Source organism: Pogoniulus pusillus, chromosome 4 (assembly GCF_015220805.1).
Source record: "Pogoniulus pusillus isolate bPogPus1 chromosome 4, bPogPus1.pri, whole genome shotgun sequence".
Lineage (NCBI taxonomy): Eukaryota > Metazoa > Chordata > Aves > Piciformes > Lybiidae > Pogoniulus > Pogoniulus pusillus.
Genome location: NC_087267.1, coordinates 2,905,915 through 3,193,592, shown reverse-complemented (window position 1 = coordinate 3,193,592; position 287,678 = coordinate 2,905,915). Strand labels below are relative to the sequence as shown.

Genomic DNA, 287,678 nt, shown 5'->3' with positions numbered 1-287,678 from the left:
ATTTGCTTAAATCTGCTGCGTTTAAGGCAACAAAAGGTTACGATTGCTTTTGAACATTTCTGTTGCTGTTACAAGAACCTCAGCTGCCCAGCTCAGTGAGTTCCCTCCATACAGCCTTTTTTGTGCGTTTTTGTACCTTTATTTTATGTTTATATAGGGGAAATATAGGAACTCTACATGCCACCACTATGCCTTACTTGTAGCGGTATAAACATATGCAGGATCAAATGTAACGTCTCCTCCTCCCGGTACGTGTGCTCCCCCAACCCCGAACAGACCTTTTCTCTTAAACGTCTGTCTTAAACAAAACCTGAACCTACATGGCTAGAGCCTGCAGGTTCAAACCTGCGACGGAGGGTGAATTTGAAAGGCGGTTTCTAAAGGAGGCTCTTCAGTTTCCAGTGAAAGGCCCTGCTATTTGCACGGTGTCTGGTTTGTCTCCACCGAACGCCGGGCTGAACGCCCGCTCAGCTCAGAGCCAGCAGAGCCAACCCACCCCGTTTCTGCTCTGCAGGCCCCGAGGGGGGTGACCGCACAAGTTTCAAACATCGAACTCATCCCGCAAGTGCCCCCGTGCATGCCCCGCGGCGAGCGTCCCGCACGCTGGGCTACTGCCCCGCACGCTGGGCTACTGCCCCGCACGCTGGGCTACTGCCCCGCACGCTGGGCTACTGCCCCGCACGCTGGGCTACTGCCGTTTCGCGGGACGGCCGCCGCGGACCGCTAGAGGGGGAACGGGTCCAGTCCTCGGCGCGCAGGCGGCGCGGCGGGGCCGGGGCGGGCAGGCGGCGGGGAGAGCTCCAGCCAAACCCTGCCCAGGGTTAGGTTCCGTGCCAGGCAGAGCCCTCCCCAGCGTCCCGGCTCCCCCGGCTGCTTGTTCCGGTGTCTGTGAGCAGCTGCCCGCCCGCACGCCGGGGCTAGCCTCGGGCACTCCGCCTGCCAGCGCGACGCCGCGCTCACACCTCGTACCCGAAGTGACCCCCGGCTGCCGCTTCGTGAACTCGGCATCCAACCCCCGGGGGGCTGCCGTGGGAGGTCCTGGCTAATGGTCGGGAGGCTGCTGGAGACATAAACAAGAGCCTGGGAAGGTGAGCGCTGACCGCAGGCTCCCCCCAGCCCGCTCCCCGGAATAGCTCCAGCCTCCCGCGGGAGCCCTCCGCTTCACCCGGCGGTCGACCCGAGCCGCTCTGCCCACCCCCACCCCATGCCTACCCCGGCGGCGAGTTTCAGTCACCAGTAAGTCAGACTGAAAACACGTTAATGCTCCTCCGAGCTAAAATAAAATACTAACTCCCCCCCTTTTCCAAAAAGTATTTTTATTGAATCCTATTTTAGGTTAGTGTGAAGACACTAACAGCACTGTAAAAAGAACTCCCTATATATCACCCAGTCAAGTAGTCTAAACAACTGTACTGGAAGTTTTCCAGCCTCACCCGGTCAATAACCACAGTCTTACTTGGCAAGCGATCGTCAGCAGTGGCAGCGCTGTGATCCCGGCGTTCTGCTCCTTCCCTCCTCGGAAGGCACGCACACGCTAGTGGCTTTGCGACATAAACTGTGCGGAGGTTAAGTACGTATTTAACATGATTATCGCACCCAGGCAGACCGTGACACAAGACAGAGGATGAAGTTTTATGGCTTCAAGAGGTCACAGCTATGTCACGCTTCTAGACAATTTCTACAGCTCTTAAGAAACCACACTCGGTCAGTCAATAAGCATAAAGTTTATATGCAGTCGATTATTAATAAGATTCCTCCTTAGATGTCTTTTTCATGAGAACCTTAGGAGACACTTCAGACACCCTCCAGAGCCAGTACATTCCTAGATGAGACTGCAAGGTTTAGGATACTGGACACAAGAAAGGAATCTAATGCCCTATCCTTCCAAAAACAACCAACCAAACAGAACAGTGACTATTGGTCATAATAACAGATCAGTCAATTCATTAAATGTGATGTTTAAAACAGGGCAGCATTAATGGATGGCATTTATGGTTCTACACACAGAAGCTGGTAGACTACAAAAGAAGAATTACAACATGAGGAGAAACTTCTTTACTGCAAGGGTCACGGAGCACTGGACCAGGCTCCCCAGCGAGGCTGTGGAGTCTCCTTCTCTGGAGACTTTCAAGAGAGGTCTGGATGCATTCCTGTGTGACCTGCAGTAGATTGTGGTCCTGCTCTGGCAGGGTGGTTGGACTCGATTTCTGAAGGTCCCTTCCAACCCCTATCAGCCTATGATCCTCTGACAATGGTAAAGATCAAAGCCTGTGTCTGTTTCCTTATTGACAAATGAGATAAATCTGCACCTTCCTAGCACATTTATTGTGAGACAAAGTGCACGTTTGTATTTTTAGCAAGGGATAAAAAACTATGATGTCATGTGTTCCAAAAAAGATCTGTAAAACAGTATACCTGATGCACCTAATTTGAGCTGACAAGTTTTGCAGAGGTTGTCATATTCAATCAGTGTACATCAACTGTTCTGAAATGCAAAGTGGCATAAACAGCAACTTATTCCTAACTGGCATCACACAGAAATGAAAAGTAATAATTTCATATTAGAAGTAATAGATTCTGTTGGCTTTACAAGGCACTTAGTGGTAACAAGAACAAAGAGATTACAGAGTTGCAGGGAGAAGCTACAACAAAGTGTCTGATGGATCTGTTCATAGCAAACCTTTCATTTTTGGAAACTATCCTGTATATCCGTTATGGCCTTAATGATTATTTTGTGTCCAGGTATTTAGACATGAAAATTACAATACTGGTGTCTTCTGTTCTTTTTTTTTCCCCTCCAGGATAATTGGGAGTGTGTTTGAATGTGTGCGTGCAGGTATGCACAGATGCACATACATGTTAGCCAGTAACATCAAGAATAGTGTCTAAAGCTTGTAGTGAGGAGAACAAGTTCAACAATCTACACATGTTGCTGTGATTGTTACATGGCCTCTGATATTTCTTAATCAAAAGGAATTAATTGGCCCAGGCCATGTCTAGCTCCCATGACAATGAGTCCTTTCTTGTACATCTTCCAGCTTCTGCTCATACATTTTGGAATGCATTCTGCCCCACAGAAATGCTGAGAATCACATGGATGTATCAAAAATCTGCAAGCACCTCTCCTTTGGAACAATACAGAATCATAGAAGAGTTCAGGTTGGAAGGAACCTCTAAAATTTATCTAGTCCACTTCCCCTGCAGTCAGCAGGGATGTCTTCTTCCCAGAGAGAGTGATTTCCCATTGGAATGGGCTGCCCAGGGAGGTGGTGGAGGCACCGTCCCTGGGGGTCTTCAAGAAAAGACTGGATAAGGCACTTAGTGCCATGGTCTAGTTGATTGGATAGGGCTGGGTGCTAGGTTGGACTGGATGATCTTGGAGGTCTCTTCCAACCTGGTTGATTCTATGATTCTATGATTCTATAGATCAGGCTGCACAGAGCCTCATCCATCTTGTCCTTGAATGTTATCAGGAATGGGGCATCTACCACCTGTCTGCACAACCTGTTCCAGCATTTCACTAGCCTCACTGTAAAAAATGTCCTCCTTATATCTAGACTAAATCTGCACTCTTTTAGTTTAAAATTGTTACCCCTTGTCCTCTCACAACAGACTCCCCTAAAGAGTTTGTCCCAGTCTTTTTTTCAAGCTTCCCTTAAGCATGGAAAGGTTGCTATGAGGTTTCATCGTAGCCTTCTCTTCTCCAGGATGAAAAACCCCAACTCTCTCAGCCTCTCTTCGTCGTAAAGGTGTTCCTCTCTGACCATATATGCAGCTGTCAGTCTTGATTTCAGCACTCTTTTTTACCCCTAATCTTTTATTTTTAGTGTTACATAGCCCTATGTCAGAACAATATCTACTGCAATTCAACAACCTTAACTTGCAACAGACTCACTTCATCCCACATGAAGTAAAGATAACAGAGACCTCCCTGTTCCCTACTGCGTGCTGCCAATATTGTATCCAGTATTCCTCTACCCTCTCTAGACCCTATGTCTAGACATTCACAGCAGAAAATCCCTTTTTGAGTGCATTGGACACCACTTGGTGTGGCTGTTGCAAAATGAAATTTGCCCAAAATTGCTCCGTGTAATCAATATCCTGACACTTCCCTGCGTGTGTTATGGGCTTGTCACAAAGCCTCCGATTTCATCACCCCCACAATGAATGTGGTTGCAGCAAGTAATCTTAATACTCAATAAAATTATTTTACAGACATGGGAAAAAAAAAAAAAAAGCTCTTTTCCCCCTGGCATTGAGGAATGTGTGGGTAGGGCTTTGCAGACTTGCAATATTTAAATGAAGCTTATAGACAAAACAACAAGATATGTTAAACACTTCAAGTAACATGGTCAAAAACCACATGGTTCCTCTTAAAGGCAATAATGGAATTCAAACAGCAAAATAAGGTGCTTGATTAAATATGGAGTCACACAGGATACCTTATTATGTGTAATTACTTGCAACACACCTGAATATTTTTAGCACAGGACTTTAAATAGTTCCCTTTCTCCGAACAACAGTGTAGTTTAGCAAACAGATTAGAGCGTTTACTCGGTTTTAAAACAAAGTGTTCCCCGAAGTCAGTGGAGTGATGACTGTTGCTTTTTATGCCACCCTGTTTCTCATGAAATTGCATAGCTGTGATCCAGAGCAGCTCAATTTTACCTGAAAGAAAACATCAATATTTGGACCATTTTTTCCCCTGAAAGTATTAATTGTGGTTTTCATGTTCGCCCTTTTGTTTTTCTTTCTTCCTCAGCACCTTTTCTTACATCCTTGGAAAAGCAATCACTAGAACATTAAATAATCCTAATAAAAAAAAAAAAAAATCCAGGTTCAGAGCTTTCCTAACAGACTAAATTCCAGACTGTGACTTCATGGTAATTTGTAAGGAGCTGTATCGCACGACTGATAGGAACCTCCCCTCATGCACGTACACACACACACACACACACATCTGTCTGCCCATGAACATAGCCACAGAGCTCCCCCCCTGCCTACTTCTTGGTGAGCCCAAAGCTGTGTCCTTTCAGTGACTCACTCAGTGAACTGCATTTTACAGTTGTTTCCTTGGCCTTACAGGAAGTGGAGTAGAGTAGCCTGGAGAAGAGGAGGCTCAGGGGTGATCTTATTACTGTCTACAACTACCTGAAGGGGCATTGTAGCCAGGTGGGGGGTGGCCTCTTCTCCCAAGCAACCAGCAATAGAACAAGGGGACACAGTCTCAAGTTGTGCCAGGGTAGGTATAGGCTGGATATTAGGAAGAAGTTATTCACAGAGAGAGTGATTGGCATTGGAATGGGCTGCCCAGGGAGGTGGTGGAGTCACCGTCCCTGGGGGTCTTCAAGAAAAGACTGGATGAGGCACTTAGTGCCATGGTCTAGTTGACTGGTTAGGGCTGGGTGCTAGGTTGGACTGGATGATCTTGGAGGTCTCTTCCAACCTAGTTGATTCTATGTGGATTCTATGTGGAGTACCTGCCACAAGTATCCTGGCAAAAGATGTGAGAAGATGTATGTTAGAAGCAAAAGAAATGTTCTTCAAGAAAATGTTATGTGTTGTCCTCAGGAAGACTTCTGCAAACCAGAAAAAAAGATTCTCCAGATGGGTCTCTGCTGGAGCTTTGCTGCTGTGGCTCTCCTGGGAAGTGTCTGTAGCCCACTCTAGCCCTAGTGTAACATTCTGCTTATTTAAAGGACATCTCAACTGTTCATCCCCCCAACACTCCTGAGACACAGAGAGTTCAGCAGCATACTTGTGTAATGCCACACAAGACACAGAAGTAAAGGAGGCTGACACATCCAACAGTCACTGGCAGTGCGTGGCAGAGCCCAAAGCAGATCTGCTCCCAGTTTCTGCTCTCTCCTCTCAACTGTTCATCCTTCCAACACTCCTGAGACACAAGAGAATTCAGCAGCATACTTGTGTAATGCCACACAAGAGACAGAAGTAAAGGAGGCTGACACATCCAACAGTCACTGGCAGCGTGTGGCAGAGCCCAAAGCAGATCTGCTCCCAGTTTCTGCTCTCTCTTCTCAACTGTTCATCCTTCCAACACTGCTGAGACACAGAGAGTTCAGCAGCATACTTGTGTAATGCCACACAAGACACAGAAGTAAAGGAGGCTGACACATCCAACACTCACTGGCAGCGCGTGGCAGAGCCCAAAGCAGATCTGCTCCCAGTTTCTGCTCTCTCTTCTCAACTGTTCATCCTTCCAACACTGCTGAGACACAGAGAGTTCAGCAGCATACTTGTGTAATGCCACACAAGACACAGAAGTAAAGGAGGCTGACACATCCAACACTCACTGGCAGCACGTGGCAGAGCCCAAAGCAGCTCTGCTCCCAGCTTCTGCTCTCTCTTCTCAACTGTTCATCCTTCCAACACTCCTGAGACACAGAGAGTTCAGCAGCATACTTGTGTAATGCCACACAAGAGACAGAAGTAAAGGAGGCTGACACATCCAACAGCCACTGGCAGCGCGTGGCAGAGCCCAAAGCAGATCTGCTCCCAGTTTCTGCTCTCTCTTCCAGATCTTTCTTTTTTTTTTGGCATGCCCCCAAACTCATCCTGTGGTTTGCGAACCTTAACAAGCCTTTCAATGAAGCTTGTCTGGGTTTTGGATTGGTAAGGAAATTTAAAACCAAGGGAAGGCTTTGTGTTAGAGTGTGCTGCCCTGTGAAAATTTCACATGCCTGTTTTTCACCCCACTTGTTCAGCCATAACAGCACCGCACAGCGGGCCAGAATACTCTGAGCTTTACTGAACGGCCTAGATTATGAGAAGAAGGTGGTGAGAGCAGTGGGTATGGAAAATGGGTTCTCAAGAGTTTATGAAAGTTACCACTTCCTTTGGGAATCCACATTCCTTGCACGATCTATTCCTATTCCCACCCCTGCAATCCCTTTGTTTTTACTACAGCGCTCCTGTGTATCTAAGGCTTTGGCATTATGTATTTATTAGCAGACTCGTCATGTGTGCTTTTAATTGCTCATAAAACCCTGTTTTCCACAACCTGCATGGAGAAATGCAGAGCAACTAAGTTAATTGGAATCAAAGGAAAGCGATTTTGAGTCTTTCATAAAATTTTAAACCAGAAAGGATAAAGTGCTCCACCAATAGTGATTTTGATATGTGCACTAGCATGCTCTTGAAAGCATTTAGCAAGTCAGCCATAAAAATGAGAAGCCTGAAACATTTTCTGTTTGCATTAAGGCAACCATTCTGCTAATCTTCATCACAAATGGAGACATATCCTGTAAAAAAACACACAGCCTGTGCAAACTTATTCTCATCATGGTAGTAGCACAGTAGTCTTTCTTTATATTCCCCTGGGACTTTTTACTGCTACCACTATAGAGTCTATGGACTATTAGATTAGAGGCAGCAGTTAGACTCATACAGGAGCCCAGGCCTTGTGCTGACTTTCTGGGGAGCAAAAGGGTACAAGAAGCTCTTTTACTTTCCCTTTGTAGCCTGAATGTGTTGTGTTTTAAGGAACAAAGCTCACTGTCAAACTGCCATTGCGCCTACACAAACTATATTAAAATGAAAGGTAATTAATGTGGCTCAGTCCCAGCACTGCTGTACTCTTTCATTTTCTCAGTGCAGTGAAGGTGGAAGGCAGACATCTGCTTTTAGATCCAACTGTGCTGACCAAAGAACCCACCCCACCATCTAGAGCTGCTTCACACTTTCCACCATCTGTTTAGCACTCCCCAGTTCTTCCAACGGAAGGACATGCAGGAGAGTTTAGGCAAACTGCTGCAAACAGCAGCTGATGAGAGGGCTCGATCCACTTCCAACAGCCATCTGACTTGAAGGAGTCTCTTTGTATCCCACTACTTATCTCTTTTTTCTTCCCCCCCCCCCCCCCCCCCCCCCCCCCCCCCCCCCCCCCCGCCCCAGCCATATTGGTTGGCCTTGAAACAAAAGAAAACAAAGCAAAACCCTAGCACCTCACCCTGCAGAACTTGCAAGAAGATCACTTAGGTTCTTATCCACTGCTACAACAATATTATACACAGGTATGCAGGTAAACAGGCAGGTAGGGAGAAAAATTAGATATAAAGGGACAGTCTTAAAATAAAGCTACCAACCACACAATGACACTTCCTCACGCTGTGGACTTTTCTTTTAATCTGTATCTAAACATCCCAGAATAGGTTGGGGCGCACAAGCCTGTTGGTCTAGGTGATGATTCTGGTGTCGTAGGAAGCTTGTTCATCTTTTCCACCCCAGCCTTTCAGTTTGCTGAAGAATTTATTTTCCATGACTTCTCCAGAATACAGCAATACCACTGAAGGAGATCAAAGTCATCACTGAAGATGCACACAGTTTAGGTGTGCTGTGATGATTCTGACACGAAATCCATTATCTGATGACTCCTTTTGTCCTGTTTTCATTCTTTGCGACATATGCCATGCATGGTTAGCACATTTTGTTTCAAGCTTCCTGCTCATTTATCTCCTTCCCTGTATGAACGCAGCAGTTCCGAGAAGATATGTACCATCCATATCTTACCCCACCACACAAAGCACACCAGAAGCAGCTTTCAAAGGCACACAGGATGAAACAGTGTATTATAAAGTTTGCTTTACTCAAAATTGTTTTACTCCTTGGAGATTTTCTCTTTGACGCTCTTTCCAGACAGCTCTGCAGCATCTAAACCGAACTGAACATTCTGCTGCATAGAATGAAAAGCACAACCAGCAGCATCAGGACACCTAAGCAGCCCAGCAGATACACTTATTATTATTATTATTATTATTATTATTATTATTATTTTGTTTTAACCTTAGCAACTTTCTGACTTCACATCTGTATTTTTACGGTCTAACTTTAGTTCCAAGCACTAAGTCTGGGCATAAACCCCACTTTGGTAAAGGGTTGGATTTGATGATCTGTGAGGTCTCTTCCAACCCTGATGATACTGTGATACTGTGATACTGTGAAAAGACATCGGAAACAACATATTCAGCAAAAGGATCATTAACACAAAGCCATTCCAAAGGCTTGTTCAGAAATGGTAGCATTAACCACAAGAAAACGTAAGTGCATTCTTTTTTCTTACAGAAGACAAGGAACCCCCATTCGTTGACTCATGATGATTCCCCGTTCTGTATTTTTGTTTTAGTTATGATTTTAATGCTGTTTCAATGAATCATGGCATCGGAGCTGACTGCAAAGGACAGGGACATAGAAGGCTGTGTAAACTGTTCAAAGCACGATGGAAGTTTCTTTTGTCTAAACGCAGCAGATAACTTCTCGGTTAGATAAAAAGCTAAGCAAACTCCTCTTGTGGAGAAGATGGCAATCAAATGGGGCAATCTTGATTGTATAGAGCACCCTGGGGTTTGTTAAATATCTGCAGATCTGCTCGTTGTAAGTGACAATGTTTATTCTGGCAAGGGAATTCCAAGATAGCCTGGCTTCCTTGGGGTTTAATCTCAGCCCTTTTTTTGTTGTTTCTCTGATTAGCTGGAAACTGTAGCAGGTCACCTCGGCTCTTTGAAGAATGAAGGGTCTCATTCCAGGGTGAGGCCCAATGAATTTGTGAATGAATGAAAAGTTAATTGAGGAAAAGGGCAGAGCATACTTCAGTCATAGTTAATTTAAGCCAAGCTGATAAGTTAGTAAATAGAAACACCAGTGTATTCCTTCAAGTAGAATTTTTGCTCTGACTGGTATCTTGGGTGCTGTTTCTCTGACCCTTTTAAAGATTGGTGCTTGTCATAGACACTTCATTATCTAATCTGCTGCCCAAGGAGAGATTCTGTAGTGTTGAGTAATTACAGATCGATGGAGCTGTTAGAAAGCAGTCACAAAAAAAAGCAAAGCAAAACTTAATGCTCTATAAACTTTGTGAGTTTTCTTTTTAAACTTTATAGTCATAGAATCACAGATCATAGGATCATAGAATCATAGAATCATAGAATCAACCAGGTTGGAAAAGACCTCGAAGATCAGAGGTCTGAGAAGAATTTTTAATTGTTTATTTTTAGACTAACAAACATCGTGGAAACTAACACCAGTGTCATATGTCATGCCTTTTTAGGAAGGTGAAGGAAACTGCTGAATCCTTCTGGATTTATATTGCTCTTGAAACATCTTTCTAGGAAGGTGAAGGAAACTGCTGAATCCTTCTGGATTTATATTGCTCTTGAAAGACCTTTCTAGGAAGGTGAAGGAAACTGCTGAATCCTTCTGGATTTAATTGCTCTTGAAACATCTTTCTAGGAAGGTGAAGGAAACTGCTGAATCCTTCTGGATTTATATTGCTCTTGAAAGACCTTTCTAGGAAGGTGAAGGAAACTGCTGAATCCTTCTGGATTTATATTGCTCTTGAAACATCTTTCTAGGAAGGTGAAGGAAACTGCTGAATCCTTCTGGATTTATATTGCTCTTGAATCATCTTTCTAGGAATGTGAAGGAAACAGTTAAATCCTTCTGGACTTGTATTGTTCTTGAATAGAACAAGGGGACACAGTCTCAAGTTGTGCCAGAGTAGGTATAGGCTGGATATTAGGAAGAAGTTCTTCACAGAGAGAGTGATTGGCATTGGAATGGGCTGCCCAGGGAGGTGGTGGAGGCACCGTCCCTGGGGGTCTTCAAGAAAAGCCTGGATGAGGCACTTAGTGCCATGGTCTGGTTGATTGGATAGGGCTGGGTGCTAGGTTGGACTGGATGATCTTGGAGGTCTCTTCCAACCTGGTTGATTCTATGATTCTATGTCTTTTGTAGCTGTTCAGGATAACAGAAGAATGTTTAACAAGAGCTTAATAAAAGGTATTTATTAATTTTCAAACGATTATATAAAAGCTAAGAAACAAAATGCAGAGATTCATAAGCCAGCAAATGGAAGGCACTCTTTATGGCTAGAGAATTGGAAGATAAAGCTATACTTTGCTGGAAGAAATGGTATAAGTGATCTAGGTAATGAAGGAAGGAGAACATTGAAAAAAGGATGGGCCACAGGCAGCAGCTTTTAAAGCCTCTGTGACAACATTTTTTTATGAGTCAGTGAAGCCACAGCAAAGAGCTGGAAATGGAATCAAGTATTTCTTCAATTTTAAATATGCTTTGGGCTTAGAACTTCTCACCCACACAGAGCATCCTGCATTACTAATGAATTTAGGCTTCCTACAGTCCTTTGAGGTGAGTGTTATCCTCACTTAGTAGATAAAGAGAATGGAGCAGGAAAAGGTGAAACAATTTGCCATAGGTCCTGCCAGATCACTGTAAAAGAATCAAGAGATACTTTCACTATGACAGAATGACTTGTTTGGTTGCACTGGCAAACCTGAGAGGGAAATACACTTCAGTGCAGCCATGGGTACCAGCAGCTGGAGTCTGGGTGATGTTTCACTAGCTATGTTCACGTTCTCCAGACCAGGCTGTGGGAGGATAGAGATTCTGCTCTCAGGTGCTGCCACTGCTTTGCAGAGTGACTTCAGGTTTGACACAGCCTCTCCCTGTACATCAGCTGATTGCCTGTCTGAGGTGGGACTGTGATGCAGATCCACATAATGCGTTTGAAAATAAGCAACAGCAAGAGGGCTTTACTCCTTAGACACGGTACTCAAACTTTGTGGATTCATTTAATTTCAGATTAAACTCACTGAATTTGATTTAAACATCATGAAAGAAAGAAGTATGGGAGTCCAGTTCACAGATGTTCAAGTATAATCTTTCCAGGTTTATAATGGAGTCCCACAAGAGCCAACATCTTCCCCTCTGTCTCTAGCAGAGGGAAGGACTGAAATTCAAATGTGGTCTTTCAGTTTCCCCTATGAAGGGGAGGAAGATCCTGATGATGTGAGTGACTAGACACTGCCCTCCACTGCTTTAGATTTGTATATGTGTATATGCACAAGCTAATTTGCTACAAATTTTTGTTGGGGGGGGAGTCCCCTCAAGCTACAAACATTACAGCTGTCACTGCTTTAACTGAAAGAGGACCCATATGGGCCATTACAAATCCAAATCCTAACATGTGAAAATGTTAAAGGTGACAGGCACAACTCCACTTCTTACCTGTACACAACAGCTCTGTGACAGGGAGTGAAAGCCTAATTGTAAAATCACAGGGTAACATTTGCAGTGTCCCCACTGGCAGACAATAAAGCAGGCCTATGGTCCCAAGCCTCCTTAGGCAGCCCAGATCAAGCACTGGTTGGGCAGCCCACAGCAGCAGCCCTTCCCCCTACCTCCTCTTTGGCCCCAAATAGCTCAAAATGAGAAACTCAGGAAACCCATATCCTGGGAGTGGAATACAAAGCACATGGTGGAAAAAGGCTGTGCTGTTGTCTGCCACTGCATGTTGCTCTCCTTTTGAAAAGAGGACACTTTTGGAGGCTTTGTTATACTCTCTTCTTCCTTTCTTCTCTCCTTTTAAAACACTACTCCTTGCCTCTATAGCTTCTCTGCTATCTACTGCGTTGGTGTGGTTTTGATATGTAACTAGAGAGAAAATGATACCATAGCTTAAGGCACTTGACTTCTAATTTTCAAGAACTCATTTCCCTCTGATTTTGCTTCCCTTGTAAACTGCTTTCACTCGCCCCTTCCCTCAGCACCACGTTTTCTCCATTGACAAACTCCCCTGTGCAGCAAAGGCTGCTGCTTATCCTGGGCGCGGAGCGACCTCTCTGCCTCTCCCCGGGCTGATGCGAACAGGAGCGGGAAGCAGGGCAGCGGGAGCAAGGGGCATGCAAAGAAAGGACGGATCAAGCCCTGCGTGCACAACTCAAACAGAGAGCTCGCAAAGCAGCCAGCTCAATTTAAACTCTGACCTTTTTCCTCTCTCTGCTGTGATACACAACAGGCACTTACCAAACCCACGCTGGTGAAATAACAGCCTTTTTGTTTTGTTTTGTTTTGTTTTTACTCACGCTGTAGCTGTGCCAGAGGAAAAGTCACCCTTTTTTGATCTTTTGTAAAGCCAGCAAATACCTCCATGCTACCAGTTCAGCTATAGGTGTGAAAAATATTTACGGGGTTCTATTTAAAACTAAACAAAAATAAAATGAAAATCACTAACCAAGTCTCCTTCCACCCTCAAAAATAATAAACTGAGCTTTCCATTAACTCTTATTTAAAAGGTTTCTTCTTTTAGGTATGGAAAACTGTGACTCTCCCTGGTGAATACACTTTTAATTACAGCTACCACGTTGGGTTTGTTTTTAACTACAGATTTCAGTGCTTAACAAAATCGTATTTTAAATTGTTTTAAGTTTTTGGTTTTTTTTTTTTTTTTTTTTTTTTAGGTCTTTTAAAGTCGATGAGATTTAAGTCTTTTACATCTCTCAGTCACTTAAGGAAAACAAAATGCCATTCCTACTTGATGTTCTTTCAGCTTCAGTGATTTTTGTTATCCTAACATTTCTCATACGTAAAGGACTTCTCAAGATGTCAATTCCCTCACCAATAAACTTAATTAAAATGTACATTTAAATGAAAGAGATAATTAATTCACACCATTCCATTTGCTTATTACTCAACAGGGTGCATTAAAAGCTCAGAGCTATGAAAAGAAAACATGGCAAAGGAGGCACAAATACAACAATCGGCATCCAAATATCATTTTCTGTCACCGTTTCCTACCTTCCTATAATAAAACTGTCAGCTGTAAGAAGTTATTTTCTGCTTTTTATGAGCATGGATTATCCTCACTTTCCAGTGAATGGATTTCACTGACACTGAAAGATTTTTTGTGAGCATTTTTTTCTTTTTAGTTTTAGAATCTAAGTCATGATAGTTATGGCTATTACTATATTTAAACGTTTGCCACACACACACATGCCTCTGAACAGCTGTCCTGGACTATCAGTCATTCTTTCCAGTTAATTCTGTATAACAAGTCTGTGTTTCCTTTGTTTGAAAGGTGACTTCTAGTACCATACACTTCCAAATAGGAAAAAAAAAACCAAATTTGGGTATTATTATTATTGTTGTTGTTGCTGTTATTTTCTTTAGTTAAAAAAAAAAACAAAGCACCAACCCCTTCCCTCCCCCCCCAAAAAAAACCCCACAACAACCCTCAAACAACAGAACCAACAAAAAAACCCAACCCCCCCAACCCACCAAACCTATGTCATTTGGGATTGGGAATGGAATGTGCTTTGTTTCAAGGCAAATAAAGAATGTTTGTGGAGCTGCTCTTTTCTTGTGCAGGGGGCTGTACTGAGTGGGGCACAAACTCCCTTCAGTAAATCACAGAGAGGTGATTCTGCCACTTTTTTTCTGGTGAGACCTCACCTGGAGTGCTGCATCCAGCTCTGGAACCCTCAATATAGGAAGGACATGGACCTGACAGATAGGGTCCAGAGGAGAGCCATGAAAATGATCAGGGGGTTAGAGCAGCTCTGCTATGAAGACAGGTTGAGGGAGCTGGGGTTGTTCAGCCTGGAGAAGAGGAGGCTCCAGGGAGACCTAATAGCAGCCTTCCAGTACCTGAAGGGGGCCTACAAGAAGGATGGAGAGAGACTGTTTACAAAGGCCTGTGGTGACAGGACAAGGGGCAATGGCTTCAATCTAGAGCAGAGCAGATTTAGATTGGATGTGAGGAACAGGTTCTTTACTATGAGGTGCTGGAACAGGTTATCCAGGGAGGTGGTTGAGGCCACTTCCCTACAGATACTCAGGATGAGGCTCAATAGGGCTCTTGGCAACATGATCTAACTGAAGATGTCCCTGATTACAGCAAAGGGACTTGGTCTAGATGACCTTTGGAGGTCCCTTCCAGCCATGGCCTGTCTCTCTGCTGAAGCCTCACTTAAGTGCCTCCCCAGCCTCCCAAGTGGGGGAAGCAAGCCCTAGCAGCTGAACACAAAAAAAAATCCAAACCAAAACAAAACCATAAGGTAAAGTATTACTTTTGGCCAGAGCATCATAGAGAAACAAGAGTTATTGCTTTGGGATTTGATAGTTTGCTCATTTTGGATGGAGAGCAAGGTTTGCAAAAGTAGTGATAGATGAGAAATCTTAGCTTCTGAAGGTCTCCCCCTTCACCCTCAAGGGTAATCAGATAACCTTCACTGGTCAGCTTTACAGGTAAGGACAAATCAGATTACTGTGTGGGCTTGGTAATGGCCAAAATATTCTTCTAAAGCCTACTTTATGAAGCTGTTCTTAGTAAGTTGTTGAGAAGGAGGTACGCTGAAGAGCCTTTGTGGTTCAAGCTGTCTTTGGCAGCATGAACACAGCTGATCTGTTCTCGACTGCATGACTGGCAAGGAAATCTTGCCTGCAAAGACTCAGTGTGACTGTCAGGGGAAAAAAAAAAAGGAAAGAGTAAAGGCTATTTTGGGCATAATAAGTAGTCATTCTGGACACTAAGAAAATACCCATACAGGCACACATCACAAAATATTACATACATGGAGATGCTGTGAGAGTGCATAGTTTCCATTAAAAACTGCAGTTTTCAAGGATTTCCTCACTCACCTTTAAGCATTTACTCTGGGGCAAAACCAAACACATCAGATCCCTTCAAAAATGGGAAGAGAGTTGTAAAAACCTACTACCCAAACCGAATGATTCTGGTTCACAAGTGGAACAACACAGTTGTTTTCTGCATCTACAGTTTCAGAGATCATCAGTGTATCATATTAACCTAATAGTCAAACTCCCACATCCTATTTTGAAAGCATTTACAAATGTTAATTACCTCAGAGCTGCTATCAGGTAATACATAAATTATTCCCATTCGACATGAGGAAACTAAAGGCCAAAGAGGTTCAGCTTGACAAGGATCTAATGGCATAAGGTGACAGGAGAGCCAGTGTCACTAATTTGCTAACTTCACAGAATCACAGAATGTTAGTAATTGGAAGGGACCTTGAAAGATCATCCAGTTCAAGCCCCCTGCCACAGCAGGATCAGCTAGAGCAGATCACACTGGAACCCATCCAGGCAAGTCTTACATATTTCCAGAGAGGGAGACACCACAACCCACCCTGGGTGGCCTGTTCCAGTGTTCTGTCACCCTCACAGTGAAAATAGGTTTTCCTCGTGTTCACGTGGAATTTCTTATGCCTCAGCTTCCACCCATTGCTTTTTGTCCTGGCATTGGGCATCAGCAAGCAGAGCCTGACTCCATGCTCTTGGCACTCACCCTTTCCATATGTACAAACATTGATGAGGTCACCCCTCATTCTCCTCCTCTCCAAACTACAGAGACTCAGCTCCCTCAGACCTTCTCTCTTCCACACATCACTTTTTCTTCAGGTACAGATGTGTGTTGCCTTGACTTTGCAGCATAAAAACAAAAGAAAGACAAGTTAATTTCATTTTCATTGTGATTTAGGAATGTACGGCAATGAATCTGTGCCACATCACCTTTGAAACTGCTGTACTCAAGGTTTTTGTCTCTGCAGTGAATGATTTACCATAGCAGAAATCTATGTATTGTCACTCTACAACATGTGAGCTCTAATCTCCAAAGCGGACACAGTAATGTATTAGAGGTGCCAAAGCTGTGCAAGTTGAAATGTGTAAGGTCATATCTATCCTGGGAGGAACTTTCCCACATCCATCGAAATGGAAACACTCATCCACTTAGCATTCATTGGTTGTCAGCACTAAAAGTCTTAAGAAACATCAATTCATAACAAATCAAACAAAAGCAAAACCAACACAACCTTTCCACCCTGGCTGATTTCTTTCAAACCACCGAGACACATTTCTCTCACCTTTTCATGCTTTTTTCCACCCACAATGCAGAAAGAGATCTTGTGCTCCCAGGTCTCTCCTTATAATGAGCAGATCACTGGGCTCTGGAGCTTCAGAAAAGACACACAAGAACTAAACATGGCAGTTTCACTTTTGATGGGCTCACAACCCCAGATGCTGCTGTAAACAATTTATTTCTGTCACGCTTGTGACTCCCCCATTTGTTACTTCAGTGCCTCCACTTCTGGTCATAACTTTTAGTTTGGGAACTTGCTGCTGGAAATACTGAATTGTTTATGTCAAACGCAAAATATGTCCAGAGTTGCTGACTCCCACCCCTCCAACAAATGCAAACATCAGGAGTCTGGACTCCAGTAAAGTTGTGAGACAGAAAAAACTTAAATGTCATCATTTAGAGCTGTTTTTTAGGACCCACCTTTCTTTTATTAACACCTTCTCTCCTTCTGTAGGAGTCAAAGAGGATAACTGCAGCCCTACCACCCTCCACAGATTTATACTGAGCAAATTAATGGTGACTTCCTCTGGAAAAGCTCTCTCTCACACACACACTCACAAAACTATCACAGCATTTGTGTACTGTTTAATACTTTGGAGAACTCACAGCGTTTCCTTCATGTAGAAAATCCTCAAGATTGATGCCCAGCCCAGCCCACACCTTTCTCTTCCTCCAGCTGAACCTGCAGTGAATCCCTTTGCCAGAAGGCTGTGTCTGGCCCCCTGCTCCCAGAAGCTGTACAGGGTTGGAAAAGTGGGTGCCCTGACTTCCACCTCCTAAATTTGGGAAGGTTTAGTTCACATATCTTTCCAAGCAGCCATGGCAACAAACATGTTCTATACCTAATGAAATCCTTTGTTCCCAGTTTTCTTAGTCATTACTGGGATAAAAACTGGACTGGTATAATTTTGTGGAACAAAGAAAAAAGGAGTCAGAGAGATAACTGTTCTTCACAGAAGAAGAAAGATTTGCCTTTGAAAGTGCAAGAGTTGGGCAGTTGCTGGGTTTCTCTCTTTCTCTGAGCACTAGCAGTGGTAGTGGGGCAGGAGCAAGCAAGCAACTTGGAAAGACTCCTCATGGGCAGGCTGCTGCTAATTACAGGCAGGATTGCCTTGACTCACCAGCTGCCAACACCGCAGCTTGTCTGAGTGGTGTGTGGCCTTTGGTGCTTCTTTATGATGCATAAAGAAACCCCTAAATGACATTTTTCTTTTAGCATTAGAAAATCAGGTGCTGTCTGGCTTGGAATTCTCCCTGGCAACCAGGGGGCCAGAGACATTACATGAGCCAAGAGTGAAAGTTGAGCAACTGAGAACCATTAGCAAAGTTGCCAGATCTCATGGTTTTCCTAGCAGACTGAGAGATTTAAAACCCTCCTAAGGTTTTGAAGAGATAAACTGGGTCTGTGGAAGGATGTTCCCTGACTGGTCATTCTTTTTGTCCTCACACACCTCCTTAGGAAAGGATCACCTAGAGATGCTCTAGCTGCAACCCTTTTAAAGAACAGCTGCACAGGTCTTTGCTTTTTACCTGACTTACTCTCTTGCTCATCACTTCAGAAGTATAGGGATGCAATAATAGGAGGTACATAATGAAGCTAAAGGAATAGTGATAGCTAAGATAGTTGTTCAGTTAAAGAATGTGATGAGGATATTGTCTGAGAGAGGGGTGGGGTTTTAATTTTGGAGGCTGCAGGGATGAAGGAGTTTTGTGCAAGAAAATACATGAGAGGAGTGTGTAATTATGTTCTTGTGTAGGGGCTGGAGGCATTCCTGGGAATGTAGTGTGAATACTTGTAGTTGACCATAATACTGCTTGAGCTACTGGGAAGGTCTGGAGTTGGAACTGTGACTGTAGAATAAAGAAACTGAGGTAGAAATGGGTTATTCTTCCCCATGTTTGCAGCACAGTGCACACAATCACAGAATCATAGAGTCATAGAATCATAGAATGGTCTGGGTTGGAAGGGACCTCCAAAGGTCATCGAGTCCAACCCCTTTTGCAGTCAGCAGATACATCCTCAACTACTAGATCAGGATGCCCAGAGCCCTGCTGAGCCCATAGCAGCCCTGCTCTGGGATTTGGGGTGAATAGGAGTAGGAGAAAAGCAGCAGGTGGTTTCTCTGTGGTAAAGCACAAGTTGCTAATTATTTCTTGTAACAGTGCTGTGAATGGCTCCATTTCAGCAAGTAAATACAGTTATGATGTTTTAATCCAGCAACTTGAGTTGTAGATACCAGGCCTGATCACTACCTGGTCCTTGTACTACAGTAAGTTCTTCTGCCATGCTTCTTCTGTCACGTTATAGATGTTTCTTTGTTTTGCTGATTAAAGAAATAACTGTGGAATAGCAACAAATTAGATATGGAGGAAAAGTCTGTGAACAGTGGTAACCCTGTGGTACAGACCATGTAAATGGAGTTGTCAGTGCTGAAAATCTCCACTTGCTTTTCCCTAGATATTTCACTGTATGTTAGCATGTTCCACACAGGGGTCAGCAGTAGTTAACCATAATGAGGTAATTACAAGGTACATTGAGTACAGATGTATGTTAAGGGACATACATTAAGGATGTAGACTAATGGTACTGCAGCGATAGCAAGTTCAAGACTTGCAGTAATGTTCTGCACATTGAATACCTTTAATATAACTTTTTTTCTTCAAAGTAGGCTTCCTCAGCTCTATTTTTCTTGACTATTGCACATATTACTATGTGTACATTTATCTTGATTATGTGGAAACTAAAAACAAAGGTCAGGGATGTCAATCTAATGATGTAAACCAGGTATTTTTTAGTCCAAGCCTTCTTCATAGATTTGAAATGACCCCATCACTGTTGCAATGATAAAATATGGTTTTGTCATCTTTTATTTTTTTTTGTGTGTGTGCCATTTAGAAAAAATAGCTGCAGAATAGAAGAAGAGGAAGCACTAGGAAAGTTGGTCAAGTGAAACAGCTGCATTGGCTGCAGAGGAGAGGAATCATGTGTGAAAGAAATTGAGAATGAAGGCAAAACACAGGCTTGCATCACAAGCACAACTCTTGCAGATGTCTGAGTGAGGTAGTGCGAGTTCTCCTGGCAGGAGGCACAGTGCACCAAGCAGTTTAGCATGGGCTGTAAAACTTGCTTCAGGCTGGCTAAGGCTCTACCTTGGATGGTTAATGTGTGCTGAGCAATGTGCTGCTGTGACAACACTTACTAGCAATGTCTGAGCTGGTAATTTCATAGCAGTCTCCAAGCTACAATGATGTACATCTTGCATTTGACTGAGGGCAAATTCTGAATCTTCTGGGGTAAAGCATACCAGTGTTTCAGCACGGAGGTGAAGTGGTTGCACTTTGGGTCTTGGGACGGTTCGGTATTGATCAAAAATCTCACTCCACAGTTGGGTCTTGGGATGGTTTGGTATTGATCAAAAATCTCACTCCACATTTAGGTCTTGGGATGGCTTGGTATTGATCAAAAATCTCTCCACATTTGGGTCTTGGGATGGTTTGGTATTGATCAAAAATCTCACTCAACATTTGGGTCTTGGGATGGTTCGGTATTGATCAAAAATCTCACTCAACATTTGGGTCTTGGGATGGTTTGGTGTTGATCAAAAATCTCACTCCACAAGGATGTTGCATGATGTTATTAACACGCACCTATCAAATAGATTTATAATGAAACAATAAAATCTCATAAGGATATTCTGTATTCAGCGAGTGGTTGGTTGCATAGTACCCAGTTAGCAATACAGAAAGTCCCAGGCCTAAGAACAGGAAAACTAGTGACAAAAAACCCCTGCTGTGCATCAAAAGAAGGTGCAGTAGAATAACCAGCACGCTAATATTTAAAGAAAAGACTGTCACCAAGATGGAAGATGCATTTTGATGAATACCTTAGGTATTTTCCAAACTGTATGCTTGACTTTGCAACTTAATTACTCTGAATTTTGTCTTTTCTGTCTTCAGTAATATGTGTATGTAACACACGTTGTATTATTATGCCGTACTGACAGTTACATCGCTGCACGGAGAATGAATCTTCATCTAAACCAGCACAACAGAATGAGTTCTGCGTGCAGCTCGGTTACCCGTTGTGACATACACGTAGATGTAGGAGCGTACATAGGTACCATGGAGGTATAATTATGCTTATATAAACGCACACCTTTAGAGCAGGACTTCTGTTTCCCTTGTTAACGTTAATTACCTGCACGAAACTACTGGTTTTATTAACACTTAGAGAGGTTATCAAATTAAACCTGCCTCGATTATTTCAAATGTTGAGTCAACAAAAACCAGACCCTACAAACGAACAGCGAATTCCCCACCGCGTAAGGAGTGGATTTTTACAACCAGAAGGGACAGAAATCTGGTTTCTTTCTAAACGGCAGCTTTTGCCTCAATCCCGGTGCTCCAAGCGCTCGGTAAGCAGTGCTAGGAGCAGCAGGGCAGCAGTTAACCGGAGGGCTGGCACACGGCAGTCGTGCCCGGTAAAAAGAAAAGAGGAGGGGAGGGACAGGGACCCAAAAAGCTGGAACTAGCAACTCGGGTGTTTCGCAGGACGGGAGCATCCCTAGAAATCGCTGCCCACCCGCGCCGCTGGCGCAGCACCACACGGCCGGTGGTGTATTTATTCATCCCCCCCCGTCGCCTTCATCCCGACTCCTTTCTCGGAACGCCCCAGGAGCTGCCGCATTTCTGCTGCCGGCCCTTTAGTCCGACGCGCTGAGCGCCGGCTGGCTAGGAGCTGGGCGGCCCGAGGTTCAGGGCTGCAGCGCCGCAGCTGCCCGCCGCTTCTCCGCCCGCCGAGGCAGCCCGCCGCTTCCCTCCTCCGCCTGGCCGCCCTGTACAAGGAGCGCCGGGCAGCCTCTGCCAGCGGGGCGCTGACTCAGTGCTTCCTGTGTCACTCAGCGGCAGCATCGCGGCTGTTGGCTCGGCTGCGCAGCGGCTCGCCCCGGCGGAACGAGCCGCGGGGCGGATGGGGCCTTAGTCACTGACCACGAAGCTGGGAGCGCGGGTGGCTTCCGACCCAGCACTGCGGCCCGGCCACGGGCCCGGCGGGCGGAGTGGTGGCCTCCCTCTCACCACCTGGGCGCGGACCCAGTCCACCCCCGGGCGGGTTTGTGTGTGACACCACCGCCGCCCGGCCCCGCCGCCCCCATCCCGTATGCTCGGCGGGCCGGAATCCCCAGGTCCGGCTCGGCCCGTCCCGGCGGGGCAAGGAGGGAAGTGGGGGGAGCCCTCTCCAGCTCCGCGGCGGTGGAAAGCAATCGATCTTGTTTAGGAGCTGGTGCGCAGCTAACACTTCCTGCAGTAATTTGTGACCATGGCTATTGATTGTCCCCATCCCCTTCTCTCGCCGCCCCGACGCCGCGCAGTCTGGGGAGGAGGAGCCCGTCCAGGCCGGGAGGGGGAGGAAATCCCCCTCCACCGCCGCCTTCTTTGGGGGTCCCTGGCCTGGCCGCCGCTTCCCTCTCACCCACCCCCCCCCTTCCTCTTTTATTTTTTTATGAATGAACTGATGTCTGGTGACACATTAACCGCTTTACCGCTTTTTCTTGTTATTGGAAAAGGCCAGTCGCCGTGCGATGGGTTCAAACCGAGTTTCAAACAGCTCTCGCGGGCCAGTGAAGGAGGAGGTATCCCCCTCCTCCCCGGTCACCTTTCACCCCCACAACGCAGCACCGGCGGCCGTCTGTGCCCGCCGCCTCCCTCCCCGCGGCGAGCCGGTCCGGCAGGTCCTGAGGCTGGGGTGGGGGGCGGTGATCGCTCCCCTGAGGCTGGCCGAGGTGGGCAACGCAACGAGTCTCGGTGGTCAGGAGGCTCCTGCCTCGGCGGGTGGCGGCAGAGTGGAAGCCAACACTGGGTCTGGGAGGCCAGCTGGAGGAGCCCTGCAGACGGAGCTCCATCACGGTACCGGGGGAGGGGAATCCCCAAAGGCTAAGGCAAGGTCTAAGGACCTCCGGCTCTGGGGTAGAAGGTGCCGCCTCCGCTCGCCTCGGTAAGGCATTTACCGTTTTTGTTGTACCCTGTGCAGTCTCCGGGCGCGTTCGCCCTTCTTCCCCTGGTTTATAGACAATCCCGGCAGTAGTGACACGCACACACACGGAGGATGTTTACCAGACACAAAGGTACAGCATTCGCCCCACGCCCGAGGGTGGCTCTGGCAGCTGCCCCGTGCCCAGCTGTGCCGGGCTTGCGGGATCTGTGCTCGCCTGCGTGTGCCGAGTCCCCAGCGGAGCTGCAAGGAGCCGCTTGCTTTGGATCTGTACTAAACTTTGCCGACTCCCCGTCTTCTTTGCTTTATCTGCATTTTAAATGCACTCCCCCCCAACCTCCAATAATGTGCACCGACTTTTTCTCCCCAGGTTTTCTATTAAAGATCGAAACCGCGCTAGTCACCCCTTAGTCTCTTCGTTCTCAAACAACATGATTCATTTCTGTAACCTTCCCCCCTCCCCGGCTTTCCTCCGCCGAAGCGGAGGGCTCGGGGCGGGGGCTGCGTGTTTTCTGAATGGTAGCAAGGAGGAGCATAGAGAAAGTGGTGATCTCTTGCTGCTGTCGAGTTGGATGCCCCGATCGTGGGAAAGTGGCTGCACGTAAAGCAGCAGATTCTTTGTTCCTGTTGTTCTTCTGTAATCGATCTCACTTCAAGTCGAGGGGTGGAAAACTTCAAAGGCAGATCAGGCTGTTGGAGGTCGGAGCAAGAGCACAATCAGCTCGTAATGCACCCACTTTGCCTCCTCCCCCTCTTACTCCTCCTTCAAGAGCAGGGGGTTGGATGGGATGGGGGTGAGGGGAAGAGCCCTCCGATCTCTAAAGTATATCCAATCGATAAATAAAATGCAGACTTTGTGGGAAGAGTGAGAGGGAAAAGACTTGGGCGCGTTAACGCTGCCAAGACAAACACAGGCTCCTGGCTGCGCTTTTCTCTGACTCTCCTGTCTTGTCTATATAGCTGCAGGAGAGTTACATACGGAATAGTTTGCCTTTTTATCGTCTGTCCGTCTGTTCTCCTCCCCGCCCCGAGATCGATTTTAAGACTGTACAGTTTACAGTCTACGTTATTAAAGGAGGGGGGGGGGGGGGGGGGGGGGGGGGGGGAAGCTGCTTGGCACCAGCTGAGGGTTGCCCTTCGTAGCGTGTAGCACACAGCAATCCACTCTGGCATGCAGTTTCATCAGTGGTGGGAGGGGGGAGCACGGCTGATGCCAAAACAATGCGTAACCGTGCTGTGGACATCTGCCATTCAGAGCCAGCTGCGGTTTGGACTTCAGTCCTATCTGCCAACGTATGAAACTACCTCTAGAAAGGGATATCGTAAGCTGTGGAAATGTGCTTTTGTAGTGAAGTATGTTCCAGCAGAACATTTTGGTGCAGAAAAAACTCTGTAACTATTTTGTGTCAACAGTGGTGCATGACGTTTTCTCCATAAAATGTCAGAAAACTGCACACAGTCAACTCTAGATCCGACTCCAACTTGCCCAACTTGAACTTTTTAGTTGTGTGAGAAAGTTGAATTTCAACTTATCCGAGCAATTATTTTCTGAGTTCATACTACTCACTGGTATTCCTTGATCAAATTTTAAATTAAATACACTTTGATTCTATCATACTATTTCCCCCTCCCCACCCCTCCCTTATCTAAATGCACAAAACTGGGAATTACTGGATTTGGTGAGTAACTGTTAGAAGAGTTAAAATTCTTCCCTCTGCCCAGTTTGTGCCTGTCTATCAGTAGAAAAATGCACAAAGAAGCTGCTCCCCAGGCCTACTTCTGAGCCTGTTCTGGGATTCCCTTGCCATAAAGTGACTCTGCTTCCATATAGTGGGCATGCAGCTTGAGCAAGCTATTCCAAATGCTGATTTGTGCCAGTAACTCTACTTTAGAGTGGTCCTGTGGCTGCTGTAATGTATGACAGGAACCTGTGCAGTCTCAGAGGAGAGGTGAAAAGATACCTGTAAGTCAGTTTGGTGTCTCTAGTACCATAGAACTGCAGAATTGTCAGGGTTGGAAGGGGCCCCAAGAATCATCTAGTTCCAACCCCACTGCCATGGGCAGGGACACCCTCCACTAGATCAGGTTGTCCAGAGCCAGCTTGGTCTTAAAAAACTTTCAGGGATGGAGCTTCCACCATCTCTGCGCAACCTGTTCCAGTGTCTCACTGCCCTTACGGTGAAGAACTTCTTCCTAACGTCCAATCTAAATCTTCCCTCCACTAGCTTGGATCCATTCCCCCTAGTCTTATCATCACCAGACACCCTAAAACATCCCTCACCAGATTTTTTGTAGCCCACTTCAGATATTGGAATGTCACAATAAGGTCTCCTCGGAGCCTTCTCTCCAGACTGAACAACCCCAACTCTCTCAGCCTGTACTCACAGGAGAGGTGCTCCAGCCCTCTGAGCATCCTCGTGGCCCTTCTCTGGACATGTTCCAGCATGTTCAGATCTTTCTTACAATAGGGGCTCCGAAATTGGACACAATACTTCATGTGGGGTCTCACAAGAGCTCTGTAGAGGGGGAGAATCACCACTGTCAACCTGCTGGCCACACTTCTCTTGATGCAACCCAGGATACGGTTTCCTTTCCTTTTTCTTAGATGTCAGCTGTGTTACACCAAGGACAGAGGTTTAATCCTTCTCAGAGTTTTGGTGGTTTTTCTAATATTTTGGCATTCTCCACATTCAAATATCTTTCCACTGGTACAGTCACTAATGGTCAGCTTCAAGTGTTGCAGCAGTAGAATGGGTACTTAGTATGTGTCATGAAGCTTATGACAACACCCTGTGCTTATGTTGGGACGTTATAAATTGATTTGATTGTGGCCTTCCAGTTATTCACACTTTACATTGTAATTTTCTGTCTGGTTTATTTCCCAGGGTGAATTTTTCAGAAGCTGTGTCAGGGAAAAAAAAAAAACCAAACAACCCAAGATTCATCTATTGTTTAAATACAAAATAAAAATACTAGAAGCACTTGCCTACTCTTAAAGCACTTGCCTACTGTTTGACCTTGTAAGTATGTTTTCAACAGAGTTGGTTTTTCAGTGTTGTGGTGTAGAGAGTTAAAAGCAGGCAGGAACTTCAGTCAACTAGAAACAAGCCTTTGAGTGAAATACTTGGTGTGATCACTGGAGCTGCATTTTTATCAAATGAATGGGTTATTTAAGCAAAAACATTAAAAAAATCATTGCATCCAATTAACCCAGCCTGTGCTGGCTAAGAGAACTATCACTGCATTGTACATTTGCACATGGAATAGGAACCATATAGGGCTGGTGAGAGGCCTTGAGCACAGCCCTACGAGGAGAGGCTGAGGGAGCTGGGATTGGTTAGCCTGGAGAAGAGGAGGCTCAGGGGTGACCTTATTGCTGTCTACAACTACCTGAGGGGTGGTTGTGGCCAGGACGGGTTTGCTCTCTTCTCTCAGGTGGCCAGCACCAGAACGAGAGGACACAGCCTCAAGCTACGCCAGGGGAAATTTAGGCTGGAGGTGAGGAGAAAGTTCTTCACTGAGAGAGTCATTGGCTACTGGAATGGGCTGCCCGGGGAGGTGGTGGAGTCGCCGTCCCTGGAGCTGTTCAAGGCAGGATTGGACGTGGCACTTGGTGCCATGGTCTAGCCTTGAGCTCTCTGGTAAAGGGTTGGACTTGATGATCCATAGTTGATCCTCTCAGGACAGTAGTGTCTTTCTTTCCAGTCATGTCCCTATTAGAGATAATTAGAGCTAAAAGGCACTTCTGACCTCAGACTCTGTGTCGGTGCTTGCGGGCAAAGCGGGTTAATTCTCAGGAAACAGGCTAAACATATTTCCTGTAGATGGCCAAAGTGGTCACCTTGAAAATAGCCCTCACATACTGGTGGTGTCCCGGCTTATCTGGGAAGTGAATCCAGACCCCAGTACTCCTTCATTTTGCTAAACTTTAGCTCTGCTTCACACTTACCAACACCACCCATTCTGTTTCTCCCTTTTTTCCATCTCTCCCTTTAGCACTTAGCTGCTCTTTTTATTCTTCATATTCCATTTCTTTCACTTTTCAACTTCGACTTAAAATATTCTGTTTAAAAACGTAGGAGCCAGATCCTCGGAGTCAGCCAAACCACACAGGGTGTAGGCCTGGGGTATAAGGAGGAGGAAGGTAGCTCTAAGCCATTTTTCATCTCCCTGGATTCTAGGTTGACTTGATGCCAAAGTGGCCCCTGGCATAACTGAGAGCAGGAATGCTCTAAATTACTCTAGTTAGAACAGTTCCCTAGGGCCTATCCTATGCCACTTGCTCCTTTCAGCCTTGGCCACCTATGAAGGCCTCCTACACTGCCTTATTTTGTGCAGGGATTTCCTACATCAGGGAATGCCCAGCTGCCCTATTATGGTACAAAGGTGACAGAGAACCATTCCCTAAGCATTTCCAGTATAAATAAAAGAATTCTGTTAAAGAAAATTACAGAACTAACAGAACATTAGAATTTGTCATCTTAACGACTATGCTCGAACATCCCATTTTTCCTTCCTACTTCCATGCGTTTTTGACAGGGAAAGGGCTTGTTTTTAATTAGGCTGTAAAGTCTTCGAGGTGGGGGTTGAGTAGATGTAGCAAAGAATGGTCTGGAGAACGCTACAGAAAATGTTTTACACCATTAGAAAAATCAACAACGTTTTTTCTTCGATGAGAGTATGCTTCTGGTCATGCTGTTTCCACAAGCAGACTGCCGTTATGTGATGTAAGGGCTGGAGCATGGGAAGGTTTGAATCACTGAACCAGAACTGATTCACTCCACTCAGAAGACAAGTTATGATAAATAGCAATTAAATGTAGTCTTAGATTTGATTGGGAAACATGGTTTTTAGAAGGATCATTTGTAGCAAAAGATGGCAAACTTAAAACCAGCCCAAGACAATGTTTTCTTGTGTAAGGAGATATTGACTGCGGCACTTGAGTCTCCACCACGATCTTGCGTAGCAAAAGATCCAAGTAAGGTAAACACAATTACAAGGACATGCCTTGTTATAGTTAGCAGCTTAAAAGATTAATGATTTAGGTAGGGAATACAACCTTATACTTCATTATGGTTCCCAGCTTAAGACAGATTTTTAGGGTGTTAAAATGCACTTTCGTGAGGGCAGAGTATCCTACAGCTACCAAGGCAGCTAACTCTGAGGTGTCACTGGTTCCAGTGGTTGACACAATGTCCTGGACTAAGCAGGATATGATTCTCAGATATCACAGTATCACAGTATTACAGTATTATTATTAGGATTGGAAGAGACCTCACAGATCATCAAGTCCAACCCTTTACCACAGAGCTCAAGGCTAGACCATGGCACCAAGTGCCACGTCCAATCCTGCCTTGAACAGCCCCAGGGACGGCAACTCCACCACCTCCCCGGGCAGCCCATTCCAGTGTCCAATGACTATAATTCTGTGTTGCTGTATGTAAGCAGAGAAAGGGAGAAGTAGACTCATTTTTTATCTGGGGAGACCTAAATATTTGTACACAACTCTGATTTTGTTCACAACAAATAGAGTCAGAAGCCAACACTGGAATATAGTGGTATGCCAGTTGACAAAAATACCACAGACTTAGATCTGAACAAGTTACCTTCAGAATGTGTGAGAGGGTTGGGGTTTTGAAGTGCCTGAAGGCCTGAAGTGATCTTTGAATATTAGTTCCCATCCAGCAGCCTGTTACCTTCCTCTTGAAACCACTTTAATTCATACCCACATCTTCTACTTTTATGATGGTTAAGTTTCCAAAAGGATTGTGGTTTGATTTAAAATTGGCAGGTTTAACATAAGGCTTTGTTATGTGCTACTGTTCAAAGCAATTTCAAGCTGAGATGAATCAACAAACCAGAGTTGGAATTGGCTTTGGAAAGATAGGTATTCCTCAATTGCCTCAACAGCAGCCAGTAGATCCATGTGTGTTGTTACATGGATCTGCCACCTGTATTTTGAGCATTAGGTACCAAAGCTGGAGCTCTGGTTTATATCCTGTGAATGTTTCACTCCCTGGTGTATTGGGGGTGGGGTCATGCAGTCTCCTTACATGGAAAACTCACTGAAAGAGTTAAGAAGAAAGGTTAGTGAAATTCTAGTCCTTGTTTTTCCTGCAACTGTTTTGAAGAGAAGGATTTGTGGGTGGAAATATGAATTTTTAATTCCCTTTGCTTTCTGACTCAGTCTACGAATAGTGAAGATTAACAGAGTAGAAAACTTCTCTTGTATGTGAGAACTGATTGTAGGAATGGCTGTTGTTCTACCTTCCTCTGCATTTCTGCTGTGTCTGCAAGTGTTTGCTGCAAGTCCTAGGTACACATAGGGTAACAGCACATGGGAACAGATGTCTCTGCAGTGAAACTGCCATGGCAGGCATCTGCTTTTGAGCAAAGAAGGGAAGACTTGACTGCTGAAGGCATTCTCTCCTTTATTTCTTTGCTCAGAACAAATCACACAGAATGTTAAGGGCTGGAAGGGACCTCGAAAGCTCATCCAGTCCAACCCCCTGCCAGAGCAGGATCACCTAGACCAGATCATACAGGAATGCATCCAGACAGGTCTTGAATATCTCCAAAGAAGGAGACACCACAACCCGCCCTGGGCAGCCTGTTCCAGTGTTCTGTCACCCTCACAGTGAAAACATTTTTCCAAGGAATTTCCTCTGCCTCAGCTTCCACCCATTGCCCCTTGTCTTGGCATTGGGCATCACTGAGCAGAGCCTGGCTCCATCCTCTTGACACTCACCCTTTATGTATTTATAAACATTAATGATGACTCAAATTAATTGAAAATTCAGTGGACAAATACAAGAAATCCTGTTCCTTGAGTTTCTTGAGCTTCCAGAGTGTTATTTTCATTGGAGAGTGAGCGACGGCAACAGCACGATCAGGCTCTAAAGGGATGCTACTATTGCCAGATGTCAGATGCCTTTTGTAGAAATCAGAGGTGGATCACATACATAGGACAAATTTTGCCTTGTTTTCAGTTTCCAGGGGTGGCTTTGTTATCTGGGGCTATGTTGCACTGCATTTTGCTTCACGTTGTCAGCTTTGAGAAACCAGAAGAACTTTCCTGCGTGGTAGATGGTTTAACTATTAAGCTACAGGCTGCATCACGCAGCTAGTGTGCAGGCTTCTTGGAGGTCAGTTGGTGTTCAGTTTTAATTCAATTCAGTGAGATTTTATTGGCCTGACAAGCTACCCTAGCACATGCACATGCTGAAAGTTTAGCAAAATCACACCTACTAAAATTGCCCTCTTTTATAGGGCAATTTGTGAAGCACTGGAAGCACTCAGGTGGCATGTTACAGTGTCAACAGAGGCTTTCTGAACTTATGCCTGCCACTGACCAATAAAAGCACTGAGACTTGAATAGCTTCTCTTTTTCACAGATAGCTTAAATAATTATGTGATGGCACTTTCATGTACTGAAGTAATTCTGCCATGTTTTGGGAAATCTTAAGAAAGTTAGTAATGTTTTATGACATCTGTGCCGAGCTGTGTGGGTAGAGTGTGTCAAATGTGCTGTAGGACTTTGTCTTACTGGAAATCTTAGCCCACTACAGGCAGTTTGGTCTTACCATGTATATGACAAACAGGTAACGTTCTAAGTGTGCAGGGGCAGAATCTGAGTTTATACAATTTCACAGAATCACAGAACCATCGAGGTTGCAAGAGACCTTGGAGATCATCAAGTCCAACCACTCACCTGGAGGTTTCAACCCCACCACTGCTGCTAAGCCACCACCACTAAACCACATCCCTTAGCACCACATCCATGCAGCTTTTAAGCATCTCCAGGGATGGAGATTCCACCACCTCCCTGGGCAGCCTGTTCCAGAGCCTGAGAAAACTTTTGGGAAGACAGTTTTACTAAACTCCAATCTGAACCTCCTTTGGCACAACCTGAGGCTGTTTCTTGTCCTGTCACTTGGTGCATGTGAGAAGAGACCAACATCCACCCAGCTGCAGCCTCCTTTCAGGGAGTTGCAGAGAGCAATGAGGTCTCCCCTCAGCCCCTTCAGAAGACTACATTGGAGCAAAGTTTCATGCAGCAGGACCCAAAAAGAACAAAAACACATTTTAAAGTACAGGTTCTGAAAAAGGGTATAAAATGAGGTCTAACTTTCTTAAGAAAGAGTGATTTAGATGGAAACATCAAGGGATCAGAACTAGACTTCACTAGAGCTGTCTGAGCTGGGTGCCTCTCTGTATGTTTATTTCATTGGTTGATAAGGAGACAATAAGGACTATAAGCAAAAGCAGGACTTAGAACCATCACCAAGGTTTGTTGGATGTATCAGAGAGAGATGAAATAGTGCTGAGTAGTGCTGACTGAATAGTCTTAACAATTCAGATTTGCCAAACGGAATACAATAGGTTCCATTCTGAAATGGCAATAGGGTATGTCAATTGGAGAAGGAAAAATGAATTCAGCAGGAAACTGCAATATTTTCATGGGTGTTTTCATCCAGAGCAGAGATGAGATGTGAAGCCTTTGCCAAATGGGGTTTTTCCTGAAAACTCCTCGTGTCAGACTACTTTGTTGATACATTTTCCTTGAACTTCAGACACAACTGCATGATTTTTAAGTGCAAAAAAATGAGGGACCTAGCTTAGGTTTTCAGTCAATATAGAAGCCAGCATAAGCTACAGTCTTGGAGCTCATGTGATTGGAAAGCTGAGACTTTTTAGGGGAACTTGGTGGGTATTGTTTGACCCCTGACTAAACATGAGAAACTGCCCTTGTGATTGCTCTACATATATTTCTTGCTTTATGCTGATCTTTCTGATCTGTAACTCACTTTGTTTCCCTTGCACCATCCTCAGAAAATCACTGTCCCCCATTTTCTCAATGCATTCTCAGCCTTGATACTCTTCACTAGTCTGTGGGAACTGCAGCTCCTCCCATAGCAGTGTGGCTCCAGACATGCAAGCAGTCTGTTTTCCATCCCTGTTCAAATTCTGTCCAAATGCATCCACCCTAATCTTTTGCTTACCTAATGCAGGTCCTTTGTGCAAAGTCTGAAACAAGGGTAAGAACTCTGTGACTGGAAAGGTGCCAGCAGACCTTCCATGCTATAGTCATTTATTACAAAGTTTAGAAAGAGAATTTCCAGCATATAATTATCGAGAGGGGGCAATGTTCATCTAGAAATCCCATGCTCTGGTCTGTCAGTTACAGGTGTTGCTGGGTAACACTACTAGAACATGCACCTGTTATTCCCATTTTTCATGCTATGCCTTTTCACTAGTAATTCTAGTCCCCTTCCCAGGCCCTTGTGAAATTATCCTCAAATGAAAGGCACAAATGGTGCGGTTTAACATCACTCCACAGCCTGTGTGCAGCTGAATGCTCACATAGGTTTGCTTTTCCTTTGCTCTACAGCAATTGTCCTTTTAGAAAGTTGCCTGCTCTTCTCACTGCTGATCAAATGGAGGGCAAGCTTTCAAAACACATGAGCAGAAAATAAGAGCTGTGTTGCAGAGGGCAAATTAATTGAGGCAAGATGATATTTCTTCCAAAATTAATATTGTTTATTAATTTTGCTATTCAGAACTCTGCCACCCCCAACCACTGATTTTAATAATATTTCAGTTCTCACACGGTCATGGAGACATTCTATGGATAATCTCTAGATCTAGTCATAACCAGCAAAATATATCAACATGAATTGAACTGGAAGAGAAGATTCCTGCAGTCAAATCCCACTTGCAGTCAATATGCCGCTTGCCCAGTAGCTGGGCTCAAGGAGCTCTTTATGCTCTATGGCAGAAGGCAAGGAAGAAATTACAAAGAGGCACTGATGCATTTACTCACAGATTATTATTATCCACTCGTGGGGCTTAGCCACAGTGCCCAGATGCTTTCAGGGGATTCTGTCTTGTTGGACGTTGAGACTTGAATCTTCCCAGCTTCTGGGGAAAGGATGCAGATGATCTCTGACCTTGTTCTCCTGGCTTCTTCTGGGCCATCTGTTACATCCAGGACTGCTAAGCAGAGGCAGATGTCACGCAATGTAGTTTCAGCACGACACGGTGCTGACGACGCCAGCTGATCGCATGCAGGCATCCAGGGTCTGCTCCTGGTAACTCGCAGCAGTGGAGTTCACCAGGCAAACAACGAGGCAGTGTGCAATAGCAACAGGCAACAGCAGCAGGGCTGAGCACAGCAGAGAGAGCACACAAAGAGCAGAGAAGCAAAGCAGGTTGTTCACCTGCGTATCTCCTTTTATCAATGTGGGCTGAGATTAATTGCCCTTTGGACCCAAGAACAGCCAATCAGGATGGCAATTAGCCAAACCATACCATATTAGGCAAAGCCTTAGGCTTGCTTTTCCCTGATTTGGGAAGAGCACAGGCCTTGCACTGGGCAGGCACAAGCTAAGTGTGTGTACCTTACACCACAGGACCCTGGGCAGGCCAGACTCAGTGACTCCAGGTTCTCTTGAGTCCATTTCCCACACTTGCCTCTCTGGTGGAGCAGAAAAACATGCCTAGGCATGGCAGGACATGTATAAGCCTATTTTGTGCCTATCGGGCCCACCACAACAAGTTGGCATACACAGGTGGCCCCTAGTTGCTCTAACAGCTTTGAGAGAATGTCCATGAGAAACTGGAAGGGCAGAGTTGGAAGCAGGAAGATGAATGAAGGGTGAAGAAGAAATGACACTGGGAAAAGTTGTTGGTTGCAGCCTTTCACAGAGTCACAGAATTACTGAGGCTGGAATAGACCTCTGAGATCATCAAGTCCAGCCTAGAACCTAACACCACCACATTGACCAGACCCTGTCACTAAGTGCCACATCCAGTCTTGCCTTAAACACCCCCAGGGCTGGTGACTCCACCACCTCCCCGGGCAGTCCATTCCAGTGTCTAATTCCCCTCTCCATCAGGAAATGCTTCCTAACATCCAACCTAAACCCCCCCTGGCACAGCTTCAGGCCATGCCCTCTCGTCACAAGTTGTCTGGAAGAAGAGCCTGACCCCCACCTTACTACACCTTACTTTCAGGTGGTTGTAGAGTGTGATATGGTCTGCCCTCAGTCTCCTCTTCTCCACATCAGTCTTTTCCTCCATCTCTTCCCCAGTCTTGTCGCTCTCCTCTGGACCTGCTCCAGCAGCTCAGTATCTCCCTTGCAGTGAGTGGCCCAGAGCTGCACACAGTGCTTGAGGTGAGGCCTCACCAGTACCAGTACAGGGTCAGGACTACATCCCTAGTGCTGCTGGCCACACTGTTCCTGATACAGGCCAAGATGCCATTGACCTTCTGTGCCACCTGGGCACTTTGCTGGCTCATGTCTAGCCAGTTGCCAACCAGCACTCCCAGGTCCCTCTCTGCCAGGCTGCTCTCCAGCCACTCATCCCCCAGTCTGTAGCACTGCATGGGGTTGCTGGGGCCTTTCCTCTGAATACAGGTGTGTAGACACTGAAGAAAATGTCATTCCTGCCAATACTCTGTGGTGGTTATTCTCCCAAAACTTTGCAAGCTGATCAACATCTGTTGTTGATATCATAAACAACTAAAAGAGCTATTGCTGAGCATTGAATAACCTGGGATCTCAGAACCTGTTTCCACTTAGTGGGACTGTCATCCCACCCTCTCCTTCCCAAAAAGTGAGATAGAGTCCTGAACTCAGTAACTCAGATTTTACTGACTCAATCATTTTAACACTGTTTCCTAAAGGGTAGTTAGAGGTCTCCATTAGAACAGGTTTTCAAAGCAGAGTCACAGTGAAAAGCAGATGGTATTTGGTAGCTACTGGCCTAATAATGGACTGCATTCGTTATCATAACTCATTTTGCACATAAATTCATGTGCTGGTTTGAGGCTAATTGGAATATTTTAATGAGAGAAACTGGATCATTGGTTGTGAAAAGAAAATAGTGATGATGTCTGTGTCATTCATTGGTTTGCTGAGAGGGACAAAAAGGCAGAACATAAGCAATGCTCTCTCGGGATGTTGCCCTGTCTGGTCTGTGTTACTAGATCTAACCACTTATCTTTTTAACCCAATTTGCTTTGATATCTCACCTTGACACATAAGCTTTGCCGGCTGCTGCTGGCTTCCACTTTGTTTCTGTTTGTCCATCTGAGATAGGGAGGAGAGGGGAAAAAGAGAGGGAGGTCGCTTTGAGCTGCTTTTGGGCAGTTTTCTTTGTCTGGGAGGGAGTTTGGATTTCTGTATTCTTGCTAACTTGTATATAATTGTAAATACTTGTATATGTTGTGTATATATGCTTGTAAATTTTGCCATGCTGTAAATATAACTTCATCTTATTTCCAAACCATCTCAGTTAGTCTGACAAGTTTCAAATAGTTCCTAATCCACCATAGTACACCTTAGCAGTTTTTAAGTAAGCATGAAGAAATCTGAGTAGATTAACACAGTACTTTCTGTAAGGAGAGAGGACAAGATAGATAAACTGTTTTCTTTCTAATTTTTGGCTGTGAGCTGCAGGCTGTTACTGTGCCCCAGTACATCTGTACATATTTAGACTCTTTGAGCACACCAAGAGGAATCATAGAATCATAGAATCAGCCAGGTTGGAAGAGACCTCAAAGATCATCCAGGCCAACCTAGCACCCAGCCCTAGCCAGTCAACCAGACCATGGCACTAAGTGCCTCATCCAGCCTTTTCTTGAACACCTCCAGGGAAAGTGCCTCCACCACCTCCCTGGGCAGCCCATTCCAATGCCAATCACTCTCTCTGCCAACAACTTCCTCCTAACATCCAGCCTGTACTTCCCCCGGCACAACTTGAGACTGTGTCCCCTTGTTCTGTTGCTGCTTGCCTGGGAGAAGAGGCCAACCCCACCTGGCTACAATGTCCCTTCAGGTAGTTGTAGACAGCAATGAGGTCACCCCTGAGCCTCCTCTTCTCTAGGCTAAACAACGAGAAAAGTCTTGGAAATGTTCTCATTGCTTGAAGTTCTACCTTAGCACTAAGATATGTTAACTGGTTAAAACTCAAAACAGTAATTGAGATTGTTTATAAAGGAGTTTATCATTGGTGCCTTTTGTGGAACACATTAAGGGTATAGATTTCAGAGGCATGATTATTGGTTTATTTATTTTAACTATAGGAAGCTATCAACATGTGAGCCATCAACATATGAAGCTATCAACGTTCTGTGATTCTGTCATCAAGTGGAAGAGAGCTTCTTAAATTGATATGATCTGGTTTATAACCTTTAAAAAGTGAATCTGGTCTAACTGCTCTCTTGTCACCGTGGCAAAGTAGGATACATTCCAGTTGTGTTAATTCCTGGAATATGAAGAAGACTATAAAAGGAGATTAAGATTTAATAAATCTACAACAGATAGAAATGTGCTACTGTCTGACTATTGTTGATTTTACAAAACAGGTAGAAACTGCAAAGATTATGGGGCTGTAATTGTAGCCAATCCACTGCTTTTACAAGTCTGCAAGTTGGGGCATCCACTTCCAACAGCTAAAACCTGAGTGGAGCAAAGAAGCAGAAAAATTGGTGACTACATGTGTGCTGTAACTACGAATGGGTGACTCTTTCACCACGACAAGAAACATTTGCAGTGCTCCTGTAAATCTTCCCAAGTGCTTCATGTTTTGCTAAATATTTATAAGATCTTTGTAGGTCCTCGTGAAGGATTTTTAGGAACTATTCCTGAGTTAATTTTTGTCTCAAGGACCTGTCCTTCCTGGTGTTTATCCTGCTCAAATTCTGTGAGACCAGGAACTGATCACAGAAGCACAGAACGTTAGGGGTTGGAAGGGACCTTGAAAGTTCATCCTGTCCAACCCCACTGCCACAGCAGGGTCACATATACCAGGAATGCATCCAGGCAGGTTTTTAGTATCTCCAGAGAGGGACACTCCAAACCCCCCCTCAGGTTTATGCAAGACTGGGCTATATATTTTTTTTTCTATTTTTAAACTGGTTCTCTACAAGTTGCTGAATTGCTTCCCATTTGGCTTGCTTTCCACAGGCAATTCTTTACAGATTGGTGGAAGGTATAGTCAGGATCCTGACAGAAATGGTCTGATTGCTATGAACTGTGTATTTAGTTACTTTTTAAAATGTTTGTTTCTTGCTTTCTTTCTTTTTTTTTTTTTGCAAGTCAAAGGGAAGCAGGAGGTAGTGATATTTTCACATGTTGCTTTGCTCAGATTATAGGAGAGAGATGCTAACTGGGGGATTGGTGGCAAGGATACACACATAAGCTTGCTGTCTGAGCAGGGTTCTTTGCTTAGTATGTACACCAGATAGCTACCACCTGGTAATACAGAACACTAGAAAGGCCCAGGCCTATCTATCTCTTCTGTGTTCTTTCATGTTTTTATCTTTAGCTCCCTAGTGCTGCTACACTATTCCTATACAAGCCAAGATGCCACCAGTGCTGCTAGCTACACTATTCCTATACAAGCCAAGATGCCACCAGCGCTGCTGGCTACACTATTCCTATACAAGCCAAGATGCCACCAGTGCTGCTGGCTACACTATTCCTATACAAGCCAAGATGCCACCAGTGCTGCTGGCTACACTATTCCTATACAAGCCAAGATGCCACCAGTGTTGCTGGCTACACTATTCCTATACAAGCCAAGATGCCACCAGTGCTGCTGGCTACACTATTCTTATACAAGCCAAGATGCCACGTGGGCATACTGCTGGCTCATGCCCAGCTGGTTGTCACCCAGCATTCCCAGGTCACCCAGAATTCCCAGGTCCCTCTCTGCCAGGATGCTCTCCAGCCACTCATCTTCCAGTCTGTATTGCTGCATGGTGTTGTTGTGGCCAAAGTGTAGGACCCTGCACTTGGCTTTATTAAACCTCATCCCATTTATCCATCAGAATGAAATAGAAAATGAACCATTTATCTTAAGCTTTTAAGCAGCACACCTAAGAAGACATAAACCCATGTCTTTTGAGTATGTAGCTATAGTATATAGAAGAGAATATTGAATGTCGTGCAAAGACTTAAATCTTGCAATTACCTTGTGCTCCAGTGCCTCTAATAAACCAAACAAAAAGTGCTTACATCCACAAATAAAGCTTTTTAATATCTTCATACACATGCTGCCAAAACAAAGACAAATTACAGTTTCTGTTAAAAAAAAACCAAAACAACAAAAACTTCCCATGAATCACACTTACTCTAATCATTGTGTGTTTGCTATAAAAACACATTGATAACTTCCAGGAATAGCCTTCACAGCTCAAACCAAAGATCTATCTGGCTTGGTATTCTGCCCCTAAGAGCAGCCAAAGCAGATGCACAGGGAAGGATATGAGGGGGAAGACACGTCTCCTGGCCTCCAGTAAATTGCAGTTCATAGATTTCCTGTGTCAGGGGTCCTGTATTTGTGTTCAAAAGTCCTCATTGGATTCCTTTCCCTATTAATTCATCTAATAAACTTTTACCATCCACAGTATCCTAGGGCGTGCACTTCCACAGAGTTTAGTACAGCATGTGGAGAACCACCTCTCTTTGTTTTCAATCTGTAGACAAAAGGACTGTCCTGATTTTCCCTGCCTTTGCTCCTTTTTGCTTCTCCTGTTCATTTTGTTGTACTGTACTGTACCTAAGGCAGAGGTCAATGATGCCAACACTCTCCTGCACCAAATTTTTCAGAACTCGTATCACTGCCTTCTCAATTAGCCACTCTCATTACAGAAATTCCTCTGGCTTTATTTTTCTTACCCTTGAGGCAAGTTTTCCAAAATGTGGCTTGTTTGGAAGCTTTTATCTTGCAGCATTTTGAGAGTGCTGGAAAATTATCCTTGCTGATAAAAAGTGGTTGTGCTCACTCCAAGATCTCAATATTGTTCATTCCTTCTGTTCTGTTTGTCCTCATGCGGGCAGTGCCCTGCTGAACTTTACTGAGATGGACTTGTTCTTCCACATCTCTCATCCACACAGGAGTGTGCTTAGTACCTGCCAGCAAAGGTTTGACATTTAAATGACACAATCACACAGAACCATCCGGACTGGAAGTGACCTCAAAGATCAGCCAGTTGTGCTCCCCCTGTCATGGGCAGGGACACCTCACACTAGGTAAGGTTGCTCAGAGCCACATCCAGCCTGCTCTTAAACACCTCCAGGGATGAGGCTTCCACCACCTCCCTGGGCAACCTGTTCCAGTATCTTGCCACCCTTGTGGTGAAGAACTTCTTCCTAAAGTCTAATCTAAATCTCCCCTCCACTAGCTTGGATCCATTCCCCCTAGTCCTGGCACTACCTGACACTCTAAAAGGTCTCTTGCCAGCTTTCTTTTAGCCCACTTCAGATACTGGAAGGACACAATAAGATTTCCTTGGAGCCTTCTCTTCTCACTGAGCAACCCTAACTCTCTCAGCCTGTCCTCATAGGAGAGGTGCTCCACCCCTTTGGTCATCCTTGTCATCAACCCTGGATGCGTTTAGAAGCTGTTTGGATGTGGTGCTTGGGGATATGGTTTAGGGTGAACCTTGTAGATTAGGGTCATGGCTTGGACTTGGTGATCCCAAAGGTCTCTTGCAAGCTGAACATTTCTGTGTTTCTGTGATACTGGTGGAAGCAATTGTTAAGTTTATGTTCATAAGGATACTGCTATCAAGACTCAGGAGCACAAAATGTTGGTCTGTTGTACTAGATATTATGCAAGACTGTGTCTGAATTTGCTTTTCCCTCCTCTGTGCCTTCTGGTAGAGGACAGCATCTGGACCAGTGTTTTTAAAGGGAAGTACTCTTTCATGTTTCTGTATCTGTTAGCACACTCCTCAGGCGTTGGACTCTTTCAAACCTTCTAATCATGTAGTAAAACGTTTTAAAAGAACACAGCTAGCCAAACAGGCAACCTATGCTCAGAAGCAGTTGTTCTTGCCCAGCAATGGCTCCTAGTTCAAAAATCTCAGCCATCTGCTTTCTATCCTATGGATATTGATGTTGCTTTTTTATTTAGTCAGCATTTTATAGGGCCATTATAGTAAGGGGAAGCCTGGAGAATTAAAACTGTATCATGGCTTCATGTTCTTTAGTGGTAAAACACATCTGTTGACACAAATTTATCTGTTTGGGGTTTACTTTTTAGTTCTTCACTACTTCAGCTGCTTCAGAGATTCTGATGCTTTTCTTCTGTGACATCAGTTTAGTAGTCTACTGTATTCTCTAGCTTGGTGTTAAAGTTATCAAGGGCTGGCTGCAAGTATCTCAAGTATCAGGAAGAATTGACAGGGCCATCTGAAACCACAAACTGCTGCCCTCCCTGTTTCTGCTGCTTGGCCCTTTCTCTGGAAGACAGACATTTTCAGCCACTTCACCTTCCAAAATACTCCAGTGGTAGCACAGGAGCAACTATAATCTGCTGTGCTGTAATTGGAAGTTATTATTTCAATATTAATAGAAGATAATCACAGAATCACAGAACCACAGAAAACACCCAGTTGGAAGAGAACTCAAAGATCATCCAGTCCAACCTTTGACCCAGTTTAGGGTCCATCCTAAATCATGTCCCTAAGTGCCAGATCCACACACTGCTTAAACACCTCCAGGGACGATGACTCCCACACCTCCAGGGACGATGACTCCCTGGGCAGTCCATTCCAGTGTTTGAGAACCACTCTGTGAAGAAATATTTCCTAGCATCCAGCCTGAACCTCCCCTGGTGCAGCCTGGGGGTCTTCAAGAAAAGACTGGATGAGGCACTTAGTGCCATGGTCTAGTTGACTGGATAGGGCTGGGTGCTAGGTTAGACTGGATGATCTTGGAGGTCTCTTCCAAACTGGTTGATTCTATGATTCTGTGATTCTATGAAACCATTTCATTTGGTCCTATCACTTGACACCAAGGATAAGAGATTGCCTTCTCCTCACTCCAACCTCCCTTCAGGTAGTTGTAGAGAGCAATGAGGTCTCCTCTCAGCCTCCTCTTCTCCAGACTGAACACCTCCAGGTCCCTCAGCCCCTTCTCATAGTCCAGGTGCTCCAGGCCCTTCATCAGCCTCCTTGCCCTTCTCTGAACGTGCTCCAGTCCCTCAATGTCCTTCTTGTAGTGAGGGACCCTTGCATGCTAATGCTTGAGCTGGTCATTAAGTAGCATGGAAGAGCCCCACAGGCTTCAGAGAAAGGGGGATGAGAAAAACCATGCAGCAGGATGAAACACTATTACTTACCTAGGTTTTGTCTGTGTCTGCTTTCCACTGTGTGTAACACCTGGGGTGTAGTGGTTAGCACATTCCCACTTCCTGTCCAGCCCCCCTATAAAAACAGAGGAACTTGCTGTTTCTCTTGCTCTTTCACCTGCCTGCCAGCACTACCCTTGCTCCTGCTGCTCCTCCTTTTGCCACTTGGCCACCCTACTGCATGGTGGGACAACCACCTCCTAAATCTACCTCCATCCATTGCCACCGATCTGCTTCTGTATAGATTTTGTATCTTGTTTCCCTTCCCTATATCTTTTAGTAACTTCCCTTACCTTAAATGCCTTTTATTTATTGTTAAAGTTTTACTTTGAAATTCTGAATAGAAGCAAGACTACTCTCTGGGTGTTTTACCCCTTTTCACTCTCTACATCTACTTATTTTCTCTACAAAGTGGGGAAAGGGGAAGGCATCCTATTAATGTATAGTTCTGTTAGGCTTTTGGGGATCCAGGAAGCTTAAACTAGAATACAGGCATTTCACAGGATCACAGGATGTTAGTGGTTGGAAGGGAGCCAAGGAGATCATCAAGCCCAACCTCCCTGCCAGAGCAGGACAATCCTATCTAACACAGATCACACAGGAACACATCCAGATAGGCCTTGAAAGGCTCCAGAGAAGGAGACTCCACAGCCTCCCTGGGGAGCCTGTGCCAGTGCTCTGTGACCCTTACAGTAAAGAAGTTCCCCCTTGTCTTGAGGTGAAACCTCTTTTGCTGCAACTTACACCCACTGCTCCTTGTCTTATCCCAGGGAGCAGTGATCAGAGCCTGTCCCCCCCCGGCAGCCCTCAGCTACTTATAAACATTTACCAAATCCCCTCTAGGTCTTCTCTTTTCCAGACTAGAGCCCCAAGTCTCTCAACCTCTCCTCATAAGCCATGCCCTCCAGTCCCCTAATCATCCTTGTAGCTCTCCACTGGACTCTCTCCAGTGAATCTCTCTCTGTCTCCAGCAGGTCCCTGTCCCTCTTCAACTGCAGAGCCCAAAACTGAACACAGTATTCAGGATGAGGTCTCACCAGGGCAGAGTAGAGGTGAAGGAGAACCTCCCTGCATCTGCTGGACACACTCTTCCTAATACACCCCAGGATCCCATTGGCCTTCTTGGCCACAAGGGCACATTGCTGTGCCATGGGTAACTTGGTATCCACCAGGACTCCCAGGTCCCTCTCCACAGGACTGCCTTCCAGCAGATCACCTCTCTGGTTTGCCAGGTATCTTCCTCTAGGTTCTTGAAAGCACACACATTTTCTCTCTTCTCATCCCTCAGCAGAGGGTGCTTTCTATGTGTGTAGTGGATTTAATTAAGCATTGTTCATATTCTGGTACTTTCTAGGTAAGTGTACCTTAAATCTCTGACTAACTTAATGGGCATCGGGATTCTCAACAGAAGAAACAAGCAGATAATATGGTCACTACTGTAACACTCCTTTAAGCTGCAACTGCAATTTGTGAAATCATTGCAAAATAATAGTAATAATAATAATAATAATAATAGTGAAAAAAAAAAACAGTTGAAAGATAAATACCATAGATATGGTCCCTAGAAACCACCTCTCACTTTAATTGAGAGCAGCTGCAATGTTGCAGAAGCCCAGGGAATGTTGCAGTTCATATCCTCATTCCTTCTCTCTTTCTAGGAGAGCACAGTACTTTTTTGACTCACATATATCCTGGCACATTTGCATGCAAATGCTTTTCTTATATATCAACTAAAACAGATTTAAAAGTTGCTGGCACTCAGGAATGCTGATCCAGAGATGCACTACAGATTCAAACGGTGAGCTGTTTCCCCCTTTCCTTTGTTGTGGCAAAATTGCCCACACGTTGGGGTGTGCCTTTATTTCCAATTGAATGGGGCACTTGGGGAACTCAAGGAAGCACTTGCCTGCCAAAAATTAGCAAGAGGAAATGGAAATTAATTGGGAAATATATCTCTCTGCTATCTGGTTAATCTTCCAGTTCAAAAGATTTTGTTTGGGCTGGTCTTTCATGTTACTTCTTTATCATGCATGAAGTCATACAGTGCTCCCAGAACTCCTATCTCTATCCAAACAGGCATTTAGAGCAACGAAACAGTGAGAACCAGGTATTTTTCAGTCCCACTTGGACAACTGATGAGAGACTACAGCATATCATTAGTCTTGGGGCTGTTTAGTTTGGAGAACAGAAGACTATAAATATCTGATGGGCAAGGGTCCCATCTCTTTTCAGTGGTGCACAGTAATAAGATAAGGAACAATGGATAAAAACTGGAACACAGAAGATTTCACCTCAGCATGAGGAGAAACTTCTTTAGAGTGAAGAAGATTTCACCTCAGCATGAGGAGAAACTTCTTTAGAGTGAGGGTGGTGGAGCCCTGGAACAGGCTGCCCAGAATGGTTGTGGAGTCTCCTTCTCTGGAGACTTCAGACCCACTTGGATGCATTCCTGTGTGGGTGATCCTGTTTTGGCACGGGGAGTTGGACTCAGTGATTTCTGGAGGTTCCTTCCAACCTCTAATGTTCTGTGATTCTGTGAAGTGAAGTTAAAACCAGTTGATGGCTGGCTCAGTGTTTGGGCCACTCCTGTTTAATATCTTTATCAGTGATCTTGAGAAGGAGCTTGAGAGCACCCTCAGTAAGTTTGCACACACCAAATGAGGTGGGAGTGTTGATCTGCTAGAGGGTGGGAAGGCTTTTCAGAGGCACCCAGACAGACTAGGCCAATGGACTGAAGCCAGTCATGTGGCTTCAACAAAGCCAAATGGTGAGTCCTGTACTTGGGCTGCAACAGCCCCATGCAAGACTACAGGCTTGGGGCTGAGTGGCTGTAAAGCTGCTCTGCATGAAAACCCGGGGGGTTGTTGATGAACAAGGGGCTGAACATGAGTCTGCAGTGCAGGCTGGCCTCTATCAGGAGCAGTGTGACCAGCAGAACTGGAGAGGTGATTGTCCCTCTGTACTCAGCACTGCTGAAGCACACCGTGAGTACTGTGCTCAGTTTTGGGTACCATAAGAGGAACGCTGAGGTGCTGGAGTGTGTTCAGGTAAGGGCAATGAAGCTGGTCCAGGTGTGAAGGATTATGCAAAATAAATAGAAGGACCTTATTGTGGCCTTCCAGTATCTGAAGGGGGCCTACAAGAATGCTGGGGAGGGACTTTTTAGGGTGTCAGGTAGTGATAGGACTGGGGGGAATGGGGCAAAACTAGAAGTGGGTAGACTGAGATTGGATGGTAGGAAGAAGTTCTTCACCATGAGGCTGGTAAGACATTGGAACAGGTTGCCCAGGGAAGGGGCAGAAGAAGTTTTTAAGGGCAGGCTGGATGTGAGTCTGAGCAACCTGCTGTAGTGTGAGGTGTCCCAGCTCATGTTGGGGGGGTGGGGTGGGGTGTGGGGTGTGGTTGGAATTAGATGACCCTTGAGATCCCTTCCAGCCCTGACAATTCAATTCTGTGATTCTGTGACACTGCACATCATGCAAAATACATCTGTTAGAATTAAATTTGCAGGTTAGTCCTTGTCATGTGTACTGCTTTAGCCACGTGAAGTGTTTGTCACACAAGTTATAAGGTTTAAAAGTACATTGCTCCTCCTCATAAGATTTTTATAAGCTCCAATAAGTAGTCTTTCCAGATGGCTCTGGGAGGGACATTGGTAGCATTAATCAGTTTATTTTCTGAGGAGAAGGTGATGCACAACAGTTGTAGCTCTCAACCCAAGACCTTCTAGAAAGCCTGAACGAGAGAAAGCAAATGAACCCAGATCCCTTTTACCTCTCCATTAATATTCTGTCTTCCTGTTTAGTATCTCAGATTAGCCATACAGTATGTAGGGAAAGGTTTCCAAACAAGATTTTCTTCTGTGGAATTTTTTCCAGGGTTCCACCTAGACATGGCATTTTCATCTTTATTTTCACAGAAGGACTCTCCCTTCCCCACGCCTCACAAAAGTTTCTCTGATGGAGAGATGGGACAACTTGGGAGGTCTGTGTGAAGACCTACATTTTGCTGGATACACTCCTGCTGTTAGCAAATTGCTGCAATGGGAGGACCAGCCAACTCACTCTGTCAACCTACTGAAATGGATTCCCTATTTTATAGAGACAGATCCTCTCAGCTAACTCATCTGTTAGACTGTAAAAAATAAGAGAAGACAGAGCACACTCTACATAGGGAGAGTGAAAACAAAGGCTAATGGGTAAGGTTTTGTTGGTATTGACAAAGGTTGGCACTTTCCTGTTTGCTCTTTGCTCTACATCAGTTTTCATGCTTTCCCTGTCTCTTGTCACTGATTCTGATTTGGATTCTGTAAACACAAACCAGTCAAAAATCTCCACAGGGAGCAAACAAAGAACCGTGCAGATTATTGCCAGGGTTGTCAAAGGAAATAAAAGTATATGTAAACCCCACAGAGAATCTCAGGAGACCCTCATCAGTGTTTGGGTTTAACTTGAGCTCTGTGAAATACGAACCCACTGCTCTCCACTGCTACCTGTACAAGTTGGAAACTGCCCAAGCAATTGGACAACTGGTCCTAAGTTACAGGCTTTGACTAGATGCTTCCTTCACTCAGCTTTGGCAGCTTATGAAAGAACACTGCCTTTTGGAACTGATAGTTCATCACATGAAAAACATACTAGGGAGCTGTATTACTGCTGCTGCCTGTCTTCAGAGACAGGTCTCTGTCTCTCTTGTGCTTCATGAATGCTCTCAGTTGGCTGATTTTGCTCTTGGTAGCTTTTTTGGCAGCAGTGCTGCTACAGCAGTGAGTTTCTTTCAGTGCTGGATAGCTCTTGAAAGATGGTCACATTCTGTAAAGAAAGCAATGGGCAGTTGTAGTTCTGTGGCTTTAGGGTTTTTTTCCTCATTGTAGCTAGTCAAAGCAACAGATACATCAATCAAAGCTGAACTCTGGGCTGTGGAAGCAAGAGAGCAGGGCACAGATGAGAAATGCATTAAAATGTCACTCAGATGGGAGATCCAGCCAAGGCAAATGGCAACTCAGGAACTGTTTGTCGTGTGTCTTCTTCAAGACTCTGTGCAATAATGAACAATGCAGAGAATCACAGAATTAATGAGGCTGGAATAGTTTGGAGCTGAGGGAGCTGGGGTTGTTCAGCTGGGAGAAGAGGAGGCTCTGGAGAGACCTAATAGCAGCCTTCCAGTACCTGAAGGGGGCTACAAGAAGGATGCAGAGAGACTGTTTACAAAGGCCTGTGGTGATAAGACAAGGGGCAATGGCTTCAAATGAGAGCAGAGCAGATTTAGATTGGATGTTAGGAACAGGTTCTTTGAGGGTTTTGGAACACTGGAACAGGTGGTTGGGGCCCCATTTCTGGAGATCACAGTATCACCAAGGTTGGAAGAGACCTCACAGATCATCAAGTCCAACCCTTTACCACAGAGCTCAAGGCCAGACCATGGCACCAAGTGCCACGTCCAGTCCTGCCTTGAACAGCTCCAGGGACGGCGACTCCACCACCTCCCCGGGCAGCCCATTCCAGTGTCCAATGACTCTCTCAGGGAAGAACTTTCTCCTCACCTCCAGCCTAAATTTCACCTGGCGCAGCCTGAGGCTGTGTCCTCTTGTTCTGGTGCTGGCCACCTGAGAGAAGAGAGCAACCTCCTCCTGGCCACAACCTCCCCTCAGGTAGTTGTAGACAGCAATAAGGTCACCCCTGAGCCTCCTCTTCTCCAGGCTAAACAATCCCAGCTCCCTCAGCCTCTCCTCGTAGGGCTGTGCTCAAGGCCTCTCCCCAGCCTCGTTGCCCTTCTCTGGACACACTCAAGCATCTCAATGTCCCTCCTAAACTGGGGGGCCAAGAACTGAACACAGCACTCAAGGTGTGGTCTAACCAGTGCAGAGTACAGGGGCAGAATGACCTCCCTGCTCCTGCTGGCCACACCATTCCTGATGCAGGCCAGGATGCCACTGGCTCTCTTGGCCTCTTAGTTGTGTTTTTGGGTAGGACAAATTTAGTGTATCTTGTATACCTGAGGTATGCATCTGTATAATGAGGCCTCGATGTTGTGGTGTTGTAGGTAGTATTCATATCACTGCCCAAGGAAGTTAACTTTTAGTATCAACCCTATTAAAATTTTCTGTAGAATTTCATCACCTGGTTTCTAAAAAGCTAAAGAAGCAAATATGAATGCTCCAAACCAAGCCAGGCTCATCCCTTGAGACTACATCCAGGGAATTCTGAAGTCCAGTGGCACCTTCATCACCTAGTTCTTAACGAGTCTATCAAAGTTTAGTCTTTGCCTGATCAGTCAATCTTCAAGACCCATCAGGAGAGAAAGACCTGAAAAACTAGCAATTCCCAAAGTTTGTCTGACTCTATAGTCCTCATCAAACAGCAGGGTCTCCCAAATTCTTCAGTATCACACTGTGATCCATACCTGAACATAAAATAACCAGCAAAAACTGAATTCAAGTTCAGGTGTTAGAAAGAGGGATGCACTTTCTGTAACAGCATCACAGAATCAATTGTCAGGACTGGAAGGGATCATCTAGTGCTAGGTCTCATATTAGATGAGAGTGCCCAGAGCTACATCCAGCCTGGCCTTAAAAACATCCAGGGCTGGGGCTTCCACCACCTCCCTGGGCAACCTGTCTCACCATGCTCATGGTGAAGAATTTCTTCCTAATATCTAACCTAAACCTCCCCTTCTGTAGCTTGGATCCATTTTCCTTAGTCTTATCACTAGCAGAACCCTAAAAAGACCATCACCAGCTTTCTTGTAGTCAGCAGAGAAAAGCAGTTGTAGCTGCCTTATGTTGCTATTGGAAAGATATTTGTAGAGCATATTAATATTTTGAGTATGCTGCTCAAGTGTTTTGGGGCCTTGGAAATCTTAATACAGAGACGTTGCAGAGAAGACTGCAGAGCACTGGAATATTTTGGAGGCAGCATGTTTTTGGTGTCATGATTTGATCAATTACTTCATTCTGTGGGAAGGGCAAGCCACCAGAACTGCAGGAGGGCAGGAGGGCTCTGCAGAGGGACCTTGACAGGCTGGATAGACAGGCAGAGTCCAACGGCATGAGATTTAACAAGGCCAAGTGCAGGGTTCTACACTGTGGCCAGAACAACCCCATGCAGCACTACAGGCTGGAGATGGAGTGGCTGGAGAGCAGCCAGGCAGAGAAGGACCTGGGGGTACTGGTTGACAGTGGCTGCACATGAGCCAGCAGTGTGCCCAGGTGGCCAAGAAGGGCAATGGCATCCTGGCCTGGATCAGGAACAGTGTGGCCAGCAGGACCAGGCAGGTAACTCTGCCCCTGTACTCAGCACTGGTCAGACCACACCTTCAGTACTGTATCCAGTTCTGGGCTCCTCATTTCACGAGAGATGTTGTGATGCTCGAACATGGCCAGAGAAGGGTGACAAAGCTGGTGAGGGGCCTGGAGCACAGCCCTGCGAGGAGAGACTGAGGGAGCTGGGGGTGTGCAGCCTGGAGGAGGCTCAGGGCAGAGCTCATTCCTATCTACAGCTACCTGAAGGGAGGTTGTTGGGGGTTGGTCAGGTGGCCAGTGACAAAACAAGGGGACACAGTCTCAAGTTGTGCCAGGGGAAGTTTAGGCTTGATGTTAGGAAGAAATTCTTCGCAGTAAGAGTGATTGGCACTGGAATGGGCTGCCCTCAGAGGCAATGGAGCCCTCCTCCCTGAATGTGTTTGAAAAGAGACTGGGTGTGGTCCTTAGTGCCATGGTTTAGTTGATTAGATCATGTTGAAGATAGGTTGGACTTGACCATCTCAAAGGTCTTTTCCAACCTGATTGATTCTGTGATTCTGTATACTTTTAAAAAGAAACCTCCAGCACCTTCTGCCAAAATAGATGGCACACCACCAGCAATAGCAAGCATGCTAGTAAGCCTCTTCTTCTGAAGATGCAATCCATCAATTTCAACCAGTCTTGAAAGCACAGTAAAAACCTCAAAAATAATTAGGCTCCTGCAGGTAAATGAGAGAAGCTGACATGACTGCTTAAATAGAGGGAAAGCTGGGCAGAATTCAGGTGTAATATGTTAAATTTGACAGTAGCCCTTTATCCAGTAAGTACAAACCATTGACTAGCCATTTAGAAGATGTAGTGCTCCAGGCTTGCTGCAAAACTCCACTTTTTGTCTGGTAGGAAAAGGCAAATGTGAGATTGTTCTCAGCAAGAAGGAAGAAAGGAATTAAAGGATAACCAGCACCCAGAGAGAGTGTGTTCAGTCTTCACCAGCTACTCATGTTGGCTGAACATGAGCCAGCAGTGTGCCCAGGTGGCCAAGAGAGCCAGTGGCATCCTGGCCTGCATCAGGAATGGTGTGGCCAGCAGGAGCAGGGAGGTCATTCTGCCCCTGTACTCTGCACTGCTCAGACCACACCTTGAGTGCTGTGTTCAGTTCTGGGTCCCCAGTTTAGGAGGGACATTGAGATGCTTGAGTGTGTCCAGAGAAGGGCGACGAGGCTGGGGAGAGGCCTTGAGCACAGCCCTACGAGGAGAGGCTGAGGGAGCTGGGATTGGTTAGCCTGGAGAAGAGGAGGCTCAGGGGAGACCTCATTGCTGTCTACAACTACCTGAGGGGAGGTTGTGGCCAGGAGGAGGTTGCTCTCTTCTCTCAGGTGGCCAGCACCAGAACAAGAGGACACAGCCTCAGGCTGTGCCAGGGGAGATTTAGGCTGGAGGTGAGGAGAAAGTTCTTCCCTGAGAGAGTCATTGGACACTGGAATGGGCTGCCCGGGGAGGTGGTGGAGTCGCCGTCCCTGGAGCTGTTCAAGGCAGGATTGGACGTGGCACTTGGTGCCATGGTCTGGCCTTGAGCTCTGTGGTAAAGGGTTGGACTTGATGATCTGTGAGGTCTCTTCCAACCTTGGTGGTACTGTGATACTGTGTGTGATAGAACAATGCACATGGTTGCTCATGGCTTAGGTGTCACTTAAGACTTTTGAGATTACAAGCACACAGCTGTAGAATCTGGTAGCAGCAAAAGCAGAAGAGCATGTGAAAGAAACATGAATGAAGCAGAAAGGGATTCAAGTGATCAGCATTTATGGGTAGAAATTCCAGTTACAGAAAAGACTTTTTGTTTTCTCACACTGAAAACAATAGAACAATGCACAGAGAAGAGATATTTGTTGGGTGGAAGAAATATGATGTTGCAGAAAGTAATAAAAAGGGAGATACAGAGGGTTATTAAAATGGAATATCAGAGAGGCCAAACCACATTTATGTGCTCATTTCCCCTAAGAAATTGTACAGGGTTTGAAATCTAACATTTGTGTATCACCAAAATAAAAGTTCTCATGGATTTCTACTTTGGGACACAATAGACAAGCAGAACATAACAAATGAGGAGCCAGACACAGGTACAGGTTACTTGCAGCTCTGCTAAGCCTCCAGTAACTTCCTCATGGGTGAAGTTCTGCATGGGACAGCAATGTGCTCTTGTGCTCAAGAGAGCCAATGGCATCCTGGGGTGCAGCAAGAAAAGTGTGTCTGGGAGGGCTAGGGAGGTTCTTCTCCCCCTCTGCTCTGCCATGGTGAGGCCACACCTGGAATACTGTGTCCAGTTTTGGGCTCCCCAGTTCAGGAGAGACAGGGAACTGCTGGAGAGAGTCCAATGAAGAGCCACAAGGATGACTGGGGCACTTGAGCATCTCCCTTATAGGGAGAGACTGAGAGCCCTGGGGCTGTTTAGTCTGGAGAAGACTGAGAGGGGATCTGATCAGTGCCTATAAATATCTGAGGGGTGAGTGTCAAGTGGTGGGGGCCAACCTCTTTTTTGGTGGTGTGCAGTAATAAGACAAGGACAGTGGATACAAACTGGAACACAGAAGGCTTCACCTCAGCATAAGGAGAAATTCTTTACAGTGACAGAGCACTGGAAGCAGTTGCCCAGAGAGGTTGTGGAGTCTCCTTCTCTGGAGACTTTGAAAACCCACCTGGATGTGAACTACCCTAGGGCATCCTGCCTTGGCCAGGGGATTGGACTTGATGATCTCTAGAGGTCCCCTCCAACCTCTAATGTTCTGCAATTCTGTGATTTTGTGATTGATAACAGCTCTCACCATGGGATTATTACTAACAGGTATTTCCTCCTCCCAATCATTTTTGCATTCCTATTTATTTCTGGCTTGTTTCTTCCTTTCTTGAAGTGCTCTTTTGAAAGAAGATGCCTCAAACATAAGCAGGGGAATGGTTGCCCAAAGACATATTCATTTGGATGTTCCATTTCTCTGGGGCTTATACTTTGCAGGGAGAGGCATCTGGAAGAAGGGAGTCTCTTGCCAATGGTTTCAGTGAAACAGTGAAACGAATCCCTTAGATAAAGCAACACTGAGTCTCTCCTGACAACTTAGAATAGGTTCATGTCTTGAGGCCAAAACGTTTTCACTTGGGTCTTTCGTTCCTTGGGCCAAACTCCATTTGTTTCAACAGCTTTGCCTGAGCATTAACCTCAGGATTCAGATTGTAAATGATACCAAGTATCACCTTAAAGATTAGCCTAAGTGCACCTAAAATCCTTTGGGCCCAAACGTATTCATATGCTTCCCAAATTAAGAATTCCAGGGTCTAGAGGAGATCTTTAAGCAATAAACTGAACATCATTATTTAAGGCTGAGAACAGTGGTTAAGGACAACACTCTTCTGCTTTGATATCCTAGAAAAAAGGTAAGCAAAAGCTCTAATTGGTGAGGCTGAGGATTAATCAGGTTTTCAGAGTGCAGAATAGCCCTACAGGATTCCGGTGGAAGGACCTGAAATTACTGCAGGGAAGGAATTTGATCTTATTTTAAACCTAATTAAAGCCTTCTCCATCTCCACAAAAACCTCCAAAACCCTGGAGATCTCTGATGGTTTACCCTCTGGGGAGAAGACACAGATATGAATTTTAATAGGTAATGTGGTGGATAAAGATTACAGCAGTCTGGGGGGAAAAAATAGCAGGTGATGCATTACCAGGGCCACTGGATAATGTTTTCCCAGACATGGTGAAGGCCACCCAGATAGTGAAAGAAAACTGATATCTTAAATAACTTGAGTTCTACAATTAGGAGGTTGATATGGCTTCCTTTTTTTCTGGATACATTGAAAAAGAAAGAAAGAAAGAGAGGGGAGAGAGAGAAGGGAGAGAAAGAGAGAGGGGAGAGGGAGGGAGAGAGAGAGCGGGAGGGAGAGGAAGAGAGAGGAAGAGAGAAGGAAGGAGAGAAAGAGAGAAATATGGTTAGGAGGTTGATATGGCTTCCTTTTTTTCTGGATGCACTGAAAAAGAAAGAAAGAGAGGGGAGAGAAAGAGAGAAGGGAGAGAAAGAGAGAGGGGAGAGGGAGAGAGGGAGAGGAAGAGAGAGGAAGAGAGAAAGAAGGAAGGAGAGAAAGAGAAAGATGTAAGTATGGTCCAGATTTGTTCTCATGCACACAAAACTAAATCTATGCTACAACTTCAGACATTGATGGATTTGCTTCAGATGTATACTCAACAGCAGAGCAGTACTGCCCTTCTGATTATGATGATGCCTATCATTGTTTAGTTTCTGAAGAGCAGTGTGAAACCAAAACAGAGTAAAATCTGTACACTGAGGTGTTTCTACATATTTGCATCAAATATCCATCAGAAAAGCTCTTACAGAAGTCCCTTAAGAATATACTTGTGCCTGGTCTCAAAGGACATAGAATGGTTTGGGTTGGAAGGGACCTCCAAAGCTCATCCAGTCCACCCCCCTCTGCAGTCAGCAGGGACAGCCTCAACTAGATCAGGCTGCCCAGAACCCTGTCTAGCCTCACCTTGAGTATCAAGCCCTATGGGAAGACTTGTGTCAGGAAAGCACACTCAAAGAAGAAAGAATTAGGAAGCAACTACTTGAAGGGAAAGTTGTAGTAAGGTGAATGTCTGGAGTGATGAGAGGGCATGGCCTGAAGCTGCACCAGGGGTGGTTTAGGTTGGATGTTAGGAAGCACTTCCTGATGGAAAGGGGAATTAGACATTGGAATGGACTGCCCAGGGAGGTGGTGGAGTCACCATCCCTGGAGGTGTTTAAGGCAAGCTTGGACGTGGCACTTAGTGACACGGTCTGGTCGATGTGGTGTTGGTTTCTAGGCTGGACCTGATGATCTCAGAGGTCTATTCCAGCCTCACTGATTCCATGATTCTGTGATATAAACGATGCATCATCTCTTATCCCTTGTGCCCATACATTCAGTACTGAATCACCCCTGGTGTGTAAAAAAAATATCATCATAAGGAAAGAAAATAAATCCTTTTTTCTTTGGAGACTTTAATGCTGTTGGCTGTTGAAAGCAAAGGAGTGATGCTTTAAGGAGCAAGTTTGGTGTAATGAATGTGAGTGGATATAGAGGGCTTGGTTGTTCTTTTCACACCAGGGAAGCTCCATGGTCTAAAATCAGGTGCACTAATTAAACAACATGCTCCTGTGGATGATTTGTACCTCTGGAGTGGCCGATTGCAAGAGCACCTAAGGCACAATGTGAATGTGCCCTCCTGGTCCCTGAGGCGCGTGTTAATGGTAACACAACTTGTCATTGTGTGGTTTTACATTTTTAAACCTAAACAAACTATAACATGGCATGTTATACGTACTTTAAATGGCAGATGTCTAATAAACATCTCTATTTATGACAGACTTAAGCAGCAAAACATAATGAGGTGTGGTTCTGGTACAAATTTTGCTTCAGGTTGGCTTTGTACTTTTTAACCGCCACAGTTAATTACGCAGCTAAAAGCATGCCCTGGGGAGTTTTAATTTTCTTGTGATTATATAATGAGCTTTTATTAATATAATGAGTCAAAAAGATAAATAAAAGCCTAGGAATATTTTCAGATAGCTTTTTAAGGATGAAGAACTGTTTAAACTACTCTTTTTACTAATTCTGGTTCACAGCTAAAGACATTGAAGTGCATTTCTTTGCCTTAGGTAATGATGCAGTTTTTCCTCAGTGTCTGCACTACTCTCGTAGATACAACTTTTGAGTCATAGAATCATAGAATCAACCAGGTTGGAAGAGACCTCCAAGATCATCCAGGCCAATCTAGCACCCAGCCCTAACCAGTCAACCAGACCATGGCACTGAGTGCCTCATCCAGTCTTTTCTTGAAGACCCCCAGGGACAGTGACTCCACCACCTCCCTGGGCAGCCCACTCCAATGCCAATCACTCTCTCTGTGAAGAACTTCTTCCTAACATCCAGCCTATACCTACCCTGGCACAACTTGAGACTGTGTCCCCTTGTTCTATTGATGGTTGCCTGGGAGAAGAGGCCACCCCCCACCTGGCTACAATGCCCCTTCAGGTAGTTGTAGACAGTAATAAGATCACCCCTGAGCCTCCTCTTCTCCAGGCTAAACAGGCCCAGCTCCCTCAACCTCTCCTCACAGGGCTGTGCTCCAGGCCCCTCACCAGCTTTGTTGCCCTTCTCTGGACACCTTCCAGCACCTCAGCATCTCTCTTGAATTGAGGGGCCCAGAACTGGACACAGCACTCAAGGTGTGGCCTGACCAGTGCTGAGCACAGGGGCAGAATAACCTCCCTTGTCCTGCTGGCCACACTGTTCCTGATACAGGCCAGGATGCCATTGGCTCTCTTGGCCTCCTGGGAAGCTGAGGCACAGAAGTTCCACGGAAACATGAGGAAAAATGTTTTCCCTGTGAGGGAGGAACCCTGGCACAGGCTGCCCAGGGCTGTTGTGGAGTCTCCCTCTTGGAGATATTCAAGACCCTCCTGGATGTGTTCCTGTGTGATCTGCTCTAGGTGATCTTGCTCTGGCAGGGAGGTTGGCCTGGATGAGCTTTTGAGGTCACTTCCAGCCCCTCACACTCTGATTCCCAAAGGAATGAAACGGTCTGGAACGGCGGTGACTGTATGCTGTAGGAAACAGGTGTTCATCCCATGGCAGGCAGGGTTTTGTGGCAGGCAGCACAATTCATCAGGCCCGCAGCAGCCTGTTCCCAGCAGCCTTCTTCCCTGGGCACAGCCCTGGAGCACATAAGGAGCGGGCTGTGTGTCAGAGGAATTGTTCTGGCAGCAGCCGCAGCTCCCACCCGGCCCCAGCCTTTCCTGAGGGCTGCTTGGCTGCTCTCCCACCACAGGAGGGTTGCATGTCTGGGATGTGACAGGCAAATGACCCCTGGGCAAAATGGCGGCTGGAAGCAGCTGCCATGGCTGGGGGAGAGTTCGTTCAGCTTGCGGCCAGCTCTCCTTCCCGTTCCCAGGCCAGCCGGGCTGAAGGATTGTGCTGCTGCGGTGGCAGCCTGTTCCCAGCGCCCCTGTTCGCTGGGGCAGCTCAGGAGCAGGGCACAGCCTCCCTGCACAGGTGCGCAGCGAAGCCAGAGCTGCCTGAGCGCTTGGGCAGAGCTCCTGCATGGTTCTGCTCATGCTGCTGGGGCGAGTCCCTGCCAGGGCTGCAGCATGCCCAGCTGGAAACCACAGCCATCTCTTCATCTGCCCCAAACTTCACAGTACCATCAGGGTTGGAAGAGACCTCACAGATCATCAAGTCCAACCCTTAACTAACTTGGGTTAGAAAAGCTCCATGCAGTAACTGGCATGAACGCTGTGCCACTGGGAGGATGTGGGCATAACACAGGCATTAGACCCAGATCTCCACTACTTGCCAGTCTGTATCTTTCTACACCACACAAGTTTCTTTTCCACCCCTCGATGGTCATTCTGTTGATGAATTTGTTTTGTCCTAGCTGTGTTGCTGTGGGTTTAAGGCTTGCACAGGCAACAAAAGACCCTAAAGGATCTTAGTTTTAATGCCTGTTCACAAAGCATGCATTAATTTGAGCAAGAATTCTGATTTTTAACACCTTTTGGAATATGCACTAAGAATTTATTGTCGTGAATAATTTACTACATGAAAAAAAAAGGTAGAGTAAGTACAGTGGGAAATTATATTTAGCTACTAATTTCTAAACTGAAGCAGCAATATACTTCTCTGGTGTAATATATTTTTTCCAGTCATGTGCTGAAGAGAAGCATTTTTTTCAGCTGAGCTCACTTAAAGTTCAAAAGATAAATATATCACAATGACAAATTGCAAAATGCTATTCATACATTTAGGTAAAAATTGTTCCCTCATTTGTTTGTATTCCACATAAACTGCATTACTTTTATTTCCAAAGAAAATACAGTGCAAAATAACTCTGATTAAAAGTATAAGTATTATTAATGGACCAAAGCAGGCATTTTTCTTAGCCTGGGGGGGAGGAAATTATAGGAATTGAGTATATTCTCTTTGGGTGAAATTCATTCCAGCACAAAATGATATCCACTCAGCCTTCTGAACTGCCTAATCCCTAACTCCTGACCCTACAGGGTGGGACATGAGTGAAACAGCTAGATCAGGGTGGGGGTTTGCATCTGTTCTCTTCTGAGTGGTTAAGACTTCGCATGGGAAAGTGGTCTGAGTTCACATCATTTGCAGACTGTCTTAGGACTTCTCTACGAGGAGAAGTTAAAAGAAATTTGGGAGCAGATTTGTCATGTGCTCATGAAACTGTATCCAGAACTGTGAGGGCACTCAGGCTGCTGTGAGTGTGAACTGATGTTATCTGTTGTGATATGATGTATGTTATCTGATGTGATAGGAGCTAAGTGACACTTCCTGTGAACAAAATCAGTCCACGGAGGGAATGAACTGTAGTAGATTGATGCTGTCTGTTTGCCACTTAAAATGTATCTTGTGTGTGTGGAGTAACAGGCAAGAGTCAAAGGTGTCGACTGGGACAGGACTGCTCATTTCATTTTGTCCTGGGAGTAGAGATAATTGTCAGTTTCTCATAAGCTCCTTGAATAAATAGAAGGATCGTCACAGTTGGAAGGGACCCCGAGGATCACATTGCTCCAGCCCCCCTGCTATGGACAGGGACACCTCACACTAAATCAGGCTGTCCAGAGCCACATCCAGCCTGGCTTCAAAGACATCCAGGGATGGGGCTTCCATCACCTCCCTGGGCGACCTGTTCCAGTGTCTCACCACCCTCATGGTGAAGAACTTCTTCCTAATGTCTAATGATGATCAGAGGGCTGAGAGAGTTGAGATTATTCAGTCTGGAGAAGAGAAGGCTCTGAGGATACCTTATTGTGGCCTTCCAGTATCTGAAGGGGGCCTACAAGAAAGCTGGGGAGGGACATTTTAGGGTGTCAGGTAGTGATAGGATTAGGGGAAATGGATCCAAACTAAAGGAGAGGAGATTTAGACTAGATATTAGGAAAACGTTCTTCAGCATGAGGGTGGTGAGACACTGGAACAGGTTGCCCAGGGAAGTGGTTTGCAGGGAGGTGCCCATCCCTGGATGTTTTTAAAGCCAGGCTGGATGTGGTTCTGAGCAACCTGATGTAGTGTGAGGTGTCCCTGCCCATGGCAGGGGGGTTGGAGCTGCATGATCCTTAGGGTCCCTTCCAACTCTGACAATTCTGTCAGAGGCTGAGGGAGCTGGGGGTGTGCAGCCTGCAGAAGATGAGGCTCAGGGCAGAGCTCATTGCTGTCTACAACTATCTGAAGGGAGGCTGTAGCCAGGTGGGGTTGGGCTCTTCTCCCAAGCAACCAGCAACAGAACAAGGGGACACAGTCTCAAGTTGTGGTGGGGGAGGTCTAGGCTGTTAGGAGGAAGTTCTTGCCAGAGAGAGTGATTGGCATTGGAATGGGCTGCCCAGGGAGGTGGTGGAGGCACCGTCCCTGGAGGTGTTCAAGAAAAGCCTGGATGAGGCACTTAGTGCCATGGTCTGGTTGATTGGACAGGGCTGGGTGATGGATTGGCCTGGATGATGTTGGAGGTCTCTTCCAACCTGGTTGATTCTATGACTCAATGATATATATAGCAGACTAACATGTTGGCATCAGAAATACTATTTGCTACACAGAGCAGATAAGGTACTGGAGGTGTCCACTTTCCGTGCTCACTCTTTTTTATCTCTTTTGCATTATCAACTCAGAATTTGCTTATGGAATTCATGTATTTTGATTTCTCTTTCCAAATAAGTCTATGCACCCTGCCTCAAGTCCATCACATATACATGCTCTCTCTTTCTCTCACACACACAAAGGATTCTGTAACAACAGGACCATTATAGAGAATGATCTAAAACATGTGGACTGCAGCCAATATTTAGATATGGTATAGTAAATTCTGGAAGGTATAAAAAGGAAATAACTGAACTCATTGCAGAGAAAAATGAGCTATTCTTAAGTACTTTTAATCAAAGAGCTTCACATAAAATCATATGCAAGATACTGAGCCTAATACTGAAGGGGAAAGGGGCTACGAGAGAGGAGAAATCCAGTTCTGCTGGGATGTGGGAAGGGAGTTTTTTAGCATTGTTATAAGAACCTTTCAGAAGATTAATGTAACCCATTTATGCAAATAGATAAATGTATTTACCAAGAGGCAGGTTTCTGGTCTGACAGTTGTGACTTGAGAACTTTGTAACACATCCCCCCCACAGCTCAGTCTGAGCTAAAGGGGCAGTTAGCACATTGCTTCTCCTTCCCTCCACAGATTGATGTCACATTTGCTTTGCAGGCAGCTCAGTCACTCTGCCCACTCCCTCACCTTGTCTAAAGGGATCCCTGAGAAAGAGAAGCAGCCACTGCAGCAGTATCAGGGATGAAGGAAGAGTGAGCCACTTCCTTTCCCTTTTCTCACAAAACTCATCTGTGTCCAAGTTTCTGCCAAATCAGTTTTTGCTCAACATCCCAGCACTCTTGAGATGAGCTCTACAGCTTACCTCCACAGCTGGGAAGCTGTAGACTGCATTTCCTCTGTGTCTGCCCCTTTGATATTTCCCTGGGCAGGCGTTAGGCTTCTGTAGGTAGTTCTAGGCATATATAATTGCCCACTATTCTACATATAGCTCTGTTCTGTATTTGAGTAAAATGCCATGCATGAATTGAAACCTGCTTGTCATTAATCAAGGGCTTTAGTGAGCTGTAGTTTGTCAATGAGATTTCTGCTGAGCATTGGCTTCAACATTCTCATACTTGAAAACTCCATTAAAAAAACTCAACAACTGGCACCTGCCTGATAAATAGTTGTTCAAAAGTATGACAAATGCAAAACAACACTTCCTTCTTTTAGTGAATGTTGGATGTGGATGTAGGAGAAGGATAGAGAGGGGCATTTTAGAAGCTGGGGGTGAAACACCCCATTTCACTAGCCTGTTTCCTTCTTTAAGCACACAGGAACGAGTGAGACCAATTCTACCAACTCTGCTCATTTGAAGAACTTTACTCCATCAGAAATTAGCTTGAGTCTTCATGGTGCTGCTCTGCATAAATACTCTACTTGAGAGCATTAAAAAAAGCAAAAGTGCTAGTGAACAAGAATCACCGGCCAAAAAGTAGAGAACTAGACCTGCATTGAGAAATCAAACCAAATCACAGAGTTTCCATGAGTCAGAGGGGAAAAAAAATGTGTTGAATTAATGAATGTGTGAATCAATGAAAAGACACTGCTAGACAACTGGCTCTTCCTCTACACATCTTCAAGTCCAGAGATAGAGAGGACTAATGAGCAGAGGCAGACTTAGAGAGGTGACAGGAACAGCAGTTTGCTAAGAAGAAGACTGCTAAGTGTTTAACACAGAAATATGAAGAGTACCTTCTGGACTGAAAGGACTGTAATCAAAATCCCATTATGAAGGGTGACAGCCTAGGTGCATAGCTGTTGAGGTGCAACAAAAGAGTATTTTGGCCACCATAAGGTGGCTATGCTGCATTTTCAGAGTGTTTTTAGATTGGAGAATTGTTACCAAAATAATCCCCCATGGGCTGATTCCACTGCAGCTGCATCAGGGCTGGTAACAATGGGAGTATAGACAGCTCTCGGCTCCAGCAGCCGTTTCCAGCACTGTATCAGTTAACCCTGCTCTGAGGAGGGTTAATTGACACAGTGCTGCAAATGGCTGACGAGATGAAAACTCATATATTATGACTCCAAACATCCCTAACAATTGTGCAGCTGCATTCATATTAGCAATGGTGGGAATTTGGAGGAGGGAGGAAAATTCCCCAGTGCAGAGAAGGCCTGAGAGTGAGCTTTAATGTTCTTTTCTGGGTCTTGTTTGTCAGTTGCCGTCATGCTTCCCTAAAGCATTCTCCCAACCATCTGCAGATTGCTGATTATGAAGCAGCAGCCGCTGTTGGTTCCACCAGGAGGATGAAAAGAAATCAGTGGAAGAGTGGTGATTCACCCTGGCCCATCTGATAGGTACACTCAAGGTTCCTGTGTCTGTTTTTCTCCTCTCTTGTGTATCCCCAGAGACCAGAGGGAATCCATTCAAAAAGAACCAAGAAAAAAAAGTTCACTTTTCCCACAGACATAGACAATATTTGCAAAATGTGCTTCTCCTGGGAGGACTACTTCTCTCAAATCAGAGCACTGGGGTTGCCAGCTCCTTGAGTGTCCACTGCAGGTTCTGACTACATGTGTACCTTTGGCTGCTCTGACACAGCAATGGAATACCAAGCTGATGCATGACATTTCTAGACAGGGTGGTCTCTAGTGGTGGCAGGCAAAGACTGTGCATCTAAGCAGCCCTCTGAAGCAGTGCAGAGCTGTGAGCTTCTTGGAGGTCTGGGGAAATGGACAGAAAAAGTCTTCAAAATTTTACCATCTGCTCTCCCACTGCTGTCCAGAGATCTCTTTCAAAGTCAAACCATTGCTGCTCCCCAAGAGCCTTAAACTTATCACTATCCCTTTTGAATAGCTCACAGGCCATGAGAACTAGGGTGAAGAAAACAGGACCCTTCTTGAACAGAATGAAGGAGTGCCCTGACTGCACTCCTACACACATGGTGAGCAGGCACTATAAGGTCAGGCACACACTTCTGATCACACAAACTGCATTGCAGACCTTCAGGGAAATGGAGCAGCTTGGAAAAAAAAATGTCCTCTCCTCATGTAATGCACTACTAGATGAGACCACAGGAGCAACCAGACTCCCACAGGTGGAAATTATGTTGTAGTTATGTATGAATTATGTCAGGTTGCTGTCTAAAGTGACATCTCCCGGTGACGGTGGACAGCGTGAGCCTGTTGATTTACAAGGTATGTTATTCTGCATCCACAGGCTTTTGAGAAAGGTGTAAGAAGTGAGCAAGGGAAAGGGGTTCCTTGTTGCTTTCTGTAATCTCCAAGGCCTATTAAACCTGTAGGTTTCTGTCTTTCTAAGTGATACTTTGCTACAACCTGGAGTTCTGTGTTCTGATGCAAAATATTGCTGCTGTGAGACTGCTCAATTAAAACAGATCCCCTCTGGGAACAGAGGCCAATTAACCCTCTTCAAGCTGTCACACAGGCTGCAGAATTACATACAGCCTTTTTATAAGCATTCCAGGTTAGGTAGCAAAACCTCTAGCTTATTTTTCATTCTTTTTTTTTTCCTTAATCTTGTAGGAAGTTCCTCTAATTTCTCTGGAAATTTCCTGAGTTTGTAGACTCATGGAGAGTGGAAGCCAGGACTTAACTTTGTGTTTTAAATCTTCCTACCCTATTATGAATACTTTCAGGGAAAAAGAAAAAAAAAACCAAAAAACCCACAAACAACTGACAATTAATACTTCTGCAAGTAGACCAAAGCTTAAATCTCAGATAAAAGCTGATGGAAAGCAGGTCATCTCTACTCTAGTGACTTTGCAGTATGATTTTCAATTAATTACAGTTATATTTACTGTTTGGGTTTTTTTTTTCTCCCCACACTGGATGGAGCAATAATCCATACTGTCAGAAGAAGGAACAGTTATCATATCTCTTCTGGGAAGGAATCTGCAACAAACCCAAGAGCTGGGTTTGGCTTCTCAGCTTCCATCAGCCACTTGCAGAAAACTGGCTTTCCGGGCTCTGGATGTTGTGTTGCATAGCTACACTAAAGTACCCTGGATATAAATGTTGTAAGAATAGGGGTTTGGATTGGTATAGACAGGTTTGTATCTCTTCCCAGAGCTGCCATCAGGGACATGATACTCGTTTATAATGTCCCTATGAGCTTTTGGTTAAAGAGGGAATCAAGACACTTTCAAATACATGACAGAACCATAGACATTTAGCTCTCTGATACAGACTCTTGTTAGGGTAGTGAATCTGTAAGGCAGACAGAAAGACCCAAACTCTGTTGTAGTGGACACAATGCAAGTACCAAAGACATTTCATATCCAGAACAGCCTCCAAACAGTGAGTTTAGGAACATTTCCCCCATGCAAAGTTAATTTGCTTATGGCTGCATGTAAAAAATATTTTGATTGTAAGGGTTTTATTAGAACTAATCAAGGGAAGACTAATGAAGCTGTTAATAGCCCACACAGGATGAATCTGTGGAGACTGAAGTTTTGGAGCTACAGGCTTTTATCAACTTTGTTCCAGAGAAATGGAAATGGGAATAATGCTTCAAAGAAATTAATGGATATTATAAAAGTGTTCCTAGACTTTAGACTTCACAGTCTCTTATTGGAATCCTGATCTCAAACAGCAGCTTAATCTTTAATGTACACAGTGGACATAGAGTCTAGCAGATTTCTCATGGTAGGATGGGAACTGAGCATTGCACAAAGTACAGTTGGGACTACAAGGCTTTTCTGGTACCTGTGGGATTTAACAGGTGGACTGTGTCCGTCTTCTAGAGGCTTGCTTTTGGGGATGAGACAGAAGCAGGATGGTGATTGAATTAAGAACACTTTAGGAATATTTTCATCTTTAAGAAGTGTTCTAGGATTACTCTTTCTCTAGTTCATCTGTCTCCAGTGTACTTTCCCTTCCACGGAAAGTAACTCAGCTGTCCGCTCAGCACAGTCTCTGCTCATCACTATATACTTTTTGCCCGATTGCTTATCTATAGACAGCTAAGAATTTGTAAGGCATCAGGACAACTGGATGTTCCTAGATAACCAGCACAAGGAGCCTTTCAGCGGTATCTCTGCCCTCTTCAGCATTACATACGATAATGCAACTTTTTATTTCCTTCGAAGAGCTCTCTTGTATTTGTCCACACCCGGGTAGGGGAAGAAGGATGTGAAGAGACAGTTCCAGGGGTGGCTCGCTCTCAGCCCACACCTCGAGGGAGGTGTGGAACTGGGGGAAGTGCCAAGCCGCACATGGAGCCTAGGTGCATCAGTTGCACAGACTCGGCGGTCCTCCCTAACCTCTGTGGTGGCCTCCTTGTGCACAGAGAAGAGGCGTCTAACCGTGATGTGCCCGGGAGAGGAGCAAGCCCGCAGGCAGAGGCCGTATGGGATACCCTGCTTAAGAAGCTTGGGAAGAGCTGCAGACGACAGCCCTGCCGCGCTCGTGGGAAAAATGCCGGGGCAGGGCTCCTCCGAAAAGGTCATTCCCCTGCCCGTTGCCGGCCCGGCAAGAAAGCTCCGACCCGCTACCGGGTTACACAGCCCACATCCTACCCTGGCGGCTGCCGTTTCCGGAGGCACGGGCTCACCGCAGCCCGCGGAGCCGCCACTGCCATGCGGGCACAATGGCAGCGCCTCCTCGCCGGCCGCACCGTCAGCGGAGGGGCCGCGCTGCTGGCGCCCGGCGAGCCTGGCCCAGGGGCGGCCCCGGCCCGGCCGCCTTTGTTCCGCACGGCGGCGGGGCGCCCACGTGCAGCGGCGGCGGCGGCAGTGGCGGGGCTGCCCCGCGCCCGCGCAGCGCCATGCTCGCCCGCCCGCGGAGGCGAGGGAGCGGCGGGAGGCGGCCGGTGCCTCCCTCTCCGCCGCGGGAGCTGCGCGGAGCAGAGGCCGGAGCGCCGGCAGTGTTTTCCTCTTTGAGAAGTGTTGTAGGGTCACCCTTTCTCTCGTCCATCTGTCCGCACTGTCCCGTTCCTGTGCCGCAGCAAGGGACTCCGGCCTGGCCCTTTAAACCTGCCGCGGCGGCGGGGCCGGGCCGGTGCGGGACACGTGAGGCGGCCGCGGCGTGCTCGGCCGCCGCTGCCCCGGCTGCCGTGCTGCTCGTGTTTTATCTGGCTGCCCGCCAGCTCCCGGTCGCTGGGTTTTTCGAGTTTTCGCTCTGCCTCCTCCTTTTTTCCTTTTTTTTTTCTTCCTCTCCCCCCCCCCCCCCCCCTCCTCTTCATAGCCCCCTCCTGTTTTTTCCACCCGCGGGTAAAGGTGGTTTATATCCCCCCCCCTTCCCCCAATCTTTTTATTTTAAACCCCCCTCATACTAGTTTAGTCCGTGGGCAGGATTCGCATAATAATATTTCCAGTCCCAGCAGCTCGCATCACAGACACGAACCCAGGACCGCCCCCCCTCCTTTTTCTCTCTCCCCCCCCCCCCCCTTTCCAAATCCTTTCTAAATAGTTTTATTATTATTATTATTATTTAAATGATCGCTCTGCTCGCTGCTCCCGTTGCTGCCGAAATCCCCGTCTTCCCAGGGTGCATGCTTCTGGCAAGATTGTGCACTATTCTCAGCCCGTTTTCAGTGTGTCTTATCTTAATTTGTCCTGATCCGATCTAAGCGCGATAGCCACCACTTGCTTTCAATTTGTAGGATTTCTTCCCCTTCTTGGTTTGCTCCGACTACCCTCGGCACATTTCCCTCCCTCCGTGTGTTTCGGGGGTCTCAATTTACTTTGCCTTTTCTTCTTCGTCTACTTTTTTTTCCCACCTCCCTGCCTTTGAATTGCTTCATGTTACTAACCATTCCTAAATTCTAAGAGAAATTCATTCCCCCTCCTCTTCCACCAGCACCACTACCACTACCACCATCACCTCCTCCTCCTCCTCCTCCTCCCCTTCTCTTCTCCTTTTTGGCAGCACCAGGACGTCCGGTGTGGTGGTGGCAGCGAGCAGCAAAAGCAGCAAGAGCTCGTTTTGATTCCCCCCCCCTTCCAAGGTGCTTTGGAGAGACTGGTTTAAGGCTGAGCAGCAGAAGTCACCATGAGTGCACAAGGTGAGGGACCCGGTCAGCCTTCCACTGCTGCCCAGGAGCAACCTGCAACCGCAGAGCCTCAGAAGAGAGGACGAGGCAGACCCAGGAAGCAACCACAAGTCAGTATCGTATAGATACGTATAGCCGCAGATCTATAGTATTATAGGCATGTACATGTACGTATTACGCTGCAAGTGAACGAGTCCTGGAGCCGGGACGGGGGGCTTTGTTGTGCGCTGCTTTCCGGCGAGGCAGTGCCGCGGCGTAGCGAGGGGCTCCATCGGGCGCCCCGGCGGGGGTACTCCGGGGCCCGGGACCGGAGGGGTGCTGCCTGCCGGTGCCCCAGCGCCGAGCCTCCTCGGAACTTTCACTATTGTGCAGGGAGGGAGCTGGGGCTTTTCAATGTAAATGGGGAACATGGAGCAGCGCGGCTCCGACCAACCAGCGCTCGCTGGGTCATTTCGAGCTGATTTTGAAATTGCGAAAGCGAGGAGCGGGGCTCGGGGCTCTCCTGTCTCCCTCCTCTCAGCCCTTGCAATGTCTCAATCTGTGTGTGTGTGTGCGTGTGTCGAGTCCCACCGGGGGCTGCTGCCGCCTCCGATCTCGACCAGCCCAGCCCCTGACTGCCCCTAGATCCTGGGGTAGGGGGGAGAGGAGGGTGGCTAGAAAGTCGCGTAGGGTTTTTTTTTTCTGGATTTTTTCCCCCCATGGCGTCCACCCCCCCCGCCCCCCCCCCGCTTCTCCACCTCCCCCACTCCCCCCCGTCCTCGTATGCAGAGAGGTGCCCCTGTTGCCGATGGAGGTGGGGGAGGGTGCCGGAGGGGGCTTGTCCTGTGTTTGCAACACCTTTTGCCTGTGCTCCGGCGCTTTCCCAAGCAGGTCGAAGCGAGGGGAACTGTTCCCGAGTCTCGGTGCGGGGAGCGGAGCCCGCCTCCCTCCAGCTCGCACCCACAGCCCCCTCCTGGGCTCCGAAAAAGGACGCACCGGGCTCCTAAATTCGACTTGCAAGACCTGAATCCTCGCTGAGGTTGCTAGATCGGTGCATTATGCCCCCCACCCCCCGTCTTTCTCTCCCGAAGTGCCATTGTCGCATCGCCTGAAAGCGCCGACCTGCCCCCAAGCCCCCGCTGCCGGGCGAGGCGGCCCCTCTGCCGGCGCCTCCGAGGGGGATAATCGCCCAGGGATGCGACCAGTGAAGACGGCAGCTTCGCGGGGGCAGCGCCGAGTTGTTCGCAGCATTTTTCGTGCCTCGGAAGTCACAACTGGGAAGTGGGGCTGCCCATAGAGCTCATTTTAAAGAGAGCTTCTGCGGGCTTTAGGACTGTTTATTCTCATTCGTGTAAGCATCACCCACAAGAGCCCGTGAAGGGCTCCGAAAGCACGGAGAGACCTGAACAGCGCAGCCAGGGGGTTGAGGGGGGACGGGACACGACCCGGCTGCTTTTCTCGCCGCCGCTCCCATCGATGTGTTCCTGCGGATTGCACAGAAAGTACTCTTTGGAAAGCCGTAAAAGCGGAGCCCCTGATTTTCCCCTTCAGCTCTCTGTGACACATATTTAACCGCAGTGGCTTTAGGCTCTGCCCTCTGTCCCTCTTCCCCTCCGGGCTGGCCTTGCACAGCCCAAGCAGCCGGCATCAGCTCTGTGCTGGGGCTCCCTTCCCCCCGCCCCCCCTCCTTATTTGTTTTTTCCCTTTTATCCTGTAGTCTTTGAATGTATGGAAGAGAAAGAATGAAAAGTGCATCTTAAACGTGTTCAGTTCAGCTGTGCAGTGTCTGCAAAGCTCCTCACCACTAAGGGCTGGAGCAGTTAGGGAGTCCCTCTGCCAGCCTCCCTTTAACCTACCCGGGAATGAAAAAACTGGAGTGATTTTAAGCTGGTTTAAGTTAGTAAACTGCATTTAATCAGTTTTGCCGTATCCTGTAACCTGAATTAAATGTATAATATTCAAGAGTTTTATGGTATTTGTGATTCACGGAATAAATATTTGGAATCTGAGCTCTTAGTAATTCATACCCTTTTTAAAGGACTAGTATTTACTACCAGGCAGAGAAGCTAGTTAAGAACGTAGCTAAAAGAATTAGTGTTCCTCTAGAGTCGTTTTAAAGCTGGGGTTTTGTTTCAGATATTTTCTTTCATGGAGATTTTTGGCTTGCTAGTGCTCTACTTGGGGGAAAAAAAACCAAAACAACAACCCAGCTTTTACATTTGCTTTTCAATACAAATCAATTATGTTTAGAATAGATGTGAATATAATGGTGACTGCAGGGAAAAAAAATTCCCTCCAAAATACTTGTGCCCTTGAGCGAGAAAAGAGCCTAAGCTTTTACTTCACAGTTTTTCAGTCGTGTGCTTTTTTGCCCCCCCAAAATTGTGCTAGGAGCTGCGTGTGATAGTTCTGTCTTGCTATAGTGAAATGCAACTGCAATGTAATGGGTAATGTGTTGATTTTCAAATCATCACTCTTACACGAAGGAGATCATTGCCATCTTACTGTAGAAAAAGCATCCTTAAAATAAGTTGAATGATAGAATGTGAAAACTTAAAGTTTTGTGTTTAAATATAAGGGAAGTTAACTCTTATTGTGGAAACCTCTTTTTCTTTACCTCAAGTTGTTTAATGTTTCGTGTTGCATTTTAAATACTCTGGGTTTTATTTTTAGTGTTAATTTATTTGTTTTGAGTAACTTCTCAGTTACAGTTTATCCTTCAGATCTGCTGAGTTATTTGTAGCCTTTTGCCACAATAGAATGTTTTCCTGTATTTAGGAACCAACTGGTGAACCATCTCCTAAAAGACCAAGAGGAAGACCCAAAGGAAGCAAAAACAAGAGTCCCTCTAAAGCAGCTCAGAAGGTGAGATCGCTAAAGAGAGAGAGTTCCTAATGTTATTTTTTTAATCAACTGGTAGCAAAAAATCCAATCATTTAGGCTGTGAACCGTGGGACTGAAACCCTTTTAATAATGAAGGCTACATAATGCATGTATTTTAATTTTTTAAGGTGAGAATTAATGTGTATGAACACCCTAGGTACAGATCCTGTAAGGCCAGTTTGCTTTCTGAATGGCGTACAGATTGCTGAAATAATGTAATATATTTGGTGTATTTATTGAGGTCTTCTGTATCTAGCAAGGAAATCAATATTAAGGATATTATTTTATCAATTAAGATTTTCCAACGGGATGAATTTCTTCCCTGCTTATGGTCATTACTGCTATAGACCAAATCTGTATATTAAAGCTAAGTATTTTGTCAAATATAGGTGAATTAGAAGTAAATCCAATTATGTGTTGGTGGAAATCAGTGCATATAATGAGATGTACAGCTTTAAAATGTGGTGATAAAGTATAGGGTGGCTTCTGTTAAAAGCCTGCTATGTCTTCTTTAGCAGTCGGTTTCAAAGAGACTTACTTGAAGTGCTGCTAGCCTTCCGAACCACTGCTGCTGCTTGGTGATGGGAGCAAACTTTTATCCTGGTGGTTCTGAACGCTCTTAGCTGTGGGAGAAGCTCCCTGAACTGACTGCCTGTAGTGCATGGACTTTACATCACAAGTAAAACGTGAAAATGTCACTTAATTGTATTTGATTTGGGGAAAGCTAAGCAAACAATACCTTTCTGTGGGAATTAGTTGAATGAAGGTAAACGTGTTGTGTATGGGCTTGAAAATGAACTGGCAAGTTTTGCTTATGATGATGGTTACACAGCAGTTAGCACTGATTTACAGGTACCAAATTGGAAGCAAAACCTGAACAAAATCTGGTAGTGAACTGCAGTGCCTAAGTGTGCCAGTGTCTTTCAAGTAACCTGACAAAATGTGGCAGGTAACTGTGGCCTCATCTAATTAAGGTTCATTTTTCAATATGCCTGTGGTACTGGCCACGTGAAGTTTGGTAGTCTTCAGTGTTACAGATTACTGTAGCAACTACTGATAAATACTAACAGGGAGTGACTCTGTTTTCCTGTCTGTTTTGTTAGAAGTGTTTTTCATCATTTATTTGAGGGATGTTTTCCAAGTCTCTTTAAATATCAATTAAAAAAAAATATTAAACTTTCTGAGCTGGAAAGAGGTCAAGAAATAAATGGATTAGTGAAAAATGCTTTACAGGTTAAGTATTTTCAGTGTATCAAACCCACTCTGCAATTTAGTGATCTTAACATGTAAAAAGATTCACTTGTGAATAGTTTAAATTTTAGTCTTCAACAAAAGGTTTATATCAGTTTAGAAAGTCTAAATGTGAGCTTTTGTGTTTTAAATACTACTCTGAGGAGTGATGTCTTTTGGAGGAGAAATATTCATAAGGTGATGAAACTTTTCAGTTAAAAAAATGTGTTTGCAAAAGGTGATTCTGAAAGAAATATTAACATTATTTCATGTAGATGAGTGACTTAGAAATTGGTATAAAAGGAAAATAACTCAAAAAACCTCCATGTATGTGTGTAGCTGTATCAAATCAAGAGGTTTCCAGATGATTCTGGAGTTTTTTAATCTAATTTATGAACTGAGTGATTTCATTGTAACATTTTGATTTTCGGAAGGCATCAGGTTACTGCTCCAATTAAAGCAAACCCTTCTGGGTGTTGATAATGTTAAAAAAAAAAAGATGCCCAAATACCACATGTCCTTTTTTTTTTTTATCATTAAAAAAAAAAACAACCCTTTGAGTGGTGTATGTAATTCCAAGTCTTATTTGTTTCTAGGCTTATAGATGAAAGTATATAAATGTTTGATAAATCCTCTAAAACACTTAAAAAGCCTTCCTGGAAGAATGTCCTCCAGATCACATTTCAAATAAATATTTTAACTCTCTTTCCAAATTGATAATTAACCCTGTCTAAAACGGTTCACCTTCTCACCAGGCATCTCAAAGTATCTTTTTTTTATGTAATATTAACTCCAGTAGTTTTACCAACAGCAACATGAATGGGAAAGTTTTGGTGCTGTAGGAAAGCTTCATTTGGTGGGGAGGTTGTCACCTCTTAGAGGAGGGAGCTGTAAGTTTAATGTTGTGGTAAACCTATTTACACATGCATATGCATACATGTATTTATTTAAGGCATTCTACATCCTGGCTGAGCTCTCAGAAAGAGAGCTGGCTAGCTTACATGTGAACCTGTGCACTCCACATGCAACTGGAAATGGCAGGAGTGTCTAAAAGAATAGTGTGTGGCCTGGGTGTTTCAAAGGGAGCTCACTGAAATCTATTAGAGCGCTCACAACATGCAAGATAAACGTCGGCTAGGAGAACCCACTGAGCAGCCATGAGAAGGCACTCATGATTAATTGATTGGGTGTTCTCTTGCAAACCATTACACATCACAATTAAAAATGTATTGCACAAATGGGCAGGGAGTTAAAAATACTCCAGAACTGGGGCTTTGTTTTGTTATACTTCAGAAAGGAAGTACCCTGAAATCAGTTGAGGGGCAGTTTAGCTTGGAATTGTGGTTGTGTTGTGCATTTAAAGTTTCTTGGCTTGTGGTATTTTTATGTGTATAAATATATATTCTGTTTGGGTGGGGTTTTTTTTGTCTTTTTAGCTTCCAGAGCTTATATTTGGTCTTAGTAAACTGGCCTTGGGGCATCTGAAAGCAAACTGTGCTTGTTGGGAAATTAGGAATGTGAAACTTGACAATGCATACAGAATGTTGCAAGACCAATTGGACAGCTAATAATGTGGCAATTACTCTAATTTTAGGTAGCAGATGCATTTCTGTACAAACCTCACATATCACACGTGCCCAATTTGGCACAAAAGGGAAACTGCACTGTATAAAAACCAAACTATTTCTCAGCTGTTTGTTTTTTTATTTTTCTCAAACAGAAGGAACAAAACATGTTACCAGATGAGAAGAAATAGCCACAAAAAGACTGTTAATCACCTTATACTCGAGTCCTCACAATTAGGCTGTTACTGAAGCCTGTGTCTTTAAGCAAGTCATTCTGTTAGTCATGTAAAATATTGGTAAGAAATCAGCAAAAAAGTGAATGTTTTCTATTTTTTTCCCTAAAGAGTGGCTACTTTTGTGGGAAGAGCTTAGTAGGGATGCTCCTTTCTAGTTTCTTGGGTGTTCTTTGCTTGAGTTTCGTTTGTTAGGCTAAGCTATATTCTCATCCCATTTCCCTTAAGCATTCAAGAGCTTTATTTAGCTGGTGTAGCTTGACAAAAATATTGCATAGACATAAATACTCTCCAGTTTGGAAGGAGGAAACACAACTGTAAGGTTAAAAAAAAGGAGTAGTAGCTGCGATGTGTTTGTCTCTGAACAAAATGTCAGGAAAGTCCAAAAGCAAACCCTTGAGCAAAATTCACTTCCAGTTAAAGTTTTGTTGTAGTTATTCAGGTAGATAAATTCACTGAAAACACCTCCAGATCTTGAAACATCTCCTGAAAGCCAGAAGTCATGGTACTTTGTGTGGCTACACTTCTGACTGTCTCTACGTGACGTGGCCAGAGTTTAGTATGTGGAAAGGCATGTCCTGAGTTAAACAGTCCAAAGGTAAAAAAAGAAAGAAGCTCATGTGACCAGGACTCTGCCCTAAAGTGGTTCATGAAAATCTATTTGGCTTCTCCATGCTTCATTCATCCTCACCGACATTAGCCCGCAGAGGCTTAAAGGGAAAACAAGGTTGGATTGATCAAGCGATCGTGGCATGGTTATTGAATGTAAAAAGCAGACACCTCAAAATCAGGTGTTCTGAGCAAGGTGGGAGAAGCAAGAGGAGACTGACTGGGTTAAAGTGAGTACACCAGACATAGGAAGTGTGCGTATCTAACTGTGGTGCGTTGAAATTACCCCCAAAATAAAAACCACCAGGCTGACTCAGAAGGTTCGGGAGCAAAACGAAGCTATATTTACACGCAAGCTAAAACCTTAAAGCGTGAAATGCAATGTATATGTACAAAATGCATTGACAGTTTGCAAATAACATGAAGGCCCCCTCTGGACCAACCCAAAAAGGGGCTACCAGCAAACTCTCTTCCTTCCTCTCCGGTACCTCACAGACAGGACACACCAGGGGATTAAACTACCACACTCGCCAGTACCTAACTTTCTTTTAAGAGGTTTTATTAACAAAATAACCTTTTTTTCAGGAGAGGGGTACATTTCTTGGCAAGGTCTTTTGACAGTGATTTTCCTTGCAAGAACTCTTGGGTGTGTCACTCAACTTAGTAGCTCTGACACATTTTTTTTCTCTGAGATCTCCAGTAGGTCATTCTGCAAAGTGGATGGAGATCTCCAAATTTATCTTCTGTTCCACTCGAGATTTTCCTTGACAATAGATAGATGCTCAAAGAGCACTTTATGGTGGTTCAGTTGTTTCTACTTGTCTTGTCTTGTTGGTTGCATTCAGTAGTACAGCCTCAGTTTCAGTCTGGGCACGGCACATTTATGCAATGGGGAGTCAGAGAGGATGGGCAGGCAGGTCTTATGGTTTGGAAGCAGAGCTTCATGGCCCTGTGCTACACAGGGCTTAGGTTAGTTGTGAATCTGTCTAGGGACTGTTAGTTTGATTCTGGGTGGCAGTGACTGAATGGCCAGATTTCTCACCTGAGACTCAGTCTCATTCTGTACCTGAAGTGTGACATAACAAAAGGGATGTATTTCTTTTACCAGTTGTACTAATTACCATCATTTTTCATGTGATGTGATAAGCTCCTGTTCGATAACATACCTCGTCCTCCTTTATGCTTGGTGATTGGTCATTTGGATGTGTAGGGCAAGGTCATGCCTCATAGGGTAGCACCAAAAGTTAAGAAAACTGTGACTGAACTCATCTCAAAGAGTGCTTTAGAGGATGAAGGAAGCATCTTCCTTTTGGACTAAGCAGATACTGACAGCTGCATGTAGGGGGGCTGGGAGCACATGCATCTTGCTGCCCAGGTGGGAGCCTCTGTTACCTCTGGGGATCTCTGGGCTCTGGCTGGATTTGTTCCTAGCTTCAGAGACAACGCTTCAGTTAAAGCAAAGAGCCAACAGACTGACATGTTTCTGGAGTCCCTGTTACAAGAAAGATAATGATGGAATGTGGGAGGTGGTGGAGTCGCCGTCTCTGGGGCACTTCAAGGCAAGGTTGGACGTGGCACTTGGTGCCATGGTCTAGCCTTGAGCTCTGTGGTAAAGGGTTGGACTTGATGATCTGTGAGGTCTCTTCCAACCCTGATGATACTGTGATACTGTGATACAGAGAAGGGCCATGAGGATGATCAGAGGGCTGGAGCTGCTCTCCTATGAAGACAGATTGAGAAAGTTGGGGCTGTTCAGTCTGGAGAAGAGAATGCTCTGAGACCTTATTGTGGCCTTCCAGTATCAGAAGGGGGCCTACATGTGAGGAACATTTTAGGGTGTTGGGTAGTGATAGGGTAGTTGTAGACAGCAATGAGATCACCCCTGAGCCTCCTCCAGGCTGAACAACCCCAGCTCCCTCAGCCTCTCCTCGTAGGGTTTGTGTTCCAGGTGTGGGTAGATGGAGCAAAACTAGAAGTAAGTAGGTTCAGATTGGATGTTAGGAACTTTTTCACCTTGAGGGCAGTGAGACACTCTAGCGGGTTGCCCATGGAGGTGGTGGAAGCCTCATCCTGGAGGTCTTTAAGGCCAGGCTGGATGTGGCTCTGAGCAACCTGATTTAGTGTGAGGTGTCCCTGCCCATGACAGGGGAATTTGAACTGGATGATCCTTGAAGTCCCTTCCAGCTTTGACAATTCCACGATTCTATAGTTATACAAATGCCTGTTTCAGAGGAAAGGTAATGCTTTGGCACTTACATGTTCCTTTGCTTATTAATTACTTGAAAATGATACAGAGACATTGAATTATTTGTCTGATATGCAATAAAACCTTTCTTCAACTGCTTAAATGAAAGGATAGTCCTCTGCTCTCGGAAGGCTGTACTTACAAAATGCAAACCACAAAACTACAGAAGAATCCAGAGGGTTTCACGTCTGTCATCACCACTGGACTGCCACTACTCTTTTTTGATGTTCCAGAAGTGTTTTGTCTTGCTCTCCTCTTGAAATGGAGATAGAAACATCCACTTTGGAGGTTCTTACACATTCTCTGCAGTTTAGTCTGTGGAAACTTCTTGTGGCCAGGAAGGCCAATGCCATTTTGAGTGCGGTTAGAAGGTGTGTGGTGAGGTCAAGAGAGGTTCTTCTGCCCCCACTGTACTCTGCCCTGGTGAGGCTGTGTCTCAAATATTGTGTCCAATTCTGGGCCACTCAGTTCAAGCAGGACCTCAGGGAACTGCTTGAAAGAGTCCAGAGCAGAGCCACAAAAATGCTGAAGGGAGTGGAACATCTTCCTTAGGAGGAGCGCCTGAGGGAGCTGGGGCTCTGTAGCTCGGAGAGCAGGAGACTGAGAGGTGACCTTATCAATGTTTATAAGTATGTATTGCTGATGCCCAGTGCCAGGACAAGGGGCACTGGGTGGAAGTTGAGGCATAGGAAGTTCCATGGAAACATGAGGAAACATGTTTTCCCTGTGAGGGTGAAGGAACACTGGAACAGGCTGCCCAGGGGGGCTGTGGAGTCTCCCTCTCTGAAGATATTTAAAGAGCCTCCCGGATGCCTTCCTGTGTGATCTGCTCTGGCATGGACCTTCACCTGGATGAGCTTTTGAGGTCCCTTCCAACCCCAAACATTCTGTGATTCTATGAAACCTTCTTATTTACTTAGAGTGTTGCCCTCTGTTTACTCAGCTCACCTGTGGGCAAGATATGGTTATGATAAGAACTGTGGAACTGTTTTTTTTCTTCTAACGTAAGGTGGAAATCATTTACAGCAGGAATATAGTACCTTTCAGTTTGAAAGGTCCCCAAGCACTTGACAAACTGATATCCAAGCCAGTCAGCAGGAACAGTGGACACTTCTGGCATGCACCTTCCTGGGGGAGTAAAGTGGTGCACTGTTCATGGCAGTCCTCTGTGCTGCAGGAGGGTTTGTGGCAGAAAGCAAAGACCTTGAGTGCTGTGTCCAGTTCTGGGCCCCTCAATTCAAGAGAGATGTTGAGGTGCTGGAACATGTCCAGAGAGGGGCAACAAAGCTGGTGAGGGGCCTGGAACACAAACCCTATGAGGAGAGGCTGAGGGAGCTGGGGGTGTTTAGCCTGGAGAAGAGGAGGCTCAGGGGTGATCTTATTACTGTCTACAACTACCTGAAGGGGCATTGCAGGTGGGGGTGGCCTCTTCTCCCAGGCAACCAGCAATAGAACAAGGGGACACAGTCTCAAGTTGTGCCAGGGTAGGTATAGGCTGGATATTAGGAGGAAGTTCTTGCCAGAGAGAGTGATTGGCATTGGAATGAGCTGCCCAGGGAGGTGGTGGAGGCACCATCCCTGGGAGTGTTCAAGAAAAGGCTGGCTGAGGCACTTAGTGCCATGGTCTGGTTGACTGGCTAGGGCTGGGTGCTAGGTTGGCCTGGATGATCTTGGAGGTCTCTTCCAACCTGGTTGATTCTATGATTCTATGAGTTATTTGAAGAAATCTCTCTTGTGTTGTTTTCCCATCAAACTCGATTATATGCTATATGCGTAGGAGTTTTTATTGTGAGCCCAAAGCAGCTCTCATTTCCAGAAAGTTACATTTTTTTTTCATAGAGTTTGGGAAAAGAGTCTTTTTCCTTCAGATGAGGTAAAATAACAGGTGAAGGGAAATGGCATTTGTGCTTTGATAACATCCCAAGCGTTGGTTTGATAAGAAAAACAGTAACTCGTATATTCTGTTAAGATTTATGACCAACATTTCATGAAATAAACATAAATGCAAGGGGTTGTAGCTTGTCAAAACCATACCACATCTCTTTTTTTTCACATCCTTCGCTTTGAAAGGAAGCAAAGCTCTGAAAATAGACAGCTACAGCATATAGAAAATGCTCTGTAACAAGTATTCTCATAAGAGGGTTTCGCCTTACATGTAACACTGGTATGAGCGATTAAGCAGCTGGTTTACTCTTTTAACAAGTCTGAGTGATAATTTTGCCCTTTAGGAGTGTGAATTTTATTTTGCACAGCTTTATTCTTGGTGAGATTATTTATTTCAGAGTAATTGAATTTAACTTGCAGGGCAGTTCTTTGGTAGAGATTTCTCCGCCACATCCTCAGCTCAAGTTTTCTTTCAGAGGGATCCGATTTACGCAGCATTAGGTTACAGTATAGGTTACAGAGATTGACCAGCAAGTGATTTATGTAATGACACAGTTGATATCTAAGGACAAATCAAATACACATACAGTTAACTGGGGGGGGAAAAAGGCAATTTGTGGAAGCATGGAAGGATGCTTACAGAATGTGTACTAGAAGTATTCATTCTCATGGACTCTGTGTGTGGCAAGTCCTGCTCTCACTAAGCTGCTGGCAAAATCCTCATCAACCTCAGTGGGACAGATGAGATATGTGGATGGACAGAGCCCTATCTGAAGAAAATAACCTAGAATTTTAATGCCAGCAGTATTCACAGTGCCACACAGTGAATTGATGGAAGAGTCTTACTGTAAGAGAACCCACATTTCCTTTGTGCTGAGCTCCAGGACCGACTGCTGGGCTTATATAAATAACAGTGCTCACTTCTAGGGCACCTTCCATACCATTACCTTAAACCTGAAAAGGAAAGGTGTGTTTTGGACTGATGACTGGTTTACTTAGAGTGCAGGATACACTTTACATGGAATATATCATGTGAAGTAGAGAAGTTATTTTCCCCTGTGAGCACATACACATGTGTGCCATTGTTATGGTCTGTCCAAATCCATTCCAGGCATGAGCATTGTGAATAAAAGAAGGAAGTTGTGGCTGCTGGAGACTGCTTTGTTCAGGATTTTGTTAATTTAGTATCTTGAGGTAATTTCTGACAGCCTGAGAAAGGCTAGATTTGATGTTAGCAGAGGCTCTTGGGTTCCGAGACTGCCCTGTGTCCCCATCCGCAGCCTGCCCAACAGCTGACAGGTCTAGGCCACCCCATGCTGTGCTTTAGGCATTGAGCAGCTGATGGTATGCTCCTCCATGCCCATGGACGCAGTATGGGTCAGGTCTGGGGGCACTTTGGGATACAGAAAAGGCATCTCCTGGCCACACTGGCTGGGAAATGTCAGAAAAAAACATCATAGTCACATTCCAGCAGAAACCCTACAGAGCAGCAGTGGGGCTTGGTGCCACCCAAGAGGTAGAGTTATGGATAGTGTTACAGGAAAGGAGTTGCTAGTTACTGAGGCTGTTAAATAATGCTGAGGTATAAAATATGTTGTGTTTCTTTTCCCTTTACAGAAAGCAGAAGCCACTGGTGAAAAGCGACCCAGAGGCCGGCCTAGAAAATGGGTATGTGTTTCACTTGCAATCCTTTGATTTATTTGCTGTGGTAGAAAGCACCTTCATAAAGTCCATTCTTCTAAGAAAGCAATTATTGCTGCTCTGTTTTTATGAAAGAGCATCCATCTTCTGTCTGTTGGGGTGAACTGACTAAAGGGTTAAGAGAGCAGAGAAATTAACTACAGCTTCCTACCTTTAGACTCTGGTAGTTTGCTCAAGACACTTGTTTGCTGGGAGTGAATATTTATGTTCTTCTTATCAGCATGCAAAGGGGCACAACTCTTCCTTCAAAAGAGAGTAACAATGAGATAACTTGTTCAGTAATTGAGTGAGCAATGTTGAAGGGGCACTGTCAGACACCAGAAGGTGATTGAGAGAGGTGATAATGTTCAGATGTAGTGTGAACAGGCTAGAGTTTAAAAATCTGAATGTCTTTGTCCTCCATTGCCTGGAAACACAGTATATTTTCCTTAAAATCCAGGGTGAAAGAGCAAAAATGGACAGCAGGGTACTTGCACTGAGGATTCAGGTGGTGTGTTCTGGGAGGTCTTCATGCCTAGTACAGTTATAGTGAGTGGGGATCTGTTTGATTCAAAGTTTACTCTTCCCCTGGCCTTTCAGTCTGTAGATGTGGCTGTCAGACACGCGTGTTTTGATTCTCTGGCCAAGGAAAGATTTCAGTCTCAGGTACTTGAAGTTCTCAGTTGTTGATGATGTTCGCTGCTGCCTTCTGCACATCTCTGCATGTCTTCACCTTACACGTAGGCTTTCAGAAGAAAGCAAAATGGCATGGGATGTTGGGAGACACAAAGGCATAGTTGTGTGCTCCATTGCAAGTCACTCCTTGTTTCCTTTTTCCAATTCCCTTTCCCTTCAACTGGTCACCATTTTCCTTTAGACTCCTGTTTCAAATCCTGATTTCCTTTTTCCAATTCCCTTTCCCTTCAACTGTCACCATTTTCCTTTAGACTCCTGTTTCAAATCCTGATTTCCTTTTTCCAATTCCCTTTCCCTTCAACTGGTCACCATTTTCCTTTAGACTCCTGTTTCAAATCCTGATTTCCCTTTTCCAATTCCCTTTCCCTTCAACTGGTCACCATTTTCCTTTAGACTCCTGTTTCAAATCCTGATTTCCTTTTTCCAATTCCCTTTCCCTTCAACTGTCACCATTTTCCTTTAGACTCCTGTTTCAAATCCTGATTTCCTTTTTCCAATTCCCTTTCCCTTCAACTGGTCACCATTTTCCTTTAGACTCCTGTTTCAAATCCTGATTTCCTTTTTCCAATTTCCTTTCCCTTCAACTGGTTGTCATTTTCCTTTAGGCTTCTGTTTCAAATCCTGATTTCCCTTTTCCAATTCCCTTTCCCTTCAGCCGGTCAGCATTTTTCTTTACAGACTCCTATTTCAAATCCAGCCTTCTCCATCTCAGTTTTGCTCCCTTATTTTACTCTGCTTTCTCTTCCATTTCTGAAATCCCATAGTTTTTCCCCTCCTTTTGTTCAGTTCTTTTGCACAGATGTTAACATAGCTGTAAAAGTATCTGCAAGAACTCAACCCCAACCAGAAAGTGCATAAACCTACAGCAGTATTAGCAGCTAAACACAGGAGAGATGGCTTTAATAGTCACTTCAAGGAGTAATTCTGTGGTGTTGTCCAATGATAAAGGATCCCAGGATGCTTCTTTGGAGAAAGCACACCACTCCACACTGGTTGTATTGCTGATGCTTGTTGTTTGTAAGCAAGTAGATTTCAGGTACATGAAGAGGTTAATTTGCATGAGGAAAAAGGTGTCATAGTGCAGACATACCTCTGGTGGTCTTCTCACTGGCAGTTTGTGGAAGGCATGGGCCAATTGCAGTAAAGCATGGATCGGTTTCTGTCTCCTGCCTGCTGTCCAGGTCGGACCTAGCATGTGTGGATGCTCAGTGTTTCTTGCTTGGCTCTCACCTTGGGTGCAGTTCCAAAGGAGGCAGCAGAGAGAGATGGTTTATGAGAGTCATTTATACAGGCAGGCCACCAGTGCTGAATTGGGAGTATGTGTCAGATGAGTAGGAATGGTTGAGGAGCTCTGCAAAAAGGGAGAGTGCAGCAGTCTGAAATGTTACAGAGATTATCTTTCCCCAACTCGTGCAGTCACAAACTGGAATCATAGAATCAACCAGGTTGGAAGAGACCTCCAAGATCACCCATTCCAACCTATGCAACCAAGATCATCCAGTCCAGCTCTATCTAATCAACCAGACCATGGCACTAAGTGCCTCATCCAGTGTTTTCTTGAACACCTCCAGGGACAGCAACTGCACCACCTCCCTGGGCAGCCCATTCCAATGCCAATCACTCTCTCTGGCAAGAACTTCCTCCTAACATCCAGCCTGAACTTCCCCTGGCACAACTTGAGACTGTGTCCCCTCGTTCTGTTGCTGGGTGCCTGGCAGAAGAGACCAACTGCACCTGGCTACATCCTCCCTTCAGGTAGCTGTAGACAGCAATGAGCTCTGCCCTTAGCCTCCTCTTCTCTGGGCTAAACAGTCCCAGTTGGGGGGCTAAGTATAATGTGGCATGTCTTAGGCTAGAACTTTTCTCTCTTATTTTTGTGTCCCTGAGGAGAAGAAAAGGCAGTATCAGAGAAGCCATAAGTTTTGCCTGGACTGTTCTGTTGGGTGAAATATTGGATTTGCAGAAATGGGTATTATTGGTTATCTAGTAGGTACTTTGTTGTGAGTTTCACTCTTTGTTTTTCAGCTGAGGTGTGTTTTCAAACTTGATAATTCCTTTGCTTTTGTGCCTGTTGAAAGTACCATCTTTTTGTTTGCCTCTTCTGATGGTAAAGTTGCTTCTTGTGATTCCTGTGATATTTGGATAATATTATAGACTCTGAGAAATGTGCCTTTTATCCTCTCTCTTTCTTCTCTCTTCCTACTTTGAATTAGGTTCATGAGATCCTTCTCTGCATGACAAGACAGGGAGTGATGTTCTGTTTTGCTCCAGAAAGAAATGTGGATAAATTACTATGAACCATACTGGTGCCAATTGTAAGAATTATAGAATCAAAGCTAGAATCCATAAGCAAAGCTTACGATTGAGACCAGGGGGGGACTCTGCCTAAAAGCAGATGACTCAGTGTCATTCTTTTTGCTTTGACTTCCAACATACTCAGAAAATGTCCCTTTTTTTTTTTTTTCTTATCACCTGGATTTCACACAAGGCCTTAGTGATCATTTTCTCCTTGAATTCATTTCGTTTACATCTCAGGGCTTGCTGCTGGCAGTTCTGCGTTAGCGAAACGAGGAGTACACAGGGTTTTGGTTTGGTGGCTTTTTGGTTTTAATTGCAGTGAACAGAATTCTGGATGGCAGGTATTTCCCTGAGTTTGTAACCATTTCTTGGTGAGTCTAGATGCTCTCTGTCATGGGCAACGAAGCTGGTGAGGGGCCTGGAGCACAAATCCTATGAGGAGAGGTTGAGGGAGCTGGGCCTGTTTAGCCTGGAGAAGAGGAGGCTCAGGGGTGATCTTATTACTGTCTACAACTACCTGAAGGGGCATTGTAGCCAGGTGAGGGGTAGCCTCTTCTCCCAGGTAGCCAGCAATAGAACAAGGGGACACAGTCTCAAGTTGTGCCAGGGTAGGTCTAGGCTGGATGTTAGGAAGAAGTTCTTCCCAGAGAGAGTGATTGGCATTGGAATGGGCTGCCCAGGGAGGTGGTGGAGGCACCGTCCCTGGGGGTCTTCAAGAAAAGCCTGGATGAGGCACTTAGTGCCATGGTCTGGTTGACTGGCTAGGGCTGGGTGCTAGGTTGGACTGGATGATCTTGGAGGTCTCTTCCAACCTGGTTGATTCTATGATTCTATGATTCTATGTGTTGGTCATCAAATGGTGAAGTATTCTTTCTGCTGTTTCCTTCAGTATGCACATGCAGAGACGTATGAGCTAGCAGACCTCTGCAGAATTCCAGTAGCTGGTCTTTCTGCTGCTTCAAATTAAGTATTCAGTGTTTGGGACTCACAATGTATTTGTTTATACATTCTGTGTGTATATATATATATTCTGTAGAAGAGATGTAAATCTTTATGGCCAGTACAGAATTGGAAAGGATGAGGGAGAGCCCAAGGGAAGAGGACAAGGACCTCAGTTTGTCACAAACGTATGAGATCACAGAATCAGAAGGTTAGGGACTGGAAGGGACCTTAAAAGCTCATCCAGTCCAACTCCACTGCCAGAGCAGGATCACCTAGAGCAGATCACACAGAAACATGTCCAGGAGGGTCTTGAATATCTCCAGAGAGGGTGACTCCACAACAGCCATGAGCATCCTGTTCTCTTATCCTCTTGGCTCTCCACTTTACATACATGTAAACATTGATGAGATCCTCCCTCAGTCTCCTCCTCTCCAGGCTACAGAGCCTCAGCTCCCTCAGGCTCTCCTCATAAGGAAGATATTCAACTCCCTTCAAATTTTTTGTGGCTCTGCTTTTCTTTCAAGCAGTTCTCTGAGGTCCTTCTTGAACCTTGGAGGTCTCTTCTAACCTGGTTGATTCTATGATTCTAAGAGGTGGCTGATGCCATGCTGTGAAACCATTTTAATGGACAGAAAGATGCAGTTGTGGAACCCACAGGATTATAGCAACAGAAAAGAATCTGTGACGTTCCAAATGCTGGGTGCATGTGAGGCACCCACTTGCTCATCTTGTCACTGATGTCTGAAGTAACAGCCGTGACTTGTTTAGAAAACCTCTGCGTCCTTCAAGAGTCTGGATAGCACATTTTAGGTTATTAGAAGATAAAAGATAACCAGAAATGAACTAAATTTCCTTAAGAGTGTTATCTGATCCAATCATAGAAGCATAGGCTCAGAGAATTGTTTTGTTTGAAAAACACCTTGAAGATCTTCAAGTCCAATCATGACTAGCTAGGCATCATAGGACTGATTTTAAGCTCAGGTTTGTCCCTTTTTAGTGAGGGCACTTTATACTCAGTCACTTTCACTTTATACTGTCAGTTTATACTCAGAGTTTCACGTTATACTCAGTTTATACCTTATACTCAGTCAGTTTATACTTTATACTCAACCAGTTTCACTTTATACTCAGTTTATACTCAGAGTTTCACTTTATACTCAGTCAGTTTATACTTTATACTCAGTTTATACTCAGTTTCAGTTTATACTTTATACTAATTTTCATTTTATACTTACTTTATACTCAGAGTTTCACTTTATCCTCAGTCAGTTTATACTTTATCTTCAGTCAGTTTATACTTAGTTTCACTTTATACTCAGTTTATACTTTATACTCAGTCAGTTTCACTTTATACTCAGTTTATACTCAGAGCTTCACTTTATATTCAGTCAGTTTATACTTTATACTCAGTTTATACTCAGTTTCAGTTTATGCTTTATACTAATTTTCGCTTCATACTCAGTTTATACTCAGTTATTTTCACTTTATACTCAGTTTATACTTTCTACTCAGTCATTTTCACTTTATGCTCAGTTTATACTCAGAGTTTCACTTTATACTCAGTTTATACTTTATACTCAGTCATTTTCACTTTATACTCAGTTTGTACTCAAAGTTTCACTTCATACTCAGTTTATACTTTCTACTCAGTCATTTTCACTTTATACTCAGTTTATATTCAGTTATTTTCACTTTATACTCAGTTTATACTCAGAGTTTCACTTTATACTCAGTTTATACTTTACACTCAATCATTTTCACTTTATACTCAGTTTATATTCAGTTATTTTCACTTTATACTCAGTTTATACTTTATACTCAGTCATTTTCACTTTATACTCAGTTTGTACTCAGAGTTTCACCTTATACTCAGTTTATATTCAGTGATTTTCACTTTATACTCAGTTTATACTCAGAGTTTAACTATATACTCAGTTTATACTTTATACTCAGTCAGTTTCACTTTATACCCAGTTTATACTTTATACTCAGTCAGTTTCACTTTATACTCAGTTTATACTCAGAATTTCACTTTATACTCAGTTTATACTTTATACTCAGTCAGTTTCACTTTATACTCAGTTTATACTCAGAATTTCACTTTATACTCAGTTCATACTTTATACTCAGTCAGTTTCACTTTATACTCAGTTTATACTCAGTCAGTTCCTACTTTCTACTCAGTTTCTACTTTCTACCCAGTCAATTCCTACTTTCTACTCAGTCAGTTTCACTTTCTACCCAGTCAGTTTTTACTTTCTACCCAGTCAGTTTCTACTTTCTACGCAGTCAGTTTAAGTGGTGCCAAACATTTAAAAAAATAATTGCTTGAGTGCTTTTTTTCTCAGAACTTTTTCTTCAGGTTGTTTTCCACTACAGTTTTGACATACCTGAGATAGCAGACTTTAAACGTGGGATTTGTGACATGATTCTCTGATAGAAACATGCTTTTACTCTGCAGAGGAGAAGGCTGAGAGGGCATCTAATAAATGTCTGTAAATAGACAAGGTCTGGGTGTCAGGAAGGAAGGGACAGGCTCTGCTCACTTGTGCCCTGGCATAGGACAAGGGGCAATGGATGCAAACTACAGCACAGCAAGTTCCACCTCAACATGAGGAAGAACTTCTTTACTGTAAAGGTGGCAGAGCACTGGAACAGGCTCCTCAGGGAAGTTGTGGGGTCTCCTTCTCTGGAGACTTTCTAGACCCATCTGGATGCATTCCTGCGTGACCTGTGCTAGATTCTATGGTCCTGCTCTGGCAGGGGGGTTGGACTTTAAGATCTCCAGAGGTCTCTTCCAATGCCTATCTCCTGTCATCCTGTGACAGCAATTCCAGAAGGCTTGTTTCAGGAGAAGGACTCCTAATGCTCATTCACTTATAAGATTTCAAGAATCATAGAATCAACCAGGTTGGAAGAGACCTCCAAGCTCATCCAGTCCAACCTAGCACCCAGCCCTATCCAGTCAACCAGACCATGGCACTAAGTGCCTCAGCCAGGCTTTGCTTCAACACCTCCAGGGACAGCAACTCCACCACCTCCCTGGGCAGTCCATTCCAATGCTAATCACTCTCTCTGCCAGCACCTTCCTTCTGGCATCCAGCCTAGACCTCCCCTTGCACAACATCAGACTGTGTCCCCTTGTTCTATTGCTGGTTGCCTGGGAGAAGAGACCAACCCCACCTTGCTACAACCTCCCTTCATGTAGTTGTAGACAGCAATGAGCTCTGCCCTGAGCCTCCTCTTCTGCAGGCTGCACACCCCCAGCTCTCTCAGCCTCTCCTCTGCCCTATGCAGTTGTAGTCTAGCAGGGGCTTAAAGCAGTGCACACATTTTCACTAGGTGGTAGAGAGGGAAGATTTGAATCACAATCTGTCCTATGGACTATGCCCTAAAAAAGCTTTTATTACAAGTGTGGTGAATTCTCATTTGGAGATAACATTTCCTAGTATCAAAACATTGCTAAAATAGATGCCTGATAGGAAAGTCCGGGTGTTAGAGATGCCCTCTGTTGATGTTGTAGAGCTTACAATGCCTCTGTAAACCAGACTAGAAATTCCATTATGAGAACTTTTGCTTGTTTGAAACAAATACTTCACGGTCCATTTGCAGCAAAACCATGATTGAGGTAAAACTTTAATCTACATGTGTTGGATGATAAACAACAAAGGAAATTGCTATTTTGGTAATTATGGAAGACAGCATAGATTAAAATTCAGTTTCTTTCATTTGGAAGCATAATCAGTTCAGTTTTACCTCTTTGTGGGTGAGACTCTCACCTGGGAGGGGTCATCATCTCATGGAATCAAGCAGGTTGGAAGAGACCTCAGAGATCATCCAGTCCAACCTATCCCCCAGCGCTGTCCAGCCAACTAGACCATGGCACTGTCAGTTGTCTAAAGAGCTTGAAGGGGTTTTTATAACTATAAAAAACAGACTATTGACCTCTCTTCCAAATTCCTAAACTTAAGAAGTGAAGGACACGAATTGAAAACCTTAAAACCTTTATACCTGTACATTTCCTCTCCAGTTCAAATGATCTGTGAAAGAAATCATCTCTTAAAATCTGAACATTTTGACAAAGCAGTGATAGTTGAGTTTTTCTCCTCTAATTTCTCTCTAATTTAACAGATATTTAATGATATGTTTTTAATTTTCTTTCTTAGCCAGTTGTTGTCCTTTTTTTCCCCATTCAACGTTCAGGGAAGCAAAAAATCTCATCTTGCATGCTTTTACCAAATGCATAAAGTTTAACTAAAATAAGTTCTGTCTCACCTGTCCTCAGAGATCACAGTATCACACAGTATCACAGTACCATCAGGGTTGGAAGAGACCTCATAGATCATCAAGTCCAACCCTTTACCACAGAGCTCAAGGCCAGACCATGGCACCAAGTGCCACGTCCAATCCTGCCTTGAACAGCTCCAGGGACAGCGACTCCACCACCTCCCTGGGCAGCCCATTCCAGTGTCCAATGACTCTCTCAGTGAAGAACTTTCTCCTCACCTCCAGCCTAAATTTCCCCTGGCGCAGCCTGAGGCTGTGTCCTCTTGTTCTGGTGCTGGCCACCTGAGAGAAGAGAGCAACCTCCTCCTGGCCACAACCACCCTTCAGGTAGTTGTAGACAGCAATAAGGTCTCCCCTGAGCCTCCTCTTCTCCAGGCTAACCAATCCCAGCTCCCTCAGCCTCTCCTCATAGGGCTGTGCTCAAGGCCTCTCACCAGCCTCGTCGCCCTTCTCTGGACACGCTCAAGCATCTCAATGTCCCTCCTAAACTGGGGGGCCCAGAACTGAACACAGTACTCAAGGTGTGGTCTAAGCAGTGCAGAGTACAGGGGCAGAATGACCTCCCTGCTCCTGCTGGCCACACCATTCCTGATGCAGGCCAGGATGCCACTGGCTCTCTTGGCCACCTGGGCACACTGCTGGCTCATGTTCAGGCGGGTATCAATCAGCAGAGATGTCTTCAGTTATCTAGAATTTTGCCTAAGCTAATAATATCCTTCCTTGAGATGTCAGAGTTCTGTTCCTTGCTGGTAGAACGAGATGTGGCAGCATTTATTTGAAGTGCAGGTCTTTCTGTAGACCACAAGAGAAAAATTAGCTGTGGTTATTTCTTGACTAAAATACATTTACATTAGCAAAAGTCTATTTTGCTCATTCTGTGATTCCTATCTGTGAAGGGATATGAAAAGATAGCCAGTTTAGATGAAACCAATATTTTTACTTCAGCTGCCATGTCAGAATCCTCGAAGGAAAAATCTTATTCTGTTTGAGGTCCAAAGAGGAAATTGCAGAAAGTAAAAATTCAGCATCTGCAGTGAAAGGTAAACTGAAAGTATGAATGTTTTCCTTTTTGTGATCTCAGATAACTGGTGTTCAGGAACTTGAAAAATCACTTTTCTGTTCAGCTCTGTATTTCACAGAAGCACAGAGTCACAGAACATTAGAGGTTGGAAGGGATCGAGTCTAACCCCCTTGCCAAAGCAGAATCACCTCTGGTAGTCCACACAGGAATGCATCCAGGCACTTTTGGAAAGCCTGCAGAGGAGACTCCACAACCTCTCTGGGCAGCCTGTTCTAGGGCTCTGTCACCCTCACCCTAAAGAAGATTCTGTTCATGTTAAGGTGAAACCTTCTATGGTCCAATTTGTATCCATTGTTCCTTGGCTTATTACGGTGCACCACTGGAGAGAGATTGTCCCCCTCCACTTGGCATATATATTTATAGACACTGATCAGATCTCCTCTCAGTCTTCTCCAGACTAAACAGCCCCAGGTCTCTCAGTCTCTTTTCATAGGGGAGATGCTCAAGTCCCCCAGTCATCCTTTTGGCTCTTTATTGAACTCTCTCCAACAGGTCCTTGCCCCTCCCGAACTGGAGAGCTCAAAACTGGGCACAGCACTCCAGGTGTGGTCCCACCAGGGCAGAGCAGAGGAGAAGAACCTCCCCAGACCTGCTGGACACAGCCCTCCCAGTGCACATCAGGATACCATTGGCTCTCTTGGCCACAAGGGCACATTGCTGTGCCATGGAGAACCATCTGTCCACCAGCACTCCAAGGTCCTTTATATAAAGTCTGACTTAGTGAGCCTCGTTTCCCATAGGAGGGCATTGAGCACTGAGGCTGGTCATGGCAGTATCAGGAGACGTTTTTGCACCTGTAATGTTTGAATTCCTCATTTTTTTTTTTGCTGGCACAATCATCAGCAGTTGTGCACCCAGCTGCCTGACAGAGAGAACCTATCATGTAGTGCAAGGTAGAAGCACTCGCTTTTGTTCCTACAATTCCATTTTCACCGTTGGAGATACAGTGAATGAAGGAAGAGGAGCTGGGGCCTCACCTCCATTGAAAATGTACTCCACAAGGTTAATTGCCTTGCCCAAGGAAATCTGTAGAAGAGCCAGGAATAGAACTCCTGATTTCCTGGCAGCCTGCCCTGTGCTTTCAGCTCAAGGCCATCCTCCTCCAGTAAAGACTGCATGCAAACAGATGGGATGAGGGAGGGAAACTCACTTCTCAGTTCTGTGTCTGAAACAGATACATGGATTTTCTGACCAGCTTCTGTAGACTCAGGGTTGAGTGTCTCAGTATCTTTGGTGTATGTGTATTCTTCATGGGGGTATTTGAAAGCTGTGTAGATGTGGCACTTGGGGACGTGGTTTTGTGGCGGACTTGGCAGTGTTAAGTTAATGGTTGGATTTGATGATCTCAAAGTTATTTTCCCACCTAAACAATTCTATATCCAGGAGAGTGGGAGAGATTTGGGACTAGAAGGGTTTTGAACCAAGCAGAAATATAATCCTGAAAGTTATCTGTTAAATATTGGTGGTATTTGCTCAGCTGTCTACCTTAATTACATATAAAAGGCCAATACTGACCCAATAAACAACAAACATAATTGTTTGCACTGCAGTCCCTAATTCCTGGATACTTGGAAAGTGGCTACTCCATTTTTCAGGACGTGCTGATCTGAGCCATAGCTGCAGGACAAGGCTGTTCCAGGTCATTTCATCCAGAGATATTTCCATTCCCTGTCCTTTTGAAAAGGCAGTGGTGGAGAGGATGTAAAAATCCATGTGATGCAGGATGGAAGACTTTAGAGTCAAGACTTACAGATGTTCTGATAATTTGTGACTAATTGTGCATGGTATTTATTGTAATTTGATTTAAATCTGCTTTATACTGCAACTAATGCAGGAGCCTTATAAGAAAACACCACATTTTTTTCTCTGCCAGTGGTAGAAAAGAACCAGCTTGTAAATGACAGTCACTGCCTGTTGGGGGTGAATTTACTCTTCCCAATTAAGAGTTAAGGTAATAAGTAAAGAAGGGCAATACTTCTGACTTTGTTATATGTTATTTAAAGACCCATCAGGTTATGTGGATGCAGGAGGAATGCAGGGTTGATCCTCTTCTGGAAGGATTGTGGGGAGGCTAGTACTGTGATAATATCCAGAGAGTGCTTTCAGGGCTTTGAATGAAAATCATTGCGTACTTTCAGTGCCAGTGTTGTGATTTCCTCTTCCTTAAACCTGGGACTAAGCTTTACTTTGGATTACAGTTCAGTTACATCTCAAGTAAGAAGCTAGTTCTTTGACAAGCCAGGGGGCTTCTTTCAGTAAATAGAGTCATAGAATCTCAGAATGGTGTGGGTTGTGGAAGGACCTCCAAGGTTCATCTAGTCCAAACCCCGCTGCAGTCAGCAGGGGCACCCTCAACTAGAGCAGCCTGGCCAGAATGCTGTCAAGCCCCACCTTGAATATCTGCAGGGACAGGGCCCCATCCACCTCCCTGGGCACCTTGTTCCAGTGTTCCAGCACCCTCATAGTAAAGAGCCTGTTCTTAACATCCAATCTAAATCTGCTTTGCTGTAGTTTGAAACCATTGCCCCTTGTCCTGTCACCATAGGCTCTCTCCCCATCCTTCTTGTAGCCCCCTTCAGACACTGGAAGGCTGGATGTGGCTCTGGGTGACCTGATCTAGTGGAAAGTGTCCCTGCCTATGGCACAGGGATTGGAACTAGATGATCCTTGAGGTCCCTTGCAACCCTGACTCCAGAGCCTCCTCTTCTCCAGGCTGAACAACCCCAGCTCCCTCAGTCTGTCTTTGCAGTGGAGGTGCTCCAACCCTCTGATCATTTTTGTGGCCCTCCTCTGGACCCTCTCCATCAGATCCATGTCCTACATGTATTGAGGGCAGCAGAGCTGGATTCAGTACTCCAGGTGAGGTCTTACCAGAGCTAAGCAGCAGAATCCCCTCTCTGGATCTGCTGGCCACACATCTTTTGATGCGGCCCAGGATGTGTTTTGTTTTCTGTGCTGCAGGCTCACACTGTCTGCTCATGTCCAGCTTCTTGTGCATCTGCACTCCCCAGGGCTGCTTTGTATCACCTCATCCCCCAATCTGTACTGATAGTGAGGATTGTTCCGACCCAGGTGCAGAACTCTGCGCTTGCTCTTGTTGAACTTCATGAGGTTCACCTGTGCCCACCTCTCCAGCTTGTCCTGTCTCTCTGCTATATCAACAGCACCATTCAGCTTGGTATCATCTGAAAACATGCTGGTGGTGCACTGGATCCTACTGTCTGTATCACTGATAAAAATACTGAACAGCACAGGTCCCAGTCCAGAATAGTTGCAAAAGATCCTCACTAGGAAATGGTTTCTGAATCTGTAACACATGGCTCCCAGTGGTGGGAAAATATTGTTTGGCATCAACAGTGACATACTTCATATATCATTTAGTTAGCACAGTGCATTCTTGCTCTGCTGTCTTGGATTTATTTCATGCTAAGTACCACTTTAATCTTGCAGCATGGTTTACAAGTGCATCTGTTCTTCTATCCCAAGACCTTTCTGAGATACTCATAAGACTGAAAACCAGAAGCATAATAGGAAAAGAAGGACAGGAACCTGAAGTTTGAAAATTGTGCCTTCACTGACTGTACTGATTAAATAATCAGGCTGGGACACACACTTCCCTTGTTTAAAGATGCAGTAGTGACACTGCTGCTAAAGGAGTGTAGTGGTTTTGGGTGTTCCCCCCCCCCCCCCCCCCCAACTTTGGAAATCACCCAGACTAGACTCAGCCAGCTCTGGAAATTTGAATGAAGCTTATATTTACAGCTAGCACAATAGACAAGCAGATAGTTACAGTATATACAGTTATAGACAGAAACAGACAAGGGAAAAGGTAACACAGAAACACAACAGCCCTCCCAGAAACCTGAGTCCCCAGGAGGGGCTCCCAACCACCCTTCCACCTTCTCCCACCCCTCTCAACCTTACCCCAGTCCCAAGAAAGAATGGAGGTTTGGGCAGGGGGTTAGGAAGCAAAGTGGATTAATCAGAGAGACGGCAGAGAGGCTAGAGAGGAATGCAGCTCAGAGCTCCCAGGCAGAAGAAATGCCTTATCTATGTTTGGATTCTTGTTCTTGTACCTCTCAGCAAGCCTATGAGTGAAGCAGGCGTCAGCACTGTTTGTCTTTCACAGCCTGTGATCTAATCCTTCTCGCCAAAACATTCTAGCTAGCTTCAAACTAGCACAGGAGGAGTGTTTGAGGGACCCCTGCAATGCGAAAGGCTAGGGCCTGGGAAGATGACAGAGTGAGAAAGCTGTGTGCTGAGGAACATGTAACCACGGTATTGAGACTGGTAGTGCTCACAATGAATGGAGCAAAGCTGCAGGTGGGGAGGTTCAGAGTGGCTGTGAGGAGGAAGTTGTTCAGCATGAGAGTGATGAGAGCCTGGAATGGGTTGCCCAGGGAAGTGGTTGAGGCTTCATCCCTGGAGGTGTTTAAGTCCAGGCTGGATGAGGCTGTGGCCATCCTGATCTGGGGTAGGGTGTCCCTGCCCATGGCAGGGGGTTGGAACTAGATGCTCCTTGTGCTCCCATCCAACCCTGATTCTATGATTCTATATTGTACATTTGATGGTGTGGCTGCAAGAATTTTGCAGGCAACAGCTTGCTGTAATCTATTTTCACTTCATTTTAATTCTTTTACCTTTTCAGATGGTGTTGCCTGCTAATAGTACAAGTATTGTAGAGTTTGAGAGGTTTTTTGTCAGTTGAGTTATATACCTGCATGTGTGCTATTCCCATAGCAGTTTTAGGAGGCTGGTGAGGCACAATGTAAGCCTTTTATTCTGCTTTTTACTTATTAATATAACATAGTGGGTTTGGTTTGTTTCATTCTAGTCTGTTCATGCTAAAAACTGAACTTACAGGGTCAGACTTTGATGCTACTTATGATGATTTCAATAATATTATTGCTAAATGACATTTGAATCATAGAATCATAGAATCATAGAATCAACCAGGTTGGAAGAGACCTCCAAGATCATCCAGGCCAACCTAGCACCCAGCCCTAACCAATCAACTAGACCATGGCACTAAGTGCCTCATCCAGGCTTTTCTTGAAGACCCCCAGGGACGGTGCCTCCACCACCTCCCTGGGCAGCCCATTCCACTCTCTCTGGGAAGAATTTCTTCCTAACATCCAGCCTAGACCTCCCCTGGCACAACTTGAGACTGTGTCCCCTTGTTCTATTGCTGGTTGCCTGGGAGAAGAGGCCACCCCCCACCTGGCTACAATGCCCCTTCAGGTAGTTGTAGACAGCAATAAGATCACCCCTGAGCCTCCTCTTCTCCAGGCTAAACAGGCCCAGCTCCCTCAACCTCTCCTCATAGGATTTGTGCTCCAGGCCCCTCACCAGCTTTGTTGCCCTTCTCTGGACATGTTCCAGCACCTCAACATCTTTCTTGAATTGAGGGGACAAAAGGAAGTAACGTATTAGTTGTATGCCTCTCTCGGTGTCTGTGAGAATGGAGTCTGATCCAGAGGGTGATGTGCATTGACTGCAAGTGGTTTAGCAGTAGTGGCCTTTTGGAGGCTTTATGATGATGAGTGAATTGACAAGATTTAGGGTTTTTACCTCCTGTCTGGAGTTCAGAGAGCATGAGCTTCCAGAAGAGTCAGACTGACAGTTCCTGCATACAGCAGAAATAATGGCTTTACCCAGCATATTACCCTAATCCATTTTGACTGTTCTATCAATTACCCTAATAGTCAGCAACTGGGGCCTTTCACAGGAATACAAACACATATGTGAGCTTAACTGTTATGATCTTATCAAAGTTGCATTGTGTTAACATGTTCTTTTGTACCTTGCAAAACTCAGTACAGCCTTCCTTACACCCCCAGAAGCCACTAAGTCAGTAAGAGCTGATTTGTTTAGCTTCCTCATTTTTTGTTACCTTGTTAGTTTGCATCAAAGTTTTTGGTGGCCTTATAATAAAAATCGAGGGGAGAATTTCTGCCCTTCCCTTGCACTTCTGGAGTGTGAGCATTGCAGACAGTTTGCACAGGTATGGAAGCAAGCCTGAGCCCTAGCTGCATCCATTTTCAGTTTGTTTGTCTTCTCCACGATGAGGTTTGAATGCTTAGCTTGCCCACTTGCCTTGTTCAGGGCTATGTGAATGTCATGGGTAGAAGCTTTGAGGAAGTTCTCATTTTCAGTAATTTGAGCCTGGCAAAGTAGCTGAAAATTGAAAAGGGCACTTATTTAGTTAAAAATTTCCCTGACTCTGGCTAACTGGAATCTATCCAACAAACAGTCCCAGATAAGAGAAATTGCAGGTAACCTTTGAGATGAGCAAGGAGTAAAAGATGAGTGAAAAGAATAAACACAGGGCTCAGGGCTCTATAAGACTTGGAGAAACAGGGAACTGTCACTGCTGGGTTCTTCCATTGAGCCTTGCCTACTGTCATTTCAGTTGTGTCCCATGCAGGGGTGCACAATGTAGGGTGAGCAAGTGGCAGAGTTACTGATCTCTTACTTTACATGGCCTTATGGGGCAGTCCTAGGCCTCCTGTCTCTTGCAGTCTAGGAAATTCAGAGAACAAACAATTTTGGGTTGCTCAGAAACAAAAGTGGTGCCAAGAGCTCTTTGGTTTACAGCAGTTCTGCTTTGGATCTCAAGGCTTGTGGGAGGCAAGGTAGTCGCCTCGTAGTAAGCAAGGCAGGTGCCTTAAGTCTGGAGTAGCTGTGGAAAGATGCAGTTCAGCAGGTTGCATCTGGGTTTCCCTTCTTGCAGTTTGCTTCATCCAGTCATTCTTTTGGATCCTATTGCCCAGCCAGATACCTGGGGATTTTCTAGTAACTAGGTCATTGTGGTTATCTTGCTCACTGGGGAGGGAATACTCAGACCTCAGAGTCAAAAGCCCTGGCTGCTTGAGGACAAGAGCAGAATCATGGGAAGCTTGAAGGCAGTTCAGGATCACTTCTTCCTCTTCATATTCTAAGTGGTGCATTTGATTTTGCACTTGGAGAAAACACAGAAAAGAGTTTGACCTGCAGTCTGTGATTTAAACAGCTGCTGACATGGAGCTTGGCCCACACAGCTCTAGCACCAAGGCTGAGTTTGGCTGGCAACACAGCAGCAATATTGAGAGACAACTTTTTAAGGGCAGTTTTCATACTTGGCTCAAAGGAAGAGTAGAGTTTATTTTTTATGCAGGTGGAAGTGTCAGTATGCAGTGAGGTGCAGCATTGTCTTTATTAACCTCAGATATATTTGTATTTGAGCATGAAATTTCTTCTTTGCACAGAGGTTCTCCTTCTAGTCAGACTAACACTGAAGCCATAACGTCATGATTGCCCAGAAGGCAAATTGCATCCTGGACTGCATGAAAAGATGTGTTGACAGCAAATCCAGAGAGGTGATTCTGCCACTTTACTTTGGTGAGAACTCACCTGAAGTACAGCATCCTTGTCTGGAGCCCTCAATATAGGAAGGATGTGGACATGATAGAGCAGGTCCAGAGCAGGGCCACAAAAATGATCAGGGGGTTGGAGCACCTCTGCTACAAAGACAGGCTGAGGGAGCTGGGGTTGTTCAGTCTGGAGAAGAGGAGACTCCAGGGAGACCTAAGAGCAGCCTTCCAGTACCTGAAGTGAGCCTCCAAGAAGGATGGAGAGAGACTGTTTACAAAGGCCTGTGATGACAGGACAAGGGGCAATGGCTTCAAATGAGATTTAGATCGGATGTTAGGAACAGGTTCTGCACCATGAGGGTGCTGGAACAGGTTGCCCAGGGAGGTGGTTGGGGCCCCATCCCTGGAGATATTCAAGGTGACTAAATGACTTTTGGATGTCCTTTCCAACCCAGACCATTCTATGATTGACATTTCAACTGTCACCACAGAAACCATTGTGATCTCACAAATTCACCTTTATAGCAGTCTCTGAAAAGTGGCAGAATAAGCTTTAAGAGAGGAAGCTGCTATTTAAACTCGAACACCTTTGATGATTATCAGAAACAGAGAAAGTCTGAAGATGAATTTCTGTAGGGTCAGGTTGATTCTTGGTGTAGTACTGCTGATGACACTTGAGTTACCCCAGGGAGGAACTTACCCCCTGTGTCTGGAATGACTTGATGGCAAACATGTAAAGAGGAAGGGAATTTCTGCTCCAGTTTAATACATTGGAAAGTTTTCCCTCATCTGAAAATCTTTCTTTATCTCTGAATTTCCTGGCTTTTGTGGATTTGTATTTGAGCATTAATGTTATTTCAGTGTGTTTTTTTCTAGTGTTTGATTTTTGGGGGTTGTTTTTACTGGGGAGATGATATATATGTATGTATGTATCTATATGATATGTATGTATATATGGCATCATGGCCTGGATCAGGAACAGTGTGGCCAGTAGTACAAGGGAGGTTCTTCTGCCCGTGTACTCAGCACTGCTCAGGCCACACCTTGAGTGCTGTGTCCAGTTCTGGGCTCCTCAATTCAAGAGAGATGTTGAGGTGCTGGAAGGTGTCCAGAGAAAGGCAGCAAGGCTGGGGAGGAGCCTGGAACACAAACCCTATGAGGAGAGGCTGAGGGAGCTGGGGTTGTGCAGCCTGGAGAAGAGGTGGCACAGGGCCACCTCAGTTGCTGTCTACAACTCCCTGCAGGGAGGCTGTAGCCAGGTGGGGTTTCTGTGTTTCTTTTGTGTCTCTTAGAAGTGCAAAGCTGGGGGACCAAAATCTATGCAAGTGCTCTGTGCTAGCTGTTGTGGCTTGAGAAAAGGAGAGAAAAGAGAAAGCAAGGATCTGTGCCTGTAACAGGACCAACCTAAGGGTATTAGATACCTTCTGCTATTCTTCCTCTCCTGCACTTAGCGTTGAGGTATCCTGTGTCCATGCAGAGACAGGCTATACAGCTGTTGTGCAAGGGAGAGGGAGCCAGTCATTGCTTTGGTGGGGTGGGGATAGGTGTGCTTAATCACCAAGCCTGGGGAGTCAGGAACCGTCTGGGATGCAGTCAAGGCACAGCTGGCTCTGAGATCCTGCTTGGCCACAGCTCTTGGGGTGTCTAGCGTGGCTGCGCAGAGCCACAGCCTCCCTTCCAGCAGGCGAGGGCAGGGTGGAGATGGCAGATTAGCCACCTGGCTGCATCAGATGCCTGCTGCCAGTCAGAGAGGAAAAAGCTGTTGTGATCCGTCAGCTACTAGGAAAGATCCTCAGTCAGATACAGACTGTGCCAGGCAAACACTCCAGCTGCAGGCTAATAATCACAGAATTAATCAGATTGGAAAAGACCTTTGAGGTCATCCAGTCCAGTCCAACCTATTACCCACATCCGATTAACTAAGCCATGGCGCCAAGTGCCACATCCAGTCTCTTTTTAAACACTTCCAGGGACAGGGACACTGCCACCTCCCTGGGGCAGCCTGTTCCAATGCCAGTCACTCTTTCTGGGAAGAACTTTTTCCTAACATCCAGTCTAAACCTCCCCTGGTGCAGCTTGAGACTGTGTCCTCTTGTTCTGTGGCTGGTTGTCTGGGAGGGACCAAATCCCACCTGCCTACAACCTCCTTTCAGATAGTTGTAGACAGCAATGAGCTCTGCCCTGAGCCTCCTCTTCTGCAGGCTGCACACCCCCAGCTCCCTCAGCCTCTCCTCACAGGGCTGTGCTCCAGGCCCCTCACCAGCTTTGTCGCCCTTCTCTGGACACCTTCCAGTACTGCAACATCTCTCTTGAATTGAGGAGCCCAGAAGTGGACACAGCACTCAAGGTGTGGCCTGAGCAGTGCTGAGTACAGGGGCAGAATAACCTCCCTTGTCCTACTGGCCACACTGTTCCTGATGCAGACCAGGATGCCATTGGCTCTCTTGGCCACCTGGGCACACTGCTGGCTCATCTTCAGCTACTCTCTACCAGTACCCCCAGGTCCCTCTCTGCCTGACTGCTCTCAGCCACTCTGTCCCCAGCCTATAGTGCTGCTTGGGGTTATTGTGGCCAAAATGCAGAACCCTGCACTTGGCCTTGTTAAATCTCATGCTGTTGGACTCTGCCTGTCTATCCAGCCTGGCAAGGTCCCTCTGCAGAGCCCTCCTGCCCTCCAGTAGTCCACTCTTGCTCCCAACTTGGTGTCACCTGCAAACTTACTAATGGTGCCTGTACCGCGACCCTGACCTCACAGCTGGCCACCCCCTTCCCTGTTCTGTGAGTTCTGTGTCACCTGTGTCACCTGTTAGAGTGTACAATGATGCCTGAACAGTAGTTACTCTGATGGAGCAGCAGGTAGGAGACATTAGTTTTAGTTAGTTTGGTCTGAACTCCATTGAGAACCTTCGTTCTATTGCTATGAACAAATATCTTTTTATCTAGAGGGAAAAAAAGGTCCATGTCTTAGCCCCAGAATGTTTATTACTTGCTGCCCAAGATTAACAGCAGTTTGAAAGGAAGATCCTGTGTCCTAAAAGTATCTTAGTAAAGCGTGATAAATGTATTCACTACCTACAGACTTGCCTGAACTTTGCTCCTGGACCAAAAATCAGAAAGGAACTTTGTCTGTGCCTGGTGTGTGACAGCATTGTGTGAACATGTGTTACAGATCAGGTTTGGGGGAAAGTTTTAGCTTCCTTTATGTTTGTTTTTTATTTTGCTGTGTTTTGGTTTTGTTTCTGTGAATAGTTACAAGAGAACACCTCCTTTGTGTTTTAGGAGTTAATCTGCTCAGCTCTTTATTCTTTCCTTGCAGTTTTACTAATTTGGGGGTTTATTTGGTGACATCATAGTCATTTCTACAGCAACCCACAGTGAGGTTGCAAACAAAGGTGCAGAATGACCAGACAGACTTGTAAGAGCAGGTTGTCAGGCCAATGGCACTGTTAATAATGAATGAGAAGGAAGGGGTGGAAAACCAAAGCCAAACTTGTGCTGTACAGCAGTGATGAGGCATTTAGTGCCATGGTCTAGTTGACTGGCTAGGGCTGGGTGCTAGGTTGGACTGGATGAGCTTGGAGGTCTCTTCCAACCTGCTTGATTCTATGATTCTAGGATGAGAGGTCATCAGCCATGCCTTTGTGGTCCAGATGTAAAGCCATGCCATGGAGAAGTGGGAGACTAGTTGTAAGATTCTTGTCTGCTTCTTCTCTGTGTTAGCCTGTTGCAGGTTTTTTTATAGCCTAAGCCAGGTCTTCACAGTATCACAGTATTATTAGGATTGGAAGAGACCTCATAGATCATCAAGTCCAACCCTTTACCACAGAGCTCAAGGCCAGACCTTGGCACCAAGTGCCACGTCCAATCCTGCCTTGAACAGCTCCAGGGACGGCGACTCCACCACCTCCCCGGGCAGCCCATTCCAGTGTCCAATGACTCTCTCAGTGAAGAACTTTCTCCTCACCTCCAGCCTAAATCTCCCCTGGCATAGCTTGAGGCTGTGTCCTCTTGTTCTGGTGCTGGCCACCTGAGAGAAGAGAGCAACCTCCTCCTGGCCACAACCACCCCTCAGGTAGTTGTAGACAGCAATAAGGTCTCCCCTGAGCCTCCTCTTCTCCAGGCTAACCAATCCCAGCTCCCTCAGCCTCTCCTCGTAGGGCTGTGCTCAAGGCCTCTCCCCAGCCTCGTCGCCCTTCTCTGGACACGCTCAAGCATCTCAATGTCCCTCCTAAACTGGGGGGCCCAGAACTGAACACAGTACTCAAGGTGTGGTCTAACCAGTGCAGAGTACAGGGGCAGTCTTGCAGGCTGTTGCACATTGCTGTGGGCACCTCTTTCCAATTGCTCTTTCACCTAAGTATGTCTGATAGATGGAAATGATGCTCTTAAAAATATCTGCCCTAGCAGACACTATTTTCCTTGGGCCTTGTAGATAAAAGGGCAAATCTTTCAGCTCAGGAAATGTGCAGATTTCAGCAAGTAATGTCTGCTGAGGTTTGTGTGTGCCAGAAAGGATAAGGAGGATAAAAAAGAAAACCTGTTGCTTTTATCAAGCACCTAGAAAATCTGTGGTTGTCAATGGGTAAAAATTATGTGATACAAATCCTTAAATAATGGAATAATAGATATGGAATAAATAATAGGGACTGTGATGTGCAGAACACATGGAGTGCATGGAGTGTGCTGAGAACAATGTTTAATGAGTCGGCAAACAACTTCGCTCTCCACACCTGCAGCTGGGGCTGCACTTAATGTCCTGCATGTGGCATTCGACTCCCTGTGGCTTTTCCATGGAGTTCACTGGCATGTGTGCCTTTTTTTCCCTTGAAGTTTTGCAGTGAATAATCTCTTTCAGGAAGGTAATGATAGTAGCATTTTACAAACTAAATACGAGAAGTAAATGTTTGGTGGGGTCAGCTGGAGGAGGAAAGGTTGGCTGAATAATCAGAGTGGAACAGTCCTCTCTTTTACTTGTGTCCATGCTTATAGAGCTAATTGCTACCTCAGGTTTTATTTTGAGAGTTTCAAGCTGATACACTGCTTTAAAAGCCATCAAGTTATCTTGTTGAGCAAATGAGTAAAAATTTGGGTCTGCCCTGCTGGAAAGCAGTTCCCTAGAGAAAGACCTTGGAGTCTCGGTGGGCAGCAAGTTCTGCATGGCACAGCAATGTGCCCTTGTGGCCAAGAGAGCCAGTGGCATCCTGGGGTGCAGCAAGAAAAGTGTGTCCAGCAGGGTTAGGGAAGTGCTTCTCCCCCTCTACGCTGCCCTGGTGAGACCACACCTGGAATGCTGTGTTTGGTTTTGGGCTCCCCAGTTCAAGAGAGACAGGGACCTGCTGGGAAGAGTCCAACAAAGAGCCACAAGGATGACTGGAGGACTTGAGCATCTCCCCTATGAAAAGAGACTGAGAGAGCTGAGGCTGCTTAGTCTGGAGAAGGGGATCTGGTCAGTGTATATAAATATCCAAGAGGTGGTTGTGAGTGGATGAGGCCAATCTCTTTTCAGTGGTGCACAGTAATAAGACAAGGAACAATAGAGACATACTTGACCATAGAAGGTTTCACCTCAGCATGAGGAGAAACTTCTTTAAGTGAGGGTGACAGAGCTCTGGAACAGGCTGCCTGGAGAGGTTGTGGAGTCTCCTTCTCTGGAGACTTTCAAAACCCACCTGGGTGCATTCCTGTGTGGATTACCCTGGGGGACCCTGCTTTGGCAGAGGGGTCCCTTCCAACCTCTAGTATTGATTCTGTGACTAATTGTTAAAGTGTCATTTCCTACTACTGCACACTGAGGAAGTAATCTTTAAATGAGTAACTGGTTGATTTAATAAGTCAGCTAATGTAAGTCTGTAGAGGAATGGAAATAATTTAACATCAAACTAAAATATTTGATAACCTCTTGTGCCTTCATCTCTCGGGCTTGACTGGAGTGTTTAGGTTCTGTGCCAGTGTTTCCTGTGGCTTTAGTGTGGGTTAATCAGACTTTGAAAAACACATTAAACAATTAGACAAAGTGGTGCTTTGCAGCATGGTTCTTCCAGGAGATGATGCAGATAGATGGTAATTCTGACCTTTCTTACCATTGCCTTCTGTGGTGGTCAGTGGAGATTTGTGCATAGTCATGAGGTGCTTGCTGGTAGAAAATTGTCAGTTTGCTGTTACTACTAAAACGGCTCCTGCAGTACTACAATGCAGTTAGCAGAGCTCAGCAATAAAAGATTTTTCACAGAATCAGAAACATTCAGGCTGGAAAAGACCTTCAGGATCATCAAATCCAATGGATAACCCTGCTCTACAAGGTTCACCCTAAACCTGGCTTGTCTCAGATGCTCACCTAGATGCATGCTAGAATGGTGTGCTGAGATCCCAGTAAAGGCAGTCCCATGCTTTCTCAGCCTAGGAAGGTATCTACAGCACTAGTTCTCAGGGTCTGCATGAATCTCTTTTGACACTGGAAGAGACTGTGGAAGAGTCATGTGAGAAGCCTGAGATGTCCTTTCTGATGCTTTCTAATCCATTGAGTCACTTCCTTCTTGGCAGTGATTTTTTTTCTGCCTCAGGCATTTTAGTCCTAGGAAAGCATGCTTCTTTTTGCTGTTAAATCTTCCTGTTCATGAATCCCATCCCTATCTGCCTTGCCTTCTTACTTTTAAAAGTTGTTTAGCCTGGAGAAGAGGAGGCTCAGGGCAGAGCTCATTGCTGTTTACAACTACCTGAAGGGACATTGTAGCCAGCTGGGGGGTGGCCTCTTCTCCCAGGCAACCAGCAATAGAACAAGGGGACACAGTCTCAAGTTGTGCTGGGGAAAGTCTAGGCTGGATGTTAGGAGGAAGTTCTTCACAGAGAGAGTGATTGGCATTGGAATGGGCTGCCCAAGGAGGTGGAGGAGTTGCTGTCCCTGGAGGTGTTCAAGAAAAGACTGGATGGGACACTTAGTGCCATGGTCTGGTTGACTGGCTAGGGCTGGGTGCTAGGTTGGACTGGGTGATCTTGGAGGTCTCTTCCAACCTGGTTGATTTTATGATTCCCAACACCTACTTTCCTTGTCCTGCTTTTTCTTCTGACCCTGAGTTTCTTCTCAGAAACTGGGAGAAGTGCAATTGAGAAGAGACACAGTAAAGACAAGATTCTGACAACAGTGACTGTGTGCAGGTCAGAAAAACCCCACAGACAGTGGGACTGAGCATGCACGAAGAGTGGCAAACAAGAACATTCTTTCAGAGCAAGAGAGGCTGGAAAGACAGATCAAGATTCATACTCTTTAGATAGTTAAAAAAAAACCCAGGATAATACTTAGAAGTTAAATAATCAGTGTCACACTAGGAGTTGCAGAGACACAAATGACTCCTCCGTGTCTGATTAGGAGATGTAGCTATAGGGGGTGAAGATGGGATGATAAAAGAGGATGGGGTGACAGAGATTTAATGTGAGGAAGAGGAAAATGAAATGCAAGAATAATATAGAAGAAGCATTGCAGGGGAAAAAAAAAGAGAGGAAAAAGGCAAGGTGGATGAAAAGGAAAGAGGAAACAGATACTAAGGACAGATGGAAAGAAGGATAGGCTGTAATCTGCTGTGCAGTATAAAAGAAAGGAAAAGTGGAGCACAGCCAGAAAGGGTAAGAAAAAGCAAGAGATTACATTGTCCTATTTAAAACCACAAAGTATAAGAAAGACAGTGGGCTTTCCTGCTGTCGATGGATTAGATGAGGTGAAGGGTCTCTCACAATCCAGACTCTTGTGATTCTGTGACACTAAGGAAGAAGAACGAGGGAGAAGAGCACAAAGAAAGGACAAAAAAGAGTTGGAGTGGGTACAAATGACAAAACTCCAGAGGAAACCTCAGAATTTATAAGCATAAATTCACAGAATTTTGGGTTTCTACTTGCATATTTAAATGGAGAGTCAGTGAAGTTACCCACTCTTTAGGATGTTACTCATCTGGGAAGTTGCATGAAGCAGTTCTGAAGATAATGCTCACAGGCTAATCTGGAGCTCGGTGTGCTCAGCAGAGTTGTCCCACTCTACATTGTCTTGCTTCCAGAGTCTGCAGACCACTCAGTCCAAAAGGCAAATGCAAAACTTTAGTCATTACAATCGACAAGTGTTTCTGAAGCAGAGGAAATAGTCATGAGTGTGATTCTCTGACTGACCTGCCCTATGACTAAAACGTTGGTGTAGGAGGAGAGCTCTTACATAAGAGCAATGAGACAGAATATTTCTGCTGTTAGTGTCCGTGGTTAAGGGGAAAAGGAAATAGCACAGGACTGTCTCAGGCATTGTCATCCAGCAAACTGCTCACTAGTATCACTCACAGTGTATTTGGATAGCATTCCTGTCATAGGTACTCAACACTGCAACATGCTTCTGACCCTGAATAATGCCAGATAGAAAGGCAGTTACCACTGGTTTTCCATTTTCTCTTAGTTTCCCTCTCTTTCAGTAGAGATGAGTTGATTCTTTATAAGAAGCTTAACCCTAGTGGGTACCAGACAGCCAACAGTTGTAAGCAGTATCACAGGTTTAGGTTTAGGTTTCTGTAGCTGATCAGCAGTTGCAAAAACTCTTGACATTTCATGACCACATCTGGTGTGCTGTGAGTCTCCAACTTCATTTGATCACTAAGTTGCTCTCCATATCCTTTCTGGAAAGAGAACTGTAATCTGTGTTTTCACATCCATGCTCTTTACCCACTTGTGCCATATGTTCCATTTAAAGTTGCAGGACAGGAAGTATAGAGAGATACTAAGTGCCTCATCCAGGCTTTGCTTGAACACCTCCAGGGACAGCAACTCCACCACCTCCCTGGGCAGCTCAGTCCAATGCCAATCACTCTCTCTGCCAACAACTTCCTCCTGACATCCAGCCTAGACCTCCTCTGGCACGACTTGAGACTGTGTCCCCTTGTTCTGTTGCTGGTTGCCTGGCAGAAGAGACCAATCCCACCTGGAAGCAAACCTCCCTTCAGGTAGTTGTTGACAGCAATGAGCTCTGCCCTGAGCCTCCTCTTCTGCAGGCTGCACACCCCCAGCTCCCTCAGCCTCTCCTCATAGGGTTGTGCTCCAGGCCCTTCACCACCTTTGTCACCCTTCTCTGGACACCTTCCAGTACCTCAACATCTCTCTTGAATGGAGGAGCCCAGAACTGGACACAGTACCAGACTCGTGGCCTTCATACCTTGTGTAGTTAGAAGAAGGGCAGGCTTTAATTTTATTATGCAGGAGGCACCTTTGAGTGCAGACCAAATCAGCAAAAACATCTTGCATACATGTGCCTGACTTTCTGGGAGTTAATAATTAAGAAAGGGTTTGAAGAGGCCAAGCATAAAGTAGTGCCCATCCCCACATACTGCACTATACACTAAACAAAGCTAGTACCTTGCAGTTATGAACCTGGCCTTTGCCACTCTGGGCATGACACTGCTAGCTGTATTTTAGTGCTGCTGAAGATGCTTTCATCTACAATTAAAACCACATTTCTACTCTCATGTTGAAAAATGCCTTGTTTGGTTGTTGTTTTTGTTCTCCCTGCAAATTTATTGTGTTTGCTTAGAACATGACCTGATCACATCTACAAATCAGGCAATTAGATATCTAAGAGCTAGAAAATGAACCTGTGGAATAATCCTCCCAGGTATGTCTGAAAGCAAAATTCCAGCCAAAGAATTAATGAGGTCAAGCTCTCTCAATAACAGCAAAAAAGCCAAGTGCTTCTAAATGAATTTGCTTGCAAAATGAGTATTGCCACAGGTTTTGTTAGCTAAATGATGGTACAAGTATTTGATTAATTTAGAAAGGCAGTGACCTAGGGCAGTAATTATCAGTATTGACAGAATCTGTACATGTGCAGCATATAAATAGCTCAATGAAACTGGAGGTGTTAATTAAAGGTACTGGTTAAATGGTCTCTGAAATGGTATTCTGCAAGCAAATGAAAATGGGATCACAGCCAGAAGAATTGCAGGTTGGCCCACACTGCTCTCTTAGTTTGCCTAAAGCTGTCGAAGGGTAGATTTAAATATGGACTCTGGAGTCTTTCCTTTGGAAGACTCTGAGAGAGTCTGTCTGAGAGATAATACTTGTGAGTAGCTGAAACTGGTGCCACAGACGTGTGTGATGTCAGTCACAGTTCACAGAATCAACCAGGTTGGAAGAGACCTCCAAGATCATCCAGTCCAACCTAGCACCCAGCCCTAGCCAGTCAACCAGACCATGGCACTAAGTGCCCCAGCCAGGCTTTGCTTCAACACCTCCAGGGACGGTGACTCCACCACCTCCCTGGGCAGCCCATTCCAATGCCAATCACTCTCTCTGCCAACAACTTCCTCCTAACATCCAGCCTAGACCTCCTGTGGGACAACTTGAGACTGTGTCCCCTTGTTCTGTTGGTGGCCACCTGGGAGAAAAGGCCAACCCCTACCTGGCTACAGCCTCCCTTTGGGTAGTTGTAGACAGCAATGAGCTCTGCCCTGAGCCTTCTCTGCTGCAGGCTGCACACCCCCAGCTCCCTCAGCCTCTCCTCACAGGGCTGTGCTCCAGGCCCCTCACAGCTTTGTCGCCCTCCTGTGGACACCTTCCAGCACTGCAACATCTCTCTTGAATTGAGGAGCCCAGAACTGGACACAGCACTCAAGGTGTGTCCTGACCAGTGCTGGGTACAGGGGCAGAATAACCTCCCTTGTCCTACTGGCCACACTGTTCCTGATGCAGGCCAGGATGCCATTGGCTCTCTTGGCCACCTGGGCACACTGCTGGCTCATCTTTAGCCTACTATCTATCAGTACCCCCAGGTCCCTTTCTTCCTGGCTACTTTCCAGGAAAGAAAGCAGGACAGGACAAGGCAGTGGCTGGAAGTTGAGGCATAGGAAGTTCCATGAACATAGGAGGAAATTTTTTTTCATTGTAAGAGTAATGGAACACTTGGAACAGACTGCCCAGGGCAGGTTGTGGAGTCTCAAAACCCACCTGAATGCATTCCTGTGTGATCTGGTATAGGCCATTCTGCTCTGGCAGGGGTATTGGACTGGATGACCTTTTATAGTCCCTTCCAGCCCCTAATATTTGTAGAATCATAGAATTGTCAGGACTGGAAGGGACCTCAAACATTGTCCAGTTCCAACCACCTTGCCATGGGTAGGGACACTTTACGCTAGATCAGATTGCTCAGAGCCACATCCAGGCTGACCTTAAAGACCTCCAGGGATGAAGATTCCACTACCTCCCTGGGCAACCTGTTCCAGTGTCTTACAACCCTCATGGTGAAGAACTTCTTCCTAATGTCTAATCTAAATCTCCCCTCCTGTAGCTTGTAATCATTCCCCCCCAGTCCTATCACTAACTGACACCCTAATAAGTCTCTCCCCAGCTTTCTTGTGGGCTCCCTTCAGATACTGGAAGGCCACAATAAGGTCCCCATGGTGCCTTCTCTCCAGAGTGAATATCTCCAACTCTCTCAGCCTGTCCTCATAGGAGAAAGCTCCAGCCCTCTGACCATCCTGGTGGCTCTTCTCTAGACACATTCTATCACATCCAGATCTTTCTTGTAACAGGGGCTCCAGAACTGGGCACAGTACTGCAGGTGGGGTCTCAGCAGAGTTGTGTAGAGAGGGAGAATCACTTCCCTCAACCTGCTACCTATGCTTCTCTTGATGCAGCCCAGGGTACAGTTGGCTTTCTGGGCTGCCAGTGTACACTGGTGGCTCATATTGAGCTTCTTGTCCACCTCCAAGTGAGAGCACCCCCAAGTCTTTTTCGTCAGGGCCATTCTCAAGCCAGTCACCTCCCAGCCTGTATTGTTCAGGGTACATTATACATAGTGAAGAGTATTTAGTAGTCAGATGGAAAGATTTGTGAATGTGCTGAGCTTCAGGTAGTATTGGGGTAGAAGTCACACTTGGATTCACTGAATCTCCTCCCAGTATCATTAGGTGAGATGCAATGAATACAGTTGGAGCAAGAGAATAGTGCTTACCACGCTGTTCTTTATTGTTGGACTTGATGATCTTTTCCAATCTAAATAATGCTATGATTCTATTCTTCCTCTTTTCCAGTCTGAATGCTATGATTCTGCTCTTCCTCCTCAAAAAGCCCCCAAACTCTAAACCAAAAAAGCAAAACCAAACCCCAGTCAACCCAAAATAACCTAACAATCCCCACACCAAAGTACCCTTTCAAAGTGACAGGTCAGACATACCAGCAGTGTAAGTCTCCAGCTGACTAATTCCACAGATGTTTTTTTCACAAACACAATCCACAACATTAAAATTAAATGATTCAGACCCTAATACCCTCGGTGGGTGCTGGACAGTGAACTGCACTGCTCAGCTGGGCGGCCAGAAAAGAGAGCAAGTCTCCAAGTAGGTGAGGTATTAGCAGTACCTCTGCAGTGGCTGTCCTCCAGAGCCTGCAGGGAGGGCAGCACCAGCTTTCCTTTGCACAGGCTAAGTCCTGTTGGCATCAGGGGTGGTAGGGAAGTGCTGGGATAGAGGATGTTGTGTAGAACTGCACAATTGCTGGTTTGCATCAGTGGAAGAGTGCATGAATTAGAGATGTGTTCTAAAATAATCAGCACAGACCCCTTATCCCTTCTAGCACTGGAGAACTGTAGTCTTTGCCTACTGCAGTGAAGTCTGAGCACTTCCATAAAGATTTGTGACCTAAACTGGCATAGATATAAGGCAGTAATGTCCCTTTTATAGTCAGCAAAAAGTAGATTAATTGCTTTTGCTCAGAGAAGTATAGAAACTCTTTATCACAGCATGGAACAACATCTAAATCTATCAGTCCTGCTCCCTACAGGGTTCTTCCTCCTTCTGCATCAATTTCTGCTTCTTGGCTGTGCAGCTTTTAAATGATGATTTGTGAAACTGAAGATGCTAAAGCAGGTTTATATAAGATTTTACAGAGGTTGCAGTCAAAGATGAAGGGACCAGGTACACGTTCTGAAAAGTGTGGGGTTAATTCCAACCATGAAAACACTGCCAAATAATGCAGTGCCTGCTTCTGTCATGTCAGTGTAGCTCAATGGTGATGCAATTTCCCCACTTTTTTAAGTCTCTAGAGAAGAACAGGTGTTGTAGTGGAGGTGAGAATCTCCTGAGTGTGCAAATCTAGCCAGAGCTCTGTGCAGATACAGTGTGATGATGTTTCTGTTTTCATCATGAAATTCCATTCCAGTTCCAATTTAGGTCTACTCACTGAAGCTGTCAGAAGAGAAACCAGATCCTTGCCTGCAAGGAATGGTTTGACAGCAGGAAGACCATGTTACCATTTGACAGAACCTGGGTTTCCCAGAACAACTGTAATGTCATCAGGAACAATTTAGAGCAGCTCAGGGCAAAGGCGAGTTGCTGCAGAACTGATTTATCTGAGCCTGCATATGCAGTGCATGATTCCTTAATGGGGATTTAAGAAGCTTAGTTTAAAAAGCTCTGTAAAGAGAAGAAGGTAGAACCTGTGTGACTCTCCTCAGTCTTACCTTCTCTCCTTGGCTTTCTGCAGTAGGAACTTTTTGGGAAGCCAGAGGTCCTGGGAGAAGTCTGCAGATGAGTTTTGCAGGGAGGCACAGAGGCTGGGTGCATGCAAGTGTTTCCAGAAGGGCCTGTGTTTTGTACACTCACAGGAGAGGCTTGCAGTCAGCATGCTAGAGGAGGAAAGAAAGAAAAAGATGAGCTGGCACCAGATTTGAAGCCACTGCCATACAGTTTGTGCCTGGTCTTTGGGGCAGAGTTCTGTGACTGATGCTGGGAAGTAGAGTTTAGCAATGGACTTCTTCCTAGAGCTGTGTGCTGAGAGGACATGCAGGGTATTTAGAGTGTCTGGGTTTGTGCTATCATTGGAAATCATCATGACCTGACTTTCATGGGCTGCTTGACCCTAAGTGCAGCAGGAACTGTTACTTTTCCAAGCAGCCAGGCCTGTCATTAGCAGCTTCATGGGAATGAAAGGGTTACAGACAAATTAGTGGACTTGAGAGTGTTTATAACTCTAGATGTGCACCCCAGCCATGTTCCAAATGTGTGTTCAGGCAAGGCCCAGAAGCAGACCATCATCAGACTCCTTTCTTCCCTCAAACACATCTTTCTCTGTGCCAAGGAAACCAGAATGCATGGGCCAGAATGGAGCCATGGTGTGTTCAAGCTACATCTCTGCTCTGGACAGTTGACACACCACAGTGTTCAGCCACCACTCAGTCTAGACACAGCCAAGGGAAACTTCAGGTCTCCTCCAGACTGCACTGAGCAGTCCAGGCTGGACTCTCCTCTACTGACCAAAAATGAGAGCTCAGAGGGTGTGAGGAATTAAGATGAGAGTAGGGGTGCAGAAGAGTAAAATAGCTAAGTAAAGGTGTGGAATGAATTTGAGGTGAAGACTCAAACAGAGCAGAGTTCTTTGGCCAGGAAGGAAGATGGCTGTAGAAAGGATGTGTTTAGGGGAAGGGAAAATGCTCACAGTCATTCTACCAATAATAGCACTGAGATTCATTTAATGAAAGTAGTAGCTGGTAGGTGTGAAAGGAACAAAAGAACAGGCTCAGTTACACAAGGCTGATTGAAATCCCTTATTAGAGGATGTTGCAGGAACTGGAAGTTTTCGTGGGAATTACTGGGCTCCATGCCACGTCTCACCTTATTGTTGTCACACCTCATCCATCAGGAATGCTGTATTTCTGGAATGATAGTTTTGACTGACATAATCTGGGGGCATTCATATCCATGAGTATTTCCAGGCTTACATCTGTGCCTGCATGCACTCCTCCAGGCAGTACAAGGTTGCAAGGTGAACCTTTCCCACTCTGCTAGGACAACTTTTAGGTAGCAATCTGTGAGGAGGACTTTTTCCTGACCAGGAGCATTTTAGCATCACACATACAGCTTTTATTTGGGATAGTTCACAGGTGAATTTTTGAAGAGGAGAACTAGAAATAGAGGTTCTGAGCTGTTTGAATTCCCTCTTGCCAGCACTGGTTTGTGAAGTGATTTATTTAAGCTGCAGCATATAGACCATACATCACCTTCCTGGTTGGCTTTGTTGGCACCTTGTCACATTCTTCTGGGCTTGAGGAATTCATTGTTCTTGTTTGAACTGATAAGAACAAAAAAGGATTTTCTGCCTGAGACCTTGGGAAAGGCATAGGGGGAGGAATGTTGACATGAAACAGCAGGGCTGCACTTTCCCAAGCCTTTCAGCTGGAGCAGCAGCCTGCATTCTTCCCTAGCTGGGGAGCTTGGGCTTGAGGTGTGCTGGGCACCACTTTACTTTACTGCCTGCCACCATGGCCCAGGGTAATGGCAGAGTAAGGAGGGAGTGGGATGATACTTGGTTTTGGGTCCTAGGATAGGGTCTCTTTGAAGGGGACGAGGGAATGATCACCGAGGGGAATGTGAAATGCGGAGTGTTGCTTTAATTGAGCCAGCCCTCCAAAATCCACCTTGCTGCGTGTGTGCCTTCTGGTAAAGCTGCCACCTTGATCCATCTTCCTCTGGTGGATCCTTGAATGCTCAACGTAGGAAGGTGCCCTAAAGCTTTTGGTTCCAGCTGTCTCATGTACCACTCCTTGAAGGCAGAGCATGTATGCCTATTGAGAGCATCACTTTGCTTCTTACAGACTGGGTAGCAAGCACTGTTTCAGGTGTATCTTACTACTGTTCTGGGGGTCAGTGTCCTGGAGGGAAACTCTAGCTGGTTTTTTTGTTTGCTTTTTTCCACATTCCCACAGCATTAAGAAAAAAAATGCATGTTCTTGCTTCTCCTGAAAGCTCAAAAGGTCACCACAGAGGCCTCAGGCTTACAAAGATGTGCCAGTATGAACCATATTGGTACCGATGAGCAGTGAACTCATCATTGGGAAACACCAGTCCAAACCAGAACTTTTACTGGAGATGACAAACTCATCTACTCCAAAGTATGTGCAAAGAGGAGTGGTTTGCACCTTTTATGCCTTCTAGGTACCTGCAGGAAAGGAGATCGTGGCCTCCACAATCTCTCTTATTGAGAGGATATCAGAAAGTCCTAACAGAGGCTGTTCTTGAGATAATATCAGTTGTCTTTGTAATAGCAATCATAGGGAAAAATAGCTCTTTACCTTTCCAGGAGGTGCCAGGATTAAATGTCAGAATGCCAATGACAAATAGAGTCATAGAATTTTTCAATCCAAACAGAAACAAGGATGCAGGTGGAGGTATAAGGTCAGTATCTGGCAAAGGACGTGACCGAAAGAAGCCTTAGTTCCCTCTATCCATTTAGGCTACTGATCTGCTGATTACAGGCTGCACAGTGTCTGCAGAACCATCTAGCATCATTCTTGCATATAACATAGAATCATAGAATCAACCAGGTTGGAAGAGACCTCCAAGATCATCCAGGCCAACCAAGATCATCCAGTCCAGCCCTATCCAGTCAATTAGATCATGGCACTAAGTGCCTCAGCCAGTCTTTTCTTGAACACCTCCAGGCACAGCAACTCCACCACCTCCCTGGGCAGCCCATTCCAATGCCAATCACTCTCTCTGCCAACAACTTCCTCCTAACATCCAGCCTAGACCTCCCCTGGCACAACTTGAGACCGTGTCCCCTCATTCTGTTGCTGGTTGCCTGGCAGAAGTTCTAGGCCCCTCAGTTCAAGAAGGACCTCAGGGAAATCTCACCACCACCCAGCTGCTCTCCTCCACCCTGCTGTCCCTTGCAGCAGGATGTGTAGAAGGACTCACAAGCTTTCCTTATCTTGCACGTGAGTGGGAAGAGAGACTGGCTAGCCAGGCTGTGCAACTATATATAACTGAGGGCCAGCTCTGGCTGAACCATTGTTGCTTAAAAAGCAGCCCCTGCCTGGATTTCATTAGGACAGGATGGACTCCTTTGCTTCCCTAGGCAAGGTGAAATGGCCACAGTGAGGGGCAGAGGGTGTGTGTATGCATGCATGCTTTTGATTCACAAAGCTGCCTCCTGACCTCTGTCCAGTTCTAGGCCCCTCAGTTCAAGAAGGACCTCAGGGAATTGCTTGAAAGAGTCCAGCACAGAGCCACAAAAATGATGGATTGGGACATCTTCCTTACGAGGGGAGCCTGAGGGAGCTGGGGCTCTGTAGCTTGGAGTGGAGGAGGCTGAGGGGGGACCTCATCAATGTTTATACATATGCAAATGGTGAGTGCCAGGAGGATGCAGCCAGGCTGTGCTGGGTGATGCCCAGTGCCAGGACAAGGGTCAGTGGGTGGAAGCTGAGGCGTAGGAAGTTCCATGGAAACATGAAGAAAAAAAGTTTTCAGTGTGAGGGAACCCTGGCACAGGCTGCCCAGGGCTGTTGTGGAGTCTCCCTCTCTGGCTATATTCAAGACCCACCTGGATGCATTCCTCTGTGATCTGCTCTGGGTGATCCTGCTCTGGCAGGAGGGCTGGACTGAATGATCTTTCGAGGTCCATTCCAGCCCCTAACATTCTGTCACCTAACAGCCTTCTTCTGGTGGTAGCTGGTGTGAAATCACCTGATAGCTGAAATATTAAAGCTGGCCTAACAGTGCTTTTCAGAGAACACAAATTGTGTGATATAGTGAGTGCTATGTGGCTCTTCTTGTTCACTGCAACAGCAGACTTCTGTCTACATGTGGGACTCCAACCAAGAAGAATCAAGTTGTGATTTAAATCAGCTCCTACACTGGGTCACCTGCTGAGCCAGGGCGCTGTGGGAAGCACCAGCTTGAAAGCTCTGCGGGGAGTATGAGCATCCACACCAGTGCTCCTGTCACAGCAGGGTGAGGGAGAGATAAAGCAGCAGCCAGGGAGGAGAGAGCAGGCTAATGTCGACAGAACAGAGGACAGAGTGAAGTGGCAAGGGATGTTGTGGCGGCAGCAGCAGAGAGCCAAGGCAATGTGGCAGGCACAAAAGCAGTGGCAAGGTCCTGGCTCCAAGCAGGTTGGGAAGCAGCAGCATGTGACAGAGTAGTTGTCTGCCAGGCTTCATAGCCTCAGTTCAAACTGCACTTTGTGTGCTTCAGTTTTCATCATGTGTAAAATCAAAATTCTAATTCCAGTCCTTTGTGTTGTGAAATGTTTTTGGGATCTTCAGATGAAAGCCAGCACATGGGACAGAGGAAAACCTGGGAGGGCTCACTTGTAGGGGTCCAGAGCAGTTTCTTTGGGCTTAGGACAGGTAGGGCCATCAGACCTGGGTCTGCTTAGTCTTGAGAAGACTTGAGAGGGGATCTGATCAATGTCTATAAATATCTAAGGAGTGGGTGTCAAGTGGAGGGGGCCAAGCTCTCTCCCAGTGGTGCACAGTAATAAGACAAGGAGCAATAGAGACAAACTTGCACATAAAAGGTTTCACCTCAGCATGAGGAGAAACATCTTTATAGTGAAGGTGGCAGAGCACTGAAACAGGCTGCCCAGAGAGGTTGTGGAATCTCCTTCTCTGGAGACTTTCAAAACCTTCCTGGATGCATTCCTCTGTGGACTACCCTGAGGGATCCTGCTTTGGCATGGAGGTTAGACTCAATGATCTCTGGAGGTCTCTTCCAACCTGTAATGTTCTGTGATTTTGTGAGAGACTTAATTTAACATTCACTACCTTTAGCTGCTTAAGAGGAGTTCACACTTTGAGTTTGTTGCTGCCAGCAGCAGCTACTGAGAATATGTATCAGGGTAAAATACAGATGAGGTGTGAAGTGCCAGTGTCTGTGGATGTGTGTCTACATGGGTAAGGCTATGTGAAGCAGCATGTCTACAAGACAAAAGCTGAAACAAGCTTGTAGGGTTTTTAAGTTGATGTTGATGAGTCTTATGGAAAAGTCTTATTTCTACCTGTAACTTTTGCCTTGTTCACACCTTGAGGTGGTCAAATTTATGATGACAGTGGCATTCCAAACACAGTTTGGAAGAGATACTGTTCTCTTGGTAGCGTGGCATCTTCTTGGCATCACTCGAGCAGGTACAAACATCTTTAGCAATGGCTGCCAGAGAGTATTAAATACTAATTTGGAGGCAAGTGGGGTTTATGAGGCAAGTGTCCCCTGCACTTCTTGGCCAGCAGTGCAAGCTACTGTGAGACCCACATTCCAAATCTGAGAGCCTTCCTCCTGAAGTGAAGGCTGCCAGCTCAGGCACTGCCTTTGCAGGTGTTTTTGATGGTTTTCTTTTCAGATGACTCTATGTTGTCATCTGTTTCTCCAAGTCCAGCTCCTCAGACAATCACATTGGCGAGCTTGCCAGCTTTCAGCTTTGCCTTTTCCCAAGCTTGGAAGCTGCCCTGCTTTCCAAGGCTGAGCTCACTGACAGTGTATCACTGCTCTCTGCTGGAGAAGCACTGAGATGGGCCAGACCTCTCTGGATCTCTAGCTCTGTGTCAGGAATGCAGGTGTGATGGCCCAACTGATAACCTCCGATCCTTCAAGAGCAAACTTGACACACAGCTTTTCCTTGTTCTCCATATGGCACAATTTAGGGTCTTTGTTGTGCAGTCTGGAGACAAAGAGTTTTCAGAGAGGAGATGAGAGAGAGAACTCTGGTGATGCTGGCTGAATGTAAACATCTGTGGTCACATGAATTCAGTCCCTGATAGTTCAGGATAACAGACACTGGTTTCTGCTCTAGCCTAGAGTATGATTTCCCTATTACCTTTGCAGTCTCATAGTGGTATAGCTGCAGAATGTTTCTTTACTCAGATGCTGCTATGTCTAGTTATGAGCATGTTGTTTTTCTAGTCACAGGGTGTAGTGAACATGAGGTCTTAAGAGTTCATGTTGAAAGAGACTCTTCTGGTCATCTTGATTAGATTTTGGTAGTTGCAAAAGTTAATCTGGCTGCTCCCTGGAGTCATTTTGCAAAGACAAAGGCAACTGATCACATCTTCCTCGCAAAATGAAAACTGCTTAAAGGTATCTTGGCCTGTATAAGGAATAGTGTGGCCAGCAGCACTAGGGATGTAATCTTGCCTCTGTACCAGCACTGATGAGGCTTCACCTTGAGCACTGTGTGCAGCTCTGGGCCACTCACTGCAGGAGAGATACTGAGCTGCTGGAGCGGGTCCAGAAGAGAGTGATGAGACTGGGGAAGAGATGGAGGGAAAGTCTGATGAGGAGAGGCTGAGGGAGCTGGGGTTGCTTAGCCTGGAGGAAACTCAGGGGGGACCTTATCACTCTCTATAACTACCTGAAGGGAAGGTGTAGTAAGGTGGGGGTAAGGCTCTTCCCCCAGGCAACTTGTGACAAGAGGGCATGGCCTGAAGCTGCACCAGAGGAGATTTAGGTACCTGAAGGAAAGGGGAATTAGCCCTTGGAATGGACTGCCCAGGGAGGTGGTGGATTTGCTGCCTCTGGAGGTGTTTAAGGCAAGATTGGATGTGACACTTAATGACATGGTCTGGTCGATGTGGTGGTGCTAGGTCATAGGCTGCACCTGATGATCTCAGAGGTCTATTCCAGCCTCAATAGTTCTGTAGTTCTGAGTCTCTCCCAGTTGAGCCCACACACATATGCATCCGTAGGATGTACATGCACACATGATGCATCTGATTTCATACGTTCGTGTAGCTGTTGCTTTGTTTTTTGCTTGAAAGCAACACAAACAGAAAGGGTAAAAAGGCAGCCTTACAACAGCTTTAAAGTGCTGTTCCATTCTGCAGCATTCCAAGTGAGTTATTGCTGTGCTGTCAAAGAAAACAAAAACATTTGGGAAGGACTGTTTGTTTTACAGTGGTTGACCAAAAGCATGCAGGCAGTTATAATAACTCTAGGCAGCTAAGCATGGGAGGTGCCACTGCTCATTCTGCAGCCCATTCACAAACCTTTGACACTGATTTTACATCACTAGAGATAGCCATCGAGGCACTTCCCACAGCAAAACACTGCACGCTTCCAAGTGACTCAAGTTATAAACAAAACACTCTGTACTCCTCTCCATTACTCCACCCTGATCCTTCTGCCCCACCCACCCACACTGCCAAGTGGAAGGCAGAGGATTTCTGGATGTGTAGTAAGACTTATTCAATCCCAGTTGACTTCTTTGAACTATGTTTCCCTATGACAAGGTGTAACTTGCACAGCTCTGTATTTACAGCATCACAGAATTACCAGGTTGGAAAACAACCTTGGAGATCAACTGATCACTCAGCACCATCTAATCAACTAAACCATAGCACCGAGTGCCACATCCAGTCTCTTTTTAAACGCCTTCAAGGACGGTGACTCCACCACCTCCCTGGGCAGCCCATTCCAATGCAAATCACTCTCTCTGGGCAGAACTTCCTCCTAACATCCAGCCTAAACCTCCTCTGGCACATCTTGAGACTGTGTCCTCTTGTGCTGTCACTGATTGCCTGGCAGCAGAGACCAGCCTCACTTGGCGACAGCCTCCTTTCAGGTAGCTGTAGACAGCAATGAGCTCTGCCCTGAGCCTCCTCTGCTGCAGGCTGCACACCCCCAGCTCCCTCAGCCTCTCCTCACAGGGCTGTGCTCCAGGCCCCTCACCAGCCTTGCTGCCCTTCCCTGGACGCGTTCAAGCACCTCAACATCTTTCTTAGACTGAGGAGCCCAGACCTGGACACAGCACTCAAGGTGTGGCCTGATGAGTGCTGAGTACAGGGGCAGAAGGACTTTCCTTCTCCTGCTGGCCACACTATTCCTGATCCAGGCCAAGATGCCATTGGCCTCCTTGGCCACTGCTGACTGATGTTCAGCCAGGTGACTTGTCTTTCAGAGGAACCTTTACATTAACAATGATTCCATATTTGGTGGTATAGGGTTCCATTTCCTATCATTAGACTCCCTTTATATTGACCTCTCCACCAAAATTGTTGCATGCAAGTTGAAGATAAATTTGAGCCTGTATGCTAGTGTGGTTTTCAACTTCTTGGATATATGGCAAGTGGTTCTGGTCTGCTCACCCTAGGCAAAAAGCAGTAGAACAGAAGGCAGCTCTAAGGAGATCCTTTGAAGGTTACTAAACACACAGACCACATCTGTCTGAGGAGTCTCCATAACTTAAAATCTAACTTGTAGAGTTAAAATTTGTCTTGGAGAGTATCAGGGGATTATCCTTTCACTGTGTGTCCTTTTTGTAGACATGTGCTTACAGACAGAGAGTACAGGGATAGATCAGTATCTGCTCTGCCTTGGATAGACTGTTCCTGTATAAACAGCGTAAGCCTAACAGTGGAGATACCTTGTAAGTGTACTTGACTTCTGCCTTCCCTCTTAACAGTAGTAACACAGACAAGAATGAATTCTTGAAGATGCTGAACACCTTATAGTGAGCATTTTATATTTCCTGCATGCTCTTCTTACATGAGAACCATACAGGATCAGCCTACACTGCCAGGATGCTAAAGGCTCAATCTTCAGTGCTGTGTTGACTTCACTGGAAATCTGCCTCGATAAGGCACCAGTCTTAAAACAGTTCTAAATCCTTTGGTCAGGATCCTCATGAGATGTGCTGACCTCAAATGTACCTCACAGTTGCCTTCTTTTAATAACATCAGAGGCCATATGTATGTGTCTTCAGTGGTTTTCTCTCAAAATAGGTGTTGCAGAAGCTCATATCATACTTGAACACATTTACTCTGGCTTGAGTGTAAATGCATTTATCAGGCTGATGCAGAGCCCACCAAAGTGAGTGGAAAGCTGAGGATTAGATCAAGCCCTTGGTGCTGCCCTCAGGTGCTTAGTGGTCTCCCAGCTGGCAGACAGCAAGTTTAGTACTTCAGGAAGGTGGATGCCTTTCTAGAAGGTCTGCATCAGTTGTCAGTGCCCAGCATGAAACACTTCAGAGATCCCTTTCTGCTCAATCCCTCCCGCAACAAGAAATCTGCCAGAAGCTTTTACAGAGAAATAGCAATGGTGACTTTTATCAAATATGCCCATTAAGATACAGGAAATGGCAGAAAAAGAAATGTCATTAAAGTCACTTCTGATTTGGGAATGCTCTTACATTACATTGCCCTGCTCTGTGGTGTCCCTGAATTAGCCATCTTGTTTTGGTTGATCACAGTGGGAATGTTGGTTGAATAGGGGAGGAATCTTGCAAACCAGCAGTAGTCATAGTAATAGTCATGGTCATAATCAGAAAAAAGGAATTTGGAAGGAAGGAATTTGGAATTTAGAAAGAAGGAAGAAGTGGGAGGAAGGGAAAGAAAAGAAGGGAAGGCAAGAAAAGAAAAGGCAAGAAAAGAAAAGGCAAAAGAAAAGAAAAGAAAAGAAAAGAAAAGAAAAGAAAAGAAAAGAAAAGAAAAGAAAAGAGAAGAGAAAAGAAAGAAGAAAAGAGAAGAGTAAGGAAGAGAAAGGAAGGAAGGAAGGAAGGAAGGAAGGAAGGAAGGAAGGAAGGAAGGAAGGAAGGAAGGAAGGAAGGAAGGAAGGAAAATGAAAGAGAGAAAGAAAGAGAGAAAAGGAAAGAAAGAAAAGGAAAGAGAGAAAAAGAAAGAAAGAAAAGGAAAGAGAGAAAGAAGAAAGAAAGAAAGAAAGAAGAAAGAAAGAAAGAAAGAAAGAAAGAAAGAAAGAAAGAAAGAAAGAAAGAAAGAAAGAAAGAAAGAAAGAAAGAGAAAGAAAGAAAGAAAGAAAGAAAGAAAGAAAGAAAGAAAGAAAGAAAGAAAGAAAGAAAGAAAGAAAGAAAGAAAGAAAGAGAGAGAGAAAGAAAGAGAAAGAAAAGAGAAAGTACAAAGAAATAAAGAAAAGGAAGAAAGAAAAAAAAAAGAACCTATTAAGTGAATATTGTTCATCCAACTGTGTCACTGCTGTTGACCCAGTTCCCTTCCCTGTAGGTGCACAGCCTTTCCCATGCATTCCTGCAGTGCATCTGAATTGGTCTGAGGGTTCCTTCATCTATGCCTCTTAAGTGGAATCCCATTAAGAAGCCAGGGTGGGGAGTATCTGTGAGCTGCTTAACAGCTGATCAGTCCTTTTGCCCTCTATTCTACCCCAGTACATCAGCAGTGCTAGAGACTGTATTACCTTGCATGGCTACATAATTAAAGCTGTCTTCTGAGACGAGAGGGAAATGGGCACACTAAAGCCTGCTGCTGGAGTTGGCAAAAGCAACCTCAGTCAATGGGAAAGAGAGAGATGTTTTGTGCTTGGTCTTTTTGCTGCTTGTATTAGTCATGCACTGCTATTTCTCTCAGTTTTGCCAGCTGGCATCAGTCCACCTTTTCTATTCATGTTCAAGCAGCCAGGAACACTGCGGCGGGAGAGGAAGCCCCTGCTCATATGTTGCTGGCTGAGCTGCCAGTGGCTTGTGTTTGTGGTGGATCCAGCAACAAAACAAAACAAGCCCATCAAATCAGCTGCATTTGCTGACGAATAGGTCTGCTGACTAGTATTGGAGCAGTGTCCTGGAGCTTCCATTCCTCCTTAGTCACAATGAAGACATGAAATTTATTTGGTGTCCAAAGCAAAACCCAGCATATGTTTCCCCAAGCTTGAATAGCTGTTTTGTTAGACAGAAAAACCACCAGAGGGAAAACCCTGAGTCACTTACTACTCATGTGTAGGTGGAGGTGAATGAACTCAGCCTGAACTGATCGAGTTGATTAGAGATGGTTTAATCGAGCTCTGATGCAGCAGAAAAGGAGCAATGTCTTCTGAACAGGAAATGGTACAAGCTGCTTATAAACAGCTTGTAATGAGAGAATCTGAGTCACTAGCCTGCATGTGCAGAGGGGCTGGACACTTACGTGTCTCATGCCTGAGTTACAGCTACAACAGAAATATTTTGATGGAGTCTGAGTAACTGTTGAGAGAAACAGATGGGTAGGGAAGCAAGAAGAACAGCCAAGTAATTGAAAACATCCTCTGGAGAAGTAGCCTACAAATGACATTTGGGATGCAAACTGGCAATCTGAATACAGCTCTTAGTGAAAAGCTGTTTGTCAAGATAAATCATCACTTCAGGACTGCTGGATTTGAGAGGATGCGCTTGCTGATGCAAACAGGCGTATCTCAACCACGCCCTGTGGAAGACACTGCCTACTGGTGCCAGGGCTGAATTCTGTTCTTGGTGTCTCTCTGGGAAATGGCTTTTCAGTTCTTAGAATCATAGAATCATAGAGTCAACCAGGTTGGAAGAGACCTCCAAGATCATCCAGTCCAACCTAGCACCCAGCCCTATCCAATCAACCAGACCATGGCACTAAGTGCCTCATCCAGACTTTTCTTGAAGACCCCCAGGGACAGTGACTCCACCACCTCCCTGGGCAGCCCATTCCAATGCCAATCACTCTCTCTGTGAAGAACTTCTTCCTAACATCCAGTCTATACCTACCCTGGCACAACTTGAGACTGTGTCCCCTTGTTCTATTGCTGGTTGCCTGGGAGAAGAGGCCACCCCCCACCTGGCTACAATGCCCCTTCAGGTAGTTGTAGACAGTAATAAGATCACCCCTGAGCCTCCTCTTCTCCAGGCTAAACAGGCCCAGCTCCCTCAGCCTCTCCTCATAGGATTTGTGCTCCAGGCCCCTCACCAGCTTTGTTGCCCTTCTCTGGACATGTTCCAGCACCTCAACATCTTTCTTGAATTGAGGGGCCCAGAACTGGACACAGTACTCAAGGTGTGGCCTGACCAGTGCTGAGTACAGGGGAAGAATAACCTCCCTTGTTCTGCTGGCCACACTGTTCCTGATGCAGGCCAGAATGCCATTGGCTCTCTTGGCCACCTGGGCACACTGCTGGCTCATCTTCAGCTTACTCTCTATCAGTACCCCCAGGTCCCTTTCCTCCTGGCTGCTCTCCAGCCACTCTGTCCCCAGCCTGTAGCTCTGCTTGGGGTTGTTGTGGCCAAAGTGTAGAACCCTGCACTTGGCCTTGTTAAATCTCATCCCATTGGCCTCTGCCCACCCATCCAGCCTGTCTAGGTCCCTCTGCAGGGCTCTCCTACCTTCTTCTCCCACCCTGATTCTCAACAACCAACTTGTGGTGACCGTGGGTGTCAAGGTGCTGTGTCCTGTGCTAACCTCAGTGGAGCCACTGATTGGCTTTGGTTCAAAGACACAGAGCAGCCTGTTGTGTTTTCTAAAGCAACTTGCTATCACCAGTGATGGAAGGCAGGCAGCACTTCTAACGTGAATTGTGCAGTCTTGTAGTGGGACACTTCTATTTCCAGAATTTCTTGGCCCCTCCATATGTTGCTTTATCATATTCAGACAGAGGTAACAGTGATTTATTCAGCTTCCTGAATATTCTAAACTAGAAGAAAGTAATGTGGTTAGGGAGAGTTAATAATAGTTTGTTTTAAATGCAGAGACCCACATTTTCATCTCTTTTTCATCTGAATTAAACAATGTTTTTGTTCTCAGTCCTCTGGACCTCTGATTGGGGAAGTACTTTTCACTGGAATGAAAAATGGACTATCTTCTACATACACCACATTGCAGATATGTAGATCTCTTGGGCATTGTATAAAGGAGAATGCCTTTGTTCCATGTAGGAAATTAGGCAGTGGAAAGTCAATTGATGGCATATTGCAACTCTTTATTCCCTGCCTGCTGACTCTGCTGCTTTTGTTATTCACAAGTGTGCTTCAGGAGTTTAAATTATGTTATATAGTACATAATTTATTTTCCTATGGGTAGCAAGAAAAAGAATGCATTTTGAAGAGTTTTATCCCTCAACTGGAAGAAAAGAGCATTGTGAAGGTGTTTCCAAACCCCACAATGCATTTTCTCAAAGATTGTTCTTTCTTCCACGTGGAAACTTGCCAGCAGTTTCTGCCTTGGCTCCATGCTAAGGAATACTTTGAAAATGGGAAATGTAGTTAAGTGAGCCACCCACATTACAGGAAAGGAGCAAGGGTTAACCCTGGGCATTTCACATGTTCTTGGTCAGTGTCTCTTCTCTGCAAAGCTGCTCAGAGCTGTGAAAGCCATGACTTCATAAAGAAAGCTCACAAGAAGGTTGACCTAGAATCTGTTTTACCTCTTGGATGACCTGCAGTGGCCAGCTAAGCTACGTGTGTGTGGTTAGCCTGCTGCAAATGGAAGGTAAAAGGCATACCTTAACCTGCTCCAAGGCAGCGAGCATGTGGGCAGTAACTTGACTGTGTGCCTACAGTTCCTCTTTTGAGGAACTTCTCCAGATGAAACACTCCCAGGTCTCTCAGTCTCTCTCCACAGGGGAGATGTTCCAGTGTCTCAGTCATCTTTGTGGCTCTCCATTGGACTCTCTCCAGCAGATCTCTGTCTCCCTTGAGCTGGGGAGCCCAAAACTACAAGTGTGGTCTCACTAGGGCAGAGTAGAGGGAGAGAAGAACCTCCCCAGACCTGCTGGACACACCTCTCTTGATGCACCCCAGGATACCATTCTTCATGCTTTAGGTGTACTCAAGAGTAGCTAGTGAATGTATTCACCTGATCATGACTTGATTTTGTGTAGTCATCCCTTGGCCATAGCTACTGGGTGCCTTCTGCATAAAATCAATGGCAGCAGCAAAGACCCTAGAGAAGGGCATAGAACCTCTCATTTACTCTCTGCAGCTGTCAGAGTCATGGGCTTGTGAGCTTGGTTGTAAGGAGGGCTAGTGCCTGTGCAGCTTGGGAGAGAGGCTATGAGTGCTCTTCTTGCACTCTGCTTGGTGTGCTTCCTGTCTTGTCAGGTCCCTTCAGCCATCCCCGTAGTCCTTGGTGATGGGGTGGGCAGCTCTCAGAAATGAAAGAGAAGCTACCATCTGTGGCTCTGCGTGTTTTCTGTACGTGTCTGCTGTCGAGCCATCCAGGAGCTCATGTCCTTTAATTGCAGTGTGTCCTCCTACACGTGTAAAAGTTCTGCCTTGCCTGCAAGCGTGAATGATGCACGCAGAGCAGATCCCGTTTTTTCTTACCTCATGTTCCTCAGGGCCCTCTCAAGTAATACCTTTTCTCCCACTCTCCCATTTACTGTAGACAGCAATCCTGCTGCTGCAGCCTCAGAACACAGCTGACAGTGGAGGCAGCCTCACAGCACTGCTGTTCAGAGGTCTCCATTGCCCCATTCAAAGCAGCGTTGTACGAACTGCTACGGGATGGGCAGATGCAGAGTGTGTCTGGGCAGGGCAGGGAGGAAGGATATGGTGGTTGGCTGCCTTGTAGCAGTATCACAGTATCACAGTATCATCAAGGTTGGAAGAGACCTCACAGATCATCAAGTCCAACCCTTTACCACAGAGCTCAAGGCCAGACCATGGCACCAAGTGCCACGTCCAATCCTGCCTTGAACAGCTCCAGGGACGGCGACTCCACCACCTCCCCGGGCAGCCCATTCCAGTGTCCAATGACTCTCTCAGTGAAGAACTTTCTCCTCACCTCCAGCCTAAATTTCCCCTGGTGCAGCCTGAGGCTGTGTCCTCTTGTTCTGGTGCTGGCCACCTGAGAGAAGAGAGCAACCTCCTCCTGGCCACAACCACCCCTCAGGTAGTTGTAGACAGCAATAAGGTCTCCCCTGAGCCTCCTCTTCTCCAGGCTAACCAATCCCAGCTCCCTCAGCCTCTCCTCGTAGGGCTGTGCTCAAGGCCTCTCCCCAGCCTTGTTGCCCTTCTCTGGACACACTCAAGCATCTCAATGTCCCTCCCAGAACTGAACACAGCACTCAAGGTGTAGTCTAAGCAGTGCAGAGTACAGGGGCAGAATGACCTCCCTGCTCCTGCTGACCACACCATTGCTGATGCAGGCCAGGATGCCACTGGCTCTCTTGGCCACCTGGGCACACTGCTGGCTCATGTGCAGGTTGCAGTATTCTGCCCACACCACACATCCCTGCTTCTCTTCTCCCTCCATTTCACCTTCCTACTTGGTGCTTTTCTCCTTCTTGACCTACTCCACCACCTCTTTAGTTAGCGCCGTGATTACAGGTCTCACTAACACTGTGCCCGCTTGTTTCCTCCGAGGAGTAGGAGGGAGGGAGCCTCGTCACTCCCGCTGACACTCAGCCCTGTGGTCTTGGCTGGGAGACAGCTGCTGCTGGCAGTGATCAGGGAGGAACTTGCAGTGGTAGCAGGAGAAAAGAATTTGGCAAGGAGGTGAGCCACGTGATTATGATTCATCCTGCACTCAAAATGTGGCAGGAGGGCTGGGAAAGGCTTCGAGTGCCTTGGCAGCACCAAAAGCAGAGACACTCACATTCAAACATCACATTCTTTTTATAGTAAGGAATGCCTCATAGGAAAAATATTGAACTTGGCCTTCCAGGATGAAGGAAATAGGCCCAGCAGTGATTTTACTGCTTGAGTCACTCATTGAATCAGTTACTGGTTTCATGTAGGAAACTTTCTATTGGGCTGACTTTGGAAAAATAGTTTTTAATTAATTGTGACTCTGAGCTCTTTTTTCAGTTTGATCAGAACTGCTTTCATGTGTAGTTCCTTTTATGTAACAACACTCTTAAGATACCATGATTCAGAAGAGAAGAACCAGCTGTCACCTGGTGTAACTGTCTTCTATCTAGACAGGGCTTTTTTATTGGTGTTTTTATCTGGGCTTAGTTTGCCAAAAAGGTGAAAAAAGTTGTACTGGAATCATGATGGCTTTTTGGGCCTCATTCTTCAACCTTTCATTGCAGAGGATGGCCTCTTAGCCCTGGCTTCGTGCATGTCCCATTCCCATCCCATAACATAAAAAAGAACTGGAAGGTGCCATTTATATGGAGGTGCAAGGAGGCAGTTTGAAGACTGTAAGACGTATCATTTCCAGTCCAACTTCAAAATTCTGGCTTTCCTTTAGTGTAGGCCACCTTGCTGTGAAAATCCAAAGTAATGAGTAACCTGATTTTGACCCAGTTCCCTCATCCTGGTTACAAATGCAGTTGTGGAGCTCAGCGGAGGAGTGTTCGTCTGCACCACCCCGCACCCTCACAAGGGCCATGTTGGCTCAAAGGCTTATTGCTTCCCATGTGCCATAAATCTGCAGCCAAGAATGCAGAGGCTGTAGCCTATGGAAGTCTCTCTTCCTTGCTGAGTGTATTTATGACAGATTTATATTGATGGCAGCAATGCACCACAGCCACAGACTCCTATTATATTCAAGCTCTCCTAACTCAGTCCCTATTTCCTGTTGAAGGTGGGACAAGGTCCTACATGAATGGGGGGTGAAATTACAGCTGAACCTTCTAATTACTGTTAGTACAGGAGGACCTTTAAGAAACATAGCAAGACCTTTTGTGTTCAGAGCTACCTCTGCCCTCTCTTCACCTGCTCACTTTATGTGCAGTTCCCTTTTTTCCCCTCTATGAAAAGCCAGTAAATGAATGCTTATATCTCTCATTATATTCACAGAGGGTATTTGAAAAGAAGGTCAGGAGTGCTTGAGCTCCTGAAGAAAACCAGCCAGTTTCAGCTCCCCACAACTTCCAGAGCATACACAAAACTGCAGATGCTGGTAACTGTAATTTCAGGCCTGGAGTTTAAACATGATAAATGAATGCTGTCCAGATTTCATTCTGGAAGCAGTGCCTACTTCTTGCACAGACACATCCATGTCTTGAGGAACTGTGGAGCAGCTCAGATGGGCAATCACTACAACCTCTGATCGTGACTACTACTTCCTGCCTCCCAGGCCAGGGCTGAGCAGCCGAGTCTGGGTGCAAACACTGTCTGCAGCTCTGAAAGCTGAGCAAATGTCAAGTTTAGCTCTGCCAGAGTATTCTGGGACCAGATACTCCTTCATCCTGTTCTCCTTTCTCTCCACCTTCTCCCTGTTTGCTGTGACAGCAGAGGAGGAAGAATCTAATTCTTGCAGTAAGAGCTTCAGGGGTTCCGTCTGTCTGTTAGGAGTGGTGCCAGCGTCTTTGGGGTTTTGAACAATCCCATCATGAAGCTGCTCTGATAAACCACAGTCTTCCTTCTGCTCTGACACTGATTTGGCACCACTGTTTTAACTGGAGTAATCCCTTCTTAATTCTGAGTTTAAACTGAGAAGTAGGAGGCGGCAGTGCTGAGTGGTGAGTAGAAAGAGGCAATGACACGTTGACCCTTTCTTTGATCACTGTAAGTGTTCTTACTTCTTACATTTTTTGGGCAAATAACCACTTGATTTAGCTTGTTGTGAGGTCAGAGAGAGATTTGCTGAGACACCAGAGGAAAAGCAGTTCTCCATGGGCACAAGCAGTACCTTGCTTCTTGGAAGAGGCTATTGAAGAAAGTGAACCAGCCCCAGAAAAATCAAGAGGTGCAAAAGTGCCTCCAAGCTGCATTTCTACTTGTCTTTGCATCTTCGCTGCCCTCTGAATCTAGGCCAATTAGTTATTTCTTGCTTCAGTCCTTTATTTTGCTACAGGAATTAATGGCTTAGGACTCAGTAGTTGTTTTGCAGTGGTAAGTAACTCTGATTGAAAGGAGAGTTCAGAATCTACTGAACCTAATCCCCTCCTTAAACAACCAGTCTTATTTTTCCCTTTAGAGCAGAAGTCACTGATGTGTTACTGACTGTGTTTGCCATGATTCAGCCATTGGCCTCCTTAGGCAGGCTGGTTTCATGTTGTCCCTGCCCTGAGCCTCTGTGTCACCCCTTGTGCTTGAGGTGGTGCTGCTGATTGAGTCAGGGTGTCTGAGCCACCAAGGTGTCTGCTGCTGGATTAACACAGGTTTGGGTTTTTGTTTCTTTGGGTCTGACATATTATTACAAACATCTGTCTGTGCCTTTAGGTTCCTAAAATAATCTTTAAATGCCTGGGTGTATAAGTCTTCTCAAAGACACAGAGGAAGTCTGTGGTGGAGCAGGAACTTCTCCCTGAGGGAGGGACCCTGATGGTGCAGAGCAGCAAGTAAATCAGTATGTCTTTTGTGGAGGTTTTTGAAGGGAGCTCACAACATGGGCTGGTAAAAGGAGCATGTGTGAGATGATGTAAGCCCTGGCTTGAGAGAAAGAGCCCAGGGCTTCACAGTGCTCCGTGGCAGCGTGACAAGTCAGGCTTCCAGTGACAGTCATTTACCCTGCCAGCCTGGATTTTAATGGATTGTGGCTGGAGTTGTTACGCTCTGTTTGGTGGAAAGCAAACAAATAAACAAACAGATCTATAGTCTTAGGAGCCTATTTTAAAATGTCAGCCATCTGCCAGGCAGAGGCTCAATAAATCAAGGTTGCAGGAGAAGGTTAGTGCTCACACACGTGTGTGCTGCAGGCCTTGCATACTTCTCCAATGACCGCTTTGCTAAGTTGATACTTACTTTGCAGAAGATGCTCCTAGGATTTCCACAGCTGAGGGCAATTAAGGAACTATGCTGGGGAGATGCGCCCCATTTGGAGGAAGTGTAATTACCATCTCCAGGCATCTTTCTTTTTTGACTGTACCTGACTTTGCTTTGATTGTCTAACCCTTGAGAATGCCAAATTGCTTTTGTTTAAAGCAGGACAGATTGCTCTTTTACCTCTTCCAAGAGGGGCAAAAGAAAACTGCTCACACACAGGAGTGGAGAACAGGAAAGTTCAAATGGGAAGGCAATTAATGTGCTACAGTGCTACAGGTATAGTGCAAAGCATAGGAAAGCTTAGAAAATACTAAGGAATCCATAATTTGGGTTTAACACAGAATCTCATTAAACCAAAGCTTTACACAAAACCCAAAATCTCAGGCCCAAATGCCCCCCTCCAAGAATCTCTGCTGACACAGTGCTCCATTTGGGATGCAGCACAAAATTCAACTTGGCAGCTCCAGGTGCCAGTTAGGCAGCTCCAGGCCAAATTGGCAGCATGGCCAATAAAAACAGCATGGCAGATAAAAGCCTGCTCATCCTTCCCAGGAGGAGAGAGAAAGGGAAAAGAGAAGAAAGCTGCTTTTTCAGCCAAATTTATAGGGATACAGGACTGATGGGGGTGAAATACAAAGATTACAGTTTCTGGACCTTTCTAGCTTCTGAAGGTCTGTAAATCTGTGGTCTTCCTAAAGGCACCACCCAGCCTCAAACAGCCACATAAATATCTGCACTTCTGATTGTGTTTGAGTAGCACTGTAGATCACAGGATGTTAGGGGTGGAAGTGACCTCCAGACCTTGCCAGAGCAGGATCATAGTCTAGCACAAGTTGCACAGGATCGCATCCAGATGGGTCTTGAAAGTCTCCAGTGAAAGAGACTCCACAGCCTCTGTGGGGAGCCTGTGAATGCTGTGTGCATTGGCTGGAGGAATGATGCACCTGGAGATACATTGCTTTGCTCAGTGTCTGTGCCAAGTGTGGGCCTGCAGGCTGTGTGAGTGGCACAGCCCTTCCAACCAGTCTTATCTGGATGCTTTTTGGCTTTTTTATTTCTCTCCCAAGGCCCCAGTTTTCAGGACCTGCAAGAGCAGAGGAATCCATTGAACGAAAGGAGCCAGCATGCAGGAGGGTGAGAGACTCCAGCTCTCCCTCTCCTGCCAAAGGAGATGCTGCCCTGAGTTCACAGAATCACAGACTCACAGAAATGAGCAGATTGGAAAAGACCTTTGAGATCAAGTCCAACCTATCACCCAACGAAAGCATTGCACTAAGTACCGCATCCAGTCTCCTTTTAAACACCTCCAGGGATGGTGACCCCACCACCTCCCTGTGCAGCCCATTCCAGTGCCAGTCACTCTTTCTGTGAAGAATGTCTTCCTGACGTCCAGCCTGAACCACCCCTGGCACAGCTGAGACTCTGTCCCCTTGTTCTGTCACTGGTTGCCTGGGAGAAGACTTTCACAGTCAGTTACAGTGACTGTCTCCCACAGATATTAGGGAAAAGGAGAGCATCCCTTAATGACTTCCTTGGGAACATTCAGCAGGAAGCAGGACCCAGTTACTAGTAGAAAACCTTGGTTGCTTTTGTGGCTGATGAAAACAGAGGAAAAGAGCTTTTTTAACATGGCTGCTTTTTTTCCCCCATGCCACTGCAAAATGCAGTGGTGCTCTGCACGGCACAGCTCTGTTTTTACACCCAGTTCTTTATCCATTCTCTGCCACTGCGCTCCTATGTAGAGGTAAATCCACTTGGACCACTAAAAGACTATTTGAAACAGTAAAATGAACAAGAGTTGCAGAGCAATAAAGGAAGCTGTTGACAAAGAGTTCACCTTTGTTTGAAAAAAGTTAGTGCGAGGCTCTGCATCTGGCTCAGGGCAAGACCAAGCACCAGTATAGGTTGGCCAGTGACTGGTTTGAAAGCAGCCTTGAGGAAACGGACCTGGGGATACTGGTGGATGAAAAGCTTATGGGCTGCCAGCGGACACTTGCCACCCAGAGAGCCAGCAGTACCCTGGGCTGCGTCAAGGGAAGTATGGCCAGCTAGTTGAGGGAGGTGATTCTCCCCCTCTATACAGCTCTTGTGATACCCCATCTGGAGTACTGTGTCCAGTCCTGGAGCCCCTGTTACAGGAAAGATCTGGACGTGCTGGAGTGTGTCCAGAGAAGGGCCACGAGGATGATCAGAGGGCTGGAACTCCTCTCCTATGGAGACAGACTGAGAGAGTTGGGGCTGTTCAGCCTGGAGAGAGAAGGCTCTGAGGAGACCTAATTGTAGCCTTCCAGTCTCTGAAGGGAGCCTACAAGAAAGCTGGGGAGGGACTTCCTAAGTGTCAGGTAGTGATAGGACTGGGGGGAATGATTCCAAACTACAGGAGGGGAGATTTAGATTAGATGTTAGGAAGAAGTTCTTCACCATAGGGGTGGTGAGACACTGGAACAGGTTGCCCAGGGAGGTGGTGGAAGCTCCATCCCTGGAGGTGTTTAAGGCCAGGCTGGATGCGGCTCTCAGCAGTCTGCTGTAGTGTGAGGTGTCCCTGCCCATGGCAGGGGAGTTGGAGCTAGATGACCTTTGAGGTCTCTTCCAGCCCTGAGAATTCTATGATTCTATGTCAGTCTCCAAAGTTGCAAGTAATCTATTTTTTAGGTTTCAGATCCGTGTGTGCCGAAAGAGGGAGCACAAATCCATTGGTGCTTACAGAGCCTATTTCCAACTCCATCATTATTACTTCACTCTGCCATCATAGCAAATTCTTTAATGCAGGGCATAAAAGTCATTAGCCATGTCTGTGAGGAAGCAGATTATGTTTAAGTGCACATTGTGAAGAAAAAAGGGCATTAAGATTGTTCAGAGCATAGGAAGTGAGGACAGGAGGAGGAAATGGTGTTTGTCGGATGTGTTTATGTGAGGATTACATGGAGTTTATGCAATTCAAGAGTTCAGAGGCAGATAAGATCTTTTAAATCAGCCATAAAATCTGTATCTGATTTTTCACACCAAAGAAATAACCAAAAAAAAAAAAGGTTTTGTTTTCTCTGGAGGAAAACAGAGGGAGGGAGGCACAGGGCCAAATTCTGATCTCATGCTGGTGTTCAGTCAAATTGTTGGAAATACGCTGGATTTACACTGATGTAAATGAGATTAGAGCCTTGCCTGTGGCAGACAGAACATCACCTCTGGATGTTTTGTTTGGGGCTGTTTTAGTACAAAACCTGTGTTAACTACACGGTCGTTGCTATAATGCATTGATGAGATCGTGGTAAGCAAATGCAGACAAGCGTTAGAGAACAGTCTGCAGATTCAATGCCGTTTTGCTGATGGCTGGCTGAGTTTTTTTGGGGAGGTCTCCATATAATTTTGCTAGCTTAAATGAGTTTTTCATGATTGAGTTCTTAGAAGTAAAAGAGCATCTGCCCAGTGAGCCTGGAATGAATCAACACCTACATGGCGCATCGCTTTCAGTTGCTAAGTGACAGCTCGTCTCCTCCAAGTCCTGTGAATGCAGGTTCTGCCTGGATGTGTTCATACTCTCCCAGGGCATCTCTCTGGGCAAATCTTCCCTTCTGCAACACAGATTTAGCAGCTGCATAGCTCAGAGGTGATACATAGTCGTTTGGCACAGGTAATAACGAGGTGAGGCTAACGAGAGATGAGATGTCAGATGCTCCTTCTCCACCAAGTGTAGACTCATTCTGGTGTTTGGGTCAGATTCTTTAGTGCTCTAAGCCATCAGAGGTGCTTCCATTTCAGTAGATCTGCAGTAATTTACTCTGGCTGAGAATTTGGCCCCTCAAAGCTCGTGTCAACAAAAGTTTTAGCTGGGGGAAAAGTAGCAAAAAACCCCAAAGTAAGTAAAGGTGTAGCTGTCAGGAGATGTTTCAGTGATGTAATCCTAAAATAGTAGTGTTTGGAGTGTAGCCCATTTGGTCATCCTCAACAGAATTAGTGCAGTTGGGAAGCAGGGTGACTGGGGTGGGGGAGGGGTGTGTGCCAATGTTTCAAGGAGGTCTTTGAACACTTCCTTCAAATGTTCCTGGCATCTAAGAACCCATTTTTTGTGGCCCTTTATTTGCTCCAGAATACCACTGGACTGCCAACAAAGGAGGGCCTGTCCTCCCAGGAATTTTCTGCATTCCTCTCTGGAGTAGGCATTTTTCTCAGCTACAAAGGCCCTTTGGCAAATTCCCTCTAATCATTGGATTTCCCCTGGGCTCTGATAGGTGCCATTCATGAACTTGGTCTGCTGTTTGATGGGGCTGAAGCATTAATGGGGTCTTTTCATGGTAAACAAAACAGAGTAACATTACTGCAGGAATCACAAAGCTGCTCTTGTAGGGCAGTGTGGTTCTTTTCCCCTCCAATCTGTTTCCCTCCATTCTCCATTTTCTGTTCATTTTTTACCTCCTCCCTTTCTTTGCTTTTATGGATATAAGTTCTTCCTTGTCTTTGACACCATTTGTAGTGGCAGATCTTGCCAGCTTTGCTCACCTCAGGAGGCAGTAGACAGACTCGCTGCCTCTGCTTGGCCCCAGGAGATGCAGTGGAGCTGTGCGAACTGCCCAGGTTTAGCAGCTCAGCAGTTTCTCCAAGTGTCTTGCACCGTCAGAGCAGACATCCATAGACCCTGATTCCTGTCTTCTCTCCACGGATTTCATTCCTGTCGTTGGGTTTTACTCCCATCAATAACTGATGTTCAGACGAGGAGAGGAAGTGAAAGAAGTTAAGGAAGTTTTTACGGCCATGCTAGATGTAGGCTCTGAGCAGCCTGGTCACATGTGAGGTGTCCTTGGCTATGGCAGGAGGGTTGGAACTGGATGATCTTGGAGGTCTCTTCCAACCTGGGGAGGTGGTGGAGTCACCATCCCTGGAGGTCTTCAAGAAAAGCCTGGATGAGGCACTCGGTGCCATGGTCTGGTTGACTGGCTAGGGCTGGGTGCTAGGTTGGACTGGATGATCTTGGAGCTCTCTTCCAACCTGCTTGATTCTACGATTCTATGATAGAGTCACAGAGGAGCTATCCCAAAGGTCACTCTCTACCCACAAGCTCATCTTTTCTGCAGATCGATTTCCCATGTGTTTGACTGTGGTGGGTTAGGAACTTCCCCTTCCCACCCCCCCACCCCCCATTGAAATTTACCAGAGCAGCTTAGACAGTTTGGAAGTAAGCTGATGCTTTATTTACAGCAAAGCTAAATTTACAAGCATATGCACACAATATATTTACATATATTTACAATTATAGACCAAGTAGAAATAATACAGAAATCCAAATTCCATCAGAGACAAAGAAATTGCCCAGAAGGGGCTCAGAGCTTCTCTTTCTCTATCTTTCCTTTCCAGATAGACAGACAGACAGTCAGCAAAGCATACTTGTTATCTGTTAGTGGAGAGATTAAACTGGAGTCAAGGACAAGAGAATAGATCCTATACTTAGGGGTGAAGAAGGCAGAGGAACAAATTGGTTACATATTGGCTTTTTATCTCTTTTAGCAAACCAATGAATGATGTAGATTTTCTCATTATTATTCTTTTATAACCAGAGATCTAATTCCTCTCATTAGCCTCAAACCAGCACATTGACTGGAAAAGGCTAAGAAAACTGGGACAACTCAAGCAAAATGCTGCTCTTCCCATCAAACATAAGTACTGGCTTGGGAAGGGAAGGCTGTGCTGGATTGGCCTCTTCCTGCTCACTGAAAAAAGTGGTTGGACCTCTGCCTCTCAGGTTCTTCTGCGTAGCCATTCCCTTTGCATGACCTGATTTCTCCAGGTGAAAAAAAAAACAGCTTGAAGGGAAATGAATGCCCTGCATGGAAGACATCTGTTGGAGAAAGAAGTCCTTCTGGCATTATAGAAAGAGCATGGTGACAATTGTCTCCTTAGATCCCAGTGATGCTTACAGGTTACAGTATCACAGTATCACAGTATCATCAAGGTTGGAAGAGACCTCATAGATCATCAAGTCCAACCCTTTACCACAGAGCTCAAGGCTAGACCATGGCACCAAGTGCCACATCCAATCCTGCCTTGAACAGCTCCAGGGACGGCGACTCCACCACCTCCCCGGGCAGCCCATTCCAGTATCCAGGTTGACATTGTCTTCAAGGGAAGAACAGATGAGAGCATACATAAGTGCTTGTTTTGGACTTCATTCCAAGTTAAGAAAACAAAAAGACATGCAACACTTACTTCCCCCCCCAAATTATGTTTCTAACTGCTCATTGCTTCCCTCCTACCCACAGCTGCTGTGCAGATGGGCTGTGAGCAGCCGTGTCCCACTGTTGCCATGAGTTCACAGCACAGGCTTTCCTTTTCCTTTCTGTTGCAGAAGTGTAGTTTATGAGCATTGACTGTGAGATGCATCCCCTCTCTGCTACTCACAGGGCTGCAATTACAACTGAAGCAAAATCTGAGATGTGCTGCTGCCACAGATTTCAGCTCGGGTAGGAGTTTACTGGAACTGGTTTGGAATTTATAGAGGATTTTTTTTTCAGAAACACTAAACTGTTTAATCAGAGATTTGTAAGAGGAAGGGTCCATTTCAACACATTTTCTGCTTCAGTTAACCCCTCCAAAAGTTAGATGCTTTGTTCCAGCGTTTTCTAAATGAAAAAGTTTGCTTTTCCTGTTTGTAATAGAACCAGTCTATAATTGAAACAAACAGGAGTGATCAGGACTGAGTCCCAATGTCTGCAGTGAGAAATTTCATTTGATTCATTGTGTTGCTGATTTTGTTTCACAAATTCATAAACTACAGCACAGGAAGTTCCACCTCAACGTGAGGAAGAACTTCTTTACTGTAAGGATCATGGAGCACTGAAACAGGCTCCACAGAAGGGTTGTGGAGTTTCCTTCTCTGGAGATTTTCAAGCCTTATCTGGATGTGTTCCTGTGCGACCTGCACTAGATTCTCTGGTCCTGCTCTGGCAGGGGGTTGGGCTTGATGGTCTCTGGAGGTCCCTTCCAACACCTGACATCCTGTGATCTTTTTAGTGGTTTTACTTCTAAAGGATTTTTAATTAACTTTTTCTTCCTCAGTCCTTCAAATACCAGTTGTTGAGTCAAACAACTTCCAGCTCTCTGACCCTTAGCATAGGCATTTGTCTGATTGCAAGGCAATCCATGCAACCTTTTGGTTGCATGTCAGCAGTTTGTCCTCTGTCTTGGTTCTTATGGAGGAAGTAGATCTGTAGCTGCAAAGCAAAATGTGCTCTTTGATTGATAGCACCGTGGTCTCTGTTAACTTCAAAAGCCAACTTTTCAGCCCCAGCTGCTTGTCAAGCAAACTAGGCTGGAGGCCAGAGAAGAGCCATGGTACCACTAGCATTGCGATGGCTGGTGTAAATCGTGTGCCTTATGCAAGAATTATGCAAGTCTGCTTCAGTCTTGAGAAGGAGACACAGTCTGAAAAATTCTCACCAAGTGGGGAAAACATTTAACACTTCTCATGCTGAGTTCTGCACAAGATCTTGCAGCAAGAGTTTGCATAGCCTCTTGTATGGAGTTACAGTAACCTCCTGCACCCTATGACGTTGATTCTTCACTCGTGCCAGAGCAGCAGAACTTGGCTAGCTCGCCCTTTCCGTTCAATCACAGTTCCCACATGCACAGGAGGTACACGTTTTGAAGAATGAGGGCAATTGATCATGGGAACAGCTTCCTTAGGGGATATGGTGATTTTTTTCAAGACTTGCAGCCTTTAAATCACAATTGGAAATGTTGCTCAAAGGCAATACTTAACCTGAAATCGCTGTGTTGGTGCAAGAGTTGCCGAGCAAAGGTGGGTGACTTGGGCTGTGCAGGGAGTTAGACTAGGTGATAGCAATTCCTCCTTCTGGGCTTGCTAGTGTCTGTTAGGGGGGGTGGGGGATTTATTAGTTGCTACAACCCATGCACTGTGCCTCAGGTCACTGGTTTGCTCAGTTTGCTGTTACTGTGAAGACTATTCATATCGCTGTAGCAGTCAAAACAATCTGAAAGCAGAACTTCATATTTTCCAGAGCCCTGCACTGGCAAGAAGGGACCAGTTGCCTGGGTGGTACAAAGTGGGTGGAAGTGGTGCAGAGGACAAGTAGTCCTGGCTGCTCATTGCTGGTGGAAGACCCTGCATAGTTAAGCTATAGCAAGATGTCATCAAGATCCAGCTGTGCCAGTGGAAGAGGTCACTTCCCTTAGCTGCTTGTTACAGCCTCCTGGCCCAGAGATTACTGACCTTGCCCAGCTATGGCCAAACACTGTCTGTGAACACTTCTTAATCAACCCCAAGCAAAATCAACTGGATTAGTTCAGTCAATTTAGATGGTTAGTTTGAGACAGCCTGGCCGCTTCAGTCTGAAGAAGATGGGAAGCCATACCCCACAGCACATGCCAGTGCCAGCGAGGGGAGAGTGGCAGCTGCTGGCCAGCAGGGATTCCTCTTGAGGGAAATAGAAGCCTGTCCTCTGGGTCAGAACTGGCTTTCCCTTCCCCTCTTCACCACCTGTTTTTTAGCCTGGACACTATGTCATTGGGAACAGATGATTATAAATACATTAATGGCAAGAGAAGGGGCAAGGACAACCTCCAGTCCTTATTAGGTGGAGAGTGGAATATAGTGACAAAGGATGAGGAAAAGGCAGAGGTGCTTAACACCTTCTTTGCCTCAGTCTTCAATAGGGGGAGAGGTTGTCTCCAGGATGGGTGGGCAGAGGTCAATGGGATGAGATTTAACAAGGCCAAGTGCAGGGTTCTGCACTTTGGCCACAACAACCTCAAGCAGTGCTACAGGCTGGGGACAGAGTGGCTGAGAGCAGCCAGGCAGAGAGGGACCTGGGGGTACTGGTAGATAGTAGCTGAAGATGAGCCAGCAGTGTGCCCAGGTGGCCAAGAGAGCAAATGGCATCCTCGGCTGTCTCAGGAGTAGTGTGGCCAGTAGGACAAGGAAGGTTACTCTGCCCCTGTGCTCAGCACTGGTCAGGCCATACCTTGAGTGCTGTGTCCAGTTCTGGGCCCCTCCATTCAAGAGAGATGCTGAGGTGCTGCAATGTGTCCAGAGAAGGGCAACAAAGCTGGTGAGGGGCCTGGAACACAAACCCTATGAGGAGAGGCTGAGGGAGCTGGGGGTGTTTAACCTGGAGAAGAGGAGGCTCAGGGGTGATCTTATTACTGTCTACAACTACCTGAAGGGAGGCTGTAGCCAGGTTGGGGTTGGTCTTTTCTCCCAGGCAACCATCAACAGAACAAGGGGACACAGTCTCAAGTTGTGATGGGGGAGGTCTAGGCTGGATGTTAGGAGGAAGTTCTTGCCAAAGAGCATTGGAATGGGCTGCCCAGGGAGGTGGTGGAGTCACCATCCCTGGAGGTGTTCAAGCAAAGCCTGGATGAGGTACTTGGTGCCATAGTCTGGTTGACTGGATAGGGCTGGTGGATAGGTTGGACTGGATGATCTTGGAGGTCTCTTCCAGCCTGGTTGATTCTATGATTCAAAGAAATATTTTAAAGCTTTTTGGTGGGTTTTTGTTTTGTGTTGGGGTTTTTTTTTGATGTGATTTTTTTGGAGGGTGGTCGTTTGTTGTTTTGGAGGGTTTTGTTTGTTTGTTTTGTTGGGGTTTTTGTTTCATTTTATTGTTTTTATATGTGACAAAATGAAGGAACCAGACAGTAAAAAGATTTTGCATGCAATTTAACCGGCTGTCCATGTGTGAAAATATGACATAATTCCCCATCTCCTCAGTAAGAGGATTCTGTGAGAAAGTTGACAGTGAGGGAGAGTTGTTACACTCCACAAATATCACTTAGGCATCTCCTTTAAAGGAAAAAACAACAAACCCAAATGTGTACAATACATACAGAATTACAGCGTGGCCACGAGGATGATCAGAGGTCTGGAGCCCCTCTCCTGTGAGGACAGGCTGAGAGAGTTGGGGGTTATTCCATCTGGAATACTATAGCAACAGGGGCTTCATACAAACTACACTGAGTATGTGGTTGCAAGGGACTCTACTCAGGTTCCCCTTGGAGTTCTTCATAGCAGAGAGTGTCACCTTGCGTGACACAGCCACTTCACACCAGTACTGCACTACTGGAGTGAAACTGGTCTGGTCACCAGCTGCCAGGTGTTAATTTTCTCCAGTGCATCCCCAAACAGCTTACATTTGGCTCTCAAACACATCTCCACCTCTTTCCCGCTATACTTGGAGCAGACAAATCCAGTGGTTTAATATGTGCTAACCTTCTCTTCACCCAGGTGATGAGAGGATGGAAGCAGGACACTTTGGGATCCGAGCCAATGCATTCCCCATCCATGGACCTCCAGGCTATATTGAATGCCAAAATGTGCAGGATTTGGAAAAGAAAAAGGTTTCAGGAGTGGAAGCAGGCAGAGGTGCACTATTACAGTGCAGTACAAAGCCTTGTTGTCTACTGACAAGGCTATTTCTGTTGAAATACTTTCATCAGAAAATTTGGATTCAGGTGAAAATGAAACTTTGAACTGGAAGTATTTGCCACTTGAGATTTTATCTTTAGGCACAGCTCCAAAATGCAACATTTTATGGTCTGTGCTGAACTAATGCGTGAGCATTCACTTTTCCTGTGAAAATCTGATGTTACAGGGTCACAGAATGGGCTGGGCTGGGAGGGACCTCCAAAGCTCATCTAGCCCAACTCCCTCTGCAGTCAGCAGGGATGTCCTCAACCTGATTAGGTTGCCCAGAGCTGCATCAAGCCTCACTTTGAATATTGCCAGGGATGGGGCCCCAGGTACCTCCCTGGGCAGCCTATCCCAATGTTCCAGCACCCTCATGGTAAAGAACCTGTTGTTCCTAACATCCAATCTAAACTTGAAGCCATTGCCCCTCATCCTGTCAACACAGGCCTTTGTGAACAGTCTCTCTCTCTCTCTCCATCCTTCACATAGGCCCTCTTCAGGTACTGGAAAGCTGCTGTTAGGTCTGCCTGGAGCCTCCTTTTCTCCAGGCTGGGCAACTCCAGCTCCCTCAGCCTGTCCTCGTAGCAGAGGTGCTCCAACCCCCTGATTACTTTGGTGGCCCTCCTCTGAACCCGCTCCATCATGTCCATGTCCTTCCTATTTTGAGTGCTCTGGAGCTGGACATGGTAATCCAGGTGAGGTCTCACTAGAGCAAAATAAAGTGACAGAATCACCTCTCTGGATCATCTTTTGATGTAGCCCAGGTTTCCATTGGCCTTCTGTGCTGCAAGCTCACACTGTCTGCTTCTTGTGCATCTGCACCCACAAGTCCTCTTCCACAGGGCTGCTTTCTGTCACCTCATGCCCTATATATCACAGTGTCACCAAGGTTGGAAGAGACCTCACAGATCATCAAGTCCAACCCTTTACCACAGAGCTCAAGGCCAGACCATGGCACCAAGTGCCACGTCCAATCCTGCCTTGAACAGCTCCAGGGACGGCGACTCCACCACCTCCCCGGGCAGCCCATTCCAGTGTCCAATGACTCTCAGTGAAGAACTTTCTCCTCACCTCCAGCCTAAATTTCCCCTGGCACAGCTTGAGGCTGTGTCCTCTTGTTCTGGTGTTGGCCACCTGAGAGAAGAGAGCAACCTCCTCCTGGCTACAACCACCCCTCAGGTAGTTGTAGACAGCAATGAGGTCTCCCCTGAGCCTCCTCTTCTCCAGGCTAACCAATCCCAGCTCCCTCAGCCTCTCCTCGTAGGGCTGTGCTCAAGGCCTCTCCCCAGCCTCGTTGCCCTTCTCTGGACACGCTCAAGCATCTCAATGTCCCTCCTAAACTGGGGGGCCCAGAACTGGACACAGGACTCAAGGTGTGGTCTAACCAGTGCAGAGTACAGGGGCAGAATGACCTCCCTGCTCCTGCTGGCCACACCATTCCTGATGCAGGCCAGGATGCCACTGGCTCTCTTGGCCACCTGGGCACACTGCTGGCTCATGTTCAGGCAGGTATCAATCAGCACCCCCAGATCCCTCTCTGTCTGGCTGCTCTCCAGCCACTCCGACCCCAGCCTGTATCTCTGCATGGGGTTGCTGTGGCCATGCAGATATCTATCTATCTATCTATCTATCTATCTATCTATCTATCTATCTATCTAGATATAGTCTAATTAGATAGAGATGTGTGGAATTGTGTGTGGAGTGGGCAGGAGGAGGCAGAGGTACATCTGTGTTTTCCAGCTTGCTTTTATATGATCTGAAGCAAATTGTCTGCTTCAGAGGCATCCCGAGATACCACAGCATACACACATTCACAAAGGTGAAGGGGGAAGAAAGAAGGTATTTACATACAGCCCATGCTCTGTTGTTGAACTGGTGCAAACTGGTCTGGCTCCACTGGAGCAATGCTAAGCATGCATTAGTGGGGTCTGATGCACTCTTTGTTTGCTTAATTCAGAACCTGTGCCAAAGCATGACATGAGCATGTATTTTAGAACTGAAAAGTATAAATCTGTTCAGGTTTTAGAAGTGCAGCATTTTCTCTTCTGTTAGGTATTTATGGCACTGGAGCATACAAGTCAGTGTGGATCACAGGGAATTGTTTGATCTAAAATCAGGAAGATTCCTTGGAAGGAGGAGCAGTGAAGGGGCCGATTGTTATTTATTATGCATATGAGGGTTGTTTGGATTTGTGTCCTGTCTGTGATTCCTGCTTAGGGCAATGCTGATGGGAAAATGGTATCCAGCAATTTATGAAAGGTGATACTATGTGGCAGTGGGTTAGGACATGTGACAGTAATTTGCCATGGCATTCAGAGCATTCAGACCATATGGTTTAAAACATCAGTGAAAAAAACACTCCTTCACCATGCCCTCACTCAAGGACCATGGCAAGGGGATGCTAAGGAGGGAAGCTAGAAGGCTGCTTTGCAGCCTTTGGTGTTGGGGTGCTCTCTGGAAGGGAAAGAGGTTCTCCTCCCCCTCTACTATGCCCTGGTGAGGCCACATCTGGAATATTGTGGCCCCTCAGTTCAAGAGGGACCTCAGTGAACTGCCTGAGAGAGTCCAGTGCATAGCCACAGAAATGATGAAAGGAGTGGAACATCTTCCTTACGAGGAGAGCCTGAGGGAGCTGGGGTAGCTTGGAGAGGAGGAGACTGAGGGGGGACCTCATCAGTGTTATAAATATGTAAAGGTGAGTGCCAGGAGGACTGAGCCAGGCTCTGCTGGGTGATGCCCAGTGCCAGGACAAGGGGCACTGGATGGAAGGTGAGACATAGGAAGTTCTATGGTAACATGAGAAAAAATGTTTTCCCTGTGAGGGAACACTGGAACAGGCTGCCCAGGGGGGCTGTGGAGTCTCCCTCTCTGGAGATACTCAACACCTACCTGGATGTGTTCCTGTGTGATCTGCTCTAGGTGATCCTGCTCTCTCAAGGAGATTGAACTGGATGAGCTTTCAAGGTCCTTTCCAACTTGTAGCATTCTGTGATTCCATGAAACCAGCTTGCTGGGAGAGCTGCAGCATCTTCTCCCCAACGAATAAATGTCTGAAGTTTAAATGTGAAGCAGTGAATGGAGAGGTAGAGCAGCTGCATTACATTTGCAAGAGCCAGCAGACTGCTGTGAGCTTTGCTCACAAGTATCTAGTGACTGCTTTTTGGATGGTTGCAGCAAAATCATGGAAATAAATGAAATAATGGAAGCACGGCTGCTGGATCTTTTGATTCTGCTGCTCTTCTGCACTGTCCTGGCTTTCATGTAAAGGTTGGAAGGGCTTTTTAGAAGCAAGAGGCATCTTAGTGTGTATATAGCTTGCAGAGGAGATAAAGGCTAAAAAATATTAGGAAAAGGTTTTTGTTTTTAAAGGCTAGAATTGGAGAATATTTTTCAGCTCAGTCAAACCTCATTGTCAAGACAGCCCATCTCCATCCACTGCTCCTGCTCAGTGAAGGCAGGGTATGCAGGTACAAACTCGGGAGCAATTTGAATCATAGAACCATAGAATCAACCAGGTTGGAAGAGACCTCCAAGATCATCCAGTCCAACCTATCCACCAGCCCTATCCAGTCAACCAGACCATGGCACTAAGTGCCTCAGCCAGGCTTTTCTTCAAGACCTCCAGGGACGGTGCCTCCACCACCTCCCTGGGCAGCCCATTCCAATGCCAATCACTCTCTCTGACAACAACTTCCTCCTAGTATCCAGCCTAGACTTTCCCCAGCACAACTTGAGACTGTGTCCCTTTGTTCTATTGGTGGTTTCCTGGCAGAAGAGGCCACCCCCACCTGGCTACAACCTCCCTTCAGGTAGTTGTAGATAGCAATGAGCTCTGCCCTGAGCCTCCTTTTCTCCAGGCTACACACCCCCAGCTCCCTCAGCCTCTCCTCATAGGGTTTGTTGAGAGCCCTTTTGGGTGCACGTACAGCCCAAGGGATCACTAGGGAACCACCTCTGTACCTCTCTGGCAGCCTGGAAAACTGAAGGCTCAGACAAGAGGAAGCTCCTCACACCACAAGTAAACTGCTCTGTTCATTTGAAGGTAATGGGCCAAACCTCAGTATTTTTACTGAGGCAGAACTCTCACTGAAGTCGTTAGGCAGCGTGTCTGAGAAAGGTGGCAGATCTTGCTCTGGAGTTATTTCTTATGGCTGACATTTCTGAACCTCCTGCCTGGAGCTGCTCATCTGCCTGAAGAAGAAATTTCCTGGGAAGGGAGCAACAAGGGAGTGCTGTGTGTAGGCTATAAAATGGTTTGCAGTCTATATGAATATTGATTTAACAATCATAAAAAGAACAGAAATGTTTAAATGTTTAAAAATGACTTTTTTGTTTGTTTATATATGAAATATTGATTTATTTTTTTTCCTCCTCCTGTGTGGGACCAGTTCACAGGCAGTTCTTGCAGTCCCTCCTAGGGAAGCGTTGAGTGGCACCAAAGCTTCCAGGCAGCAGAGGGTACCAAACAGCCAATTGTAATTGCAAAGATTATTTCCAGATGTGCATCACTGGTTCTTCCTGTTGAGAGGTGTTCCTCACCTTTTGAACTCTCTGCCTGCCTGCCTAGGTCGTTCACAGTGTCATGCAGATGGTTATTCCTGAATTCAGCACGGTGTAGAAGGGGATAACCCACTCAGGCCTCCTTGAAAGATCATTGACGGCTTCCTTAATTGAATGAGGAGTGACTCAGTGTTTTATGAGCACCTCTCAACACAGTCATTAGTTTTATCAGTCTGAAGTTTCAAAAGACAGCCTCTGAGTCAGTGCCAGCTCACAGCTCTCTTCTGCCAACAAGACCTCACTATCAACACCCGAGGACTACTACATCCAAATACCTGAGCAGGGCTCCCTTAGGGGAAAATTCTCAGCTAGTTTTTGGTGGTCCACGTGTCTGGGAGAGGGCATGGTGACTTTATACCTCTTTGCATTTCTCTTCTAAGGCAGGAGGAGCAAACCAAGCCCATGAAACTGTGGGCAGCTTTGGAGCTTCTTGTGCCAGTGCTTGATCTGCATCTCAGATCATCTAGCATAGCAGCAGCTCTCAGGCTCACCCCTGCACCAGGGCAGCAAAGCCAGCATCAACTCTAGCTCTGCATAACATGGTGCTCCCCAGCAGCAGGCTGGCTTGACTCTGGTGGTGGCAGTGCCTGTGGCAGTGCAACTCCCTGGCGTCAGCAGGGCTGGAGAGGAAGCTGTTGCTGAGTGTGCTCCTTCACTGCTGCCTCTCTCATGCCCTTTCATGCAGCCAGACGAAAAGAAAGTTTCCTTTAATGTGCCCAAAAAGGCTCACTGCCCTCCCTTATCAATCCCCACTGTTGCTGCTCAAAATAGAGATATGTCCTGTAACACCACCATAAAAAATAATGGCTTTGAGGCATTTCTCCCACAAGTGAAATAGCTGAGATGCATTTGGTCAGCCAAGAAGAAACTGTTCAAGAAAGTTCCCACAGCCAGCACAGAGCTGGATTTGGACAGACTTGCACAAACAGAGCTGTTTTGAATCGTATAGCGGTTGCCTTATGCTTGTCACTAGGTGTGTTTCTGGGCCCTAGGGCAGGCTCCCTGGGAGGACTGATAGGTGGTTGTAAATCTGCTCATGGGTAGGAAGGCTCTGCAGAGAGATCTGAACAGGTTAAGTCAATGGGCTGTGGTCAACAGAATGAAGTTTATCAATACCAAGTGCCAGGTCCTGCGCTTTGATCGCAACAACCCTAAGCCATGCTACAGGCTTGGGGGAGAGTGGCTGAAGAGCAGCCTGGTAGCAAAAGACCTGGGGATGCTGGTGGATGGACAGCTGAAAGTGAGCCAGCAGTGTGCCCAGGCCAGCGTGCAGTGTGCAGCACTGGCTAAGAAGGCCAGTGGCAGCCTGGCCTGTATCGAAACCACTGTGTCCAGCAGCAGTAGGGCAGTGATTGTATCCCTGTTCTCAGCCCTTGAGTACTGTGTTCAGTTCTGGGCACCACAGTGTAGGAAGGACACTTGAGGTCCTGGAATGTGTCTAGAGAAGTGCAGCAAGGATGGTGAGGGGGTTTGGAGGGCATGAGGGAGATGAGATTGCTTAAATCTGGAGAAAAGAATGCTAAGGGGAGCTCTTACTGCTCTCTACTATTACCTGAAAGGAGGTTACACTGAAGTTGGTGTTGCTCTCCCAAGTAACTAGCAAGAGGAAATGGGTTTAAGTCATGCCAGGAGAGGTTTGAGTTGGACATTAGGAAAAATCTCTTCACTGAGAGAGTGGTGAGGCATTGGAACAAGCTGCCCAGGGAGGTGGTGGAGTTGCCATCCCTGGAGGTGCTCAAGAAGCTGCAGATGTGGTGTTTCAGGATATGCTTTAGTGGTCATGGTAGTTGGGTTGTGGTGGGACTCAATGATCTTAAAGGTCTTTTTCTGTGATTCTATGAATACCCTTCTCCCTCCAACACTTCACCTAGCATGTGCTTCCTGACACACACACGAGGAGTGTGATGTGCAGCCTCAGGGCTCGCTGCCCTGGCCAGGTCCACGTGAAGCAGGTACTCTGCTCTGCACTGTGGGACATGACTCCTCCCCACCAGTGTAAGGCTTGGAGTGAACAACAAGGCAGCAAAAGATAGGTTTGGCTTTGAAGAGCTGAGGTTTGGTTTGGGGATTATTCACTACATCTGTTGTGAAGGTTTCAAGGCTTTTGAGCACCAAGGTGGGGACAGCTTTCCTTCTTCCCATGCTGCTGGTTCCAAAATGCTGTGCTTTCACACCAAGTGAACAAAGGTAGAGGGAAGACGTCCAGTGCTACCTGACAAAACCATGTTCAATCTTCCTGTGTTCCTCTGTCTGTATCTGCCACCTCGTTCCTCAGTGTTGTTCACAGAAGGTGGAAGAACGCACTCAGGCAGCAACCAAGCTTCAACAGTGGGCATACCAAACAGGGAGAGACCAATGAAGAGGCTGGATCACAGAACCATTCTGGTTGGAAAAGCCCCTCAGGATCACCAAGTCCAACCATAACCCTGCTCTACAAGGGGCACCCTAAACCATATCCTCAAGCACCACACCCAGACGAACTTCAAACACATCCAGGGCTGGTGACTCCACCACCTCCCTGGGCAGTCCTTTCCAGGGGCTAATTCCCCTTTCCACCAGCAAGTGCTTCCTAACATCCAACCTAAACTTCTCCTGATGCAGCTTCAGGCCATGCCCTCTCATATTGTCACAAGTTGCCTGGGAGGAGAGCCTGACCCCCACCTTACTACACCTTCCCTTCAGGTAGCTGTAGAGTGTGATAAGGTCTGCCCTGAGTCTCCTCCAGGCTAACCAACCCCAGCTCCCTCAGCCTCTCCTTATCATTCTTTCTCTTCATTCCTTCCCCAGTCTCATCACTCTCCTCTGGACCTGCTCCAGCAGCTCAGTATCTCCCTTGCAGTGAGTGGCCCAGAGCTGCACACAGTGCTGCAGGTGAGGCCTCACCAGTACCAGTACAGGGGTAGGATTACATCCCTGGTGCTGCTGGCCACACTGTTCCTGCTACATCCCAAGATGCCATTGGCCTTCTGTGCCACCTGAGCACACTGCAGGCTCATACCCAGCTGAGTGCCAGCCAGCACCCCCAGGTTGCTCTCCAGCCACTCATCCCTCACCTGTAGCACTGCATGGGGTTGTTGTGGCCAAAGTGTAGCTGGTTTCACGTCTGTGAGGTTTTTAAGCAAACGTGAGGTTTCTATGTATGTGCTTTAATGCAGTGGCTCACTAATAGCACAGCAATGGAAAGTTGTTTGGTTAGTAGCTGTTTGTAGTTTAAATCTTTAGTTTGATGCATGGTTTAGCCTGCAGAACTCAGGCCACAAGACGTTTGGGGGTAGGAGTCCTGCTGTTTTGAAAGGAATGGGGTTTAATCTGAGTTTCTCATCAGTGCATCCAACACAAGCAGTGTCCTGTGCTCTTCCTAGACCAGTGCTGTGAAAGGAGTATGTGTACATCCCCTGGGCTCCCAGATCGTGTAGACGAACTGGGAAGCAAAATATGTATCTCCAAGAACACTTAGCTGCTGTGCCAGGGAAAACTTGTCCCTCTGATTCACTTGGGATGAGTACCGCTGTACGGTGCTCAAAAAAAGGGTTGTTGGAGGTGTCGTGTCTCAGATTAGATGTCAGAGCAGGGCCCTGACCACTTGTAGTCATTACCATTCCCGTGGCACTTTGAAAAATCAGGGCTTTGACCTCAGCATCCTAGCCAAATCCCAGTTTGGATAATTACATCCTTCCTTGCCACATAGAGTGTATCTGTGCTCTTTTTCACCCCATGCCCCAACTGCGTGTAACATTGTCTTGTGCTGCTAAAACAGCTGCCAGACCTCATCCCAGAAATGGCTGCATTTTGGTGCAGAGCAAAACCCTTCCTAAGTGTTTCATGCCACTTGCAGTGGGTGAATCACTTTGAGATCAGCAGAGCTCAGGTGATGTGTTACTGGTCAGCGCTTTAAATGAACGGGCAAGACTTTAAATGGACCTGCTCATGGTTTCCTCGGGCAGGTTTGGTTCAAATTCATGGGCCTGATTGCCCCTGCCAGAATTAGCAGCAGCACAAAATTACCCTGCTTTCTCTGGTCTGAAGGCACTTATCAAGGACAGAGGGCAACAGCCTTCCTTCCACTGTGCTTTCTCTTCAACAGTGTGTGGCTCCTGCTCATTACTCATCTGATCTCAACGCCCATCGGTCAGTCCAAGCACAGGCAAATCCACCCATGGGGCAAACATGGATGCGAGAGCAGTGTCTTCATGCATTCAGTCGTGGTAGCAGTTGAGCATAGAGATGTTGAGTACCTTTGTAAGGCACTGTTCAACCAACCCCAGCCCTAAAGGTTGGGCCCCATCTCACTTAGGAGTAAGGCGAGGGAGGAGACATCCACGCTGCTGAGCAGGAAGCCATATGGGGCTTACGTAATGCTATGTGGGGGGGTTCCTTCTGAGATACAGAGGGTTTATTAATAATACCCTGATGTGGAGAGCTCACAGAAATCTTTCTTATCAGTCAGGAAGCGTTTTAGAACTGTGGTGGTGCATCTGGAAGACTCACAACGTGTTAGTTTCAGGCTTGCAAATGAATTTACAGTTAGCAAAAGGTTGTCTTTTTTTTCTCCCAGAAAAAGAAGAAAGCAAAAGGAAAAGGACAGGGAAAAAAAAGGAAGAAAAAGAAAAGAAAAGGAAAGAAAAAGAGAAAAAAGGAAAACTTACCTGAACTCTGTATTTGCTTTGTTATAAACAGAAATCTGTATTGAGTCATGAAGGGTAATTGCACAATGCCAAATGAGCAAAATGGCCATAAATTGCCAAGGGCATGTGCCAACAAGGGCAGACAGGAATTAAAGTGGAAAGAAAAGTGTCTGAAAAGGCCACACATTTATTAATGTAAATGCATCTAAATTGGCCCTGGAGGCAAACATTCCTGGGAGGTAATGAAAAGGCAGGAGAGGGGGTGAGGGCAACTACTTATCCCACAAACTGTCCCCTCACTCCTCTGAAGTGTGTATAATAAACAGGGCATGTCCTGGCTGTACTGCTGCCAGCAGCGTCTAACCAGGAAAACCAATCTGCTTTTGCACTGATCATGTTGCTGAGAGGTGGCTTGAGTTCTTTAAAAACCTGTCACTGCATTGGAGTGGAGGAGTGCCCATGTAATCCAGTGTGAGCACTGCACTGGAGGTACAGAGGAGGGGAGGAGTGCCCATGTAGTCCAGTGTGAGCACTGCATTGGAGGTACAGAGGAGTGGAGGAGTGCCCATGTAGTCCAGTGTGAGTACTGCACTGGAGGTACAGAGGAGTGGAGGAGTGCCCATGTAGTCCAGTGTGAGCACTGCACTGGAGGTACAGAGAAGTGGAGGAGTGCCCATGTAGTCCAGTGTGAACACTGCACTGGAGGTACAGAGGAGTGGAGGAGTGCCCATGTAGTCCAGTGTGAGCACTGCACTGGAGGTACAGAGGAGTGGAGGAGTGCCCATGTAGTCCAGTGTGAGCACTGCATTGGAGGTACAGAGGAGTGGAGGAGTGCCCATGTAGTCCAGTGTGAGCACTGCACTGGAGGTACAGAGGAGTGGAGGAGTGCCCATGTAGTCCAGTGTGAGCACTGCACTGGAGGTACAGAGGAGTGGAGGAGTGCCCATGTAGTCCAGCGTGAGCATTGCATTGGAGGTACAGAGGAGTGGAGGAGTGCCCATGTAGTCCAGTGTGAGAATTGCACTGGAGGTACAGAGGAGTGGAGGAGTGCCCATGTAGTCCAGTGTGAGTACTGCATTGGAGGTACAGAGGAGTGGAGGAGTGCCCATGTAGTCCAGTGTGAGTACTGCACTGGAGGTACAGAGGAGTGGAGGAGTGCCCATGTAGTCCAGTGTGAGCACTGCACTGGAGGTACAGAGGAGTGGAGGAGTGCCCATGTAGTCCAGTGTGAACACTGCACTGGAGGTACAGAGGAGTGGAGGAGTGCCCATGTAGTCCAGTGTGAGCACTGCACTGGAGGTACAGAGGAGTGGAGGAGTGCCCATGTAGTCCAGTGTGAGCACTGCATTGGAGGTACAGAGGAGTGGAGGAGTGCCCATGTAGTCCAGTGTGAGCACTGCACTGGAGGTACAGAGAAGTGGAGGAGTGCCCATGTAGTCCAGTGTGAACACTGCACTGGAGGTACAGAGGAGTGGAGGAGTGCCCATGTAGTCCAGTGTGAGCACTGCACTGGAGGTACAGAGGAGTGGAGGAGTGCCCATGTAGTCCAGTGTGAGCACTGCATTGGAGGTACAGAGGAGTGGAGGAGTGCCCATGTAGTCCAGTGTGAGTACTGCACTGGAGGTACAGAGGAGTGGAGGAGTGCCCATGTAGTCCAGCGTGAGCATTGCACTGGAGGTACAGAGGAGTGGAGGAGTGCCCATGTAGTCCAGTGTGAGAATTGCACTGGAGGTACAGAGGAGTGGAGGAGTGCCCATGTAGTCCAGTGTGAGTACTGCATTGGAGGTACAGAGGAGTGGAGGAGTGCCCATGTAGTCCAGTGTGAGTACTGCACTGGAGGTACAGAGGAGTGGAGGAGTGCCCATGTAGTCCAGTGTGAGCACTGCACTGGAGGTACAGAGGAGTGGAGGAGTGCCCATGTAGTCCAGTGTGAGCACTGCACTGGAGGTACAGAGGAGTGGAGGAGTGCCCATGTAGTCCAGTGTGAGCACTGCACTGGAGGTACAGAGGAGTGGAGGAGTGCCCATGTAGTCCAGTGTGAGCACTGCACTGGAGGTACAGAGGAGTGGAGGAGTGCCCATGTAGTCCAGTGTGAGCACTGCACTGGAGGTACAGAGAAGTGGAGGAGTGCCCATGTAGTCCAGTGTGACCACTGCACTGGAGGTACAGAGGAGTCGAGGAGTGCCCATGTAGTCCAGTGTGAGCACTGCACTGGAGGTACAGAGGAGTGGAGGAGTGCCCATGTAGTCCAGTGTGAGCACTGCATTGGAGGTACAGAGGAGTGGAGGAGTGCCCATGTAGTCCAGTGTGAGTACTGCACTGGAGGTACAGAGGAGTGGAGGAGTGCCCATGTAGTCCAGCGTGAGCATTGCATTGGAGGTACAGAGGAGTGGAGGAGTGCCCATGTAGTCCAGTGTGAGCACTGCACTGGAGGTACAGAGGAGTGGAGGAGTGCCCATGTAGTCCAGCGTGAGCATTGCATTGGAGGTACAGAGGAGTGGAGGAGTGCCCATGTAGTCCAGTGTGAGAATTGCACTGGAGGTACAGAGGAGTGGAGGAGTGCCCATGTAGTCCAGTGTGAGTACTGCATTGGAGGTACAGAGGAGTGGAGGAGTGCCCATGTAGTCCAGTGTGAGTACTGCACTGGAGGTACAGAGGAGTGGAGGAGTGCCCATGTAGTCCAGTGTGAGCACTGCACTGGAGGTACAGAGGAGTGGAGGAGTGCCCATGTAGTCCAGTGTGAACACTGCACTGGAGGTACAGAGGAGTGGAGGAGTGCCCATGTAGTCCAGTGTGAGCACTGCACTGGAGGTACAGAGGAGTGGAGGAGTGCCCATGTAGTCCAGTGTGAGCACTGCATTGGAGGTACAGAGGAGTGGAGGAGTGCCCATGTAGTCCAGTGTGAGCACTGCACTGGAGGTACAGAGAAGTGGAGGAGTGCCCATGTAGTCCAGTGTGAACACTGCACTGGAGGTACAGAGGAGTGGAGGAGTGCCCATGTAGTCCAGTGTGAGCACTGCACTGGAGGTACAGAGGAGTGGAGGAGTGCCCATGTAGTCCAGTGTGAGCACTGCATTGGAGGTACAGAGGAGTGGAGGAGTGCCCATGTAGTCCAGTGTGAGCACTGCACTGGAGGTACAGAGGAGTGGAGGAGTGCCCATGTAGTCCAGTGTGAGTACTGCACTGGAGGTACAGAGGAGTGGAGGAGTGCCCATGTAGTCCAGCGTGAGCATTGCATTGGAGGTACAGAGGAGTGGAGGAGTGCCCATGTAGTCCAGTGTGAGCACTGCACTGGAGGTACAGAGGAGTGGAGGAGTGCCCATGTAGTCCAGCGTGAGCATTGCATTGGAGGTACAGAGGAGTGGAGGAGTGCCCATGTAGTCCAGTGTGAGAATTGCACTGGAGGTACAGAGGAGTGGAGGAGTGCCCATGTAGTCCAGTGTGAGTACTGCATTGGAGGTACAGAGGAGTGGAGGAGTGCCCATGTAGTCCAGTGTGAGTACTGCACTGGAGGTACAGAGGAGTGGAGGAGTGCCCATGTAGTCCAGTGTGAGCACTGCACTGGAGGTACAGAGGAGTGGAGGAGTGCCCATGTAGTCCAGTGTGAACACTGCACTGGAGGTACAGAGGAGTGGAGGAGTGCCCATGTAGTCCAGTGTGAGCACTGCACTGGAGGTACAGAGGAGTGGAGGAGTGCCCATGTAGTCCAGTGTGAGCACTGCATTGGAGGTACAGAGGAGTGGAGGAGTGCCCATGTAGTCCAGTGTGAACTTGGCATTTTGGACACTCTCAGAATCCACACAGCTGAACAGCAAGGAAATTCACTGCTGCTGATTATACTGGCTGAACATTTGTAGACTTTCCAGAAGAGCCAGCAAGCACTGATTTTGTATTTCATGTATATTCTGGCATGGAACACACCACTGTGGCTCTGTCCTGAAAGAATCATAGAATCATACAATGTTAGGGGTTGGAAGGGACCTCTGGAGATCATCGAGTGACCCTCTACAGGGGCCATATGGGAATACAACCAGGCAAGTTTTGAAAATCTCTAGAGAAGGAGACTCCACAGCCTCTCTAGGCAGCCTGTTTGAGTGCTCCAGGACCCTCACAGTAAAGAAGTTTCTCTTCATGTTGGGCTGGAACTTCCTAGGTTCCACCTTATACCCATTGTTCCTTGTCCTATCATTGGACACCACTGAAAAGAGAGTGGCACCTTTATCTTGGCACCCACCCCTCGGGTATTTCTAGACACTAATAAGAAGCTCTCAGCATTCTCAAGACTAAACAGCCCCAGTTCTCTCAGGAGAGACTGGGAGTAGGTGATGTCCTCTTGCCCTGGCTAGCAATTCCTTTGTGCACTCTTTTATTTTGCTTGATAAGAGGGGTTGGAACTAGATGATCTGTAAGGTCCCTTCCAACCCACACCATTCTGTGACTCTGTAACCTTGAATGGCAGGTTGCTTCTCTCATTGACTGTATCAGTGTAGCCATACACTCCCCAAGGCATTAAAGTCCCAGAGCCTTCCTGCTTCTCCCATCCTTTTTGTGATTTGAGAAGATGAAGTGATTCCATAAAGCCTACAAAGTGCACCTGATGTCCATGGGGATCACCTCAAAGCACAACCCTTGTGCTCCCTGGTGGCTCCCTTCTCGAGACAAAGTCTTGCTTGATGCTGGGCTGGGAAGTTGCAGGCATAGAATGTAGATACATTTAGCTTCTTGGGAGCAGCCTGCTGGCCACCAGCAGAAGGAGCTTGGTCCATACTGTCAGCAGATCAAATTATACCTGTCAATATGTGGAATATTGGAGTATCCTTGGCTATGTTTCTGCCAATGCTAAATTGGTCCTAGAGCTGCCATGAAGTGATCTGGTGTTGATGTCATACCTCACCTCACAGAAGCAGGTTATGTTTAGCTGCAAATTATGCTTCTGTCTACTCAGTGTACCTAATTCCCAGAAAGGGTATGTCTGTGGGTGCCAACTGCAGCAGCCTTTGGAGGCCAACTGCTGTGCTTCTTCAGCCAGCAGGCTGCTTTCACCTCTGCTGCCAGGACCACCTAGGCAGAGATGCTACCAACTGGTGTAGTTTTGGCATGTCCAAAACCCCACGAGTGCCAAGCACAATAAAATGTGACTAATTGGGAGATGAAAACATTTATTACCTGAGAGTGTCCAACAGAGGGCTACAAGGATGCTGAAGGGACTGGAGCACTGCCTTATGAGGAAGGGCTGAGAGCCCTGGGGCTGTTTAGTCTGGAGAAGAGAAGACTGAGAGAGGATGTAATAAATGTCAGTAAATAGAGGAGATCTGGGTGTCAGGAGGGAAGAGACAGCCTCTGCTCACTTGTGCCCTGGGTTAGCACAAGGGACAATGGATGGAAACTGCAGCACAGCAAGTTCCACCTCAACATGAGGAAAAACTTTACTGTAAGGGTGACAGAGCACTGGAACAGGCTCCTCAGGGAGGTTGTGAACTCTTCTCTGGAGACTTTCAAGCCCTATGTGGATGCGTTCCTGTGCGACCTGTGCTAGATTCTCTGGTCCTGCTCTGGCAGGGGGATTGGACTGGAGGGTCTCCAGGGGTCCCTTCCATCCCCTAACATCCTGTGAGCCTGTGATTTACCTCTTTGGGTTGACTCTGCAACTTGTTTAAACCAGGGGTGGAATTCATCCAAAGCTGAGATTTCTCTTTGGGTTTTGCAGGATGAACAATCATTTTTTGTTGCTTAAGCAGAAGAAACAGCAAAACATGAAAGAGTTATGGGAAACTGAAAGTAAATACTCACCTGTCCTGTTCTCTGACACAATGATTATTTGGTTGAATGTTTACAAGCCCTGTGTTTAAAGGTCATATCTGGTGCTTGGGGATATGGTTTAGGGTGCACCTTGTGGAGTAGGGTTATGGACTGGAGTTGCTGATCCTGAGGGGCTTTTCCAAGCTGAATGTTTCTGTGATGCTGTAGCATGGAGCCAGGCTGTAGCTGGGTGCTGCAGGCACTGCGTTCTTGCTGTGAGATCAGGTTTCAGTACTAGTATGAAAGAAACTGCAGGGGATTTGTGTGCATACCTAACCTTTGATGTTCTTATTGTTAGATGCAAGCGACAAATAGGATCTTCAGGTCAGATGCAGCTTCCAAAAGGCTATTAAATAGCTGTAACTAGACAGTTTGCCCTGTAAAAAAAATTATCAAACTCTTCTCCCCTAGACTGGTCAAAATTCAGAGTGTGTCCAGGGACATAAATAGAACAAATCCAATCTTAACACAATCATAGGATCACTGAAGTAATCAGGTTGGAAAAGACCTTCGAGATCATTGAGTCCAACCTATCACCTGCATGGAATCATAGAATCATGGAATCAACCAGGTTGGAAGAGACCTCGAAGATCATCCAGTCCAAAGATTATCAAGAGCAAAATCTCTTTGTCCTTCTGTCTGTTCTCCCTTTTTTCCCTCTGCTTTTCAGACCAAGTGAAGCATTTGCACACAGACATCAGTCATCTCTCTGCTGCTGTAGAGAGGCTGATGATAGTATACTGTAGACTTTAACATCACAGTCTTCTAGTAGAGTGATTCTAGCTGCTTAAAAGAGACAATTGTCTTGCCACCATCTTCTGAAACATGTTCCTGTGTCATGTGGCTGATGAAATTGCTGTTAATGAATGGCAAAAGCACACCAGCAGTGCAATGTGATGGTTTTTAGTGCTTTGCAAGGGCTGCCTACAAACATGTGCCTTTGGACATAACAAATGTAGTTTGCATGTTAAAATAGAGTCAGAGTGTGAACTGAGTTTAGTATTTAACATGCCATGCACCAGAGTGATCCCAAAATACAGGAGAGCCAGGAAGTGGATTAATTACATCAACTTGCCACCAAGTCCTTGGTGTATTTCAACTATGTGGAAAGTGTATTTCTATTTTGGACACTGACTTCTTGATGAAACTGCCAGGAAGTCAGCAGGCTCTGGTTGGATTCTTCCAGACACTCTTAGAAGCACCAATTTCCTGGAGGCAGAAATAATTATCAAATCTATTTGATAGACAGACAGTTCTCAGACATCTGTATATGCCAGACATACAAAAACATCTTCAGCCAACCATGTGCCTACCAATGGCTCTGCTCAGACAAAGAAGTTCAAGAGAAGTGCCTCAGGCTAGATCCTCAGCTGCAGAAAATCAACCAGGCGAAGTTGATTTGTCTTCCTTGTGCCGTGTGACTTTGCTGTGGAGGAAAAATCTACCCAGCCATCACAGGGCAATGGGAGTTCACAGAGGCAATGGTCTAGATGGGAAGGGGAGGCTCTTGCAGGAGTTTAGGGTGAGGCCTGGAGATGACCATCCCAAGGACCAATACAGGCTGAGCAGTTACTGGCTTGAGAGCAGCCCTAAAGAAAGGGTCTTGGCAGTGCTGGTAGATGAGGCAATCAGTATGAGCCATCAGTGTGCACTTGCAGCCTAGAGAGCCAGCTGTACCCTGGGCTGCATCAAGAGAAGTGTGGCCAGCAGGTCGAAGGAGGTGATTCTCTTCCTCTACTCTGCTCTGCTGAGACCCCATCTGGAGTACTGTGGCCAGTTCTGGAGCCCCTGTTACAGGAAAGATCTGGATGTGCTGGAGTGTGGCCAGAGCAGGGTCACAAGGATGCTCAGAGGGCTGGAGCACCCCTGCTGTGAGGATAGGCTGAAAGAGTTGGGGCTGCTCAGTCTGGAGAGGAGAAGGCTACAAGGAGACCTAATGGAATGGAGCAAAGTGGGAGGTGGTGAGATTCTGCCTGGAGGTGAGGAGGAAGTTGCTGAGCATGAGAGTGGTGAGAGGCTGGAATGGGTTGCCCAGGGAAGTGGTTGAGGCTCCATCCCTGGAGGTGGTTAAGGCCAGACTGGCTGAGGCTCTGTCCAGCCTGCTCTAGGGTAGGGTGCCCCTGCCCATGGCAGGGGGGTTGAAACTAGATGATCCTTGTGGTCTCTTCCAACCCTGCCTGATTCTATGATTCTATTCTAAGTAAACCATGACATCAAGTGCCACATCCAGTCTCTTTTTAACCTCTCCCAGGGACAGTGACTCCAGCACCATCCTGGGCAGCCCATTCTAATGGCTAATGGTCCTAGTGTTGTATCACTCTGTTGGGAAAATGAGGAAAGAGCTGGACTTGAACCAATAAAAGCTGTAGGACAGAACAGTAATTACTCCACTGTCATATGGAAATGCTTGGAATACATGATTTATTTTGGACTATATTGTTCTCAACTGCTGTAGTATGATCCTCCTGATTTTTTGAGGCCATATAGACAAAAACTGCAAAATATGGTTTTACTCATTTTTTAATTTAGAACCACAAGTGTTGGACTGATCTATGGAATTCCTTTAATGATGTCTGCACAGCACCAAGCTGTCAGCACTACAAACATCATCCTAACTAGGTATTAGTTTCCATCATGGTCATTTAGTCTCGCCAGCAAATGTCTTTCCTCTGTCAACCTGTGGAAATGTAAGAGTCACTGTTGCCAAGAAGCATCAGTCAGACATCTTCATGATGCTCGGTTTTGAGAGGAGGCTGAGGTCACTGCTGTCTACAGCTACCTGAAAAGACATTGTAGAGAGGTTGGCGCTGGTCTCTTCTCACAAGTAATTAGGGATAGAGCAGGAGGGAATGGCCTCAAGCTGCAACTGAGCAGGTTGAGACTGGATATTAGGGAAAATTTCTTCACTGAAAGAGCGGTCAGGCATTGGAATGGGCTGCCCAGGAGGTGGCTGAATCACCAGCCCTAGATGGGTTTAAAGGTCATTTGGCTGTGGTGCTTGGGGATATGGTTTAGAGTAGGGTAGAGTAGGGTTATGGGTTGGACTTGGTGATCCTGAGGGTTTTTTCCAAGCTGAATGATTCTGTGATTCTGTCTTATCCTGAAGTTCAAAATGACTAACTTTTGCCTTAGTTCTCCTACTTAAGCATTTTTAAATGACAGAAGAAGATCTGCTGTGTGTTGGATTGATTCTTGTATGACAGACATAGAATCAACCAGGTTGGAAGAGACCTCCAAGATCATCCAGCCCAACCTAGCACCCAGCCCTAGCCAGTCAACCAGACCATGGCACTAAGTGCCTCATCCAGGCTTCTCTTGAACACCTCCAGGGACAGCAACTCCACCACCTCCCTGGGCAGCCCATTCCAATGCCAATCACTCTCTCTGCCAGGAACTTCCTCCTAACATCCAGCCTAGGCCTCCTCTGGCACAACTTGAGACTGTGTCCCCTTGTTCTATTGCTGGTTGCCTGGCAGAAGAGGCCACCCCCCACCTGGCTACAATGTCCCTTCAGGTAGTTGTAGACAGCAATGAGCTCTGCCCTGAGCCTCCTCTCTCTAGGCTGCACACCCCCAGCTCCCTCAGCCTCTCCTCATAGGGTTTGTGTTCCAGGCCCCTCACCAGCTTTGTTGCTCTTCTCTGGACACCTTCCAGCACCTCAACATCTTTCTTGAATTGAGGAGCCAGAACTGGACACAGCACTCAAGGTGTGGCTTGACCAGTGCTGAGTACAGGGGCAGAAGAACCTCCCTTGTCCTACTGGCCACACTGTTCCTGATGCAGGCCAGGATGCCATTGGCTCTCTTGGCCACCTGGGCACACTGCTGGCTCATCTTCAGCCTACTGTCTACCAGCACCCCCAGGTCCCTTTCCTCCTGGCTGCTTTCCAGCCACTCAGTCCCCAGCCTGTAGTGCTGCTTGGGGTTATTGTGGCCAAAGTGCAGAACCCTGCACTTGACCTTGTTAAATGTCGTCTCATTGGCCTCTGCCCACCCATCCAGCCTGTCCAGGTCCCTCTGCAGGGCTCTCCACAGTCATAGGATTTTCCCAATGCCGTCACTTTTTCTTTCTGTCTTCATACAGATTGGAGAAAGCTGCTTTAGGTTGACTTGTACTTGTACATGGCGTTAAACCCCCTGAATTTTACTTTGAAGTGTATGGAATTGCAGCTGATAGACGTTCAGAGCACAATAGCTGGGTTTTAAACTTGGCATAGAAAGAAAAAGTGAAAGCTTTGCTTTGCAGGCAGCTGCTCTTACACAGGGTCACTGTCATAAGTGAGAGAGCCTCTGGCAAAGCAGCTCTGCCGTGTTCCTCTGCAGGCTCTGGCACGGGGGTATACGTAGGAGTTCAGAGCTCTCACGTCTCGCACACAACTTTGTTTTGCTCCAAAGCACTTCTTTAAAGTCTCCTGTCCTTAGCCTTTTTATGGTCCCAGTCCTTTCCATAACCAAGGCAGGTTCTCTTTCTTTCCAGCTCGTTGAACATGCAGTTGCAACACTCTTTTGAATCAGAGCTGTCGCCTTTGAAACCCTGAAAAGGTCTTAACTCGGTGTGCACAAAGCTTGGCGAGTCGAGGTGCTTGTGTCTGCAGTTCCCAAAGGCATCACATCCACAACAGTTAAAGAAATGAAAGAGAGTTCTTGGGAATTTCCCTTTATTCCTGTTCTTCTGGTCTGGGGTGATGTCAGTGAGCAGACCCTGCAGTCCTCACAGGACCGGACCCTGCTGGCTTTATCCAGCCTGCATTCATTCAGGTAGTGCTCCCAACCCAGCGGCCTGAAGCAGAAAAAGCAAGCACAGTATCACAGTATCACCAAGGTTGGAAGAGACCTCACAGATCATCAAGTCCAACCCTTTACCACAGAGCTCAAGGCCACACCATGGCACCAAGTGCCACGTCCAATCCTGCCTTGAACAGCTCCAGGGACGGCGACTCCACCACCTCCCCGGGCAGCCCATTCCAGTGCCCAATGACTCTCTCAGGGAAGAACTTTCTCCTCACCTCAAGCCTAAATCTCCCCTGGCACAGCCTGAGGGTGTGTCCTCTTGTTCTGGTGCTGGCCACCTGAGAGAAGAGAGCAACCTCCTGGCCACAACCACCCCTCAGGTAGCTGTAGACAGCAATAAGGTCACCCCTGAGCCTCCTCTTCTCCAGGCTAACCAATCCCAGCTCCCTCAGCCTCTCCTTGTAGGGCTGTGCTCAAGGCCTCTCCCCAGCCTTGTCGCCCTTCTCTGGACATGCTCAAGCATCTCAATGTCCCTCCTAAACTGGGGGGCCCAGAACTGAACACAGTACTCAAGGTGAGGTCTAAGCAGTGCAGAGTACAGGGGCAGAATGACCTCCCTGCTCCTGCTGGCCACACCATTCCTGATGCAGGCAATGCTCCTCTAAATCAACACTGGCAGTGATTCAGCTGCCACAAGCTGGAGCCTTCAGCAGGACAGAGTGGGCATGGCTCCAGGTGTGTCAGTGGGGTGTCCCACTGATACCAGCAGAGGGAAGGAGCACTTCTTTTGAGCCTTTCATAGCTGTGCTTCTTCCATTTAAGGGAGAAAGCATAACACGTGCTGAACTCCAGCTCCCAAAGCCAGTGGAAACCCAGCCAGCAGTCAGCAAGTGCTGCCAGGGAGCTCTCAATGTGAAGCACTGTAATAGCAAAGGTCTTGAATGACTAAGATTCTTGAAAGCCTTGGTCAGTATCAGAAACAGTTTCCAACTGGGCAAAGTACAATATTTTCCCTCTGCTTTTTATGAATGGCTGGATAGGGTTGTTCTGGAGTCAAGAATCCTCTGAGAAAGCCATTCATAAAAATATCAACAAAACAAACACACAAAACCTCCCAATTTTCTAAGTCCAGTCTGAAGCCACTGGATGCCAGAGGCTGGGAAAACATGCTGGCAGCTTGAGCCCCAGCTATCACTGAAAGTATTCAAGGGGCTTTTTGGTGGTCTGAAAAGTATGAAGTGCTGTGTAGAAGGGCAGCTGGCAGAATTACTGTGACACATACTAGGCAGGAAGCCAGAGCTGGCCTCGTTTCAGACATTGTCTTTCCTCTCATTGAAGTGTCAGGACCTAATTCATGGAAAATTTGGTGAGTTGGCAGCTCTTTCAGGAGGTTTCATTGAGCTACAGTGTGTGAGAGTCACATGAATGCAGAGTGCACAGCCAAAAATCCATGAGGATTTCTGAGCAGCAGAAACCAGTCAGCCTCTGAGAATGTGTGTGGATTTCATGCGGTTTGGGAGCAAACACATGTACAGGTGTAACCAGCAGGCAGAAAAGGGAAACTCAAGTGGGAATGCAGCAGTGGCAGACTACTGAAGAACCCAATGAGTTCTGTAATGACAGGGGCTTCCTTTGAAACAAATCATTCCTTTGTCTGAAGGCAGCAAATGTCCATGAATGAGGTCAGGGCTTGCAGTCCACCTGGAGAGGGCATCAATTAAACGCCTCGCTAATAGCATCTCCATCACAAGGACGTTCAGTGGAAAAGGATCCAGCCTGAAGTTGAGATTTTCTTCTCTCTTTTTTTTCCTCTCTTGTTTGGATTTGAGGCCAGAATTTGGAGCCTGAGGCACAGGAAACTGCTGAATCAGAACAACAACAACAACAACAAAAAACCCAACCTGAAAAATAAACAAAGCATCTCTTGTTAAAATGGGATGCTTGTGGTGGGCAGCCTGAGTTGAATCAGTTACATTTAATTTACGTTCCCATTGATCCTTCCCACTGAAATACTGCTCTGAAAGGCCAGTTACACTAAACTGTTTATTCAGAAATAATCCAGTTACTTCCTACTACACTCTCATGAAAATCAGGGACAAATATATTGGCTTCTGCCCAAGCAAGGCGCTAAGATCAAGGCTGGAATTAGGAATAGGCAGGAAGGAAGGACAGGAAGAAAATCATTGGGTGCCATTCATATACTTTGAAAACAGAAAGTCCTGGCAGGGAGGAGGCAGCAGCTTTGCCCCACAGAAGTAAGAAAAGCCCTTTTGTGCTCTTGGTCTGAGGATTTCATCCTTTATCTGTGGTCTTATGGGTCCATGCTGCTAGCACCCACCTCACCTGGGCAGTGGTGGTTTATATTTAGCTAGGCCTGTGTTAGTTCCTTAATCAGTACTCCTCCTCCTCAGCAGGGTGTGGATGAAGGGCACTGGCACCTCAGTGGGTTTCCTGACCTGTTCAGGGACTGTTTCCCATTCCTACGTGGAAGCAGCCAGGAAGGAAATTTGCTGAGGAGCCCATGGCTGTGCCATCAGATTCTGCAAAGGAGGTTGTAGCCAGGTGGGGTTCGGTCTCTTCTCCCAGGCACCCAGTGACAGAATGAGGGCACACAGTCTCAAGCTGTTCCAAGGGAGGTTTAGGTTGGATATTAGGAAAAAATTCTTTGCAGAAAGAGTGATTGGCCATTGGAATAGGCTGCCCAGGCAGATGATGGAGTTGCACCTCTGGAAGTGTTTAAAAAGATGTGGCACTTGGTGCCATGGTTTATTTAGTTAGATGGTGTTAAGTAATAGGTTGGACCTGATCATCTCAAAGGTAATTTCCAGCCCAGTCAATTCTGTGATTCTGTATTCAGCTTAGGCTGGCAGGCAGCCTCTGGCTCTCCCTGCTTATGCATTCCACCAGCTCTCCACCAGCCCAGTGATGGCAATCCCTGGAGTCACATCAGCAGGGTCAGCATTGCCTTCGTACAGCTGGAGGTCTCAAAACAGAGACTGCAAGGGCTGGAGGTGCTGCCCATCCCAGCCAGGAGGCTTTGGCAAGGATGGCTTTGCTCAGGTCAGAGGCCCTGGCTCAGGAATCGGGCTGTGTGTCACTCACATCTCTGTCTGAGCCATGCTTCTGCTCATGGCCAGGGGGCAGGGCTTTTCCACAGCAGGACATTCTACTCACAGCTGAAAGAGTGTGGAAAGCATGAAGACAGCAAAATCTAGTGTAAAAATTAGGCCTCTCTTACAGTCTAATGCAGTAAAGTGAACCTAGCAGAGCTGAAAGACATAACATAATAAAATAAGGTCACAGATAAATGTAGGAGAGGCTGAATATGAGACCTGGGTATGTTCATCACTGTTTCTGAGTGTGATCTTTGCCTGTGTTTTATTTCTATTGCTGAAAACATTTCTCTCAGCATCTGTGAAATCCCAGTTAAGTGACCTCAGTGAATTTTGTTCCTCACCATGCTTCTGTTTTCCTTTCCAGCCTCAACAAGTGGTTCAAAAGAAGCCTGCTCAGGTAAGAAAAGCTAATTTAAGTTCTTTGGACTACCTTAAGTTGAATACTTCTTCAGTATTCAAACTGGTCTTCTTTACTGTAACAAAGTGAAAGGAACTACATGAATCATATGGGCTGGGGGGACAGCTAGACACAACCACCAGGAAAATTCACCTCCTGGTCTTTGGGAAGGAGAAGAGGAAGCAGTGGGTGGTGCTTGCTCAGAAATGTCCTTTCTCTGCATTGCCCTCTTGTGATGATAATGCATGCACACATGCACCCACCCAGTCTGAGCCTGTGTGTTCTAAGCAGGGATCATTGGGGATGGCTTACAGCAAGGAGGGGGAACAGATATAAAACCACTGGGCAAAAGGAGTTTCAAAGTGAACTTCTGTGGCATGGTGCTATTATTGATTACCTTGGACAAAGTGCAAGCTAGAATAACATGAAGCCAGGCTAACACTACCATTGCAATCACCTCCATTTTCTTTCCCCAGCCTGTCCTGTGTTAAAAAAATCCACACACTTCAGCCTCTCTGTGACGTAGGCACCAGCAGAGAAAAAGCCTGTGAGAGCAGGTCCATCCTCACTTGGTGGAGTCCATGGGCTGTGCTACTGCACCTCAGTGAATGTCAAGTCAAGAGTGTCAAGGCTCCATTGCTTTTCTAGAGAGATGTCTGCTTTTGGAAGGGAAAAATACTTTTTTGGGGGTTTCACTTTAGGGGTTTAATACATTATTGTCCAGTGTGCATTGTTGTGATGCATACTGTAACCTGAATTAAGAGCTGTGGGACAAGAGACAGAAAACCCCCTAGCTGTGAGATGGAGGTGTGAAACGATGTAACTCTCAAAGGCATCTGCAGGAATCGAGTTTCTGCAGAAGAGATCAATACAGTCATGGCAACGATGAATCCATAGCCCTGGCAATTGTATTAATGTCTCTGAATGGTGGAGGTAAGGTGAAGCATGAACGTTAGTAGTATTTTCAAGTGAGGTATGTTTTGTAAGGAGAGGTAATGTCTCTTACTAGGCCATCTCATGCAAGAAACACATCGGTTCCCAAGGACTTAGATCTATAACCTTCTGGCTACACCACACAATTCAAAACATACCAGCTTGTTCTGACAGGTCTCGCTTGGATCCTTCAACTGTTGCAGCTGCAATTGGGCTATTCCAGCTACAAGATAATAGTAAATCTGTTGGTGTGCACAAAGCCAGCCATTTCCTCCATGGCACTTAAGGAAGCTTAAAGACTGCTGTGTGAAGGAGGCCAAATCCAGGAGGCAAAAACTTCCAGGATGCTGTTCATGTTGGAATTTCCACTGGTACACAGCAGAGCTCATCCCCACCAGGGTCAGTAAGATGAAGGGGTCTATAGTTGATGCTAGAAGCCATTGCTGCCAGTGGCACCTATGGTGCAACTAGAGCTCTGACTGCCCCAGGCATGTACTGCTGAGGTGTTTTATTCAAGCAGTGATCAGAGTGCAAACCCTAGTGCAAGGAAGGAAGAAATGGCTGGGACTGAGGCTGGGCTGGAGTGTGGGAGGACAAAAGTCAGACCTGGGACTCTGCCTTTTGGTAGCAGTACAAAGTAATGATAGATTTAACTGAAGCACCAGGGTTCCCTGTATGGATCTTCCTGTCCTTCTTTCCTGGAGCAGTGATTCCAGTGTGAATGCCATAGAGTGTCTGAGCCAGCTGGATGCAGCCACTGCTGCCTAGTGCCTCAGCAGCATCTCTGTGGCCTGAAACAGAGAGAGGAAAGGAGGCCCCTTGACATTTCCATTAGTAATGGAAGTGTTTGTATAGCAAATGAGAAGGCATGAAAGAATGCATGAAAGGAGAGAGAAAGCTTTCTGGAAATGCCACCATCACGACATGACTAGTAAAATGATGCTCTTTATTTATGTGCCATGGCTTCTTCTGAAATTCCAAGGGGTGTTCAGTGAAGTCATTGAGTTGTCTTTAACCCTTCCTGGTTTTAATAGATCCTCCTCCCACATGTTTGCTAGCACAACATTGCAGTTTTACTGGATGTGGATGTGTGGCAGAGAACAAAAATTACCTCTGTAGCAAGTGCTCATGACAGTGTCTTCCTGAAGCTGAAACAGGGAGAAGGTGGATCAGGAGCTTCATGCTGATGGGTTTCACTGCAGTCTTGTTGCCTTTCTTCATTTTTCTTTCATACTACTGAATTTGCCTTTAAAGAGGGAGGTTCAGTCTCAGAATTAACAAGAACATGAGCTCAGGCAGGCTTCCTAATCTGAGCTGTCTAAGGAAATAGTGATAAATTATATAAACATGGGGACTACATGGAAGTTCATGGAGGATAATGTAAACCTTACTGCATTCAGAGGAATCTTTTTCTTTTCCATCTGTTTCCTTCAAAATATTCTCCCAGATGGCTTTAGCATGTGGCAGTCTGGATTAAGTTAGAAATGTATCCTTTCTGCATCAGTGGAGACTGCAAGAGAGAGATTACAGTTGGGAACTGCTGTGTAAGGGTGTGATGCTACCCCAGCCTGCTTTGGTAAAAGTGACACAAACTCTTGGTTAGGTTTCACCCCTCAGTGCTTTCCCATGCTTTGAGTTTCGGGTGTATTCTCAGAGATATCTGTGAGCATTAGTCTGTTGCCATTAGTCTTGCTGCTGCTAGTGCCTGTGCTGCTTGCCTTTCTGTTTGCAAAAATGTAGAAGCAGCAAGACCAGATTTTGTGACTAACAGCTCTGTTCCCATCACTTGCTTCTCAGATGTTGAGCATTGTGCAGAGTTCTGCCGTGCTCTAGGTCTCTTTATGGATATTTGCTGTCCAGTTTAGGGCCATACAGATGGTTATATAAACTTCTGTCATGTCTTCAAACATCCACAGAGCTCTGAAGATTTACCATGACACAGATGGTAAATGCAGCAGTAAAATCCAGTGGAAATCTTCAGAACATACAAACTTCTATATACACAACCACTAGGAAAATTCCTGTCCCACTCTTTGGGAAGGAGAGGAGGAAGCAGTGCATGCAGTTTACTCACAATATGCCCTCTTTCTGCATTTAAACACTTGAAATACTGTGGTCTGTACACATCTTTATGGTATGAGAATGAACATCATTCTCACATCAGTATGTGAGGGGAAATGAGGAAAATCATCACCAGTCTAACTGCTTGACGTTGGATAAGCTCAGCAGTTTCACCTAAACATGTGCCTAAACCTCAAAACCAAGATGCTCCTTTGAAATCAACTCTGTCTACAAAGAATGGACAGCCAGATCTTAGGGTCACAGTGTAGTATTATTCTTACTGAGGTGTGCAGATAGGCAGTCTGAGGAGAAATAGAAATTCCTCCATTTCTTTATTTTTACACTATTTAGAATCACAGACTGTCAGAGCTTGAAGGAAACCAAAGGATCATTTAGCCCTCTGCCACGGGCAGGGACACCTCACACTACATCAGGTTGCCCAGAGTCACATTCAGTCTGGCCTTAAAAACATCCAGGGCTGGAGCTTCCACCACCCACCTGGGCAGCTTGTTCCAGTGTCTCACCATTCCTATGGTGAAGAACTTCTTCCTAACATCTAATCTAAATCTCCCCTCCTGTAGCTTGGAATCATTCCCCCAGTCCTATCACTACCTGACACTTAGGAAGTCCCTCCCCAGCTTTCTTGTAGGCTCCCTTCAGAGACTGGAAGGCTACAATTAGGTCTCCTCAGAGCCTTCTCTCTCCAGGCTGAACAGCCCCAACTCTCTCAGTCTGTCTCCATAGGAGAGGAGTTCCAGCCCTCTGATCATTCTCGTGGCCCTTCTCTGGACACACTCCAGCACGTCCAGATCTTTCCTGTAACAGGGGCTCCAGGACTGGACACAGTACTCCAGGTGGGGTCTCACAAGAGCTGTGTAGAGGGGGAGAATCACCTCCCTCAACCTGTGAGCGCAGGACAGCTCTTAGAACATCTTCTTACAATCTCTTTGAGAGATCTTAAGGTGTGAAATCCTTGCAAATGTTTTGTATCTGACTCTTGGCAGGCAACACCTCAGTCAGAGTGTATTTGAGTGTAAATTGCATTGTAGTTGCTTTTAAAACAACATTGAAAAGGAGAAATTGAACACACAGCCCAACCAAAAAAAGTGAAACTTGAAAAGTGTGCTTTTGTACAGGAAGCAAAATGTCAGCTTGCTGGAGCTTTTTCTCCCATTACTCATTTCCTACTCTTCCCTTTTAATTAGTCAGTTACCAGGGGTGTCCCCCAGGGCTCAGTGCTGGGGCCTCTTCTCTTTAGTGTCTGTATCAGTGATCTGGGTGTGGGGATTGAATGCACCCGCTCTAAGATTGCAGGTGACAGCAAGCTGGATGCCTGTGTCCATCTGCTCGAGGGTAGGGAGGCTTTGCAGCAGGACCTGGGCAGGTCAGACTGATGGCCAAGGCTAACTGTGTGAAGTTTAACAAGGCCAAGTGCTGGGTCCTGCACCTGGGTCACAACAACCCCATGGTAAGCTACAGACCGGGGGATGTGTGATCAGAAAGCTGAGACTAGGAGAGGGTCCTGGGGGTATTGTTTGACAGTCGACCCAGTTGACTGGGCAGTGTAACCAGGTGGCCAGGAAAGCCAATGGCATCCTGGCTTGGACTGGAAACACAGTGGCCAGCAAGAACAGGGGGTGACCATCCTGCTGTGCTCAGCACTGGTGAGGCCACACCTCAGTACTGTGTTCAGTTCTGGGCCCCACACTATGAGAAGGACATTGAGGTTCTGGAGTCTGTCCAGAGAAGGGCAAGGAGGCTGGCGAAGGGCCTGGAGCACCTGAACTACAAAGAGGGGCTGAGAGAGCTGGGAGTATTAAGTCTGGAGAAGAGGAGGCTGAGAGGACACCTCATTGCTCTCTACAACTACCTGAAGGGAGGTTAGAGTGAGGAGGGTGCAGCCTCTTCTCCTTGGTGTCAAGTGACAGGACCAAACAAAATGGTTTCAAGCTGCACCAGAGGAGGCACCTGCTGGATGCTAGAAAGTCTTTCTTTACAGAGAAGGTTCTCAAACACTGGAATGGACTGCCCAGTGCAGTGGTGGAGTCATCATCCCTGGCGGTGCTTAAGCAGTGTGTGAACCCAGCACTTAGAGATGGTTTAGGATTAACTCTTGGGTGCTGAGCCAAACGCTCCCAAGAGAGAGGTGTCCTTTGTGCCACTTGCTGAACTACAGCACCAACCTCTCCAGAAGGTCCTTTCAGGTAGCTGTAGACAGTGATGAGTCTCCCTCAGCCTCCTCTTTTTCAAACTAAACAGTCCCAGCTGCCTCAGTCACTCTTCATCAGATTTGTTCTCCAGGCCCTTTCCCAGCTTCATTGCCCTCCTCTGCACTCACTCCAGCACCTCAACATCTCTCATGTATTGAGGTGCCCAAAACGGAACACAGTACTCAAGGTGTGGCCTCACCAGCTCCAAGTTCAAGAGGATAATCACCTTCCTACTCCTGCTGGACACAGCATTTCTGATGATATCCAGAAAATTGAAACTACCAGAAGAATCAGCCTCTGGACCTAACAGCAACAAAACCATCTTTGCTAATCAGCATATACCTCACATGAGGTGTGTCAGAAGGTATGGAGAAAGTGCTCTTCCCTGAGAGCTGCTCATAAAGGCTTGGCATCTTTCACAGGCAGCATCCTTGTTGTTCCTCCACACTCGGCTGAAATCACTGCAAGATGCCTTATTTCCTGACATAAATATTGCTAGTAGATACTCCAGGGACATAATCCAGCTCATCTGCTGCACTGAAAAACAGGGCACATGAGCCTTCTTGCTAGCTAGTTCTGGCAATGGCTGCATCTTTGCCGTGCCAGTTCAGGACCATGTAAATTCTGTTGCAAATTAAATGAGAGGTGCTGCAATGGATGTGGGATAAGTTATCAAAATTAAAGTTGAGACAGATGAAAATACTTTTTTTTTTTTTTTCCCCACTCTGCTAAAGAAGTTGCTGGGATAGTCAGTTCTAGAATTTGTGTATACCAGCACCATTGCTGGTAGCACAAAAAGCATTATCTAGGGAAAAGAGCAATATGCTCAGCCCTTGACTACTGATGTATGTCTTTAAACATCTTCTGGAAGGAAGTCATAAGAAGCCAATGCCATATTTTATTCTGAGGTTTCCATGACATTGAGGAATTTTATAAGGTTCCCATGCTGCCCAAAGCAACAGTCTTGGAACAGAAGAAGAATAAGAAGCATTTCACAACTTCTCTATCAGTCACTGTGGAGCTTTTGTGGAATTTGATAAATTCACTTTACAAAATCACAGAACATTAGAAGTTGGAAGGGACCTCCAGAGATCATTGAGTACAACCTCCCTGCCAAAGCAGGATACCCCAGGGTAGTCCACACAGGAATGCTGGTTTTGAAAGTCTTCAGAGAAGGAGACAGCCTCTCTGGGCAGCCTGTTCCAGTGCTCTGTCTCCCTCACTGTAAAGAAGTTTCTCTTCATGTTGAGATGAAACCTTTTGTGTTCTGGTTTGTGTCCATTGTTCCTCGTCTTATTACTGTGCGCCACTGGAGAGAGCTTGGCCCCCTCCACTTGACACCCACCCCTCAGATATTTATAGATATTGATCAGATCCCCTCTGAGTCTTCTCTTCTCCAGACTAAACAGCCCCAGGGCTCTGAGTCTCTCTTCACAGGGGAGATACTCTCATTCCCCAGTCATCCTCATGGCTCTCTGTTGGACTGTCTAGCAGATCCCTGTCTCCCTTGAACTGGGGAGCCGAAAACTGGACATAGTTCTTTTAAATTACTGCTGCCATGCTAACCTGGAATCATCATAGAATCATAGAATCAACCAGGTTGGAAGAGACCTTCAAGCTCATCCAGTCCAACCTATCCCCCAGCCCTGTCCAGTCAACCAGACCATGACACTAAGTGCCTCATCCAGGCTTTGCTTGAACACTTCCAGGGATGGTGACTCCACCACCTCCCCGGGCAGCCCATTCCAATGCCAATCACTCTCTCTAGGAAGAACTTCCTCCTAACATCCAGCCTATACTTTCCCCCTGGCACAACTTGAGACTGTGTGCCCTTGTTCTGTTGCTGGTTGCCTGGGAGAAGAGACCAACCCCCACATGTCTATAACCTCCCTTCAGGTAGTTGTAGACAGCAATGAGGTCCCCCCTGAGCCTCCTCTTCTCCAGGCTAAACAACCCCAGCTCCCTCAGCCTCTCCTCATAGGGTTTATGTTCCAGGCCCCTCACCAGCTTTGTCACCCTTCTCTCACACCAAAGAAGGGAAAAAGCCACTTAAATTGCCTACCTGGCTGTCAGGCATTGCCACACTCCCATCACCATAGCAAACTATCCCATGGACCCTGCTTCAGCAGGATCCCCATGGCACAAATGTTAAGTTCTTAATGAAGTCTGCTCTAGCAGATGGTGAGCGTCACCGTGATGAAGTTCTGCTGCTGCTGTCATTCTTGTAACACATTTCTGGGAATGCCAGGATGTTTGCAGGAAGTGTTGACCAAAATTCCTCTTTAGAAATGATAAAAAGTACAGCTCAGCCATTTAGTTCTTGCTTTGCCTCTGCTGTGGTCAGCATAGTCCCATCGCTCAGGGCTGGTCTCTGATCTCAGGTTTGGAGAGTTCTTTGCCACACACCAGCCATGGGAAAAGAGAAGGAGAGAAATAAAAAAAATATGAATCACCCACATTTTGCCTGAATTCAGATCTCAGATTTCCCACATCCTGGGTTTTAATTTCTCACAGAGGTACCAATGGTTGATCTCATGGCAGGATTAGTGGGAAGAAAAATGAGAGCTCCATTGAAACCAGACTTGAGTCGGGAAGGAAGGGACATGTGAGCTCTAGGACCTGGGAGATATCAGGTTCAGGGCAGTGAATGGCTTCTACTCCCTCCCCTTCCCTCATTCTCATGCTTGTTTTGAAGCAAAATGTGGAAGCTGAAGTCAGAACAAAGAGACAGTTAAAGTATGTTAGGCAACACGCCCATCACTTTAATAGTCTCCTGAGAACTGTGTTATATATGAGGCATTAACTGTAATTTATATTAGTATTTCTTCTGTTTAAGAAGAGGAGAGTAAATTAATATTGAGGTATAAATTGCAGTTAATCTGTCATGGGCTTAAAATAAAACATGTTCTGAACACACTCTTCCACCATCATACCTTTTCTGGTTTGGTTATAGATATATAGATGTAGAGAGAGAGAGAGATGTGTTCAACTGGAAAAGAAGCTGCCATAGAAGTATCTCTAATCAAAAGGAAATAATCACTATCTGTTAAGCTGGACAGCCTCACTCACTTGGAGTCAGACTACCCTGTCTAGGGAAAGAAAAACCTTTGCCCTGTGATAGGATGAGTTGTGCAGAATTGCACAGATCCTTAGCGCTTGGAAGGGACCTCCAGAGATCATTGAGTCCAATCCACCCTGCCTAAAGCAGAATCACCCAGGTTAGTCTGCACGGGAGTGCATCAAGGCAGGTTTGGAAGTCTTCAGAGAAGGAGACTCCACAACCTCTCTGAGGAGCCTATTCCAGTGCTCTGTCACCCTCACTGTAAAGAAGTTTTTCCTCATGTTGAGGTGAAATCTTCTGTGTTCCAGTTTGTATCCACTGCTCCTTGTCTTATTACTGTCCACCATGGAAAAGAGATTGACCCCCTCTACTTGACACCCACACCTTAGATATTTATAGACATTGATCAGATCCCTTCTCAGTCTTCTCTTCTCCAGACTGCTGTCTACAACTACCTGAAGGGAGGATGTAGCCAGGTGGGGGTTGGCCTCTTCTGCCAGGTGGTCACCAGCAGAACGAGGGGACACAGTCTCAAGTTGTGTCAGGGGAGGTGTAGGATGGATGTTAGGAGGAAGTTCTTCCCAGAGAGAGTGATTGGCATTGGAATGGGCTGCCCAGGGAGGTGGTGGAGGCACCGCCCCTGGAGGTGTTCAAGAAAAGCCTGGATGAGGCACTTAGTGCCATGGTCTGGTTGACTGGATAGGGCTGGGTGCTAGGTTGGCCTGGATGAGCTTGGAGGTCTCTTCCAGCCTGGTTGATTCTATGATTCTATGATTCTAAATAGCTGCAGTCTCTCTCGATAGGGAAGATAGATGCTCAAGTCCCCCACTCATCCTCATGGCTCTCTGATGGACTCTCTCCAGCATGTCTCTGTCTGTCTTAAAGCTTGAGAGGTTGGGTTGCTGCTCTGTGCTGAAGAAGATCATACTTTATCACCCTTCCCATCACATTGTGTGGAGATACTCAAGAAGTTGAAAAAGATCTCTTAAAGGCATCCCTGTGAGCCCTTCAGGGGTTGAACATATTAAGCTGACAAGAAGAGTATGTCATTAAAGCATAGCTACCCTTTCTGGATTACCTGGTATTTGTAGATCTCTTGGCAAGATGGCTTAAGTTAGGGTTATATTTTTAGCCTGCAGCATTACATAATAAAATGGCAGCAGAGGTCTTTGCAGTTAAAAGAAAAGGGAGGGGATGGGGCAGGGGGTGTGCGGTGAGGGTCCTTTATTAAAACCAAGACAAACTCCTCTGATTTTATGCTTTCAGCTGTGCAGAGAGGTACTCCCTGGTTACACAATCAGTAAAGTGTGCAAGAAAAGGGTTTCCATTGCCCCGTTTCGCTCAGGAATCGCTGCCTTGCCTTTTGCTGCAAACCTGCTGTTTAGTCTGGCAATGAAACCCAGAACTTTAGGTCGCAGAGTTAAATACTCCACTGCCAGCCACACAGCCTGTACCAGTGCCTGTGTGGCAAGATCTGCGATGAAACTCTTCAGACACTTTTAAAAGCGTTTTATGAGTCTGTAAAGCTTTGACATTTTTGTTTAGTTTTGGGGGGGGGGGGTTGTAAGGAAAAAAAAATGTAGCTGCATTATGCCACAAAGTCTCTTGTGAACTCTGGGAGAACCCAGCTCTCCAGAAATATGTTTCTCATTTAGGGGGGGGGGGCTTTTCTGAGCATAACCCAGGGGAGGTAGAACCCTGTACGATAAACTCTCTCCTTGAGGAATGAAATATAAGAGAGAGGGAAGAAGCAGCTGGGGGTGACTGAGGAAGAGCAAGGGCAGCAGCAGTCCCCCCCCCCCCGGCCCTGCTTGCCCTGAGGTCCACACTTGGCGGGCGGGAGCGTGGTGTGGGCTGCTCAGCCTCGGGGCTCGTAAAAGTGTCACCGGTGCCCTGCCACTGTGAAAGGCTCTTTTATCTCCCCTTCCCTTCCCGCAGGCTCCTGCCGGTGGGTTTGCGGGGCCGGCGGCTGCCACTCGGCCTTCCCGCGTGACTGGGCCCTAATGAGGTGTGCGCAGCTCTTGGCTGCAGGTTTTCAGTCTCTTTCTTACTGCTTCAAAGCTGTGGCTTCAAGGTTCAGACAAGTTTGATCACTTGGCAAAGTCTCCCAGCTGGGGCTCAAAAGGGAAGATGTTTATTGGGTTATTTATCGCTACAGACAGTTATAGCGCTTCCTGAGCTGCAGTGCCTGCTGAATCGCAGGAATGGTTGGGTTGGAGGAGACCCCCAGCATCACCAAGTCCAGCTGATAGCCCTACTCTACAAGGTGCACCCTAAACCATATCGCCAAGCACCACATCCAAACAACATCCAGGGTCAGCGACCTCACACTGAGAGAGTCATTGGACACTGGAATGGGCTGCCCGGGGAGGTGGTGGAGTCGCCGTCCCTGGAGCTGTTCAAGGCAGGATTGGACGTGGCACTTGGTGCCATGGTCTAGCCTTGAGCTCTGTGGTAAAGGGTTGGACTTGATGATCTATGAGGTCTCTTCCAACCTTGGTGATACTGTGACTCAACTGCCTCCCTGGGCAGCCCATTCCAACGCCTGAGAGCCATTCCAGTTGCCAATGGCTCTGTGGATGCAGCCATAAAACTTGTCTGTGACAAAGGATTGGAGGTGAATAACTTCTGGCACTTACTTCCTGTCTGGAACAATCAGTCACAGTTTTTGTTTGTGGAGGAGAAGGAGAATAGAAATTTAACAGGCTTTTCTTTATTCTCCTTTTCATTCCCTAAAGTAAGGGATGGAGAAAGGTAAACTATGTAGGCTTGACTTCAATTTCAAAGTCTTCTTAGTGTTCCTTACTCCATTTTAGGATGCTTTCACTGAAGTCCTTCTGATGCCCAGAAATTGATGCTGTTTCAGGTGGCTCAGGAGGAAGGCAAGGAAGGTTTATCTGTGTGGCCTCCAGTATTCTTCTAGGTTTTGCCATTTCCACTGCTACAAGAAAACAGAGCTAATGGAGTGGTGCACAGCGTTCCAACATGCTTTAGAAGCCTAAAGATCCTTTAAACACTGGCATTCACCTATTTTTACTCTTCCATCTAATTAAAGACATATGTATTAGTGATTAGAGACTATTACTAGAGCCTCTACTTCCCTTATGCTCCACTCTGGATTTTGGCCCTGGAGCACAGTGTGCTGTGTGAATGCTCCACAGTTTATCACTCCTCCAGTTTAAAGCCTCCACAAGAGGTTCCTAAGAGCAACTTAGAGTTGAGGTTAGTCCAGCTCAGTTGTACATGTTTCTAGCAGCAGCACTGCCTTCTTTTCTGCAATGTTTTATTTCCTTCCCATCAAAACTGTTTACATCTTGTTGGGTTGAAGCTCTCCAAGACAAAATATGTCTCTGTCAGTGTTAGCACAGCACTTGCAATTACTTCAAGCACCATTTTCGCTTTAGGCTTCTGCTCTGCAGACTTCAAATGGTGCTTCCTGCAAAAAAATCTTCTAACCAGCACTGAGATTTTGCTGGAGATTTTCACTTTCCTTTTAATCACATGGGGAACAGATTTGTTCAAAGCATTTTGACCTGCTCAGGTCAAAAAGGCACTTGCTGTACTCAGATGCCAAAACGTGTTTCAGAAATCTGGCCTGACGTAATTTAGACAGCAGAGTCTCAGTTTCAAAGGGCTTATGCAGTGCAGGCTTCAATGCTGCATGACCTACTGCCTTGCAGAAACCTCACTGCTGAGTTAACTTCAGGGCTGCTCTAAAATCCATGGCAAACTGTGCACCTGGAGCTGACGTTCATTCATGCTCCTCTGTAGGAGATTTTGATAGGCAGAGCCTAAGGCAGGTACTTTTTAGCATGTCTAAATGTCGGATAACCTAGTTCCTGCCTCTGGAAGTTCTCAGTGTGAACCCTCTTAGATTTAAAAATCCTATGTCAGATAAGTTCTTGCTCTAAAAGTAACCAATTATCACTCCATCATATCCAAGAGCTCTCGTAATGAGATAGCAGTGAGTACTGGTCAGGCCACACCTTGAGTACTGTGTCCAGTTCTGGGCCTCTCCACTCAAGAGAGATGTTGAAATACTGGAGTGTGTCCAGAGAAGGGTGATGAAGCTGGTGAAAAGCCTGGAGCACAGCCCTGTGAGGCAACGCTGAGGGAGCTGGGGGTGTGCAGCCTGCAGAAGAGGAGGCTCAGGGCAGAGCTCATTGCTGTCTACAACTACCTGAAGGGAGGCTGTAGCCAGGTGGGGTTGGTCTCATCTCCCAGGCAACCAGCAACAGAACAAGGGGACAGAGTCTCAAATTGTGCTGGGGGAAGTATAGGCTGGATGCTAGGAGGAAGTTCTTCCCAGAGAGAGTGATTGGCATTGGAATGGGCTGCCCAGGGAGGTGGTGGAGGCACCATCCCTGGAGGTGTTCAAGAAAAGCCTGGGTGAGGCACTTAGTGCCATGGTCTGGGTGACTGGATAGGGCTGGTGGATAGGTTGGACTGGATGATCTTTGAGGTCTCTTCCAGCCTGGTTGATTCTATGATTCTATGAACTCCCTGGGCAGCCCAATCCTGTGCTTAACCACTCTTGCCCTGAAGAAATGTTTCCTAATGTCCAGTCTAAACCTACCCAGTGGCAGCCTGAGGCCGTTCCCTCTGTTTCTGTCCTTAATTACTGTACCAGAAATGGATAATATTTATGAATGATGACTGTTAATTTCTGTATGAATATAATTTTTGTTATTAATATTTAAAAAAAAAGGGAAATTTCCCTGAGGTTCTTTGGGTTTTCTGTTGACAGGAAGCAATTGCACAGAATTAAACAGTTTAAACAATCAGAACTTGGAAAATAGGAGCGTGAGAACAGGAACAATTCTAACTATGCCTATGGAGTCTTGGCATTCACTCCAGCAGATGTACTTACGACTCTTTTGGTCCCTGAGTAAGTCTCCTGTGTCAAAGATGCTTTCAACCTCGCAGTGATGATCCCAGGGTAAAATACTAAATATTTCAGGCAGAGGGAAGAAATGCTGCTAAGCTGCCCAGTGTCAGCTGCATACACAGGGCTGCCTTTAATGAGCCACAGACAGGGAGAGGCAGGATGGCTCCCTGCAGACAAAGGAAGGTAAGGTACAGGAAGGCAGGGTGCAGGAAGGGAGAATGTAGAAAAGGCACTGTGAAGAAAGGCTGGGTTTCTAAATCATCTGCCTTTAAATACTTGATTTTGAAATCAAACTGGCCAACAGCCACTAGTACCATTGTTCCAAAGAATTCAAAGCTTTGTGCCTCCTTTGACCACGCAGGCACAGTGAGGGCAGCACAAGACACCTGGCATGTGGTGCTAAGCCCCCCTAGCCCTCAAGGCTTTGCTGGGGCCAAACCCTTTTTGTTTGCTTATCACACAGTATCACAGTATCACCAAGGTTGGAAGAGAGCTCATAGATCATCAAGTCCAACCCTTTACCACAGAGCTCAAGACTAGACCATGGCACCAAGTGCCACGTCCAATCCTGCCTTGAACAGCTCCAGGAACGGCGACTCCACCACCTCCCCGGGCAGCCCATTCCAGTGTCCAATGACTCTCTCAGGGAAGAACTTTCTCCTCACCTCCAGCCTAAATTTCCCCTGGCACAGCCTGAGGCTGTGTCCTCTTGTTCTGGTGCTGGCCACCTGAGAGAAGAGAGCAACCTCCTCCTGGCCACAACCACCCCTCAGGTAGTTGTAGACAGCAGTAAGGTCTCACTCCCAGATCCATGCTCAACTGGAGGAGGAGAGCCAGGATTAAACCTGCCTGGCAGTATTTATGCCCTACCAGGACAATTACCTGTGAGAAGAGACCAGCACCAGTCTCTCCACAGCATCCTTTCAGGTAGCTGTAGACAGCAATGAGCAGCAGTGAGCTTCCCAGAGCATGCTGTGCAGGTGTCTGTTAGTGCTGTATGAGTTTCCAAAGCAGCTTGGTGTGTAGGCTGTGGAACAGTTGAGATGGCACTGTCACAGCTGGGCACAGACCGGGCCCCTCTGTCTCTAGGAACTGCTGGCTGGCTTCAGGGAGGGCTCTGAAAACGTTAGCTTGCATGACAGGAGATTTCAGACAAGTTAACAGCAGACAATGGTCTGCAGTTTGCAAGTTGCTCTTGTCAGCAGTTCTTTTTGACATATCTATTCAAGCATACGCTCTTGGGCTTAGAAAGCAGCCAGTAGAATCTGTGCCAGTAGCTAATACTCTGTTATAAAATCAAAGCTCTGGCAAATTTGGAAGCTCCGTATCTAGCTCCATTGCTGTGATCCTGCAGAATGGTTCCCTGTTTAGTTTTTATCTGTTGTTCAAAAATTCCTGAGCAGGTGAATAAAAAGATCAATTGTCATCTGAGTTAGCAGCCAGTCTTCTGAGACAAAGACAGTTAGCCTTGTAGTAGCCATGAAGGAGGTTTGCCCCAGGGTGTTAGAACAGAACAAATGCTTTTATAAAATGCCAAAGTTGCAGGTAGGGGAAAGACTCCTCTCAAACACCACCAATGCTTTCATCATCCTGTTTTCTTGTGACCACTTTGTGGGTGTACACCAAAAAAAAGGGAATGCAGAAGACATACAAAGACCAAATGTTGGGGAGGGGAAATTAATTGTTGCGAGATTATGTTTTCCAAAATTAATATTGCTTATTCATTTTGCTATTCAGAACTCTCACCACACCCAACCACTAATTTTAATAGTATTTCAGTTCTTAAGCAGTCATGGAAACATTCTATGGATAATCTCTATGCTGGTCATAACCAGCAAAATATAGAAACGTTAATTGAACTGGACGAGAAGATTCCTGTGGTCAAATGCCGCTTGTGGTCAATATGCCACTTGCCCAGTAGCTGGGCTCAAGCTCTTTGTGCTCTGTAGTGGAAGGCAATAGAGAATTACAAAGAGGCATTGAGCGTTTACTCACAAATTATTATTATTATTACCCTCGTGGGGGCTGGCCACAGTCCAGGCAGTGACCAGATGCTTTCAGGGGACTCTGTCTTGGATGTTGAGACTTGAATCTTCCCGGGTTCTGGGGAAAGGACACAGACAATCTCTGCCCTTGTCTCCCCGCTTCTTCTGGATGATCTCTGTATATGTCTGGGGATTCTAAGCAGCACCTTCAGGTGCAGAGGAAGAGGTGGTGCAGTCTCAGCACGATGTCACGCTGGCCACACAGGCCGATCGCGTGCAGGCATCCAGGGTCTGCTCCTGGTAACTGCCGGCAGTGGAGTTTAGCAGGCAGCAATAAGGCAGTGTGCAATAGCAGCAGGGCTGGGCACAGCAGAGAGAGCAGGCAAAGAGCAGGGAGGCAAAGCACTGAAGCAAAAGCACATTGTTCACCTGGGCATCTCCTTTTCATCCCTGTGAGGTGAGATTAATTGCCCTTTGGACACAAAAATAGCCAATCAGGATGGCAATTAGCCAAACCATACCATATTAGGCAAAGCCACAGGTTCACTTTTCCCTGATTTGGGAAGAGCACAGGCCTTGCACTGGGCAGGCACAAGCTAAGTGTACCTTACACCACAGGACCCTGGGCAGGCCAGACTTAGTGGCCACAGGTTTTGTGTCCATTTCCCACGCTTGCCTCTCTGGTGGAGCAGGAAAGCATGCCTAGGCAAGGCAGGACATGTATAAGCCTATTTTGGGCCTACCAAGCCTACCACATCACCAGAGGGTGGAAGTCTGTTCTTGAGGACAGCAGGAAGCTACTGGCTGCTTGTACTGCCAGAAAAGTAGCCTGCACCGACCACATGGGAGGCCTGGTGGACGAGGAGTTCTCCATGGGGCAGAAATGTGCCTTTGAGGCCAAGAAAGCCATTGGGATCCTGGAGTGCATTAAGAAGGAGTGTCCAGCAGGTCTAGGGAGCTTCTCATCCCTCTGTTCTGCTCTGATGAGACCTCAACTGGAATATTGCATCCAGTTCTGGGCTCCCCAGTTCAAGAAGGACAAGGACCTACTCGTGGGAGTCCAGCAGAGGGCTACAAGGATGCTGAAGGGACTGGAGCACTGCCTGATAAGGAAAGGCTGAGAGCCCTGGGGCTCTTTAGTCTGGAGAGGAGAAGTCTGAAAGGGGATCTAATAAATGGATATAAACAGATGAGGGCTGGGTGTCAGGAAGGAAGGGACAGGCTCTGCTCACTTGTGCCCTGAGACAGGACAAGGGGCAATGGACGCAAACTACAGCACAGCAAGTTCCGCCTTAGTATGAGGAAGAACTTATTTACTATAAGAGCCATGGAGCACTGGAATAGGCTCCCCAGAGAACTTGTTGAGTCTTCTGCTCTGCAAACTTTCAAGACCCCTCTGAATGCGTTCCTGTGTGACCTGCACTAGATTCTGTGGTCCTGCTCTGTCAGGGGGGTTGGACCTGAAGATCTCCAGGGGTCTCTTCCAACCCCTAATATCCTGTGATCTGTGATCGAATCTGGAGCACCAAAAGGAGGTCATAGGCAGCAGGTAGAGCTGCATTTCATCTGTGCAGGAAGTCTCTATTATCCCTTTGTTTGAACTGTAAGCAGTTGAGAGCAGCAATCAGGTCTCCATCTGTGTCTTGACAAGGGACTTAAACCCACTCATCTGTAGCTGAACTAACTTAGCCTTTTGCAAAGAATTAACTTAATGAAGGAGAGTTTTCTTTTTGCTGCACAACAGTCTGATCCTTTTGCCAGATTTTATTGATGAGGGGGAAAAAGCCTTTCCCAAACTGCTGTGAATTTAAAGTATGTCAATCTCAAATATATAATAATAATAATAATAACAGTTATAATAAGGGCAACAATAATAACAATACAAAAGTGTTGTTACAGTAATAACAATTATAGCAACAATAAAATGACAACAGTATTATTATAGACAACAATAATTATACATATTTATTATATATAAAATATATTAAGATATGTAAAATAACCTCATATATAATTGTATATAAAATGTATAATTATATATGTTATATATAGAAATGTAATAATAATAATAATAATTAGTAGTAGTATTAGTACTAGTTATTGTTGTTATTATTATTATTATTAAAATCCTGTGGGAGGTCTAGCTTCATTTTTGGTTTCTTTCCCTTCCTCTTTCTACAGGTACAGGCATTTACATATGTAGATGAGCTAAACTCATCCTCCAGTACATAAACATATATATATATATATATATATATATGTATATATAATGTGTGTATGTATAGGTATGAAGGAAGAGCTTCTCATTGATTTTCATGGTCATAGAATGAATCAAGTTGGAAGAGACTTCCAACATCACCCAGTCCAACCTAGCACCCAGCCCTGTCCAGTCAACCAGACCATGGCACTAAGTGCCTCAGCCAGGCTTTGCTTCAACACCTCCAGGGATGGTGACTCCACCACCTCCCTGGGCAGCCCATTCCAATGCCAATCACTCTCTCTGTGAAGAACTCCCTCCTAACATCCAGCCTAGACTTTCCCCAGCACACTGCAGCAAGGGCTAAGTGGGAAAAAAAAAATACTGTGGGATTGACGATAAAAATCACTGGAGTGGGCAACTCTTTAACTAAGAGTAGCTTTCTGTGGCCACCCTGGCTGGGCTCTGAAGCATGGCCTTCCACGTACTTTGTCTCTCCCCCGTGCTTCTTGTGGTATGATGGGAAGTGCAGTGTCGTGGAAAATGAGTCCATCAGTTTTCAGTGATCTCCTGGCAAGCCAAGCGTAGAACAAAGAGAGCTGCTGTTCTGTGCCCACTTGTGTGCTGCTGTCTTGTGGGCAGCAGCGGGGAGAGGCTCATGGCTGGCCACAGTGCTCTAAGCTACTGAGCACATCATCACCATCAAAGAGCAAAGCTTGTCTACCTGTGTTTATGTGAAAAGCACACAACCCACAGTGGTAATTTTTAACTAACACACTTAGGTTGGAGGCAGACCTGGAGTTTGCCATGATCTGGTTGTGGCCAGGGGGAGGTTAGTCTCTTCTCTCAGGTGGCCAGCACCAGAACGAGAGGACACAGCCTCAGGCTGCACCAGGGGAAATTTAGGCTGGAGGTGAGGAGAAAGTTCTTCACTGAGAGAGTCATTGGACACTGGAATGGGCTGCCCGGGGAGGTGGTGGAGTCACCGTCCCTGGAGCTGTTCAAGGCAAGGTTGGACGTGGCACTTGGTGCCATGGTCTAGCCTTGAGCTCTGTGGTAAAGGGTTGGACTTGATGATCTGTGAGGTCTCTTCCAGCCCTGATGATACTGTGATACTGTGATACTGTGACAAGGACCTGGGAGTCCTAGTGGACAAGTTCTGCATGGGACAGCAATGTGCCCTTGTGGCCAAGAAGGCCAGTGGGATCTTGGGGTGCATTAAGAAGAGTGTGTGCAGCAGATTGAGGGAGGTTCCACTCTTCCTCTACTCTGACCTGGTGAAGCCCCACCTGGAATATTGCATCCGGTTCTGGGCTCCCCAGTTCAAGAGGAACAGGGATATACTCATAAGAGCCCAGCAGAGGGCTACAAGGATGATGAAGGGACTGCAGCACTGCCTGATGAGGAAAGGCTGAGAGCCCTGGGGCTGTCTAGTCTGGAGAGAGACTGCAAAGAGATCTAATAAATGTCTATACAAATAAATGAGGGCTGAGTGTCAGGAAGGAAGGGACAGGCTCTGCTCACTTATGCAGTGGGCTAGGACAAGGGGCAGTGGATGGAAACTGCAGCACGGCAAGTTCCACATCAACATGAGGAAGAACTTCTTTACGGTAAAGGTCAAGGAGAACTGAAACAGGCTCCCCAGAGAGGCTGTGGAGTCTTCTTCTCTGGAGGCTTTCAAGCCCTGTCTGGACATGTTTCTGTGTGACCTGCACGAGATTCTATGGTCCTGCTCTGGCAGGGGGGTTGGACTCGATGATCTCCAGAGGTCTCTTCCAACTCCTAACACCCTGTGATCCTGTGGTCCTGAATTCTGAATGACCAAGGCTCAAACCCATCTCTCTGCATGCAGTCCAAATGATCCCTTGGTTAAGTGCCTGTTGCTTACCGTTTGTCTTCTTGACTGAAATGTTCTAAGAGTCCCAGACCTTTTCTGTGGGGAAGATAAGCAGGGAAGATGCATTACCTGTTGATGGCACTGGATGGAATGTGAGCTTAGATCTCTCCTGTGCCACCAGGGGCAGAGTAAAAATCGCTTAGTTGTTTCATAAGTCAGGGATTATTTCCACAGAGGCACTCTGAATATAACCCTGCTACAAGTGGACCCAAGTTGTTGTGAGGAAGGAGTTGTAAATCTGCATGATAGATTAGTGTCTTCTAGAATTTAGATGTTAATTGAAAATGCAAGGTCAGAGGGTGGCTGACACTTGACTTCGCTCTCTTTCCACTGGCTGCAGCTTTGATCATGCTGCATCTTTCTTTGTGCCTGGTGCTCGACAGAGTACCCCAGGGTCATGGCCTGTTTCCTAGTCAAGAGGTATAAACCTACTGGCTTAAATACCTGGGGCCCAAGCTTTAGCAGGGGGTAGGGGTATGATGGGAGAAGGGGGAGTGTTAGCTTCATGCTTTTCACATTTCCCACATAACCCACAGCAGACTAAACAAAACCAGTGTGAAATCTCATGGCTTGATGCTGCTATGGTTGTGTTTTTTAAGCTGTCATCCATTCATTTATACTTATGTTTATTCCCTGGATTTACAGCTCTTTTTTTTCTCCAGCCTTCTCTTGCAGGGAGAGTTGGGGTAGGAGGTTGAAACCTTTTGAAAGGGGATTGCAGTGAGCAGTGGCCTATGATTAAAGCTCAGTGTTTTTTCTTGATGCAGCTCCTCTGCAGCAGCGTCACACATGGTAGCATTTAGGAGCCCTTCACAGCTGAGGTGTTTCAAACACTAATGAATGGAAGTTTGGTCATATAGCTCAGGCAAGCTTTAAGGCTGAATGGTGCACTGTAGTGGCCTGGGAAAGGAAGAGAGTTATAAATTGTGTCAGTTAGCCACCCAGACAAAATGAAGCCATGTGGAAAATCAAGCCTATTAAAGTATGAAGCCTGTTATAAGCTGTTTTAAGCTGGTCATTCTCAAAAGGTCTCAGTTGGCTGAGGGAGTAAATTCCTTCTCTTCCTAGATCTTTTCACGTGCTGTCTTAGGTGGTGCTGTGCAGCATTTGATAACAACTTTTCCCTGGCAGGCCCTTTATCAGACATGGTCACTGCCCCAGTTTACCACCCATGTCCTGCAAGGTAATGCACATCTGCTAAAGAAGCAGCATAAGAGCAGCACATTTGGTCAGGCCTGCTGGAGGCAAACAGGAAGGCTGCACTAGGACCGAGGAGACATCCGAAAGCACCCACTTAACATTCAATACCTGCTCAAAATGCTTGCTGTTTTCTAGCTGCCTATTTCTGCTGCTTGTAAGAGGCCTGTGACAGATCACAGTATCACAGTCTCACAGTATCACCAAGGTTGGAAGAGACCTCACAGATCATCAAGTCCAACCCTTTAGCACAGAGCTCAAGGCCAGACCATGGCACCAAGTGCCACGTCCAATCCTGCCTTGAACAGCTCCAGGGACGGCGACTCCACCACCTCCCCGGGCAGCCCATTCCAGTGTCCAATGACTCTCTCAGGGAAGAACTTTCTCCTCACCTCCAGCCTAAATTTCCCCTGGTGCAGCCTGAGGCTGTGTCCTCTTGTTCTGGTGCTGGCCACCTGAGAGAAGAGAGCAACCTCCTCCTGGCCACAGCCACCCTTCAGGTAGTTGCAGACAGCAATAAGGTCTGCCCTGAGCCTCCTCTTCTCCAGGCTAACCAATCCCAGCTCCCTCAGCCTCTCCTCGTAGGGCTGTGCTCAAGGCCTCTCCCCAGCCTCGTCGCCCTTCTCTGGACACGCTCAAGCATCTCAATGTTCCTCCTGAACTGGGGGGCCCAGATCACAGCATAGATTACTTTTTCTTGGCACCCCTGGGGTAGAAGAAAACCCTGGCAGGGCAGCCAGGGGAGATCAGAGAGCAGGGCATCTTCCTGGTCTCTCCAGAATGGCTTCTCAAAATGTCACAGCAACTGTAAAGGGCATTTTATTATCAGGGGTAAGTGTCAGCTGCATGGGAGAAAAGTGAGGTGGCAGCCTAAGGCACATGGTCACCACAGTATTTATCTTCTTCTATTTCTGTATTCTAGGAAGAGACTGAAGAAACATCCTCACAGGAGTCTGCAGAGGAAGACTAGGAGACCACACTATGCAATTTCTACCTCATCAGCAGTTGGGTCTTTTGAAGGGAGAAGACACTGCCTTGACCACTTATTTTCTATTGCCATGGTCTTTCCACTTCTGCCTGGGGAGGGGGGATGGGGGAGGGAGGAGGAAACAAAAAAACCAAAAATATCACATCACCTTAAAAAGGATTTGACTAAACATCATCTTTGTAATCCCTTCACAGTCCCAGGTTTAGTGAAAAACTGCTGTAACACAAAGGGGACACAGATTAATGATGCAATTTTGAATTACTGTTTGGTTTTTTTTGTTGTTGTTGTTTTTCCTTAACCTACTAATAGTTTGTTTGAGCTGCTAAGTAAGGGGTAAATGGGTAAAGAAGAGCTCTGAATCAGGTTTGTGTCATTCACTGCACTGCACAAAACCCAAGAAATATGTAAGATAGTCGTTGTAATGGGCATTGAAATAGGAGAGGCTGCGTGTGTAACACTAAAGCCTTGCAACACTTCAGCAACCCACTCCCTACTTAGTGAACTCCCCGTTTTAGGACACCAAAGATAAGGGATAGATACTGTTTGTTGGGGTTTTTTTTTTCCCCTTTTTTTTTCTGTTTGGTGGGGTTTTTTTTAATGTCCTTCTTGTAGACTTACTTGACTTTTTGGTTTTTTTTTTTAATGTTAAGACTTACTGTTATTTCAGGAAAAAACAAAAGCTGAAAGCTGACCTTTCCCTTCATTCAGCTGGTAATCGAAGACAGACATCCACACGGAAAAGGTACTTTTGTCTTGCAAAAGGGAAGAAAGGCAACCGTAGGTTGTGTAGCTGCAAATGCAAACGTATCAGCTGAAGCAGTAGTAAACAAAATGAGCAGAGTCAGCTTTCTGCAGGGCCAGGTGTTTTCTGTGGAAACAAAAATTGAGTTTTTAAGGCCAGGCTGGAGGGGACTCTGCCAACCTGATCTATGGCGAGGTGTCCCTGCCCGTGGCAGGGGATTTGGAACTAAATGATCCTTGGGAGTCCCTTCCAGCCCTGACAATTCTGTGATTCGATGACTCTATGTCTGACACCAAACACTCTTACGCCATCATTGACTAAGTCTTGAGGAGAAAAGTGTTTTAAAGGTGCCTCAGAATGAATCACGGACATATCTGAACAAAAAGAACCCACCTGTGTCACTTAGTTTTGACTCGTTCCACTCACCCTTTAACTAGTATTTCAATCAGACTACATCTCTCCTTGTTACCCCTCAGTCACGATGCAAGAACCAGCACCACGTACCTCAGCTAAGCTCATGTGTTACTTTAAGCAATGTATTTGGACATAGGATGGTTCACTGGGCACCTCTGTGCCGGTGGCACTTCTCCGTCTTTCCACTCAAAGCAGCACTTTTTAGCACCAGATGCAATATTTCCTCCCCACTATTCAATACTACCTCTGATTTTTACAGATAACTCAACAGACTGATAAATACAAATGCTGCTAGACACACTCAATGCAGGAAATTCTTACTGGGCAGATAATCCTGAGTATGTGCATTTTTCCCTTACTTCTACTTCAACACTTAATTGCAGCTAAGGAAGCAATACCTTTAATTGTGTTTTGGCATGACTATGTATTTTTCTTTCTCTGTTTGCTTGGTTTGGGTGGGGTTTTTTTGCCTTTTATTCTTTTTGGTTGGTTGTTTCTGTTTGTTTTTCCACTTACCCCTATTCTCTTCTAGACTTCTGCGTAATGTGCTGTTAACTTGAATATATTTTTGTACTGAATTGCTGATGGGTTTGTGAGGATAATTTTCTTCAGTAACACTACATGACATAGAAAGAAAGGAAAAAAAAAAAAAAAAGAAGAAATTTAGCTCTAATGTTTAAATATTACTCTCCAAGTTTGTACCTCAAGTGAATTGTTTAAAGAGATAGACTAATTGATTGACAAAGACCTACCTCCAGACTTGAAATGGAATGAACTTGTTACTATTCAGCAGTTAGTTTTGGGACATTTGAAACGGTTTAGGACTGCAACTAATCCCCACTTCAAAACGTTTTTTTTCTTTATGTAAAATAACTTGTGGAAAAAAAATGAACACATTTAAAAAATTACTTTCTTATTAAAAAAAAAAATAAGGAAAAAAAAACAAACCCCAAACCCTTCAAAGAAACTTGAAGCTTTGTCAGGTGGGAAAGCAACAAGCTCAGCTTTTGCATAATGCAATCACAAATCTGTGGGTTTGTTTGGGGTTTGGTTTTGTTGGTGTTGTTTTATTTTAAGGAGACATAAATAAAAGGAGTAGATTGTAAGGAAATGCTTGGCGAGGATTTTCCTGTCTTTGCCACAAATGTGACTTTTGTTATATGTTTCAGCCAGATTTATTTTAAATGCTTCTTGTGTAGAGGGTCCGTTGTTGTTTTGGGTTGGATTTTTAATTCTCCTCTCTCTCTCTCTCTCTCTCTCTCACTTTTGTTGTTTCTCTCTTCCCTCCTCCCATTTCCTTTTCTCTGTTGCTGTTTCATCTCCCTTCTTCCTCTCTCTCCTAGTCAGTACTTTGTACCATTGTATTAATAACCGGGCCAGGGGTAGTTTCTCAGGAAGGCATCTGTCCGTGGGGCTTCAGTACCAAGCCAAACGTAGTTAAAGATAACTATTTACTGGCTTCTTCCAAGAGGCAGTGTCAGGAAATGTGAACCTCCTTGAAAGCCTGCAGGAGGGTTCAGTGACAGGAATTGCTGATCGGAGTAGTACAACTGGACACGAAAGAGGAATGACCTTAGCTATGCAGCAGCTCCAACAGGCCAAATCTATTGTCACTTGAAGGCAGCAGAAGGAATTCTGCTGACTTCAAAGGGCATTGAACCAAGCCTTAGCAAGTCCCTTTTGGGGGTTTAGGGGTTTATTTTGTTGTCTTTTTTTTTTTAAGCCACAGTATTCAGTGAATGGCTCAGAACTAATGGCTGGGCAGCATGTGTCACACTTTCAACCTCCGAGAGACCACTCTGACGAACTGAACCTTGGATTTTTCTATACGTTGTAGTACAATCAAAACACATTACTACCTCTCAGGGCCTTACTATACCTCATTTTTTTTTTTTTCAGACTGAAAAAATTGCATGTGGCCATTGAATCAGTGAGAACATCATAAAATTTTTTATATATATAGTTTATTTTTGTGGGAGATAAATTTTATACGACTGTTCTTTGCTGTCATTGGTCACTGCTAAACTAAGACTGGACATTTATCTCTTCTACCATTTCTGCAAGAGAGGTGTGTTTGCAGGAAGAAAAAAAAAAATGCTTCAAAATGTTTAACTGCAGTTTACTTTTTTTTTTTTCTTCTTTTTTTGAGTGTCTTCTAACTTTTTTGCTTCGTCCTTCGTGTAGAGTTGCTGTCTATGGTTGTACTTCGAATCGCTTGCTTGTTGGAAATGTTCCTTTAATGGATTACCACAGTCTGTTCAGCACAATAAACATAATAGCCTCTGTGATCCCCATGTTGTTTGGTTCCTAGACTTTTGTCACAGTTCCATTAAATGGGTAATAAAGTTTGGTCACAGTGACCAAATTTGTAAAAGCTTGGCATGCAAGTAGTCTTATTTTTTTTTTTGTGCCCAGGAAGAAGTGTGCTTGCTGATAGGAGCCCCAGAGCTTGGTGCTTGAGAGGGGCATGTCTTATAAGGCTCTTCCAAAAGTGAGAGCAGCCCTGTGGAGAAGGACCTGGGAATCCTGGTGGGCAGCAAGTTCTGCATGGGGCAGCAATGTGGCCAGGAAGGCCCATGGGATTGTTTAGCCTAGAGAAGAGGAGGCTGCTGTCTACAACTACCTGAAGGGAGGTTGTAGCCAGGTGGAGGTTGGGCTCTTCTCCCAGGCAACCAGCAACAGGACAAGGGGACACAGTCTCAAGTTGTGCTGGTGGAAGTACAGGCTGGATGTTAGAAGGAAGTTGTTGGCAGAGAGAGTGATTGGCATTGGAATGGGCTGCCCAGGGAGGTGGTGGAGTCACCGTCCCTGGAGGTGTTGAAGCAAAGCCTGGCTGAGGCACTTAGTGCCATGGTCTGGTTGACTGGCTAGGGCTGGGTGCTAGGTTGGCCTGGATGATCTTGGGAGTCTTTTCCAACCTGGTTGATTCTATGATTCTGTGATTGAGGGAGCTTCTCCCTTCTCTACTCTGCCCTGGTGAGGCCCCACCTGGAATATTACATCCAGGTCTGAGATCCCCCAGTTTGAGAGGGTAAGGGATCTACTGGAGAAAGTCCAACAGAGGGCTGCAAGAATGCTGAAGGGACTGGAGCACTGCATTATGAGGAAAGGCTGAGAGCCCTGGGGATGTTTAGTCTGCAGAGAAGACTGAGGGGGGATCTGATCAATGTCTATAAACATCTGAGGGGTGGGTGTCAAGTGGAGGGGTCCAATCTTTTTTCAGTGGTGCACAGTATTAAGACAAGGGTGGGTACAAACTGGAACACAGAAGGTTTCACCTCAACATAAGAAACTTCTTTACAGTGAGGTGATGGAGCACTGGAGTAGGCTGCCCAGAGAGGTTGCAGAGTCTCCTTCTCTGGAGACTTTCAAGCAGTGCCTGGATGCATTCCTGTGCAGACTACCCTAGGAGATCTTGCTTTGGCAGGGGGAGGTTGGACTCCATAATCTCTGGAGGTCCCTTCCAACCTCTGACAGTCTGTGATTCTGTGAAGCATAGCAAATCCAGAAGCTCCATCAAAACCAGTGATTTTGTTCTATTAGATATGAATGTCAGCTACAAAACCTTATGTGGAACCACCAAAGGAAATGATTTTAACTGTAGGGGGGCTTATTTCAGAAAAAAACCTATTAAATATAGATATTCCCTTAAGGTCCTTTTATTCTTAGTTCATTGAGTAAGCAGAAAACTAAGCACTTTTTTACTGCGGTGGAGCACATTTGCCATAAAACCAAACCCATAGTTTTAACAATATCACATAATAAAAACTAAACCTGAACATTTGAAAAGAAATCGACTGGGCAGATGAATAGGAGTTCCTTTTATCCTGCATAACTGCACAGCATTGTCCTTAAAACTAAATCACAGTCTAGTTCTGCGAGGCTGGACAGGCTCTGGTGGTGTTTGCAGTGGGTTGCCGCTTTCAGACTGCAGCTGCACTTAGGTCTGAGGAGAACTGATCTCCATCTAGGGCACTGTTACAAGACTAGATTCATATTATGCTCCATTTGGGGTGGTTTAGGATTGGCATTAACATCCCAACAAACACACAGTAACTTCAATGAGATCCAAGACCTGGGGAATGTCACCTGCTGGCATCTTGCCCTGTGATCCAGACTTTAATCTCTCCAAAGCTGTGTAAAAGCAGAACTACATCTGGCTGGGATGGTTGAGGTTTTCAGTTACTAGCAGTGCAATAGAGATAGACCTCAGTGCTCAGTTCTAGTCTCCACAGGTCTTGGAGGTGATCCTGCTTTTAGCAGGGGGGCTGGACTTGATCTCTGGAGGTCCCTTCCAACCTTTAACATTCTCTGATTCTGCTGTTCTCTGCCTGTGCTTAAAACACAGCAATGGCACAGCACAGGGTAAGAGATAAAGTAAATGTCTTGTATTTTCCAGACTGATAAGGACATTTGTTTCATAAGTAAGTTCCAGTGCATCATTATTCACAGTTTTATGGGGACAAAAGTTACTGTTCCTGATGAAAATCCTCAGAATTAAATTGCTTCACCAGCACTTAGTTATTTGTTTGGGGAATGGAAGGTGGCTTCCTTCTGTCAGAACTTGCCACAGGACACCTTGATTTAGTTATGTGTGTGTGAGTTACATGGAAACAGTTCCCCTCTTTCTTAACCAATGCACACAATTAAATGGTGCAGCTTCTGATTTTGATAGGCTTAAAAAAAGGAAAATAGGAAGTTTTCATTTCCTGTGGAACACAGGAAGCATTCATAATCCTCTGTCTATACCTTTTCCCTTAACAAATTCAAGGCTGATTCCATTCTTTTCAGTAATTAGCCTTGACCCGGAAAGGATGACCTCTGCTGTTGCCTTTTTCTCCTGAATTCTTGACTTAGATCAGCTTGTAGAGCACAGATTTGCCTTTGTACTTTTCTGAACTCTCCATTATGGGGAATCTTAACACACTCCTAGGACATCCAGACCTGAAAGTAACTTCTTGTGGGTAAGTAATTTTTCTGGCAGTACCAAAACCATGAGGCTAAGCAGGCACAGATGGGAGTGCACACAGATGACAGAGGCAGTGAAGAAAACGGTGCTGGGGAGTTGGGTGAAATCTTGGTGGAGTTGCTTCTGGTAATGAATATTAGCAATAATTAATCTTTCATGGCAGTGAAGACCAGCTACAGCTAGAACCTCTGCTCCACACACAGAAACTAGGGAAAGGCATTTTTATTGTTGATAGAGTAAATTACGTTTGAAAAAAGCAAGAGAGAAACAGAAGTGGAGAAGGAAGTGGCAGAGCAAACAGCACTGGGAGAATGGCTGGAGGAAAGCTTAGCAGGAGCACTTTTGGCACAAGTGCAGGCTACAGAGACTAAACCTGTGAGCAAAGAAGCTGCATATGGCTCCTCAGTCCATTCCTGCTCTGCTCAGGAGACTGGACTCAGCATATTGTCCATGAAAGAGGCAGGCTTAGGTCAAACAACACCTGGCTACACCCAGCCCCCTGAATTTTGGCCAATTGCTTGGCTTAGAAATACCAGAGTTTAAAAACACAAAGACAGCAAAGCAGAGGGACACTGGGTAGGGTAGGACCTCTGTGCCTATTCACACCAGCTGTTGAGCTGGAAGGCTGCTGGGATCGAGCTAAGATGCCGTCCCTGGAGGAGTTCAAGAAAAGACTGGACGAGGCACTTAGTGCCATGGTCTAGTTGACTGGATAGAGCTGGGTGCTAGGTTGGACTGGATGAGCTTGGAGGTCTCTTCCAGCCTGCTAGATTCTATGATTCTATGATTTACATACCTCTCCTGCTCAAAGACTTTATGGAAATTCAAAAGCTAGCACACAGCTCCTAATAAAATGAACATTTTTCTGTTTCCTTAAGCATAGCTGTAAGTTGCTCTAGAAAATAATGAAGAAACAACTTAAACTACTCCGGAGCAAACACTCTGTGCCTGCTTCACACTATCACAGCTAATGCACCAACTCCATTGTGCTCTACCACAGAGCTGCTTGAAATACCCTTGCTGGTAACATCAGAGCTTCTTCTGAACAGCCTTTGAAAGCTCATCAGGCATGGTACAGCCTAAGGGCCTCATAATAGATGCTGCTGCTTGCCCTGTCCCAGGGACTTGAAGTGCTGACAAAGGTCCGAGCGACCTGATCTAGTGCTTGATGTCCCAACTCGCTGCAGGGGGAGTGGGCTAGAGAACCTTTGGAGGTCCCTTTCAACCCAAACCATTCTATGATGGCACAACTTAAAACTTTGCAGGACTAGCCTTAAATGCAGCCTTGCTAGTTGTATAGAGAGCATTAAATTGGCTTCAAAAACACTACTTCTATTTGTAAGGTCAAGGTACTTGCACCAGCCCCACAGCTCACAGTGGGTGACCAACATGCACAGGGTCAGGAAAGTGATGCAGAGGATATAAGGCTGCAGACACCTTGGGTGTGTGTCTCTGCTTCTCTGTGATGAAAGTCCAGAGGATTCCCTGATTTGAGATGAAAAGAGTCCCTCAGTGGTAAAGCCCTGCAATAATGTGAGCAGTGCAGCCTTGTGGGATAAGCTTTTCTCCCCCACCACATGCAGGAGGGCAGCTAAGTCCCATTGACATTATCAATAAAATGAATGCATGACCTCATGGTCCATAGAGCTGTAAAGAGTTGTGCTAGATCAGCAGTAGGGGATTGCACTAGAGCCTTCTCCTCTCGAGAGTTCCTGTGATTTGGACTGGTTCATTTCAGCCAATGTTCACCTCCAAGACTGCTGTCAGCCTCAGACTCTGCCCATGGTTGAGTTTAGATGAAAAGTAAGCAGCTGAGCCTTCGAGCAGAGCCTAAACTTCCATCAGTGCAGCCCAGTTAAAAGGAGGCTTTTGAATTATCTAGAATGTGAGGTTATAGCAATAAACCAACACCAGGAAATAATAAAAATATGATGTACCTTTCTCACTGCAAATCCTTTGTGTCAGCTTCCCAGATGGTGTGAATCTGTGTGGCTCTGGGGAATCAGTGAAATCTGTCTTGTGCCACTGTGGAAGTCAGTCTGTCAAACTCAGACAAAACACTTTCAGAGCCTTCTCAACAGAAAGGAGAAGAGTGGAGCAGCAGAGACAGTATCTAACAGCACATCCCTGACCTGGGGGCAGGTGCTCTAAAGATCACAGAAGCACAGAATTGTCAGGGTTGGAAGGCATCTCAAGGATCATCTAGTTCCAACCCTCCTGTCATGGGCAGGGACACTTTCCATTACCTGAGGTTGCCCAGAGCCACATCCAGCCTGGCCTTAAAAAGTTCCAGGGATGAGGCTACTACCAGCACCCTGGGCAACCTGTTCCAGTGTCTCACCACCCTCATGCTGAAGAACTTCCTCCTAACACCCAATCTGAATCTACCCAATTCTAGTTTTGTTCCATTCCCCCCCATCCTATCACTACCTGAAGGGCAACAAAGCTGGTGAAGGGCCTGGAACACAAACCCTATGAGGGGAGGCTGAGGGAGCTGGGGGTGTGCAGCCTGCAGAAGAGGAGGCTCAGGGGGGACCTCATTGCTGTCTACAACTACCTAAAGGGACATTGTAGCCAGGTGGGGTTGGTCTCTTCTCCCAGGGAACCAGCAACAGGACAAGGGGACACAGTCTCAAGTTGAGCCGGGGTAGGCATAGGCTGGATGTTAGGAGGAAGTTGTTGGCAGAGAGAGTGATTGGCATTGGAATGGGCTGCCCAGGGAGGTGGTGGAGTCACCATCCCTGGAGGTGTTCAAGAAAAGCCTGGATGAGACACTTAGTGCCATGGTCTGGTTGACTGGCTAGGGCTGGGTGCTAGGTTGGACTGGCTGATCTTGGAGGTCTCTTCCAACCTGGTTGATTCTATGATTCTATGATTCTACCTGACACCCTAAAAGGTCCCTCCCCAGCTTTCAAAGGTGTGTTTTCATCATGCAAGGACAAATGAGGAGTGACCCTATGGAAGCCGTGCATGAGGAAAGTTTCAAGCTTTCTGAACTGTTGTTTGTTTGTTTAATTCAGACACGTTCCTGCTGCCTCAGATATCTCATGGGTTGTGGGATCTTCAAAACCCCTCAAAACATATGTTGTGCTTTCCAAGGCAGAGCCTGTACTCGGCAGCATACTCCATGCTGGGTGTTACTATGTGGAGATAGTCCTTGATTCTCCACATGGATTCAATTTCAGTAGATGCTATCAATTCTGTGTGAATCAAAAGCCTCCTCTTTGCAGTCTTGGGATGGTCTGGATTGAGAGCCTGGATGTGCCCAAGAACAATAAACCACAGACAGCAGTGAGGGGGGTTTCTCTTTGTACCCTGCTTTGGAACCCTTTTGAACACCTCTCTCAAAATCGGGCTGCATCCCAAATCCATATCCAGGGCAAAAACAGGAAGGCTACCATCTCCCCAGCTAAAACCCATCCCCATGCTGTTCCCAGCACCATGTACACTACCTCCTCTGCATCCTGAAGGTGATAGTGACCTTGAAGGTAGGGGTGCTGTTGAAGAGGTGACCAAGCTGAGAACCTCAGCATTAAGGCACACTGGGGAGGAGGTCCCAGCTACAGTGGTGGTGGCAGCACCAGCAGGGCAATACTCCTTAGTGAATCATAACTTTGCAAGCCTGCAGATCACAAGCAGCAGCACATATGGCAAAGGAAAGAAAGAAAAGAGCAGCATGAACAGCAATGCTAACAGCAATACCTAACGGCCAGCTATCACTTTCCAAACAGTTTTCTTCTATTAATTTTAAGGGGGAAATCATTTGGTGGTAAATGGGGAATAAACTCAAACCATCTGCACCCTGCTAGGCAGCTGTCAGAAAGCCAAGTGAGCTCTTTGGCTGTACAGGCCTGATGTTTAAACCCACCAAAGCTATTCCAGCAGTGTCAAACACACTGAGGAGAGCCCTTTCCAAGCGCGGTGTGCAAGAGGCCAACTCTATTGTAACCAAAGAATATTGCTGAGATTAGAAAGGTGCAGAACAAAACCCACTAAAATAATGCAGGTTAGTATCATTTGTGTCAGGAGATGCATCATATGGCACCCATCTGGGGAGGAATAACAACAGGAGCCAGCACAGGCTGGGAGGTGCCCTGCTGGAAAGCAGCTCTGTGGAGAAAGACCTTGGAGTGCTGTGCACAGCAGGTTCTGCATGGGACAGCAAAGTTGCCCTTGTGGGTAAGAGAGCCAATGGCATCCTGGAGTGCATCAAGAAAAGTGTGTCCAGCAGGGCTAGGAAGGTTCTTCTTCCCCTCTGATCTGCCATGGTGAGGCCACAGCTGGAATACTGTGTCCAGTTTTGGGCTCCCCAGTTCAGGAGAGACAGGGAACTGCTGGAGAGTGCCCAGTGAAGGGCCATAGGGATGACTGGGGGACTTGAGCATCTGCCCTATGGGGAGAGACTGAGAGCCCTGGGGCTGTTCAGTCTAGAGAAGAGAAGAGCGAGAGGGGATCTCATCAACATCCCAAGCCCAGTGTCATGGAGAGAGATGCATTCTCCAGTGCCTGTGAATTAGACTACAACACTCAGCAGGAGGCACAACAATTTCTATCAATTTCCAGAGGAAGATTTCTGAACTCCAAGGAACTCCAAAACCACAGCTTTCTTCTGTTTCATCCTGTGGAGTTTTAGCATGGGAAAGAGAAGTCTTTGAAGACTTTTTCCTTTCTTTCTTCATCTCCTTTTTGACAGTGTATTTCTCAGAAAGTGGCAAGAGCAGCCTTTTGACACTGATGGTCCTTAATCTACATTGGGGATTGTTAGCAAATGAGATTCTCACATCTTCTTTCTCCAGTGAGTGCAAACAGCTAAAGCTGTGAGTGAGGAAGGCTGCAAGCAGGCTTGCATGGTGCCTGTGGAGGTCCTCCCTGGACATTCTGTACCTCAGCTTTCATAAGCCTGCATTCAAATGCTGTGATTCAGAACCTTTGAGACAGAATAAAAACAAAGAAAAGCACACACCTCCCCACACACCCCATCCTTGCCTGTGTTCTCCTTTGGCCTTGCAGAGTCCAGTTCCAGGCCCCTCAATTTAAGAAAAATGTTGAGGTGCTGGAAGGTGTCCACAGGAGGGCGACAAAGCTGTGAGAGGCCTGGAGCAGAGCCCTGTGAGGAGAGGCTGAGGGAGCTGGGGGTGTGCAGCCTGCAGCAGAGGAGGCTCAGGGCAGAGCTCATTGCTGTCTACAACTACCTGAAGGGAGGCTGTTGCCAGGTGGGGTTGGTCTCTTCTGTCAGACAACCAGCAATAGAAGAAGGGGGCACAGTCTCAAGTTGTGCCAGGGGAGATTTAGGCTGTTGTTGTCAGAGAGAGTGATTGGCATTGGAATGGGCTGCCCAGGGAGGTGGTGGAGTCACCGTCCCTGGAAGTGTTTAAAAAGAGACCAGACGAGGCACTTAGTGCCATGGTTTAGTTGATTAGATGGTGTTGGGTGATAGGTTGGACTTGATGATCTTGAAGATCTTCCCCAACCTGATAGACTCTGATTCCGCAGGGCAGTAGATCTCTCTTTCTCCTGCATCTGCAAACAGTATCTTCTCATGAAGATTCAACATACAGTGCTTCATCTCTGTGCTGTAATGAGTTGGGTTTTCATTACTGCTTTCCTGCTATTTGCTTCCAGCAGAAGTGAAATTATACAAAACCCTCAAACCAAACCAAAAAAAAAAAAAACCCAAACCCAACAATCACAAACAAACCAAACCCACCACAACAACCAAAACAACAACCCAAAGGATCAAAACAGCACGAGAGAAATAACAGTAGCATAAGTGCTAATTGTTCAGAAATAATCATAGAATCATAGAATCAAGCAGGTTGGAAGAGACCTCCAAGCTCATCCAGTCCAACCTAGCACCCAGCCTTGTCCAATCAACAAGATCATGGCACTAAGTGCCTCATCCAGTCTTAATGCTCTCAACTGCAGAGGCCTCAGCAGAGTATGTATCAGCCCTGAGAAAAGCCATTAGTTCCACATCCATCCATAATTTCTGGAGCCATGCAGTAAAGCTGTAGTTATCTTGGGTTACAGCAAAGTGCTAACTCTCACCCTCCTGTTCCACGGTCAGATCCTGCCCTGGAGTTACACAGCAGGTGGGGACTTGTTTGTAGCCGCAGGACTCATGCTTGCCTGAACTGCTCAGAAAGACTTGCATGGACTTACTGCAGCATTCCTGAAAGCTCTTCATGAATGGAAGTAGTGAAATCTCATTCATGCTTTAAAGGGACAAACTTTACAAAGTATGATACAATCTGTAACCACAAAGAGAAAAGGTTTCTCTGTACTGGAAAGCATCTTTCTAAACCTTTAGAGGAGTGAACCTTTTTGTTCTGGTCTCAAGTAAGCAGACCTCTCTTCCTAAATACTCCTAAAACCAATTCTGCTACAGATCCCACCATATTCCTTGAACAAAGCTATAAGCCAAGACAGCCTTTCTGTGAAGGTTTATGAGCATTTTTCTGTGAAGCCTGAGTCAAACGAGAGATCAAAGCCATGCACTGAAAAGCGAGGGTGTAAAAATTAACAACATGTTTTAGGTGGGAAACTTATTTGGGGCAATTTAGAATAAATGCTTTAATAGCTTCTGAATTACAAAAAATGAATTACTCCATTCCAAAAGACACAAATCTCAGCTGTATAGTAAATGCTGCTCTTGTAGTACTTCAGCAGTCACATCACAGAGTAGTTGGGCTTCATACTCACAGTGAAACCCATCTGCTGCATGCTGTCAGAATGCAGCAAATGCCTCTGAGTTTTGCCTGTGAGTTCACCAAAGCTGAGATTTCCTCCTTCCCTGCAGAGAATAAGCGAACCTAATACACCAGCTGGGTCTGAGCACTGGCCCAGCTCCAAATAGAGGGTGAACAGGGGAGCCTTTTTGCCTGGAATGGAGCAGATAGGGTTGGGAGGTGCTATAAGAAAGGGTGCTGGGGTGTAGTTTTTCATAGAATCATAGAATCAACCACTATGGAAGAGATGTCCAAGATCATCCAGGCCAACCTATCCCCCAGCCCTAGCCAGCCAACTAGACCATGGCACTAAGTGCCTCATCCAGGCTTTGCTTGAACACCTCCAGGGATGGTGCCTCCACCACCTCCCTGGGCAGCCCATTCCAATGCCAATCACTCTCACTGGCAACAACTTCCTCCTAACATCCAGCCTATACTTCCCCCAGCACAACTTGAGACTCTATCCCCTTGTTCTATTGCTGGTTGCCTGGGAGAAGAGGCCACCCCCCACCTGGCTACAATGTCCATTCAGGTAGTTGTAGACAGCAATGAGGTCTGTTCTGAGCCTCCTCTTCTCCAGGCTAAACACCCCCAGCTCCCTCAGCCTCTCCTCATAGGGTTTGTGTTCCACAAATCCATTCATTCAAATCCAAACCCCCTGCCAAGGTGAGTTCACTTAAAGAAGGTCACAGGATCACAGAACTGTTGAGGCTGGAATAGACCTCTGAGATCATCAAGTCCAGCCTATGACCTACCACCACCACACTGACCAGAGCATGTCACTAAGTGCCACATCCAATCTTGCCTTAAGCACCTCCAGGGATGGTGAATCCACCAGGTCACACAGGTACACATACAGGTAGATTTCGAATCTCTCCAGAGATGGAGAGTCCACCACCTCTCTGTGCACCTTGTTCCAGTGCACTGTCACTCTCAAATTACAGAAGATAGTCCTTATCTTTAGATGGAACTTCTTATGTCCAAGTTTGCCCAAGGAGGGCAGCAGTAGAAACACAGAGCAGGACTTGGTCAGGATTTTCCAGTTTCTGTTTCCCATTAAGCATTTGCTGGGCAAACACATGCAGTGTCCCACATGTGATGTGCTGGATGAAGCTGTTGGATGCCTCTTCCAGATGATTTAGGAGCCCATGATACAGGCAAAGGCATGGATCTTTATGATCTCCTGTCACTGCCAGCCTCTCCCACTGCTCATGCACACTGACCAAAGCCTACACCCTCCTAGGTGATGATTGCAATCCCTCCACCGGGGATAAGTTTCAAGCTCAGCCAGACTCCTTCCAAATCAGGAGAAAAATCTTTCCCTTTCCCTTCACTAGATGCAGAGCAGCCACCTTGACCCTGGTGCTGCCCTATTGCATCTGCACACTGGGGAGCTTGGATCCACTGGGAACGTAAGGAGCATTATGGTATGGGAGATTTCCCTAACATCTTTTGCTGAGTGGGACCGGGGTAAGAATCTGAACTGGCAGTGATTTGACTCATTCATGCCATTGCCAAGCCAGCACTAAAGCTGTTCATAAAGCAGTTGCTTCTTGCATATGACAATTGTTCAGTTGCTGAGTACGTCTGGAGATGAACTCATATTGAAACATCTAAACATATGCCAAATATGGCCAAGAAATGCTTGGTCATAAATACATCAGTCCAGGAATAGTCTCATAACAGTGTGGGATCTTAAAGTTTTGGGGAGAGGAAGGTTATATATGGGATAGTTTTTATGTTGTAAAAGAATTTCATTTCAACTGTTAATAGGGGAAAATAAATCATGTTTCTGGTACTGTAGAAACAAGATTTTAGAACAAAAAAGAGGAGATGAGCAGGAGATGGGATGGGAAGGAGATGAGAACATTGTTCCACACATTGATCCACGTTTCCCACTGAAACAGTCACATACTGTGTCCAGTTATGTCTGTGTCCAATTTTGGGCTCTCCAGTTCAACAGAGACAAAGACCTGCTGGAGAGAGTCCTGTGGAAAGCCATGAGGATGATTAGGGGACTTGAGCATCTCCTCTATGGAGAGAGACTGAGAGACCTGAGGCTGTTTAGTCTGGAGAAGAGAAGACCAAGAAAGGCTCCGATCAGTGTCTATAAATATCTGAGGGGTGGGTGTTAAATGGAAGGGGCCAATCTCGTTTCTGTGGTGCACAGCAATAAGACAAGGAGCAATGGATACAAACTGGAATACAGAAGGTTTCACCATAACATGAGGAGAAACTCTTTACACTAAGGTGACAGAGCACTGGAATAGGCTGCCCAGAGGAGTTGTGGAGTCTCCTCCTCTGGAGACTTTCAAAACCTGCCTGGATGCATTCTTATGTGGACTACCTTAGGGGATCCTGCTTTGGCAATGGGGGTTGAACTCTACGATCTCTGGAGGTCCCTTTCAACCTCTAATGTTCTGTGATACTGCTGCCTTCACTTGGCAGTATGTGCAGAAAACGTCTCCCATCAAAGGCTGGTTAGAGTTTGGCACCAAGCATGCTCAAAGGGATGTCACAGGCTGGCTGATCACAGCTATTAACAATTGACATCAACAAGGCACAGAGGTATACCCAAGCATGCTGCATAAGCCCCAGACTGTGCAAACCACTGAACTACTTTTGTCTCAACCCTTTGGACCAGACAGTCCACAGGCAGATGCTCACTGCCACAAGGTGCAAGCCTGAGGGTTGTCATTTTTCCACTTAGCCCATGGGGTCTTTGTGGTTCTTGCTGCTGAGCCACTGGGACTGCCCCATGCAGCCAACCCCTTTATTGAAGACCACTACTTTTTAATATATTGGAGCACTTGTAAAGCACTTTGCAACAATAAATCATTGCCTTATTTATGACACTCCCCCCTCCTCCTCTCTCAATGTGATAATATACTTTTAAAATAAACATCATCAGTTTATACCTTCATTAAAACTCTGTATATGCTCTTCTGTGTCCCCAAGGCATTCACTTGCCTGTCATAATTGTTACTAGTGTGTGACACAAGAATTCAAGCCTGTAAAACCTGTTCATAGACACTTTGCAGCATATGCCATTTATTTGGGTTTCCATTAAAGGCATTATGTTGCCCTACTTTGCAATCATAAAAGAGTAAATAATTTCAAAGGATTGCTTGACAGGAGACTTCTGCATAAATGGCACTGGGAAACTGCTGCCAAAAAATGGACCTAATTGGCTCATTGCTGTGTATGTTTCACAGAATCACAGAAATAAGCCAACCCCAGGAGGTTCAACAAGACCAAGTGCAAGGTCCTGCATCTGGGCTGGGGCAATCCCAAGCACAAATCCAGGCTGGGCAGTGAGCGGCTGGAGATCAGCCCTGAGGACAGGGACTTGGGGGTGCTGGTGGATGAAAGGCTCAACATGAGCCAGCAGTGTGCACTTGCAGCTCAGATGGCAAACCAGATCCGGGGCTGCATAAGGAGAAGTGTGGCCAGCAGGGCCAGGGAGGTGATTCTCCTCCTCTACTCTGCTCCGGTGAGACCCCACCTGAAGTACTGCATCCACTTCTGGAGCCCCTATTACAAGAGGGACGTGGAGATGCTGAAGCATGTCCAGAGTGGGGCCAGGAGGATGCTCAGAGGGCTGCAGCAGCTCTGCTGTGAGCACAGACGGAAAGCATTGCAGCTGTGCAGTCTGGAGCAGAGGAGGCTCCCAGGTGACCTTCTTGTGGCCTTCCAGGATCTGAACAGGGCCTGCAAAAAAGCTGGGGAGGGACTTCTTAGGCTCTCAGAGAGTGACAGGACTGGGGGGAATGGAGCAAAGCTGGAGGTGGGGAGAGTCAGGCTGGATGTGAGGAGGAAGTTGTTGAGCATGAGAGTGGTGAGAGGCTGGAATGGGTTGCCCAGGGAGGTGGTTGAGGCCCCATGGCTGGAGGTGTTTAAGGCCAGGCTGGATGAGGCTGTGGGCAGCCTGCTCTAGGGTAGGGTGTCCCTGCCCATGGCAGAGGGGTTGGAATCAGATGATCCTTGTGGTCGCTTCCAACCCTGACTGATTCTATGATTCAGCTTGGAAAAGACCCTCAGGATCACCAGGTCCAACCCATAACCCTACTCTACAAGGTGCATCCTAAACCATATCCCCAAGCACCACAGCCAAACAACTTCTAAACACCTCCAGGATCAGTGACTCCACCACCTCCCTGAGCAGCCCATTCCAATGCCTGACCACTCTTGCCATGAAAAAGTGTTTCCTAATGTCCAGTCTAAGCATAGTCACAGCTTGAGGTCATTCTCTCTTGTTCTATCACTGATTATCTTTGAGAAGAGACCAGCACCAACCTCTTGTCCTTCCAGGTAGCTGTAAAAGCAATGAGGTCTCCCTCAGCCTCCTCTTTTTCAAACTAAACAGCCTCAGCTCCTTCAGTCACTCTTTTTTCTTTCAATGTCACTTCTGGTTCAGCTCTGCAGGTAGAGCACATTCCTGCAAGCTGTTTTGGTGAGTTGATAAAAGGACTATGTGAGGTTCCCATCTGGCTTTTCAGTGCTTAGCACCGTGAGCTAACCATTGTCCATGGATTGTAGTGTCCCTGCTGTGGATCAACTGGAAAACCTCTGGGGTAGGTAGCCTTCTGCTGATGGCTGCAGTGCCAAGACTGCCATCTCTGAAAAGCCCTCTGCAAACCTGCCCTCTTTTGGAAACCCAAAAGGTCTCTAGGTCTTGCACATTCCTTCCCATCTTACAAGCTCAAATCATGAATTAAAAAGCCTTGTCTTTTACAAGCTTTTCTTTCCTTCATCATCCTTCCCCCCTAACTTCACTGAGGCAGCTAGTGCTGTATTTTGATTCTGAACTCTGCTGCATCTTGCAGTGAATGGACTGAATGAAATAAGCAGAGATGAACAAACTGAAAACAATTATTGCAACTTTTTCCCCCAACACTTCTTCCAACACTGCAAAAAGATTTCCACCACTTTACCATCCAAAACAACTGCACCTTGCAGAATCCAGTTTGCTTTCTTAAAGGCTTACCTAAAATTCCTGAGGAAAGATGCAAATTCTGTTGTATCTGTTTGCTTTTAGAGACTGTGGTTTGTTATTCAGGCAATTTTAGTTTTATTCACCATTGTATCATTAGAACAGGTAGCCTCCTGTGTCAGCACCAAATTATGCCCCTGATCCTCGGCTGCATCATAAGAAATGTGGTCAAGCAGGTCAAGAGAGGTGATTCTTGCCCTCTATACAGCTCTGGTGAGACCCCACCTAGAGTGCTGTGTCCAGTTCTGGAGTTCCTGCTACAGGCAAGATCTGGATGTGCTGAAACATGCCCAGAGAAGGGCCATAAGGATGATCAGAGGGCTGGAGCTCCTCCTGTGGAGACAGACTGAGAGAGTTGAGACTGTTCAGTCAGAAGAAGAGGCTCCGAGGAGATCTTTTTGTGGCCTTCCAGTATCTGAAGGGGGCCTACAAGAAAGCTGGGGAGGGACTTTTTAGGGTGTCAGATAGTGATAGGACTGGGGGGAATGGAGCAAAACTAGAAGTGGGTAGATTCAGATTGGATGTTAGGAAGAAGTTCTTCAGCAGGAGGGTGGTGAGACACTGGAACAGGTTGCGCAGGGAGGTGGTGGAAGCCTCATCCCTGAAGGGCTCTGAGCAACCTGATCTAGTGTGAGGTATCCCTGCCCATGGCACAGGGGATGGGGCTAGGTGGTTCCTGGGGTCTCTTCCAGCCCTGACAATTCTGTGATTCCGTGATGAAAAGCACAGCACAATTATCATGACTTTGACACATTTGCTAGTCATAGGCTAAAGAAATGCTGACTGTTACAAGCCAGCAGTTTTATCTGAGCTTTCTGCTTCCTTAGCAAACCGAGTCTCAATGCTACTGGCATGCACCTGAACAACTGAATATACATGGACAATTCTCCAGGTTGCCCAGAGCCTTTCTTGAGCCTGACCTTGAATATCTCCAGGAGTGAGGCCTCAACTACCTCTCTGGGCAACCTGTTCCAGTGTCTCACCACCCTCGCAGTGCAGAACTTGTTCTTCACAGCCAATCTAAATTTGCTCTTCACTCATTTCAAACCATTGCCCTCCTCCTGTCACCACAGGCCTTTCCAAACAGTCCCTCTGTGGCCTTCTTGGAGGCCCTTTCAGTTACTGGCAGGCTGCTCTTAGGTCTGCCTGGAGCCTTCCCTTCTCCAGGCTGAACAACTGCAGCTCCCTCAGCCTGTCCTCATAGCAGAGGTGCTCCAAAGCCCTGGTCATTTTGGTGGCCCCCCGCTGAACCCCCTCCATCAGACCCATGTTCTTCCTATACTGTGGTAAAGGGTTGGACTTGATGATCTGTGAGGTCTCTTCCAACCTTGGTGATACTGTGTGATACTGTGAAGGCAGCAAATCTGGAGTCAGCACTGGAGAGTGGGGGGTGTCCCACCAGAGCAGAGTCAAGGGGCAGAATCACTTCTCTGGCTCTTCTGGGCACACTGCTTTTGATGAACCCCAGGCTGAGATTGCTGAATTCAATGAAATAGGCATGCCTGAAGGCTACCTTATAAAAATGATTGCAAATAGTGGCTTATGCTTTACAGTTTACTTGGCTAACAGACTTATCTTTCAACAAGATTTAATAACTAGCATTGCTAATGCTGTGACACAAAATTGCTTTCCCCCTTCATTAGTTGGGAGTGAAAGTATGCATGGCAGAAGCACATTGCAGAACTGCTCATTGTAAGCCAACATTCTCCTCGTTTGCCGTCGTTGCAAAGTGTAACAGATGGATTTTTGTGGCACTAAATCACAGGAGGAAACAAACAGCATGGAATTAGAAACCCAACACTTACTTGCTGGCAACAAACCCATCATTTCAGTAGACACTTAACACATCTGATGTTTGCAGCTCCAGATAAATCCTTATTAGAAACTGTTTCCAATCCGGCACATTGCTCCAACAAAGATATGGAGAGGATCCGGTTCTGGTCCTGCTGGAACTGCTGCCAAACTCCCTCATCTTTCAATAATCAACTAGGCTGGGTCTAAAATGCAGACATTAGATATACCATGAAGGAAGAACCGTCTGGAATTTATTAGGCAGCAGATATGCCACCAAACTGGAAATTTCACATGGGGGGAGTGGGAGGGGAACCCAAAAACCTCACATTGTGCTTTTAGCTTGGATAGGTTGGAAATGATGTAATAGAAGCAGTATGATTTATAACAAATTTATGAGCTATACAGGCAAGCTGTTCTCTGGGGATAGCTGTGGTAAAGAGAGAATACCAATGGCAACTAGAATTGACATCAAAGCAATCCCCCAAACCTCAAGCACTTATTACTCGATTCGTGACCTTTGTTAGTACACAGAGGTAGAATACAGCTTAACATAATGTTAGCCTTTACCTAAAGTGAAGTATTTCTGCTTAAATGGCTACTGCAAATGAGATTAAAAGTTTACACAGGAAAGGTTTTGACATCATGCACCATTATTTGAAAGCAAGTTGCCTTGGGAGGCTGATCTAAGTTGATTGACTAAATGCACTTCAACACAAGGGACTGATTATTCCTCATGTGCTTCAGAGAGCACAGCGCAAAGCTAGGTGTGATGTGACTGCAGGCTCGGGCAGCCTTTCTGGCCCTGCTTTTGCCCCCCACACAGCAGAGAACAGCACAGGATGTTAGGGGTTGGAAGTGACCTCTGGAGATTTTCAGGTCCAACTCCCCTGCCACAGCAGGACCAGAGAATCTTTCGCAGGTTGCATATCAGTGCACCCAGATAGGGCTCAAAAGTCTCCAGAGAGGAGACTCCACAGTCTCCCTGAGGAGCCTGTTCCAGTGCTCTGTCATCCTTAAAGAAGTTCTTCCTCATGTTGAGGTGGAACTTGCTGTGCTGCAGTTTCCATCCATTGCCCCTTGTCCTAGCCCAGGGCACAAGTGAGCAGAGGCTGTCCCTTCCTTCCTGACACCCAGCCCTTGTCTATTTATAACCATTTGTTAGATCCCCTCTCAGTCTTCTCCTCTGCAGACTAAACAGCCCCAGGGCTCTCAGCCTTTCCTCATCAGGCAGTGCTCCAGTCCCTTAATCCACAGCTAACAGCAACCTCCTTCTGCAGACATGGGGATTTCTGTACCACTGCCCCTAGAAGGGGAGGAGCAGCAGTCTAAGGGTAGTTTCCAGGGAAGTTTTGGTGAAGTTTTGCAGCTTTCATATTCCAAGGCCTGCTCTATGAAGAAATACTGCACAGGAGCAAATACAGGCAATGCCAAGTGAAATGCTCTGCATCACACTGACACATCAAACTAGGAGTAGGTGTGGATCTGTTGGAGGGGTAGGAGAGCCCTGCAGAGGGGCCTTGCCAGGCTGCATGGGTGGGCAGAGGCCAATGGGATGAGATTAAACAGGGCCAAGTGCAGGGTTTTGCACTTTGGCCACAACAACCCCAAGCAGAGCTACAGGCTGGGGACAGAGTGGCTGAGAGCAGCCAGGCAGAGAGGGACCTGGGGGTGCTGGTAGAGAGTAGCTGAAGATGAGGCAGCAGTGTGCCCAGGTGGCCAAGAGAGCCAGTGGCATCCTGGCCTGCATCAGGAGCAGTGTGGCCAGCAGGACAAGGGAGGTTCTTCTGCCCCTGTACTCAGCACTGCTCAGGCCACACCTTGAGTGCTGTGTCCAGTTCTGGGCCCCTCCATTCAAGAGAGATGTTGAGGTGCTGGAATGTGTCCAGAGAAGGGCAACAAGGCTGGTGAGGGGCCTGGAGCACAGCCCTGTGAGGAGAGGCTGAGGGAGCTGGGGGTGTGCAGCCTGCAGAAGAGGAGGCTCAGGGCAGAGCTCATTGCTGTCTGCAGCTACCTGAAGGGAGGCTGTTGCCAGGTGGGGGTTGGGCTCTTCTCCCAGGCAACCACCAACAGAACAATGGGACACAGTCTCAAGTTGTGTCAGGGGAGGTTCAGGCTGGATGTTAGGAGGAAGTTGTTGCCAGAGAGAGTGATTGGCATTGGAATGGGCTGCCCAGGGAGGTGGTGGAGTTGCCATCCCTGGAGATGTTCAAGCAAAGCCTGGATGAGGCACTTAGTGCCATGGTCTGGTTGACTGGACAAGGCTGGGTGCTAGGTTGGACTTGGTTGGACTTGGATCTTGGAGGTCTCTTCCAACCTGGATGATTCTGTGATGATTCTATTCTATGATGATCAGGCAGTAAGGATTTGGTACAAATGCTTGATGAGTGAGGTGTGTGAAGGAATGAGGGCTAGAAAGGGTTATAAAAGCTGGTTTGCATGGAATAAAATTTCGACTTCTTATTTTTTTCACATGGAATTGGACAGAAAACAAAACTTTCTGAGGAAGGGAAGAAATGAAAAAAATACAAATTGTTTTCCTGATATTTCAGATGTTCCCCTGAAAACCATAAAGACAGAACACTGAAAGCTATCTCCTCCCCTGCATCTCAAAGCTGCATTTTCCCCAGACTTGAAGTCCATTCAGCAAGACTTAGGCTTTTGTAAGCAGAACCTCCTTGATTAGCTTTCACAGAAGACCTGCAACGATTCATTGTGACCAGAGAAGTCAAATCAAACCAACTGGAACATATTTTACTCACCTCAAAGTCTTGTAGACCTTCTTAAGACTGAGATTTGTCCTTCTTGATGCACTTGGGTAGCACCAAGAGTTAGTCAGTCACCGCCTCAAGGAGCTGAGTGCACCATCCTAGGCATAGTATCATCTGCTAGGAGGACAGGCTGAGGGAGCTGGGGTTCTTCAGCCTGGAGAAGAGGAGGCTCCGGGGAGACCTATGAGCAGCCTGCCAGTAGCTGAAGGGGGATTATGAGACAGATGAATAGAGCTGTTCACAAAGGCCTGCAGTGATAGGATGAGGGACAATGGCTTTGAACTCGAGCAGAGCAGATTTAGATTTGATGTTAGGAACAGGTTCTTTACTATGAGGGTGGTGGAACACTGGAACAGCTTGCCCAGGGAGATGATTAGGGCCCTATCCCTGGAGATACTCAAGGTGAGGCTCGACAGAGCTCTGGGCAATCTGGTCTAGTTGAGGATGTCCCTGCTGACTGCAGAGGGGGTTGGGTTAGATGACCTTTGGAGATCCCTTCCAGCCCAGACCATTCTATGATTCTATGAACTGAAAGAAGCTCAGTCAGAGCACTGAATTGGGATCTCTCTGACCACAGGACAACTGAGTGAGTTATTCCACTAAGATGGCTCCTGCCATTCTTCTTATATTGAGTCACCCAGCAGGAGACTGAATAAGTTTTTAAGTCTTGGAGGTAAACATACAGTTGTTTTCACAGACTTAATCAACAAAGGGAAAGAAGGATGCTACAAGGCTACATTTATGTTTGAATAGCTTCATGTTAGATGTCAAACAATAGCATACTGTAAGTAATAAAAAAAAAATAAAGGAAAAAAAAAAGGTTTACTCCAAAAACAACATTTAGGGGAAAACATATGATAACAATAAAAATGATAGCCAAAACCTTTTCACCACTTGTTCCATGTGGGAACGATAAGTGAGACTCCTGCTCTACACTTTTAAAGGAATATTCCTCACAAATTATGTATTACAAACTTTGTGCAGAACTTCAGAGGTTGGAAGGGACCTCCAGAGATTATCCAGTGCAACCCCCTGCCAAAAGCAGCATCACCTAGGGTAGTCTGCATCCAGGTGGATTTTGAATGTCTCCAGAAATGGAGACTTCTCTGGGCAGCCTGGTCCAGCGCTCTGTCGCCCTCACTGTAAAGAAGTTTCTCATTATGGTGAGGTGGAACCTTCTGTGTTCAAGTTTGTGTCCATTGCTTCCTGTCTTATTGCTGCTCACCACAGAAATAAGATTGACCCCCTCCACTTGACACCCACTCCTCAGATATTTATGGACATTGATCAGATCCCCTCTCAGTCTTCTTCAGAGTAAATAGCTCCAAGTCTGTCAGTCTATCTCCATAGCGGAGATGCTCAAGTATCCCAGTCACCCTCATGGTTCTCTGTCAGACCCTCTCCAGCAGGTCCCTGCCCCTCCTCAAATGGGGAGCCCAACATTTTACACAGTATTCCAGGTGTGCATGTATTGTCTGTTAGTACTTTCCTGGAATACACATTGTGTTGGGAATACTAGTGTGTAATCTCCACTTGGGTTCTCTTAAATCTGGTGGCAGAGGGGTTGGAACTAGATGACCTTTGAGGTCCCTTCCAGCCCTAGCAATCTGTGATGCCATGATTTCAAGGAGCTGATGCTAGCCCTGAGATCTACCAGAATGAAGGCAATGGTTTGGTTTTGAATGGTCTTCCCTTAAGTTGCCATTTGAGCACAAACATTTCAGTTTGTCCTTTTCTTTAAATCAACACTGGATGAGACCATTAAAGAATATATGAATAGAATAGAATAGAATAGAATAGAATAGAATAGAATAGAATAGAATCAACCAGGTTGGAAGAGACCTCCAAGATCATCCAGTCCAACCTAGCACCCAGCCCTAGCCAGTCAACTAGACCATGGCACTAAGTGCCTCATCCAGCCTTTTCTTGAACACCTAGTATGCTCTGCATCAAGGCATTGCCAAGAACATACATACATATATGTGTATGTGTGCATTGTTGCTCAGTTCTGTGCTCTGCTGTGTGTATTTTTTTCTGTGTCAATTCCCAGCAATTGTTTTGCAGCCAGAAGAAAGTGCATCTTGAGCAGTGGATTTTGTGTTATTAAAGGATTCATCCAGCAGCAAGAAACATGCCTCTGTCAGCTTGATAAGCAGAAATATTAGAGTCTTTTGCATTTTCATGCTTTCAATCAGAAGAGCACAAAATCTCTTGCAAACTTGGATTACGTCAAGCATTGCTACAGCCCTTAAAAGAGGTTAAAGTGCATGATGGCTCTGGTACAGATGGCTAAACTGATGCAAAGAGAGCTCGAGGGCATGATTATATGAGCTGCAATCACACCTTTGATGGCAGCATGGACGAAAAGGCTTGTTCCAGATCACACAGTCAAACCGTGGCAAAGCTTGACACAAAATCAACAGCAACTCCTTTGTTCTAGTCTGGCTTCCTTGGGCTGGGTTTCATTATGTTGCTTTCCTCATATCCCTTTCTCTTCAATGCTGGACTAGATCAGACAATCAGATTTTTATGAAATGTAAAGTCTTCTTCTCAGCTCCCTAAATCCTTTATGAAAGAGGAAGGGTTCAGTGATTGTATCTTGTGTTACCAGTGTGCTCTCAAATTTCAATTAACAAGGCTGGTGCTTCTTTCTGCTTGTCCCTCTGACTCATGTGGCTGGAAAGAAACTTATAAACATGAGATATTTGTCTACACAAAAAAGCAGCAATTTAGGCAGAGCAGAATAACCAAAGTAGAAGTGGTATTTTACTCCTCCATTTCACTACTCTCAGGCTTTTATCTTCTACCTGAGTGTAAAGAATCCCAGATGTCATTGTTACCCCATTGCTTTCTGCATCCCCTTCCTTTAGATGACGTTTTGAGCTTCAAACCAAAGCCACGGAATTGCAAGTGGCCAGCCCTAATTGCCCCCTAGCCTTTCCCAGCCTGAGGTGGTCTGGCTGTGAAGGATCTCCTTCACATGAGGCTTTTTTTTTAAACTGGTTTCTTTTCAAATTCAGAGTTGATAAAGTGTCAGGTTTTCCACTACCGTAAATCAAGATGCCCTGATCTTTGGAATTAACTCCAAATTGTTGGTCTGGACCTGAACTTCACAATGAGTCTCTCCTCTATCCTGGCTGACATTTTCCCATTAATTTATTTTCCCCTTTCATCCATTCATTGGCTGATGAGTCTATAAATACACTTCATCTGCTTTTACTTTGCTTTTTAAGCATAAACCAATACTGAACATGTTGACTTGATTATGTCCAGAGGCAAAAGCTTTGCATGTTTTTTAAGTCACAGCAATAGCTTGAAACTTGACTTTCTGCTCCTTTGGTCTGTTAGGATAATCAGTGGGTCACCTCCTCCTACACCCAGGATAAATAGTGTCATGTGGAAGAAATGCCATCTATGAAAAGCGATAAACACCATCACCACTCGCAGCCAAAGGGAGCAGAGGGCAGAAGAGCGCAGGAAAGCAGTAAATAGTCACCAGGTGCTCCTGTGCTCCCTGCTCCAGTGTGCTCTGCAGACTGCAGGAGTTTAGTTTCCTGCCCCTGCAGGAGACCTCTGCCCTCCCCAGTTTCTACAGCTATATAGCAATCGATTCTTTCTGGGAGGTGCTGTCAGTTTTACCCACAGTCTGTCCATGCACTCACATCACCTACCTAAACTAACACTTCCTTCCTCTAACCTTGCTTTCAGGCACCTTTCTTGAATGGAGCTACTTGGCTCAAGTCCTGCAGAGGATTCAAATTCCTGAGAGGAGACTAAAAGAATTTTTACATCTAAGTCTTCGCTGATGGCAGAGGTTTGACATCTCAATGACTTTTAAAAAGTGCAGTTGCTTGTCATCTGCAGCCTTTTGTCAGCTGAGACCATCACAGCCCCTAGCTTGATCAGCAGTCCTCACCATAGCTGCTGCAGCAGTTCCTCACCAGCAAGCTTCAAGATGGGTAATGCCTTGTGCAAGCAACCCTTGGCCAAATAGCCGATAGAGGTGGCAAAGCATGATGACATGAGACCAAGGTCCTCATCACTTGCAGAAAGAAGCTGCTGCTTGAGGAGTGCTCCCAAGGCTGCTCAAGACAAAAACTTGCACTAGCCAACTTGAAATTGCTCAAAATGACATCCATTAAGAAAAAAAAAAAAACATGTTGGAGTTGCCCTCTGCAGAAAGGCATCAATGAACTGCAGGGGACAGACTGGAAGGGTGAGTCCCTGTCTAAGACAACACGACCATTGCTGCACTAGAACAGCATGCACAGAGGTCAGCTGAATTACAGAATCAAAATCAGAGTTAATCAGGTTGGAAAAGTCCTTCGAGATCATCAAGTCCAACCTATCACCCAACACCATCTAAGCAACTAAACCAAGTGCCACATTTAGTCACTTTTTAAACGCTATCAGGGATAGTGACTCCACCACCTCCCTGGGCAGCCCATTCCAATGGGAAATCACTCTCTCTGGGAAGAACTTCCTCCTAACATCTAGCCTAAACCTCCCCTGGCACAGCTTGAGACTGCATCCCCTCATTCTGTCATTGATTGCCTGGGACAAGGTATCAACCCCCACCTGGCTACAACCTCCTTTCAGGTAGTTGTAGAGAGCAATAGGCTCTCCCCTGAGCCTCCTCTTCTCCAGCCTAACCAACCCCAGCTCCCTCAGCCTCTCCTCACAGGGCTGTGCTCCAGCTCCCTCACCAGCCTTGGTGCCCTCCTCTGGACACATGGCAGCATCTGGGACATAAAGTGTATCCTGCAGTGTATTATCACAGGCTCTCCTTCTTGCCTCTCTCCTGAAGTGTACTTAGAAGGAGAAGCACTGGGAAGTGTCTGTCCTAAACCAAGACATGTAAAAGCTGTAGCACATTATTTGTAAGACCTGCTGATAAAAATCAGACTGTAAAAAGTGGCTGCCTCCTGACATTGATTAAAATTGCAATTTGCATTGCATTTACATACATTAAAATTACATTTTGCATTAGCTTTGCTTTCACAGATGGTTTAGCAGATTTAAATCCTTCAAAGAAGTCTCTTGCTAGAAAATACATTGCAACAAGCCTGAACAAATGATAGCTCTGATTCTTAATGCAAGTGTCACAGTAAAAACAACTTTTTTCCTGTATCAGCAATCACAGAGAAATTGATCCAAATCCCAGAGGAAACACAGAAAGTTTACTGCTGGTTATAGGGGGCTTTGGATTAGGTTCTCACTGTGTATCAAGTCTCAGCCTTGTGCAATGTGTGCATCAGAACTGATTAGCCCATCTCCCAGTGCGGTTTCCCATGAAAAGCAGCAGTTCAACTTCCATGATAACAGCAATGTCATGTGCTGCTGGAATGACAGGATTCAAAACATCCTCCCAAAAGCCTCCGTGGGCTCCTTCTCTGTTGTGAGCTTTGCAGTGTGTGTTTAAGCTGCTGCTGCTGCTGCTGTGAGCTTTCTGTAACGCTCATCAAAGGGGACATCAGGACCTAGTTGAAGGGAATAATCTAAATCATGCCCCTCTTCAGGCTGCAAAACTGTTGTTGGTTTACTTTGTTTAAATCTAATTATGATGTGATCTGCTGTATTCTAGTCATGAATGGCATTAAAACAATCTATCAGTAATAAGCAAACAAATCAAGAGAGTGCAAGCAAATGAGAAACGGGGCCAAAGTGCTGAAATTCCAAATTTAAATGACTGCAAAATCCCTTGTCCCTCCTAGCAAGCTTTTGTAGAGTTCAACAGAAGAGGCACATGGAGCTGAGGCTCTGGCAGGCAGCCTGGCCTCTCTTCCCACAGGCCTCCACAGTACTGGAAGGTTTCTTCTTCCAGCTACTTGTCAGTACCTCTATCACGGTGGCTTCCTTAAGAGAAACTTTCCAAGTGAAGACCTGCTAGACCTGTGCTATTTGTCTACATTTCACTCTGTCTGATGATAACTTTGAAAGTTCCATAGCTTCTGATGTTCCCTCCCATTTGCCTGCTCAACACAAGTTGCATTTAACTCAATCACAGCACAATGAAAGGGACACTGATGCCTTCCCTGGATAACAAGAAGACAAACGCTTTGTGGCACCAAATTTCCAGATTTCCCCTTCAAAACTCTCTTCCCTCTGCATGGAATGCATGGTCTCATTCCCACCCTCATCCTCACTTCAGTAATTCCATGGGTAGAGCTCCCAAAAGGGACTTTGAGCTGCCCTCAGGGCATTCACCTTGCATGACAATTGTTTGCTATCTTTCTCATCTTCTTTATAGTCCCCTCAACACCTGGACTGTTTTTTTCAGTTTAGTTTCTCCTTTCCTGTCATGACCATGACAAGGAGGGGAACCAATACAGCTTTTTCCACCATTCCTACCTAAGCAGGCATTGCCTGCAGATCCCATTGCACAATACAAGCCCAGGTGAAGGGTCACTTAAGGGCAGTGCCCTAACACGGTGGGCAATGCAGGCTCTGAGATCTCACCAAAAAGGTGCAGACCCAGTTGCCAAGCCAACTGACAGCAACAGGGTGGGATGGTGACTGCTGGTAAGAAGTGGTACAGCTGTGTCATGGTGGTGGATTCCTGGATTTCCCAAAACACATGATCTGAACAGGGCTGTGCATAGGAAAGAAGCCCATCTTCAACAGCAGCACTCAAATGACAAGCCAGGTACGGCCACAAGGTCCAGGATGCCACAGAGCACCTCTCTGGGAAAGCTCAGCTCACGTTCTTTGAGAGCCAGCATGTCTCTGCGGCCAGGCCTTACCACTGCATCCTCAGGGAGAGAGTTCAGCTTTAATGTATGTGCAGAGCAGTTGCATGCTGATAGCGTGGCACAAGTAGCAGCGCTGTTCTCCAGCTGCACAGCCCCAGCCTGTGCAAACGTGTTAAATCCCATGCAGCAGAGAGAAGGAGCCAGTGCATTCTTCTACCCACCCGGCTCTGCTTGGTCTTGGAGGGTGGGCGGCTGGCAAACCTGTGGGAAGATTAGAAACACAAAGTACCCAATATTGAGATGTTCTTGCAAGACACAGAGTGCAGTGGCATGTCACCCGGTCCAGCTGCTCCATGTTATTTATAACTGCCTACGTGGCTGACTCATGTCTCCTGCAAGCGTCCTGCCGCGGCCTCGTTTTGAAAGGAATGCAGTGTCCCACTCCCCCGGCAGCTCCTGCTGGACTTCTTGTCTCATTCATTAATTCATTCCCTGCCAAGAACAGCACGGTGATGTCATAACGAAATGTGCTTTGAAATCAACGTGATAGAAAGGACTTCTGCAAGGCTTCAGACGGGCAGAGCGCTGGAACGCACGCGTGACTTTCAGCGTGGGAGCGGTAGTCCTCTTGGTTTCGACAGCGCTGCACATGTGCTTAAGTGCTTTGCTGGAGCGGGGCCTGTGCTTGACAGGCAACTCAGGTTATGCCCTAAACAAAGAACCTCTTTGACACAGGATCCTTCACAGAAAGACCCGGAGTTTCACGTAATCCTTTGAACCGAGAGCAGAGCCAGGGCTGAGCCCGCAGGAGCCGCCAGCGAGCCTCCCGTTGGTACCGGCGAGGTGGGAGCTGGGTGCGCGCCGTGGCTGCTCCAGCCTTCTGACTTGGGAGAAAAATGACACCATTAGCTTTTGTCAAAGAAGCACAAATAAAAATAACTGACTTTTATTGGTTACAGGCCACGGATGTGGTAGCTGTGCAGCTTTTGGCTCTGTTATTCTTGCAGGAAAGCCTAAAGAAGTGATCCTCCTGTCTACAAAGATAAACCTGTCAAGGTTGGACAGTTATGTTCAATGTAGTCATAAGCAAAGCTGACATTTTATTTACTCATTTGTACCACTGGAGTGTCAGCTCAGCCATGATTAAAGCTGTCAGTAGAATCAACAAATAGTGTGGAAACGCTGACCTGCCAGTCCAAGTTTCTGTTTCACTGCACATGCTAAGTTTGAGTGAAGCTTTGCCTGAATGTTTGGATGGTTTTGTGGCTTATTTTCACTAATTAATTTGCTTGGCTATTACCCTCTGGAGGCAAACAACATAATTGACAAATAAAATGGCTCTCATTCATTCAGTCCTCTAGAGGGAATCTCATGCAACTGGATGTGAACTTCCAGATGATCTGTAATTCTGTCCAGAACTGGGGGCTTTATGCTGTTCAGATTTCAGCCAAGGAGTTGAAAATTGCTCATGTAAAGAAGAGATTAGTCTAGGTCTAATCTTGGGAAGATAATGTGCTTGAAAGAAAGAAATGACCTGCAGCTTTTAGTCGTAAAGAAAGATGTATGCTGCACAGGCTGTTGCAAAATGTCCAGTGGTCTGTTTGTTAAAAAGGGAGAAGAAAGGAAAAGAGGTGGAAACAAGGTGTGAAGGGACATTGTAGCCAGGTGGGGGGTGGCCTCTTCTCACAGGCAACCAGCAATAGAACAAGGGGACACAGTCTCAAGTTGTGCCGGGGGAGGTTCAGGCTGGATGTTAGGAGGAAGTTGTTGGCAGAGAGAGTGATTGGCATTGGAATGGGCTGCCCAGGGAGGTGATGGAGGCACCGTCCCTGGAGGTGTTCAAGCAAAGCCTGGATAAGGCATTCAGTGCCATGGTCTGGTTGACTGGATAGGGCTGGGTGCTAGGTTGGACTGGATGATCTTGGACGTCTCTTCCAACCTGGTTAGTCCTATGATTCTATGATTCTATGATTCTTAAACCACGGAGCTTAGCTCAGGCTGGCCTGTAAATTGTATCACTTTGTTCATACAACAAATTTAGCACTGGAAGCCCTTAAGAGCCAGGTTCAGAAAAACAATTTGTTCTTGCTTCCAGCAAGTGAGAAGATTTCTTCCCTCGATTGCTCAGATGCAGAGTGTGATAGCACTGAATCTAACATATGTGTGAAAAGAGAGGCGTGGGGCACTTGCTCAGAATAGGTTGCCAAGGTGGCATTTGTAGACAAAGAAATAACATTGCACTCCATGCACTGCAATAAAATAGCTTGGACTTGCTGTGTGACTGATTTTAAATCACTTCCATGACAGCTATTGACTTTCCTGATGGAGAGGCTGTCAATAGCTCCAAAGCCATGTGAACTTGTAAGAGTGGAAATCTACCTTCTGCGATGCTTTGCTTTAGAAATTGCTCAGGCAATCATCAAAGCCACCATGGAAGGAAGGAATTATTGATAGCATTAATCACTTCATATGTGCTTATTTTGTATTACAGCTCTAAGGGATCCTGAAAACAGAACCTTAAGAGTTCAAATTTTGCAGGCTCTGAAAATATTTAATCAAACGTAATGAATGAGTGAATGAATGAATGAATGAATGAATGAATGAATGAATGAAGCTGGAGAGGGACTTTTTAGGAGCTCAGGGAGTGACAAGACTGGGGGGAATGGAGCAAAGCTGGAGATGGGGAGATTCAGACTGGATGTGAGGAGGAAGTTGTTGAGCATGAGAGTGGTGAGAGCCTGGAATGGGTTACCCAGGGAGGTAGTTGAGGGCCCATCCCTGGAGGTGTTTAAGGCCAGGCTGGATGAGGCTGTGTGCAGCCTGCTGTAGGGTAGTGTGTCCCTGCCCATGGCAGGGGTGTTGCAACTAGCTGATCCTTGTGGTCTCATCCAACCCTGACTGATTCTATGATTCTATGAATGCACATTTTTCTAATGCTGGTCAAGATAACTAAGCCCATGAGCTCCAGTTCATCCAGAATAAGTGACTTTGGAAAGTCAAAATATTCATTTGTTTCTTTCTCCTTTTCAAAAAGAAGGAAGGAAGGAAGGAAGGAAGGAAGGAAGGAAGGAAGGAAGGAAGGAAGGAAGGAAGGAAGGAAGGAAGGAAGGAAGGAAGGAAGGAAGGAAGGAAGGAAGGCTTCTCCTTAGGTGACCACCTACTCAGTAGGTATGTAGTGAAGCTGAAGTATTGGGGGGACAACATCTGGCAAAGGCTTGTGAATTACAATTTTCTTTAGCAAGTGGAAAACCATATCCTGCATCAGGTCTCAGTGGGGTTTTATGCTGTCAGAGCATACAAGGTTTGTTTTGATCTGTTATGGAGTAACACACATAGCTTTCAGTTCACACTAATAACATCCCCGTGCCTGGGGTATACACCAATCCAGAGGCTACTAATTAAAGGTTAGATTTAACCAAACACAGTTCCTCTACAAAACATCTGAAACTTATTAGAACTTAAAAGTGACAGCTGGTTCTCAGTGTAAGCAAAGCAAAGAATGCAAGAGCATTGTGGAGGGTTATTTAAGCACATTTAACATCAGCATCTTTAAAATTGCCCATGTCTGCTGCTTCAGTGCATGACATTTTAATGTTCCACATGAAAACACAGCAGAAGTTTAAAGAAGAAATCATCAGTCCTGCATATCATAAAATAAATCCCCTTTTCAGTATCACCTTAAAGCTTTTTATGTTATTGTCACCTGAAAGAGTTGGGGCTTTGTTTGTTTGGTTTGTGGTTTTGAAAGTTCACCTTTTAAAGCTCACATCTTAAAAGCAATGCAGCAGAGCAGTGGTGTGAGCCATGTCTATTTATTTCAGTTGCCACCAGAGTATTTTGGAACTAACCCTAATAAAAGGAGTTCTCAGACAAATGGACTGTGTAGTGCTGCTGTTTTAACCTTATGATGTTATTTCAACCAGCAAGCAGACTCAGGCATTACTGTGCCAAACAGGAGCTGATCTGCAGCTGGAGGGAAGGGATCTATCCAAAGGGATCTTGACAGGCTGGAGAAGTGTGCCCATGCCAGTCTCATGAGGTCCAACAAGACCAGGTACAGGGTCCTGCATCTGGGTCAGGGCAATCCCAAGCACTGATATAGGCTGGGCAGTGAGCGGCTGGAGAGCAGCCCTGAGGAGAGGGACTTGGGAGTGCTGGTGGATGAGAAGCTCAACATGAGCCAGCAGTGTGCACTTGCAGCCCTGAGAACCAACCAGGATCCTGGGCTGCATCAGAAGTGTGGCCAGCAGGATGAGGGAGGTGATTCTCCCTCTCTACTGCGCTCTGCTGAGACCCCACCTGGAGTACTGCATCCAGCCCTGGATGTGATAGAATGTGTCTAGAGAAGGGCCACTGGGATGATCAGGGGGCTGGAGCTCCTCTTCTATGGAGACAGATTAAGAGAGTTGGGGCTGTTCAGTCTGGAGAATAGAAGGCTTCGAGACCTTATTGTGGCCTTCCAGTATTTGAAGGGGGCTACAAGAAAGCTGGGGAGAGACTTTTTAGGGTGTCAGGTAGTGATAGGACTGGAGGGAAAGGAGCAAATCTAGAAGTGGGTGGATTCAGAATGGATGTTAGGAAGAAGTTCTTCATCATGAGGGTGGTGAGACACTGGAACAGGTTGCCCAGGTTGGTGGTGAAAGCCTCATCCCTGGATGTTTTTAAGGCCAGGCTCTGAGCAACCTGATGCAGTGTGAGGTGTCCCTGCCCATGGCAGGCAGGTTGGAGCTGGATGATCCTTGAGGTCCCTTCCAGTCCTGACAATTCTGTGATTCCACAAGCAGTAAATGCCCCTGAGATCCAATGCACCCTGCTGCCATCACCCTCTTTGCTTCTGCAAGGCAGCACAGAGGCTACACTATGAGTGTTACACAATTTATGTGCCCACTAGATCCTCCTGTTTACATTTTTAAAGTATCCCTCATTAAGCTCTCCAGTGCTATCTATGATCTTTGAAGTAAATGCTTTTGGAGTAGATAGGCTATCTCTGTGGGCAGAGCCCTCTTTCCTCAGCAGCTTGTGTCTTCCACATGTTGCAGCTGATACCCTCAGCCTGATCATGTCTTCACGTGGAGCTTAATGAAGTCATTACCCTTAATGCTGCAGCAACAAGATAGCTTGTAAATGTACTTAATCTTACATTACATAATTCACAGATCTAAATAGACCCAGGTAAAAATAAGTCATTAATGTAAGAGAAGAACTCTTGTGGGTGGGCCTTCTCAAACTGACAAAACAGATTTTCATCAAATCCTTCAGTTCCCACAATTGATTAAGGGAGACTTTGAAATCTCAGCTTCAAGCCTGGTAGAGAAACTTAAAATCTGATGAGGAATAATAGCTGCTGCAGGGGCCTTTTCTTTAGCAGTGATTTCTGCCTCTGTTTTGCCTCCATAGAAAGAAAATAGAAGGTATCACAGTATCACCAAGGTTGGAAGAGACCTCACAGATCATCAAGTCCAACCCTTTACCACAGAGCTCAAGGCCAGACCATGGCACCAAGTGCCACGTCCAGTCCTGCCTTGAACAGCTCCAGGGACGGCGACTCCACCACCTCCCCGGGCAGCCCATTCCAGTGTCCAATGACTCTCTCAGTGAAGAACTTTCTCCTCACCTCCAGCCTAAATTTCCCCTGATGATCTATGAGGTCTCTTCCAACCTTGGTGATACTGTGGTACTGTGATACTGTGATTTTCTTTTCAATCCTACCTAAATTGAAGGAAAATGAAACAGACACTGAAAAGCTTGCTTGATTGCAGTGAGTAAATCTTACTTAATGCATGTTGGCTGCTCTGCTGCCCTGATCAGTATAAAACATATCCTAGCAGATGGGTGTTACAAAAAGTGTTAGAGTGCAGCCCTGTGGAGCAGGGGCTGGGAGTTCTGGTGGACAAGTGCTGCAAGAGACAGCAATGTGCCTTTGTGGCCAAGAAGGGCAATGGGATCCTGGAGTGCAGCAAGAAAAGTGTGTCTAGCAGATGGAGGTTCTTCTCCCTCTCTACTCGGGCCAAGTTAAGTTTCACCTGGAGTACTGCATCCAATTCTGGCTCCCCAGTTCAAGAGGGACAGAGTTCTGTTGGAGAGAGTCCAGCGGAGGGCTACAAGGATGCTGAAGGGACTGGAGCGCTGCCTTATGAGGAAAGGCTGAGAGCCCTGGGGCTCTTTAGTCTGCAGAAAAGACTGATCTAATAAATGTCTATAAATAGATGAGCCTGTGTGTCAGGAAGGAAGGGACAGCCTCTACTCATTTGTGCCCTGGGACAGGACAAGGGGCAATGGATGGAAACTGCAGCACAGGAAGCTCCACCTCAACGTGAGGAAAAATTTCTTTACTGTAAGGGTGACAGAGCTCTGGAACAGGCTCCCCAGAGAGGTTGTGGAGTCTCCTTCTCTGGAGACTTTCAAGCCCTGTCTCGATGTGTTCCTGTGCAACCTGTGCTAGATTCTATGGTCCTGCTCTGGCAGGGGGGTTGGCCTCGATGATCTCCAGAGGTCTCTTCCAACCCCTCACATCCTGTGATCCTATGAATCATCATGAAGCTTCATGGTGATGGTGTGGCTATGCATTTTCTGCAGAAGATTACCTGAAGATTAAGTCCTCTCTTCTGTTACTTGAATCTCAACTTACCCTGACAGAAGAGAGACAAATCAGACACTCTGAAGAAGGAAATGATACTGACAATTAAGTCTTTTCCCAGTTTATGGCCCTATAATTTGTATTATATAATGTCTAAACTCACTAAGCATTTTCTTGAAGTGAGTGGTTAAACAATTTGTGTTCATGGGAAGAAAAGAAGAAAAGGAAGTCCTATTTTCCTGTGTAGCATAGTGCAATTTTAACCTTGGTTAAAGCAATTCACTCACACTCACTCCAAAAGCAATTATCTTTCAGTTGCAAGTCTCAGAAAAAAACATCCTCTTTATTTTTTTTAACTTTGATTTTGTATTTTCTCAAGAGTTGAAATGTATTGAAATACTCTGTGATGGTTTGGGTGTTCCCTGCCCCTTCCCCCCCTTAATTAAAATCACCCAGACGAGGCTCAGTCAATCTGGATATTGAATGAAGCTTTGTATTTACAGCTTAGCACAATATACAAGCAGGTATTTACAATAGATACAGGAATAGACAAGTTAAAAGGCAATACAGAAACACAACAGCCCTCCCAGAAACCTGAGGAGGGGCTCCCAACCACTCTTCCACCTTCCTCTCACCCCTCTACCTTACCCCAGACTTTGCCTTACGCTCAAGGTGAGTTTGGAGGGTCAGCCATGGGGGTTAGGAAGCAGAAGGATTAGTCAGGCAGCAGGTTATAGAGAAGTTCATGCAGCCCCAGAAACAGAGAGCAAACTCCATTGTCTATGTTTGTGTTCTTGTTCTTATCCATCTCAGCAAGCCTATGAATGCAGTAGATACTATCATTGTTTCCTTTCCACAGCCTGTAGTCTAATTCTCACCAAACATTTTGGAATCATAGAATCATAGAACCAGTTAGGGTTGGAAGGGACCACATGGATTATCTAGTTCCAACCCCCCTGCCATGGGCAGGGACACCCTACCCTACAGCAGGCTGCACACAGCCTCATCCAGCCTGGCCTTAAACACCTCCAGGGATGGGGCCTCAACCACCTCCCTGGGCAACCCATTCCAGGCTCTCACCACTCTCATGCTCAACAACTCCCTCCTCACCTCCAGCCTGAACCTACCCATCTCCAGCTTTCCTTCATAGGTAGCTTCATTCTAGCCAGCCTCAAACTAGCACATAGTCAAGAAAGGCAAAGGAGTCTGCACTTGTTAGAATGCATCTCCCATAATGCAAACCAATAATATCTTTAAACACTCCTTTTGCTTTTCAGTTGGAACTGACTCATTCTATTCCATGTGATGACTCAGTTGTAACTTAAGGCAACATACCAGCAAACTCAGACTTAACGTTGAAGTAGAAAGGTCTCTGCAACATAGTGCTTTTAACAGCTTGCTTATAACTCTTTTTTTTAACCCTTCCCTTTCTTCTGCAAATCACTTAGAATCATAGAATCATAGAATCATAGAATCAACCAGGTTGGAAGAGACCTCCAAGATCATCCAGTCCAACCTATCACCCAGCCCTATCCAGTCAACTAGACCATGGCACTAAGTGCCTCATCCAGTCTTAAAATATCTCTTTTGGGCTCTTTCCTGCAGGAAAGCTTTCAAGGAGCCAGCCATATCTTTAACATCAGGAAATGCATGCACTAAGAACATAAAAAGTAATAAAATCAGTGTTGATAGGAAAATAAATATAGCACTTTTGCCTGGGTTAAATGTCAGATGTAAGGAAGTGCTGAACATCCTTACTTCCTATAGAATCACTCATCCTTCCTCAGTGGAGGCTGTTTCCATAGAGGCTGTTATTAAGTCTGGGAAAGGATGTGGCAGCAAAAGCTGGTAAAGCATGTGAACACGTGTTTGTTGTAGACCTTTCTGCTATGAGCAACATTTAATCCACAGAGACAGCAAACCCAGCATCCGACAGGGAAAAGCAGCCCACTGGTTTCCATCCTCACAGAGGGGCTTAGGTAATGCCCTCTGCAGTGTTTGATTTAAAACGTTAAGATATTAAAGGAAGTTTTCTGCAGCACAGTGCTCCTATCAAAGCAAAGTGACTCATAAGAATGCTAAACTCAAACCATATGGGCACAAATACTACATGAAAAAAATCAGATCTTCAGAGGTCACCGTGGGTCTTCATAAAAATGAAGACCTTGTCTGAGTTACTGAAAAATGAACTTTGGTGATAAAAAGGAAAACAAGAAAAAGTACTAGTGATTTTATTTTAATTAGGCAAGCCACTGTCAATTAGGAGAACTAACATTTACAAAACTTTATAGTGCTATTTTAATTTGAAAAAGATGGCTGAGGCGGTCCTTAGGCTTCAGACAGATAGCAGCACAGTGTCTCCCGTGCAGGGAGGGACTGAGGAATGCAGGAGTTCAGAAATGCCAGGCTAATATTCTGCAACAATCCCTGTGCTTCCAACTGAGGAGTAACCTCAGCTGTCCATCTGCACGGGACTGAAACCTTTCCCCTCTATCTCACAGCAGCACAGAATTAACCAGGTTGGAAAAGACTTTTGAGATCATCAAGTCCAACCTATCACCCAACACCATCTAATCATAGAATCAAGCAGGTTGGAAGAGACCCTCCAAGATCAGCCAGTCCAACCTAGCACCCAGCCCTATCCAGTCAACCAGACTATAGAATCATAGAATCATAGAATCAAGCAGGTTGGAAGAAACCCTCCAAGATCAGCCAGTCCAACCTAGCACCCAGCCCCATCCAGTCAACCAGACCATAGAATCATAGAACCATAGAATCAAGCAGGTTGGAAGAGACCCTCCAAGATCAGCCAGTCCAACCTAGCACCCAGCCCCATCCAGTCAACCAGACCATAGAATCATAGAACCATAGAATCAAGCAGGTTGGAAGAGACCCTCCAAGATCATCCAGTCCAACCTAGCACCCAGCCCTATCCAGTCAACCAGACCATAGAATCATAGAATCAAGCAGGTTGGAAGAGACCCTCCAAGATCAGCCACTCCAACCCAGCACCCAGCCCTATCCAGTCAACCAGACCATAGAATCATAGAATCAAGCAGGTTGGAAGAGATCTCCAAGATCAGCCAGTCCAACCCAGCACCCAGCCCTAGCCAGTCAACTAGACCATGGCACTAAGTGCCCCATCTAGTCTTTTCTTGAACACCTCCAGGGACAGCAACTCCACCACCTCCCTGGGCAGCCCATCCCAGTGGCCAGCCTCACCAGCATGATGCCAGTCTTCACTCTCCTTCAGACTAAAGAACTCTCATTCCTGTTATCACACCAAAAATCTCCAACCCAACCGAGCTGATACCCCCCAATCCTGCTGCTGCTCTGTTGTTAAACATGAGTGTTACTTTGCTTTCCATTTGTTGCTCTCTGCAGTTTGCAGGTTGTCTGGAGCATGCAGTTATTTTAAACTTTTATAACCTACCAGAAGAAAAAAAAAATTACATGGATTCAAAATTAATATTGGTTTTGACTTATGGTGAAATTCCAGTAATGTTTAACTTGGATCACTAGAGCAGAGAGCAGAAAGGAATACTTTCTTCTTGTTGCCTAAGATCCCAGCAACAAAACAGTAGGGAAGTCCCACTACACATTTTCACTCAAAAATGATGTGCATGGAACTTACTCCTTTTAAAACACACAGAGTAACTAAGTGAAGAAAATAGGAGCTTCACTCCTGTCATAAGCTGTAAAGGCATATGTTTGTATCCCTGTCCCCTGATTAATTTGTTAATGAATACCATCCAACCTTCTGATGAAAAGTGATTGTCCAATGTATGTTACTGTCAACAGTGTTACATTCCAAACCATAATCTCTCAGGGCTTAAGTCAGCAAAAGATTTGTGTGGCTTCCATCGTGCAGAAGCCCACACAATGCTCTGCAGATAGATTTTTCTGGGTTTCTGGGACCTCCTGTGAAAGGGACACAATTTTATTTTGACCTATGTGTTGCTGCCTTTAGTCTTAGAATGCTGCTAAGGGTAAGGGCTGAAACTCAGTCCCAGCAGCATCTCTCAGAGCAACTGTTGCCAGCAGTGTGCGAGACGATGACACGATGTGTGGGTACTTGAGTGCTGTGTCCAGTTCTGGGCTCCTCAATTCAAGAGAGATACTGAGGTGCTGGAAGGTGTCCAGAGAAGGGCAACAAAGCTGGTGAGGGGTCTGGAACACAAAGCCTATGAGGAGAGGCTGAGGGAGCTGGGGGTGTTTAGCCTGGAGAAGAGGAGGCTCAGGGGTGACCTCATTGCTGTCTACAACTACCTGAAGGGAGGTTGTAGCCAGGTGGGGTTGGGCTCTTCTGCCAGGCAACCAGCAATAGAACAATGGGACATAGCCTCAAGTTGTGCCGGGGGAAGTACAGGCTGGATGTTAGGAGGAAGTTATTGCCAGAGAGAGTGATTGGCACTGGAATGGGCTGCTCAGGGACATGGTGGAGTCACCGTGCCTGGAGGTGTTCAAGAAAAGCCTGGATGAGGCACTTAGTGCCATGGTCTAGTTGACTGGATAGGGCTGGGTGCTATGTTGGACTGGATGATCTTGGAGGTCTCTTCCAACCTGGTTGATTCTATGATTCTATGATGCTTTGCAGGGCAAGCTCCAGAGCTGTGACTAAAGTATCCTGAAGACTGCATAATGTAAATATTATACATCTTCTCTTTGGTGGCTCTCTGTGATTGTTCCTTCATCTTCTCATAGCTCAAAACATTGTTTAGATGTGCACAGTAATGTCTGCTAAAGGGGTCTGATCTCCAATTACAGAATTCACCTTTGATGCATATGATCTGGAGAGATCTGCTGGGACCCCAAGCATTTCAATGTCAGAAGAAGGATACTTGCAGCTTTCATTCTTAAAATATGTTTTAGAATGTTTCACTAAGAGATTGCACACTGTTTGCACTCTCTTACAAAACGAAGAGAGATGGTCCTTGTCCAGCTACCCACATCAGGACTACGACTCATTTACTTCCTAAAACTTGCTTCATTCTCCTGTTGCTTAGAGTGGAACACAGATTCATGGAATCATAGAATCAGTCAGGGCTGGAAGGGACCACAAGTTCCAACCTCCCTGCCATGGGCAGGGACACCCTACCCTAGATCAGCCTGGCCACAGCCTCATCCAGCCTGGCCTTAAACACCTCCAGGGATGGTGCCTCCACCACCTCCCTGGGCAGCCCATTCCAATGCCAATCACTCTCTCTGCCAACAACTTCCTCCTAACATCCAGCCTATACTTTCCCCAGCACAACTTGAGACTGTGTCCCCTTGTTCTATCACAGGTTGCCTGAGAGAAGAGACCAACCCCCACCTGGCTACAATGTCCCTTCAGGTAGTTGTAGACAGCAATGAGGTCACCCCTGAGCCTCCTCTTCTCTAGGCTAAGCAACCCCAGCTCCCTCAGCCTCTCCTCATAGGGTTTGTGTTCCAGGCCCCTCACCAGCTTTGTCACCCTTCTCTGGACATGTTCCAGCACCTCAACATCTCTCGTGACCATGAAAAAATTATAGTAAACAAATTCCAGTAATAAAGCAATTCTGAGTGTTAAATGTTTTTCACTTGTGCTACAGAAAGTAGAGTCTGCTGTTCCAAGAGAAAACAAAGTAGAAATGGAAAGCTGTGAGAGTTTTAAACACTTCTCCATCTAAGTAAAGTAGAGAGTCAGTGATAAGTGACACCGAATGGACCATGTCGCACATACGCACACAAAGAAAACTAACACAAGAAAAACATCACAGGGAAATTGTTGCCTGTGTTTAACAAGAGGTTGTGCAGAGCTCCACAGTTCACCAGGATGAAGGAAAGTAACAGAAAGCCAAAGCTGGCAAATTGAAAATACAGAGGAATGAAGACTAAAGCTAGCTCAATAACCATAAATCGAAGGGACCATCCTGTCAATGGAGACGAAACATGAGGAATATGAATACCACTTTTCCCCCTAAACCCTGAATGATGATGGCTGCATTGTGCTTCAATTTTCTACTCTTACACATGCCCTGCTCTGCAAACTTCCCACATACTTAATTTCAAAGTGGAGTCCCTCTCTGAAATGGCACTGTAAACACTTCACTGTGGGGTCTCATGGCTTGATATCTGTGAGTGATTTTCAAATCAAAGCTGCTCACTTAAGAACTAAAAACCAGATTTCTTTTTGTTTATTTCTCAGCGTTGCAGTCTGCAGGTTGAAAAGAAACCTCACTGCTTTCCAATTCAGATATCACCCACAACAAAGACTGGCATCTTGGGGAGAAGCCATTGATGGAGGAGGAGCTGGAATAGGATCTGGATGGTTTGCCCTCCTGCTGTGGAGTAGCCACAAAGGACAAAATGCTTCTGGGGCAGTGTGGCCTCTGTACCATAAACCTATGACAGTTGCTTGCAGTCCTTTTCCATGATGTTATCACCTCTGGAGCTCTGCTGGCAAAGTGGTAGTTTCAGCACTTGCTAATCCACTTTCATGCAAAATCTGCCAGGATAGCTTAGATGGGTTAAATTGAATTAGCCCTGCTGCTGTTGCCTAAAGTAGATTAGGAGATGCTTATATTATTTCTCCGCTCAGTAAGAGCCAGCAGGGAGCAGTCAGGAGTGGAAAGCCTTTTCAGCAGTCATGAAGAAACCTGGAAATCACCACCCTGCAGCCTTAGCCTCAGCCTCTGGCATGCTGGAGTGCAATGCAGAGCTGGATAGCCTATCTCCACCAGCCTTCTTATCTGTATAACACTGCTGTCCTTCTACATGGCCAGTTCCAGAACATCAGTGAATATTCCAACTAAACAGGCTTGGAGAAGAATCAGGAAACCAAATCCTGAAGAAGAAAGGGCCTATGGATGATGCCTACCTAGTTAAGAGAGCTACAATGGCAGAGAAGACTTACTGCTTAAACTAGTGATGTTTTCCATCACAGCAGTATCAAGGCTGCCCAACTCACAGCTAATTGTCATCCTCACCTCTCTCCAAGGCAGAGCGGAGAGAGGAAAGAGAGAAATCATGGTGTGGAGAAAATGTATTGGTACAGAAAGAAGAGGCTCAGAAAGCCTGTCTGTAAAGACAGTCATATTGGATTTTTGCTAAAGGTATTTGTAAGGCAGAAGGAGCTGCATTAGTCCCAGCTCAGCCACTCAGGTATTTGCTCCTGCAGGCTCAGTTTAAACACATACTCACACATCTCATCAAATGAAGTCCTAACCCTGCAAGTACAGTACAGCTACCATACAAAATAAAGACCATTCCCAAATCCTACAGGATCAGGGCCTAGGGTGAACTTGGGCATGTGCTGAAGCACTTTACTGACCCAGACAATAACAGCACTGTGATTCACAGCATTTGATAATGAGTCATTGCATAATGTGAAGTAGAAATTAAAGATGAGAAAGGAACTGGAAAACTTAGTCTATAATACAGAGTTATGCTGGCAGTATTAAGGTAGATGCTTCCACCTAGTGACTTAGAGCAGTAGCTTTTAGATTTTCACTTGAGGAGGCTGGATGGCTGCAGCAAAGAACAAAATCATAGAAAAAATGGCATTCGTCATCTGCAGCCAAGAAGAGGCACAGAAACCTACCTTACAAAGGAGCTTTATACATTCAGACATCAGCATTACTCAGAAGCATCCTCATAGATCATCAAGTCCAACCCTTTACCACAGAGCTCAAGGCCAGACCATGGCACCAAGTGCCACGTCCAGTCCTGCCTTGAACAGCCCCAGGGACGGTGACTCCACCACCTCCCCGGGCAGCCCATTCCAGTGTCCAATGACTCTCTCAGTGAAGAACTTTCTCCTCACCTCCAGCCTAAATTTCCCCTGGCACAGCTTGAGGCTGTGTCCTCTCGTTCTGGTGCTGGCCACCTGAGAGAAGAGAGCAACCTCCTCCTGGCCACAACCACCCTTCAGGTAGTTGTAGACAGCAATAAGGTCTCCCCTGAGCCTCCTCCTCTCCAGGCTAAACAATCCCTTACAGCAGCATCCCACAAAAAAACATAATCTCCAAAAAGCAGATGTACTCAGTGCTAAGCTTCGAGCACAGCCCTACAAGGAGAGGCTGAGGGAGCTGGGATTGGTTAGCCTCGTTGCCCTTCTCTGGACACGCTCAAGCATCTCAATGTCCCTCCTAAATTGAGGGGCCCAGAACTGAACACAGCACTCAAGGTGTGGTCTAAGCAGTGCAGAGTACAGGGGCAGAATGACCTCCCTGCTCCTGCTGACCACACCATTCCTGATGCAGGCCAGGATGCCACTGGCTCTCTTGGCCACCTGGGCACACTGCTGGCTCATGTTCAGGTGGGTATCAATCAGCACCCCCAGATCCCTCTCTGTCTGGCTGCTCTCCAGCCACTCCGACCCCAGCCTGTATCTCTGCATGGGGTTGTTGTGGCCAAAGTGCAGCACCAGCACTTGGAGCTATTGAAGCCATCCCCTTGGACTCTGCCCATCTGTCCAGCCTGTTGAGGTACCTCTATTTATTAAATGCAGTCTCAGATTAGTGGCCCCTTGGCCACTGGAATGACCAATCAGCTTGGCAGTTAGCCAAACATACCCTAATAGGCAAAATCCACGAGCCTGGACCTCCCAAATATGGGGACAGCATGGGCCTAGCACCCGATGGGCCATAAGCTGGGCTTATACAACCACTTACACCATCAGGGGCCCTGGGCAGGCCAGACTTCATGACACCAGGTTTGTTGTGCCCCCTTTGTCCATTTAATGTGTTTACCTCTGGTTTGGGCAGAAAAACATGTCCAGGCAGGACAAGGCATAAATAAGCCTATTTTTGGGACTATAGACCCTCCACTACAAGCTGTAGCCATTACAATGTTGATGGCTTCTCCAGTTTGCTCTTTCCCACATATGCTTTACTGAACTGATGTACATACAATTAACCTCTCACTATGTAATGAACTCTGGTAGAACATCCAGCAGAGGCTGGGAAGAAAGGCAAAGCACACTATAGTCTGGCAGCTCCCAGATAGTTCATTTAAACAAATCATTAATTTTACTCCAGTAATAGTGTCAAAACATCTCAAAATGGAAAAAAACCCCAAACACATCACCATCAAACATGGAGACTGTGGTAAAAATTCATATCAGTAAGATAATGAGGACAAAAGTGATCATTTCAGTTACATCAGGGAAACACTGGGAACAATCTGTGTAGGTAAACAAAGGTGCTGGCCATCACCCCTCCACCACTTTTAAAAGTCAACACTTCTAATGACCACAACTTTCTCAGCTACTCACCAGCTGCAAAGCCAAGCAGAAGTTTGCTGTTCATCCCACCAGAAGCACTTCAAGCCACCGAATCAATTCCTAAGGAAAACATGGAATGCTTCTTCAAAACTCTGGTTCTCCTAAATTTACACTGTAATCTCATTCTATCTGCAGTGACTGAAATGCCTGTGTTTTATTACAGCACCCTGGGATTGATAACAGTTGCCTGTTTCAGTTAGTACTTCTTTGCGGCTGTGCCTACATCCGCAGACACGCACAGGCGTACATATGGTGTTTTAATTCTTTATGTTATAACCTATAAAAGCATCAGATAATTTATTGAAGGGCAGAAGACCTGTCTTCCCTTCCCTTCTGACAGTTTTTCTCTTGCCCACATGGTTTGTAGGAGTGATATTTATAACGGAGCTGTTTTGATCTGATAGAACCGCAGTGAATTTACTGCTGTTTCTATCCCGCTGTAACTGAACCTGACAGGAACCAGAAGAATCTGCAGGTTTATTTTGGACTTCATAGGTTTTTGCCTCACTCCCTTTTCTCGTGCCTGGATGAGGTCGGCAGGCAAAGATGACCCACACATTCTGCAACAACAGAGGGCTGTTAGGCTGCAGCACACTCGAGATGAGACAAATTGCTCCTTTGATCAAAACTAGGGGCAATTTGCCCTGTGACTGTAATTGGTTTGTCAGGGGAAAAAAGAGAAAAAACTAAGGCTCAGAATTTTTTCTTTACCAAAGAAATGCAATTTCTCCCTACATTTAATTATTGCTCATATTGCTGCACACAACCAATACCTTATTATTAAAAATACTGCTGTATTAATAAAAAACAAAGGCAGGGTTTTGAAAAGAGGTGAGCATTTCCACTCTGCTGAGACAAACTGTGCTAGTTTGAAGCAGGGTAGAATGTTTTGGTGAGAAGAACTAGATCATAGGCTGTGAAAGGAAAACAGTGGTGAAGTCTACTCCCCTCAGAGTCTTGCTGAAGAAGAAACTAAAACATTAGATAACACTCTTGCCATTTTTGTCTCACTTTCTGGCTGGGCTTCTGACTGAGCTGCATCTCTCTAACCTCACCTTCCACTCACCTTTGCTTCTTAACCTCTTGGCTGAACCTCTGTTCTTCCTTGGGACTGGGGTAAGGTTGAGAGGGGCAGGGGGAAGGTGCAGGGGTGGTTGAGAGCCCCTCCTGGGGACTCAGGTTTCTGGGAGGGGAGTTGTGTTTCTGTATTACCTTTTTACCTTGTCTATTTCTGTCTATAACTGTATATACTGTAACTATCTGCTTGTATATTGTGCTAGCTGTAAATAAATAGCTTCATTTGTATTCCCAGAGCTGGCTGAGACCAGTCTGGGTGATTTCTAATGTGTGGGGGGGCAGGGAACACCCAAACCATCACACAAACATATGCTACTGCTCTTCTGAAGGTTTTCTTTGAGGTCCCTTCCAACCCTGACAATTCTGTGACTCTCTGATTTTTCTGCCTAGCATATAAAAATGAAACTATCTGCCTCAATGGCTTAGAGGGAAGACAAAAGGGATTATTTAAGTTTCATCCCACTAAGGAGGAAAGCTGTTCAGGTGCTGGCCTGATAATTACAGTTGTTATTTTAGGTTAAGCACTTGGTAGCTACAATCAAACACAAAACTGCTTTCAATGACTGGCTTTGCTTTGGATTTTTTCATAACATACTGTTTTGGTTTGTTTTTTGGCTGATCACAAACACAATTCTGCCACAAAAGCAATTTCTACACAACAACAACAACAGAATTTAACTGGAGGCTCGTGTCACATGAGCAGCATGTTCCTTTTGTCAAGTCTTAAGGTGCTCTAAACTCAGTTTTATTAATGCCCTTCAGAGAAACTAAGAAACTGCATTCCCAGTAATTCAGACTAGAGTCTAATGCAAGCTCTCTTGGTGTGGTTTGGGGTTTGTTTTTTTGTTTAGTTTTGTTTTTTTCACTACATACCCACATTTCTTAGCAATCACCAGATGGGATACCACTGTAACCTCAGGGAAGAAAACTAATGGCTTTCCCATCAAGTCATATTTGGATACGATCCAGTCACTGTTAACGTATCCAAATTCATTAGGAGCCACTGAATCCAAGCCCTATTTAATGCAAAAAGATACTTGGGAACAATCATTTTGGAAATTATTTAATTTCCTCCCACAGCAAATTCACATTACAGTCAAAAGTGAATGAAAGCTGTGGGCCCTCTGTTTCTCATGAAACAACCTCTAAAGATACCAGGCCAGCCCAGAAGCTGCATTCATTGGTTTACATTTTGGTTTTCGTGAGGTTTCTGACAGAAACAAGATCCTCAAGTGTAGAGATTGTGTCTGAAAGAGAATATTATTAAAAATGATTATGATACTTTCAAAAGCATTTGGAAGTTTAATTTAATTTTTTAAAAGATCTGTTAAAAAAAAAGGAAGAGGGGGGTGGGTGGGTTTGTGAATTTGATTTTCATTTGTGGTTCTTTAATGAAAGCTGGAACTTCAGCTTCTCTGGTTCTTTTTTTGAAGCTTTAAAACTCTGGTTCCAAGAGCACCGACAGAAGAATGCCCATCCACTGAAACAGGCAAATTAACATGCAATATAAATTTAGTTTATTTGCATGGATTTATGCAAAGTAAAGCTTTAACTAGCACCTTTTTCTTTTTTCTTCTTTTCCCTCTAAGTATCTGTTCTAGCATTCTTTTTCTCCAAGTTAAGAAACATGTATTTACATATGCATTCAGTTCTGGCGCCCCCGTTACAAGCAGGATGTTAGTGCTCCTCAACTTTTACTACAGTTATGTAGAAGAGATGGCAAAGACTTTAGTCTTTGGTAGCAGCATCTCACCTCTATCTCCAAGTGAGCTTTGAGGTCCCTTCCAACCTAAACCATTCTGTGATTCTATTGCTATAGGGATAGGTTGGACTGGATGATCTTGGAGGTCTCTTCCAACCTGGTTGATTCTATGATTCTATGATTCTATGTCCAGAGAAGGGCCACTGGGATGATCAGAGGGCTGGAGCACTTCTGCTATGAGGACAGACTGAAAGAGTTGGGGCTGTTCAGTCTGGACAAGAGGAGGCTCCCAGGTGACCTTATTGTGGTTTTCCAGTATCTGAAGGGGCTGACAAAAAAGCTGGGGAGAGACTTTTTAGGTGCTCAGGGAGTGACAGGACTGGGGGGAATGGAGCAAAGCTGGAGGTGGGGAGAGTCAGGCTGGATGTGAGGAGGAAGTTGTTGAGCAGGAGAGTGGTGAGAGGCTGGAATGGGTTGCCCAGGGAGGTGGTTGAGGCCCCATGGCTGGAGGTGTTTCAGGCCAGGCTGGCTGAGGCTGTGTGCAGCCTGCTCTAGGGTAGGGTGTCCCTGGGCATGGCAGGGGGGTTGGAATCAAATGATCCTTGTGGTCCCTTCCAACCCTGACTGATTCTATGATTCTATGACATAACATGAACCAGTTTATGAAATAATACTTTGAAAACATTGCTTTAACTGTATGCCTGTGGGTTTGGTTTTTAAATTACTGGTTGGATTAAAAAACAAAAGCAAACAACAAAAAAAATGTATTTTCCACGTTTCTATTACAGAATCAATCTTGCATTTCTAAAGTATCTGTTTGGTTATTGTTGTTGTTGCTTGGTTTGGGTTTTTGTTTTGTTTTCTTTTGTCTTTTGTCATTGTTGGGTTGGTTTTTTTTTCTCGGGGGGGGCGGTTGTTGTAGTTGGGGTTTTTTGTTTGTTTGTTTCAGTTTTGGGTTCCTCCTCTCTCTACATTTCTATTGTTTTGCTTTTCTTGTACTGCTGATACATACAAGATTACTTTTCTCAGCTTCAATGGTAGCCTCAGGAATTGATGCTTCTGTTCTAACAGCGTTGGTATAAGAACAAAACCTTATTCTGCACATTCCTAAAAGTAGAACTTTCAAACCTTATTTTGTTTGCTTGTTTATTTTTCTTCCTTTTATTTTTTTTTAAAGAGAAATGTTTGTGTTACGTTAGAATTGGTTTTGAAAACACAAAAGCTTTTACCCCTTTTGGGTATTTGTGGGGTTACTTTCAGAAGTTTTTGTTTTTTTTTTAAATCCAATTCTTTTTTCTTTGGTTTTAACCATGTGAAACTGCTGGTTTAAATTATTGCACATCATTACGTTTGGACAATGAAAACAACCCAGGCATTTTTACTTGTCTCTGGTCAGCCTCACTTCTGAGTTTCCCCTGACACAAGCCCTTAGCCGAAATCACCACGTGGAGATTTAAAACTCCAAATCAAACGAGCGAATGCAAACCAACTCTTTTTCCACTGAGCTACCTGAAATTAGCAACCAACTACAACATTTTAATGACAAAGAGTTGGGGTTGGGGCTTTTTTTCGTTGTTTTTTTTTGGGGGGTTTTTGCCTCCTCAAGAACCTCGCCTTGATTTCTTCTCATATGTAGTATTTTGGGTTTAGTGACATTTTTTTTTTCCAGAGAATATGTTATAGGGAAAAGAAAATCAGACTGAGGATGCAGTCACATCAATTAACGCTTTTCGTATGTTAACTGATTTTGATTATCCCCTGAAAATACGCTGTGTTTTTATGCATTTAAACGTCACTCTTCATTGGGACAAAATCCGTGATAACAATTCCAGCAGTTTTTTTAAGGCGGTTCGGGACGATGGGGAACCTAAGAGCACCAGAAATACCCACGACAAGTACCCCCCGAAATGCTACCGCACAGGGAGTGCTGAGAACTGGCTTGCAATCAGCGCATCGGAAACCAAACGGACTTGGTTAAACGGCAGAACGTCGTGCAGGGTGTCGCAGCAGCGGTTTCTCACGCTGTCCGTGCGATGGGGCACGCACAAGGGCTGGTCCGGCTCCCGGCTCGGGCTATCGCTGCCCCCCGGGACGCCCGCAGAGGGCGGGGAGCTGCCCGCAGGCGCTCTGCCGCTGCCACCTACCGGGCGGCGTCTTCCAAAGCGAGCCCCGGGCTGTACTGAGGCTCCTTCCCACCGCACGGCGGGCTCCTAGTGGGACTGCTCGTTGGAAGGAGGGTTACTCATCACCTCATTGCTGTCTACAACTACCTGAAGGGACATTGTAGCCAGGTGGGGGTTGGCCTCTTCTCCCAGGCAACCAGCAACAGAACAAGGGGACACAGTCTCAAGTTGTGCCAGGGGAAAGTACAGGCTGGATGTTAGGAGGAAGTTCTTACCAGAGAGAGTGTTTGGCATTGGAATGGGCTGCCCAGGGAGGTGGTGGAGTCACCGTCCCTGGAGGTGTTCAAGCAAAGCCTGGCTGAGGCACTCAATGCCATGGTCTAGTTGACTGGCTAGGGCTGGGTGCTAGGTTGGACTGGATGATCTTGGAGGTCTCTTCCAACCTGGTTGATTCTATGATTCTATGACACAGTATGACTTTTTGTCCAGCTTCATGAGGATGGGATCCATGGTCTGTAATTGCAAACTGTGATGTGTTTGCAATTACCACCTCCCTGGGCAGCCCATTCCAATGCCAAACACTCTCTCTGCCAACAACTCCCTCCTAACATCCAGCCTAGACCTCCCCTGGCACAACTTGAGACTGTGTCCCCTTGTTCTATTGCTGGTTGCCTGGGAGAAGAGGCCACCCCCCACCTGGCTACAATGTCCCTTCAGGTCCAACACCTCCACATTCTAGTACCAAAGCATCCCTACTGTCTGGGTTTGTGACTGAGGCCAAATACAAATCTGCAACTTGGTTTCAGGCAAAGCAATTAAGCTCCCTTAAACAAACAAACAAAATCAACCAAAACCAAAATCAAACAAAAAAAAAAAAAAGAAAAAGAAAAAGGAAAAAAGATATGAGAAAGAGACAATCTTAAAAACCTAAACCCAACAACGAACCCCCCAGCAGTTTTACAGGCCGCCTCACCCTTTAATTTCTCACATGTTCCAGTTCCCTTCCCCTGTGCGATGCTGTTGGCCAAGAGCCGAGGCAGCAGTCCGTGGCTGCAGGAGCAGTTCCCGCTGTGTCCACACGGCGGCAGCAGCAAGCACGACACCGCGCGGCACAAGCCCGCATGCGCCGCGTCCATAGCAACGGCGGCGCCGCCGCCATAGCAACGCGCTCGGTCTGCCTCGTAGGATGGAGGTCCTGGGATGCTGGGAAGACACTGGCGTCACACCGGGAGCAGTGAGGAGATCTGTGGGCGCCTGGGCGCACTGGCAGAAGAGGGAGGCCGCTGGGAGCACTAGGAAGGGAATCTGGGGATAGCTGGAGCGCTGGGAAAGACTGAAAGCACATCGGGTACTACTGTGAGCACTGCAATCCATTTTGGGGTAGGGAGAGGGACTGTGAAGACACTGGGGCCACGCTGGGACCACTGGGAGGGACTGGGGTGACGCTGGGGCCATACTGGGAGCACTAGTAGGGACTGGGAGGGCACCTAGTGTTACAGGGAGCACTGGGATGAGATTTTGGAGTTACCGAGAGCACTGGTGGGGGTAGGAGGACATTGGGAGGTCAAGGAGCACTGGGAGGCATTGGGTGTTGCTGGGAGCACTGGTGGAGACTGGGCAGCACTCGGTGTTACTGGTAGCACTGGAAGAGAGTTTGGGGTACCAGGAGGACACAGGGGCCGCACTGGGAGCAGTGGGAGCATTAAGAAGGAGGTTTGGGGGTTACTGGGAGCACTAGGAAGGGAATTTGGAGTTACTGGGAGCACTGGATCTGGAAAAACACTGAACCCATACTGGGAGGGACTTTAGTGTTACTGGGAGCACCTGAATAGGATTTTGCAGTTACTGGGAGCACTGGGGTTTGGGGAGGGCACTGGGAGCACTAGGAAGGCAATCTGGAGTTACTGGGAGGAACTCAGAGCAATGGGGGAGACTTGGAGGGCACTGGGTGTTCCTGGGAGCACTGGGAAGGGAATGTGAGGTTTACTGGGAGCACCGGGAGGGACTGGAGGGCACTGAGTATTACTGGGAGTACTAGGAGCAACTGGGCAGGACGTGGTGTTAATGCCAGCACTGGGAAGAGATTATGGGATAGTGGGAGGAACTGTGAGGACAGTGGGGGCAGAGTCAGAGCACTGTGAAAGAAATCTGTGGGTTGCTGGAAGCACTAGAAGTGGGGCCCCAGATCGGGAGGGGAAAAGGGGAAAAGAAGAAGCAGGGGCTTTTGAAAGGGGTTCTCCATTCGAGATAGAGACTCAGAGGGGAGGGTCAAAGTTTTAAATCCTTGCTATAAATAGCATTTATGGGCAGTTTAGAAACCTCACCATTAGATACCACCCTACGCACGCTTAGTCCTCTAGCTACACTTCTGGAGCCTCTAGGCTGCACAGAGTACCTGCTTAGACAGACTACGTAACACAGAAAGTGCAGACAGCTCTCCTCTGATTTTATTTCTACTTGAACTAAAAGGAAGCTATGCCTGAAGCAAGCTCAAAGCCCATTACTTATGTAAGTTGTTCTAAAATGGGTCTCAGATCCAACACATCTGAGCAACCGATTTGCTGAGTCTTCGTGTAAGAGAGAAAAATAGTGAAGCTCTCTCAGTGAATGTGAGAGGTCTTCCTTCCCCTCTGAAAGGACAGTGCCTCCATCCCACTTGGCTCAGCTCTGTCTCCCCTCAGATTCATCCAGCTCACCTGAGTTCGGCTCCTTTTGGCTCGGCTCTGTCTGTCTCCCCTCGGCATTTGGGCTGGGTGTTCTGAGCACCTGAGGAACCCTCTGTAGTATGTGCATGAGAAATGTTCCTTCTTCAATTGGGTAGCTCTGGCTTTAGAAACAAAGCATTATTTTATCTCAGCACTAACTGTAGCTATCATCATAGAACGGTCTGGGTTGGAAGGCACCTCCAAAGGTCACCTAGTCCAACCCCCACTGCTGTCAGCAGGGACAGCCTCAACTACATCAGGTTGTCCAGAGCCCTGTTGAGCCTCACCTTGAATATCTCCAGGGATTGGGCCCCAACCACCTCCCTGGGCAACCTGTTCCAGTGTTCCACCACTCTCATAGTGAAGAACCTGTTCCTAACATCCAGTCTAAATCTGCTCTTCTCTAGTTGGAAGCCATTGCCCCATGTCCTATCATCAGGCTTTGTAAACAGCCTCTCTACAGCCTTCTTGTATACTCCCTTAAGGTACTGGAAGGTTGTTATTACATCTCCCCAGAATCTCCTCCAGGCTGAGCAACCCCAGCTCCCTCAGCCTGTCCTCATAGCAGAGGATCTGATCATTTTCATGGTTCTCCTCTGGACCTACTCCATCATATCCACATCCTTCCTGTACTGAGGGATCCAAACCTGGACATAGTATTCCAGCTGAGGTCTCACCAGAGCAAAGTGGCAGAATCACCTCTCTCCGACTCTGGCCACTACTGCTTTTTGATGCAGCCCAGGATGTGATTGATCTTCTGGGCTGCAAGCACACACTCATGTCCAGCTTCTCATTTATCAGTATCCCCAAGTCATTTTCCACAGGGCTGCTTTCTATCATCTCCTCCCCCAGTCCGTACTGATAGCAAGGACTGTTCTGGCCCAGGTGCAGACCTCTGCACTTGCTCTTGCTGAAGCTCATCAGTATTACCAAAATACAGAGAAATGGCCTGTGTCTTTGTCCTGTTCGAAATAGAGAGAGAATTGTGAGGAATATGACTTCTTTAATCCAGTTGTGCCATTCTGAGGTGCTGAGAAGAGCCTCACTATGTGCCTGTGCAAAAGGAATGTAGCACTTGCCAGAATCTCCCCTAGATGCCCAGTGACCTACACATGCACACAGACTCTGTTACCCTCAGAACTGTGCATGTCCCCAGACTCCCTTCACACGCTGGAGGACACATGGCTGGGAGTCCCAGGCCCACAAGTACAGCAAAAACCAGAGTGAGACCTCCCCAGATCTTGCAGGACCCCCAAACCTGAAAGCCCACAGAGACCCCTAAACCACGCTGAAACCTCCTCCTCCCACTTCCTTGGGACCCTCCAGAGACCCCCCCCTGGAAGCTCCCAAGGGAGTCTGTAGAGGCCGCAGGATCCACTTTAGACGCCCCCACACATGCCTCCAGCCCCCCTTTAAATGCCACTCAGGCCCCTGAGCAGCAGGTGGCAGCAAGCAGTACCTCACCGTGCCCACAAGGTGGCAGCAGTGAACGTGCTGTTAGCATCAGGCGGCCGAGTCCTTAGCAGGCAGAACGCCCGGAAACGGTGGGGCACCCAAGAAGAGACCCCAAAACCACACTGAGACCCCACTCCCCCCCAGCTCCTTCAGGATCCTGCAGAGACACCTCAGGAGCTCCCAAAGAACCCTCCAGAGGCCCCCAGATGCCTCTGTATGCCCTCAGAGCATTGCAGATGATCCCAAAACACCTTCTGATATCCCCAAACCTATTTGAGATGATCCCAAACCCTTTATGTCTCCACACCTCCTTTATCTCCCTCAAAACCCATTCAGAGGACTTCAGACCACCTTTAGATGCCTAAGGAGACATGACTGGGGGTCCCAGGCCTGCAGCAACACCAAAAAACAAATAGACCTCCCCAAATCACTTTTCCTAACCAACGGTACCCAAAGTCCCTTCCCAGTGAGATTTGGCCTGTTCCTGCCACTGCCTGCTCAGGCAGATGGGAGCTATGCTGCTGCTGCTGCTCTGTTCCCAACCGTTCTCCTTTCTTGCTCTCTAGTTTAAGGCATCTCAATTCTGTTTCAGCTTTACCACCCATCCTGCTACAAGGATGTGATATATGGAGATTTGGCTTTTGCACAATAAGGTATTCATATGCCTTAATCAGTAAAATCACAAGGCAGCCAGTGGTGTTGGGAGCTGCCAGGGTGTCCATGACTGAAGATAAGGCTGCTGCAGTGAGCAGTGGGAGGATCCAGCAGGCCCCTCTGACTGATGTTCAAAGAAGAGATGAGAGGGCAAGTGCAGCTTGTAAAGCAGAGCAGCTGTTGTTTTCATCAAAAGTGTGATGGTTTGGGTGTACCCCACCCCACCCCCCCCACTTTAGAAGTTACTCAGACTAGACTCAGTCAGCTCTGGGAATATAAATGAAGCTATTTATTTACAGCAGCACAATAGACAAGCAGATAGTTACAGTATATACAGAAATATACAAAAATAGACAAGGTAAAAAGTAATACAGGAACACAGCAGCCCTCCCAGAAACCTGAGTCCCCAGGAGGGGCTCTCAACCACCCCTGCACCTTCCCCCTGCCCCCCTCAACCTTACCCCAGTCCCAAGGAAGAACAGAGGTTCGGCCAAGAGGTTAAGAAGCAAAGGTGAGTGGAGGGTGTGTTAGAGAGATGTATCTCAGTCAGAAGCCCGAGGTAGAGTGTGAGAGAAAATGGCAAGAGTGTTATCTAATGTTTTTGTTTCTTCTTCAGCAAGACTCTGAGGGGCATAGACACCACCACTGTTTTCCTTTCACAGCCTGTGATCTAGTTCTTCTCACCAAAACATTCTACCCTGCTTCAAACTAGCACAAGAAGGACTATGGGATGAGGGTTAAGGGGTCTTAGTGGTAGTGCTGAGAAAATGTAGAAGAATATTCATTAATAAGTATCAAGATAATACAATGTTCTCTAGTGCCCATCCTATACAAGCACTGTTGCCTGTTGTTACTGTCAGTTTTTATGAGCATTATACAAGCACTGTTACCTGTTGGTACTGTCAGTTTTTATGAGCATTATACAAGCACTGTTACCTGTTGTTACTGTCAGTTTTTATGAGCATTATACAAGCACTGTTACCTGTTGGTACTGTCAGTTTTTATGAGCATTATACAAGCACTGTTACCTGTTGTTACTGTCAGTTTTTACGAGCATTATACAAGCACTGTTGCCTGTTGTTACGCTGTGCCTCTAGCAGTTATCTCATGTGCTATGCACCCAGCACTGTCTGCCTTCATTATGTAACACCCCTTTTACACTTAAATTTTAGAGTGAGTTTGTTTTTCACCATGACTAACCAAAGGTGAAGTCCACACTTTTGGAAGCACCTTGCTGGGCTGGAGAGGAGCAGCTTAGGACCCTGGCATTGTGCCGGCAGGAGAAAAGGAGGCTGAAGGGAGATCTCACTGCTCTCTGCGCTTCCCGGCAAGAAGACGGGAGCCAGGTCGGGATGTCGCGGGTAGGGAGATACAGAGGAAATGGCCTCGATCTGTGCAGGGGAAGGTCTAGGTTGGAGATCAGGAAAGCTGTCTGCACCGGGAGTGGCCATCGGGCACCGGCACAGGCTCCAAGGCAGGCGACGCCGCCGGACACAGGTCCGAGAGCTGCAGCGTGGTGCCTCTGGCGCGCGGTCATTGCGCCACTTCCGCCCCTCCTGCCGCGCGGGAGCTGCGTGCAGCCCAAAACAAAGATGGCGCCCCGACAGACGCGGCCTCGTTGCGTCACTTCCGCCCCTCCTGCCAGCCTCCCAGCGCTGCCCTGCTGCCGCCCGCGCCCAGCGGGGCTGACCCTGCGCGCCTCGGAGGCCACAGCCCCGCTCCGGGCGCACCCCCGCGGCCCCTCAGCTGCTCTGCTGCGGCTCCGGGGCGAGACAGGGCAGCCCCTAGGCGTTCGGTTCGGAGATGCCCCTGGAGAGCATCGAGCCCGAGCACTGTGCAGCCCTGCCGAGTGTTTAAGGCCAGGCTGGATGTGGCTGTGAGCAGCCTGAGCTAGTGTGAGGTGTCCTTGCCCATAGTAGGGCAGTTGGCACTGGGTGACCCTTGGGTTCCCTTCCAGCCCTGACAATCCTGTGAGTCTGTTTCACTTTCGCAGCTGCTGCCCGAGCTGAAGTCAGCCAGAGGCTAAAATCGAGACCGGGGCCTTGACCAGAGCTAGCAGCAGACTTCCCAGAAAGGCTTTACAGCAGCAGCAAACGGCAGCACTGCACCTCACAGGGAATTCCAGTGGAGCATCCCACGGCAGTCACCGGCAGTGTGGGAAGATCCCTTGGAGGCTGTTCTTTTCAGATACCCTGCCAAGCACCCTCTCATCTGGGTGGTGTTCTGTATCAGGATCATTGTTCTCCTACCCCAGTGGGATGCTGCTCTCCTCTTTGTGTGTTGGCAGCACTGGCTGGGAGGCTTCCACCTTTATGTGGCTCAAGTGACCCTGCTGTTGTGGGTGGTGGATGGAGGTGACAGTCACCCATTCATCCAGTATCGCCATTCAGCTGCAGTGAGCAGATGCCATGATGTCTTCATAAGGTGGGCCCCTTAAAACTCTTAAAGGTCTTAATGCTTCCCAGTCCAGGGGAAGAGAAAGAGGATGTACTCAGACCATTCGTGGTGTTTAAGGCTCTGGAATTCAGCCATCCTGTGGGGGTGAACTCTGCTTTTGATCATGTTTGCTGCAGGTCTGCCCTGCTGTGCTGGGCTAGGTAGCTGAGATTTGTCTGATACAGCCTCTTGGACTGAGGTACGTTAGATAATTCTGCTGATCTGAAGTCACCGAGTAAGGCTTCCTGTCAGAGTACCACATCTGAGCTCGAGGAGGTTTCTAAGCCAGGCAGGCAGGTTGTTCACTGAAGCACCCGAGTGGATGCTTGCTGCTCCGCTGCCTTCCTCCGGTGGATCAATAGGTGGCAGCAGGCAACTCCTCCAGAAGCAGTTTCCAAAGCAGCGGCCGCAGCAGCAGGTAGTGATCCACCTTATACGTGCAATAGCTTGAGGTTTAAATCTGCCTGCAGGCACTCGGGATGCTGTCCCCATTAAAAGCAAAACGTGTTGGTTCTCAGGTTGGCTGCATGCTTTCATTGTAGCATTATGGAAGCAGTAAATAAGTGCTGGCCTCTAACACAATAGTATCCTTAAGAAGATTAATTATTTGGAACCTAACAGATTTTGAGCTACATTCAGCTGGTTCCTTGGCAGTCTTGAGTGTTCACAAATTCCTTCTTTTTTTTCCTTCATCTTTCATTCTTTCCTGAGTCAGATAATTTTGCAACAGCCTGGCAGGAGGATATGCTTTTCTGAGAAGATGACAGGCAGATTCAATGTGTTTAGGAAGGCAGAGAGAAAAGAAAAACATGCCTTAAAGGTAGACTAGCATGCGTCACGGGCTTACATGCTCCTTTTTATTTTGAACATTTCCATTGTGAGCTTCACACAGAGGCTGTTTGTTAAATTGTGTCACTGTGTGTTGAACCAGAAGCAATAGCTGCAAGTTGTGGCAAAGATGAAGCTCGAATTCCACATGGAGGAATATAAACCTCCATCAAGTGTCTGACCAAATCAATCCTTTACTCACTTGACAGAAAAGAAAGCAAATATGGGGGAACTTCTGGTAAGCCCAGTGCTCCTGACAACAGTGTCAAGCTGATATGTTTCACTGAATGGGGAATGCAGTGGCTGGAATTTTGCAGTGGGCTGAAGCCAGAGCTGGAAAAACCCTCTCTTGCCTATTAAGGTTGTTCTGCAATGCACTAGTTAGAATCATAGAATCATAGAATCAACCAGGTTGGAAGAGACCTCCAAGATCATCCAGTCCAACCTAGCACCCAGCCCTAGCCAGTCAAGCAGATCATGGCACTAAGTGCCTCAGCCAGGCTTTGCTTGAACACCTCCAGGGACAGTGATTCCACCACCTCCCTGGGCAGCCCATTCCAATGCCAATTATTCTCTCTGCCAACAACTTCCTCCTAACATCCAGGCTATACTTCCCCTGGCACAACTTGAGACTGTGTCCCCTTGTTCTATTGCTGGTTGTCTGGGAGAAGAGACCAACCCCACCTGGCTACAACCTCCCTTCAGGTAGTTGTAGACAGCAATGAGGTCCCCTGAGCCCCCTCTTCTCTAGGCTAAACAACCCCAGCTCTTCCTGATGAACAGATTTGTTATGTTTCAGAGTGGCTGTGCTAGAAATTACTTGTAATGGACAGACTGATGGGAGAGAACATCACTATAATGCAGAATTTAAAGGATGGATAGAATTGATCATCTTTCATGTTCTTATCCTGATGTGAGACTAGCAGTCTGTGCAAGCTACCGAACCTATGGTTAATGACACAGCTTCACTGCCTTGCAAATAGCAAACCTCTTGCCAAGGAGACATGGTGTCTCTGTCAGGTGGCTCCACACTCACAGGCATCAATTTGTCAAACTCACTTAGCGTGAAAACAGCAAATTTCAGTCTGTAGTGTAGCTTAATGCTTCGCTTCCCAGACTTCAGCAACCTCAAGAGTTAACAGAAACAAACACCACCCCCCCATACACACACACAGAATGAATTTAAAGTCAGGTTTTCATGTGAAATGATGTAAACATAGAATTGAAGTCAAGGTGAGCTGTCTCACAAGTTGCTGATCTCAGCCTTTCAAAATAGACCTTGACGTGATGTTCTCAGTGTGAGCATACAGGGCTGTGCAGAAATACAAGTGTGGGAGCTGCCTCCAATGGAGGAATGTATTCCTCTTGGAAGCATAAAGGTTCTTGGCCCTCTCTTATGTCTTTGTCTTCGCAGCGTAAGGCACTTCTATTTTGCCATGCCAGCTGCATTAGGCAGTCGAGGGAAATCAATACAGTTGCTGGTTGTGATAGTTTGAGCCTAGCTGGGATATTTTAGTGAGAGGAATTAGATGCTAGGCTGTGAAAAGGAAATAGTGGTGATGGCTGCTGCGCTCATGGGCTTGCTGAGGTGGATAAAACCAAGAAACACAAACATAGATAACAGAATTGCTCTCTGGCTCTGGCTGCATGCACTTCTCTCCCTAACTTGCTGTCTGTGTAACTAATCCTTCTGCTTCCTAACCTCCCTGGCTGATTCCCCAAACTCACCTTGAATGTGATGCAAAGTCTGGGATAAGGTAGAGAGGTGGAAGGGTGATTGGGAGCCCCTCCTGAGGACTCTGGTTTGTAGCAGGGCTGTTGTGTTTCTGTATTCCTTTTTAGCTTGTACATTTCTGTCTATAGCTGTAGATATTGTAAATACCTGCTTGGATATTGTGCTAAATTGTAAGTATAAAGCTTCATTCTAATTTCCAGTTTGTCTGAGTCTAGTCTGGGTGATTTTCATAAGAGCTGGGGGGTGGGTAACACCCAAACTGTCATGTTTTAGGGCTGCCGTGGGCCTAGATAATTTTTTTACTTGGTCTGACTGTAAATATTTGTGCAGTTTAAGAAACTGTACAACCTAAGGAGAGAGGGAGAAAGAGTGAATGGAGACAAAAGGTATTAGATGAAAATATCAAATCTTAGAAATGGATGGTTATTTAGAAGTTTCAGAGAGACATTAAGGTAAGAAATGTTACAACTTTTCAAATAGCCTCTTTAAAAACCACTATCTGAAGAGCCATGTTTTTGCTTTGACATTTTTTTCATTCTTATTTCCAGACTGATAAAACTCCAGTGCCAACAAACTACTGAGCAGGAACATGCTGCCTTGCCAGATCTCTTCTCCTCTATAACATTTTCGGAAGCACAATGACTGAAGCAAATTTCTCCGTGTGACCGTAGTCCAAGCCTTGCTGTGTGAATGCTGTCAATGCAAGCAGGAACATACTATTCTAAACCAGGACCTAAATAGCAGAACAAGCCCAGCTGCAGATGCCAGCCATCAATGTGTTTTCATGTCACATTGCACAAATATGGCAGAGCTGCTGCATTTGTAGTTTTCCATGCAGCTGAAAAGGTCAGTACTCAGTGACTCACCAGCCTTTGGAAGTTTGATATGTACTGGCTTCTGAGAGCTGTAGAGCACCAGCATTTACACTCAGAACTAAATCACTTCCTCTATCCAGTGTGCCCAGGTGGGCAGGAGAGCCAATGGCATCCTGGCCTGCATCAGGAACAGTGTGGCCAGCAGGACGAGGGAGGTTATTCTTCCCCTGTACTCAGCACTGGCCAGGCCACACCTTGAGTCCTGTGTCCAGTTTTGGGCCCCTCAATTCAAGAGAGATATTGAGGTGCTGGAAGGTGTCCAGAGAAGGGCAACAAAGCTGGTGAGGGGCCTGGAGCACAAACCCTATGAGGAGAGGCTGAGGGAGCTGGGTTTGTTTAGCCTGGAGAGGAGGAGGCTCAGGGGTGACCTCATTGCTGTCTACAACTACCTGAAGGGAGGCTGTAGCCAGGTGGGGTTGGGCTCTTCTCCCAGGCAACCAGCAATAGAACAAGGGGACACAGTCTCAAGTTGTGCTGGGGGTAGGTCTAGGCTGGATGTTAGGAGGGAGTTCTTCCCAGTGAGAGTGAGCTCTGTCACTGTGCTCATTGGCACTACTGCCTGCATGAAATGGGTGTCAAGCTCCTGATACACCATGACATTTTGTCCCAGGAATACCAAGGATGGTTCTGTATTACTGTAGCTCCTTGGGAAGATGGAAATCAGAAATACCCTACAGTGTGTGTGTGCTACTGCTTTCCCATGTGGAAACGGATTTGTTGCCATCCAGAGCTCTCAAAATAGTGTATGGAAATGTGTTCTTGCTTTCACATTCATTATGTTCTGCCTTACACCTGTTAGACTTGATATTTTCCACAAAAAGAAGCAGCCATTGCTATTTTCTTCCAGAAAATAACTCCCTCCCCCCTTTGCCAGAGCCAGCTGCACCGCTTGTGTCCCCGATCAGTTTTAAAAGAGCTGTTCACTGAGAGCCACAGATAAGTGAATCATATTCAACAAGGTCATCTATTCCCAGCTAAATAAATTACTTTTCTTCCAGGGTAACACAATCTTCTGTTACCCAGAGATTAAATTACCCAGCTTAAGAAAACCTAGAAGTATTAACCTTTTAAAACATCAAAAGTTTGGGAATTTGCTTTCAACATACTCACTAGCAGAGCAAAACTAGTAGGCAAAACATGAGGAGCAGCCAGTGTGGTTTTACCAAGGGGCAGTCCTCTTTGACCAACCTTGTGGCCTTTTGCAGGGACATCAGCAGGTGGATGGATGATTATAGAGCAATGGATGTGGTTTATCTTGATTCCAGTGAAACATTTGACACTGTCTCCCACAGCAGCCTTGCAGGTAAACTGAGGCAATGTGGTCTGGGTGATTGGGGAATGAGGTGGGTGTGGACTGGTTGAAGGAAGAAGTCAGAGAGTTGTGGTCAATGGGAGTTCAGAAGTGGATCCAGATTTCAAATGCCACCCAAATCTCTGTGTGTGATTAAAGGTTTTGGTTCTGACCCAACTCTAAATCACCAAAACTGCCCTGCAATGGGGGGTTTGCTACCTAGTAGCAGGCTCTGCAGCACCTACGGGGCTGAGTGTATGTATGGCATGCATGGGAGGAGGAAGAGGAGAAGCTGGGCTCAAGTCCTCTTTTTTTTCTTAACCACAGCTTTTACTCCTCCTCCCAAATTAAAGCTTCCTTCGTGGTCCTAACTTGCTGTCCTTATAGTCCTTCTGCCAGCAGGATAAATACTTCCTCTGCTTCACAAAGCTGTGAGGTGGGGGGAAAATTGTTTAAACTTTGAGGCACTGAGATCTTGCAGCTATAAAGGCACTGACTGGCCAGACCTCAAAGTTGACTGAGATGTTTGGTGGCTTTAGGGAAAATCATGAGTTGACCTTTAATATTATGTGCTGGTTTGGGTGGTTTTCTTTTCCCCAGGTAAAAGTCAGTTTTGAAATAAACCTCCTTGCTAAAATACTTTAGGTTCTTTACCAACTTTCATTTGGGATAAAGTGTTTTGTCTCAAACAAGTCCCATTTTTAGCACAGCAGACAAGCCAAGAAACAGCTGTAAGTGCAGTTCTCTTAAATGGTGTTTGCTTTCTCCTCTGCCATACTTAGAGTTGCCTTTTTGGTGAGTGTAAGAAGTGAATCCAAGTATTAGCTAACCTTCAGGTATCAGACTTGGCTTTAGTCAAGTCACTCAACTCGCTGTGACTATGACACCTCCTTATCTTATATCCCCCTGAAGTACCATGTGTGTATTCCGCCTCCCAGAGATGTCCTAAAATTAACTAATGAGCTCTGAAAGCATGATGAGTGCTTCTATCTCTATCAATGGGAAAAGGATCTTTTGTATCACTGTGTAATATGTCATTAGGCTTGATGGAAAATTATCCCTCTCAGTCAGAAATAATCATGAATTAGCTCAATTTTATTACAGCTCTTAAAAATCAGCCAGTGATTTTTGTTATTAGGGCAATGGAGGGGATGAGGCAGGATGGCAGGAGGCAAGTTCTCTGCTTTGAGGCACCATCCATCCCATTGCACACTCTTCTCTTTCTAGAGGGAATTGCTGTGGCTCAGAAGAGCATTCCTTGTGTACACTTCAGGGGGAAGCCTGTGTTAGGGTCTGTAAGGTTGAGATACAAAGTGACAGAAATCATTACTTTCAGTAACAATTCCAACTCTAAATGGGAATGGAATTTCCAAAGGCTCACATTTTAAACCACGACTGTTCCTCTTCAACCTCCTACAGCTGTTTTCTCATTTTCTGAGTAGAAGAAGAAGCTAAAGGGATGGGGCAAGAAGTACTTAGGATGAGGACTAGAACAAAAATTTGAAAGACCAGAAAACTTCCAGATGCTAAAATAAAGAAAACACTCTATAATGTTTCTGAGGCATTAAGGCTAGCTCCTGGAGGCTTCCACTTTGACAGAGACACTATTTATCACTTCAGTCCTGTGCAGAGAAAATCTGAGCTCATGAGCACTGTGTGGAGGTGCCATATGGGAAGCTTTGTAAGCCTCTGGCAAATGTCTGTATCAAACATGTACTTGCAAGGTGCCTTCTGCATGCAAAGCACAAAGTGGCAATGAATGGCACCTCCCAGCACCAGCGGGAGGCAACAAATTACCTTCTCCACTTACAGATGGCAAAATGGGCCCCACCTGTGCTCCCTGTAGCCTCCTCTCTGAGGACTTAGCATAAAATGTTTCTACTCTAAGCCAGCCTTCTGTGTCTAGTTAACAAGAGAAGGCTTGGTGGGAGGGATGATGAGCCCAGCACCTGGCTGAGAGGGATATAGTCTAGATCAGGCTCCCAAGCCACCCTTCTGCCTGGGATTGTCAGCCCAGAGCTGTTAAGCACAAGAACTGATGCGGTTAACTCTATTTCTTTGGCCACTCAAGCCTGTGTACCTTTGAACACTTCTGCATTTACATAGAGATATAAAGCAGCTCTGATTATGTGGCAGCATTTCACAGAATCACAGAAACATTCCAGTTGGAAAAGACCCTCAGGATCACCGAGTCCAACCCATATCCCTACTCTACAAAGTTCCAAGTGCCACATCCAAATGACTTTTAAACATCTCCAGGGTTGATGACTCCACCACCTCCCTGGGCAGCCCATTCCAATGCCTGACCACTATTTCTGTGAAAAAAATCATAGAATGTTAGGGGCTGGGAGGGACCTCAAAAGATCTTCTGGTCCAGCTCCCTGCCAGATCCTATACCAGATCACACTGGAATGCATCCAGATGGTTCCTGAGTATCTGCAGAGAGGGAGACTCCAGAGTTTAGGCTAGGAGGTGTAGCTTAGGAGGAAATTCTTGACAGAGAGAGTGATTGGCATTGGAGTGGACAATTTGCTTACTTAAAAGACCTGATATCACCCACGTTAAGTTGTGCTGTAAAATGCATTCTCTCATTACTTTGGGTTCCTTTGATCAGAAGTGCAGTGAAGTGATTAAATTAGCACCTCAGGTTTCATTTACACAAGAAATACCTAGCACTTTCTACGTGAGTCGAGGGGCAGTCAAACAAGGGAGGGTTTGGCCCCGACAAAGCTGCACCCTGATGGCCAGAAGCAGCCAGCACCATATACCAGGTGTCTTGTGCAGCCCCTCACCGTGCCTGTGTGCTCACCTGAGGCACGAAGCTTTGAATTCCATGACCAAAGCAGTGATGCCAGAGCCTGTTGGCCAGTTTCAGTGTCAGAACAATGTATGTAGTGGGGGGATGGTTTAGAAGCCAGACTTTCAGTGCTGACCAAGGAGCACTCTATTCGCAGCTCCTTTTAACTGGGAACCACGGTAGCCATGTGTTTGCAGCTTGTGCCAGCAGGTTAGCAGCAACCCAGTCTCCTCTTCTTCCCTCTGCCTGGAGTACTCTGTATTTTACCCCCGGGAGCATAACCATGGGTTTTGGCAGTGTCTTTGTACAGGACACTTCCTCAGGGATCAACGTGTTGTGAGTACCTGTGCTACAGTTGATGCTAAGACTCCATAAGCTTAGTTTGAAGTTTTTTCTGTTCTTATGTTCCTATTTTCCCAGTTCTGATTGCTTAAACTGTTTGATTCTGTTTTAGTAAATGCCCTTTGTGCAACTACTTCCTGTGAGCAAGGTCTGTGATGTGCTGTCAAGGGGACTTGAGGACAGGTGTAGGTGGGCATCCAGCCTGCTCCCATTGAATCATAGAATCAACCAGGTTGGAAGAGACCTCCAAGATCAGCCAGTCCAACCTAGCACCCAGCCCTAGCCAGTCAACCAGACCATGGCACTAAGTGCCTCATCCAGGCTTTGCTTGAACACCTCCAGGGACGGTGCCTCCACCACCTCCCTGGGCAGCCCATTCCAATGATGTGTTATTTCCCCCTCCTTTCTGCAGGTATATTTGTAAGTGTCTCAGTTCTAATTTAAATTCCTAGAGACTCAAATATATTTGATAGAACCAATAACAATTTATAGAGTGCCCTTACTCCTTCTTTCCCAAAAGAAAGGAATTAGATGGAGAGAGAGGAAGGTAGGCACACCCAAATAAATAATCTCACTCAATTTGGAAGTGAAAAAGAAAAAGTTTAACAGTAAATTAAAAAGGTGTCTGTGGTAGAGAAGTTACAAAGGTATAGGGAAGGGAAAACAAACATAAAATGTGTAAATACAACCAGATTTTGATGGTGATGGCTTTGTCTGCCTCGTGGGTGATGGCCATGTGGTAGAACAAAGAGGAACAGGATGGTGATGCTGGTAAGCAGGGAGGCAGGGAGCACAGAGAGAGAGAACAGGCAGTGCCCCTGCTTTCATGGATCTTTAGACAGGAAAGGCCAGTGGGCAAGCCATCACCTGGTAGTGTTCAGACCCACCCCTGGGGAGGGGTCAAGACCACCTAGGGTCAGGTTCAAGGTCACTCCCCCTGAAGAGTTAACTCTGTACAGTAATATTTTTTCTTGTCCTCTCAGATTACTCAATAGATCATGAATGCTGCTTTAGATAGTGCAGCACAAGAGGAGCAAGCCCAGTAACACAATATTTCCCTTGTTCAATGGAAAGTACAGATTCCTGTTAGCTTGTTCTTAAATCAGAGTGTAAATCTTGTCTTATTGGAGCATAGTCTCTGTCAGAGTTTTCATGGTTAGTTAAGAGGAATGGGGGCTGTAAAGAGATATAATTTATTATATAGGTGGATGAGAGTAATTCAGTTTCCCTGGTAAAAATGTACCATACTTTATAACCATATTTATATGCTGGACTTTGTCTCTCCTTCTTTCCAGCAGGGTATAGATATGAACACAGGAAATGGTGCAAATAATGACAGTTCACAGTAGACAGTCAGGAGGTGCTGGAATGTGTCCAGAGAAGGGCAACAAGGCTGGTGAAGGGCCTGGAACACAAACCCTATAAGGAGAGGCTGAGGGAGCTGGGGGTGTGCAGCCTGGAGAAGAGGAGGCTCAGGGGTGACCTCATTGCTGTCTACAACTACCTGAAGGGACATTGTGGCCAGGTGGGGGGTGGCCTCTTCTCCCAGACAACCAGCAACAGAAGAAGGGGACACAGTCTCAAGTTGTGCCGGGGGAGGTCGAGGCTGGCTGTTAGGAGGAAGTTGTTGGCAGAGAGAGTGATTGGCATTGGAATGGGCTGCCCAGGGAGGTGGTGGAGTCACCGTCCCTGGAGGTGTTCAAGAAAAGACTGGATGATATAAATGGGTTTCATTTTCTGCTGCAGAATGACCTTGCATTTGCTTGTCTTGAGACATGCATTTCAATTGAACCTTTTTTCAACTGACCCCAACCTGTGCCCAGCATCTTTTCTCTCTTCATTGTCTTCTTTTTATTTGCTAAAAATTCTGTCAGCAATGATTTAATATTTTCTTCAACATCATTGATAAAGACATTGGATGGGATGAGAGCAGCTCCCTGGAGGCTTCTGCTCTAAAAACCCTGAGTGACTGCAAATGTCTTTCTGAGATCTACCAACTGAGCCTCTCTTAATCTCTTTAAAATAAGTCTGCATTGATTTTCTTGTACATCTCATTTTTGTTGGAGCCTTATGAAGGACTTGCTGCAATGCCTTGTAGAAGTTGGGTGACTGAATCAACTTTCTGATGTCACAAAACCTTCGAGGTAGATTATAAAAATTACTTTTAAAAGGACATTATTGATTTAATGGTTTGGTTGCTTTTGATCCCTGTCAGTTTTTTTCCCATCCAGCTTTTCCTGGATTTTATTAGAGAACGAGGTCAGTCTAAGCTTGTTTGTGACCTTGCAAGTTGGATTTTTGCTTATTATTCTAAGGTTTTGCTTATTATTCTAAGGTTTTCTTAGCTTGAATAATTCAAATAACTCATTGGCTGCAGTTGCTAATTCTCACAGTTGCAAATGATCAAGCCTTGCAGAGTTAAAACTGTCTGACCTGTCCTCTCTGCTGTGCCAGTCCCTGGAGGCTGACTCCAGATGACATCACCTCAGCTCCTCAGCCCCCAGGGGAAGTGCTGCTTGAGTACTTCAGCCTTGCGCCTTTGTGATCAATGATCCTGCCAACGCTGTCTAACAGCAGGTCCGTATTGTTCATGGGATTTAATTTCATTTGCTCCTGGTGTGTACAAATAAGCTCTCCTGGTTAGCCTTACCCTCACTGACCAGAGCTGCCTCTTCTCGCCCTATTTATCTTCACACTTTTCCTTGTTTCTGCCCATCACTGTCAGTATAGTTTTGTTTTTAACAGCATTGCTACTTCCCCTTCATCATTTAATGAAGGGAGGCATTTCTCCTCCAAGGAATTGAGGAGCCTGTCCAGAAATGGATGATTAGGAGTTGGTGCCCTGCTTTCTGCAGCTTTTCTTTTCTCTTGACCTGAAGCTGAAGAAGTATTCACCAGAGCACACAACTGGGTGCTTCTGGGTTCATCAGCTGTGCAGTCAGCTCTGTCCCTATGGCTCCAGCATTGAATTTATCCATGGCTTCTCAGCAGTACTAACAGACTGAATTTAGTGCTGAAGGGGCAGAGGTGGGATGGGATCTGGAAGTTCCTGTGGGACTTGCCTCCCTCCTTTGAAAGCGGAGGAGAGGCTTCAGGGTGATAAGAGTTTAGCAGCTGCTTTACTGACAGGCTTCTCACTGCCCTGCCCAACTCTCCCCTAAAAGCACCAGTGCCCATGTGTTTGGAGCCATTTTCCCTTGGAGGTAGCCCCACCAGGGCACGACAGCCTTTCCACCCACAATGGTTCACTGTCCTGACCTGCCTGGGCTAATGCAGACACAACTCTGTGCCCCCAACTGGTTACCATGGGCTGTGACAGTAGCCATGCTGGCTTGAATCTGCTGGCCTGAAAACTTGTCCAAGAAGAAGGGCAATCACCAGGCAATGAAACCAAACTTCCTTCAGTCCTATCGTGGGTACATTATTGACACCAAGTCATTGCTTATCACTGTCCTGGAGTCATGTCAAAATACTCTCCTCCTTGCTTTTGTTCCATCTTTTTCAGCTTTGGGAAAGTGATGTCTTTGAAGCAGCAAGCATGTGCACTGCTGGCAAAGACTGCATCTATGGGAAGTAAATGAACACTTGCATCCCCATGGGCTGGCAAACTCATGACCACATGTAATGTGGATTCCTTCCCAAGCCTTGGAGTATGTTGTAGTAGAGAAATCAGCAACATGACTGAATTTGCTGTCTAGAAAGGGGGTATTTACCTAACAGGTAAAGAGGAGGGTGTTTTGTTGTTGTGCAAATAGCAGAGGTGCTTCACTGGTGCTTCATGATGCTCTCTAGTATGTGATGATGTTTCTGTAAGAAAGGCCAACAAATGACATTTGAAGTGATACCTGCAGAATAAATGGTGGGGGCCTCAACAAACCAAACCAAACAACCCCCAAACCCTGTTTATAATAAATAGTGTGCAATTTAACACATGTCACTTTACATGCCAGAGTTTAATTGGATCATAGATTTGCCAGGGTTGGAAGAGACCTCAAGGATCATCTAATTCCAACCCCCCTGCAATGGGCAGGGACACCTTACACTAGATCAGGTTGCTCACAGCCCCATCCAGTCTGGCCTTAAAGACTCCAGCGATGAGACTTCCACTACCTCTCTGGGCAACCCATTCCAGTGTCTCACCATCCTCATGCTGAAGAACTTCTTCCTAACATCCACTCTGAATCTACCCAATTCTAGTTTTGCTCCATTTCCCCCAGTCCTATCACTACCTGACATCCTAAAAAGTCCCTCCCCAGCTTTCTTGTGGCCCCCTTCAGATACTGGAAGTCCACAATAAGGTCTCCTCCGAGCTTCATCTTCTCCAGGCTTTACAGCCCCAACTCTCTCAGCCTGTCCTCACAGGAGAAGAGCTCCTGCCCTCTGAGCATCTGATTTTTTAACATATCCTTTGGATATTATAAGCAAACATTCTAACCAAAGCTACCTGGAAAGATAACTGCAGTTTATAGCCTTAGCGACACACAGCTTAGCTCACTCTGCTTTTTCCAATTTCTTAACTGGACTCTGGGTGCTTGTGGTAAATTTACCCTGGAGCCAGAGGGCCCACAGACATCTGCTAAGTCAAACATGAAACTGGCAGCTCTCACTGAGCCATGTTCTCATGTGGTTCTTGCTTGTTGCTTGCCTGTGTTTTCTAATTCCAGCATGTCTCCCCAGTGTTGCTCCTACATGAACTGGCAGTGTTGTCAGAGGCAATCATGTCAGTACACTGCAGACCACTTTTTCCCTTCTGAAGAGGAAGTTGATTTGATAGGACTTATTGGTCAGAAAAAAGACCAAACCCAAAACCCAAAAAATGTTTGACACACACAAAGCTTCCTGTTTTGCACTGGGCATGCTGGAACTGTGCAAATGGATGTTCTTCCAGCCATGAAAAGAAAATCAAGTAGAAGGAAAGCACTACCTTGCACTATAGGAAGATGAGGTCCACAAGCAAGTGCAATGGACACTCCCAGAATTCAGGGGTAACAGTCATAAAATGTCATCTTTCTCCAGCACTCACAGAAACCAGAGTGATAAAAAGCAGGTTGGCAAACCCCTCCTCATTTTGCCTCACATGGACTCTCAGTAGAGAGCCCAAGTAGCATAGAATTAATTATCAGGGATAAACAGACTCTTGCAGTCTGCTTTTGACATGAATCATATGCTTCAAACAAGCCTTTGAAGTTTTATAATGATGGAACAGGGCTAAACCTCTCACCTTTCCCTATTCCCTCACAATGGGTGGAAGTGCCTCTTTATGTACCATCCTCCAACCAGAGAGGTGTACCTCCTGTTCTGAAATAACTTCACTAAAAGACTGTAAAAGTTCTGACTAAATGTGACTCATATATTTTACCTGTGTTCATAAAATGCCTCTCATGCATTGGCTTTTACCATTTCCACAGATGTGGCTGCAGGTTTCAGTGCTCCTCTTGAGGAGGAGGAGGAACAGGGTAGGAGCAGCAGTGCTTCTCTTGAGGAGAAGGAGGAGCAGGATAGGAGCAGCAGTGCTTCTCTTGAGGAGGAGGAGGAGCAGGGTAGGAGCAGCAAGCTGTGGGGAACTTGTGCTGCACTTGGCAGCTGCAGGGGGGGGAGATCTTCCAACACTCTCCCTGTTACAAATTATGCAAAATTAATAATCTGTATTAATTTTGACATCCAGGTTTATTAACATTAAATCTCACCAGAAAACTGTACAAGGTTTGAAATGCACAGTTTGGATACTTAAACACACACAGGGAGCAGGCAAAACTAGAACACTTCCAGTGGTAACTAGCAAATGCAAACATTCTACTGGAAGAGAAGGTTCTTGCAGTCAATATACTGCTTGCAGTTAAGGCTGTAAGTATTTTATGGTATTTTAGGTTATAGGAAGAAGTTCTTCACAGCAAGAGTGATTGGCATTGGAATGGGCTGCCCAGGGAGGTGATGGAGTCACTATCCCTGGAGGTGTTTAAAAGGAGACTGGATGAGGCACTTAGTGCCATGGTCTAGTTAATTAGAAGGTGTTAGGTGATAGGGTGCACTCAATGACCTCAAATGTCTTTTCCAACCTGGTTAATTCTGTGATTTCCTTCACTATAAGACACAGAGATTCATAGATTCACAGAATAGGAGGTTGGAAGGGACCTCAAGGATTATCCAGGCCAACCTTTCAGGGTAAGGGTGTAGCTGAAATGAGCTGGCCCAGCACCCTGTCAAGCTGGGATTTGAAACTCTAGTGTAGGTGAATTCACCTCCTCCTCTCAGAGTTTATTCCAGTGTCTAATAGTTCAAACAGTGAAAAAAAAAAATCTGGCATCCAGTCCAAACCTCCCCAGTAGCAAATTGTGCCCATCACCCCTCTTCTTCACCATGGGACTCTTTGTACAAAGGGAGCCCCCCTGCTTGTTCTGGCCATCCTTTCTGTGCTTGTACATGGCATTAACAGGATGAGATTTAACAAGGCCAAGTGCAGGGTTCTGCACTTTGGCCACAACAACCCCAAGCAGCGCTACAGGCTGGGGACAGAGTGGCTGGAGAGCAGCCAAGAGGAGAGGCACCTGAGGGTACTGATAGATAGTAGGCTGAAAATGAGCCAGCAGTGTGCCCAGGTGGCCAAGACAGCCAATGGCATCCTGGCCTGTATCAGGAACTGGCCAGTAGGACAAGGGATGTTATTCTTCTCCTGTACTCAGCACTGGTCAGGCCACACCTTGAGTGCTGTGTCCAGTTCTGGGCCCCTCAATTCAAGAGAGATGTTGAGGTGCTGGAATGTGTCCAGAGAAGGGCAGCAAAGCTGGTGAGGGGCCTGGAACACAAACCCTATGAAGAGAGGCTGAGGGAGCTGGGGGTGTGCAGCCTGAAGAAGAGAAGGCTCAGGGGTGACCTCATTGCTGTCTGCAACTACCTGAAGGGACATTGTATCCAAGTGGGGGGTGGCCTCTTCTGCCAGGCAACCAGCAACAGAACAAAGGGACACAGTCTCAAGTTGTGCCAGGGGAAGTATAGGCTGGATGTTAGGAGGAAGTTGTTGGCAGAGAGAGTGATTGGCATTGGAATGGGCTGCCCAGGGAGGTGGTGGAGTCACTGTCCCTGGAGGTGTTCAAGCAAAGCCTGGATGAGGCACTTGGTGCCATGGTCTGGTTGTCTGGCTAGGGCTGGGTGCTAGGTTGGACTGGATGATCTTGGAGGTCTCTTCCAACCTGGTTGATTCTATGATTCTATGATCCTCTAAGCCTTCTTTTCTGAAGCCTGCACAAACCCAGCTCACAGCCTTCCCTCATATGACACGCCCATCTCTTGTGATACCTACTGATAGTATGAGACCAACTTCAGTGGGCTGAAAAAGTCTTGCCTGGAGTGACAGTCCATCTTCCTGTGCGCTGCTTCCCCGCTCATTGTGCACAAGCAGCTGCTAACAGCTTCTCCAGTTCTGTAAGCTGTGCTGCTGGACTGCTCCAAAGCCACTAATATGTATGTAAGCCATTCACAGCTTTGCCATTTTTAATAAACCATTTACTAGCTAAACATGGGCGGATAACAAAGCCATCCATACTGAGAAGGATGCCTCCTTTGAACTGGAATTTACACAGTTCAAAATCCCATTTCTTCCATCGTCGGATTAATGTCTTACGTTATCTGTGTGCAAAGGCAGCTCTACTTTGTCCCTGTTGTAATGAGGGCCTGTGCACCCAGGATGTGCATGTTTGTGTTTGTAGCAGGATTGTGTTCAAGGCAAACACAGCTTGACTTGGGGAGGGAAATGCTGCATAATATTTGTATTACCATTAAAAAGCCCCCATGCTGGGTATTAGGCATTATTTCTCTCATACTTGGCATGTCATAATAGGTTTTGAATGCTGTAATGCCCCTTTGAAATAGCACTGGAAACAAAGCCATACAGAGAAATAGGCTGAGAAATCTATATTGCATGCTAACCTATTCTTGAGTTCAGACTGCTTCTTATGCTTCTCCTGCATTTAGGCATGGTGTTTGTATAAATTTGGAAATATGCCTGTGTCTTATCTGGTTTGTAACTTAGCAACCTTTAATCTGGATTTCTTGCTGCTCCTTGCAAAGTAGCTGATAAATCTAGTCAAGCACTTACAATACACTTGGTAGAGAGAGTATAAGGGGACCACCAATACATAAGTTAACACCTAAAGCTCCATTCATTCTGCTGACTTTTACCTTTATGCATAAAGACAAGCACAAAAACATCTACTGCTCAAAGTCACATTTAATCAGACTGAGCAGCTTTGCATTAGCAGACATCAGTGGCTAGGGGGAAGGCTGTGATTTGCAGACTGAAAAAGTTTCACAGAGCATAATTTGTCTGCAGTGGGGTGATCTTTGATTTAACCATTTGATTTGGCCAGTTTTCCATCTCAGTATAGGAAGAAGGAGTTAACCAGTAGTAAAAATTAAAAGGAAGCAGTAAAAAATATTATCTTGAAGAGATTTATTTGTTTTTGTTATGCAATGATTTGACCCCACTAAAGGCCACAGAGCACTGTTGGGCTCACACCTTGAGTACTGTGTTCAGTTCTGGGCCCCCCAGTTCAGAAGGGACATTGAGATGCTTCAGCGTGTCCAGAGAAGGGCAACGAGGCTGGGGAGAGGCCTTGAGCACAGCCCTACGAGGAGAGGCTGAGGGAGCTGGGATTGGTTAGCCTGGAGAAGAGGAGGCTCAGGGGAGACCTTATTGCTGTCTACAGCTACCTGAGGGGTGGTTGTGGCCAGGAGGAGGTTGCTCTCTTCTCTCAGGTGGCCAGCGCCAGAACGAGAGGACACAGCCTCAGGCTGTGCCAGGGGAAATGTAGGCTGGAGGTGAGGAGAAAGTTCTTCCCTGAGAGAGTCATTGGACACTGGAATGGGCTGCCTGGGGAGGTGGTGGAGTCGCCGTCCCTGGAGCTGTTGAAGGCAGGATTGGACGTGGCACTTGGTGCCATGGTCTGGCCTTGAGCTCTGTGGTAAAGGGTTGGACTTGATGATCTATGAGGTCTTTTCCAACCTTGATGATACTGTGGTACTGTGATAATCCTATCCACGAGGCAACCATTTTATCAAAAATAAGACCTGTGAGCTTTGGGTGACAAAGCTCTGAATGGCACAGCTGTCACAAGTGCTGCATGTATTCAGTGCAGCATTGCACCTTCCCAAAAGGTGTTTCAGCATGCTGCTACAGTCACACACAGGAGGGTACTCAACAAGCTTCTCTCTGTTTGTTTTCCTTCACGTTAATGCAGCTGCATCCTCCTGGAATTGCACCTCATTGCTGTGCATGCCATGGATGGCAGAAAGAAATGTCCAAAGGGCAGAGTTGCAGGCTCAGAGTCAGAAGCTGCATCACAAGTTGCTTTTCTTCTAGGTTCTCGGTTTTCTTCCCTGTTACTCACTAAACCTCCCCTGGTGCAACTTGAGGCTGTGTCCTCTTGTTCTGTCACTGGTTGCCTGGGAGAAGAGACCAACCCCCTGGACTGAACACTTCACCCCCAGTTCAAGAGGGACAGAGATCTACTGGAGAGAGTCCAGCGGAGGGCTACAAGGATGCTAAAGGGGCTGGAGCATTGCTTGAGGAGGAAAGGCTGAGAGCCCTGGGGCTGGTTAGTCTGGAGAGAAGAAGGCTGAGAGGGGATCTGAGCAATGTCCATAAATGTCTGTAGGCTGGGAGTCAGGAAGGAAGGGACAGCCTCTGCTCACTTGTGCCCTGGCATAGGACAAGGAGCAATGGAAAGAAACTACAGCACAGGAGGTTCCACCTCAACATGGGAAGAACTTTACTGTAAGGATGACAGAGCACTCGCACAGGCTGCCCAGAGAGACTGTGGAGTCTTCTTCTCTGAAGACTTTCCAGCCCTGTGTGGATGTGTTCCTGTGCAACTTGTATTAGGTTGTATGCTCCTGCTCTGACAGAGGAGTTGGACTCGATGGTCTATGAAGGTCCCTTCCAACACCTGACATCCTGTGATCCTGTGATGCTGTGACTGGAGGTGGAGCCCCTCAGTGAGAGAGCAGATGTGCTATCAGGTAGCCTGTGATGAGCACTCTGTAGTCAGGTGAAACCCGTCTGTGACCCCAGCAAGCTTCTGGGGCAAAATATGTGCCTCAGAATCCTACCAGGAGAGAGAGCAAAAGTGCCATTAAAAAATATCTGGTGGAGAAATAACTGTAATTCACAGGACAGCTTTTGCCTCCAGGAAAGCTAACCAGAGACATTTATCAGATGATTTCCTCCATGTATCGAGTTTTGGTCAGAAAACAAGGTTGTAAAACTGTAATTGAATTCCACCAACATATGGCATGGCAGCTAGAAAAGGCTCCAGCAGGGGCTGCCTGGTTGAGGTACAGAAGCACATTGCCCACAAGGCCTTTTTATCCTGCTTTCCTCCTTATGCAGGTGCAGGGTCCAGCAAAACTAGGTTCTGCTACACCATATTGATGCCTTTAAGGCATTTCCAGCAAAAATAAAAAGGTCAGCTAGAGCCTTCTGGCTTCATTCTGGCAGTTAAAGAGAGAATAGTCACCTGAATTCCAGATCATGGATACCCTTCAGCCTGGCTTTATCATCAATTGGAGCTCTGCAGTATAATGTCTTAATAAAGTAGAAAGTGGTTGTTGGACTACACTTAACAGGCTTTTGCTTGGAGCCAAAAGATTTGAAAGCTTTGGCAGGCCAGGCAGTAAAACACACTTTAATGTTAGGTATTATACAAAGAAAAATAGCATGGCCCTAGATCATCTAGTGGAAGTTATGGGCATTATTTAGCCTGGAGTACTGTGTCCAGTTCTGGGCCCCCTTAGTTCAAGAGAGACATAGAACTGCTTGAGAATGTCCAGCACAGAGATGATTAAAGGAAGTGAACATCTCTCTTAAAAGGAGAGCCTGAGGAAGCTGGGGCTGTGCTGCTTGGAGAGGAGGAAACTGAGAGGTGACCTCAGCAATGGTTAGAAATATATAAAGGTGAGTGCCAGGAGGCTGGAGCCAGGCTCTGCTGGGTGATGCCCAGTGACAGGACAAGGGCAATGGTGGGAGCTGAGGCCCTGTCCCTGGAGATATTCAAGGTGATGCTCAACAGGGCTCTGGACAACCTGAGTGGTTGGGAACGTCCCTGCTGACTGTGGAGGGGCTTGGACTGGATGACCTTTTGTGCTAGTTTGAAGCTAGCTAGAATGTTTTGGTGAGAAGGATTAGATCACAGGCTGTGAAAGGAAAACAATGGTGATGTCTAATTCACTCATAGGCTTGCTGAGAGGCATAAGAACAAGAATCCAAACATAGATAAGGCACAAGCACTACTGCTGCTGGGGAGCTCTGAGATGCATATCTCTCTCTCTCTCTCTCTCTCTCTCACCTCACTCTCCATTTCTCTGACTAATCCACTTTGCTTCCTAACCTCCATTCTTCCTTGGGACTGGGGTAAGATTGAGAGGGGTAGGGGGAAGGTGAAGGGTGGTTGGGAGCCCCTCCTGGGGACTCAGGTTTCTGGGAGGGGAGTTGTGTTTCTGGATTACCTTTCACCTTGTATATTTCTGTTTATACTATAAATATCTGCTTGTATATTGTGCTAGCTGTAAATATAAGCTTCATTCAATTTCCAGAGCTGGCTGAGTCTAGCCTGGGTGATTTCCAAAGTTGGGGGCGGAGGGGCAGGGAACACCCAAACCATCACACCTTTGGAGGGCCCTTCCAAAGCAGACCATTCCATGATTCTATGATGTGGGCAGGACAAGCAGAGAGGAAGTGGCATTTGCTATCTCTTTGGATTGATTCTAGAATCTTCCTCCAAAATTTGTGGTTCATTAAAATTTGTATCTTCTTTTTACTGGTCCATCAGTTTGAGGTAATGACTGGAAATGAGTAACTGTTCTTCTGCTTTGCATTACCACTGCATCCTCAGCTTTAAGAGGATTCTCTCCCTTTCATGTTTAGATCTGGTATTACATTTTCTGCTTTATTCATCCTTAAAAGACCAGAAGCCTTTCCCATCCCACTCTTAATTTACTTAGAAAAAGCACATTAATTAAACCATTACATTGGTTGGTTGAAGGTTATGCATGTTATATATTTAGCTGGAGGTTTATCTGGCAGTCAGAGTAGCTCACTGGAGAGATCACAATATGATAACAATGCTGGTCAACCAATGTGACCTTCAACAAGACCACTCGTGGTGAACCTCATAAGCCAGCTTGTAGCTCTTATCATCGCCTTTTCTGGCATGGTTTTATATACTACTGTGCCTGAGGTTCAGTAGCTTCTGTCAAGCCTTCAGGAGAGCAGTAGAGTGATTCAAAAAGCAGTGATGAACGTGGAAGATACAACTCAGAGATGTTCATGTTCCCTCATCTTCTCAGGGCTGTAAACAAGAGAGGACTGGAACATCCAGAAAATCAATTTATGAAACCCTGAAAAGGTCAAGATATTGTAATATGCTCTCTTCTTCTGAAGGGGTGGGATATTAAAATTCAGATGCTTCATTCCTAGGGAAATAATTTCAGTGGCACGAATAGAGGAGCACAGATTTCACCCTGGTACCAATTATGCAAACAAATGGATCTACTCCAATTACACCCTGAGAGATGCATTCTGCTGTGATCCTCTTTGGAGGTTGTATTAAGGTTTAGTTGTGCTGCTTGAGCTGAAGAACTTCACTGTGTAATAGTTTGGGATGAAAACTCTCTTTCCTTCTTTCCCATAAAGGAAATTATGAGGAAATACTAACAGTCAGATCAACCTCTGCTAACCTTTCAATTTCAGTAGCTGATGTAACAAAGAATCCTCTGGAGGATCTTTCCACATTTTCATTTCTTTTTCTCCTTTCTGATCCTTAGTTTGCACTTTACATTTAATTTGTTTTGCTGAGACAATGAATTCTGCCACCAACTGTTTGCTTGATTTTGGCAAGACTTTGCTAATTTGATATACAGATCCCCAGAAATTTACCTAGCAGCCAACCTGATATAAGACTTCTGGTCTCTATGCTCCTGTATCCCTCACAGGCTTTTGAGGAAAAAACCCTTCCTCCCAGGCTGTGATTTCTAACTGTCTGGCCGTTGCTGCCACCCTAAGTGGCTCCAAGTGATGGCATCCTTTTTAAAATCTGTGCCTAAATCTGTGCCCACAGCTCCAGCTGAGCAGCAGAAACCTGCAGAGCAGGAAGTCTACTACAGTTACCACACATACTCTTACGAGGCCAAGTGTAAGGTCCTGCACCTGAGTTGGTGCAATCCCAAGCACAAATCCAGGCAGGGTGGCGAATTGCTGGTGCCATGGTCTAGCCTTGAACTCTGTGGTAAAGGGTTGGACTTGATGATCTGTGAGGTCTCTTCCAGCCCTGATGATACTGTGATACTGTGATACTGTGAAAGCAGCCCTGAGGAAAAGGCCCTGGGAGTCTGGGGTGATGAAAAGCTCAACATGAGCCTGCAGTGTGAGTGCAGCCCAGACAGCCAACTGTGTGCTGGGCTGCAGCAAGAGAAGTGTGGCCAGCAAGGCAAGGGAGGGGATTCTGCCCCTTTACTCAGCTCTCCTGAGATCCTACTTGGAGAACTGTGTACTCAAGCCCTGTCCTGGCAAGGCATAAATCCTGACAGGCCAGTTTAATCCTTGCTCTCCTCCTCCTGTTGTGGGTCTGGGAATGGAGTTAGATGAGCAAACAATAAGGGTTTGACCCCAGCAAAGCCTTGAGGGCTAGGGGCTTAGCACCATGTGTCAGGTGTCTTGTGCTGCCCTTCAGTGTGTCTGCATGGTCAAATGAGGCACAAAGCCTTGATTTCATCGGCCAGAACAATGATGCTGGTGCCTATTGGCCAGTTTTACTTTCACAATGATGTATTCAATGGGAGGTGATTTAGAGACCACCTTTCTGCCTTTCTGCACTGAGCCTCCACTGGGAGCAGCACCCCATTCATGGCTCACTAACTGGGAATCACGGCAGCCATGTATATGCAGCTTGCACTGGCTCAGCAGCAGCATCTCAGTTCTTCTCTCCTTCCTTCTGCCTGGAATATTTTGTATTTTACCTCAGGGTCATTATCAGGAGTTTTGGAAGTGTCTTTGTACAGGAGACTTACTCAGATACCAAAGCATTGTGAGTACATCTGCTGGAGTTAATGCTAAGACTCCATAAGCATAGTTAGAATTTACCTGGTTTAGCCTTCCTGTTTTTTTCCAAGTACTGAATGTTTAAAGTGTTTAATTCTGTGTTTATAAATAACCTCTATGCAACTACTTCCTGTCAACCAAAAATCCAAAGAATCTCAGGGAATTTTCCTGAATTTTTGAATATTAATAATAAAAATAATATGCATACATAAATTATTATTAATTATCACTAATTGATTAATGGTTATTAATTTCCATAACAAGCCCCCAATGCAAGAAGGACATGGAAATGTTGGAGTGAGTCCAGAGGAGGGTCATGAAGATGCTCAGAGGGCTGGAGCACCTCTGCTATGAGGACAGGCTACAAGAGGTGGGGCTCTCCAGCCTGGAGAAGAGAAGGCTTCACGGAGGCCTTGTAGTAGCCTTCCACTATCTGACGGAGGCTACAGGAAGGCTGGGGAGGGACTACTGACAAGGTCTTGTAATGAAAGGATGAGGAGTAATGAGTTTAAACTGACAGAGGGGAGATTTAAAGTGGATGTTTGGAAGAAGTTCTTTCCAGTGAGGATGATGAGACACTGGCACAGGTTGCTCAGAGAGGTTGTGGCTGCTCCCTCCCTGGAGGTATTCAAGGCCAGGTTAGATGAGGCCTTGAGCAACCCATTCTAGTGGGAGGTGTCCCTGCCTATGGCAGGGGGATGGAACTGGATGGTCTCAGAAGTCCCTTCCAACCTAAATCATTCTATGATTCTATTCTATGATTCTATGATATACAGGCCAAAAATTCTGTTTGCCCATAAGAGCTCTGTTTTCAGCCAGAAAGCTACAGAAGCTCGTTTCTAATGTTTATAATCTCTCTGGTAAAAACTACAAATCACTCTTCAGGATGCTTTTGCTCTGTGGAACAAGAAGCACATATCTTATCATGCTTAATCATTGCTATAGTTATGCTAAAGCTTTTGCAGTGTTATTTAAACTGAAATAGTTTTGTTTTCCTTCTGTTTCATGTTTAGAATGCTTTGGAGATTTTTTTTTTTTTTTGCATTTGGAATCAACTAGAGAGCATTTTCTATGCCATGTGAGGTTGAAAAAGTAACAGCATGGAGTCAGAGAGGGCCATTCAGTAACCAATTTGTATCCCCAGTTGGGTATCCCTTCAGCTGAATGCAGCCACAGAGGATCTGGACTTAACAGAAGGAACAGGAGTCATGAAAGTGAATTTTCTAGAAATGCTTGAACTATTAAAAGAGTGGAGCATGCTGCCCAGTTCTGGGCCACTCAATTCAAGAGAGATGTTGAGGTGCTGGAAGGTGTCCAGAGAAGGGTGACAAAGCTGGTGAGGGGCCTGGAGCACAGCCCTGTGAGGAGAGGCTGAGGGAGCTGGGGGTGTGCAGCCTGCAGAAGGGGAGGCTCAGGGCAGAGCTCATTGCTGTCTACAACTACCTGAAGGGAGGCTGTAGCCAGGTGGGGGGTGGCCTCTTCTCCCAGGCAACCACAGTCTCAAGTTGTCCCAGGGGAGGTCTAGGCTGGATGTTAGGAGGAAGTTGTTGGCAGAGAGAGTGATTGGCATTGGAATGGGCTGCCCAGGGAGGTGGTGGAGGCATCGTCCCTGGAGGTGTTCAAGCAAAGCTTGGATGAGGCACTTAGTGCCATGGTCTGGTTCATTGGATAGGGCTGGGTGCTAGGTTGGGCTGGATGATCTTGGAGGTCTCTTCCAACCTGGTTGATTCTATGATTCTATTTTAAGACACTCAGTCTCTGCCTTGCCCCATGCTCCTAAGAAAAGGCAGCCTCAGATGCAGCATTATGTTTTGTTGAGCTTAATAAGCTCTGGACAACACTGCAGGTTATGATGGCATTTGAGAAGCTGGACTCCTGGACAACGTGGCTCTCAGTTCCTGCCTTTTGGTCAGCCCTCTTGCATTTCTGAAACTAGGCTTTCACTAGGCTGCTAGCTGCTGTAGTTTTTATGCTTTTTGCTTTCTTAAATAGAAACAGCTAGCTGAAATGCCAGGGATTATTTGGAACAGGAAAATACCACACAGCTCAGCAGGAGAGGTTTTGTGTTTATTTCCTTCCCCCCCCCCCCCCTTTTTTTTTCTTTTTCTTTCACTTTGTTTTGTTTTTGTTTGTTTGGGTTTCTTTTGTTGTTTGCTTGCTTCTTTTGTTATGTTTTGTTTAATTTTTCTCCTGCCTTCACTACTTAGTTCCTTTAACTTAAACCCCACAAGCAATTTAGGATCTTCTGTAAAATACAGTTTCAGCTGCAGCTATGCTGAATATTTGTGCAAAACAAGGAGCTGTCAGTCTGGAAGTGGAAGGTTCTTCACAGACCCACAGTTGTCATTGGGGCCATCAACTGCAAGCCTTCTTCCTTAAACCACTCCCTTGAAAAGTGCTTTCCCTCTCTAGCTCTTACAGGAAGAACGAAGAAAAGAAGTACTTTTTCTCCGAGGGAGGTATCCAGAAGCTTTTCTACTTGGCTATTACTCACTGGTCTTTCTCTTCTCTCCCTCCTACTCTCGCGTTCCTTTCTTCTGCAATAGCATATGGCCCATTTGCTTCATAGATGTTTAAGGCAATAACCTTTTCTTCTCCACATTTTCCTTTTCTGGGAGCTGGAGCACATAGGATGTTAGTCTGCAACAACAGAGCAAAGATGAGATTCCCCTGTGCTCTGCAGGCATTTTTCAGAGTTGGAGTAACTTAGAAACCACATCCCCCAGCAGCAGCAAGCTGTGGAATATATTCTGTATGGGTGTATCCCTTTAGTGGCAGGTCCTGAATCAGCCACAGACCTGACGCTGCTGGAGCAGTGGGGGGCTTGTGATAGGAGGTGGCTCGTTCACAAGTAGAACAGAGCAAAGCAGCACACAGCAGCACCTGAGGGAGACTGAGTAGGGCAGAGCCAAGTGGTAGCAATGGCTACCATACTCTCTCTACCCACTCATGCCAAAGCCCACCTATATCTGTGAGTGGCAGCTATTGGCACACACCTCTGCCCATGGCTGGGCTTCAAACAGGTCCATCCTCTGGCCTGCTGGGAATTGATGCAGGTGAAGCTTGCTCAGGACTTGGGCTTGAGGAGTGCTTCAGATGATGAATAAGCAGCACAGGGGAGATGACCTGTTTCAGAACTGTTACTTGTCTTTTTTGAGTCTTTTAACTGAAGCTTAAAATTACAGGTGTTAAGATGGAGCAAGGATAGGAATTTCCACCCTTTCCCCCATCCTTGCATTTTTTACCCCTTCTTCCCTTTTGTCTTTTCTCACCGCTTACATTGCTACCTCTCGGAGGCCGGAGCTGCCTCCTCTAAGCCATGTCTGCGTGCAGCGCGCATTGCAACTGAGCGCTGCCGAGGCCTTTGGATCCTGCTGTTACGCACATCACCATTAGTAGCGCCTGGGGCTACGCACGACACACGCTGCGCTCCCCGCTCCCGGCTCCCCTGCCGATGCGCATCTCTCGGAAGATCCGCGCCTGGCCCTCGCGGGAAACTTTTGGTTAAAAGGCACACCCAGGCGGCCCGCGGCGGCGGGGACAGCGGCACCCGCCGAGCACGGCCCCTTTAAATTCCAGCTGTGCGGCGGGGGGCAGCACCGCTGGCGGCGCGGGGCTGGGGCCGGGGCCGGCTGCCGGTGCGTGGCGGCGGCGGCGGCGAGCAGCCGGCGGCCGGCGGCGGGGAGACCGCAGCCTGCGCCCGGTGGAGGCAGAGGCTCCCAGCGCTCTGGTCCCCCGCGGGGGCGGAGAGGATGAGGGTGGCTTCTGGCCTTTTTTTTGCCTCCGCGCGATGATTTCCATAGTAACCTGATCGAGCGGTGCAATTTCGGAGACCGGGGTGGCTTGATTATTTCATTATTTTTTTCCTTCCCCCATTTTTTCCCCGCCTCTCCTCCCGGCTCCCGATGGAGTGCCAGCCGGCAGGTAAGGTGCCTCGACCCCGCGAGGGTATTTTCGCGTCGCGGAACTTCCTTGGGTGAGAGCGCCGAGACGCGGGGTTTTGCCCGCGGGGCTCCGCCGTGCACGGCCGGGGCCGGCAGCCCGGGGCCGGGGCCGCCGGAGCCGCAGCCCTGCCAGCTGCCGAGGGCCGGTACGTCGGGGCGGGGTGCCGTGGTGTCGGGGAGCCCGGCAGCGGGTTATCCCCCGGGGAGCCTGCCGGGCTCTTCTTACCCTCTTTGTTTGCTTCTTCCCAGAGAGGGGTTTATTCTTCCCTTTGTTTCTCCCTCCTTTTCTTCCTAGCCCCAGGTCCCCCCCACCCCCTCGCCATCCCTCTCCTGCCTGGTTCGTTTCCTTGATCATCTTTTCCTTCCTCCTCCCTTTTGTGAGAGTGAGAAATTGCACACACTTTACCTTAAAATCTGCGGCGAGCGAGAACGCAGCCACCCGGCTGCCGGCACTTGGCGCGGCGGGGACCCGCCGCATCTCCCTGCTTCCCCTGCCCTCGGCCGTGCCCCCGCCCTGAGTGCCCCGCTGGGACGGGCAGCGGACAGCCCTCTCCGTCGCGTCGGAGAGAGGGGCAGAATAGCCCAAAGCATCCCCGAGCTGCTTGCCGCTGGCTCGGCCCCCTCCCGGGGGGGAAGCACACCGTGGAAACCTGTGAACAGGTGAGTCTAGAAGCTTCTTCTCCCTCTGTGACCCACTCCTTGCCCAGCTGCCTGGGCCTACCTGGAGAAGTTGAGGATGGGGGATGTACCTTCTTGCCACTGCCTTGATGTTGGGTTGACAACAGCGCTGATGGCCTGATGGGTCCCGAGCTGCCCCCCAACCCTGCCCTGCAGCCTCCATGTGCTGCCATACACTGCCTCCCCAGCCCAGGAGGGCTGTGCAGGGAGGGCCTCAGCATCTTTGGCTTAGGTGAGGAGGACTTCCACTTGCTGTTGTACTCGGTTGATAACGTCATTGCTGTTGCCAGATGGTAGTTGTTCACCAAGCAGGTCTCTGCTAAAACTTAACTGTTGCTTGCTGCTTTCCCTATGCCTCTGGGCTTCCCTAGATGGTGTTTTTGACTGTGACTCAGACTGGGGTTTGAGGAGGTCGTCAGTTTTTCTATCGTTTGCAATGAGCACAGTGAATAGATGAGTCTCATCGAGGCTTTTTTGTTTCTGTCAGAAGTGATCAATAATAAATCGGTGGTTAAGATGATCTTATTACAGAGAAAGCCCAAGTGCACAGTGAGAACAGCTGGAATACAAGGTCAATAACTTGTGGGTTATCAACACTGGACCTGCTTTGCATGCTTGAAGGTGACATCCTCCTTTCAAAGTGAGGGCAACTTCAAGCTTTTGATGAGCTTCCTTTCCAGTGTAATTAATAAGCATCCAGCTGACATAGGAAACCAGCCTTGCTTTGCAAAAGGTTACCCATCTTAAAACATCTCTGGATCTTTCAAAATATATTTTTTAGTCCGAGTGGATGAGAATTGCAATCTTCTTAGGTGAGAAGAGTATCACAGCTCCCGGTGAAAACATTGGTTTGTTCCTAGCGCCCAGAACTGCTACAGGCTTTCCAGACACAAAAGAAAGGCGTAGTCTGTGGCCTGAAGATCGTGCATGCTAAAAAGGCAGCCAGCTAGAGGGTAGCGCAGATCAACAACCAGCTCTGCTGCCACCTAATAACCAGCTTCATTCCGGGAAATGTGACAGTTCAGCCAGACAGGTAATTTGTGCAGAGGTGCTGGTGGCTTAGGGAGGACTGCTGTAACCCTCAGGTCGAGCCTTCAGTGGCGGCAGTATGAGGAGCCAAGGCTGCGAGCAAGAGAGCCTGGGCAGGAGGCGGCACCAGGGGCAGGTGAGGCAACCTTTGCTGGAGAAAGACAGCACAGGAGCAGGGGAATGCAACATGAAAAGGCAGCAGGGCATATAATGAGCAGGGGAAGAGGTTATGCGGGGACTTGGGGCTGAACATAAAAAGCTTGCAGTAATGAGTATAATCTACGAAGTCTAGTTCTTAAATTGTGTGTGCTTGCCAATTAGCTAACCATTCTGCAAATCAGAATGGAATTCAGATGGTATCTTGGTAAATGTATTGACTCTGAAGTGCTGCAAGAGAAAGAAATTCTTTCCTCCTTCCCCTGCTGTGGGCTTCAAATATGAACAAAAATTAGATCTGAGAATTGAGGAACCTTTTAATATACTCACTTGCAGACTTCACGTTTTGTCTAGCCTAGACTCCCACGGTTAAAATCACCACCACCACCCCACCACCATGGTATTAGGATTTTAGGGGGCCAAATTCAGAGCAGGCATAAGGCATTTTCACCAGTCAACATTGCAGTGCATTGTGAGGAAGGGTTACTGTCAGTCACGGTATGGATTAGAGTGCAGCAGACGCGTAGCTGTTACCTTGCAGAGAGCATGCATCCCATACAAAACACTGACAGCCCTCTTGGTCTTCCCTAATGTTCCACGTGTATGAAAAAAAGGGTTGCACCTCCTCTATTAAAGAGTATGTTCGTGTATGTGTGTACTCATTTATGTGTCATAACAGCTTTCAAAATGACTGGATGGTATTGATCCAATTTCAAATCACCACGAGAGAGTACCTGAAATTAGTTTCAATTTCATTTTTAAGGGATCTGTAAAAAGTAATGTCAGACTCACGTCGCTTAGGCAGCCAGCTGAGAGAATCCATAGAACCTGACAGGATCCTTTATACAGCTCTTGTTTTTCCCAGATTGATTGGTATGGACTTAGGAAAATTAGAGAAGCATCGGTTCTGGAAATTACCACCAAGATCAGCAGCCTGGGCGAGGATATTTACAGCTGTGTTTTGGAGTCTGGGAATGTTTGCTTTAGATGGTTACCACTAATGTGGTTCATACTACCAAGGATCAAAATGTCATTATGTGTGGTTGGTGGTGCAGGGATGTAATAATGCAGGAGGTCTCGTTTTCTTAGGAAAGTGTTGCCTACTTTGTGCTAAATTTTGCCATTAAGCTCCAGATTGAGATGGATCAGAGGTGTAAGGCTGAGAGTTGTGTAGCTGTGTTATTTTTAATAGGGAATCTGACTTTCTCTGGTGCCTGTGCATTTTTTGTACTAGCTGCCTGTGGTATCGCCTCTAAGTGTTGATGAAGCAGTCTGCCTGAGAGCTCTTGGAATTTGCATGTACAGAACAAGTGTTTGTTTATATGTAGATCAGCTATTGGTGCGGAGATGAGTGTATGCATGGGAAGTTGATGCTGCAGATGGATGCCAGCTTCTGAGAACATGCTCCCATCTCTGTGACATAATGTCAGAGAAACAAGCAAACTAGAGGCAAAACTACTACTGTGGTTTTGAGTCTGTTCTGCATCCAGCGTGTGCTAGTCACTGTAATACACACTGGAAGGACCCAATGCTATGCTTGCCATGAAAACACTTGGGATTTTGCTAGTGTAAAATCAGAGCTTTATCCAGATGCTGATCATTTGCCTGACAATGGTGGCAAGAATGCTGTGGTAAAAGTTCCTTGCAGAAACATTTTGTAGAAAGATGTAGTGTTTAATGGTAATTACTGTATGTTTTGCTGCCTTTAATCTTCTTTTCATCTCCTGAAAATTACTGTGTACAGATAGGACCTTTTTACTCAGTTTCCCTTCTGTATTTACAGTTGTATCTGTTTAACTGCGTGACAAATGTGAAGCCTTTCTCCTGTTAACCCTGTAAAAAAAAAACCAGTGTAACGAGAGTGTGACCTGGCTTCTCAACTGAGCATTAATCAACCAGGATTTGGCTTTGAGTGCCATCTCTCAGCATCCTTCAAGGTCCTGGCACCCTGTGGAGTTGGACTTCACTGAGGCTTCACAGAAACCTGTGCATTTAGAATGCCAGTGTTTCTTCTGACAGGGGTGCTTGGTCCTCACTGATTACCTGGAGCACTGATTCACACAGCTGCGCACAAACGAGGTGCCTTCTGTGAAGCTCGGTGTTGGATAGTTCCAACACTAACACTCCTTTCTGGGTAGCTGTGTACAAGTAAGTCAGGAAAATGTATGTGAAAGTGGCTTCTTCCAGGGAATTGTGTGAAATGGAGCCACCTGATCCCACCACCTGATGAGCTTTAACTCTGTTAATGTCACTGGAAGGAGACATTCAGGTCTTTTGGGAGCAGGGCAGAAAATGTCACTTACTGCTTACTGTGTCACAGTACTAAGTGGAGTCTAGAGAAATGAGTCAGGCTCATGGCTCTGTAGAGCAAATGGATTCAGTGTCCAGAAGCTGAAGTCAGTAAGCAAATGAGTCTGCAGTGTCCTTTTAGATAAATTCTGAGAGACAGAAGAGGAATGCCAGAAAAATAAGGCTGTGCCTTTATGTCTGCTGTTGTGTTGATGACTCTACATCCCTGAACTTCATTTAAAAATAATAATTGTATTCTATTATACCACAGTGTAGTCATCACTGGCTGATTTAGATGTACACATCCACATCATTTGAATGAGGGTAGAGAGGCTCTTCAGAGGGACTTGGATAGGCTTAGATCAATGGGCAACCATTAATGGGATGAGTTTCAACAGGGCCAAATGCCAGGTCCTGCACTTTGGTCACAACAACCCCAAGCAATGCTACATGTGTGCTTGGGGCAGTGTGGCTGGAGAACTGCTGGCAGAAAGGGAGCTGGGAGTTGTAATAGACAGGCAGCTGAATGTGAGCCAGCAGTGTGCCCAGGCAGCCAAGAAGGCCAATGGCATCCTAGCTTGGATTAAAAATGCTGTGGCCAGCAGGAGCAGGGAGGTGATTGTCCTCTTGGACTTGGCTTTGGTGAGGCCACCCCTCAAGTATTGCATTCAATTTTGGGCACCACAATCCAAGAGGTATGGAGGTGCTGGAGCAGGTCCAGAGGAGGGCAATGAAGCTGGGGAAGGGCCTAGAGAATAAATCTTGTGAGGAAGGGCTTAGAGAATAAATCTTGTGAGGAGTGACTGAGGGAGCTGGGGATGGTTAGTGTGAAACAGAGAAGGCTGAGGGGAGACCTCACTGCTGCCTACAACTACCTGTAGGGACATTATGGAGAGGCTGCTGGGCTGGGCTCTACTCACAGGTAGTTGGAGACAGAACAAGGGGGAATGGCCTCAAGCTGAGGCTGGGTAGGTTTAGATTGGGCATTAGGAAAAAGTTTTTCGTGGAGAGGGTGGTCAGGGACTGGAATGAGCTGCCCAGGGAGGTGGTGGAGTCACCCACTCTGGCTGTGTTTAAGGGCCATTTGGATGTGGTGATTAGGGATATGGTTTAAGGTGAATCTTGTTGAGTAAGGTTCTGATTGGACTTGGTGATCCTGAGGGTCTTTTCCAACGTGTATATTTCTGTGATTCTGTGATCTTACTGCAGCAGTGGGTGCTAAGCTAGAATTTGAATGGGAAGTGGTCCCATCTGGTGCTGCTGAGTAGCCCACTGACAATACCTTTTATATGGAGCCATCGAAAACAACTGAATTATAACTAAAAGCTGCTGAAGTAATAAGTGATAGTAAAGAAAGTGAGGATTTATACTGAACCAGACAAACATTTGCATAAAGTTAAAAAAAAAACCCTGAGAGCTATTAAATATCATCAGAAGGAAAGCTTGACTGAGAACTAACAGAAATAGAAGCAGTTGTTTCACCAGATTTTAATGAATCCTCTGTTGCTGACAAATGGAAAACTTGACATTATTTTATTATGCAGAGCCATGCTCATAGGGAGATAAAACATGATCTTAGAGTCTTTTTAAGTGGGATATCGTGTGGTGTTCTAAATAATTTGACTTGGAGGGAAAAATATATCAAATGTGTTTACAATTCATAAAACCAACATGAGATATTTTCCAGATTAGATTTATTACATATATACCTTCTCCTGTGTGGAAAAATTAGATAAATGGGCTGCTTCTCTCTGTGCTATTGGCATTTTCACTGGCAAGATGATGGATGCTGTTTGAAATGGCAGTGGTTTGCTGAAGACTAGGGAAGTTGGTATTTTGGGTTTGGGAAGCAATATCCTCTACAGCGAAAATGGTACAATCTGTAAGCGAAGCACTGACAAGTGCATAGTTATGTATCTGAAATTATGGTGCAATTACCTTTTCCAGGAGTAGTTACTGTATTGAGGGCTCTGATTTGCTGCTAATTGGCTGTTTTTCACAATGATGTCAATTATCTCATGCAGTGAAATGCAGCTTTTTTACCCAGACGTATGTGTAGCATCTAGCTGGTTTAGACCAGTAGGCTTAGCTCCATTTGGCCCATGTCTGCCTCTGTTTTATACAATCATAGAATCAACCAGGTTGGAAGAGACCTCCAAGATCAGCCAGCCCAACCTAGCACCCAGCCCTGTCCAGTCAACCAGACCATGACACTAAGTGCCTCAGCCAGGCTTGGCTTCAACACCTCCAGGGATGGCAACTCCACCACCTCCCTGGGCAGCCCATTCCAATGCCAATCACTCTCTCTGGCAGCAACTTCCTCCTAACATCCAGCCTAGACCTTCCCTGGCACAACTTGAGACTGTGTCCCCTTGTTCTGTTGCTGATTGCATGGGAGAAGAGACCAACCCCACCTGGCTACAACCTCCCTTCAGGTAGTTGTAGTCAGCAATGAGGTCTGCTCTGAGCCTCCTCCAGGCTGCACACCCCCAGCTCCCTCAACCTCTCCTCACAGGGCTGTGCTCCAGGCCCCTCACCAGCTTTGTCGCACTTCTCTGGACACCTTCCAGCAGCTCAACATCTCTCTTGAACTGAGTAGCCCAGAACTGGACACAGCACTCAAGGTGTGGCCTGACCAGTGCTGAGTACAGAGGCGGAATAACTTCTGTTGTCCTGCTGGCCACACTGTTCCTGATCCAGGCCAAGATGCCATTGGCTCTCCTGGCCACCTGGGCACACTGCTGGCTCATGTTCAGAAGCTCTAAAAGCTTTGAATGGCTATTATATCATTGACAGCTCCCTCCAAGTGCTTTGAGTACTGTGTGGAACTATAATGCAGCCCTATGGACCTGGAGATACTAGTTTGTGAGTAAATGCTCTAAAAAGCCTCTCTGTAGTTAAAGCTCTTTGCTTTGGTTCTGTTCACTGTTTGCTCTGTATTGTGCCTTCTCCTTCATCAGAAAGGAGCCTCTCGAGTCTCCCTGGAGGGCAAGTGGTAGACTGACTCCTGCCTAGGCAGGGAGGTTGGACTCAATGATCTCTGGAAGGCAACCTCTCAAGTTCTGTGATTCTGTGTACCCCCAGGTCCCTTTCTGTCTGGTTGCTCAAGGCAGTTGGAAGAACTGATCCTAGGTAACACGTTTGTCCTAGCTCACCCAGTTCTGGAGAACACAATTGACTCTTACCCCTTTTCAGGAGTGAGAATGAGGATACTGCACACCGATTGGAAGTTTTAAAGAGGAATTCTATTTACAGGACCATATGTACAAAAGGCAATCAGGTAGAATATGTATAAAATTCCACTAGGCCCAAATGGAGCTTCTGGGATCTTCCACCCTCAGTCTGCCTGAGGGTAGGCTCAAACTGACCCCTCCATCTGGGCCTACAAAGCCTCAGTGGCTCAGTTCCCTGCCTGCAAACTCCCCCATGAACCATGAGATAAGAGTGTGCTGCTCAGGGAAGTGGAAGCAAGAAAGGCAGGGAAGAGAATGTGGAGAAATCAAGTCAGGCACTATCTTTTAAGCTGTGATCCTGGAAAAGGAGTAGAATAACAATATGACAATATCATGGGACGAGCAGTGCCATGATACTGTCCCTATGGTTTGTTTAAGGGGGTCCTAGGATCCCTCAAACTACCACAGCATTGAAAATGAACTTGTCTAATAGTTCATTATGAAATGAGCTGAAGTATATTCACTGCAGACGAACAGATTTTATGGTTAAACTCCAGCTGGATTATAAAGCTTGCATCTTGGGTCTTTGGACTGTGTCCTAACACATCATTATTACGCCATAAAAATTAGTGAAGTAAGGGAAACTACATTAAACTGGCAATATTTAAAATCACCTCGACAAGCCAGCAGTTAAAAATCATTGAAGGAACAGCTTATGAATCTGCAGATGAGGCTAAGAAGATAAAGGTTGCTATGATGTATTTAAGGGCACTGTGAATTCATGCAGCATCGCGTTTCTGGAAGTAGCACATTCAAATATCCTTCCAGAAAACCTTAACTTGCAAGAGACAAAGCTGATTAGTCATACCAAGCACCAAAGCAGTTGCAGCAAGAGTCAGTATATCTTGGAATATACACTGGAGAATTGCATTTGTTATTTAAAAGCATTTCAATATGCATAAGGCACTGAGTTACACTGCAAACTCCTAGGCTGTATAGGACTCCAGTAAAATCACTGTTACTTAATTTTGAAGCTTTATCTGCATGTCACAGATACAAACTCCTGTAGAGCTCATTTATTTTGGGGCATTATTTCTTTAAGATATCTCTGAGGTAGCTGAAAAATGTGAAGAAAATAAGAAGGGGGTAATTTTGCATATAGGAATTGCCTCGGTACCAGGTCAGGAGAAAGTTCTTCACTGAGAGAGTCATTGGACACTGGAATGGGCTGCCCGGGGAGGTGGTGGAGTCGCCGTCCCTGGAGCTGTTCAAGGCAGGATTGGATGTGGCACTTGGTGCCATGGTCTAGCCTTGAGCTCTGTGGTAAAGGGTTGGACTTGATGATCTATGAGGTCTCTTCCAACCTTGGTGATACTGTGATGCTGTGATGCTGTGATACTGTGAAAAGTGAAAGGAGAGCAGTAAAGCCACATCATCATATAGTAACAAAAGATGAGGAAAAGGCAGAGATACTTAGCACCTTCTTTGCCTCAGTCATCAATAGTGGGACTGGTTGTTTCCAGGACAGCTGACCTTCTGAGCTGGCAGATGGAGCCAGGGACCAGTATAGTCCCCCTGTAATCCAGGAGGAAGCAGTAAGGGACCTGCTGAGCCACTTGGATCCTCACAAGTCCATGGGCATTTTCAAAACTCTTGTTTTGGAATGCAGGCTGCTTATGAAGAGAGAAGGAGGACCTTCAATTTTAGTGACAAAAACCCTAGCAGCCATTCATTTTGGAGCAGTAATAGGCAAACCAGGCCATTACTTTGCAAGGTCTGGGTGAAATTTGTTTTTCTTCAGAAAAAAACACTGTTTGTGGAACCTACTGTCCTATATCCTGAGTATCAAAGCAGTCTGTCACAGAACACTGGAGCAGGCTTCCCAGAGAGGTGGTGGAGTCTCCTTCTCTGGAGTCTTTCAAAACCCACCCAGATGCATTCCTGTGCAAACTACCCTAGGGGATCCTGCTTTGGCAGGGAGGTTGGATTCAGTGATCTCTGGAGGTCTCAACCAACCTCTGATATTCTGTGATTCTGTGAGTGCTAACCAGGTTTTGAGCTGAAAATCTGGGGATAAATAAACAGTCCCAAGAGGTTGGATACCAGTTTAAAACCATCTTGCTGAGGTTTTTATTGTTTCAGGATTGGATGCTCATGAACAACCTTTAAATAAAAGCAGTATCTGTTTAGCTTTTTAACCCCCTTTCTCCCTCTGCCTTAACACTAATCCTCCCAGAGGCTGTGCTAAGGCACATGAAGGACAGGAAGATGATTTCAGGCAGCAAGCATGGCTTGCTCAATGCCAGGCCTTGCCTGATCAAACTAGTGGCTTTCTGCGATGGAGTCTGCATCAGTGGACAAGGGAAGAGGTTGGCATGTCATCTATCTGGCCTTCTGCAAGAGTTTTGACATGCTTCTCCACAACATCTTTCTCTCCAGCTTGGAGAGGTATAAATTTGATGGATTTGGTGGATGGACTGGTTAGTGGATGAGAGACTGATTGGATTGTTGCATCCAGAGGGTGGTGGTCAATAGTTCAATGTACAGGTGGAGATCAGTGGTAAGTGGTGTCCCTTGGAGATCACCAGAGGAGGCTGAAGGATGAGAGGATGGAGAGGAGCCCTGAGGAGAAGGGCTTGGGCATACTGGTAGAAGAAAAGCCTTACATGACCTGGAAATGTACACTTACAGCCTGGTAAAACAATTGTATCCTGGGCTGTATCAAAAGAAGGGTGGCCAGCAGGTGGAGGGAGGTGATTCTTTCTGTTCTGTGCTGTTGAGACCTCACCTGTAGTACTGAATTTGGCTCTGTAGTTGTCAGCACCTGCTGGCTTGTCTCCAGAGGAGGGCCATAAAAATCATCAGAGGGGTGGAACACCTCTTCTATGAACAAAGCTTGAGTGAGTTGGAGCTGTTCAACCTGGAGAAGAGGAATCTTCAAGGAGATCATGTTGGAGCCTGTTGATACTTAAAGGGGGGCTGCAATAGGGCCTGTTGCTATAGGGTAAGGGGTAAGGTTTTTAAACTAGATGAAGGCAGATTTAGACTGGACATAGAAGAGGTTTTTTTTTTTACAGTGAGGGTGACGAAACACTGAATTGTGTTACCCAGAGAGGTGGTAGCTAACCCATCACTGGCAGCTTTCAAGGTCAAGTTGGATATGGTCTGTGTAACCTGTGATAGAATTGTTTCAGTTGGAAAAGACCTGTAAGATCTTCAAGTCCAACTGTAATCTGAACAGCACTGTGGCCATCAAACCATGACCTAGTTGAAGATATCCTTGCTTATTGCAGGGAAGTGGATGAGAAGACCTCTAAATGTCCCAAACTATTCTATGATTATGTTTTTCTAAAATATTTAAGAACTTTTAGTTTCAACTCCAGTCCCATCCTCTTTCAACACAACGGTCGCCTTTTTGATGCTCTTTGACCACAAGTACCTCTTCTATGCCTGTACGTTGATGAGATGGCAGCAGGCAGTCATGGCACAACATTCCAAGTCCAAACTCCAAGGACATGATGGAACATCCTTTGATGGTTCTCTGGAATATCCAAAATTCCTATTTGCTGCTCACACTTGGTGTGAGTCAAACACATTACTCAGGTCCAGGTAGAAACAAGCAAAACCTCCAGACTACCTTTGCTTATAAGCCAGCTCTACAAGGCAGATATAAGCCTATGTTTCTTAAGATACTTTTCCTGTTCTAGCCATGGGCACTTGCTGTTTCAAAACATCATCCCCATAATAAGGTGGAGGATGGAAAAATCTGACTGCAGTCTCAGCATGGGCTCTGCTCAGTAGGACTCTACTCCTGCTGTGTGTTTTCTCATGGTTGTTTAACTTGATGCCAGTGGTTCGGTGACTGGAAGCCAAGTGCAGTGACAGCACTGGTACAGCTTTTCTTACACAGTCCTTGGGCAGTTTATTCCTCTGTGACTGGAGCCCTTCTGGCATTGTTTGCTCTGTGGAGGAAACAACTTCATTCACGTATTTGTGCTAGTATCAACATAATTAGTCCGTGTTTTCCTACATTCTTTGAACCGTGTTGTATCTCATAATGTTAAAGCCAATTGAGTTAATACATGGATGGGAAAAAGAAATATTTGGCCCCAGGTGTCACATTCTGAAAGACTTTGTCTGTGTCTTAGCAGGATTGCTTAGAGCCATTTAATATCAGACTTCTGAAGTGTAAGGTAAAATCACTTTCCTTAGTTATTAAGGCTCATTGCAAGAATTTGCAAGCATCAGTGACGTGATTAAAGGTCAGATTTAGACTGTGTGTGGGTCCATGAAATTCCCAAGTCTACAAACTCAGGAGCACTGTAGAAAACAGCACTTACTACATAGCCACGGGCTGTTGTTAATGCATCTGCTCCTCCCTAACTTAACCAGCTTCTGCGTATGCTGATGAAAACTTGAGTGCAGTAACTTCATGGCACATAATTCAATGGTGTTTAAATAGGATAATTCATTTCCTTGCCTCTCCTATTTTATTTCTTTCTATTAAATAAATTTCAGGCTCGGAAGCAACAAGAGAGTTGAGTTTGTGACCTGAATATAGCTGAGATTTACCTACAGATTACCTCCAGTCCATTTAAATGTTCCTTCCATTTTCACATTGCAGCTCTCTCTAGTAATATCATATTAGTTTTTCGTACAGAGGTTTTGAAGCACTGACTTCCAACCATTTTCATTTTATGGTGATGAACCAATGCATGCAAGTCAAATCCTGATTTATTCCAGCTGTTAAGTGGCAAAGATTTGGGCTGCAAGCAGCACATTATGCTGAAAGCAGACAACTTACTGATGCTCTGGCACATGCATTGAGGGCTTTACATGGGGAAAGCCACAGGCTTGCGGTCTGCTTCCTTGTAGAGTGAATGGGGCAAGTAAGATTTTTTGTCAGAAGGAAGATGGAGGTAGTCTGCTGAGGTCTGGCGCAGTGTATTTTGCAGACAGGAGTAAATCTAGACTGAAGAACTATGTCCTCAGCATCAGCGCTTAGTTCAGCTTCTTTCTCATGCAGGACCCAAACTGCCTGGCAGTTTCTGTATAGCTTCAGTGTGAGTGTTGCAGGTATGGTCAAATGAAACTTGATTTTAGGCATGTAGATTGCTCACTGCTGCTTTATCATCGAATCATAGAATCAACCAGGTTGGAAGAGACCTCCAAGATCAGCCAGTCCAACCTAGCACCCAGCCCTAGCCAGTCAACCAGACCATGGCACTGAGTGCCTCATCCAGGCTTTTCTTGAACACCTCCAGGTATGGTGCCTCCACCACCTCCCTGGGCAGCCCATTCCAATGCCAATCACTCCCTCTGTGAAGAACTTCCTCCTAACATCCAGCCTAGACCTACCCCCAGCACAACTTGAGACTGTGTCCCCTTGTTCTATTACTGGTTGCCTGGGAGAAGAGGCCACCCCCCACCTGGCTACAACCTCCCTTCAGGTAGTTGTAGACAGCAATGAGGTCCCCCCTGAGCCTCCTCTTCTCTAGGCTAAACAAGCCCAGCTCCCTCAGCCTCTCCTCATAGGGTTTGTGTTCCAGGCCCCATTGCACTGACACACAGTGTTTTCAGTACCTGACACCAACTGTTTTAGCCTGAGGCGAAGGCAGTTATTTAAAATAGATACTACACTTCTGCTGAAATTAGTACTTGTGGATCCTTAAGTTAATTTTGTGAAATTTTGTGGCACTCATTAAGAAGAAGAAGAAACAGAGACAAAAAGAGGAATTTTTGGAAGTGCTAAGTAAAGGCTAGGTAAAAAGGGCTCAGGAGGATTGTTTATATATAGATGTTCTAAAGTCACTTCCACAAATTGCCAAGTTGCTTGGTGTTTATTTTTAAGTTTTTGAATGTCCATCTCTAGCTGCACATATATGTGACAGCTCCCAGGTGTGCCCATGCTGTCCTGGGAAGCACACAGCAGACATTTCCAGCTCTTTACTGCTTGGAGCTTTGCTCTTTTTCTACCTGCTCCTCTCACTAAAGGCTCCTGTGAGGTAAAATGACCAACAGTGTTCAGCGACCCATACCACCACTTTCCACTTTCAGAGTCTGAAATAGATTTTCCATGTTGCTGACAGGAGAATATCCTGCCCATTACATGAAGTGTGTGGTAGGTATGGAAGCACTGGAGTTCAAGGCAGCAGAAATGTGTTTGCAGAGCACCAGAACACAGAATCATAGAATCAAAATCAACCAGGTTGGAAGAGTCCTCCAAGCGCATCCAGTCCAACCTGGGGGAAGTACAGGCTGGATGTTAGGAGGAAGTTGTTGCCAGAGAGAGTGATTGGCATTGGAATGGGCTGCCCAGGGAGGTGGTGGAGGCACCATCCCTGGAGGTGTTCAAGAAAAGACTGGATGAGGCACTTAGTGCCATAGTCTAATTGACTGACTAGGGCTGGGTGCTGCTAGGTTGGACTGGATGATCTTGGAGGTCTCCTACAACCTGGTTGATTCTATGATTCTATGTAAGTCTATCTTGGACTAATGACATTACTTCTAAAATCAAAATTCCTCTTGCTTATAGTATTTTATTGGTGTATGATGTCAGTGTCTTCAAAGTACTAGTGAAAGTAGTTTTTTCATCCTCTAAAAACCCAAACAAACCATAGTCAAGCTTTTTGGAGTAGAAATGGAACAATTACTTCTCTCTAGTGGTCATTTCCTTCAGACTTCAAAAGAGAAGGCAAAGCCTGTGGTGAAGTTTTCTGGAGATCAACTAAGAAATAATTACTACTTTTTGGTTGTTCAAATCAGTAGGACACAAGGCAAGGCTAGATGGGGGAGATGTTGAAAGACAAGTAGGAGGTGATGGTGTTAATGGGAAAGAAGAGGGTGGTAATTGTGCATTACAGAAACTGGGATATTAACGTTTGACTTGCACATGTTGTTTACTTCATGCTTGATTAATGGGTTTAAAATTTAGAAGGAAGGTCTCCTTCTGGCTTTTTAAACAACACTCACCTTCAGTGAAAGGCTTCTCTTTGTTTTGGCTGTTCATTGGAAAGGGGTAGATGGACTGGTCTATTCAAGTGCCCAGTCTTTGATGGCTCTTAGAGCAGTACTTGACAGCCTCCTATTTGGTGCCTGTGCAGCTTCACTGGGAGTGCAACACATGCTGTATTCATCCAGAGCATTCACTCAGTTCTCTGAATTAAGAGGGTGGCCTTGTCAGGCACAATGTTTTAGGCAGCATTACATATTGGTGGACAGGGAGGTGCTTGAGAGAGTCCAGCACATAGCCACAAAAATGATTAAGGAAGTTGAACATCTTCCTTATGAGGAGAGACTGAGGGAGCTGGGGCCTTTTAGATTGGAGAGGAGGAGACTGAGGGGCGACCTCATACCTGTTTAGAATCATAGAATCACAGAATTAGTCAGGGCTGGAAGGGACCACAAGGATCATGTAGTTCCAACCTCCCTGCCATGGGCAGGGACACTTCACCCTAGATCAGGCTGTCTAGAGCCTCATCCAGCCTGGCCTTAAACGCCTTCAGGGATGAGGCTTCCACCACCTCCCTGGGCAATCTGTTCCAGGGCCCCACCACCCTCATGGTGGAGAACTTCTTCCTAACATCCAGTCTGATTCTACCCATTTCTAGCTTCACCAATGCCAAGTACAGGGGGGCAATCACCTCCCTACTCCTGCTGGACACAGCATTTCTGATCTCAGCCAGGATGCCATTGGCTTCCTTGGCCACCTGGGCACTCCGCTGGCTCACATTCAGACACCTGTCATTTAGAACCCCCAGGTCCCTTTCTGCTAGACAGCTCTCCAGCCACACTGCATACTCACCTACAAAGAACACTGGGTTGAATAATCAGCATACTGAAATGTGGTTTAGTGTTGTAGACTTGCCTTTGTTTGGCTAGCATGCAGCTTTATTTCCATAAACATCAGATATTCATATCTGTTATTTATGCAGATTTCTATGTCTGCTATAGATTTGCAATCCTTGCATATTCTTTATTGAACTTTGATTATGCTGTTTGTAAAACATAGACAAGAATTTAATGCCCATTCTTGGTGATGACAAAGCATTTTCTTGCCTCTCAGAAGTATACTTAATGTTTTAATTTTATCAGAGGTGGAATTTAAATAGGTACATTTGAAAAGCTAATTCAATGAGTGTGGTTTTGTTTGTTATGGAGCTCTCAGTATGTGACTGGGAAAAGAGCTGCTGTAGGGGGGGAGGACTCGTGTCTGAACTGCTGTTTGCTGCCAAAGGTTACTGGAGTGAAGACAAATGAATCTTTCAAGGCGATTACAAGTCATGTAGTTGATGAAACAGAAGCTGCTAATATCTTCCAATTCCATACAACGTTGGATTTAGGTCAGCATGTCAGTGACATAAACTGTGCAGAACAGGAAAGCCACTGAAGGGTGTGCTACAGAAATGTCTTTTGGAGAGGGAGGAGTGCCAGGAGCATATACCACTAATGTTCCATACACTCCTGTGGCTCATCATTCTGTTCTGAATACACTTCAAGCTCCTGATCCTACCGTTCCTAATGGGCTGAGGCTTGCTTGGAGGCTACCTTTCCATTTTTGGTCAGGTTGTACAGGTTTAACAGAGGTGCTGCACTTGTAGCCATGTGTGAAACTGGGGTGAGAGGCAGAGTTCTTTAAACATGGACTAGAGAATCATCAAAGGTCAAAGTGAGCCTGGACCTCCTTACACTGTGCTATGAAGACCAGAATTTTCCCTACACATCTTCCCTTAGCAGAGAGATCTAAATTAATTCCAGGGAAATATTGACCAGTCAGCCTCACCTCCATCCCTGGAAAAATAATGGTCCAGGTGAATGACATCAGTTGCTCACCCCTCATCTATTAATGTTGTGACCTGTTCATAGAAGGCCATCAGGTGTGTCAGGCAGGATGTGCCCTTGGTGAAGCCATACTGGTTGTAACAGATCACCTCTTCACTATTCTCCTGTCTCAGTGGGCCTGGTTGTGGCAGAGGCATTGAGGGGGGAAGGATTGGAGCATGGGGGTTTGTAGATTAGTTTTGGGTTGGGGGAAAATTCCAGGGAAGCACCATGTATCCTCTATATGCCCTGTAATAGTTTTCTATCCTTCCTGTCCAATACAATTCTGCATTTCTCTCCGGTTCATTTGAAAGAGTCTCATTCTGTCAGCTCTTAAAAAGCCAGGGCAGCTCTCAAAAAGTGCATGGTAACCATTGGGGTAGCTGAAGGGTCACCACTGAAGTCCTGCTAAGAGCAGAGCTGTAGCTGTGCTAGCAAAGGAAGATTCAAGAGAGCAAACTAGCTGAACCCTGAGGTCAGAGTGTCCTGTGTGCAGAAGCTGTTGCTCTAAGCAGGTCAGCTCAAAAAGCTTTTAATATACAGAAAGTTTTACTTACTGTGCCACAGCCAGAACTTGGGTTTGTAACATTTCATACTATGCTTCTACTTTGTATTTGCACATAATCCAAAAAAGATTGGCTTAGGTAGAATCATAGAATCATGGAATCATAGAATCAACCAGGTTGGAAGAGACCTCCAAGATCATCCAGTCCAACCTAGCACCCAGCCCTAGCCAATCAACCAGACCATGGCACTAAGTGCCTCAGCCAGGCTTTTCTTCAACACCTCCAGGGACGGTGACTCCACCACCTCCCTGGGCAGCCCATTCCAATGCCAATCACTCTCTCTGTGAAGAACTTCCTCCTAACATCCAGCCTAGACCTCTCCCAGCACAACTTGAGACTGTGTCCCCTTCTTCTGTTGCTGGTTGCCTGGGAGAAGAGGCCACCCCCCACCTGGCTACAATGCCCTTCAGGTAGTTGTAGACAGCAATGAGGACACCCCTGAGCCTCCTCTTCTCCAGGCTAAACACCCCCAGCTCCCTCAGTACAGTACAAGTAAAACCCATCAGTGGGTAAATGTCCACCTAAGTCGATCTTTGCTTTCTGTATGTTTGTTGCTTTAGCCACAAGGAACTTGGGAGACAATGGTGGAGACAGCTGCCCCAGCTGCCTCACTGCCAGTGCTAGGTCAGTGCAGCATATGCCTCAAAGCCACTCTGAGCTCCTCAAGCTTCACCTATTTGCACACCCAAAGAAGCAGGCAAAGCAGAGTTTTTATTCTCTAACACTCACCAGACTTTTGTTACAGCTGATCTACGAGAGAAGCAGTGCTGGCAGAGAGAGACAAGTATTTTTGCTGCTCTGCATTTGTGGACTGTGTGCTTCTGCTGTCATGGTCAGGGAATCGAAAATGCCTTTCTAGTTACAGTAACTGTGGGGCTTTTTAGGGTTTCTAAAAGTAATACTAGAAGAAAAAGCTCACGTGGTGTTCCCCACCTTTATAATGATCTCATCTCTTACCCGTTTACTGCAGGGAATTTCTCCACTCACACAAATTAGTCAAGGCAAATACAGCAGATTAAAAATATACCTTAAAGGAGAAGCTCACAAAATGCCTTTCATCTTCATTCTTCTCGATCCTATCTCATCATCACTCTTTGTCTTTTCTCTGCTGAGAACATCCCATGTTGTGAAGGCATCTGGTGTACCTTTACCCTCTGACCCTCAGAGAGTCATCTCTGAGTGCCATGGTGCCAAAGTGGCACCCATTAGCCAGTAACACCCCTGGGATATCACACTGACTCTGAATGGCTGCGGGACTGTGTCTGAGTCTTCAGAGAAGAATGGGCACTGTCCTGCAACAAGGCTCCTGCCCCAGAACAGCTCTTCATTGCCTTTGGAAAGCCCAGGGGCCAAAGGGACATCTCTGCCCGTGTTGAGCTGTGTCAGCAGCAGTGCCAGGGCTCAGTGGCTGAAGATATGCGTACGGCCGCGATGGACGGTGTGAGCACAGGTGCACTGTAGGGCATGTGTAAGCAATGCTCCTCACTGCCGCTAGCACAGGGCAACTCCCACCCTCTTTAGCCATATTTGTCCCAGGTCATCTTTGCTTGCTGCACCTTGCTTCCATGTATGAGATGGGAATCTGCTTTTTGCCTTCCAGGCAGTCACAGCTGTTGCTCTGTGAAGGCAGTCTTAGAATCATAGAATCATAGAATGTCAGGGGCTGGAAGGGACCTCAGAAGATCATCTGATCCAGCCTCCCTGCTGGAGCAGGATCATCTAAAGCAGATCACACAGCAACACATCCAGACAGTTCTTGAATATCTCCAGAGAGGGAGACTCCACAACCTCCCTGGGCAGCTGTTCCCAGTGCTTTGCGACCCTCACAGTGAGAAAAATCTTCCTCAGGTTCACATGGAACCTCCTATGCCTCAACTTCCACCCACTCCCCTTGTCCTGTCACTGGGCATCACTGAGAAGAGGCTGGCTCCAGCCTCCTGGCATTCACCCATTTCCATATCTCCCTAGAGCCCAACACAGTCGGGTTTCCCATATGCCATTTACCTCACTGTTCCAGTGAGTTCTTAGGCACCAGGGAAGGCTCTCACACATGGGTACCCCTCTCTGGGTACAGTTTCAATACTTTATCATAGCTTGAACACTAAAACCATCATGAGAAAGGTCTATACACAATACCTATGACTCACCTGCTACAGCCATAGGGAGAAACTACAGTGCTGAATAAGACATGACAAACAATCCCAAGCAGATCTATTGAGGGCAGACTATACTCACCCTGGCCAGCAGAGCTCCCTAGATGTGTAGCTAGCAGAGCTGGTGGGCTGTTGGCTCAGCAGGTAGGTGTCCCCAGTGGGAACCCCACGAGCATGGTGGTCAGACTGGTGCTGCTCCAACTCTCCTACTCATGCTCTTGGTTTAGAGGTGTTCAGAATTGTGACGTGTGTCCAGGGCATCTCAGAATTCTGAACCAAGGAGAACCAAACTCCTCCTTTATTTTGGAATCTGTTGCATAGCATCTTTCCCTGCTGCTCATGCACATAGCTGCAAGCCTTGCTGCCCCTGGATCTTATCTTTAGTAACCTTGTCCTAACTTCTGATCAAACACAACTCTTCCCTCTTACCCTCACCCAAAAATAACAATTCCCTACAAATATTTTGAGAGCATTTTGTTGAGTGACCCACTTTGAGTAACTGGATGCATTTTGCTTATGCAATCCATTTCAGTATTCACTGTTTTCTGACCTTGAGCTAATAGTTTTAGCTCTTACAGTCTTGATAGGATAGTAAAGGGATACTTGCTTCACCATGTTGCACTTGTCAAATTTAGCAGGAGGAGCTGAACAAGACAGGAATTTGAGGCCATAATGGAAAAAAAAAAAAAAAGCAAAAGTATATTTATTATTTTCCAAAACAGGAAACCTTTTCTTTCTCCTGCATGACCAAAATGCAGCCTGCTAAAATCAACAACCAATACTCTAGCTGAGTTTTGAAGACTTCTAGAGTAATTCTGGTCCCACAAGCAGTCTTCATTTGTTCAGATTCCAAAATACTGACTCCATCTTTTTCATTACAAAATAATCAGCTGCACAAACCCAGGCTTTTTAGAATGGAGACTGTGTCACTGTGAGGTGCTTCAGTGTTTTGAACGCTGAGTGTAATAGTTCTACCCTGTCTGTTTTCTGGTGAGCACTGGATAAAAGCCATGCACTTGAAACCATGGTTTGTATTTGCTTTAATGGTGACCTAACTGCTGTTTGGGGGCAGTTATTGCATGCCACGAGTGGAAAGAAAAGGTATGCAAGGAAAAAAATATATATGACCAGTTAAGAGAAAAAAAAAAGTGGATCTTCAACCTGTTTGCATGAGAAAAATGTAGGTTAAGTTCAGGTTGTGGGAGCAAAGAAAGTGTTAACACTCCTTTAAGCTGCTCTCTCACCGCAGCTAAGCAGCTGTGAAAAAAATAGACTCTTTCAGGGCTTGAATGTGAATGAGTTGAACTCTCCTGCTACTAGGAAATCTTTTCAGAATCGGACAGAGCTGAGCACGTTTTCAGTTAGTCGTGCCCCATTCATTCTTTCACCTTTTATCCTTCACAGGCTGATTCAGCTTGTAACAGCACAGGTTAAGGCTTTTGAAGTCTGATCAAAGATCTCCCACTGGCCGCACACTGGTGGAAGTGGAGGCACCTTGCCTCCTCTGCTCTTCCTGCTTGTGGAAGTTACTGCTCCCTTACAGCTATCACCATCATCCAAACCAGAACCCAAAATGTAAATTGCTCTGCAATTTGGCTGCTGTCTTAGTTGTTGAATTATGACTGATGCGAGAGGCTGACTGATGGTTTTGTTCCCTCAGCTCGTATGCCAATTGCTTCTCAAAAACTGTTGCCTGAGTTCTGCTGTCTGTCCTGTCCTGTCCTGTCACCTTTACCTAAAAAGCCTTGCAGAATATGCCACCCACACCCCTCACAGGGGAAGGAAAACTCGCCTGCCTCATGTCTTGCAGACACTGCTTGTGAACTGCTGATGCATTTTGACGTGTCTGCTTTTTGGAATGTAGTTGAAACTGGAAAGCACTTTGCCATTAAAGGCTTCTTCCTGCTCTTGAGCCAGCAGTGTGCCCACCTGGCACTGAAGGCCAATGTCATCTTGGTCACTTATTAGGACCAATGTGGCCAGCAGGACCAGGGCTGGCATTCTGCCCTGCCCTGGCACTGGGGAGGCCTCACCTTGAGCACTGTGTGCAGCTCTGGCCCCCACACTGCAAGAGAGATATTGAGGTGCTGGAGTGGATCCAGAGGAGAGTGACAAGACTGGGGAGGGAGCTGGAGGGAAAGTTTGATGAGGAGAGCCTGGAGAAGAGGAGGCTTAGAAGGGACCTTATCAGTCCCTACAACTACCTAAAAGGAAGTTGTAGTCAGGTGGGGTCAGGCTCTTTTCCCAGGCGACTTGTGACAGGACAGGAGGGCATAGCCTGAAGCTGTACCAGGGGAGGGTTAGGTTGGATATAGGGAGCACTTCCTCATGGAAGGGGTGGTTGGGCGCTGGAGTGGCCTGTCCAGGGAGCTGTTGGAGTCACCATCCCTGGAGGCCTTCAAGAAAGGATTAGATGTGGCACCTGGTGGCATGGTTTAGCTGATGTGGTGGTATTGGGTCCTAGGCTGGACTCGATGATCTCAGAGCTCTTTTCCAACCTCAGTGATTCTAATTTTGACCAAAAGCTCTTTTCTTGTGCAAAGTCCACAGAGCGCCAGGTTTACACAAGGTCCTCATATTTCACTTGCTAGGAAAGAACAAGTGACAGGGAAGGATTCTTCCTGTGCCAAATAGCATTTTGAAAGGAAAAGCAAATATTCCTACAGTCTCTGAAGTGATAGTAATTGCTTAAGGCACATGGGTAAAACAGCCCCAGATAAACTGATACAGATTTCAATTGATCTTAATATCTGCAAGATGCATTTTTGCCTTGAGTTCAGAACCAGAGGTGTTCATCCTTTATGGTTTTGCAAATAGCTGCTCTTCTGTTGATGCTGACTCCTGAAACTGTCTGTGCATTCATTTTAAATCAGTGAGTAGATCTTTCTATGCACTCCAGCAAGTGACACCTCAGCCTCTCACTGTTAGCCAAGCAGCTTTTATTGTCTTTATATATTTATTGCTGGTTTTCAACCCCCTTCCATTTACCCCTAAGTTGCTGGGCAGCACACAGCTTTTTGTTCTGCTCTCCTTTTGGAGAACTCAGGTCTTCAACCAAGAATAGATAGGTCCCATTGCTGGTTTCCATTCCACAAAGCTTTCTGCAACAGCAGTCCTTGAGAGATGATCATAAGGTCCTTCATGGTAGATGAGTGTCTGAAGAGACCCCTGTGCCTTTTTCTTTGCTTCACAGAACACCTTCCTTGGTAGCAACCTCTTCTCCAGCCAGGGAACCGTAGCACCAGAAAAGATCAAGAAGGATCTCTCTAACTGATGTTATTTTGCTCTCCAGTTTTCTTATTACTGAGAGTTTCTCAGTCCACATCTGATGTCAGTCCTGATGTGTACCAAGCTTACCAAAATACTCTGGCTAGTCAGCAGCACTGTATCCACAAGCCAGCATTTTGCACGTGTCTCAGCTTTCTTTGCTGAGAGGGAAAAGCTCATGGTTTCTGTACGGCTTCTGAAGCAGGGCACAAGCTGTGTTCTACTGCCAGCTCATTTCAATTCGCACTGCATCTTGTGATTGTGTGTGCGGTGCAGAAATAATCCTAGGTTGTGTTATCTGCAGCATGACAAACACCGCTTCAGTAAGTGCTGCTCTGTAGCAAGCTCTGCCTCAGGCCTAGCACTGGGTTTCCCCAGACCTGCAAAAGACAGGCGAAGTCATGGGCAAAGGCTGGGGTCTGCTGAGTTCTGTTTTCCCTCACAACCTCGTTATTTAAATGACTGCTGATAAACAAGGTACAGAAAATGACATTAAAATGATTGGTGATGTCAGCAAGCGCTGCTGCCTGGGAATGTCACACTGCTGTCGCTGCACAGTGAGAAGAGGCCTCAGCATCAGTTGGTGTGTGCAGTTACTAAGGAGCATCTCTCCCTGCTCCCATCCCACATTTCACTGAGCAGAGCTACATTTGGCCAGAAGCTAGGAGAGGAAAAGAAACAAACAGCTACTCTTAGATTTGGTAATGAATTTTATAGGCAACAGAACCAAGTTTTTTTGTGACTCTGAAGAAGTCCAGATTGCATGGGAATGATCCAAATAGGTCTCGAAAGTCTCCAGAAGAGGAGACTCCACAACCTCTCTGGGGAGCCTGTTCCAGTGCTCTGTGACCCTTACAGTAAAGAAGTTCTTCCTCATTCCCTCCTGTGCTGTATCTTACATCCATTGCTCCTTGTCCTATCTGAGGGCACAAGTGAGCAGAGGCTGTCTTTGTCGTTTCCTTGCTGACCCCCAGCACTCAGATATCTACAGACATTTATTAGATCCCCTCTTAGTCTTCTCCTCTCCAGACTAACCAGCTCCAGTGCTCTCAGCTTTTCCTCATCAGGCAGTGCTTCAGTCCCTTCACCATGGTGAGAGTGATCAGAACAACATGTAATGGTGTCTGATGAGCGATGTGAACTCATTGCCTACCAACTGTTGCATCTTATGTATTTGCTCTGTTTCTACTCCTCCTGTTTTATTAGTATCAGCCTTTAGTACTGATACTGCCTGACTCTGTGCTTCTCAGTCAGCTACTGAGAAATGAATTTTCTGGAACTCGTTCATAAGGAAGAAATTTTGTGAGGTTGGACCAGTCATTCCTGTGGAGCCTTAACCAGAGTTTGGTGCTGAGGGCACAGAATCACAGCATCACAGAATCAACCGGGTTGGAAAAGACCTCTAGGATCACCGAGTCCAACCTATCACCTAACCCTTCTAATTAACTAAACCATAGCACCTATGTGCCTCATCCAGTCACCTCTTAAACACTTCCAGAGGTGGTGACTCCACTACCTCCCTGGGCAACCCATTTCAATGCCAGTCACACTTTCTATGATGAATTTCTTCCTAATATCCAGCCTGAACCTGTCCTGGTGCAGCTTGAGACTGTGTTCCCTTGTTCTTTCACTGGTTGCCTGGGAGAAGAGACCAACCCTGCCTGGCTGCAACCTCCTTTCAGGTAGTTGTAGAGAGTAATAAGTCTCCCCTGAGC

The 287,678-nt window shown here is 46.3% G+C and overlaps 3 protein-coding genes across 8 annotated transcripts in view; 2 read left to right on the top strand and 1 right to left on the bottom strand.

The window, feature by feature from the left end:
- The first annotated feature begins 64,205 nt into the window (after positions 1-64,205).
- On the top strand, positions 64,206-183,264 carry HMGA2 (high mobility group AT-hook 2). Of its 5 annotated transcripts, XM_064141986.1 has the most exons (6): positions 64,206-64,819; positions 67,467-67,553; positions 76,955-77,005; positions 159,406-159,438; positions 180,790-180,871; positions 181,523-183,264. In XM_064141986.1, the coding sequence occupies exons 1-5, from the start codon at positions 64,709-64,711 to the stop codon at positions 180,835-180,837; spliced, it is 330 nt and encodes a 109-aa protein (XP_063998056.1). In that variant the 5' UTR covers positions 64,206-64,708; the 3' UTR covers positions 180,838-180,871; positions 181,523-183,264. The 5 variants fall into 5 exon arrangements, with proteins under 5 accessions (XP_063998056.1, XP_063998055.1, XP_063998057.1 ...); XM_064141985.1 differs by lacking the exon at positions 181,523-183,264 and having other exon boundaries at positions 180,790-181,219; XM_064141987.1 differs by lacking the exons at positions 180,790-180,871; positions 181,523-183,264 and adding an exon at positions 172,451-172,518.
- Positions 183,265-241,110: 57,846 nt separating this feature from the next.
- LOC135175037 (uncharacterized) lies at positions 241,111-264,673 on the bottom strand. Its single transcript, XM_064142864.1, has 4 exons — positions 264,239-264,673; positions 262,383-262,528; positions 251,197-251,414; positions 241,111-241,187 (listed from the first exon to the last, which is right to left on the bottom strand). The coding sequence occupies exons 1-4, from the start codon at positions 264,671-264,673 to the stop codon at positions 241,111-241,113; spliced, it is 876 nt and encodes a 291-aa protein (XP_063998934.1).
- NAV3 (neuron navigator 3) overlaps positions 263,547-287,678 on the top strand; it is a 505,349-nt gene continuing 481,217 nt past the window's right edge. The window contains exon 1 of one of the 2 annotated variants that reach the window (XM_064141974.1): positions 263,547-263,812. The gene's annotated coding sequence lies outside the window, so the exon portion shown is untranslated. Of the gene's footprint in view, positions 263,813-264,370; positions 264,493-287,678 lie in introns of those variants that run through there. The other variant, XM_064141975.1, reaches the window with a different exon arrangement.

Bases quoted from the DNA above. Each gene is read 5' to 3' on its own strand.
- HMGA2 (XM_064141984.1), top strand. From the start codon at position 64,709: ATGAGTGCACAAGGTGAGGGACCCGGTCAGCCTTCCACTGCTGCCCAG. The intron at 64,820-67,466 runs GTCAGTATCGTA...TCCTGTATTTAG, and splicing joins GACCCAGGAAGCAACCACAA to GAACCAACTGGTGAACCATC. The intron at 67,554-76,954 runs GTGAGATCGCTA...TTCCCTTTACAG, and splicing joins CCTCTAAAGCAGCTCAGAAG to AAAGCAGAAGCCACTGGTGA.
- LOC135175037 (XM_064142864.1), bottom strand. From the start codon at position 264,673: ATGGAGGCTGCAGGGCAGGGTTGGGGGGCAGCTCGGGACCCATCAGGC. The intron at 262,529-264,238 runs GTAAAGTGTGTG...CTGTTGTTGCAG, and splicing joins CGCTCGCCGCAGATTTTAAG to ACTAACATCCTATGTGCTCC. The intron at 251,415-262,382 runs GTGAGTAATAGC...AATTTGTAACAG, and splicing joins GGGAGAGAAGAGAAAGACCA to GGAGAGTGTTGGAAGATCTC.